This window comes from Dermacentor variabilis, chromosome 8 (assembly GCF_050947875.1).
Source record: "Dermacentor variabilis isolate Ectoservices chromosome 8, ASM5094787v1, whole genome shotgun sequence".
NCBI classification, from domain to species: domain Eukaryota; kingdom Metazoa; phylum Arthropoda; class Arachnida; order Ixodida; family Ixodidae; genus Dermacentor; species Dermacentor variabilis.
The window spans coordinates 128,262,527-128,550,884 of record NC_134575.1 but is presented as its reverse complement, the minus strand read 5'-3'; the positions used below and the strand labels follow the sequence as shown (position 1 = coordinate 128,550,884).

Below are 288,358 nucleotides of genomic sequence, written 5' to 3'. Positions count from 1 at the left end.
ACAGCAGTGTTTTTCGTTGGCACGCTTATCGCGAAGCTCGTTCCGCACATCGCCCTTCTATCGAAAACGCTAGGAGTGACTATCTCCTCATTATGCTTCCCTCGCTATTTCCTACTGACCCGTCCAAGTTTAGGAAAAGCGTTCAACCAATGGAAGACGCTTTAATAACACTGACTGATTTTGATGGGCGTGCAATGCGCAATGAAGAATGCTGTTCCAATCTTAACGACGTTTTTCAGCAATGTTTTTCCCGTTCACGAGCAATTTCGGTGCCGCAGCTATGCGACAGCAGGTTTTTTCCAATGGATTTTCTAGTGATTGAATGTGAACGAGTCGTTAACTTAATCCGGAAACTTAGGCTTTCGTCTGCCTGCGGCACTGATGAGATAAACGCCAAATTTCTGAAAAACACTGAACTGTACTCTTTCGTAATTTTGTCACACATTTTCATGCAGACTCTCCAGTGCTTTACTTCACCACCTGATCGGACGGTGGGGAAGGTGGTTCCCGTCTTTGAATCCGGTAACCAGCACTCTGCCTTAAACTACGGACCAATTTATTTAGCAAGTATCTCCTGTAAGATGCTTGAGCATGTAATCTATTCTAACCGTATAACATTTCTTGAAACCAACTGATTCCTCAAGAGGTTTCAACACTGCTTTCGTAAGCACCACTCGTGTGAAACTCAGCTTCTGTCTTTTACGCATGATGTCATCTTAGCGCTAGATAATAGAATTCCGGTTGATTGTTTGTTTCTAGACTTCGCAAAAGCCTTTGATAAAGTGTCGCACCAACTATTACTACTGAAGCCCAGCAAACAGAACGTCGACCCCAATATTCTCAAATGGATAGAATGCTTTCTGACTAACCGCACTCAGTACGTAACAGCTACTGATTGTTCCTCAAATCCCTGTGCAGTTAAATCTGGCGTTGCGCAAGACTCAGTTCTAGATCCTTTGCTCTTTTTAAAATATATCAACGAACTTCCGCGTAACATCAAGTCATCCATAAAAGTGTTTGCAGACGACTGCGTCATATACCGCAGAATAATCAACGAAAACGACAACTATCTCCTTCAAGCCTACCTTGATAGCGTCTCTGACTCGTGTAATACTTGACTAATGACCCTTACCGCAAATAAATGTAAATGTATGGCAATCGCGCGTTTTTATAACACTTCTGAACCTTTTACTTACACCTTGAGCGGAACTAAATTAGGGTACGCTAGCACTTGAAATATCTTGGTGCTTACACATCGAATGATTTATCATAGCACTATCACATTAACTACATTACAACAATGCATGTCATACTCTTGGTTACGTTCGCCAACACTTTCGCCAAGCGCCAGCACACCTTAAACTGCAGCTATGTCAAACATTAATCCATCCAAAGCTGGAGTACGCTTCAGCTGTATGGGACCCAGCTCAATCAACGCTGATTGGCACCTTAGAATCGGTGCAGAACCGTTCAGCTCGATTTATACTCAATAACTTTGCTCGTCCTGCCAGTGTCACCTTGATCAAATCCACTCTTCACCTTCCAGACCTGGTAATGAGACGAACGATTTCCCGCCTCTTGCGTTTTCGTAAAATTTTTTTCATAATCGAGTACTTCGACAGGAATTCATCTCAGAACGTGCTTACTTTTGATGACATGTTGACCACCCAAATAAAGTAGCCGTCCCTTTGTGCCGCACTAATCTCTTTTTTCCATTCTTTTCTTCCGAAGACAAGTAGAGAGTGAAATCACCTACCCCCTTCCGTCGCTGCCACTGAGGACCAAGCGTTGTTTTTTTCTTGTAAATTTCTTTTACTGTTTTATTTTGTATTTGCATTGTACCTACCCCCTCTGTAACGCTCTCTGGGTCTTGAGGCTATACTAACTAACTAACTAACTAACTAACTAACTAACTAACTAACTAACTAACTAACTAACTAACTAACTAACTAACTAACTAACTAACTAACTAACTAACTAACTAACTAACTAACTAACTAACTAACTAACTAACTAACTAACTAAACCCTGATATGCACATGTAGTCACGCGTATTTGCGTCTGCTGCGCAGCGTAAGTACTGTGACCACAGCGAGCTGCCACGACTACTCCGCCTGCCACTCAGTCTTACTTTATCGCCACGGGCGATCGGTACGGAGGACACGGAGGGCGAACGCGAAAGGTAAGTATCGCGCTTGAAGTATCTACGCTCGTACTAGGTCTCTTTGAAAAATAAAGATACCTCTGTGATATATTCCTTGGAGGTACTGCACTCCTTCAAATGCGTTTTTGAAAACGCTTCACAGAAATGTGGTTCAGGGCCCATTGAAGTTTGTGTCACATAAGCGAATCAATCATACAAATCTTGTGCAAGGAAGAGAAACGGCTAAATTATGACCTTGAATGAAACAGTAAATACTTAAGCGTGAACAGACATACCACAGTGTGGATTATGGGACTCGTCCATGACCATGCCTGTAATAGTCACCAAGAGAACGCACAAGGTGAGATGCCTCATGATGCCGGGGAACCGACCACTATGAGAATCGAAGGCGAATAAATGGTTTCCACGACGACAATCATGTTATATATGTGTAGGCCAACGACGTGATAGCGCTCATTTGGAAGCCGTTGCTGCAGGACGCGTCACTAAACGCATTAGGTATAGGCAAAAAAAAAAGAAAACAAGAGAGAATGAGGAAAATCAGGTAAAATATACCCACTGGAGAGCTAGCATGACCTCGAACTGCGGTCTAACACGAAGAACACTGCAGCCCGTTTACGAGACATGCATAAGAACGCGTCATTCGAAGAGGGCTTTCAATTGGAGAGTAGGCGTCATATGGAGAAGACTTGCTTGTTTATTTTGTGTTTGCCTGCTCGCTCAACAGCGTACGAGAAAGAGTCGCTGATATGGAAAAATAAAGAACCAAGCGGACAAGGTTTCAGGAGTATGCTTAAAGTGAAAGAAAAAAATTGACAGACTGGAATCTTTCCTCTACCTCAGTACGCTTGTGAGGAAAAATATTTCAGCGCTACGGAGTAGGAACACAATCTTTAATATAGTCGTAGACTGGGCTGATTTATCATTACCTATTTATTTTGTTGTTTCTTTACTTATTTGTTTATTATGGATTGAGAATATTGCTGAAAAGCACAAGTCGACACCCGCTTTTATAGAACTTGATAGGGCGCTGGTTGCAGTGCTAGGGTCCTCCGCCATGCTGTCCTCTGCCCTTCCTGCCTGGACCCGGCCGTCCACACACTCCCCAACACTCAACAACACTTATCATGCTTGGCAGTGAAACGGCCGCGGATTCAAAGAGAAGAAGGCCAACCTTCACCAGCATGTTATAACACGGCACAGCAAGAATTCTACAAACCTGATACCATAGCGCTACAAGTCAACATGGAAGCCAGCCTCCCCTTTACCGGGCTTTCCACTGCCGTAACAACTCCAAGAAAGTCACTACACTCGTTCACCGAGAACAGGTGGCGACGATCCACGACATCGAAACTTCTTCCCCCGTCGGGCATCCCCCACGTTTTCGTGGAGATCATCCCGACGCGCACGTCAGATCTGAGCTTATTTGTCCTCAACGTATACGTCACTCGGCATAAAGACCCGAAGCTGGATGCGCTTTTTTGCTCGGCCCTCAAAGTCAGCCGCGACTGCCCTCTGCTCACCGTTGGGGACATTAACGCCGGTCACACTCTGTGGGGATACCTGGGCGACACCCGCAAGGGTAGAAATCTAGCAGAAGCCGCGCAAGAGTTGGGCCTCACGCTAATCAGCGATACCACGGGCCACACCAGAATCGGCAGCCGAGGTCAGGTAGACACCAAATCGAACCTGATGTTCGTCGTACACTCGCAAGACCACGCCTGAAGGAACACCGGCGAAACTCTGGGAAGCCACCACTGCATCCTTCACCACGGAAATCTGTGCACGCGGCAAGTGTCGTCGGAAGCATCGCTTCTCGGTTACAAACTGGGACAAATTCCGCGAGTCCAGAAGAACGTGAGCCAGTGAGGAATCCATCACCAATCTCATCCTGGAAGAGCCAACTCTTGGGTGATGTGGAAGAGCATACGGAACATCTTCACCCGGAGGACGCCCCGGAAATCTCGAACGTCGATAGTAGGTAGCTCCACATGTGGCAGGCAAAATCGAGCATTCACCGGCATTGGCAACAGCAGGGGAAAGATAACCAAGTCCTCAAAGAAAGACTCACTCGACTCGACGCAGCGGTCTCCGACCACGCGATCACCGAGGTCACCCGGCAGCAATGATACCAAATATGTGATCGCATGAGAGGACGCCTCGGCGCAGCCCGGATGTGGCACCTCCTGCGCCACCTCCTGGAACCGGGCACTACCAGGGCCGAAGGTAGAAGAAACATGGCCAAGTTAATCTACAGGCATGCTCGGCACCCGGGGGCGTTCCTGACCGAGATGCGAGCCAATTACGTCTTCCCGCAACTCAAGACTTCGTTACCGACGGCCTACCGCTGCCGGCCGAACGCGCACATAGACGCAGACTTTACGCTCGCTGGGGTGTCGGCCACCGCCGTCAAGCTGCGGACGAACTCGGCGCCGGGTCCGGACCGCGTGACCAAGAAGATCCTGCGCAACCTGGACGAGGCCGCAATACTGCAGCTCACCGAGTTCATGAACGAATGCTGGAAGACGGCCGCCATCCTGGAAGAGTGTAAGACGTCCACGATCGTCTTTATACCCAAACCAGGCAAACTACTCAATGCGGACCACCTCAGGCCGATTTTACTCACATCATGCGTCAGAAAACTGATGGAGCATGTGGTCCTGGACCGTCTCAATGAACACGTAGAGGACGGGGACGAGTTCCCCAACTACATGTTGGGTTTCAGACCACACCTGTCCACCCAAGATGTACTCCTTCAGTTAAAAATGCAGGTGATGCAACCCGAAAGTCCGGCGGATGCTCGCCGATTCCGGTGCCTCCTGGGCCTCGACCTGAAGAAGGCCTTCGACAATGTCGCCCATGCAGCGGTGCTCGAGGGCCTGACCCAATAGGGGGTCGGAAACCGAGCATACGAATATGTCCGAAACTTTCTCATCGACCGGAAGTGCCGGATCAAAGTCCGCGAACATGAAACTGATATTATAGAGCTGGCGAGCCGAGGCATGCCGCAGGGATCAGTCATCTCCACTTTTCTCTTTAACGCGACGATGCGCGGGCTCCCGGACTGGCTGTGCCCTATCCGTGGGCTTCACCACAGCCTCTACGCTGACGGCGTGACGTTGTGGGCGGCGGCGGATGTTCCACAAACTCTTCAAGAGATCATGCAACGCGGCATCGACGTCGTACAAGCTTATGCGGAGCCAAGGGGCTTGACGTGCTCACCGGAAGAATCCGAATACCTCCTGATAAAACCCGGCAGAATAGTTGTCCCGGGGGAATACCACGGGGGAGGCGCTTCCTTGAACTTAAGGTAGGATGACTTACCATCTCGAAACGCCCCAGTATCAAAATATTTGGGCTAGACTTTCAGAAGACGGTGCGCTGCGGGCTCATGTTAAAGAAACTCCAGAGGGCGACCAACTACACACTACAGCTCATTCATCGGGTGGCAAATCAGCACCACGGAATGGCCGAGGGCGAGCTGCTTCAACTTGTGCAGGCATGCATAACAAGCAGCTAAATTAAACACAATGATCAGAAGAACCACAAAGGCAGCGCTGGCCTTCCGGACCACGCGGCCACCGCAAGGCTAGAGGCCTTAGGCATGCACAACACGATCGAGGAGCTCTTAGACGGTCATCGCGCAGCCCAAGTCTGTCGTCTTTCGCTAACCCTGGCTGGCCGCATAGTCCTCCGGAAGCTCAGTCTCGAGGCCATCCTCGAGGTTACAGAGTACATGACGATTCCGCGAAAGGTCAGGGGGAATGTTTATGCCCCGCCTCTACACCGCAACATGGACCCAGAGTTCCATCAGGGCCGCCAACAGGCCCGTAGGGAAGACATTTGGCGACGCTACGGCTCGCAAGATGGAGTGGTTTACACAAACGCAGCGAGACACCCTCGCGGCGACCTCACGACCGCGGTGGTAGCGGATCACCACGGACGATTGATAGGACGCACAACAATCACGGCTGGCCGAGTGGTGACAGCCGAGGAAAGCGGGATTGCCATGGCCATGCATGCGGAAGCGAATACCGTCATCAGCGATAGCAAGCAGGCCATCGGCACTTTCGTCCGCGGTAGAATTTCCGAACCGGCGTACCGTGTCCTCACGCGGCGCCCCCTAAGCGGCTGGAAAACCCTCGTGTGGACCTCTGCTCACGCGGGTGTCCATCTTAAACTAAGATGTCATTAACTCGCGTTTGTTCCCTCACCCAATCTGCTCTTTTCTTATCCCTTAACGTTACACCTATCATTCTTCTTTCCATAGCTCGTTGTGTCGTCCACAATTTGAGTTGAACCCTTTTCGTAAGCCTACAGGTTTCTGCCCCGTGCGTGATTATCGGTAAGACACAGCTATTATACACTTTTCTCTTAAGGGATAATGGCAACCTGCTGTTTATGATCTGAGAATACCTGCCAAACGCAGCCCAGCCGATTCTTATTCTTCTGATTATTTCCGTCTCATGATCCGGATCCGCCGTCACTACTTGCCCTAAGTAGATGTATTCCCTTACCACTTCCAGTGCCTCACTACCTATTGTAATTGCTGTTTTCTTCCGAGACTGTTAAACATTAGTTTAGTTTTCTGCAGATTAACTTTTAGACCCACTCTTCTGCTTTGCCTCTCCAGGTCAGTGAGCATGCATTGCAGTTGGTCCCCTGAGTTATTAAGGAAGGCAATATCATTAGCCAATCGCAAGTTACAAAGGAATTCTCCATTAACTCTTATTACCCAATTCTTCCCAATCCAGGTCTCTGAATACCTCGTGTAAACACGCTGGGAATAGCATTGGAGAGATCGTATCTCCCTGCCTGACGTCTTTCTTAATTGGGATTTTGTTGCTTTCTTTATGGAGGACTACGGTGGCTGTGGAGCCGCTATAGATATCTTTCAGTATTTTTACATACGGCTCGTCTACACACTGGTTCTGTAATGCCTCCATGACTGCTGAGGTTTCGACAGAATCAAACGCTTTCTCGTAATCAATGAAAGCTATATATCAGGGTTGCTTATATTCCGCACATTTCTCTATCACCTGTTTGATAGTGTGAATATGGTCTATTGTTGAGTAACTTTACGGAATCCTGCCTGGTCCTTTGCTTCACAGAAGTCTAAGGTGTTCCTGATTCTATTTGCGATTACCTTAGTAAATAGTTTGTAGGCAACTGACAATAAGCTGATCGGTCTATAATTTTCAAGTCTTTGGCGTCCCCTTTCTTATGGATTAGGATTATGTTAGCATTCCTCCAAGATTCCGGTACGCTCGAGGTCATGAGGCATTGCGTATACAGGGTGGCCAGTTTCTCAAGAACAATCTGTGCACCATCCTTCAACAAATCTGATGTTACCTGACCCTCCGCAGCTGCCTTCCCCCTTTGCATATCTCCAAAGGCTTTTTTTACTGCTTCCGGCGTTACCTGTGGGATTTCGAATTCGTCTAGGCTATTTTCTCTTCTGTTATCATCGTGGGTGCCACTGGTACTGTATAAATCTATATAGAACTCCTCAGCCACTTGAACTGTCTCATCCATATTAGTAATGATATTGCCGGCTTTGTCTCTTAACGCATACATCTGATTCTTGCCAATTCCTAGTTTCTTCTTCACTGCTTTTAGGCTTCCTCCGTTCCTGAGAGCATGTTCAATTCTATCCATACTATACTTGCTTATGTCAGCTGTGTTACGCTTGTTGATTAACTTCGAAAGTTCTGCCAGTTCTATTCTAGCTGTAGTGTTATAGGCTTTCATACATTGGCGTTTCTTGATCGGATCTTTCGTCTCCTGGGATAGTTAAACCGGTATCCTGCCTAACGGAGTTACCACCGACATCCATTGCACACTCTTTAATGATGCCCACAAGATTGTCTTTCATTGCTTCAACACTATGGTCCTCTTCCTGAGTTAAAGCCGAATACCTTTTCTGTAGCTTTATCTGGAATTCCTCTATTTTCCCTCTTACAGCTAACTCATTGATCGGCTTCTTATGTACCAGTTTCTTCCGTTCCCTCCTCAGGTCTAGGCTAATTCGAGTTCTTACCATCCTGTGGTCACTGCAGCGCACCTTGCCGAGTACGTCCACATGTTGTATGATGCCAGGGTCAGCGCAGAGTATGAAGTCTATTTCATTTCTAGTCCCGCCGTTCGGGCTCCTCCACGTCCACTTTCGGCTATCCCGCTTGAGGAAGAAGGTATTCATTATCCTCACATTATTCTGTTCCGCAAACTCTACTAATAACTCTCCTCTGCTATTCCTAGTGCCTATGCCATATTCCCCCACTGCCTTGTCTCCAGCCTGCTTCTTGCCTACCTTGGCATTAAAGTCGCCCATAAGTATAGTGTATTTTGTTTTGACTTTACCCATCGCCGATTCCACGTCTTCATAGAAGCTTTCGACTTCCTGGTCATCATGACTGGATGTAGGGGCGTAGATCTGTACAACCTTCATTTTGTACCTCTTATCAAGTTTCACAACAAGACCTGCCACCCTCTCATTAATGCTATAGAATTCCTGTATGTTACCAGCTATATTCTTATTAATCAGGAATCCGACTCCTAGTTCTCGTCTCTCCGCTATGCCCCGGTAGCACTGGAACGTGCCCGCTTTTTAGCACTGTATATGCTTCTTTTGGCCTCCTACCTATTATATCCCATCTACTGCCCTCTATCTAATTTCTCCAATAACACTGCTAGACTCGGCTCACTAGATAACATTCTAGCGTTAAACGTTGCCAGGTTCATATTCCGATGGCGGCCTGTCCGCTCCCATCAATGACCAAGCAACTCGATCAAACGCAAGCGGTCGCGTTTAGGCGACTCCAGACAAACACATACCCACACCTAAAGTGCATTAACAAAATTACAGGGAGCAAGGAAAGCTTCCCATGTAGGCTCTGTTCACAAACACGAACACACATAATGTGGGAATGCACCTCGCTCCCGTTTTCTCATCCCTCCGTCAGCAGTGAGACTGATTGGAATGCCTGGCTCAGGTCCGGGGACGTCGACCGACAGCTTGAACTGGTGGACTGGGCGGAGAAAGCCAAGCAGGCCCAGGACCTTACTTGAGCCCGATCCCTTAGCCACCTCTCCATTTCCCCTTCCTCCTTTCAATAAAGTTTACCACCACCACCACCATACCACTTGATTCCAATAGATTAAGAGATATTTTAATACGGAACTTAGCGGGAAGCGGTATTGCATCGGCAGCGGTAAAAGTTTTCATCAGGATAGAAATTGAAATATATTGCATAAAGTGGCTGTAATGGAATAATGTAGCTCCTTTGCATACTCAGTGTATATTCGGGAAGTGCCGTAGCCTTCAAAGACAAGGCCAGACGTATAATTCGTTTCAAAAACCTACAGCGTTAGCTTTTATTTCTAGGAACGTACACACCAATATGCAGCAGATGGTGCGGGCATAGCAACAAAACCTGACGTCGTATAAAAAATGTGGGGGACGCATGAAAAAAAAAGAGAGATGCGGCAGATTTATCGTACTCGTTGGAATCAACAAGCATATTGAGGTGATGCTTGACGCTTTATAAATTAAGTCTACAAAGAACAGAGCCACATATAGGGATATTTTTAGGGGTTGTAAGGATGACTTTAAAAGCCCGTTCCTTAAGTGCGTGCGGTACTGTGTGCGAACTATGAGCCTTAGAAAAAGTGCCCGTTTTCTTTAAATCGAAGTTGTACGGAATACCGGGAAGAAAAGTGCACGGTCTACGTCGAATCAGTGTGGAGTACGCAAGTAAACGGTAGCACCACGGCTTTGTCAGCTGGTATAGCCCAGGCAAACGGGAATAGCTTCACGACCGCCAGTTTATCCCCTGGTGCCCGGTATATGTCATACTTTTGAGAGAAGAAATAAAAAAAAATAAATCAAGCCTGCTGTCATGGCGACGGTTTTGTTTATGCACGACAGGAAGACACCTTCAGGAAGCACGAGCTGTGCTTGTTGTTGCAGTCGGTTTTGTCCTGACAGGTGTCATTTTCGGCCTCTTTCTTTTTGCAAAAGCAATTTCTATTTGTTGTGTCTGGTTTCACGTATTAAATGGCAGCAAACTTAATGTAGACAAACTTATAGCATGGCTTGAATTGAACCTGGACAAGCTGAGGTAGGCAGTAAAGGAATGCAATGGAGAGAAACTTCAAGGTTTTTTTTTCTGGAAAGACACACAAAGCGAATGATAGTGAAAAGGGGATGTGGTAAAAAACTCCATTGGAGATACCTGCAATTCAAAGTGAACACTCTTGTTCCAGATTACCCTTTCGCACAATTCCGTCACACTGGTAGACGAACTACGACAAGGATTGCGAGAAGTCGCAAGAGCCTTCTTCGTTGACATAGAGGCCTTTTTCTACTGTGTTCTCTAAAATGAACTTGTTGTTGCAACTGTCACAGACCATATTGAGTGATCCGGTGAAATGTCCACCCAGACGGCATGTGGTGTAAGTACAGGAGTCTTTAAAAGAGTTGATAGGCAAGTATTTGTCTTAGCGCTCATGGAATTTATTGATGAGTTGATGTACAGAAAAAAGAAGTTTGCCTCCGGTCATGTTTAGAACCAGTGCATTGTAGTATCTTTTTAGCAAACTTTGACAACAACCTTAAAGAAAAAATAGACCATGAGCACGGGCTTATATTAGTTAGGTACAATGACAATTTTTTGATTAGGCCCATCATCTTAACCTGCGAGCCTCTCTTAAAGATATTGAAAAAAAGAACTCAAAACTTTAAAGCATGCTCCGCTGACCTCCGACTGACCTCCGCACGCAAAATCGCACCGTGTGTTTCGCGCTTACAGTGGTCATTTGTTACTATTCGGCACCGGTCGCTCTGTGGCCAACTTTGTCTGCCTGGGACCTTCGAGCCTGTGCGGGCGCGCCAACGATGGGGTGATCTGGGAGGCTGAGCTTTGATATCGCCCTCGATACTGACCCGCTACGCGAAAACAGCCAAAAGTCATTTGCGCAACAAATAACTTTATCTTACTCGACGTTTTGTGTAGCTGACAGCCTTGCAAAAATTTACTGGAGTATATTTTAGAGGAAATGTTTTTCGATGTGTGACCCAAACCCTAGAGAAATTTCAAAAGAAAAAGAAAAGGTAACGAGGCAGCATTGAAATATTTTTTTTTCTGGGCGCTTGTATTTGTTGCCATTTTGCATGCGTTTTCTTCTCTCCGTGTGCGCGTTGTGTGTGCCGTCATCTGTAAGCACTCGTGTGTGCATTGTCATCTGCTGCTGCACGGTAGTAGAAAGATCTAGCTTGTCGGGCATTGCGCACCGTAAGTGTTTTACCCGAACACCGGGTGTGAACTGCGTATGCCGTTTTACCTTCCTGCGAGTTTGTGGCCCAAACTCGCTGGATCCGCCCTCCGTTTCACACGCCTCCTTTATGCTCCGCTTCACATTGCGAATGGCTGCACAGTCGTCTTGGCAAACTCTCTTGACTCTTTCATCCGGATGCCTGCTCGTCTTTCATTTGCGTGTCCGAAGCGGATGGGGAGTGAAGTCGTAACATGCAAACATGGCGCTTGCGTGAAGCGAAGCGGGAACGCTAGGCCTTAGCTACAGCCGTGTGAGGAACAGTTTATTGTTGTCGTACTTGTGATTTTTACTGGAGTTATAAAGCACTCATGGAGATAGTCATAGAAGGCAGCAAGTCGCTGTACCCTTCAAGACATCAGTGCGTGCAGCTGCCGATAGAAATAGATGGAGCCCAAGTGTGTTGTGTTGATGCGAGCGTCGGAAGAAATATTGGGAGCCGTCAACTTGGTGTTCTTTGCGCCGTGCTTCGCGCGTGCTTTTCAAACGAGAAGTGCATCGCATACACGTGCACTCTAAGCGCGACGTATGTTCTGGGTTTGGCGAAATGAAGTCTGATCGGCGCACCCAGCGTGCGCGATACTGTATGTGTTTTGTGTATGCGGTTCGTAGTAGCAAAATGGTGACGCCAGTCCATTACAACTTTCAAAATGGTGACGTGATTAGATTTATTGCCTCGCTATCGCGGTAATTCCTAATGTGCTACGCTGAGTGTGAGCCATTTTGCCGGCTGCTATGTGCCGTGTTGTGCTTTGCGTGTGTTCAGTAGTGAACTGTGCATAAGTGCAGGCGATCACGTTTTCTTATCTACCGCGACAGAGACGCTCTTTTCCACCGGCCTTTTCTGCTTCGTACACGTATCGGTGTTTCAACAGTGGTTCCGCACCTTGATGAAGCGAACGTCATAGGGGCTCGGGACGGGCGAAAACATAGATAACAGCATTGTGTTCCATGTGAAACATGTAAAATAGCTGTGCCCTTCGAGTTCATTCCGCGCTTTAGCTGCTTTTCTGAGGCGCTCTGACGCGACAAATACCCTGTCATTTTCTGACCAAGAGCGGTTGATGCTAAATGAGACCACAGTGTGAACACAGGTGCTAGGGTTCTCCTTCGAACCACGGAACTCCGGAAGCTCTGGATCGGCTGTAGTTGAAACTGCGGCGCAACCGATGACTGAAGCGAGGCAACTTGTCACATATTGCAGTTGTGACAGAGCTCAAAAGGCCTGAGTCATATCTCTGGCATTGCCTCGACTAGTAGCCGCTGTGGAGACATAGACTACATCCCCGGATGGTGCGTCAAGTACTTGCGGTAGTGTCTGCGAGTCAGAAACAGATGACCACTTCGGAAGATCCTGGTAGTGATGAACAGGTTCCTTGAAGTCTCGCTTTTGTCGGACTGTGCCATCGTAAGGAAGAGGCAGAGCGCCAGTCCCTTCGAGCTGCTCTTTAGTGCTGCTTCCTTGTCCTCTACCGCTACTCCTGCATGTGTGCTTCTTTCATTAAACTATTCATTTTTTGCCTTACATGAAGGTCCTAGAGCTGTAAACTCTAGAAAATATAGTGACAAGCCTCAAAGCGCCGTTACTATACATTATAAAACCTATAATTGTGTTTACATATGTAGGCCCACATCGTTACGTAGACTATATTGTCCTAAAAATACTGCAATATAGTGCCGAGTGTCGATTGGAACGCGCAGAACTCAGAGGCCATAGATCCAAGGGCTGTCTCCTGGCACAGTTAGACTACCGTCATGCTCGTTGAGGTCAAGTCGTTGCCCTGAAGTTCGCTTAACTGGAGCGGTCATCTGGAGTCACCATACTGTAAAAGCGTGCCGAAGAACCAGTCTCCATTCATAGTTTATTGGAACCGACCAGACCAGGATGGAGATGCCAGTGTGAGCGACGTTTGTGAGTTCACGAAGGCCGAACACGTTACGTATTCGGTGTTAGGCTCTGCATGAGTGGAATGACTCAACCCATTCTGGATGATTAGCGATGATTCGGGAAGATGGATGGCTCGGGAAAATAAAATGTTGAGAAAAATGAATAATCAATCGCAAATGAAAATTGATGTACCTCCTAGGAATCGAAACGGGGCTGCCTTCTTCGTCGGCAGCGCTCTAGCTGACGGTCATGTCACTGCAATGCCATAAGCAGCAGTCGTCAAGGCACGGAAGGCATTAGAGCCGTAGCTTCGAGACTGCGAGAACTCTAAAGCGTAGAGTTGAGACTTCTTCAAGTCTACACACTCCTTGTGAAAACGCCGTAGGCGCGGAAATTGCATAACCTCCGTCATACTTGTTGAAACGAGAACAAGTAACAAATAGCGTCCAAAAATTATTTGCCTTCGGATTAGTACACTGAAGTCATCTCCCAAAAGAACAAAAGAACGGCGAAGCAATACCGGCCGGTCATGGTATGCAACGTACGATGAATATACCTTGCAATATTCGAACGCCTGTTTACATCTTGTGCCACATAAGTCCTTGTACAAATTATTTCTGTAAGCACCGTTATTGAAAGGAAAAGAAGGTGTTTATAGCGGCATGTGAGCTCCGCCCACCTTTCTTTTTTTGTCGTGGACATTTAAGTCATGATCGTTCATCTGGGCTTGGCTGCACGCATGCTACACTCCTCATTTGAGATACTGCACTGGCTTGAGACAGCGCACTTAGAACCCTGTCACCGAGTACTGCGCCGTCATCCACCGGTGAGCCCATTTGAACTCCGGTGAGAATCTCCAGGTGCGCTCTCAGTGCGCGCCCTGTAGATGCAGACAATTAGGAGGTTTCAAATCCACCAACTACCATAATTTGGCCGAGTGCTGTGACTCCCTTAATTGACCAGAGCTGCGGTTATGTGGTCGATGTTCTAACTGGCCTATATGTATATTTGCTCTACCTAGCTAATACAGAAATAGCTCAGCGTCAAAGATTTTGTTAAGTAAAGGGATGGGGTGTGTATTTGCAAGCCTCTTATTTGCTCTGAACATAGTTTCCAGCGTTGGGCTACACTTTCAAATGGACCGCTGTTGCATACCACGCTCATTTCGAGACAATATTCTCGACGTAATTTATACGGACATCGCTTGCCTATTTGCAACAACCAAATCTGCTGAGCGACCGCTTGTGTAATCCGCCTTGTTTTTATGGCGCGACGGCGCATGCGCCCTGCCCTAGCGGATTAGTCGCGAAACGTTTTGGAAAGGTCGAGCGCGTGGCCGCGCGCAGGGAAGCCCCCGAAAAAAAAAAGGCGCTTGGACGCGCGCTGCTGCAAACACTCGTGCCGTGTAGCGCTTTGAAGCGGTTGAAAGTCTACTAGTTGCTGGACGTCGGTGCGGAGCCGAAAACGTGCGTAGCGTAAGACCGCAACTCCACTTTAAAAGAGAAAGCGGCCCGGGCATCCACCGTTTGAGTTTTCCGGACTGCACCTTGAGCCAGGTAGTTGGGCGCGCCTTTCATAGATGGCTAGAAAATTTAATGAAAAACTCTTGCGTTACACTTGGGCGACACTTAAGTACATCATGCTGCTGACAAAGTCTTCTTGCAGCGTTGGCCCTCACTTGCTGGTGGTGGCAGCGCGTGCATGACTGCACGTACTCGTAAAGCGCAGCTACACTGGGCCGGTACGAGACCGACAAGACGCTCACTCTAACGATTGACCGACTATTGCGCGTCACTGAAACGGTTTTATCATACCAGGTCGACAACGAGGCAACCGACGAGCGCGAGTTGTACTGCGACAGGCTGTCTTGTCAACGGCACCGGGAAAATCAGCGTGCCGACCATCGTTGGACCGAACCCTGTGTGATCAGCCGTCGAACAGACAACACGATAGCGACAGCGTCTTCGTTTGTATATATAATTAATCGTCCTCAAAACGAGTCAAAGACGCCTACCAAGTTGAAATGCACAAGCCTCAACCCTCTCAAGCAGCGCCCATGAAGTTTGAGCCAATGTCGATCCTGTTCGGAGAAGGTTAATGCGGTGGTGTCAAGTTCATGGACCCACTGCCGGGGGACCTGATATGTGAGCAGATAGGTCGAATGAAACTGCTTTTATAGTTCAGTTATGGCCTAACGATTTGAAATCAACTACACTTCACTTCGCACGGCGCATACACAATAAGTGGTAAGCAGCGACACAGCGCTGTGGCAACATCTGTACGTCACTGTACCTGTAGGCTGTCGGTCGCATTCGCTACGTACATGGGTGGGTATGTACGTGTTGCTTTGCCGACACATTTCTCAGTTTGAGATTGACTGTTTCCCTCTGCGTCGAGCGGCAAACAAGAGACTGTGTATTCGGTATACAGCAGCATAAACAACCGCCTCGCTCAGTTATACCAACGCCGTGTGAGCGGTGGCATCCGTGCGTTATCGTGAGAGAACAACACGGCCTACAAATGAGCACTTATGCGAGCACAGTTTCCTCTAATAATGCTCTATGGCACGCTAAAGCTGTAAGTATGATGGACTTAATGAAAAGCGAGAATCAGAAATAAATTAGCAGCCCGTAATATGGTATCCGGAACATACTAGCCGTGTTTAAGTGGTTCGGCTGCTCATGTTGAGTCATCTCAGGGTGCAACAACACGACACACATGCACAGATACGCATGTTTTGCTACATTTTGACACCATTTCATATCAGCGATGCACCTTTTCCACAATATTTGACGATAACAACGATCTGCGGCTGTAGACGTCGACGTAAACAAGTGCACCGCTTTGATAAATCTGACGCAGAAGGCTGCGCTCGAAGACTTCTTGAATATGCGAAATGTCTAAATGGGTAAAAAGAATACAAAAAGCGATGTCCAAGAGCAGAAATCAGTGACAAATTCCAAGGCAGCCGTGTCGCCAAACGGAACTCGGCTTGCCTTTATCGGCCGCACTGTTCGCAGAACAGTGCACTCAGGCCTGCTCACCCAGTAGTCGGTGTGTGCTACGTGGCTTCCAGGAACGACATGCTGTCCCGAAGAAGCCATTAATAATGATTCGCGATCCACTAAACGTAAAATTGACGCGCACTCAACGTGGGCGCAGGTACACAAATCAACCGGCGCAAAGCCACGGGAGCCTTCCAAAACCTTTGCAGCGGCGTGCGGCACAAGACAGCACAGGAAAATGAAAAGAGGCGGATTGCCTGAGCAGGCTGCACTGACTGATGGCGGCGGTATTGTAGGAGAAATCAAGTGAGAACCTCTGCTGTCAGGAAGAAAATGAAGGCTCATCAATGCAATGCGTAACTGTGGTATGATCCCTTTTCTTTTGCTGAAAATTCGATAGGCTTCCCCGGTCTTTGTTCAGTGTTTTTGGAACGACGCATACGTTTTCTGTGGGACTGGGGAATGAAGAAACAAAAAGTGGTATATTGCCCAACATATCTCTATAACATCTTGACATTGCCTACGTACTGGCCGAAAAACCTGCAGACTCACATTTCAAAAACTCGTGCAGGATAGGTTCGGCCGACAGCCTCAGGTTGCATTCACGTAGCGAGCAAGCGCGCGGCTCGGCTGCGCATTCCCCCCCCCCCCTGACGTCATACGTGAGAGGGAGCCACTCGGGAACCCCTGGTCTGACCCTATAGGCATTTTCTATAGACACCTATTCTACATTGTTTGCTGTGAAGGTGGAGCTTAAGACAAATGACACTGATGTTACGATCACTGGATATATCGCGCTACGGGTTGGGAATTTAGGGTTATCGACGTTCGATTCGAGAGATACTGCAGAGTATACATCAGGGCGCACACAAATGTACATACCTACGTGAACATACATACTCAGGTACACAAAAACGCAAGCCTGGGCAAGTGATGTAACTGCAGCGAAGCTGTGTTCTCCCTGTGAATGAGCGCCGTTGCTTGTACACGCAGCCACAAATTATTACGGATCATAAAATTTGAGAAAAAGCTGAATATCTCCGCATCTTCACAACGCAACCTGGTATTTGCATTTCGGGCATCGACTAGAATATGTTAACAACACAGTCGTATACAGTTCTACTGGCTACTGCTACAGACTGCTTGGAAATTCAACGTATTCTACAATTCCCTGGTCCGTAAACTTTTGTGGCCGGGTGTACGTGTACACAGACAAAACGCATGTATTTGAATATGATCACCATTTATTGCGCTAGTTCATGGCACGATACAACGTTGAGCTCAAATCGATGCTTCAGGACTGTTCACGGCAGGTGTCAAAGAGTCCTCGGATGATTGCCTTGTGCTCGTTCTAAAGAAATAGAAATTCAACAAGACTAATCAACTACGTCTTTATTGGGAGGCAACTGGGAACAGACATAACTACTGAATCACTCGGGACGGGTAGGTTGCTCTCCGAAAATACATTCATAGCGTTTCCTCAACTGAAGAGTTTGATAGCTGCCGGAAAAAAAGAAAACAAACCACAATCTAATTTCGCGTCGAAATAATGGCGACTGTTCTTTTTTGTGACAGATGTGACAGACAAGAGACCTGGGCAGCTTTCAACAGTTAGACATCCCTTGAAAGTAGCGTGTAACGTTTTCAACCTGCTTGCTCGTGTGCAAGTGCTTGACGCACCGCGCCGTGGTGAGGGCGCCAACTCTTTGCTACTGTCTGTCACCTTCAGTAAATAAAGCTGAGGGTTCGCAGAACAACGCACAACTGCGGTTTTACTGCTTCCGCGTATGTAGATTATGCATGGATCACCCAGTTGTATATTTCCTTGCTTGCAGTCGTTAAGAAAAGTATAATATTTAAAAATATATCAGTATCAGTGAAAGGCAATAGTAAATGACTGAGTAAATTAAGCCTAAGTTTCCAAGATATTATGCTGAATGAACTGCACTTTTCTCAGCTGCAGGTACACATCTCAAAAGCCAGGAACGTAGCCCGAAGAGGGAGCTGTATCAAAGTGCACAGATAGACCTGTTGTTTAGAGGACAAGATAATACATTGTGTGAAACGCAGTCATGGTTAAGAAACTTCTGTTGCTGGCTGTACGCGGGTATAGATACAGCATAATTGCATGTTTGCTGCATATTCTGAAATGTATACAGAATGTTCAAAGCGAGAGAAAAGAAATAAAGTCAGGATGTTTACCCGGAAAAAAGTCAGAGTTGCAACCCTGCACGGACGAAAAAAAAATTACTTATTTAAGGCAACACCTTCAAGGTCCATTGGGCATACCAGAAGGAAGTGGAGAGAACATTTGCAAAACATAATAATCATGCAACGCATACCTCTTGCAACAATTAAAGAAAAAACACGCACACCAGTACAAGACATATTCAAGTAAAATTCTCTCTATATAAAGCAAGATCTAAACACATATTAGAGCATATATTCTTGAAATGCATGCTTAAGCACACCAATTCAGTTTACTGAGGCTTGAGAGAGCGGCCAAAATGAGCAAGACAACTTCTCCGGCTGACAAATGATAAAAATACTCATTTAAGGAGCCCGTCTTCTGCGTAAGCTAGACGTTGTCGCTGCTGTTCTCCCTCGATATAAAAAAGCCTGAAGCATTGTCAAACTTCTTGTGGAAGCACTCGTACGTCATTTGAGAGAAAACAGAGTTCTATTGATATTTTTGCTGTTCTAATGACTTAAGAGCTTGAAAGTATTTAAAATGGCAAATGAGACGTAAAATGAACATAAACCGGTGCTTGTTGGAGTTAATTTTTCATGCCGAGAGTTGACATAGAGAAAGTGGAGCTTACCGAATAAAAAGCTTTGGTGGAGTGGGCCGGCTGCGAGGAAGAGGAAAAGCTGTATTACGCAATGTGCTGTGGGAAACGTGTAACAGCTGCGCATTTAATGTGTTTCAGGACAAGGACAATGAAGATGATGAGAACGAAATAATGCACATAGAGGTAGATAAAAAGATCCGTGATGAAATAAGGGCGGAGAGTTCTTCCCGACGAGCTTCAGCTAGCCGCTCGTAGTATAAGCAGGAAAACAGATGAGCCAATAGGATGAGATCGGGAGTGGCAGAGATAACGACAACCACAGAGGCTGAGTAAACCGCGGCTCATGTCAGGCACTGTCAACAGAAGCCTAGTAACCACTATTGTAGCCTGCAACAGAGGTTGTCCTCCAGCAAGAACGTCTCGTAGGGAATGTCAGTTCCTCATTTCCTCTCCAGCGCTCACCATCAAAACTAGGCAGCAACGCTCTGGTTCAACGCCGTCTACTGACAGCTTTTATCGTCCGGGTTCTGGAATGTTCTGCTCTGTAAGCAAGTAGTCGTCCACGCGCACACATTCTTTATTAGCCATCTGGCGACTTCAATTAGTTCAGCATAGTCCCAGCGAATATGCTAAAACTTTTACGGATTGTTGCATGCACCAGGAGCATGTCGTTTGCAGTAGCATCCGGATGCACGCTGTAGACCCTTCTCGTGATAATGTCGTGGGTGCGGCCGTGTTTGATCACCTAGTGAGGCGTCCATTGCTTGCCTCAGCTGCCTCCGCCACCTCCGTGTTTACAACAGACGTCCATGGCGCCCGGTGCGGCTAAGCAAACCTCTATTTCGGCTCATATTGTGGACGGCGGCCGAGTGAAGAAGACGCAGCTTTGACCCTGGCTTCAGAGGACGCGCAAGAGCTTTCCGAGCTCATTACATATTGTTTAAACGGCACGAGCAACGTCTGCGGTGCTCGTACTAAAAGCAGCGCTAAAAATATATGCCACCATGCCAAGACATTCCGCTTATGAAATAAATCAAGATTAGCGTGCTTGCTATTCCTTGTTCATTTGGCAATCACTTTGAAGCAGTGCCTCATGTTTCTAACTCCATAAAATTCATCGGTGCGGTCACTATCTCGTTGTTTATTTTCTGCCTAATCGTTCGCGGGTGTGCTCAGTTGCGGTAGATTCGCTCTTGCTGCGCACGTGACTTGCAGCGTAGATGATGTGTACTTCCTGACAGCTTGTAGCAAGTACGTATTATCGTTAGTCCCTCGCCTTCCCTGTAAACCGTCACGAAAAGTTCAGCTTCGAACATTGGTGTGGCATCGGCATAGTCGCCGTCACTCATGCTTCAGCACATTGGTGCACCCATTCACTTATTTTGGATACGTCAGCGACAGAGTTGCCGCGAGTTTGTGCCTGAGTGGAGATGTATGTGTGTAGATAACGTGTGGTAAACCTATGCCAGGAAGCGGTGCTACTCCTTTTGCCGCTGTGTAATAAGCGGAACTCACCCTGCCGACGTTCCGGGGTTGAAGTCATTTCTTTTAAAGTTAGCGATACGCCGCGCTGCATCGCGAAGGGCCGCCAACACAGGCAGTCTTTTTGCAGCAGTGGTCAGTGAAATTGGTGACACAGTTTGTTTCTATTTCTTTATGTAATACCCCTGTCAAACGGGCAAGTTAAGTGCACTTACGGGGAGTGCACTTCGGGGTTTTGAGTCACACTTTAGGCAACGCGCTTCTTAACGGGAAAATAGAGTGCACTCGCAGTAAAAAAAAGAAAAAATGGCGACAGACTTAGAGCGCGTTTTTAAAGATGTAAATTAACAAGAGAAAGCTGCTAAAAATCGATTGTTTTAAGTAGAATTATATATAAAAACTAACTTCATCAATTTGTCTCAACAAAAAATGAGGATGTTTTTATTATAAGTGTGTTGCAAGTCAATGCTGGCCAAGACGAAGCCTAGCCAATCCAAAACATGGCGGCGTGCGGCGAGGCGGCAGTTGATCCTGTTCATGATCCTGCTAGAACAGAATATGAGCGAGTATATATGAGCAAAGACGGCGAGTTCGATATTTAGCTACACTGCAAAATGTCACTCACACGGCTCAAAGCACGACCGGCGTGGTCAGCACGCTTTCACACCAAAATAAACACGTACTGAATGAACATGGCAGCGCCGCATCACTCTGGCGCCGTTAGTTGCGTATATGATAAATCTGTTTCTTCATTGTGCTGTTTCGCTTCTCGCTAAACACAAATTATATTGTTAGAAGCTGCTCAATAACTGAAATGAACTATTATGTCCTTTTTCTATGCATTACATTTTGCGTCGTTTAAAGCGTTGGTGGCGAGGCTAGGCACTCCTTCAAACCGTTGACGGCGAGGCTACGCACTCGGCCAGCAAAGTGCGTTACGTGAACGTACTCCGACTTGAGTGCACTCATCTGAAAGTACACTCCGCTGCGACGTTAAGATTTGGGAAAGCGCACTCGCCGTAAGCGCACTCGCCGTAAGCGCACTCGCCGTAAGCGCACTCGCCGTAAGCGCACTCGCCGTAAGCGCACTCGCCGTAAGCGCACTCGCCGTAAGCGCACTCGCCGTAAGCGCACTCGCCGTAAGCGCACTCGCCGTAAGCGCACTCGCCGTAAGCGCACTCGCCGTAAGCGCACTCGCCGTAAGCGCACTCGCCGTAAGCGCACTCGCCGTAAGCGCACTCGCCGTAAGCGCACTCGCCGTAAGCGCACTCGCCGTAAGCGCACTCGCCGTAAGCGCACTCGCCGTAAGCGCACTCGCCGTAAGCGCACTCGCCGTAAGCGCACTCGCCGTAAGCGCACTCGCCGTAAGCGCACTCGCCGTAAGCGCACTCGCCGTAAGCGCACTCGCCGTAAGCGCACTCGCCGTAAGCGCACTCGCCGTAAGCGCACTCGCCGTAAGCGCACTCGCCGTAAGCGCACTCGCCGTAAGCGCACTCGCCGTAAGCGCACTCGCCGTAAGCGCACTCGCCGTAAGCGCACTCGCCGTAAGCGCACTCGCCGTAAGCGCACTCGCCGTAAGCGCACTCGCCGTAAGCGCACTCGCCGTAAGCGCACTCGCCGTAAGCGCACTCGCCGTAAGCGCACTCGCCGTAAGCGCACTCGCCGTAAGCGCACTTAACTTGCCCGCTTGACAGGGGTATAACATTCACTATTTTGGCAGCCAACTACAGCCCACGTCTTTCCTCTACTGATCCACATTTCGTAGCATGAATGGAGCGCAGCGCATTACGGAACATCCAGTTGCATTTCCGACAGCTCGTCGCACAGATGCAGGGCAGAACTTGTAGTGGTTTCGTATGCGTGCGCTTTCGTCGATGCAACGTGTGGTGCGTCGCTGAAAGCGCCATTTGGTTCCTCCAGAGCAAACTACTCCACGAATAGGGTCTACAGATGTTTGAATGCGTAACGCAATAAAATCGCTTAAATTCTAACGCAGGCACACGCGTCTTTTAATATAGGTGCTTTACTGTCAACTTAATAACCATGACGAACTTCAGAAACTTCAGAAAAATATATTGGTACCAGAGAAATAAAAAGGACGCGTACACAAGAAAGAAATAAAGAAAACGTTACACACGAACGCACGGACGCGTTCGCCCGTCCGTGTCTAACGCCTTTTCTTTGCGTATGCGTCCTTCGTGTTTCGCTGGTACCCCCTTTCTCAAGTTCGTCATGCACCAACCGGCCCCAGAGCTTGCGCTAATGCACCCTAATAATCGGGGCGTTTACAATGAAGCACACGTATTACAACAAGTAGTCCTCAAACTTCGTCAGCCGGAGCTTTTGCGTTGGATTACAGCGGCAGAAAACGAGGTAACTTGGACTATATATCTTAATCGTGTTTTTCATTTTCTGTTATTTCCGCCTTTCGGCACCAGCGAGCACGGTATCGAGCCGAAAGATTTTCGGCTTCAGTTGGGGTTCGGTTCAGGTTCATCTCTGGAGCCAAAATTATAGCGGTTTGAATCAGCTAATGCTCACTAACGTTCCCTTTTTCCGTTGGCCATTTCCCAGTGGAACCAGTTAACTAACGATATTTTGTGTTGCAATAACATCGACTCTTGTATTAACCGCTTTCAGTATTGACTTTTCACCATGATTTTTTTATCCTTACATTTCTGTACCGCTCCTGCACGGGCCGTGATGGGCCTACAGTATATTCAAATAAAAAGATAATTTCGGAGCTTCCTCAATCGGCTCGTGCGCGTTCAAATGGGTTAGAAGGAAAAAGAAATACTTCTCGCGTGACTTCGGTTTTAAAACGCGGTACATTTCGTGGGGTACTATATAGAAGTAGTAGGAACCGTTTTCTTTTCGATTGGATTCAATATTTTTCAATAACTAAAATGAAGCGTTAAGGGCTGTTCTATACAGGCCGTGTCAGTAATAATCTTGATTCAAACCTGATAAAACCCACGCTCGCGCAATGACAATGCCAGCAACTTAATATTGTTCACTGTCCTGTTAGGCGATCCAGCGTATCTTGAATTTCAGCTTGAGTCAATGAGAGCAAATATGTACTAAGTGTTAAATTAGTGCCTTCAATGCCTAATCTTTAATAAAAACACTGTAGAACTAATTGAGAAATATAAGTGCAATTTTCATAGCTAATCTGGTTTGAGTTTTTCATACGTAAAAAAGCGCATGTCATTCGAAAAACAGAAGAATGTGTCTAAAGACTTGCGCACAGCGACATTAGTGCCTTGAAACATACAACCAACGAAGAATTGATGCAGTATGCACAGACGGAAAGCATTAATATGCCTTAAGCAACAGAGGGCCCTATAACGTAAAGCTATTCCAATATGTTTCTATTCCAATCTCCTGACGTCAAATTTGCCTAACCACCGACGCAAGCACCAGGCGGTCACCCACAGGGTTGTCTGTACAAACCAATCAAACGCTATCCACGTTCATAGGAGATCACTTTTGTTTGCTTGAAAAACGAATAACATTGCCTACACTGAGCGGCTTGTTTTATGTAATTGGCTGACAAGAGGCGAGGAACAAGCTCAAGTGGAGAGGCATTCGGTGGGGCCGAGCCAGTGCTCTGAAAATTGATAACCGGAAAAGAGGGTGGTGGCTGCGTCTGTGATTGTTCCGCTTTCCCATACTTAGCTTTGCGTGGCTGGTCGAAAATCGCGATGACATGCAACGAAAGGTTAAGAATGCCGCTAAAACATATCCTCAGCAAGGGCGAGTTGGAAGAACGAGGTTGTAAACGTGCCGAAAGTGCTCGAAAACGTGACACAGCCACGCAAAAAAGTTTTATTATACGCAAATGCACCCATGCTCTCCGGCAGGTGCGAGTAGCCAGCGTCTCAGCGATCGGCGGTAGCCATCTTTTATTCCTTTCGGAATGGGGCAGCATGCGGCTATTCCGAAGAAAATTCAGTTTTGTTCGGCATATTAATGCATCTTTATCGCGTACACGTCACTTTGACGCGGTGAGTGTGCGGTTTTGTGACGTCGCGTGACAGGCAGGTGAGGTGGGTGGAGCCCGAAAACTTTTTTACCAATAGTCGAGGGCTAATGGCGAAAAGGGGGTCGAATGAGAAAACTTTTTCCTTTTTTCTGTCAAATCATGCATAATCAGTGTGTACACATCATATCAGATGGGGAGCTATAGCGGTTTTCGCGACGTCGCGTGACAGACAGGTGAAGTGGGGGTGGTCGAAAAAGTTTTTTGACCAATCGTGGAGGGCTGATGGCAGTATTGGAATAGAAAAGTTTGGAATAGTTTTACTTCATAGCGCCCAGAGATACATTCACGAGCTAACACTTCTGGCTTGTCATGGCGCTGTTCGCTTTTTTTTCACATTGTCCGAGCAATATTGTCTCTTGAAGCGGTGACGGAAGCCCATCCATGAGATAAACGACAAACAGCGCATGGCAAATGTAGATACGAAACGAACGAGTGGGCTCCTCTACACTCGCAATTTGCGCTAACCATGATGGCGGACCAAGGGTTAGTCATAATTAAGGTGTTAACGTGCTATCTGCTGACTCTTCTTACTGCCTGCACTCCCATGCATCATCCAAGCTTTGAAAACACGAATCCCAGGTTTAACAGTCCCACTAGCTGGAACGCGGCCATCTCGGTCAGGGAAAGTAAGCTGTGTGGGATGCCTGCTTGCTTGCGGAATTTCGCATATCGTCTATTCTTGAAGCTCTGTCAACGAATTCGCCGTTCACGGACAGCGTCAACGGTAAGAAGGATTTAGCTGTGGAAGGCGAGCTACCGGAGACTCGCAGACGTCGGGTGTAGCTGTTACCTCATGACCGATGCTGTACGCATGCTGAAAGCCTGAGCATGCCACAAGCAAGAATGAGATTCTTGCTAGTGGCCTATTCATGCTTTCAGCATGTTTCAGCTCGCGTACATCGCCGGTCATGAGGTGGTTTCATTTTCGACGCCAGTAACAAGGCTGCGCGCGAGCGTCTCGTCATGTGCTTTTTCAAATGATACCTAGTTTTTTTGCAACCCGGAAAAATTCACAGTACAACAGCTATCACAGCAAGAAAATATTTCTATATTTCTCGAAAGGTTCTGCAAGTTTTCCACTCAAATGGTTGAATATAGAGCAATACCTTAAAAGTTTGTACATTGAAATTGCTTTATAGAAGAAAAAAAAAAAGAGGCACCGCTGGCCAGCACAATCCTTGATGGAGCCGAGAGTTTCCCTTGTCAGCAATTTTCATGCACACAGCGTGCTTCCCAAAGTTTGTTCTAAATGGTTTAAATATATCGAAAATGCAATAAGCAGGTAATTTCTTTGGAATTGTGTTTATTACAGAGCGACATACACTCTGAAGCATTTCGAGGTGGTATTTAGACAAGTAATTATGCATACTAGATTACTAACCTTCATAATCGCGACTCGATAAAGAGACTCGATTCAAGCTCGCCCCAAAGCGGGGAGACCGATTCTTTGTCGAGTTGGTGATTCATGCTGTGCTGGGGTGCGCGCGGGACGCAAGGATAGACAGCGGCGGACATAGACAAATGCAGGATCACTTTGTGTTTGTATGCCTCACTTTGCCCTCGAAAAGTGTAGTACGGTAGCTATCTGGTGCAGTCGGTACGTCTGCATTGTTATTACTCACAGCGCTCACTCAAAACAGGGACAAAGAAGCGCTCGTATTTAATCTCTTCTGTGTCCTTGAAAAGTGTATTTGAAAAACACAACTTCACTTGCCGAAACGCTGGCTCAGGCTTTCAATTTGTTCTCGTTTTCCTCACCACTCTGTCCTTGTCTCTCAACTGCAGCGCGGCGCAGCTGGGGATGCCTAGCGACGTCACCCACGGCTGTCTGCTGGAGACATTGTGCCGTTTTGGAGTTGAGTTTCGATTTTCTTGATAACACAGGGCGGAATTCATTATTTCCAGCAATTGAAGGCGTCAACTTTTGCATTTCCGAAAGTGTTTACGGACTCCTCGGATGACTGGCCTCAACTCTTGCATTGAGTTCAATCGCCTGGCCCTTTCAGTTATCAAGCAAATTTCTCTGATTCGCCTAATTGCATCTACAATTACTTGCTCAAGTCGTTTAAGAATGTACGTCTCTGACAAAAACGATGCCGATAAACTCGGCTACTTATGACATCTATATCTATCAGGGATTTTGAACGTATTTGCTATGTCAGTCTGTACGTAACAATTTTTGCTGTTAAGAAAGCCAAATTATTGTGTTGTGCAGCCGTATCTGTTCACTCTTAATTCGGACACACTCAATTCAGATCTGGTTTTTCAGTACCATGTGCGCCTAACCGGTTTTTATTGCCGGATATAAAATTGTGTAATGAAATCCAACATAGAACACTTTGCGATCTTGGGTGTGAAGTTTACATCTTTTTCCCTCCCTTCTAGCAAAAATCACCTTTTAACACTTTCTTTACAAATCGTTTGTGTCTGCCTATATTATGAGGGCTGTTTGTGACATTTTAAATATCAGACACTGTTACAATGACGCGTAAACAAAGGGTAAACACTATTGTACATGTTTGGCGTATTTACAGTGCTTTGCGTAATATTAAAGCACACATGACGTTTCGGCAGCTGGTGTGCATCGTGGACATTTCTATAAAATTATTTTTTGGGCTTTCCTATCTGAACATTTTTTGCAAGTAAGGTCTAGGATACGATACATTTGAGTTTTATTTAGGAGCTAATTACAACATTCAATGTAACAAAGCAGTGCCTAATTTGCTTTTTATTAAAAGGACATGCATACCCACTGAAACGATGCAATTCTTGTAGCGCTGAAAAGTACTATACTTTTCGCAGAATTCTTCCCACCAGGTATGGTGGCGTTCGATGAAATTGAAATGATTCTAAAATGAAAATATCTTTTCATTAGAACAACTTCCGGAAAGGCTTTTCCCGTCATACTAATTGTTGTATATATTTAAATACAATATCATAGGTAATCGAGCATTGGAACATTTAGAACAAATAGAACGGTTGTAACGAGCCGGAAGCTATGTTTCATTCATGGTAAGTATTGAAAAACTGGAAAAGAGGGTATGCTTAGCTGAGTATTCCTCTTCCGAGCAATTCTGGCAAGATACTGTACTTGCGGTGTCAGCAGCTACATATTAAAGCAAAATATTTGAGTCAAAAGTTTTGTGTTAGCACTCCACTAAACTTCATGCTCTTTGTCCACATTGTGCTATGTAAAATGAAGTTATATGTACACCTGCAAGCAAAAGTATGCGGACCAGAGGGTCGCGGAAAAAACAGAATTTCTTCGTAATTAACATGCAAAAACGGGAACTGATTAGTGCACGAGAGAATTCGTAGTGCCAAGTTTTGTCTGCAGGCTTTAATTTTAAGTTCCATTAACTGAAAGAGCAGAAAACGAGATTTATCGCGCAATCCCTGGTCCGTATATTTTGCTTACGGGTACTTTATCTAACGCTTACCTGTATATTCATGACATGTTCATTTATGTAAAATTGATTGAAAACGCCTGGTTCCATTAGAACACGCTATAGCTCGCAAAATTGAGCTGTCGCAACCCACACAATTTTACAAATACTTCCTGCATCACTTTGATCAATTCATTGCTTCCTATTCGAAATATTTGGAGAACCTAGTGAAAGCACTCAACAAATATAGCATTTTAAGTGCGCATAATTCCGCAGATATTGACATTTTTTAGAGGGATGGGCGAAAATTTCTGTTGAATGCAAATTCTTTCTGGCATCTCTTAAAGATACATGTTTATTCCCTGATTTCTCCAATTTTCCCGCGCAAAGTGCGTCACAATAAAAAAATAATGCCCTCGAAACGCTATCGAGAGAGCTTACAATTACACAAGTTCACGAGGCTGCTTCTCATTAGCCAATCATCGCGAAACAAAGCCAACTGTCCTCAGTTTATTGCGTTGTGGCCATCAGCGCTCTGGCTCGCAAATTTCCCTGAAAGCAATCGTGCTGCAGAATCAGAAGTACTCATTGAAGGTACAGTACAGACTGCAGCACTTTTAGCGGACAGCGCAAACGGCGCGCTACTGTTCCTCAATACTGCCGGTGCCCTGAGCACAAACAGCAGCGTCTACGACGACGCCGCACCGGCGATGCTCTGTCTGCCACACCACGCACGGACTCCGCACACATCTTGCAGTTGACCCACCCATGCATAAAGCTAGATCAGCTAGAGAGATGGGCTGCACCTTTAGTTAAACCGGCTAGGAACGGTCTCGCGAAATTTTTTTGGTTCGGTTTGGTTCCTAGATTGTGGAAAAACATTTGTTTGAATAATAGCAAGGGGAAAGTAAACAAGTCGCCACCACGATTCGTAAACAGCGGTTCGAGGTGTGGTAGCAGAAAAGTACGGAGGCCATGAACAACGGAGGAATACGAAAACAAATTTTGCGATAATGGCTCAGAGAGTTTGGTACTGGCAAGTGTTTTTCTGTAAAAAGGAATAGAGGAGGTAAGAATGTCGGCAAAGATGAAAAACGGATTTGTGGCACAACCCACCAGGTGCGATTCCAATTGGACACTCACAAGAACCATCCATCAATCCATGGTTCAGCTCCGATTTTGGTTCAGTTGCGGTTCAATTCCCCGCCCTGCTGCCTAGAATGACGTGAAACCGTCGTTTTCTAAGCGTTATCGCTCGCTGCGACGGCAGACATGAATTGAATAGACCGGAAGGAAAAAAAATAGTCTTACAATTGCGGCCTCTGAAATTGTTCGGTAGCGTTGTTAGTAATATGATTATCAGCACCAGTATCATGCACAGCGGAGTGTGTAGCCTCCGTGAGAAAAAACAAATCCAGGTCGCAGATTGGATGCGTAACTTACGATCCTCCCGTGGTGTTTGTTGCAGAGCTTTCGCAGAGCACACGGGATGTCTGGGCACTGAAGACCCACACGTGCTGCGTCAATTTTTTTGGCGATCTGCACACAGATTTTGGTGAATTCCTCTGTAAAACCGGAAGTCTTTAAAATGTAACGACACAAATGCATGTATCGCCACAAGGACACCGAGAGCGAGTCGAATGAGTGACAACTGAACTAAACAAATAGCTTATGTTAAATATCTTGAAAAGCTGGAAGAAGTTTCATAAAACGATGATACCATTCATTTGCGCACCAAAATAAATCGAAGCTATCATGTAAAACTACAGCGTTCCCCAAAAAGCAAGCTTCGCATTTGAAGAAGAACTCTTTGTCTTTTGTAGCTTCATACTGCCCGCGGGTGGATTAAAATATTGCCTAATTTTGAGACGCGCACATGCTTCATGTAATAGAGAAAGAGGAAGGCAGAGGAGCGCAGAACGCAAGAGGTGATTCTGAACAAATTGCTCTAAGTTAGGGCCAACTTGTTGCTCTATTTCTTTCCTGCCGCCTTCTGTTGAAGTTGTTTTGAGAATCTCATGCATTATTAAATCAAAACCAAACTAGACATAGTATTGTCCTCGCAGATATACAAAATGAACATAAGGAGCGATTTATTTCTGTGTGCTATCCGAACATGGGTACATTCATATTAGATTTTCAGTAATCGTAGTTTAGCAAAAGAGTTAAGTTCAGGGACATAATCAACCTAGCATTCACTGAACGCAACTGCGTTATGACCCACGTGCCACTGACATGCGTGAAACTCGTGCAGGTTCTTTCTTTTTTTTCTTAGCTCTGAGAACACCAATGACATGTCGGCGGCTATTTTGCTTTAGAGACAAGGAAAACTGGAGATGACGTACATCCGCTGCTGTGCCCAAAGTATCATCATGATCATTGTAATCATCATCAATCCGTTTTCATGTCCACTGCAGGACGAAGGCCTCTCCCGGCGATCTCCAATTGCGCTTCTCATGCGCTAGCCGATTCCAACTTGCGCCTACCAAATTTCATCACCCCAGCTAATTTTATGCCCTTGTCGTCAGCTCTTCTCTTCCCTTGGCACCTATTCTGTAGTTCTAATGGTGCACCGGTTATCTGCCCTGTGCTATACAGGTACATGACCTGCCCAGCTCAATTTCTTTTTTGTTAATGTGAGCTAAAATATCGGCTATCCGTTTTCGCTCTCTCATCCACATCATTCTTTTCCTGTGTCATAACGTTGTCCCTACAATTTATCGTTCCATTTCTCCTTGCATGGTTCTTAACCTGTTCTCGAGCCTCATTGTCAACCTCCAAGATTCATTCCCATATGTTATCACCGGTACAATTCAATTGCAAGGTGCGCGGACACTTTATGGACACGCGTATGTAACGGGAGGCCAAGCAGCCGCTCCACCGCACGCATGCCGCTCAGGGGGATGTAGACAAGCTCTCGTAGGCTAACACAAACACAGGCACAGCCGAGGGTAGGGGCATTTCCGTTGCGCTGTTGGAGACGCATACACAGTTTATTCCGTCAAGCAAGAACAGGTACGCAACGGGTGATCTGGCCGCTACGTCGCGCGTGAGTACGACTGCGGCCTGTTCGGGGGTAGTGGCTCGCTGGGCGATTCGCGTGATCGCCGAGTATGATCAAAGAGTAAGGGCAGCTGCGCCAGATTTTGCGAACTTCAAGCAAGAAAGTCATCAGGCGCGCCTTGAAGTGTTTGGCGGCGTGTCACAAGAACCAGACGGGGAAAAATGGGCGGTCGCAGTGTGGATTCTTGATGTTCCCACCTACTATAGGAAATACATGTAGTGTGTAAGCGCTGATCGGTAGAATTTTAGCGAGGAGAATTAAAATAAGGATACCGCCTATATTTGCAAAGATAATTGAACTAGTTTACAAAGATGAGGAAGCAAGCGAGACAGCCGATAATCGGCCACTGCTATATGCGATGTATCCCACTTTTTTCTAATGAACATATGTATTCGTAATTTGGCCTCCCTGAGTGCAAAGCGTCGCAGGATGGCGACGATGATGCTTTGAAAAATCGCTTGTCTGGAAATCTTTGGAGAACAAACGTAATTATAAGAACAATTTCAGACTTACTAAACGTAATTATGCGGAACGCTATGAGAGCTTGCACTACGATGGCTGTAACGTTGCACTTGGGGTTGGCACTTTTTTTGTGTTGTTGCTTTAAATATACATAGCACACCAGCTTTCTGTTGAGCACATAATAAGTATCCTCAAATCGGGCTCCTTTGGGACTTGGAAAAGTGCTTTATGCAGCGCGTATAGAGCTCACAGAAAGATGGATCGGGAATTTTTTCGATGGACTATGATTTCCTGATTGGCAATTTCTCTCGGACTGAAATATTTGAGAAGGTAATTAAATTATAGTAACGACTTATGTAACAAGACGGCATACAATATATCCTGGCTTGCTCGAAGTGATGGCAAACAACGTTACCTTGGTTCTGCAAAGAACTATTTGGCACACGCATATTCTTATATTTTGGCACAAGGTACGTGGGATACCGTGTATAACTGAAACATCAGTGCCAGATCGTTGAAATATAAATGTTTTGAAATGCTTTTTAAACGAAACGACTCTAGTTTTCTCTTAAACAACCGGTTTTAGTATTTTATCAGTTCACTATGGTAACGCAACTCACGGGCAATGCGAGACGCGGTACTGAAGAGCTTTAAGTTGATTACGACCACCTGGATTTTGTCAACATGCCCCAGAAGCCAGGTAGGCGAACACTCCTGTATTCCGCCACCAGGACTTGGTAACGGTATGCGGCCACGCTTCGAACGCGCGACCTCGTCACACTTTCAAGTAGGAGATAGCCATAGAGAGCCACTTACCCGTTGGGTGTGAACAAAATAATTCATAACGGCATCACCTTCACGCATATTTAGCAGGGAACAATTCGCGCCGGTGCTTGCACTGGGAAACCTGAAAACGTTGAAGGGATTGTTTCGTACTTAGTGATGGAAGGAAACTAACCTCTTCGCTGGCATTCTCGTTGACGCAGTCTACAACCTTGCTGATTTTTGTGTCGTCGATAACTGAGTGGAAGAAAAGAAACAGGTTTTTTTGTTATTTTTTGTTTTATTAAGCGCAAACGGACAGGGACAAACGGTATATAACAAACGACGTGGCACTGATTTTACATTCTCGACTAATCATGTTAAGAAAGCAGCACACATATATGAAGTAATGAAACGTTCAAGAAAACAGCACAAACAAGAACTGGACATGCCCACGACATTAGCCAAGCTGTACTGATGTAGTGAAATGTAAAACTATCACGAATGTTGCAAGTACTTTATGCAAACACATTAATACAGTGAACCTTTCTTTTGTGAAAAGGTCACCAGCAGTTTACTGTTTCGTATGCTATTATAACTTATGATGTTGTAGATCTACTGGCATGCAACTGACTTACATGCGTGTAAATTATACCTGTTTTTTTTAGAGAGGTAGTCACATGGGTTGCAATGCGCTGGAAGTTGAAATTCCGGAACTCCTTTCAGAGATAGTACATGCTGTCGAAGTAGAACATTCGTTGACCTAACATATTCATTCCCACAGAACAATAGAATGACGTCGCAGAACTTCTTGTACACGTGAGATATATTTTTTGGCATGGTTGACGGTAGATCGGCCTTTGTTTTTTGTCCCCTTATATGTCAGCACCCTGTCTATTGCGGAGCAGATGCGTCCTATCTTATATTTAGCCGACAAAAGTAGATCAGTGCCATACCCAGAACCCACACTCCTTAATTCATGTGGAAGCCGTAGCTGTGCAAAACATCAAAAAGCGAAATTCTTGGCGTTAACTGATGTACGAAATTAAAACTGCACATTCAGCACATATTTCAGAGCTCGCTCGCGGGTGTACTTTTGTTGGCCGATAAAATATCGCTTCGATGCAATAGCAGCTGAACTATCATCATGGTGATTATCATTACGAGCGCCAATAAGTGCTTTTACTTTCCCATAAACAACATACATTTGAATATAGACAGGTCTTGAGGAAAAAAGCTGTGCCAGCAGCTTGACTAAGTCCTAAAACCCATTTATGGCAGCAGTAGGGGGAACAGTGCATGAAGGAATGGTAACAATAAAGCAGAATAAGACGAATAAAATAACGCAGAAGAAACAAACACAAAACAGATAAACCGTAAGTTACTTAGCCGACATAAACATAAGAAATCAGCATGAGTAAATTTGCCATAATAATTAGTATGATGATGACATAAAACCCGAGGTGGTGAGAACGCAGCGGACTGAGCATAGAAATATACGACGCCACTTCAAAAGTCTGTTCATAGAAACATTACATCACGAAAGAAGGCAGAAAAGAGCGGGAAAATAGAAGGAAAGAGCTTCACGTAAAAACATGGCTGGTGGCTGCTTGGATGGCGCAGCTACGTCGTTATGTTCTGTAGTCCGGTAAAATATGTTTAGCAAGTAAAAAACGTATCTATGCTGATTTATAGAGAGAAATCTATTTTTGTCTTAGAGACCAGCCAGAATTATGGCATAGCCTCATACAGTTGCTCGACGAAAATATATTTCTGAATCTGTTGCCTGTTTGTGCATCAATTGTGCGAACAATTTACCATAAATGCGAGCACCAGCTACGACGTCTTCCTTTTTCTCAGTAGGGAAGAAAAATTAGGGCATTTCCTTTGGTGGAGTCGTGGTTGCGAGTAATGTCCGAAGCACAGTCAAAACGGCGGCTTAGATCTGGTAGAAGAATGCTTAAACACCTTCTGGTCAAACAATTATCCGTGATGAAGTATACTATGTGAAGTTTTTTTTAATGCTCCTAATTGGCAAAGCAATGCCATGTTCCCCAGCCCTTCAGTCGCGGAGCTCACTTCGTTCGGTCATCGTGATCCGCCAATTTCTGCGCATCACCGGGCGAAACTCATACCCGTCGATTTTAAGACTCATTCCCTGCGCCAGGCGAGTGTCTGCAGTACCTACATGGTAGAATGCGAATGGGTGGAGCAAGCATAATTGAACATATGGGTTGTAAAACAACAATACAGCATAAGTCAAGCTAGAAAAAGGAGAGACATAAAAACTGACATACAGCAGTTTAGGTTCGCTGGTTCGGCGCAGATCATCACGATCGGCAGAGCTAGCAGGAGGCATAAAGTGGATGTATTCATCTTGGAGGTGGCCGTACCACTGAGAACCGAAGGCAAAGTAATGCGTAAAACGACCTTTATCGTTTTATATACGTGCGCTTCGGCGACGACTTATGAGGCCGCCACCACGTCACCGCCAACTACCGTGGTCAAGCAGAACAGGTGCCGAGAAAAAAAAAGAAAAGAGAAACATAAAAGGACAAGAAAAAAAAGCACGTAAAGTCGAGAACGAGCGACACATCGTGTAAGCTGTAAGAGCTCTCGCAGAATAAAATGCTGGTGTCACACAGCAAATTTCGCAACACATATAAGTGATGTGCATGAGAATGTGGCTGTTTAACAGGTCGTGTCTGTCCAACAGTGGTACAGGTGCCTTGCGCAGTCTATGAATGCACGGAAACCAGAATGCTTGGCCCCCTCGCTCATCTGAAGACTTCCACTAAGATGAAGAAAAGAAGATGTGCTTTTGTTATTTTTTATAAAATCAGCCTGTCTGAGAACAGAGACAGCGTGGCATGGTAGTATAGTGAGAGCAAGAACTCCGAGTGGAGAGACTGAATTATTCAAATGTGTTTTTGGTGATTGACGAGTTTTTAGTCAAGCGTAAAATGCTATTCGCTGTAATTTTGGGCGTCCTTACTCGATATAAGAGCGAAGGTGAGCTTGCAGCTGTCATTGCAATGGCACGAATCCGCACAAGGCACAAGGAAAGGACTCTTATTGAATGCACAGTGGTCTCCAGGTAGTCAGTCATTTCAAGGTCACCTTAACCGATGCAATCTTTTCCGGAGTGGGATACTGGTAAGGGACTGGAGGTATAGGCCGTCATCTGCTGCCTGTACACTCGAGTTTCAAGATTTTTGGTAATGGCTCGTGGGTGCGCAATATGCAGTCGGAAGTTCAGTGAATAAGATAATGCATATATTTGACATAAAACTACTGCCTCGAAGAAACTGGCTGCAGTCCCTAATGACGATAAAGATCAAGAACCATTCTTAACCTGTAGATTCCTCCAAAGATAGAGTTTGTTGCCGTCATTTGGGCAAGGAAATTCAGCTTCTACAATTTTTCCTGTCCCGCTGGTAACACTGAGTCGGTGAAATGTTCCACAATAATGTCACGTGGTGGTGACGTTGAAGAACACAGTAGCGATACTGTGAAAGACAAAACTAACTTTTATTGGGGGAACCTGTGCCCACAAAAACAGGCTACACTTATAGCTCAACGATAGCGGCGAACAGGGTCGGCGATCGTCGAAAATCTGATCAACGGGTCAAGCGCGTCGGCTTTTATACATCAATCGTCGAATGTTGCAGACTAATCGCTGGGAACCGCGCGCCTTTTCACAAAGTTCTACATTATTTGCGTCTTGCACACATGCAATCAGATTACACAAGGTCCGGTCACAGACAGTGGATGAAGCCATCGATAACATTCCAGAAACTTCCCACACATGCAAGCGCGTCCTGCGCTGTGCGATAACATTTGTTAGGTGGTGAAACGTGACGCCAGATGAAGACAAGTACACGTGTCAATAATGATCGTAACAGCACCAAAAGTTCCTTAATGAGTGAGATATGCAGTGTACGCACATTCTTACCACAGCGCAGAAATCGACGGCCCGTTGCAAACCCCATTGCCCCCCTCCCTGCTAAAAATTTTCTGTTTACGAAACCCTCCAGGAAAGTGACTTGCTGCTCAGTTCGCAGCATGCAGAAAGCGGGCTCTGTTTCTACAAAGCACACGGGCATGTAAAACGCATGAAAAATTTTCAGGCGGTGTAACTAGAAACGCACAAATGAAATGCAACATTTCATAGGATCACTTGAAGTCACAGCGCTGGATTGACACGGACAAGATGACAGGATGTGGTGCACGTCCTGTCGTCTTCTTTCCGTGTCAATCCAGCGCTATGACTTCAAGTGATGAAACGAACCAACTAGCCGAAAAATCTGCACTCCTGCATTTCGTAGCGCCTGCAGTTAAAAAAATATACATACCGGTGACTTCGCCAACGCCGTTTGCACTTCCGCTCTTGTCGAGAACACTGGTTGAAGCTTGTTCAGCTGTCCCGAAGTGTAATATTTCATATTAGGCATAACAGGGGAGTAGCAGGAACGTAGGGCTCAAATTGCATTTATTTCACTATCGTCACGATTGGCCCACATTATAAAGTATGATGACGTGTACATTAATTTCAAATTGCCTGGATTTAGCAAGTCAAAACTACGATACCATTATAATGGCCTGCCTTTATGGAGGAAAAGCGTACTAGGTGCAATGATTACAGCATCAGGCTTTTCAGCTAGACATCCTGTGGTCTAATCTGGCGTTCGACAATAATTGTTATATTTGCTTGAAAGTCCCAATTTCGCCAAAAGGTAAAACAATGAATTTGATAGCAACGCATTCAGATATGAAGTAAGGCTCGTAACTTTAGTAGCAGTATGAATTGCACTAAACATAGGCTGTCTAAGTAAACGCGCATGGCGTGACGTGCTCAGACCCACATCGAGAGGAACATGGGGCCGAATAACGCAAAAGTATTCATATATGTTTTATTCCAGTCACCTAACGTCAAATTTGCGTAACCGCCGACGCAAGAACCGGGTGGTGACCCGCAGCGCTGCATCAGCAGCCCAATCAAATGCTCTCCCAAGTTTATAGCAGGTAACTTTTATTTGTTTTCAAAATGAATAACATTGCCTACATTGAGCGCATTTTTGTTTGTAATTTGCTACCAGGAGACGAGGAGCAAACTCAAGTCGAGAAGGGTTCGAAAGTTCCCGGCCCTTCTGTTTGCGAGCTCACTGAAAATAGATAACCGGATGAGGAGGGTGGTGCCGGCGTCTGCGATTGGTCCTGCTCGCTTTACTTAGCTTCCAGTGGGTGGCCGAAAATAGCGGCGGCGTGCAACGGAAGGTTAAGAATGCCGCTACAACGGATCCTCAGCAAAAAAAAAAAAAAAAAAAAAGAGTTGGCAGAGCGTACTCGTAAGCGTGCCGAAATTGCTCGAAAACGTCACACGGCCACGCTTTATTACACGCAAATAAATCCATGCTCGCCGGCAGGTGCGAGTAGCCAGTACTTGAGCGAGCGGCCGCAGCCATCTTTTATTCCTTTCACAGCGGGGAACCCGCGGCTATTCAGAAAAAAAATTCATTTTGTTTCGGCATATTAATGCATCTTTAACGCGTGCACGTCACTTGGACGCGGTGAGTTTTCGCGGTTTTGTGACGCCACGTGAGAGGCAGGTGAAGTGGGTGCAGCTCGATAACATTTGACAAAAATACAGAGGGCGAATGGGGATAGGCGTAGAATCAGAAATAACTATTTTTCCTTTGTACGGTTAAATAATGCATAATTAGTGTATACGCGTCGTGTCAGATGGGGAGTTCTCGCGGTTTTAGTGAAAAAATGAAAGTTTTTGACCAATTGCTGAGGGATGATTGCAGGATTGGAATAGAAAAGTTCGGAATAGTTTTACGCTACAGCGGCCACGAACGCGCTGCTCGATGCACCAAGCGGCATCGATTAAAACTAAACTACAGGGTCTCCTTGGCGTTGTCGGCCTTGCATCGGCCTTCCGTTCATCTAGTGTGGCTTGCTTACGGCGCGCGCTTTTGAACTACAGAACATTTTCGCTTAGCCTTGGCCTCCAGTTCACATGAAGCCGTGTCTGTGCGCCTCCGGCGTTGAGGTGCACCGTGCGCCGCATATGCAGCAGCACGTTGTTCCTACGATCACGGAGTGCTCTTGGCGGCGCCCTCCTTGCTTCAGTGCGATTAGCTTTTCGCGGGAGCTTCTCGGCTGACGTTCTGAAAATTAACGCTCGGTGGCATGCTTGCACGATGTGATGGACGCGGCGCATACCAACAGAAATTCGTCACGGCAGAGTCCTAGCATGGCTACTACGTATGGAAAAAATAATAGCACAAGCTGGCAGGGTCCGCATAGCTGTGTTACAATGCATTCCAGCAAAGGAAGCCGTCTGTCCTGAAGACATAGAATACAGCTGCTTCTGTGTACCACTCTGTGCGATTGAAACACGAACACACTCAACATATTTCGCCAAGTGACGTTGAAATTCTGACGCAAAGAGAAAGCGTGCAGTTAATGCACTTTTCTTCAGAAAAGGTAAGAAAGCTCAAGAAATCAATATTCTGATGCGCGATCATTGACGACGGTGCAATACGACGTAGTTTGTTCCTGTTGTTTTGGTCGCCATCCCACTCTGCTTTATGACACCTTGTTACCTTCGGTGTCGCGACCTACACTCTTAAGCAAAATTACACCCTTTGGGTCGTATCTTGCCACAACAATAATTTTCATCTGTGTAGTCCGCATTTCCTTTCTTTAACGCTGCGAGCTCGGTACTTCAAAGTCATGAATGGCATGCGCGTTATCAGCATGACAGAATTCTCGTAAGGAAACTAGCGGGCTCAGCGTTTTTAAGAAAGGAAGCGCAAGCAAGAAAGATTACGATTATCGTTGTGTGGCTAGATACGACCCAAATGGTGTAAATTTTTTTTAGGAGTGTACCATGGAATACGCTCATACGCTCGAGGCATGTCTCTTGCCACGCTGTCACCAACGCACGAGTGCCACATTTCTGCTCTATCTGTCGCGCCGTCTTCGACCACTGCTCATTCTGCGCCTTCTGCATCAGTCGCGACCGACGACTTTACAAAGATGATTGCACCGGACCTCTCAACCCAACAAGCCGCACAGCTCCACGGCCTCCTCGAGTCCTACTCCGACATTTTCGATCTGAACGATCGCCCTTTGCGTCAAACTACGGTCGTGACGCATCGGATAAATACCGGCGATGCAGCACCTGTTCACCGACGCCCATACCGGGTGTCGCCCTCTGAGCGACAAGTTATCTAGAGCGAGGTTGACAAGATGCTTGCCAAAGGGATTATTGAACACTCTGCCAGCCCGTGGGCGTCCCCTGTCGTTCTCGTCAAAAAGAAGGATAACAGCTGGCGATTCTGCGTTGACTATCGTCATCTAAACACGATCACCAAGAAAGATCTATATCCACTTCCCCGCATTGACGATACTCTAGATTGTCTCCACGGTGCCACTTATTTTTCATCTATAGACCTTCGCTCTGGATATTGGCATATTGCCGTGGTTGAAATGGACCGTGAAAAGACCGCATTCGTCACACCAGACGCTTTATATCAGTTCCGAGTAATGCCATTTGACTAGTGCAATGCCCCAGCAACCTTTGAACCGATGATGGACCTGCTCTTGCGTGGTTTGAAATGGTCCATCTGTTTGTGCTACTTCTATGACGTCACCGTATTCTCTTTTTCGACTCATCTGTTCTGTCTTTTTCGCACAGCTGGCTTACAGCTCAACTCATCGAAGTGCCACTTCGGTCACCGCCAAATAACCATGCTCGGACACCTCGTCGATTCGTCAGGCATTCGCCCCGAACCCGCTAAATGTGTAGCACAGATATTGCAGCCGCCATGAGCAGTCTCGCTACCGCGACGTTTAACCTCGTGGCGCGGCATTACGCTGACACCACCTTGCTCTCGCCCCCGCGTAGCTTCCAGCATGCCAGTGTAAATAAAAGGTTAGGGCACGCCGCTCATCCATCCGCTAACAGCGTCTAATTTCAGTTATTCTGCTTGAAGGTTACGAAAAACTTTTACGGCCGGAGATTCGTGACGTGATGTTATTTATTAATGTGGTCATTCTAAGATTTGTTAGAAAAGCGTTTCAGGGCATCTTTGGACAGGCTAAGATACCTGGCCTGTAGACAACGCTGAAGTCAACATACAAGCTAATTATATGGCATGCAGCAGGGAACATGGAAACTCACGTAATCGCTTGCTCTGCCCTGCAGCTTGGAACGTCCTTGCTCGGTTCCTATTCCGTTAATGCGGCTAACAATTTTCCCTTACATGAGCATTATATGGCCTTGCGGCCTGCTGCACTACAACCCAATTGCATTGTCGTTTGTCCCCATACACTAATCGTCATCAGTCTTGACCACATCTCCTTTCTTTAACGCTAGCGCGGTACTTCCTTGTCACGAACGGCTTGCGCGTAATCAGCTTGACACAGCATTCTCGAAAAGAAAGTAGCGAACGCCGAGTTTTCAACAAAGCAAGCGCAAGCAAGGCAGACGAATATTGTATGGGGGCAAGATAAGCCCTAAAGGGGGTAAACTTATTTTTTAGAGAACGCAGAACTAATTTGCCATATTGGCACGTGCTAGTGACTGTGAAGAAAGCAAAATTGTAAATGGCGAAACTAGTTTTTCATTGGGCGTACCTGTGCCCTCAAAACCATGCTACACCCAAAGCACAACGATAGCGGCGAACACAGCGGCGACCGTCGAAAATTTGTGCAGAGAGTGAGCGCGTGAGCTATTCTGCATGAGCTATCGAATATTCCAGAGTAATCGCTGGTGACCGCGTGTCTTCCAGTAAGTCGTACGCCATTCCCGTCGCGCGTACCTGCAATCAGATTACACAAGGTTCGCCGACAACCGACAGCGGAGAGAACCCTCGATAACATTCCAGAAACTTCCAATACATGCAGTACCTCCTGAGCCGAGCGATTACACTTGTTAGACAATGAAACGCGGTCATGCGACAAAGTACACGTGTCAATACCCTCCTCTTATAAAGGGTCGTCCCGATGCTGCAAACACAAAATAACAAAACAGCAGTAACAAAACAACAAAGAAACAAAGTCCTAAGTAACAAGGAGCAAAGAAATCCGAAGCTCAGCTATGTAAAGTCTGAAGGTCTCTTAACGTTGGAAGAATGGCTTAAGTCGCACAACATGGGGTACTTCTGGCTGTGAGCGGCGGCGCTGGGACAGCGAAACGACCTCATAATCGAATGCGCCAATGCGTAGGATAATTTTGTACGGTCCGAAATAGCGGCGTAAAAGCCTCTCACTAAGTCTTCGTCGGCGTATAGGGGTACATACCTAAACACGGTTGCTGGGCTGGTATTCCACGTAGCGTCGTCAATGGTTGTAGTGTCGCCTGTCGGTCCTCTGCTGGTTCTTGATCTCTGGTCCTCTGCTGGGCGAGCAGTCGTGCTTCTTGGGTGCGCTGGAGATTGGCGGCGACGTCGACAGTTCCTTCGTCGGTGACGTGCGGCAAAATCGCGTCGATAGTCGTCGTAGGGTTCTTACCCTGTTGTAGTTCCGTGCGGCGCAAGAAGCGTTCCTTCGGTCACCACCACCGACGAGACATGAGGGAGTGCATCAGCCTCCACATTGGCCAGGCGGGCGTGCAGATCGGTAACGCCTGCAGGGAGCTCTATAACCTCGAACACGGCGTCCAGCAGGATGGCGAAATGCCCAGCGACATGCTGTCCGTGGGTATCGACGATTCCTTCTGAACCCCTTTTCTCCGAAACCGGTGCCAGCCGTTGTGTTCCGCGCCCCGTGTTCGTCCATCTCGAGCCCACCGTCGTCGACGAGGTGCGCTCAGACGCCTACTAATGAAACTTAAGGGTAGGGACATGCTTTTATCTCGCCGCCGCCGCTGCTGCGAGGAGCATGCGAGGATGCAGGAGAGAAGGTCTGCGTCTCCCGATTCGTTGAGCACCATCACGTGGTTATTTTCGCGCCCTTTTTTGTATTTTTTTTCTTTTTTTCGTCTTGGAGCAGTCATCGCCATGACAATTGGCCGTCTAGTTGTAGCGCAGCGGTATTCGCAAGAGGTTTGATGTGTTTTGGGTACGTTTGCTGGCTACCCTCGGCATTGAAGAACTCAGTTATTGCTTTGTTTTAATTTACCGATTTGTTTTAAGAGTAATGGAGGTGAAAACGTGTGCCAACGGAGCTTTTTTCTTTGTTGACGGGTGACGGAGCTCAGGCATGGTTATGCTTAAGCATGAGTAGATTGGTGCGAGGGTTGCTTTCGCGGTTATTACATAGTGAAAGAAATTCAACTAGAGGGGACACTCGGCGAAAAGTGGCAACAGGAAACACATCACGGCTATAGTATTAATCCCATGTGTTACTTGACACGAGCATCGAAAAAAAAGTGTAATGAACTTACAGAGAGCGCTTTATTCTTTTATTCTGTCCTGATAAAACTAAGAAGTTTTGTGTATAAATGAACCTATACTTAGCCACTTATTTTTCTGGCGCTACCTAGCAATAAGCTAGGCGCGACACATGCATGCGACATGCGCCAGACAGGCCACCGAAGCCAGCGCGGCTGGTTGCGCACGTAAAGTTCGCCTGTTCGGCGACCCGTCTCTTTTGGATGTAACGTGTTTCTTGGACTCCCTGCGAACGCTTGTGTTCCTTCTGCACCTCGACACGGCACCCCTGTACTATTGGACTACGTAACGGTGCGAAATTTTGTCTGACAGTCTGCGACGCATTTCAAGCAATTTCGCCTTTTACGGCACGGAACCGAGACTTGTGGCGCAGTTAGCGAAAAACAGCTCGGCCGTTTTGGCATAGTTAATTTCAGTTAATGACTCGTACTAGGAGATGTTTGCGACACTTTCTATGAGACCCGGCATTTTTATAACTTATTTCGTTAGTTTTTGAGCACGCTCGCCGCACCCGGCTTTGTGACGCAGTTTCACGTGTACTGAATCTTACTGGGACAAGTTTAGGTGCTTTTTCTGACCGCGAACATTATTGTAACTAATTTGGTTACTTTCTGGGGTACATTTCAAGCACAGTGGCCGCGCCTGGCGCTGTGGCGCAGTTAGCGGAAAGCAGCTCGGCTGTGTGCCGCACTTGGTTGCGCGTGCACTGAATCTTACTGGGACAAGTTGTCACGCATTCTGTGATCCCAAACATTATTGTAATTATTTCGTAACGTTTTGAGGTACTTTTGAAGCATGCTCACCGCGCCTCGGGTTGTGAAGCAGTTAGCAAAAAAAAAAAAAAAAGCAAGCCGGCCGTGGTGACAGTTTGGCCTGTACTGAATCTTATCTTGGTGAGACAAGATTCTGACGCTTTCTATTGTTCCGCAACGCATACTTTCTTTCGGTACTCACGCTCGTCGAAGACACGACGAGCGATTGCCAAGAGTGATGACACTGGAGCGCGTTGCTTGGGTGAGCAGAACGGGCAAAAGATAACGCCGAGAAACCGGAAAACGAAGAACTCGAAAATTCTGTCTTTTGAACGACTGAAAACAGGCTTTGCACCCGCGCATTTCTCTTGAGTGCGAGTGGAAGGCATTCTGCAAGTGTCTAGCATAGCCTGGCTGAAAGCCTGTGTTGTGGCCACCTCTGTACATGTAGCGTACTAACGCGTCGGCTGAGGCCAAATGCACAAGCAGTCGCCCGTGCATTTATGCTCGTAACGTACCGGAACTAATGCTCGGGGATGGGGGAGTGCTTGGAAATCAGATGTTTTCTTCATAATCTCTTGGACGGCTTGAAATCAGTTGGGCGTTTTCGACGTCATGTATGTAGAAGCGAATTGCTTTTGTTTGTAATATCAGCCATTCATCATTTTCACACGTTTCCCCTCTACACGCAGTAATTTTATAAGGTCTAAATAACAAAATTACACATGCTTGTAAATATTTTTTTTCAGCTGATGTTGTCTGGTAGAGCTTCGTACGGGAACTACCTGTTGACACAGCGCTGGACGAACGCACAAGAAGGCGGAAACGAGCACTTATATAGAGCGAAATAAATATTCACTCATTTACAAGGCCTTTTGCGTCTATGACATGACACCGGTTCGATAGAAGCTTGTAGAGATCGTTCCCAATCATTTAAATTAAACGATTGCGCACTAAGACCACGTGCTATTGAGCAGCAGAAAAAAAAAAAAACGTGCGGAGTAGCGCAGCTGGCGTAGCGCGTGCCATCTGGCGTTAAAAACACGTGCACCGAAAATCCAATCAATCTGATGGAGGACAAACTCCGCCATACATGCATTGTGCCAGATATTCCAGATTAAAAGACGACTAAAGACTAGAGGAAAGCTTGTAAAACTACAGAATGGCAACTATATATGATAAATCAAAGGTTCTTTCCACTACAGAAGCACCTGCACCGACAAAAGCTGTAAGCTGTAGTAAACTTAAGGAAGTGAGTGCACTCATGTTACACACATAAAACATGATTTCATTACACAGGTGAAGGCAGTGCTGCCTCATTTCAAAACATCATTCTCACCTTTCGCTCTCCTTTTCGCCACATAAGCGCCGCGTATTAAGGCATAGTTTCAATGTTTAGTGGGATCCCTTTGTCACTGGCTAACCAACAAAGGTGTATATATCAGCATTACAGTGTTATCTTCAGGTCTTACTTTGTGACTCATGAGCAGGCCCTGTTTCCATAAGGCCGGATCCAGCTCCACAGGGTCACCACTCAACTGCAGTTTCTTACAGGAGCATGGGCAATCTGCATAACTAATGTTTTCTATATTCACGCACTGCAAGTGCCCAGATTTCTTATCAATATTTTAACTCACGGACACAGGCGTAGGTTATCCTTCCCTTTCAATAAAGAGGCGTAAAGAACGACGAAAAGCTTTTGAACATGTTCGTGTTTTCTACCGGCAGTGACTAAAAAGGCTCGAGTGCTGTATAATTTAGGTTCCCTACTGTTACCTCCGCCGCAATGGATTGGTCTTACGCAGTCAAGCATACGCAATGTATTGCGCGGCACAGCATACAAAGAGCGTAAAGGAGCGACTCTCACTCCATTTAGTGCGATACTCGCAGCGCTCGCTGTCACGTGCTCTTTCACAGTAAAAACCCAGAGACGCCCAATAAATATAGTGGCAGGCTTTGAGAGAATGTTCGGACCTAGCTGTGGTGATTTCAGCGTTTGTTTCGCCAAACTATCGCGCTCTGTATACAAGATTGTTACGGCAATTTGGTACGCGCTCCTTAATTGTATACAAGTACGCACGGGCCTCAGAGTAACCACGAATCTGTGCCGCGTAGCCGATCGGTGTCGCTGTACAGCTTGGACAGGGGCCTATATACGGCTATGAAACAGCGCATGGCGACGTCCATTTTTTGGCACTTTAACATGCAGGATGCGAAATGTGTTCCAATTCACCGAAGCGTCGGCGCGGCCTAATGCTTTGCAAGTGTTGCTGTACAGCTATCACAATGATCTACGGCTAAAAAAGTGCTTAGCGACGTTCAGTTTTCTTACTTTCACATACAAACAGTTGAACTCATAAAGTTTTGCCGTTCCCGCGCTAATCACCTGAAGTGTGGGGTACGCTCAACGACACAATGAACAATGCATCGACACGATGTAATACTTTGCCATTAAAATAATCTGAGAAGCCACCTAACTCCAAACGTATCCCCCTGCGACTATCTGAATTTAATATGCTATCGTCGCTACAAAACGCAACAAACTCACCTCGAACACGGCTTCTTCACCACGCCAGGCACGCATCTTGTCAATATTGTGATGCCAGCTCGACTAGGGACGAACGCAGCAAGCAACGTTCACTCCCGTAGTACCTAGGCGAACACAAATTTCAAGGACCGAAAGTCCCCACATTTGCTTCTCGCAAGCACTGCTCCTAAGGCACGCGCAGAAAAAGCGGTTAAATTAACTTTTGATGAGCTCGACTATAGAGCGCTAGGGTTACTGTATATGCTCCCCTTGGGGAGCAGAGTTGCGCGTTTGTTTGAACGCGCCGCTCACGCCCCTATTCGCCAAATGTGGTCTCATGCGCGGAAAGCATTCTTTTCAGGCAAAGGCGCCTTCACGACGGCACCTTCATTGCCGACCGCCGCACCACCGTCGTCGCGAGCCTCTGTGCGCTGCCACCCGTTGCACCACCGCCTTGGCGAGCCTCTGCCACGCCAGTGTTGTATGTGTCGTGTTGGTATGTTTAGTGCAGTTTGGATGAGCATTCTTTTTCTTTCCCTATGAAGCAGCGTCAAGGTTAGTGTACAATGCTCCTCAGTGCGGCCAAGTTGCTACAATTACAGGGTGCTGTTAGAAAAAAAAAAGGCTCTTGTTCGGGCGAATCGCGAACGACATCGCTCGGCCTATATGTAATCAGGTACGTCACTCAGTGTAAGGTCGACAGCGATTCGTCCCTTGATGTCTGGCATGTAGTCACATCTATTCTTATTTAATATTCTGACATTCTGTTTTCGCGTTCGGCCACTGGCTTGCTGGCTCATAAGGTCACGAAACGCCACTGCGGGTACTCTATTGCATGGTAGAGTGTGTAACTGTCGGGATGCAGGAAGCACGCCTTGGGTGCAAAGCATTCCTTTTATAGCAACCATGCTTGAACCTTCAGAATTCTGAAATTGGGCGTTTTGCCTGATTACTTTGCGAGTTTTGCTAGTGAATGTCAACAACAAGGCAGCGCCAAATCTGTTACTCACAAATTTGAGTATTGGACAGCCATGTTAAAAGCGAGCTTTTTATCTGACCCGTTGTGTTAAGTATTTTCAAAGTACAAAAAAATAACTGTCTCACTTGTCAAAAATGAGCCCAGACAAACAAGTGACACTTGTAGCAAAATGATTGTTGCACGTCGAAATCGGTATTGCGGGTCGAGTACGTCGGCCATTCAATACAGCTCGTTATTTTTTCCAGCTGAACGGTACGTTTTAGAATGAACAAACGTTCTTGCATCCCGCACGAAGTCTGACCATATAGAGAAAGTAGAAATCTCACTACCAATACTTTTTCGACAAGAATAAGCGATAACATTCAGGACCTGTATGGCTCCTCTCGCACAAGGTAACAGCTGGTTAGCCGGTGAGAAACACTGTACCCGAAAAAGATGCAAATTTGTGCGTGAGAATTGATATATAAGAATACACCTCATCTATGTGGCAGGGCAATATACTACTCTCTTTACAGTCCTTCGTAGTCCATCGAATCGCGAAGCACAAAAGTTTGAAGCCGTATCCAGCGTCTAATGCGCCAGGCCTACCTGGGTCTGCGCAAACTTCTACTTTGCTTGCGTTATTTATAAAGTAAGAAGCGCAGACCATTTTTAGCACTTGTTTTATCCACAGTCGTTGTTTGCTCAAGTTACCTATTTCACCTTTCAAAGCAATGTGTCAAAAACGACGTGGAACAAGTAATTTGTAGAACTGACTTTAGAATAGCGTCTGTTGGAGTTTTCTGATACTTAAAACAACAAAAACGTTTCTGCCGATAGTAACTCGCAATGAAATACTTATAGAATAAAATTTAACGTCGTTCTTTCTTTGAGTTTTCCTTTCTTCTTTGTTATGAAAGTCTTGCCGCCAACGACACGGAATGAACGAGTAAGCACACACGGTCGCTGAGCCGAGCCATCACCTGCATTTAAGAGGAGAGGCTTTCCTTCTAAACGTGGATGCGTGAGCGGGCAAGATGGTGGACCCCGCGTCACCAAGTAGGTTATATTATCAAATTTCTGGAGCGGAGGTGGCTCACCGAAAGTGAAGCTGGTCGCCGCCATCTTGCTTGGAGCAAAAGGTCTGTTACCCCGCCTTGCTTAGCAGTCGTAGCAGAGCATGCAGTGTGCAGTCGCGCTACTGTTGTAATGGCATTTAATGATTCTAGCATGCTTTTCTAGAGCACTGCAGCACCTCAGTATATGCCATTGTGAAATGGTGCGTTGCTTTCTGCTGTAGAAATTGGCTTATGAGGACGCCGGAAGAACATTTCACCTGTAAGTACACCTCTGCCCTTATTTGATTACGGCCGCCTAAATGATGCGCGTTTTCTTCAGTTGGAAACCATATTTGGGAAAGTGCACGCACATGATGTACTCCATTACACATGTCTCGATGTTAAATTTACGCCTTAAATACTCATTGGCGCGTCGCTGCGCTTGGTTGGACGGGGATTATTTCACCGCTAGCTCGCAGCGCACTCGAGTTCGGTTTAAATACGTGTGCTGTCTGATTGTAGGTGCCGCAGTGTGTCTGCTTGTAATAGTACTTGAGAGTAAGCTTTATCTCAGGCCCAACTTCGATGCCGCCTATTCAAATACAACGTAGAGGCGCTATTCTGAGATCACCACTTGCCTAATTCAATGAAATTTGCTGCATTTGAGAGAGAGTGTTAAATTCCAGTGACTGTTGAAGCGAAATATTCATTTAGGGCCAGCATTTTTTAAAAAAAGCTTTCAAAAATTGATTGGTTTGAAAAAAAGATTGGAAGCACGAATTTTACCAAGTTCTGCATGTCTGCAGTTCTGTAAACTGCACCCGTTTGAGCATCGAAAACCGACCAATTTGATTACTCAGTTTATATCTTACTTGAATGTGTTACACTGTTTAAGAGGGTTTAGCAAATGTCCTACTCGCATATTAGTGATATATTTGAAATTCATATACAATGCATGAATTTTGTTTGCTTTAGCTGTATTATTAGACACAATTTACAGAATTGTGATATCATTTTTCATTGCCGAGTTAGAGTTCTGAACTTCAGTGTTTCTTTTACCGGAAATGTGCGTTTTCCCACAATTTTTATAAAAATGTGGACGCCCTAAATAAAAAATTCGCTACCGAATGTCACTACAATTTCACTTTTTCTTTTAAATGAAACAAATCTAATCAAATTTGGTGCAGTGGTTGCCAGCAAAATCGATTTCTCCTTTCCCGTGTATTTAGGTAGGAGCGCCCGAGCTAAAGCTTCTTCGCACGAAGGGGCATATGTACCGAGAATTTGGTACGTAAGCAGGCGTGGATGCGCTTTAAATTTCAAGTTCATTCACGCTAGTCCTGAGACAACAATGGCGACACAACAGTGAAAAAAAAAACAGTGCAGGCTCAACGCCTTCACGTCAGAACAGGGCATGCCGATAATGTGCGCATAATTGGGGATGGAAATCTTAACTCTTGTTCTTGAGAGAGCGTGGTGTGTAGATCTTGAACCTCACCCGCCGTGGTTGCTCAGTGGCTATGGTGTTGGGCTGCTGAGCACGAGGTCGCGGGATCGAATCCCGGCCACGGCGCCCGCATTTCGATGGGGGCGAAATGCGAAAACACCCGTGTGCTTAGATTTAGGTGCACGTTAAAGAACCCCAGGTGGTCAAAATTTCCGGAGTCCTCCACTGCGGCGTGCCTCATAATCAGAAAGTGGTTATGGCACGTAAAACCCCAAATATTATATTATTATATTAGAGCTTGAACCTCACCTACTAGAGTGTGGCCCTTTAGACAATCATATGTACAGGGTCTCAAATAAGATCGCAGCAGAGTACTACCTGAGGATTCGGGTACACCACATGACCAAGAAAACCAATCAGGTAAATTGTAAAGAAAGTGCGCGAGAACTGCGTGCCCGGCTTATAAAATCAAAGAATGAATGAGCAAAATGGACCAAGAGTGGAAACTGCGGTTTAGAAAAGCTGTGCATTTATGTAATTTCAAGTGGCATTTACAACACTTTTCAGCTATAGTCATATGTGTCTCGTGTAGCATTTCTCTTTTATGTATTTCAGCTGCCAGAGAATAAAGAGCTGGGCTTATGCAATGTCTGTTAAAGGAACAATAAATGTTCTCAACTAGACGAACGAGTGACATGAATTTCTTTCAGTGCATATAAAATTCGAAGGCGCTAGTTGGGATCGGTTGGTGCAGGACAGGGTAATTGGAGATCGCAGGGAGAAGTCTTCGTCCAGCCGTAGACATAAAATAGGCTGATTATAATTATGATGATGGTGATTATGATGTACAATAGGATGGTACCTGGGCATTTTCCAGTGAGGATCGATGGAGCAACCCCTGGCTTCTGTATATGACTATCGAACTGTTCAGGATGCGAAATTTGTGATATTCAGATCCCTCCCCGTGTGAACAACCTCGACAAAGTTATGCAGCAAAATAATTAGCACTACATGTGGTACTTTTGTTAAGTCTTTTATTTCGTTTCGTGGGAAAGAAGTAACCGTGACAAAAGATCGTTCGCCTGATTAGGCCTCGCACCCGTGCATAGTTGGCACGGTACACAAACTTGTGCATGATTCACAGAAAATACATAAGATATAAGAATACAGCAAAACCACAAATGAAGTGGTATGATAATGATACGTAAAAAAAACATCATTGAGAACGTTATGAAATTAACGTGGTACATACCTTTTTTTTTAATACCGCAAACAAAAAAATTCGCTCGGCATGCTCTTGACGAGACGAAGGACAGAAGCGGGCGAGTGGCGCGCCACTTGTCGGGGCAGCGCCGTACATAGCGAGGAGGGGAGTCTGCTGAATTTTCCGCAAGATGGCTCTACGTGTGCACCAAGCGCAGAAGAAATGTAGCGGAAACTTATTTCAGTACTCGTTTAATTGCGACTTCTGTAAGTCACGTTTTTAAGGCAACACCGCATTCACATGAGGCGCTTTTGTCCCGCTTTGAACCATCGAACACATGGCTAAGCGGTAGCGTCTCCGTCTCACAATTAGTAGACCCTGGTTCGATTCCTACCCAGCCCATCTTGCAAGTTGCCTTTATTTATGAACTGCCTTCCGGAATTTTTTGCTCATGGCGAACGCCGCCGACACCGGCTTTCCTGCGACGCGAGGTCCTTAACGCTGTCACGTTAAAGTATGATATTTGCAACATGTACTGAAAAGAAGCCAATCTATAAAAAGCTTTCATGCACAGAAAAAGTGAATTCATTATCATATATAGCTGCAACTAAATTGCCTTGTCGCAAGTAAAATATCTATTAAAGGTAAAGAAATATTTTGCGTGCAATTTCTGATCGGGGAACCGAAAGCGCACTGAAGTGCCGTGCGAGTTCTGCGGCCGCTCACGTGCTTGTCCCAACCTATTTTGCCCCCTGCAGTATTGTTGCAAGTGGCTTTACTCGTTTCCTTAGAAAACAGCAACGCTGCCACTCCAGAAGTATTCGTATTTAACCTCCTTGCGCGCCACTCTGCTCCCATATGTTGCATGCACAACAACTCTAGAGTGCGGGGCAAAGTAACGCCACCTAGAGGAAATTGAAGATAACGTTGAGCGAAGGGGGAAGGATAAACGAGGCGAAACGTTGCGGAGTACGAAGGAGGCGCGCCGGCATAGAGTTAGTATAAGCAACTCTAGAGGAAAAGCTAGCCCGAAAAACTGGGAACCACTAGGGCGCCGCCCTGTTGCTACTGGTCAATGTGGCTAGCGCAGTTACTATTGAAAGAGCTGAAAACAAGTACAGGTCGCCTTATGCTTTGTCAGTGGGAAATTGCTGGACAGGCGGACCAGCGCACTGGAATTGTACTGGTGAATCCACGAGCAATTCATAGAATATGTTTAGTTGTTGCACTTTGAACAGTCATGCTACTACAAAGGCCACAGCAGAAAAACAGCCTGATGCCGAATTTCTCTGCCATGAAGCAATCAGGAGGCGAGTGCCTAACACGCGCGAAATCGAGTACATGAACCCACATATTATTAACGTAGGCGTTTTATTAAATGTGCAGTATTTTCAACACTTCCTTGCATGCCATTTGATTGTGGCATATCTTTTGTGGTCTCACATATGTGTGCAGCGAATTTATTTGCATGATCAACTCCGGGCTGTGGGACTGTTCACTTTCACTCGATGCTGAGTCTTTTACATTATCCATAAACTGCAGATATGCAAATCAGATCCCTACGAGCACTTTAAAAATTCAGTTATTTCAGACAACACACACATATACAATAGTGACATAATCTCAAAATACCGCTAGCAGCTGGGCCACATTTTTGTTTCGTATACTCGCAGGTAAAATAAGTAGATCATGTGGACAGCTCCAGCTCATATTCCTTAAATCAGTGGGTGCAAGGGATATGCAAAAATAATTTTTTTTCTGTCGCACCGATTATATTGCTCTATAAGCAAGGCAACCCACCACGTTAGTGTAACATATGTTGTACGTCACACTAATATGTGGTTTAATTTACCAAGTGAGATGAGTTAATGGCTCAATCAGTCAAATCATACAGCAAGCTGCATTCATCAATCTTCTATTGGATTTTGCAAATGTTTAATGAAACATGTTTCTATGTTATGCAGACATACAATGGCAAGCCTTTCTGTGTGTTCCAAAGGTAAATTTTTACCTTTGTACGTTTCTGTGCAGGGGCAAGTAAGAAGGGGTGCGAGAGAGAAAATCTGGGGCCTTTCCTCCTTGAATATGTGAGTCTGCCTAGACACAACGGAGGAGGTTTCGTAACGCGTGTTGTATGTGTTTGTGTCCTAGGCATGCCGGCGTGGCGGAGTGCGGTCCAGTTTGTTTACGCTCCGCCGCTGGCTGCCCGCGCGGTGAGGCAGTGGGCACGAACGCCCCATTTGGTGATCGCTGTGTCTGAATGCGAAAGGTTCTGATTGGTGTCGCATAAGCCGGGGGTCGCTTTTTTAGTCGCGACGACAGATTGCATTTTTTACAAGCACTCATCCAGGGGGGCACATTTAACCGGCAAATGGGGGCCTCAATAGAGCACCTCAGGTTATATTAAAGCAGGCGGCGCAGGATGTTCCCGTTGCCACTTTGGTGTACTGGAGACGCCACCAATAATGCGAAATATAGACACGTTGTTTTAATAAGTAAAACACGATTGAATAAGTCTAACTACGTCCAGCCGCCAACTTGCGATGCTAAGTTCAGCACTACCGCGCGCCGCGACTTCTCTCGGCACGCCTAGGGACAAACGCATACAACAAGCGCTTAGAAACTCCTCCGTAGTGCCTAGGCAGGGTCATATACTCAAGGAACAAAACTCCCCACATTTCCTCTCTGGCACCCACTCTTACTCGCGCATGCGCGCAAACGTCCGTAGTCTCCGCAAGTGACACTCCCCGCTCTAAATATTAGCAATTGTAAATACGCCACCGGATTGACTTGCTCTGGCAGCTGTACACGTTTGATTATCATCATTATCATTATCATCATCCTGGTTACGCCCACTGCAGGGTAAAAGACTTTCCAATACTTTGCCAACTACCCCGGTCATGTACTAATTGTGGCCATGTTGTCCCTGCAAACTTCTTAATCTCATTCGCCCACCTAACTTTCTGCCGCCCTCTGCTACGCTTCCCTGCCCTTGGAATCCATTGCTTAACTCTTAATGACTATCGGTTATCTTCCCTCCTCACTATGTGTATTGCCCATGCCCATTTCTTTTTCTTGATTTCAGCTAAGATATCATTAACTCGCGTTTGTTCCCTCACCCAATCTGCTCTTTTCTTATCCCTTAACGTTACAACTATCATTCTTCTTTCCATAGCTCGTTGCGTCGTCCTCAATTTAAGTAGAACCCTTTGCGTAAGCCTCCAGGTTTCTGCCCCGTACGTGAGTACTCGTAAGACACAGCTGTTATAAACTTTTCTCTTGAGGGATAATGGCAACCTGCTGTTCATGATCTGAGAATGCCTGCCAAACGCACCCCAGCCTATTCTTAGTCTTCTCATTATTTCACTCTCATGATCCGGATCCGCAGTCACTATCTGTCCTAAGTAGATGTATTCCCTCACCACTTCCAGTGCCTCACTACTTATCGGAAACTGCTGTTCTCTTCCGAGATTTTACATTACTTTTGTTTTCTGCTGATTAATTTTTAGACCCACCCTTCGGCTTTGCCTCTCCAGATCAGTGAGCATGCATTGCAGTTGGTCCCCTGAGTTACTAAGCAACGCAATATCATCAGCGAATCGCAAGTTACTAAGGTATTCTCCATTAATTCTTATCCCCAATTCTTCCCATTCCAGGTCTCTGAATACCTCCTGTAAACAGGCTGTGAATAGCATGGGAGAGATCGTATCTCCCTGCCTGACGCCTTTCTTTATTGGAATTTTGTTGCTTTCTTTATGGAGGACTACGGTTGCTGTGGAGCCGCTATAGATATCTTTCAGTATTTTTACATACGGCTCGTCTACACCCCGATTCCGCAATGCGTCCATGACTGCTGAGGTTTCGAATAAATCAAATGGTTTCTCGTAATCAATGAAAGCTATATATGAAGGTTGGTTATATTCCGCACATTTTTCTATCACCTGATTGATAGTGTGAATATGGTCTATTGTTGAGTAGCCTTTACGGAATCCTGCCTGGTCTTTTGGTTGACGGGGTCTAAGGTGTTCCTGATTCTATTTGCAATTACCTTAGTAAATACTTTGTAGGCAACGGACAGTAAGCTGATCGGTCTAGAATTTTGCAAGTGTTTGGCGTCCCCTTTCTTAGGATTAGGATTACGTTAGCGTTTTTCCAAGATTGCGGTAGGCTCGAAGTCATGAGGCATAGCGTATACAGGGTGGCCAGTTTCTCTAGAACAATCTGCCCACCATCCTTCAACAAATCTGCTGTTACCGGATCCTCTCCAGCTGCCTTCCCCCTTTTCATAGTTCTCAAGGCTTTCTTTACTTCTTCCGGCGTTACCTGTGGGATTTTGAATTCCTCTAGACTATTCTCTCTTCCGTTATCGTCGTGGGTGCCACTGGTACTGTATAAATATCTATAGAACTCCTCAGCCACTTGAACTATCTCATCGATCTTAGTAATGATATTGCTGGCTTTGTTTCTTAACGCATACATCTGATTCTTGCGAATTCTTGTTTCTTCCTCACTGCTTTTAGGCTTCCCCCGCTCCTGAGAGCATGTTCAATTCTATCCATATTATACTTGCTTATGTCAGCTGTGTTACGCTTGTTGATTAACTTCGAAAGTTCTGCCAGTTCTATTCTAGCTGTAGTGTTATAGGCTTTCATACATTGGCGTTTCTTGATCAGATCTTTCGTCTCCTGCGATAGCTTACCGGTATCCTGCCTAACGGAGTTACCACCGACATCCATTGCACACTCCTTAATGATGCCCACAAGGATGTCGTTCATTGCTTCTACACTAAAATCCTCTTCCTGAGTTAAAGCCGAATACCTGTTCTGTAGCTTGATCTGGAATTCCTCTATTTCCCCTCTTACCGCTAACTCATCTATCAGCTTCTTATGTACCAGTTTCTTCCATTCCCTCCTCAGGTCTAGGCTAATTTGAGTTCTTACCATGCTATGGTCACTGCAGCGCACCTTGCTGAGCACGTCCACATCTTGTATGATGCCAGGGTTAGCGCAGAGTATGATGTCTATTTCATCTCTAGTCTCCCCGTTCGGGCTCCTCCACGTCCACTTTTGTCTATTCTGCTTGCGGAAGAAGGTAATCATTATCCGCATATTATTCTGTTCCGCAAACTCTACTAATAACTCTCCCCTGCTATTCCTAGTGCCTATCCCCTATTCCCCCACTGCCTTCTCTCTAGTCTGCTTCTTGCCTACCTTGGCATTGAAGTCGCCCATCAGTATAATGTATTTTGTTTGACTTCACCCATCGCCGATTCCACGTCTTTATAGAAGCTCTCGACTTCCTGGTCATCATGACTAAATGTAGGGGCGTAGACCTGTACAATCTTCATTTTGTACCTCTTATTAAGGTTCACAACAAGACCTGCCACCCTCTCGTTAATGCTATAGAATTCCTGTATGTGACATGTATGGCCTGTGGGCGCTGTGTGCGACCAAGACAGGCAGGTGGCTGTAATGCTGCAATCGCTATTTAATACAATCCACATGATACTGAACAAGCTGCAAACACTAGCAGCTCGAAGTGCTCTGCAAATACTGGAGGCACTAAATCCAGTGCATGATAGTATCGTTTAAGCACCATGGATTCATCAATAGTCCCCTTCCGCGTTGAAGTTAAAAGTGCCACAATGTTTCAATGGAATGCCAGAGGTCTGAAGGCCGTATAGCAGACTTTCTGCCAATTCGTTTTTATGAATCGTTTCACCTTACTGCTCATTTGCGAACCAAATACGTTAACTCCACTCAGACTGTCCGAATCTTTCGTCTCAGCCACATACGGTGCGCGCACGAAATTAAATGTTTACATATGCCGTTTACATATGTTTACATATGAAATGTTTACATATGAAATTAAATGACTTTACATATGCCGATAACGCGGTAGAGCCTCATGACGACAACCAATATGTCTGCCTGCATGTACAAAAGAAGGCTGTGCCATTTACACCAATTTGAGCCTAGCGCAGTATGCAATAGCAGTGGTATAGGAGGAATTAGAGGGCAGTAAATGGGATATAATAGGGCTCTGTGAAGTTAGGAGGACAAAAGAAGCCTATACAGTGCTAAAAAGCGGGCACGTCCTGTGATACCGGGGCTTAGCGGAGAGACGAGAACTAGGAGCCGGATTCCTGATTAATAAGGATATAGCTTGTAACATACAGGAATTCGATATCATTAACGAGAGGGTGGCAGGTCTTGTTGTGAAACTTAATAAGACGTACAAAATGAAGGTTGTACAGGTCTACGCCCCTACATCCAGTCATGATGACCACGAAGTCGAAATCTTCTATGAAGACGTGGCATCGGCGGTGGGTAAAGTCAAAACAAAATACATTATACTGAGGGGCGACTTCAATGTCTGGGTAGGCAAGAAACAGGCAGGAGACAAGTCAGTTGCGGAATATGGCATAGGCCCTAGGGATAGCAGGGGATAGTTATTAGCAGAGTTTGCAGAACCTGATAATATGCGGATAATGAATATCTTCCTCCGCAAGCGGGATAGCCGAAAGTGGGCGTGGAGGAGCCTGAATGGCGAGACTAGAAATTAAATTGACCTTATACTCTGCACTAACCCTGGCATCATACAAGATGGGGACGTGCTCGGTAAGGTGCGCTGCAGTGACCACATGATGGTAAGCACTCGAATTAGCCTAGACTTGAGGAGGGAACGGAAGAAACTGGTACATAAGAAGCCGATCAATGAGTTAGCGGTAAGAAGGAAAATAGAGGAATTACGGATCTAGCTATAGAACAGGTACTAGGCTTTAACTCAGGAAGGGGACCTTGTTGTTGAAGCAATGACCGACAATCTTATGGGCATGTTAAGTAGTGTGCAATAGAAGTCTGTGGTAACTACGTTCGACAGGATACCAGTAAGCTATCGCAGGAGACGAAAGATCTCATCAAGAAACACTAATGTATGAAAGCCTCTAACCCTACAGCTAGAATAGAACTGGCAGAAATTTCCAAGTTAATCAACAAGCGGAAGACAGCTGACATAAGGGACTATAATATGGATAGAATTGAACATACTCTCAGGAACGGAGGAAGCCTAAAAGCAGTGAAGAAGAAACTAGGAATACGCAAGAATCATACGCATGCGTTAAGAGAACAAGCCGGCAATATCATTACTAATAGGGATGATATAGTTCAAGTGGCTGAGGATTTCTAGAGATATTTACACAGTAATAGTAGCAACCACGACGATAATCAGAGAGAATAGTCTAGAGGAATTTGAAATCCCACAAGTAACGCCGGAAGAAGTAAAGAAAGCCTCGGGAGCTATGCAAAGGGGGAAGGCAGCTGGGGAGGATCAGTTAACGGCAGATTTGTTGAAGGATGGTGGGCAGCTTGTTCTAGAAAAACCGGCCACCCTCTATACGCAATGTCTCATGACCTCGAGCGCAACGGAATCTTGGAAGAACGCTAACCTAATCATAATCCATAAGAAATGAGACGCCAAAATTATAGACCGATCAGCTTACTGTCCGTTTCCTACAGAGCATTTACTAAGGTAATCGCAAAGAAAATCAGGAACACCTTAGACTTCCGTCAGCCAAAGGACCAGGCAAGATTCCGTAAAGGCTACTTAACAATAGACCATATACACACTATCTACAATGTGATAGAGAAATGTGCGGAATATAACCAACCCTTATATATAGCTTTCATTGATTACGGTAAAGCGTTAGATTCAGTCGAAACCTCAGCATTCATGGATGCGTAACGGAACCAGGGTGTAGACGCGCCTTATGTAAACATACTGAAAGATATCTATAGGGGCTCCAGAGCCACCGTAGTCCTCCATAAAGAAAGCGACAAAATTCCAATAAAGAAAGGCGTCAGGCAGGGAGATACGATCTCTCCAATGCTATTCACTGCGTGTTTACAGGAGGTATTCAGAGACCTGGATTTGGAAGAATTGGGGATAAGAGTTATAGGATAATACCTTAGTAACTTGCGATTGGCAGATGATATTGCCTTGCTTAGTAACTCAGGGGACCAATTGTATTGCATGCTCACTGACTTGGAGAGGCAAAGCAGAAGGGTTGGTCTGAAAATTAATCTACAAAAACTAAAGTATTGTTTAACAGTCTCGGAAGAGAAGAGCAGTTTACGATAGGTAGCGAGGCACTGGAATGGGTAAGGGAATGTACCTACTTAGGGCAGGCAGTGACCGCGGATCCGGATTATGAGACTGAAATAATGTGAAGACTAAGAACAGGCTGGGGTGCGTTTGGCAGGCATTCTCAGATCATGAACAGCAGGTTGCCATTATCCCTCACGAGAAAAGTTTATAACAGCTGTGTTTTACGAGTACTCACGTATGGGGCAGAAACCTGGAGGCTTACGAAAAGGGTTCTACTTAAATTCAGGACGACGCAACGAGCTATGGAAAGAAGAATGACAGGTGTAACGTTAAGGGATAAGAAAAGAGCCGATAGGGGGAGGGAACAAACGCGAGTTAATGACATCTTAGTTGAAATCAAGAAAAAGAAATGGGGCATGGGCATGACACGCAATGCGAAGGAAAGAACCGATGGTCTTTAAGAGTTACGCAATAGATTCCAAGGGAAGGGAAGCGTAGCAGAGGGCGGCAGAAAGTTAGGTGGACGGATGAGATTAAGAAGTTTGCAGGGACAACACGGCCGCAATCAGTAAATGACCGGGGTAGTTGGAGAAGTATGGGAGAGGCCTTTGCCCTGCTGTGGGTGTAACCAGACTGATTATGATGATGATGATGATGATGATGATGACAACGAACCCCAGCGGGTCAGTTTGACGGAAAATACTTACGAAAATATTACTAATGACCAATGTCCTTGGGTTATCAGAGGTGAGTTTAACTCGCATCACCAGCTCTGTGGAAGCAGTCAAATTAACTCCAGAGGGAGGAGTTACGCCTCGTTTGCTGCCGACCATTACATGTGCTGTGTTAATGACGGCAGCCTTGCATTTCTGCGATGTACGACCTACCGTAGCTACTTGGACATTGATGTCACAGCGCTTTGTCTCGAGCGTCCAATTGTTTACGGACATAGAAACACATGGAAGTGACCATACTCGAACGTACCTAAAGATTAGTGTAGTTGAGCAATGCTCAGAGGCAATTGTAGAAGCAATGAAAACATCTGCTCGCTTACAAGGTCAGCAAGGTGAACACACTAGGACTGGGAAGGCTGCGTGCGGCACGCCGACAGGCGGAGGGAAGGTATCGGTGCACGACGTCCGTTTTGAATCTGAGGGCTTCACGACGCATACAAAATAACGTCCACCGTCGTATGGATAAATCGGAAGACAAGCGATGGAAAACTTTATGTGAGTCACCTGATCGCTGAATTTCACTCTCGCACATATGGAGAACGGTTAGGCGTCTTCGTTTATCTCTGCATTAAGGGCAGCCTTTTACTGCTCTGGCCCTCTACCAGTGCAGCTCACATCTTGAAGCAGCTGAAGAGTTCTGTACACGGGTTGCTGGGTCCGTGGTCATCATTACTGTCGTAGCACTGACTGACATCCCTGAGACACGTGTACCAGAAATGAACGTGCTATTTTCACTCGAAGAGCTCGACTCTGCGTTGGCGACCTGCAGGCGTTCTTCGTCTCCAGGACCAGATACCATCACGTACGCTACCCTATGCCTATTTGGACATGGCGCACGTGGTCAGCGGCTCAACTACTACAATGAGTCTTGGCCCAACGGCGCCGTTCCTAAACAATGGAAATCGAGCCGCTTGATCCCCATTCTGAAACCTGGAAAAAGTCTCCGCTTGGCCAATCATCATATCGTCCGATTACGCTGTCGAGCTGCGTCGGCAAAGTGACGGATAGAATTATTCTTGCTCGCTTGGAATGGTACCTAGAGCGATTCAACATCTATCCGAATGCCATGGCTGGCTTTCGTCGAGGTCACTGGTCCATCGACGTCATTGACCCCATAACCTAGGTTCAAGAACAAAAAAAAAAAGCGTCAAGCGCCTATCAGTGGTGCTTTTTTCAGATATCAAAGAAGCATATGCCAACGTCACCTATGAGGCCATGCTAAACTCTCCTGAGTGTGTGGGAACTGGTGGCCAGGTGTGTCAATGGAGTCCGGACTATTTGACTCAGAGGTACTTTGCCTTACAGTCGAAAGACGGCTCAGCTTGGGAACATTACATCTGCCGTGATGTCCCGCAAGGTGAGTGTTGAGCCCATTATTGTTGAACTTCGTCCTGGTAGGACTAGCGGTATACTTACTGCGGACAGTTCATGTATCAATATACGCCACCGACATTTGCATTTTGGCCTCTGCGATGACTCGCCCTCAGGTTCGGGCCAGGCTTCAGCGGGCAGCAACCATGACGGCGTCTTATCTCCGAGAACATGGCTTCAGTGTGTCTTCTGAAAAGTGGCCTTGGTTGGCTTTACGCGCAAACAAATGTCATTGTATCCCGTTTTAATCAATGGTCAACCTATACCTTATGCTAAGACGCATCGCTTTCTGAGTGTCGTCGTTGACCGCAACCTCTCGTGAAGCCCTCCCTGCGACCATCTGAAGTTAGTTACCATTGCTCAGGTCTTTAAATTTCACTGCGGGAAAGGCTGGGGTACACCAGTCCATTCTATGCTGAAGTTGTACAAGGTACTGTTTCTCGGACTCCTACGTTACAGTCTACCAGTGTTGTCAAATATATGCAAGACGAACTTTCGCGATTTGGAGAGCGTACAAGGTCAAGCCCTCCGCAAGTGTTTAAGGCTGCCTCGGTGCACCTTAACAGCAGCAACAATTGCCATTGCGGGTGTCCATATGATCCAGACACGCGTAGCTGTCGACTCTCTCAGAGCGCATATTCGCCATCTGTCAAGGATCCCCGACCATCATTTGGCCTGCCTAACAGCCGAGAGACCTCAAGCGACCTTTTCAATAGTGATTAGCGCTGATCAAAAGTGCATACCGTCATCGTAAACCGGAGGCCAAGCCTTCAGCTCCCCTGTGGTGCCTGCGACAGCCTCAAGTGAACTTTGCTATTCCCTGAATTACAAACAAGGCCAATCACCAATCGCTGGCCCAGAAGCAACTGATGCTCCTATTACTGCACCAGACGTATCATGACCACATACAGATATATACCGACGGTTCGACCTCACCTACCAGCTCAAATGCCGCATTCATCGTTCCAGCTAAGCAGGTTACAGTTAGATTCAAATTGTCACGCATGACTACATCTACGTCGGCGGAACTTGCAGCTCTCCATGCCGCTATGACGTACGTCACCGAAGAGCCGACAGAGAAATGGGTCACATTTCGTGACTCCAAGGTAGCTCTTCACAGAATCAAGTCTGCATTACATCACAGAACTTACGAGCAGATGACATCCGACATCAGGGAAGTACATCACCATGTTCCGGAAACAGGGAACAACATTTTCTTTCAATAGATTGTGGCCTCCTCGGCAACAACCTTGGTGAGAAGGCTGCCCCGTCTGCCAACGAAGACACCCAGACGAGCGCAATACCTTTGACGAGGTCGGAGGCTGCCAGGGAACTTCTCGTATTTGCACGCAAAAAGTCGCAAGATTTCTGCAGTTCAAGTGATTTTAATTGCCCATTGCCTAAACTGGACCCCATGCTACGGCTACGACTGCCACGTAACCTTTCCCGCGGTGAAACAACCTTGCCTTGCCACTTGTGGCTGTGAGTGGCGTTCACAAACGCCTAATCCTATCGCATGGGAATGGCCGAGAGCCCGGTGTGCGACTCCTGTAGGCGCGAGGAAACCATCGCGCACCTATTGTGTACCTGCCCTCGTTATGACGTACAATGCCTCTCTCTGCAGACAACTTTAAACCGACTGCACTCAAGACCGTTCTCCGAGTCTAAGATACTCGGATCGCGGCCACACCCGTCATTGGCATGAAAAGCGATTCGTGCAATAGCACACTACTTGAAGTGCACCGGCTTAAGAGACCGTTTATAGTGCATCCTTGTGCACTATAACATCCGTGTGCATCCTCCCACACGCACTCAATGCTTACTCGGTCCCTTTTTTCCTCTTTCTGTGCCCCTTTCCTCCATCCCCACTGTAGGGTAGGAAACCGGGTGCTCGTCTGGTTGGCCTCCCTACCTTTCCTGTCTTTGCTCTCTCTCTCTGTGTTTACAAGTGGGCGTTCTACTCCGGCGGATCCTGCGTATGGCGCGGCCGAGCGACGTCTGTCTTGTGTACGATCTGTGATGCGGTCAGTGTAGGCGTCTAGGCGCACGCAGGGCCTCTAGCGATGTGCGCTATAGCAGCAATACGATTACACGTTGCCCGCGTTCACGAAGTGAAACAGCACTGTAACTTTTTCTGTACGCTTGGGAATCAAATCGGCTTCTTGAAACTGTGGCTGATATCCGGACGTGCAGTAATGGAACAAAAAAAAAAGAAGACTGTCCTTCGATTCGCCCACGTTCATGCTACATTTCTTGAAACGACCAATTTAGCATCTAGCCGACTACCCATGTAGTATTTGCCGCAGCTCAAAGCGATCCCATAAACAACATGATAAACGCAATCTACATACTACGATTTCTTTCTTTGAGCAACCCTCGAGACTATTTTCTTAGCATTGAAAATTTGATGACATTTAGCACCTGTGGTTCTCCGCCCATCTCTCGGTGTCGTGCTTTGGCACAATTTTTTTGCATCGAGAGATTTTTTGCATACAGAGTGATGTAGTGATTGTTAATACGCCTCGGTCAATATTAGACTGTTAAGAGTGCCTAGAAACAAGCAGAGACATAAAAAATTGTAGATATCACCAAACGCTTCTGAAGAAAGTCCCGTATTCCCCGTAACTCCGACATTTAATATCATATGACATATAGAAGAATGGGGATCCCTATTTACGGTTTGATTCATGTTTTGTATCTGATTATTGGTTATGATAGTTGGATTTTTCAATAGACATAGGTGTTCGACCATGGGCAAAATCATGAAATAAATTCATGTACTTAAAAAATTCGCAGTTCCGTCAGGAAGGCGAAGCCCCGATTGCAACAGCAAATTAGTAGATAGCTGTACGAAGTAAGGATAGTAGTTTTATTAGCCGTATAAACTTACTAACTAAATTAACAATGATAGAATGTGTAAGCGTGATTCAACGAGGACAAAAAGAGACATAGAGAGAGCGCTGTATTCTTGTGTCTACGTGCTTGTTCAGTCACGCGCTTACACCTTCTATCATGGATTCAAACCACCTAGCCCACCAACATGTTTTAACAAAATTAACCAGAATGGTGTCTCACGCGCACAGGTAAACATGAACACACCTCGCTCGATGAGCCCAGAACTTGTCAAAATTCTGGAGTGAGGAATCGCGGCAGCAGCAAGCGAATCCACCTTCATGTATCTCTCGCTTCGACGCGAACGAAACGTCGAAAGCAGAGCGCATACAAAGCTACCGGCACTACGCGCTCTCTGCATACATCGCAGATCGCTTTCACGATGAGGCCCACGCGGGCGCGCACTTTGGCCACGTCGCAGATCGCTTTCAGGACTCACGAGCGCTGGTAAAGCGTCCCTGCGGCTTCCGCCAAAGGCGTTTACTACGGTGTGCGCGATTGGCGTGTCGAACGCCGTAGTTGACGCCGTGGCCAATCCCAAAGAGATCGTTCAGCTCTACCAATCTGGCCATGCCATCTATCCCAAGCCCTGTAAGGGCCTCACAAAGGCGGAGGAGCGCGTATACCAAAACTCTGCTGTGCCCGGCAGCCTTAAAATCCTTCGACCCCGTTTGCACGGGGTAGTGCCCGCACTGTGGGGAAAAGTCATCAGACATTTTCCACATGGTATGGGCATGTCAGACAACCCCAAATCTAACCCCCCTACCCAACCCTTCTCGGGAGGACTGGGAGGCAGCCCTGCTCGGCTGCTCTGACCTGACGGCCCAACGGGCCTTGGTTGAGCGGGCCCGGGCTGCGGCCGACGCCAATGGGCTCTCGTAAGGGGGATCCCACCCAGTGTTGATGCAAAACTTATCTAAATAAATGTTTTTTTAGACAGAGTGGTGGTCTCCACTGTGTATGGAGCGGCGGGCGAGTAGCACATCAAGGCCCCCTAGCAGCCGCCGGAAAAGAACGCCCCTCCCCTCTCGTCTGACCCCCTGCCTCGCGGGCGACAGGAGAGGGCACGCATCCGGGCCGCGTTCCTCGCTCGCGCACGCGAGATTGAACGGCGTTCGCCGGCTCACCCTCACACGTTTCCATTCCTACTGAACCTCACGGCAATGCCGACAGTGATGGCAACAGCGATGCCAACGGCAGAATTGTGCCTGGTGTTTCCATATAATTGCCAGAGCAACAAATATTTTAGGCTGTGTGCTTCAAGATTTGGTTTCCCACACTCTTCCGATGTTTAAATAAATTGTGCAGTTTAAATGGGTAGCCACACGAAAATACCTAATGTTCAATGTAAAGCAGTGCAATGATGTCTGCAGGCAGCACGGGGCAAAGCTTATTCTAAAAAAAAAGGGGGGGGGGGGAGGGCGGTACTTGCCACAATTATTGTTCTGGTTAGCCATACATGTAGAGCTGTTACTTCCGTCCTTTTGTAGAAAGGATCCGCAGCTTCAAGAAACACTTTTGGAAGGCAAAATCAGCAACTGAATGCGAACAGCGAGAAGCCTTTCAGAATAACATTCGGCATGTTGATTGCTCAATGCTTATTTACTATTGCTCTTCTCGGAAAGCTTTATTTCAGCGGAAATTGTCATTTTGCAACATCAGGACAGCACACAAGGCTGAACTATTGCATATACTTGTACATCTACTTCATCGATTTATTTATATGTTCGTTTTGTAAAAATTAGCCACAGGAAGCTGATTTTTGTCCGTCAATACTTCTAGAACTGACTATGGAGCTTGAACTGATTGGTTTATCAACTACTGTTAGTCGAAACCGATTTTCTTTCTGACTTGGTAAATGTGTCGCTAATGCTTAACTATCACCTTTGTTTGCTCTTCAGCATTTATAACTTCTACTAGTCACACAAACCCGACGCTAGTTTGTTTAGTCATAGAAATAACTTCATACATTGCTGTTTTCGCTATCACTCAGCCTTCTTGTAAATTTTCTGAAGTACTTGTGACTCCACGAGTGCGCCGTAGCTCATAACTTATTATAACCGGCGTATGTTTTCAAACAAGAACTATTTTTCAATCTGATAGTACTCACCGGCTCCGCTGTTTTTTTCTACTTGGTCAGTGAAGGGCCTGAAGAAAGCATTACGTTAATATAAGCTTAGCTCCCATTGACGGCTACTTCAACCAAGCCTGCAAGGTTCACATTAAAAATAAAATTGTTAGAACGTATTTTTCTGACAGGCATTACCATCAAGACATGCTGATATTCGGGCACAATTTTTACCGCTTAATATATGTGTATATCAAAAGCTATATTTATGCTTTTTGCACACGTCTTGCTTAATATGGTAACGACGAACCAGATTCCAAGTCATTAAAATCAGTGGAAGCTTAGAAAAAGACACTGAGGGTGAGACAAGGGCATTTTTGTGTTCCATTGGGGTGTTATTTCAGTTTCTGTCTACCTCATATTAAAACAATGATGTGTGGCTTCCGCGCCCCAGGGAGGCGCCCACAAATGTCTTCGCCATGGTTTAACGGCCTGTCTTGAAGACAGGACACAGAAACAATGCACAGAGCACAATCGCCGACTCATCTCCGGGCAACCATTCGACAAGGCAGTATAACCGCGACGTGTCTACCATATATGTGCTTGTTCACGACAGCGTCACTGCTTTACGTGAACAAGCACATATCCCGACTCTAATATCAGGACGGCGTATCGCTGCCTCGAAGTTTCTTTTCCTTCTTTATCACGGGCACATAAATATTGATAAAACAAAGTACATTAGGCCACCCTTCCAACATTCGGAAAGAACAAATCACCGTAAGTGCATCAGACAGTTTTCTGCGCGTTGCAACACATTTAAATATTCATTTTTTCCATCTGCAATTGAAGCCTGGAACCGCCTGCCGGAACCAATTGCACATGTTGACTCCATCGAAGTATTTGCAACCAAGATACGTGCACTTTTTTATGATTAGGTCTGTTTCCGATTATGTACTGCTTTCCTACAACGTTGCGTTGCGCAACTGTGTTTTGGCCGTTTCCCACCACATCTGAATTGTTCGTAGCTCTTACCACTTCCCTGTATTATATGCCTAGTACTAATTGCTTTGGTCTGTCGTTTTGTTTGCGTGTTATATCTTTGAATTGTAATAATTGTCGTGTTTCATTGCTTTCTTCTGTTTTGACCAACAATGTTTCGTTGTTTTGATTGTGACCCACTCCTGTATGAGCCTGTAAATGGCTTACAGTATTGCTAAATAAATAAATAAAAATATCGTGTGACTCTCTAGCTGGGCCCTTTGACAATACCGACGCCTTGAAGGAGCTCATCAGGCTTGTTCCAGAACAGATCCAAAGCTTATGGTGGCTCGGGCTTCGGTACCACGACTTCCTTTGGCTGAGATCGTCCGTGGCGAAATCAGGCAGGCTGTCCAAGTCCCAGAGCGAAGCGAGAATCCATAGCACAAGCTATGGCAGCCCCAGCTTCGCGTGTTCAGCTGCGTGAAGTTCTTTGTCCCTGACTTTTCAAGCTGTGAGCGTCGTCCCGGACTTTCATGGTGTGCGCTCCGTTGAAGTGAATGGCGACTTCAGGCCTCGCAGCACGCCATTCGTGGCTAAAGCAGAACCGTCCCGCAAGAGAGAAGTCTGGCGCACTGCTGACGGTAGGCCGTTGTGATTTCATATTGGTGAAGCCGATCAGCTCTATAGTGCATGTTCTAACCGCCGAGTGGGACTCCATGGATTTTCGCTTCATGCGCCCTGCCCGCGCAATGACGAACGCCGCCTAGAGATTGAAGCCTACATCGCGGACGCCAGGACCTCGTTTGCTCCACGATTCCGTGAACATCTGTCAGCGTCACCCACCCGAAACAGGTCTTGCAGCTCCCTATTCATGCTGAGCGCAACCAGGCTTCAATCACCCAGCCCTGGCACATGAGAAAACTGAGTACAGCGACTTGCGGAGGCGATATCGCAGACGTTGCGAACGCAGAAGATCCTCCACTGCAACGACCGTAATATGACGCAATTGAGACGCAGAGAAAGGACCGTAGTTTCATGTCAGTAACTTTCGACGTACCAGCTACCATTGATGACCACGAATTCACGTCCTTAACCGACACGGGTTATGACGCGTCTGCTATGAACCAGAACTTCGGGCGTATACTAAACTATACTCAACAATGTTTCGACACAATCGGTTCGAACTCAGATTTGTACTGCAGGAGGGCACTTTATAACTCCAGTGGGCCGGTGCACGGCACGAGTCAACATTCGCGGCTTCACGTAGATGGGCGACATCGTCATTGCTCCTAAGTGTTCAAAGGACCTTATACTCGGCATGGACTTCCTTCTGGCGAATGGTGCCGTAATCGACCTGCAAGTCTCTAGAGCCAGCTTCATTACTGCGGAAGCAATAGCGAAGAGTAATGACACCGACCGTGGTTTCGTAGTTCGCGTAGCCAACTATCACATCACTTTGTCACCCAAGACCAGCGTGCCTACCGTTGTCCGATGCGAGTCCTTGTTTTGCACCTTCCACTTTTCAGCGGATGATGTACACCGTCCTTGCTGAAATCAAAAGTCAAACCTGCCTCGTATATTTGGACGACATCGTCGTGTTCTCGAGCACGCTTGACGAACATCCAGCATGGCTCAAGGGCGTCCTCGCTGCGATACGTTCTGCCCACCTCTCCATCAAACCTGAAAAATGTTACTTTGGGTTCCAAGAGCTCAAATTTCTTGTCCATGCATTTGGTCTAAAATGCGACCGACCCGACCCCGATTAGTTAGCTGCCTTTGTCACGTTTTCACCACCCAAAGACAAGAATCCTGTCCAACACTTTCTTAGTTTGTCGCTTACTATAGGGGCTTAGTCGAGGGATTCCCGAGAATGGCCACGTCTCTGATAGGGCTTACACGCGACGATGTGCCTTTGGTTTGGGCAGACGATCAACAGCAGTCCTTCAATGAATTGCGCCAGCGTTTACCAGCTGCCCAATACGTGCTCATTTCGACGAATAGGCTGATAAAAAAATTCTTACTGACGCCATCAGTGTGGGCCCCGGCGCAGTTCTTGTGCAGCGGCAAGATAGTGCGGAACCCGTCATTGTTTATGCATGCTGCAGCCTCACCAAGGCTGACAAAAACTACTCAACCACCTAAACAGAATATTTAGCGGTTGTTTGGGAACTAGTAAATTCCGATCCCATTTGTGCAGTAGACCGTTCAAGGCAGGCAGCGATTACCACACCCTGTGCTGGCTTGCCAACCTAAAGGATCCTTCAGACTGACTAGCTCGTTGGGGCCTCTGGTTACAAGAATGATATTACCTTTGTTTACCGATCTGGAAGGAAGCACAGCGACGCTTGCTGTTTGTCACACAAACCACTCTCTACGACACCCTCGGACCCTGACCATGACATGCCGTTTGTCGGCGTTATCGACACCGTAAAGATGGCTGAGCGTTAGTGCAGTGACCCTGAGTTGCTGCGGCGGATCGAGCACCTTCAAGAAGTTGAAACTGTTTTAGGTCGCTCGCTCGTGCGTGACTTATCATCGTACTTTCACAGTTTACGCCGTTAAAACTTGTATACGGGTGCCGCGTCACGTCAGCATTGACGCCATGCTGCCTGTGGCTGATAATAGCCCGACTAACCAACAAGTGGAAGAGTTCCTACAAAGAGCCAAAGAAGCACGCCAGCTTGCTCGACATCGTATCCGGAGCCGATAGCCTACCGACAACCTTCGATACAACCAGGTTCCGACGCTACGTCCATTACAATCCTTAGACTGCGTGTGGGTCTGGATGCCCATCCGACACCGAGGACTATGGGCAAAGTTGCTGCGCCGGTATTTTGGCCACTACAAGTTTACACGCCGCCTCAGTGACGTAATCTACGAAGTCGTCCCCTATGCTTCTCAACACCGGAACGTTCCGTCGTCGGCCTCACGCTGAAGTTGTTCATGTAGTGCGCATGAAGCCATATTATGCGCGTATGTGAACGCCCAAATTGCACCTCAGAAGCTCAATTTCTTGCCGTCAACTCCGCTGAAAGAACTTTTTGACGTGACGGAGACGGTCGCTTTTCGCATGGGGAGCAATTGAAAGTGATGTAGGGCTTTTGCGCCCCAGGAAGGCCCGCGCAATGGTCGACGCCATGAAAGACGATGAAGCGCGTTAGTGGCACGCTCTGTTTTCTGGCCCGTCATTAAAGAGACAGCATCTATTTTGACGTCTTTTGTCTTCAACCTACATTACAATATAGCACCATAGGTAATCTGGCACAAACGTGCGTTATGTTAAATAGAGGCCTCTAGTGCTGGTGTTTGTTCTACTTTCTCGCACTCTGTCCGAAAGATGCCGATAATTTGTCTGTACTGTTAAGCCACAATTAACATGCGGCAGTCCATTTCAGTAAGAAGATCGCTTTTTTTCGATGACCTGCTTGTACGGAATGGCTTGAACAAAGGGTATTATGTCGATAGGGCGTATTTAGTTTATTGCAGCTGGAACCGTCTCGCGCTACAAATTTGATACCACCCACCTAGATAAAATTGCATTTACATTCGATGACTTCTTGGCTTGCATCTTGGCCACCGGATGATTCAAATTGAAGGCTTGATCTAAAAAATACCAATATATACAAAAAAGGTACGTCACGACGAATTTCTCAATTATCCAGTTCCAGCTCGAAGCGACCTGCCAACATGGTTCGGGAAGTTATTGAATACAGTAAAAAGCTTGCAAGTCCAGACTAAGCTTGTTTTGAAGACAGTTGTTGGGCTCGCTCCACCGGACAAGCAAAAAAGAGAGTTATGGCAGCATAGCCAAAGACCTCTCATTCCTAGCTGAATGCACAATACAGGGGCCCTATAACGTAAACCTATTCCAATATGTATTTATTTTAATCTCCTTACGTTAAATTTGCGTAACCACCTATGCAAGCATGGGGCGTGGGACAACCGCAGGGTTGTCTCCGTCTTCATAGGAGGCCACTTTTCTTTCCTTTAAATATTAATAACATTGCCTACACTGAGCGGCTTGTTTTATGTAATTGGCTGACAAGAGGCGAGGAACAAGCTCAAGTGGAGAGGCATTCGGTGGGGCCGAGCCAGTGCTCTGAAAATTGATAACCAGTAAAGAGGGTGGTGGCTGCGTCTGTGATTGTTCCGCTTTCCCATATTTAGCTTTGCGTGGCTGGTCGAAAATCGCGATGGCATGCAACGAAAGGTTAAGAATGCCGCTAAAACATATCCTCAGCAAGGGAGAGTTGGAAGAACGAGGTTGTAAACGTGCGGAAAGTGCTCGAAAATGTTACACGGCCACGCAAAAGGCTATATCGTATGCAAATACACCCATGCTCTCCGGCAAGTGCGAGTAGACAGTGCCTGAGCGATCGGCGGCAGCATTTTGCTGTTCCTTTGTGAACGGGGCAGCGTCCGGCCATTCAGAAGAAAATTCAGTTTTGATCGGCATATTAATGCGTCTTCAACGCGTACAAGTCAAGACGTGGTGAGTTCTCGCGGTTTTGTAACGCCACGTGAGAGGCAGATGAAGTGGGTGTCGCCGGAAAACTTTTGACTAATAGCCGAGGGTTATTTGTGAAAAGGCGTTCATTCATAAATAGCTATGTTTCTTTTGTTCTTTCCAATCATGCGTAATGAGTGGGTTCACGTTATATAAGATGGGGAGCTATCGCGGTTTTCATGACGTCGCGTAATAGACAGGTGAAGTGGGTATTGTCCAAAAACGTTTTTGACCAATCACAGAGGAATGATTGCAGAATTGGAATAGAAAAAGTTTTCAATAGCTTTACATTATAGCGCCCCCGAATTATAACACATAGATATTCCAATATAGCACTTCCATTCCACAATGCCTACAGATAGCCTCTACAATTATTATATTTTGCAGTTTTTTTATGGATTTACGCTGGAGAGGCGAATGTAAGTAGTTCTTCCAGCCGTTTATTTCTTGAGGAATGAGTATAACAAAACACTGTTTACAAGACTGGGTCTATTCAAGGCATGGCAGCCATCAACTAAGGCTTGTCACTCATTAAGTCCTTGTTAGCATTAGCAACTCGATGACCCTAAGTCGTTCAAGCAGTCACGAGGACCTTCCCCATTTTGTCTCCATAAAGCAATCGGATACCATCGTTTACATGCCACTGTAGTCAGCCCTTGGTACAATGACGTCTATCACTGAAATAGTCAAGCACGGCGATTACTTCAAGGTCGCGGTCAGTTGATACTGCTCGTAATTACCTCTAGGTGCTCCAATGTCAATACAGCCGGGAATTCATTCTAGGGCCACGTGCCCCAAAAGCGCCACAATGCGTTCCTCCTCTTCATTAGGCGGTGGCACCTCCGTCGGACCATGACTTGTCGCTACCATGCTGCGGCGAACAGCAGCAGCTGCGCAAGCAAGCACCAGTCTGTTGGTTACTCTAAGACAGCATTAGCCGATATGTAAAGCTGTTTTATAGCTAGGACGAGACACTTTGAAATAGTGGGAATATGCCCTACCTCGAGCTTTTGCAGGAGACTTCAGGTCGGCCCACTTCTTTTTTTCGACTGTAGTTTGACGCACACCTGCCACGGTGCACAGCGTGCTCGCAATGGAGTCCCAGGCCTGTTGCTTGGCCTTGGACCCCGGTTAGCCTACCGTCTTTGCTTCTAAGGCCAGTCGATGTTCTTCGTAAAGGTCAAGAAGTTCTGCGATTTTTGTTTCGAAGACCTTTAGCCACCTCGACCGCTCTTCGGGTAATGCTGCTGCTATGCTCGCATACCTATATATAGCTAGTCTGAGCATTTGCTTTCCAAAGAAAACGTCACCGTTGATTGGTGCTTATGTATCCTCCCCATTAGCTAGCCGGCATGACACGAGATAGATAACCGTGCATAGTTTTCCATGCACTGTTTGGACGACTAAACTTTCACCTCCCTTTCCTTAGAAAGATTTTCAAGTAGGAAAATGTGGCCCTCGAACATAGAACACAGATTTTTGGGACGAGAACACACAGGTGTCTATTCGACCTCCAGACTGAATTCAGCAGAAGTGAGTAGCTGTTGCTTCTCGAGGGGCGAAACGAAACGCGTCTCAGTGAAGCACTTCTAGGGTTTATACCTCAATTAGCTGGTGCATGTAGCCGTTATGACCTTCCATTTTTTTACCGCTAGGTAAACCAAATTTCTGAAGAAAGGGGCTCAAGGGCAACCCGTGTCTCTTAACTATTTGAACCTTGAGGTAGTAGATTCGCCTATAGAATTAGCTGCTTTCGTCTACGCTTGTTTATCTAAAAGAAATTAGTGATCGATGCCTAGAATTACGACGCATGATAAGGAAATTATACTCGTTAACTTCACTGTTGATCGGCAGTAAAGACGATGCACGCAGTCTTGAATTTGGCTTGCACAAGACGTCTATATTCTACTTCGTGTAATCTTTGCCACAAGAAGCAACTGGAAAGCACGTACAGTTCTTTTACATTTGGAAAGATGGGAAGGTATGTACTACGCACTGTAGGTACCAATGCATTTTCAGACGCGGCGTGCAGTTCTTATGTGCCCTATTTATTAGGTAGTTTTCTCTTTTTTCTTGTGCTGCGTTTGCATCAAAGTAAATACGTTAAGTCACTTTGTGTATGGGCACTAGCATTAATTGATTTGGCGGTACGTTGAGCGGGCGAGCACGGTCGCGGTTGTCGTTGATGTAGCATGATGTAGCACGAGCCCGGAAACTGAAGTTGCCAGAAAGAGGTGTGCAGCGATTTGTCGTGATGCGCATGGGCTCAACTACAGGCGCGCGATATGCAATAACGATATCGGTCAACCACGCTTCTTTCATTCCTTGTCCTTTAATCCGAGCTTTGTTTCCTCATCGCTCTCATACGATGTCTTAAGTTACCTGCGCTGCCACTTCGGTGGCACTCTTATCTTTGCGTAAGAACATTGCCGCTAAGTACGTAAGACCAGCTCAGCCTAGTGAATTACGCCTCGGGTGCTGGAACGTGAACCGCTGTTGTAGTTTCGGTAGAATGTGAAAGGACAAATGCACTGCTAACTGCTTCAATTTTTTTTAGTATATGATCTTCGGGCCCTTGTTTAAGTGTTCATATGCATGACTGAAGTTTGTTACCTTGACCCATGAGTTTCCTCGGTACCATTAAAAAAATTCTCTTACGATGCCAATTTCTCGGTCAAGCAGTAGGTGTTGCTCGCTCTCGACGGTGGCTTCCCTGTCTCCGGTTACTTCTTAACCGACAGAAAGCATGATGCTGCCGCGAGGCGGTATAGGGACGTAACCTTCAAGCACACTCAAGGCGCGGTGTTTCAGAGAGCACCCAGGAAGTAGCGCTTGTTCTCAGGAAAGCGTTGTCGACTTTGACTTCAGGTCGATGATTGGACCGTGTTGGTTCATGAAGTCCGTGCCGAGAATTACGTCTCGTAACTGCTGTACCATGATAAAGGTCGCACGATAGGTCCGGTCATTAACGAATACTCTTGCACCCCTATTTCACTTTGCGTTGTTACGTGTTCTCCTGCTGTCCGCATTTGAAGGCCTTCCCGTGTAGTCTTAGCTTTATTCAACTGTGCTGCAAGGGGGAGTTCCTGACGGAGTAGTCAGAACCTGTGTCTACTGAAACTGGGTCATTGTGACCGTCGAGGTCGGTGATCCTTTGTGTTGCATTGCAGTTAGGTCGCAGTGTCGGATTATGACTGCGTTGCGTTGTCGAAATGATGTTACGTCGTGGCGTCACGTCTTCCTTAGGCCGCGTTTTGTTGGCTTCCAGGTGTCGTGCAGGTGGCGTCGAGTAGCCGCTACGTCTTCGAGAAGGTCTTTTCGTCGTCTATGTTGGCAGCGAATGATCTTAGGCATTTCGACGAACAGCAACCGTAGCTATATCGGTTGCTTCCTTTAATTTTCCGGATAAGAGCTATGGAACCAGCCACGGCTTGGGCTGACCTACGATCCGTGCTGCGGCGACAGCGGCCAGTTGGCGCCTAAAGGGAAGGTCGCCGATGGCTCCCCTGTGTCACGGTGAGATAGTCGGCAATGTCATGAGGCCGTTGATGTAACGGAGGGCGCGGGGCGTTGACGGCAAACCCCCGTAGTCTCAAGTCGTGATATGGTTATCGGCGGTAGATGCGGCCGGCTTCTCCGCAGTGATATCAGAGCGAGTGGTGTTCTGGAGCGCGCCACACGTCTGTCTTTGGACAGCTTCACTGGACCATGGCCGCACGTTCTGGTGGCGGCCGAAGACGAAATTGTGGCGCGATAGAGCTTTCCTGTGGCCGTGGAGGGAAAACATGGGGCTGGGCTACGGCCGCATAGCTTACAGTTTGCGGCTGAGCCTGCGGCAGTTTAGGCATTCCAAGTGACTGCTGGATCTCTTCTCGGACGACGTCAGCAATCGAATCCACTTGGGGCTGCCACGCTGGTAACATTTTTCGTAGTTCATCGCACACAACTGCTCTTATCGTCTCGCTCAAGTTGTTGTAGCAGAGTGCTTGAATGTCTGCGCTGCCGCAGACGTTCGGTGATTGTACTTTCTAGGGGCCATTTACAGCATATTGTCAATCATTGTAGCTTCCATCAGAAATTCTCCTGCACTCTTGGGTGGGTCGCGCATCAGGCCGGCGAAGAGTATACTTACTTTACCTCCCTCATGAAGAACAGGGTTTTCTTCACATTAGGCACACCTGGATCCGGTGGCGGAAATGTCGGGCCATCTCTTCAGTGAGAATGGCGATGTTTTAGTTGGGCAGCTGCACTCCAGCTTGCAGAATAAGTTCGGAAAGCACGAGTTTCAGTTGTGGTTGGGTTAGGGAATGTCTTTAAAAACTTATTGTAGAACAGGACCCATTTCATTAAAGAGGACTCTCGATGTTCAAACCAAATTTTGGCAGCTCCTTCCAACAGAAAAAAAGAAAAAGAAAACGTGGCATAGCGTTCGCTTCCTTAAGTGCACCCTCTTTGGAATGTCTCACGCCAGATCTTCCGATGGTCCGATAAAGGTCAATGGCAAGTAATGGGCTCTCTAGACTGTTGAAGCACGATCAGTGTAGGCAGCAGCGGAGCTGTCATTGTGGCTACTTCCGTGAGGACACAGTTATAGGCATTCTCTGGAAGATGTTCGCGCTACGGGGGCAGGCTTTGTAGCCTACGGCTAGTTGGATGCTCCGGGGGGACGTCGGCACAGTTTTCGTGGTTTGGGCTTGACGAAGGCGTCCGGTACAAGTTATCACGTTATAATACAAGTTTATCACCGCCTCGAACACGCCAAAATTATTCCAGCTCCCTCTGGGCGCGTACGGTATCGCTTTTAAGAAATAAATCTCGATAATCTGGTGTGATGGTTCCTTTAAATGTGCGCGTCATTTACGAGGGACGGTTACATGAGCATACAAGCAGTAAAAAGACAGCTATACCTTTCTTATTTGAACCGAAGGTGTTGGCACTGCGTAAATCTCGTTGCAGAAAACCAAATTGTGTCCTACTGAAACTTAATTGATGAGCGCGTTAACAAATGGTGAATAAACCACAGCGTGTCGCTTGCTTCTGTCCCTCATCGGTACGCTGAGGTGCTATTTTACTGGAGAAAAGTAGTTTTTGTTTGTTTTAATTTTGAAAGAAAGTTGTCGTTGCGTTCAAAATACATGTAATATGTCAAAACACGGCGGGCAAGGTGATAGCTATGAACTGGGGCAGTTTACTGACGAAACATTTGTGGCAGTTAACTGAGCAGTCGAATCATCGAAGGCGTCAGTTCTGGCTCTCGTTTCACCGCTGTGCATAGGGAATTTCGTCGGAGGTTTGTGCGTGGTAAATTCTTCTTTAGCAGAGGTGAGATAAGGGACATTTGACCACCGGCAAGGGCGGCTGCAATGTGACCGGCGTGCTACAAATACTTTTAGCTAAAGACGTACTTTAACAATGTGTGTCGGGCCTGAAGATATGGCGGCAGGGAACACGCGGTGTCTAATTATATAAATTTGCTAGCTTTGCCAAGCGTGTCGAGCGCGTGAAAGGGAACTTAGGAATGACGCCAGCGACGAAAATACGTTTACACAGGAATTTGCGCGCTTTCCGAACGATCAGATGTACTTCCTTTTTCTAATAACTTGGCCGACGTGAACGGTTGCCAGATTGCATCCACGCTTTCATTCCTCCTCGACTATGCACTTACCCAGGCTCTGCCTGGAGGCGTCGTATGGAAGTGCCGGGCGAAGCAAAAAAAAAGAAAAACAAACAAACAAACAAAAAGAAACCTGGCAAGTGAAGACGAGATCCTGCAAGCTGCACAGGATGAGAAGTCGAGAGCCAACGGAATGTGTATTAGGCTCGCCCAATTAGTGAAGCAGGAAGCAATTCAACGACCTTCCTTTTGAATCCTTTATGAGCTTGTTTTGTGAATTTTTGAGCGCATTTGGCACACGCGAGATTGCTTTTATCGCTTCAGTGTGCTCCGTCTGTGGTCGGTGATGGGTTCGTGACCGTTATCCCTGGGACGCTAAATAGGAAATATACGATAGTTTCATAAGGGGCAGTAGTCACTCAAGACTCGATTTACGTGAATCTGGCAGAAATAGGTGGTACTAAAGCGGGGGCTACATGGGGCGTACTAAGCGGGGGCTACATGGGGCGCAGAGTTTCAGCGCACGCGCGCGAAGTGTTCAAGGGACGGCAAGGAACGGTGAGACGGCTGGCCGCTCCCGCCGAAAACAGACGGAAGTTACTCCGACAGGCACTTCCGGTAGCGTCAGACGCGTGCGCGCCACGTGAAAATCTAGCCGGTCCTGATCGGCGGCGGCGGGCGTTTTTCTCGACGCCGGGCGTCAAATCGGCGCCGTGAGGCAAAAATCGCCTCAAAAACGCTCCTTGTATTCCGGGCTTAAGAGTTGAAAGCGAAGCGTAAAGCTTGCCTTCTTCAATTCTGTGGCTGATCGCATCGCCAGGAATTTGGTACGACGAATTTCGTTTCAGTGCGGTCATGCTTGCCTGGACCTCACTATTATTCAGAAATATATTTCGGCGTTCAATCGGTTGCATCTTTCTGTTCTTTAGAATTATATGTTCTCGTTGTTTGTCGACTAGGCATGGACCAGTTCCAAGCACCAGATGGCCCAGCCGTGTAATTGAACGGTGTAATTCAAAGCCATTCTTTCGCTTTCAGTATTTTCTGGCTTACCAAGGCTCTAATCATATAAAGATATGCTTTTCTTGTACTTTGAAAGCACAGTTCAAAAATTCATCCAAATACCCCCTCCCCATTTTTCTTTGTCTAAATCCATGCGTCCTAGGAAGTATGTTTAAAAGATGTATTGTCGAAGGTACCTTAAGGTCCTGCGGAGAGCTCTTACAGATGCGAGGAGTAATACATTCTACTACAATCTGGCGCAATGTGACCCTGATCGCGATAACTCTCCTAGATCTAGTAATTCAATATATATTTTTTGTTCACACCAGGTACGATAGTGACTACATATTTTTTTTAAACGACTTTACTGCCTGAGGGGACCCCCCTTCCGACAGGAAGCTCCACCTTGTCGTGTGCGCTCAAACCTCACAGTGTCGTTACGATGGTGGCGCCCACTGTACTTGATACTGAGCACGGCTGTTTACTAAAGTGTTAAAATAAACGCTCGGGTTTTACTGGCCAAAACCGCGATCTGATTATGGGACGCCGCAATGGAGGAGTCATGACTAGTTTTGGCAACCTGGGCTTCTTTATCTGCGCGCGAAGTGTTTCTTGTGGGGAAGGAGAAAAGGCTAGCGCTATTTTCTGCAGCCCATGCGGGAGCACGGCTCAGCGCCAGCAGGGTGGAGGGGTTGGGGTTAGCAGAGAGAGACAGTAGGAGGGAGAAAGGTAGAGAAAGGTATGTAGTGAAGTAGTGGCCGATCAGGAAGCCCGAGGTGGTGGGATGGCCGTTAGGCCATCCGTCTTTGTAGAAATGTCCTATAGTCTCGCCGAGAGCCCCGACGAGTCGAGGCACGGCACACGAGTGTGTTCGCCTTCTTCCCCGAACAAAATGCAATCGCCCCAGCCGGGATCACACCCGTATTTACAGCGTATATTACTAACGGGTAATAATTAAACTGAAGAAGAAAATTCATTTTCGCGCAAGATGTTTTCACAGGTAAAATCTCAAATATATTCTCGGTACTGAGAGTCACCGCCAGGAAAATAACAATTATGATCAGGGTAAACACAGAAGCTCGTTTGAGAAAAATCCAGTCCCGTCTAAGCGTCACCACAACAGTGAAAACAGCTTCTAAGAGCTGATAACGCGTACCCTTGGAACATCAGAAGTATGCGTATATGTTTCGGCGACACTGCAGAAGTTATACTAGAGCAAAATTTGATCGACGTGATCTGTCATTTACTCTGTCCATTGTCGTGTCTCGCCTTTTCCATGAAAACCGCGCTGTCGAAGAAATTTCCTGCAAAAAACCGAATCGATATATCTGTCTCGGCAAGCTTCGCTGCATATCTTGTTTGTCATGTGGCTAAGCTCAAAAGCGCTGGAATGAAATATTCATTGTAGTGAACAGGAAGTGGCGCCATCGCTCGGTGCAACTTCGTAATAGAAGACAGCTCGTTGCAAGCCAGAATGACTTCTCATCATCCTTATCAGAACCCTCTTATCATTGCCTATTATTTTATGCCGCTGCTTACAAAGGAATGGTGCTCGCCACCGCCAAGAGAGCGTGTGCTGTGTTTGGCTACCGTGTTTCGGCATGTACGCAGATTGTTTTCTTTATATCACGCAGAATTTAAAAAGAAAGAATGCCTAGGGCCGATAGCACAATTGTAGTCATTGACCTAGATTACTCAAAGAGGCGGACATTACTTGCCCAAGAAAGCAAAATGCAAAATCGACTAACAATTATTTTTTCAAATTAATTAGTTTGCGGCAGATATTGCAATTTGCGGGTTGTATTCTATCAGTTACATTTGATCTAACAGAAAAAGAAATACCCCGCATACCAAAGTACAAGTGCAATCGGTTCTGAACTGCTCACGTGGGAAACTGAAATGAATGCATTGACGTTTGCAAATGTCACGGACCCGTAAAAACTATAGTAAACGTACTCCTTCACAGACTCTAGAGGCTGACTTGCGATCCTGAACTCTTGTTTACTTCCCCGGTTATTCATCATCATCTTTGTCTTCTGCATATTAATTTTCGACCCCACTCTTACACTCTCCATGTTAATGTCCTCAATCATTTGTTGTAACTTGTCCGCATTATTGCTGAATAGAACAATGTCATCGGAAAACCGAAGGTTGCTGAGGTATTCGCCGTTGATCCTTACTCCTAAACGTTCCCAATTTATTAGCTTGAATACTTCTTCCAAGCACGCAGTAGATAGCATTGGCGAGATTGTGCCTATTTGTCTGACTCCTTTCTTTATAGGTATCTTCCTACTTTTCTTGTGTAGAATGGTGGCTGTGGAATCTCTGTCGATATTTTCCAAACGTGTTTTTAAATGTGCCATAGGCAACGCCTATTCCGCACAAGAACTCGTTCCTAAATTCATTATTATTTCTGTTATTAAATGTTCATGCAAGCCGCCCTCGGTCGAGCGCGAACGCACGCGGGGACCTCTTAACGACAAGGTTTCCACTCCCGTCAACCAGTCGACCAACCTGAGTATGTCTGCGAGAGCTCGGCTGCCGTGTCCGCTGGCACAGTTCGTCGAGCGACAGCAGGCAAACTGGGAGTGCGCTGCGCTTGTCGCTATAAACGCTGTCTAGGGACGCTTGGTCTCGTTTGCCCCCACGTCCTGCGACCTTGTACTTGCATTTTGTATTTTTGAATATACGTTCTTGTGCGCCGTTGCTTCCTTGCTGCCCTAGAAGGCATCTCTGACTCACCTGAATTAAGCCTGCTCCCTGAACCGCATCTTAACAATGGCGTCCTCGACGGAGACTTTCACTCTGATTTATTAAGCAGGTCGGAGCAGTGTAATGAGATATTTGTAGCTGAGGACTGCACGGAAGGCAGAAATAGAAAAGATTACGCTCACTGAGGCTGCTGAGAAACTTGGCTTGAAAGGCGTGAAATCGAAAGCGCGAGCAGAAGAAAAAGCAAGAAAAGTGTGGGACGATAAAGCAGAAGTATGTGAAGCCGAAAGCATTAGGCATAGATACGTGAAGTACGTGAAACTGAGAGCCGTATGACCGAATGTTGCGCTTTGAAAAGCTTTGTGCGCAGTGGGGATCGACTAATGCAGATATCCAGGCTGTGACCAAACTGATCGTACTAGAGGCAGAAGTTTTGAATTATAGGCTTCGTCTAAACGGAGCGCGACTACGAGACTCGCAAGGCTCTAATCACCACCAGGATTTAGTTGCTGTCAGGCCGTGTTGCCGTTCAATGACTGTGCAAGTTCCGCAGAGCTCAACAATGAGCTCGGTAGCAATCTTGTTGCTGATCTGTAAGACAGATGGACAGATGCAAAGGACGCCCAGTATTCACGTGGGCTGTTTCCTTATGAAGTTTTGCATATTTGTAAGCTGCACAATGATCTGGATATAAGAGTTCAAAACACTCAACAAGAGATTTCATGTCATAGTTTGCACGAAGCTACGTAAGATACTGATATCGGTATTACTTATTACGCCTATAGCAGAATTGTTGGATCTACGGAAACCAGCACGGCGCCTCGCAAGTGGATTGGTATCGTTGAAGAAACAGGTGAAGAGCTCCAAAATATTTTATTTGAGGACTCTGATACCTGCAAAAAGGCATTTAAATTTCAGAGTGCCACATACTCAGGATATTTCGGGGACAAGCGTGAGGACATGAAAACTTCTGAAGTTCAAGCAATGGCTTGCTCTGAGCAGGCTAAAGGCTTAAAATTTCAAAAGATGTCAAGCACTCCGGAGTGTTGTCTGACAAGCAAACATGGCCGACGTGCTGTCCGAAAGGGCTGCCCGCCTCTGAAATCGAGTGCGCTCGCTCTTACAATGCTATACTTTTCGTGGGAACTTGGACATGCCTGTTATTCTGCGCATGCAGCGAAGCAACTGGTCTGTAGAAAACAGCGCGAAAGAAAGCAAGAAAGAAAGAAAGCAAGAAAACGCACGAACGCTTCACTTTTTCAACACAAATGCACTCGGAAGGTGTATGCTTGTCAAGCAGGTGAACACCGAGGTCGCTTCTTGCAGTGACAAGCGCTTCAGGGTCAGCCCATATCGTGCATGAATGCCCACCGAAAATACGTCAGGTGTAAGAGACGTGCTTTTCCTGGGGCGTTGTGCCGTAAAGCTTAAGCTAATTTTAGCAAGCACATTTATGCTGCCGTGTAGAATCCGTACTTCGCGAAAATCCTTTTGTGTCGTCTGGAACATAATGTTCCGTTTTTTTTTGCTACTCTTCTGAGAAGCATTGTAAAGCACCGTTTGGGATTCGTAGCTTAAAGACCGTATTATAGATATTTGTGTGCTTGCAAAATAATACCATTTGGAGTCTTCACGAAAGTGTTTGGTGCCCTAAACGCTTCTTGAAAAGGGGGCTAATGTGGTGAAGTGCCACGAGACGCCTATCTATAGAGGACGACAAAGCGGCGTTCAAAACGTGCAAGCACGTGTACCGCGGTGCTTGCATCATCCACAAAAAGGACGATACCTCGCTGCACGTGGGCTCGTTGCGTAGAAAAAAATAATAAATCAAGAAGAAACCTACAAATACGCAAGGGCCGCAAACGAGCGCTCAGCGAATCGGAAAGTAACGCGTCGCTCAAGTAGCCTACAGAAGGCGAAGAGACCACGTCAGCAGACGGACGGAGCTGAGAAGCGGAACGAGGAACACGCGTTGGCTTGGAACGCGCGTCAATGTTCGGGAGGCGAACAGCTGTCGGAGGGACCTGGTCGAGCGCCAACGCACGAGGAGGCCTCATAACGGCACGGCTTCCGCTCCCGTCAACCAGCCGACGAACCAGAGTCTGCGAGAGCTCACCTGCCGTCTGCGCTCGTGCAGTTGGTCAAGCGACGCAACACCAGCCAAACTGCGGGTGTGCTGTGCTGGTCAATGTGAACGCTGTGTAGGGACGCTTGTTCTCGCTTGCCCAGATGTCCTGTGCCCTTGTACTTGCATTGTGTGTTTGAATAGGTACTTCTGTGTGGTTATTGCTGCCGTTTCTTCTTTGCAGCCCTCAGAGGTGTCTCTGACTCGCACAATTAGGCCTGCTTCCCGAACCACATCGTAACTGCATCGAAACATGCCCAAGATTGATCAGACAAGTTTTACAAACTTTCACTGAGTCAACGCGGTCGAAATACAAAAAAAAAGTACTCTCAAATCTGGGACGTCACACTAACGTGCCAGTACTGGGATTACAGCAAAAAATTTCACAAAAATGGCACTTTAATCTGTATTTTCTCTTCTATTAATTAACCTAGCTGTAATGGAAAAATTAACCATAATAGAGTTTTCAAAGAATGCTTTATCTCTTCAAACTGATTTATTTAGTCTTCTATTTAGTATTTGTATTTCTCTTGTATTTAGTCTGCCATTAAATAGGCCTGCCGTGGCCAAGAAAGCCCGAAAGATGAAGCACTGCTAACAATTGTTGGTGGGTTCGTTGGTTCGGTATCATGACAAATCTGCAGCGAAACTGCACGTGGACAGAGAAACACGACAGACAAACACAAAGCCATAATTTTAACTGCCGTTGTTTTTTTTTTTCAAGCACGCCATATAAGACATATTGCATGAACGGAAGTAAACAGAACAATAGCACGCATTTATAGCACACCTCTTTAAAGCCACACACATGTCAAGCTCCTAACACTGCTCAACGCTATCTCGATAAATGTGAAAAGCATGCTCACGCTGTCTTTCTTCTTATTTGTGTAATTTATTACGCCCTGCAGTTTTTTCTTGCACTCCTGATTTGAACTTGATTCAAAATGAAGTTATTTTTCATGAGCAAGCTAACACAGCGCCCTCAGCACTACACCTCTAAATGGTTTCATACAGCTTTTCTAATGATACAACGATACTCCTCGATCATTTGCTTACTACGGCGCCATGTATGATCAGTACACGAAATTTCGGACGATGATATAACAAGTAAACGTGTCCAATGGAATCCACCGATTGCTGAGCATGGTGTCCAAAGTCCTCATTCACCCAAGGTATTCCCCAAAACTTTTGAAGAATGAAAATAATCGGAACGATGCATATGACTGTGCTTGAGGAACACATGGGGCAGTAATTCTGATGGGGCACACGTTATTATTCTTGCTCCCCGATTTCTGTCCCCATTTTAGGACACATAACTGTTGCCAAAGTTGGTCGTTTAAACGTAAATAAATAAATACGTCAGAACCGCAGCGTCCGTGTTGACAATCGAGAAGCGCGTCTGCGAGCGCTCAGTAGGAGAAAAACGTCTGCAACGGCATTCTTCGTTATCCTTTTGGCTTGGTGGTAAATTACAATCGCAACATTCTTTCGTCCAGTACTGCTACTGCTATTACCCAGTCTGGCCCTGCAGGTTTTACTCAAGCCTTCAGCTACAGAGGTAAACAGTCACTAGAGAACACCAGAATCATCCAAACACTTGCCCGATCGCGAAAACATTTCCATTCTTGCAATCAGATTCCTTGTCGCACAATTACTGTGGCAAGATTGGATTATTGAGTGCTGAACGAACTTCGAGTGCTTGTATGACGAAGGAAGCACACAAGCCTATTGAATTTTGGCTTGTACCTCGAACAAATGTACCATGTTGCAAAGCTCAAATCCCCAGTCCGAAGATGTGACGCAATTTCCTAAGACATTGCACTCCAATCAGGTCGAAATAAATCAACATAATGGTGGTTTTCCCAACCACCGAGTCAGAATTTCAGAAGTCAGTATTTAGTATGCATAAAGAATGATGAATCAACCTAGTTAGCCATGACTTCGGTGTTTTTCAAGCGCTCCCCAAAAATTTCGTCTTGGTTGCCCAAGTAGAGGTCATTGACATAGGGTGCTATACCGGATTCAATGCAACTGTCAATTTTTTTTTCGTTTGGCAATATTTCGATCTCGTGCCATGATAGTTGCGTTTAGGTGGAAGGAAAGCACGGCTAGAGATTGTTCAGATGACAACCCCGAAGCATTTTGATCATTTACATTAGAGCACGAATCTCAACTTTGGTTGTGAATGCTGTCATTTCTCAAGACATCTACGCCTACGTTCAGCATAAATTGAAACGTGTACAAGGAATAGCTTATCAGAGCTCCTCTTACACTGAAATATTTATTTATTTATTTATTTATTTATGTATTTATTTAGCAATACTGTAAGCCTTTCGCAGGCTCATACAGGAGTGGGTCACAATCAAAACAAATCATTGTTGGTCAAAACAGAAGAAAGGAATGAAACACGCCAATTATTACAATTCAAAGATATAACACGCAAACAAAACGACAGACCAAAGCAATTAGTACAAGGCATATAATACAGGGAAGGGGTAATAGCTACGAACAATTCAGATGTGGTGGGAAACAGCCAAAACACAGTTGCGCAACACAACGTTGTAGCGAAGCAGTACATAATGGGAGACAGACCTAATCAAAAAAGGGCAAGTATCTTGGTTGCAAGTACTTCGATGGAGTGAACATGTGCGATTGGTTCCTGCAGACGGTTCCAGGCTTCAATTGCAGATAGAAAAAATGAATATTTAAATGTGTTGCAACGCGCAGAAAACTGTCTGATGCACTTGCGGTGATTTGTTCTTTCCGAATGTTGGAAGGGTGGCCTAATGTACTTTGTTTTATCTATATTTATGTGCTCGTGATAAAGAAGGAAAAGAAACTTCATGGCAGCGATACGCCGTCCTGATATTAGAGTTGGGATATTTGCTTGCTCACGTAAAGCAGTGACGCTGTCGTACTGCGAGTATCTGGAATAAATGAAACGGAGTGCCATGCGCTGTATTCTATCAAGTTTATCAATGAGGTAAGACTGCTGCGGGGACCATACAATGCTGGCATACTCAAGTATTGGCTGAAAGAGGGTTTTGTACGCAGTTAATTTGACATCGGATGGTGCTGTTGCCAATTTCCGACGTAAGAAATTGAGCTGCTTAAATGCCTTTGCACATGTGATGTCAATATGAGTGTCCCATTTGAGCGAGCTCGAGAATGTCACACCTAAATATTTTACAGTATCTGATCTTATTGTAGCTGCGCCTCTTATGTTGTAAGTGAACGTGTCAGGTACCTTTTTATGTGTAAAAGTGATGCATGCTGTTTTACTGATGTTGAACTTCATTCCCCACCTATCACACCAATTGGCAATTCTGTTTAGTGAGGTGTTTAGTTTAATTTGATCGTCCACAGATCGAACAGTTGTGTAGACAACACAATCATCCGCAAAAAGACGTACGGTTACGTTAGGCTCAACACATGATGGGATGTCGTTGACATACACAAGAAAGAGCGATGGCCCCAGCACGGACCCCTGTGGCACACGAGAAAATACTTCAAAGCTCTCTGACTCATTATAGTTTACTGATACATATTGTGATCTGAGTGCGAGGTAAGAGGCTATCCACGCAACAGTGTTAGATGCAATGCCAATAAGTTTAAGTTTTTCGATCAGTTCACAGTGAGGCACGCGATCGAAGGCTTTGGAGAAATCGACGAATATGGCGTCTCCTTGTAATCCGGAATCAATTATCTCTGCAAAGTCATGCGAAATTTCCAATAGCTGTGTCACTGTAGAAAGGTTCTTCCTGAAGCCATGCTGTTTAGGGTATATCAGGTTATTGTTTTCTAAGTAACTAATAATGAATTTGTTGATAATGTGCTCCATTAATTTGCAACAACAGCTTGTTAAAGAAATTGGTCGGTATGTGTCTATGTGCAACCTATTGCCACACCTTTGTGAAGCGGGATTACTTTTGCGACGAGCCAGTCTGAAGGTAATGCACCTGCTTGAAGCGACGCCGTAAAAATACTGTGTAAGAACGGAGCCAGTTGGGCAGCAAATCTTTTTAGAAACGTATTGGAAATATTATCGGGGCCGGGCGTTTTCTTTGTGCCAATGTTCAAGAGCAGGTTCAGTATGCCTGGCTCAGTTATAACTACGTCAGGCATCGCTGAATCAGAAGCAAACGAAACATCACTTGGACGGGGAGAGCGTGTGAACTCGGATTGGAAATGGGCATTAAAAGCGTTAGCAATAGTGTGTGAATCATGGGTAGGAACACCTGCGATTTCAATTTGTGCTATTGGGTTTTCAGGTTTTGACAGATAGCGCCAGAATTTGTGCGGCTGACTGTGCATGAAGTTCGTCAGAGTATTCGAGAAAAAGTTATCTCTCGCCTATTTTAATTCAAACTTCAAGGCAGCCGAAAGATGCGCGATTTCCACTGGGTTATGTTTTTTCCTGCGCATCCTTCGCAATTTTCTTTTCAAGTGGAGGATACTGCGGGTAATCCAGGGTGTTTTCCTATTTGTTAGTTTACGTATTGTGGGGATAAAATTTTCTTCACAACGTTTTATGGCACCCTTAAATTTCTCCCACAATCCGTTAACATCATATCAAGGCAGTAGTGTGAAATCCTCAACCACAGTTTCTAAATAATCGATGATGCTGACGTCATCTGCTCTTCTATAATCTTTAAAATCAGTGCAAGGATGATCTTGGTGACCCGCCTGTGACGTCAGCCCAGAAAAGGTCAACAAAATCATTTTATGATTAGAAATACCACCTTCTAAGGTAATTTCTGATTTGACAGTGTTCGAGACAAATGCCAGGTCTAGCACTGATGCGACGCCTCCCTGCTGCCTTGTTGGATGGTTAACTAGCCGCGATAATGAAAAGCTAATCATTATTTACAGCAATTGGTCACAGCTTTCCTTTCCCCTAGCCCCAAACGTTAGGTTAACCCAGTCTATTCCTGCCAGATTGAAATCGCCGGTTAATATCAGCTTGGTTCTGGCATTTACCTTGGTGTGGAGGAAATCGTGCAATTGCATCATGTATTCGGCGGAAGCGTTAGGACGCCTGTACACACCACCCATCAGAACAGACATTCCGCACACGTTAACGGTACACTAGATACTTTCATGACCAGGTTTGCCCTCGTGTTTTTCAAATAAAACGCTATTTCTTATTACTAGGGCTACGCCCCCACCGCAACCGTCACGGTCTGTGCGAAGGAGGCTATAAGCCACTGGAGCTACTTCAGAGTCATCAATGTCGGGGTGCAGCCAGGTTTCGGTAATTACCATGGTGTCAGGAGAGTACAACAAGACAATTTCTTCTAATTTTTCTCTTTTGTTCACAATGCTACGTGCATTAAGGCACAATAGTATCAAGGGGCTTGAGTTTTGCGGTCATTTATCAGTTCCGGGCGGAGGAGCGTCATCGTCAACGTGTGTACGCTTAATCACAGTTCTTCTATTTTTCTCGCCGTCCCACGCGTACCAGCTGTTGCCAATCTTCATTTTATTAAACCGAAGGCTCACCTTTTCACCTTTCGCGCGATCAACCTTCGACGACTGCCACAATTTTTTTTGCACTTCCCGAACAGCTGGCGAAAAATCCTCAGAAATAGATATGGTATTGGTTTCCAGTTTGAAACACTTACGAAGGACGGCGGCTTTTTCAGAGAAGTCATACAAGCGTAGTATTACTGGTCGCTCTTTGTTCTTAATCTTTCTACCAATGCGATGAATGCGTTCGAGCGATCGCACCTCTACCCCGAGCTTTTCCTTAAATATGCTCTCCGTGACATGTTTTGCTAAGGATGTATTAGTTTCATCATTGTCTTCCTTTAGGCCAAAGATGACAATGTTATTGCGGCGGCTCCGATTTTCTAGATCATCCAGTTTTTTGGCCATGTGTGACACTTCTTTTTGTACGGCCGTAATTGCTACTTCACACTTATCTACCTTCTCCTGGTGAAGTTTAAGTGATGCGAGTGCTCCTTCAATTTCTGTCAGCCTAGTCTGCACATTATGTAATCCGGCCTGAAGAAGCGTTTGAGAGGCCTGAATTTCAGTAACCACTTTAAGGACTTCGTCAATCTTAGGCCCCGGATTTTCCTCCACATCTCCACTCAGTTGTGATAGCAAACGCACAACATGCAATGATTCACAACAACAGCGGAAAAGACAGCCGGGGCTCGGCAGCACTAGTAACCCAACAGAGCTGGTTCTCAAGCATTTGGAAAAGGACCATTTATCACCAACCTGTATGAAGACGAACAAAGGTTTGAGCATTGCGTCTCGGATGGTGCCACCAAACCCGCCGTGGTTGTTCAGTGGCTATGGTGTTGGGCTGCTGAGCACTAGGTCGCGGGATCGAATCCCGGCCACGGCGGCCGCATTTCGATGGGGGCGAAATGCGAAAACGCCCGTGTATTTAGATTTAGGTGCACGTTAAAGAACCCCAGGTGGTCGAAATTTCCGGAGTCCTCCACTACGGCGTGCCTGATAATCAGAAAGCGGTTCTGGCTCGTTAAATCCCATAATTTAAAAAAATGGTGCCACCAAGCCCACTGAAGTCGGCGCGCCGTTGGCTCTCAGTTTTATACTGCCTCGACATTGTCGCCGTCATCGCCGATGCGCAGAAAGGACGGTAGACGGTAGACGGTTTTCATGCATGAAGTGTATGTTTAAAGTCTGGACAAAGCCAGTTATCCAAACCCAGGCGAACTTTGAAACGTAACAATGCATTGGAGTGGTTTCGTAATTGGCCACGTTAGAATAATTGCTGCATATGTTAAACATAGTTGAAATCTCCACATAACTGTCCAAGCCCATGGAAGGCTTTGGGGGAGCATGACGCCTATAACAACGATGGGTTTATCGGAAGTATGACGACAAATATATAGACACTGGTGGCAATCTTAAGGTTCCCACATAGCCTAAATTTCTTTATAATAGACCGCTCTATAATGAGAGATGTCACCAATACTCATTCCTTTTGCATTCATCACTCACTGTTTACTTTGTGCTTAAGATGCTTATGTGCCGCACAGGCCATATTCAGCTACGCCAAGATGCCCTAGTCCTACTTCCTAGTAGTGCTTACAGAATATCAGGACAACTAAATCGCCACCAGCATATGCTACACATCTTACGTGCGTAACATACAATTCTTAATTTGGTTTATATTATGCTACTGTCAATAAAACTTCGGTTGGGGATAGTTGGTACATGGTATTTTGAAGGTGAAAAATCCAGCGGAGAACCTAGGACAACCCACAAAGAAGAGACAAGACAATCACTGGCGCTGACTAATAACTGATTTATTCTTCTTGCGACAACGCACATAAGTACCCTTCAGCCCTCGAACACACATGCGTGCGCAACAAAATACTTTTGTTTCGCAAAATAATTTTTCACCTAAAAAATATGCTACTGTCATTTACTACGGGGAAGCACATCTAAAGAAAACATGGACAGGATGACTATGCATCAGAAACGTGCCATTTTTTATGCGTGCCTCGCGAAAAGCTTCCTGGTTCTTTCTATTTGTTTTATTTAACTGTGGTTGTACATCTTAACTGCCAGATCAGAGCACCTATAAAATGACGCCCATTTGATATGCTCCCTTTTTCCTACCCGATATAATTGTCACACGGTTTATGCAAGACTGGCCCTCAAGCCATCAACTGTATCCTCTGTTATGACGGAGAGGAACATGTGTGAATGCACTGGCGGATTTTTAAGCGGATTGCAATCTGAGAATGAGTGATTGCTGCTGTGTTTATTCATCTGTTATATTTTCGTGCTTCTTTCACTTTTGTAACAACAGATGTAAAGACACCTGCTTTGCGTGTTCTGTCGCATTTCTGGCTCCGTTATATTCTTTTTCTCTCTCTCTTTTTCCCGAGCGCACTTTGTGGTACCGTGTATGAAGTACAGTACTTTTTTGTTAATTTATGCTATGGGTGCATAGATGCGTAGTTGCTGAATACACGTTTGAATTTACTTAGTGTAAATGCCTTAGATGGTTCATGGGTCGAAAAATGCGACGATGGTCCGGCGTTATGGCACGAAAATTCAAGTGCATGCGCCAGTAAGTCATCAATTACTTTATCAATTAAAGGGCTCGATTATACCTGCTCGTGTTGAATGGACATTCTTCTAAATAATCAGTGTGGCCAGAGAAGTAACTGCGTGTGGTTTTCCTGGTTTTGTTCATATTTGGCGAGCAATGTGCATTTCTATGATGACGTTTTGAGGTGTTCAAGTAAGCCTACGAGAAGTGGAAATAAATCTATTGTTGAAAGTTAGAGCTGTGTCATTGCCTAATTTGCTTTTCCGTATCCGTCTAATTTTGCCTGCTCTATGAGCTACCCTCGTCGATTGAAGTGTTAAAATAAAGGAAAAAAATCATTCAGTGGGCCTGCGTATGTGTCTGAAAGTTCTTCAGAGAGTTGTCACGACAGTTCTAACATGTCATTACTGACGCAGAACTAGTGATCTCTAGGCGACCGAAAAAAAGAACAAGTAAGGAGAAAACAAGCAATAAGAAGTAACACCGCATTGCAATGATGATGTCAAAGTAGCCTATTGAATGTCTTGTGAGTGTGCTGGCGTTCGCCTTCATCCGCTTTGGCTTATGGCAAAGTGACTGTCGGCAACCTGCCGTGAACGACAGGTTGCCATTATCCCTCAAGAGAAAAGTGTATAATAGCTGTGTCTTACCAATACTCACCTACGGGGCAGAAACCTGGAAGCTTACGAAAAGGGTTCTACTTAAATTGAGGACGACGCAACGAGCTATGAAAGAAGAATGATGGGTGTAACGCTAAGGGATAAGGAAAGAGCAGATCGGGTGAGGGAACAAACGCAAGTTAATGACATCTTAGTTGAAATCAAGAAAAAAAAAATGGGGGGGAGGGCATGGGCAGGACGTGTAATGAGGAAGGAAGATAACCGATGGTCATTAAGGGTTACTCACTGGATTCCAAGGGAAGGGAAGCGTAGCAGGGGGCGGCAGAAAGTTAGGTGGGCGGATGAGATTAAGTTTGCAGGGATGACATGGCCACAATTAGTACATGACCGGGGTTGTTAAAGAAGTATGGGAGAGGCCTTTGCCCTGCAGCGAGCGTAACCAGGCTGATGATGATGATGATAATGATGATGATGAAAGTGACTGTCAACTTTTTCCCCCTTACCATATAATGGTTCAGTGCTCTAAAACTGTACCTAGGGCGACTGGACGTTGTCAAGGTCCTCCTAAGGAGCTTTTTTCACGGCTTCATTTTTCTGCCTTAAATATTAAACAAACATTAATTTGATATGAGTTGACATATCTTTAGAGGCCACAACTACCTACCGTGCCTTGTCATGTAATCATGTACTAGTCTTACCAAAGCAATGTATGGGACAAAGATAGGATTCATGATGCAGATTATAAGCTCGACAACTAGCTACACAAGGACTTTGCGTTTTCACTCCCCTTGTCTAGTTTCCCTGCTGCGAATTCGCTACCGACTGAAGCGTGAAGCTGTAATCTTTTTTTGCGATAGCAATTATATGGACATTTCAGGCGCATTTCGGCCGTCGGCGTCTCCATCGGCGCCGCCGTGAGGTTCCGTATGAGTGAAAGCATTTGAGGGTGAGCCGGCCAACGCAGTTCAATCTCGCGCGCGCGAGCGAGGAACGCAACCCGGATGCGCGCCCTCTCCCGTCGCGCGCGACGTAGGGGGTTCAGATGAGGGAGGAGAGGGGTTCCTCGCCCGCCGCTTTGTACAGAGTGGAGATAACCGCGGCGTCTACTGCGGCGTTAGATACGCGAATCGCAGACGCCGTAGTAGACGCCTTTGGCGGACGCCGTAGGGACGCTTTGCTGGCGCTCGTGTGTCTTGAAAGCGATCTGTAACGTGACCAAAGTGCGCGCCCGCGCGGGCCTCATCTTCAAAGCGATCAGCGATGTTCGCAGAGTGCGCGTAGTGCCGGTAACTTCGTATGCGCTGTGCTTTCGACGTTTCGTTCGCGTTGAAGCGAGAGATGCATGAAGATCGATTCGCTTGCTGGTGCCGCGATTTGTCACTCCAAAATTTTGACAGCGAAATCCCGCGGTCATCGAGCGAGATGTGTCCATGTTTACCTGTGCACGCGTGACACTGTGCTAGTTAATTTAGTCAAAACAAGTTGACGGGATAGTTGGTTTGGACCCATGATAGAGTGCCTAAGCACGACTAACAAGGATGTAGAATGAAGCAGACACACAAATGCAGCACTGTCTATGTGTTTCTGTTTCTTTCTATGTCCTCGTCGAGTCACACTTACACATTCTAGTATTCTTAATTTAGTTGCTAAACGAATCTTTATAAGATTATATGGCCGATAAAACTACAGTCCTAAATTCGTACAGCTATCTACAAGTTTTCGATCGAAATCGGTGCTTTGCCTTTAAGGCGGAACTGCGATTTCTTTTATTGCACTTCTTGACGCGCAGTCCCTGCTAAGCGCCGCGATCCTTGCGACTCTCGAACTTCGTATCAAAAAGCTTAAACAATTTTATTGGGGCAAAAACTATACGGACGCCCGAAGTGCATTTACAGTATTATTGTCGTGCTATCCCGCTATCGACGGTGCGTGCGAGACTCGCGCATGGTAGGGTAGGGCTTCTGCGGAGACGCGAAGTGCGTTTCGTTTGCGAGAACGACGAAGTGGGCCCACCAAGAAACGCTACGCGCAATCGCATGGGTGGCGGACCCGAGCCGAGGCGGCGTTCGGCCTTCCGCTGCTGGAACGAGTGGTGGGCGCGCACACACTATAATCGCACTAGCGTTCCCGCGGAGCTGCTATGCCTATGCTCTGGCAAGAGTGAAACCGGCAGAAATCATCGAGCTGAACTTTATTTCATATTTAACTGGAGGTTGACTGACGCCGACGGTTTCCCATTAGCCTCATCTCGTTCAAACCGTCGAGGTTCGACGGGTACAACGTCACTGACGGCGCTCTTGTTGTCGCCCGCTTTGTGAAACTCTTAGTAGCTGCCAGCATGGCCGCCAGAGCGTTGTTCCTTTTGGCCAGTAAGAGTTTCCGCGCGAAGTGCGCCATGCGCCTTCAAACCCGAGTACAGTTAGCACACCGTGCGAAGAGTTTAAAGGCAACGCTAAACCTTGCTATCGCTGTCAATGATTCGCCCTTCAGGACAAACTGCAAAACCACTTTATTTGACGGTTAAAGCAAAAAAGACGTTCGTAGCATGTATTGCTGAAGCCAACTATAATCTCAGCACCAATATTTAAACTTGGCGCATTATGCTCTGAGCATTGCTCGTCAGCGAGACATATCGATCTGCTCACCGTGACACATGAACTTCGTCAGATAATGCATCGTTTCGCTTCGGTGCTCTGTAAGTGTCCGCGGTGCCGTAGGACCAGTACACCGCCGTCCTCGATAGCATGTTGATTGCTCACTGGCTTAGCTATCCTTATTTATTTGATGAAATTGGAGCTCACGTGAGCGGCATTTGCTTAAGAGTATAGCGCAAACCAAACAGTTGAAAATTAATGTATTAAACTAGGTGAAAAGCTTGCTTGACGACTTCTAGAATGTACGCACGCCTCTCACACGTCAAAGCAGCCGTTGCAGGACGTATCACAAGTCACGTCATCGGAAGATAATGCACAAGACGCGGCGACCATAGTAAGCTCTAGCCATATCAACGCTAAAATCACAAGTGTAAACAGGCCAGGATCTTCCTCGGTACCATCATAAGTAGTTTGCCGGAACGCTACGTATTCTTCCTCCATATTGTGAGTAAAGAAGAATTGCCTTGGGTATCCACAGTTTCCACGAGTTTTCTGAGGATACGTTACAATTCAGTGCAGTATATACGAAAGTTGTACTCATACCATCGTAGAAAGCATTGTGCAGCTGCTTGCTGTAGATAAAAGGGTATATTAGTTCAAGTCAGCGGTGACGCGGTTATGGTAGACGAAACCACGTGGAGCGTTTCCGTCAGGCGTCCCGCAAGTTCAATTACAGTAACCGTCGCTTTAGCAATTTGACAACGTCCTCCGGCGGGTTTAATACGGGTAATGTAGAAAACTGCGCTACTTGGAATGGGCGCATACTTGAAATCAGCGTGCAAGCGGTGGTGTCGCCGTCATTCCCGCACTAACTTCGTATTAAGGTGATATCCTGACAAGTGACAACGAAGCGGCAGAACGCAGCGCACCAAATGTCCGCCGGCCTAAGCCCGTGCCAGTAACTTCTGCGGCGAGCGCCAGTAGAAAAACCAACGTTGTCCTACTTCAGACTGCGTTTGTATAGCGCAAGCGTGCGAACGCTACGACCGCAGAGTTAAAAATAACAACTCTTTGAAGATGAGTGCTTCTCGTGCTCGGAGTCTGCGAAACGCCAGCAGGCGCACTTTCGTTATCGCAGGTCTCATCACAACGATCAAAAGCACCCTGTTGTAAAAACCGAGTATTCTCTCCGCATGCTCTATCAGCCCGAACTAAGCCTAGGCAAGTAGATTCACCATGTGACTGACATTTTGCCGAGAGTTTACGGACACTAAGGTAAACCGAGAGGCTCCGAAAGTACCTGTTTATTTTTTTCTTTGAAGATCACCTCTTTTGAGTAGTGTGAGGCTAATTCTATGTGCTTCTATGAAAAAAAAAAGGAGAAACGTCGCTTAGGTTGCATCAGTAGTGCCGCCGGAGTTCTAAGTGAAACGCCTTGTGAGTGCAGCAGACGGTGTGTATGCAATAGGGTAGATAAACAACATAACCAAATACAGAAGTTACATCTATTCACCCATAGAAAGCTTACGTGCCTAACATATGATACAGCTAGTGGGTACCCTAAGCTCTAATCTTGCAACCGTCATCGCTCCATGAATGTTAGGGAGCCCGCCGGTGTCCAAGGCTCGGGCGTGAATCAGGATCCCGCTGTCTTGCTGCCCGAGTCTCTTCAAATCATTTCTGCATCCTGCGAGTCGAACGCGAGGTGCCATAAGCGAGCAAGGGCGAAATTGGTGTAAAAAATGTTACATTTGTAGGACTTACAGCTCGTGATGAGTAGCGGTTTCTGTTTGATAGTTTATACTTAAAGAACTGAGTGAGCTGTGAGAAATGCGACCACTCACACTCGGATCGACAAGAGTACTGCCGAGCTACGCCTCTCTGAATTTGGCACGAGAGGTTAACTTTAGCTCCAGCTTCGAGTGCCATTGAAATAGGCACGCATGCATGATCGACACTTGCATGATTGAGTAATGGTTTGTTTCCTCTACACAACGATGCCAAAGTAAAGCGCGTGGATACTGCGGTTGCTAAAACATAAGCCATGATAGTACAACATGTTTTCGTTGCATGTCATTTGAGCAAGCGACCCCATCTGACCTACGTTAAAGGTGTGTCATGACAAAGAAAAAAAGAAGTATGACCTCACAATTCTTTGTTATGATTGCATCTGAGAAAAAGAAGAAATCCTCGTGTTATCTTTTGATGCATACATGACCATAGTCACCGGATGGAGAGTCAGCCTAATTGAAGAATCGACGGTGCTCGACCCTACATTCGCCTGGACACTGCAAACTGTCATTGAAGGAATTGAGCCTGCGCTAACTGAAAGCAGCCCAAAACATCGATGTCGAGACGCCTTTACCCAGCTCGCGTACGCAGCGTATGCAAACAGCCAGCGCGTTTTATTCCTTCGGAATAAAAAATGCGAAACCAGGCTGGTACTTCATCAACTGAAGAGGCCGACAGCTTTCGCTTGGATGACCCACTCACGCGAGAAAAAGGGAGACCGAGGGGGCTGCGTGTAAGCAATGCAGATTCAGAACAGCGGTAGTCACCGTGCGTGAGGCGCTTCGAATGCACTGCTGAACAGAACCTTCCCGTGAGCTGTCTGAGAGAAGGTCAAGGATTGAGTAAGATACGGTAACGAGGTCAAGAAATAACATATCGGTTTAGTTAGGGCTGAGCTCGTCGTGAGGCAATGCGAGAGAAGTGGGAAAAACCACGCGACAGGAAACAATATAGTGTTGTCTAAGAAACTACCAATATCAGAGATTTGTGATATGCTTACAAAACGAAATATTAATGCAGATGAGGAATAAGGAAGAGGAGCACCAGTAGGAAACCGTGCATGAAAATCTGGCTTGGCAACGCTACACTTAATATGCAAAAGTTAAGTACATTGTGCCATCTGTCCAGCACGGGATCTTAATTCGGTGGAAAGGGCAAAGATAAAAAAAAACACGTGTTTCGAGTCCCTTTAAATTCCCGCTATGCTTGAAGTTTTCCCCGTCGAAAAGAAGAATGCTCGTTACAAATCCGGTGCCCGCAGGGCCCTCATGAAAGAGGGGTGGTTGAGAAGGGAATTTTCGCCCTCTTGGGTGTCGTGTACTTTGCCGCCCCTGGCGCCGGACGTCCGCGCAAGGCAGGTTACGTCTTTCTTTAGAAGTGTTGCCCAAAGCGAGAAGATGAACAGATGGGCCGCGTGCTTGCCACAGCGTGTCGTGAGACTAATTTTACCAGGCAGACACTAAAACCGCTTTCCGATTTGTCCATCTCGAATCGCCACAACCGGGGACACGGCTGTCTCTCTGTCCGCTGCTTCACACCTCGAAAGCCGCTTTAAGACGACGACATCGCCAACTGGGCTGCATTCCTAGCGCTCTGGCTTTTAAGTCTTTCGCGCTCGTTCCGAAGAAAGGAAGAACAACAAAAGAAGAGAAGAATAAAACGAAAGAAAGAAGATTGAGATAGGACGGCCCGTGCAAACACGCGAGCCGACACGCCGCGGCGCTCGGTGGGACAGCGTGTCGGCGTCTTTTCACCGCGCGATTGCCCTCTCAGGTCGGGGCGAGTGCGCGCACTGGTTTCACCTCACGGGGGCGAGGGTGCGCGCCCTCGTCGGCGTGGCGTAGCGTAGCGTCGTCGTCGCCGACGTTGCAGGGTCGCGCTTTCGCCGCTGCCCCCTGCGCGCGGGATCCTTGGGCGGGCGGCGGAGGATCCGCTTTCTCCGCGGACGGGAAATGACTGCAAAGGCGCCCAGAAAACGGTCGCCGCCTCTCTTGCTCCTCTCGGGTGCGATACTTGGCATTCCCTCCGATCCCAATCGGAACCGGTCGCCGGCGGCGGCAGACGAGCGCTTTCCGCCGCGGCAGCTTCACGCCGCCGTTGCACGCGAGAGGACGACATGGTGAACATCGTCGGCGCCAGCATCACCGGTGAGTGTAACTTCGTGGCAGCCCCACAGCGCACCTGGCGCGGGACGCGCTTTGCCGAGAAACGGAGGGACGCTTCCAGGCGGATTACTCGACCGACGCGAGTCGTCAACGGCGGAAGAACTGCTATGGTCAAGCGCGCTATGGCATCCACACGAGACTGGCCAGAAGGGTAGGAAGAGAGCAAGCCTTCTGCCGGTGTGCTCACAGGGAAATGAACGAGAAACGCACGTGTGCGTGCTTCGTCAAATTCGTTCGTTAATCAATTTTCACAACTTGTAGGTGTTGTAAAACTCTTTACCGGTGTCGACTGTACGCAGTTTTGTCTTAACACCGGCAATTTTGTCACGCGCTTGTTACTATGCAATACCACTAGAACCTACTGATACCCAGGTCAGGATGAAACTGCGTTCATTTGTATAGAGAATCTTGAGACGAGGAATATAGCGGCAGTTAAAGGACAACTGAAGTTGATAATTTTGGCTCTTGTGCACACTCGACCTGAAAGTCACGCTTCGTAGTACATCAGCAATGAAAAGGGCAGACGCATCTGTATCAAAAATGAAAGTTAGAACTGCGCATTGGCAGCAGGTTATTCACGAAATGAGTTCGGTACACTAAGAGCTGAACTCAATTTATCTGCAGTTCTCGTCTGTCGATTCGATTTTGCACTAAGTTCAACGTAAGAAATGCTGCAAAGAACAAGCTGACAGAACACTAGCATACCGTTGAGAGGAAATCGTATGATCTGTAACCGTAAACCTATGCAATAAACAACATAGCACTCAGTATTATTGTCCACCCAAATTTCCGTAATTATTTCTTTGTGCTGTGTATCGCATGTTTCGGACCAGCATATGAAGACAGGTGGCCTTTCTTTGTGGGAAGAAAAGCGGCGACGGTGACACTTTTATACCGGACGGCGCGCTAACATAAGCGACGGAGTAGTTTTGTGCGGTAACGTTGGGCGGCCACCACGCAGGTACGCACTTACACTATGAAATACAGCGAAAACATTCGCTCGTCAGTCACGCCCGCGTGTGACTGGGAGTCCGCTCGACGGCACAAGGACAGCCGAAAGCATGCGTGGGGGAAGACAATATCAGGACGGGTCTCGCAGCTCGATGCGTTCCAATGCAACTTCTCGTGCGCCCTTGCTCGAATGTCGTTCGTGCGCGTCCTCACGTTATCTTCGCTGTTTCGTCGCGCTGATCTACAAACCGCATAGGCTTCTTCGTTTTCTTCTGCTTCCTCCTTCCACATACCGGCACATGGCCCAAGAAGCGAAAGTTCGCGCACCACTGCAGTAGCTTACCGAAGCCTCAGTAAGATTAAATCGCAGGAGGAAAGAAAAATGGATAAGAAAGAGGCCATCTTCGGGCACCGCACACTGCGTACGCTCAAGTTAGGCTCGGATCTGGCTCTATTCTGTCGCGATCGTCGTGTTTCCCCTAAGCACTTGAAGACCCTTGCATCGCGAACAACCAGCGCCTTCCCTACAACGTTCCATGGTTTATCGAGCTGGGCTAATCGGCGCAATCAGTGCTACTATTTTATACGGTCACATTGCGGACAACACCATACTTAAGTTTTCGACTAAACCAGTCGAACGGTAGACTCCAGCTGAAATTTCACAGTTCATAGGAGTGCAGCCTTCCGTTTCAGCATCTTGCAGCAGAACTGAAATCACCAGCAATCGCTTTTGCTCAGACGGAACAGAAAATTGGTGAAGGGAAAACTAAATTGCCCGAAAGAATACAAATGCTTATTTCTAAAAAATTGAACCAGCTCAAATAAACGAGGACGGAAGAAACATATATACACAGAACCAGCGCTGGCTCTCGTGTGTACAGGTTTCTTGCGTCCTCGTTTATTTGGGCTGGCTAAATTTCGATCACGTTGCACCAACCAGCCCAAGCTGAATTTCTCCTCAAAGGTTTTTTTTTATCTTGCTGGTTACTCCTTAATATCACAGACGTTGTGCCCAAACAGCAACGTGTCAGCTCACGTGCGCTCAGCCGTAATTATGCATCTTGCAAGTGAAAAAAAAAAAAACAATTTCGCGAGAGGCTGCCACTCACACTTGTCGTTCTCGACACCACCAAGACCCGGTCGCTGTCATTTGCCGAGTCCTGGAAGCCACAGTATCTATCGCGCATGTTCCATCATCGATTTAGAGTACGTTGCTGCTAAACTGAAGTTACCACCGTGCTGGAATAAGGATACGAATGCGTGGTTCTAGCGCCCGACGGGGCTATTAGCACTGGGCGAGGCTTAGGACAGGAGAATCTTAATTGCCATAGGAGGTCATCTCATAGAGAGAGTTTGCTTTGTGACAGCACAAAGGAAATACCCCTCCGTCTGCCACATTTACCAGGCGCTGTATAAGGAAGTCAGTGATATTCTGTATTGCAGAAGAAATCCTACCGCCGGTTTAGTACGTGGTGGATTGCCGATCCACTGGATGGGGACTGCACATTGTACATATTTAGCAGTTAATGGACTGAAGTGATCAACATCACATCAACATCAACAGACCTGAAGTGATCGCTCTGTTGTGACGACGTTACGTTTATTAGTTTCACTCACCGACACATTTATTCATTTATTGATTCACTTATTTTATTTTTCGTTGATAACAAAGAGAAGGGGAGGATCAAATAAGACCAACAATTCGGCAGAACTCATCTGCGATGACTACTCAACTATGCCAGAAGCTGAAACGCGCCACGTGGGAGGCATGTACTGCGGCCGGGATTCTCTCTGGTGTTCTCCTCTGGATACTGGGTGCCTTCTGATGGCGGCGCCGTCAACTCCACGCACATCCATGCAGTGACACATGCGCGCGTGAACGGTCCACGTTTTAGACTGCACAGCGCTCGGGATCGGCTGATAATTTTAGACGGCACTATCTTTGCGATGATGACTTCAAGTGCACTAGGGAGATGGAAGAATGGCAAAATTATACTAATCAAGAAGAAGGGAGACGTTATGGCACTGAATAACTACAGGCCCGTTAGCCTGCTTTCAGTATTGTAGAAAATATTCAGTAAGGTAATTTTAAGTGGAAGAAGGGCAACATTTGACTTTAAATACCCATGAGGACAGGCTGAATTTAGGAGGGGATGTTCTACAATGAATCACATCTGTGTCATCAGTCAGTTAACCGAGAAATGTGCGGAGTACAAGAATTAAACCTCCCTATATTGCTTTAATCGATTATGAGAAGGCATTTTATTTAGCATAGATGCCTGAAGTCATGGATGCCTTGTTTATTCGAAGAATACAGAAAGCATAAATGAATATCTTGACAAACATCTCCAAAGACTCCACAGTGACCTTAATTCTCCACAAGGAAAGTGAAGACCCAATAGCTGAAACGCAAAAAGAAGTAGAATGACACACAATCTCTCAATTGTTATTCACTGTAAGCTTAGAAGCATTCAAGATATTAGACGGGGAAAGATTAGGAGGGAGGATAACCGGCGAGTATCTCATCAGCAGATGACATTGTCCTTTCGGAAACGCTGTGGACGACTGGCAACGAATGACTGTGAACTGTAACCGAGAAAGTGTAAATATAGGTTTGGAGATTCACACAGAAGAGAAAGTTAATGTTAAATAGTCTGGCAAGAGAACAAGGATTCATGATCGCAAGTCAGCCTCTAGAATCTGTGCAGGAGTACGTTTATCTAGCTGCCCTTATCTAGCCGCCAAATCATGACAAAGAGCATATATACCAGTGTTGTTGAAAAAACAAAAAAAAAGCTTTAATCACTTCAGTTTACGGGACTAGCATATGCGGCAGAAACATGGAGGTTAACAGTGAAGCTTGAGGACGAATAAACGACTGCAAATAGAGGGGTAGCACAAAAGTTGTTAGGCGCAACGTTAACAGAGAGGAAGACAGTGGTGTGGATGAGAGAGCAAACGGCGACAGCCTATATTCTAGTTGACATTAAGCGAGAAAAAATGACCCTCGGCAGGAGATGCAATGCGTAGGACAAATAACCGGTGGACCATGGGAGTTACAGAATGGGTGCCTAGAGAAGGGAAGCGCAGTCGAGGACAGGAGAAAACTAGGTAGTGTAATGAAATTAGGAAATTTGCCAGTGCAACTTAGAATCAGCTATCGCAACACAGGGGTAATCGGACATGGCTGAAAGAGGCCTTCGTCGGGCAGTGGACCTGTAGGCTGCTGATATTTATAAATTTGGGATTGGCGTGCATGTTTAGTTCTATAGCTATAAAGCCAATAACAAGTTTGGTCTGACAGTGCAAAACAAACTATCATTTGCAGTATGTTTGCCCTATTGTAACATTAAAACTACCACTACTATAGAGTAAACAACGGCTTCGCATGGCCGCATACACAGCTGTTGAAGATTAATCTCTGGCTCTCTTCCCAAATGCATGCCAGGGCTGAAACACACCAGCCTATAAAATTTCTGGGAAGCAAAAACTGCACAATACGTGCAAAGTAGAGCCGAAACATTATTTGCTGAGTTAGGCGCGGTGCCTTTAAAGTACACCTTGAAAATCTATGCCGATGATGATGATGTCGTTACGTATTTCTATTTTTGGAAGCTTTGGATTCTGGAAGTCAATTTATGGTTGGCGTGGCATTCCTTGTGATATACTAGGTGCAGTACGGTACCGTTCCTAATGTCTAACCTCAACACTAAGTTTCTTATCTGTTGCCAGTTGAACAATTCTACATTGCTGAACAAGAGGGTGCAGTGAAAGCTTATCGAAAACGTCAAGCACAGGTTTTCGCCCTAGACACATTTACAGAACCAGCAAGTTTTGGCGGAGTAGCCTTGCTAGCCAGAACATCGCAAGTCGGTGTATAAAAAGCACCTGCAATGTGCGAACAACAAGACCTCCTGTTGGGCGAGTTTCTTTGACGAAGGAAAGACGCCAGAAGTAATATGCGCTGGCATGTCCTGTCTTTCCTCCCCCTTGAAGTAAATACCTTCGCGCCTTAAATCCACGCAAGAACAAAATATTAGTACATCTATACAAAACTCGTATAGCCTAGACACTATACAGCCGAGTAATAATATTTGGGGTTTTACGTGCCAAAACCACTTTCTGATTATGAGGCACGCCGTAGGGGAGGACTCCGGAAATTTTGACCACCTGGGGTTCTTTAACGTGCACCTAAATCTAAGCACACGGGTGTTTTCGCATTTCGCCCCCATCGAAATGCGGCCGCCGTGGCCGGGACTCGATCCCGCGACCTCGTGCTCAGCAGCTCAACACCATAGCCACTGAGCAACCACGGCGGGTTCTATACAGCCCAGTCATTTACCATCAAAATGATTTTGTCATAGTTATGAAGCGTGTTAACGAGATCTTCTCTGCTCGAAGGTTCTTACAAAGTGCTTCCGGCAGGTATCTCTTCGTACAATGATCTTCTCCATATTTTTATCGTCCTAACTGGCCCTTGCGACGCAGGCGGCTTTAACGAGTCCTTCGTGAACGCCTCGCTTGTTCTGGGCAGATAAACCGCACTGAAGATTTAATGCCTTACCACCGTTGAACAAATGCTTCTTGTTACAGTGGTGAGTGCCACTTGCAGTTTCACGTTCGGCGTTCAAGGATCATCGTCGCAGGGCGCCGTTAACGACCAACGTCTGTAGTCGTTAGATACCTCGCCCGTTGCATGAATTCTTCCTGGGGGCGGTTTTGTCCTTCCATTACTGGTCGGTTTTATTGTGTCTTCACATCCACGACGCCGAAGAGACGCGCCCGGTCAATTTGTGCTCGCTGCCGGGGTAAGATCGCGTCATCAGTGAGAACTGCGACAAACGCGTTGTTTTGCCGAGTACTGCAGCCACTTCATGACTTGACCGTGTTGTGAACAAGTTACTCTTTTTTTGTTAGTTTGATGTACAACAATTTAAGATGGTCTATTCAGCTGAAACATGGTTTTAACGAAATTGAACAGGGATCCAGAATAATTTTGTTGTATGCATTAGTTCGTTGTATCCATCAGTATACGTACTGCAATATGAATTTCTGGGCTATTTCAAAGGATAAATTTACTTACTTTTATAAACGTAATTTCGCTATATCCTGCTATATTACAACGATGCTGGATCTATGCCTGTAGTCATGTCCCTCCAAAACAGGAGAAACTGTATGACCTCGCGCCAATTTTATTGCGAACCGTTCGGTCATTCGTTCCTGAAGAACCGTGCTATTTGCGTGACTTAATTTTCTCACGTGGTAACATCATGATGCAATTCTCGCTTTATTGACATGTGATTTTTTTGCGTAATGGACTATTATTTTCATCGCCACGTAATATCAGCTTTACCGCGTTATTATTTTTACGTGCTTTGCTGCGAACTCAACGGTTTCAGCGTGAGCCGATGCTTCTCACGCTTATCGCAGTCCATGCGCCTACTCCGCATTACACATGGCCAGCACATACTTGCATCTCGATGTCGAGTTCTCAGTAACGTTGCAGTGTGTATGTGGTCTCTATATTTCAGTTTAAGTTAATGTGAAAAGTTTCATCATTTCTGTCATTTCTATTTTTACTATTTTACCAATTAGGGTCCTTTTCCCGAGGTACAATTTTCGAATAGCGGGCTCATCAGTAACCAAATATCCGCATTTCCTAAACATCGTACATTTGCTCCTCAACCGGAGCTCAATAAAGTATTACTAATCCCAAATGTGAGATTTAGCCTTAATATTGTTGTGTTAAAGTTTAAGAGTTATCTATAGTTGCACGAAGGAGATGGTAGATCAGGGGCGCTATAACGTAAAACTATTCCAAACTTTTCGATTCCAATTCTGCTATCAGCCCACTGCAATTGGTCAAAAACTTTTTGGGACCACGCCCACTTCACCTGTCTGTCACGCGACGTCACGAAAACCGCGATAGCTCCCCATCTGACATCACGTGTGCACACTGATTATGCATAACTTGACCGAACAAAACAAAAATAGTTATTTCTAATTCGACGCCTTTTTGCCATTAGCCCTCGGCTATTGGTCAAACGCTTTCGGGCTGCACTCACTTCACCTGCCTCTCACGCGACGTCACAAAATCGCAAAAACTTGCCGCGTCGAAGTGACGCGTACGCGTTAAAGATGCATTAATATGCGGAACAAAACTGAATTTTCTTTTGAATAGCCGCAGGCTGCCCCGTTCCGAAAGGAATAAAAGATGGCTGCCGCCGATCGCTCCGGCACTGGCTACTCGCCCCTGCCGGAGAGCATGGGTTTATTTGCGTGTAATAAAACTTCTTGCGTGGCCGTGGAACGTTTTCGAGAACTTTCGGCACGTTTACGACCTCGTTCTGCTAACTCTTCCTTGCTGAGGATTCGTTTTGGCGTCATTCTTAGGTTCCGTTGCATGCCGCCGCGATTGTCGGCGAACCACCGCAAGCAAAGTAAGAGAAATCGGAACAATGGCAGACGCCGGCACCACCCTCTTCATTCGGTTATCGATATTCAGTGCAGTGGCTCGGCCCCATCAAATCCCTCTGCACTTGAGCATGCTCCTCTCCTCTTGTGAGCCAATTACGTAATACAAGCCGCTCAGTGCTTTCGTTTTTCGTTTTTCAAGCAAACAAAAGTGACCTCCTATAAACGAGGGAAGCATTTGATTGGCTTGTTCCGACAACGCTGCGGTTAACCGCCCGATGCTTACGTCGGCGGTTACGCAAATTTGACGTCAGGAGATTGGAATAGAAACATATTGGAACAGTTTTACGTTATACAGCCCCAGGTATAAAGACATTGTATATGTTTATATCAATATGTTTACCAAGTAAATGTCTCGACGAAGAAGCACATTTATTTCCAACAAATCTCGGAGACTGTGCTGACACAGCGCATGAACTCTCTAGTTGCGAAATAAAAAAAAGAAAGAAAACACCTTTACCTTAAGATATCGAACGCGTACATCTAGGAAATTCCGAGGATAAGATCACCAATGCGTCCGTAATAACGTTTGCGTTTACTATACATAAACAGGTTGTAACGACAAGCTCCCTTTCACGTAGAGCTGATACTGTAAAAAAAAAAGAAAGCTGTAATGCAACTGACAGTCGCATCAAGCATGCAGAACTGCTTTTAGAGAATTTCTTTTCGGATCAACGTCGGTCAACCTAATTTTTTTTTCCTGTAGAGGTCTTAGTTTCTCCCTGCTCGCGCAGCTCAATTGAATATTCCCGTTGCAGAAGTGCTGGCCTCGGCGATGAATTCTCCACTGGTGATATGTCAGGGCCCGGTGTTGGTCAGGTTTAGAGGACGTCCAGTCGCTTCTTGAGAGAGAAGAAATATGGAGAATGGGGAATTCTGGAAGCCCGTACAAGAAGACAGAATGTTGTTATTGGTCTAGGCGCAGAACCCAAAAGGCCTTAAAGCAAAAAAGCAAAAACAAAGTAAGTTGAGCTGTATGAGTGTGTTTCACATCTACAATGTACAAAAGGCAGTGTAACGGTAAGGTTGCACTAGATTTTTGCGTTTTTGGCGTAGGGAAACAATGGCATGATAAGCTAGGAAAGAGCCCCCCCAGTATATGTTGGTGACGCCGTAGAAAAGAGCCCCCCCCCCTCCCCGTCCCAAAATATGGTGGTGACGCCACCTTGAAGTTCTCGCACACCGGCTCACGGTGACATCCTGGATTCTTTGTCAGCCCTTAGTTAATATTGGTAATTGTTAAACGTAGAATACTTCTTAAGCAAGCCTAAAACGGAAACTGGCTCGTTTCGAGAACTTCTTACTACACCACAACCGCCCACATGGGTGAAAATCCATTGAAATCCGCAACGTCACAATGGCGTGCTCTTTTCTAGTAAGTGAGCTTTTACCACGAAATCAAAGAGAAAAAAAAACGGAAATCTGGCTTCGAAACAATACTTAATTGTTCTACAACATGGTTCCGATTCTTTCGCCGGTGTCGTTTCACGATACGCGGTGCGACGGGAGCACCAGAGGACGCGGAGGTCACCTCCGAGCGGGACTCGGGCCCTCGCGTAAACTGCCGGCCGGGTTGGAGGTCGCGTCGTCCGCGGCGGCCTTCACCTCTCGCAGCACCGCGCAGACGGGAGAGGGAATGGCATGAGATGGCGGTCGCGGCGGCTCGCCTTGGAATAATTGTAATGAGCGGTCAGGTGCGCGGCACCACAGTAAAGGAGCGCGGCCGATGCCCCGGCGGGCGCAGCGGTCTTCCCGCGGCCATGGAAGCCGTCGCGTAAGCGGCCTGCGGCTGCGAGCGGAAACCGCGCGGCCTTTCTAGGCCACTCCTACGCGGACCGGACGGCAACGATGATGCGCTTCGTGGAGCAGTTCGGTGGGAAGCTGAATCGCGGGCGAACCTTTGTGACCGAATACTACCGCAATATTACGCATATGTGAGCGCCAGAAGTCGAGCACGAGGTTTTTTCAACGCGCATCAAGGTTATCAGAGTGTGTTGAGATATAAGGCTTAAAGAATGCTGACGTGATGTACAGCAGTGGCATAAGGTATACCACGAAATGGCCTGAGGCGCAGTGAGGGTATTGAAGGTATCAGCGATGGCAAAATATTCGAGCGATTGTTAGCTAAACTTGAATTGATAGATAATGCGTCAAACAACAGTGCATGAACAACTGATATAATTTAGTCACTTGCTCTGTGCTAGCGGCAAGATTAGGCGTTCATCTGCAGAGTATGCCTCCTTATGCTGAGCAACGCTTCACATGTTCGTTTCGTTGGCGCATCACCAATCTTCCGTATTTTTACACTTTTTTGCACGAACGCCCTCATCGACGTAGTGATCCCTCAAATAATTTTAGGTGCGATTCAATAACGGCCCCATATATCGCAAGCGGATTTCCGCATTGCGATTTGTTGGGCGTGTTGGTAAACTGACTTAGAAAAGCATACTTACCGCCAGCAAACAAGGACAGAAGGGAAACGAAACCACAATGCGCTAACTTCAACAACTTGATTTTAAGGAAACACACACCTATTTAACCCGTGCACAGTGGCGCAACGTCATCCAAATCTTAGCCATCGAAAAAAGCACTCTCCTTACCTAACAAGTCGATTGGAGGGGCACTGACACACGTATCCCTATTCCGACAGGTAGCCTAAGCCTCAATAATCTTTCGCACATCTTTATCTTTGTGCTTCGCAAGAACCCGGCATGACCCATTCGCCGGCGCAAAGCCGCATTCCTGACAGTGAGTTGACAGATCACCGTATTTCTTATTTTTCACGTTTAGGCTATGTTCCCGTAATCGGTCATTGAGACACCTTCCTGTCTGTCCGATGTATTTTTTCCCACAGGACAGCGGGAGCTCATAAACAACAGCTTCTACGCAACCCACTTGTGCTTTACGATGATTCGTAGAGTAGCCGACAGCTGGGTTACGGTACGGGCCCGTTATTCAACATATCTTTGCCAGCTTTTCTGCGGCTGAAAAGACCACTTTTGTGTCCACCCGGCTAGCCATTCTCTTAAGACTATGTGCCGTTCCATGGAGTTAGGGCACTACCTGCATAGAATGGATTAAATGGGTGTGCGTTTCCTGAAACTCATGTTGTTGAAGTTAGCGCATTGTGGTGTCGTCTCCTTTCTGACCTTGTTTGCTGGCGCTAAATATGCTTTCCAAGGAGTTCCGCAGTATAATAAATATTGTCAGATTAGTCTTCCGAACATGTGCGGCCGCTAAATGCCTCATACGTTACAGGCATACACGTACGTTTGATAGTACAGTAAAGAATCAGTTGCCTCAACTCGTGTACGAGGCAGGATGCTATAGGGTACTTCAATCATTCTACGCCCACCCGTGATGCCCGGCAATATTGCAAAACACTTATCGAGCCCTGTCACATTCCGCAGTACCATCTACCCTTGTTTATCGCCAACCCTCGTTTGTACGGCCATTCGAAGAACCCCATAATTCACTCCAGAAAGCTCAAGGCATCGTTTTTAGTTCCAAGTGGAGACACCTTGTAAGCTCACCGGCTACAATTCGTGAATCACAATATGTGCCTTGCGGTTATTAATTAGGAAGTTCATTAGTGAACATTTTGTTTATTATTTCAATATGTGTTTTGATGTCTTCTGCAAGTAATGTCCTCCTCTCTGAAAAATCCTGCTCGAGGACTATAATTAGTTTATGTGCAACAACCGAATTTCCTGAAAATTCCGAAAAACTGAAAAATTATCACCCTGCTTTTGGCGGAAAGTGTGCCTAGGCTATATACATGGTTTAGCGCCTATTGTTTAGATATTAGAAATGCGTGTGTCCTGTGCCCGATGTTATGCGCGCTATGCGTTTACCAATTGCCCAGAAACTGTGTAGATTCTTTAGTAGGAGACAGCTGTAACTGTTACAATACAAAATTTATTATTCCATTTCCCTTTCCATCCTTTAACCAGAGCCGCCACTTCATCACTGAAAAGTGCATAAAATTGCATTTCGACCACATTCCTGAAAAGTTGCAGACGATGCAACTTTTTTTTTTGCTTCATACGCAACACACGTCTACAGAGTGGTGACTGAGCAAGCCTTCTTCTACGATGGAGGGAAGGAGCTGCTCAACAAACCGTTGCGCAGAAATAGGCACAGATCAAAGGTCTTGCGAAGGTGCTCTTTCGCTTCTTACCCAAAACTGGTTTGTCCGCCAGAGTGCCGCTAAAAGCGAGCGCATCCGCGGGTCGCAAGCGGCTCGCACGTGCAACAATTGCGACCATTTGCAGTGTACTGGAGTGACCGGTAGCCTGCAGAACTCGTTCGACGCGAAGCGCCTGCCTTCTTTATCTATGCTCTTGTTCTTGAGCAGAGCATCTGGAGCAAGCCTTTCCGCATTTTCTGTCAACTCCTCTTACGTATCTGCGACCGCGATCTGTCCGGTTGCTCCCACTGACCATACGGGTCGGCATTATGTGCTGCATTCTGCTATTATTGTACATGGACAGGAAAATTGTCAACCGCTCGAATATTGCAAGAAGCTACAAAGGAAACCTATTATGGGACTCTCCTAAATAAACCTAAGCGCTGAAAAAAAATTTTAAATTTATTCTTGCGGGGGCATTTACACATATAGGAGAGAGCGAAAGATGACGATGCCTATTAGGCCCTATGTCCAATAATACGATGCATTCTACCTGAATGCATGGCAGGAGATATTTTGCATTTCAAGGGCACATAGTGAAACAAAATATCAGATTAAGTAGAACATAGGATATATCATACATACATACATACATACATACATACATACATACATACATACATACATACATACATACATACATACATACATACATACATACATACATACATACATACATACATACATACATACATACATACATACATACAAATAATTCAAAATACCCTGCCACTTCATTATGATATTTCTAAAAGTGCGTGTGGGTACCAGACTATTAGCAGCTGGCCTAATGGGCAGATGAACGATACATCCGGAGATTTCTATGTTCCTAATGACATGGTGGACGCAGTTTTGTGCAACTTAGGCGACCCCGCAAACGAATGTGTTCCCTACCGCTCCCCTTCTTTGACGCGGAAATGTGCTTTCTTCGTACTAACGCAAGGCGACCGTACGCGTGACCGCTTGATCTCCCAAAGGAGCATGGAGGGTGTTGTAGAGGGCTCCGCAATAATTTCTTACCTACTGGAGTTCTTTAAAGGGACACTAAATGAAAAACAAAAAAAAGATCACTTTAGTCTAATAAAGCGTTGTTTCAGAACCCTGCAGGAAGTCATTTCAAAATATTAGTTTAATTATTAGATGTGAAAATAAAGGTCGACGTATCAGTATTTGAATTTTGCGCCGAAACCTTGACGCCGGCACGTCAGTGTGACATCAAGGATTCCAAAGTATATTTTTGCATTTGGGCCGCGTTTGCTAAGTAAAGGTTCCCGAAACTTGCCATGTTTAATATTTGGTTCCTTTAGAACAAAGTGTAGAAAGTCTGTGCCAATATATAATTAAGTAGGCCCTAGAAGATGCCATCAAAATCCTTGACGTCACAGTGACCAGGTGTGGGAACTTCAAGCAGGCGTCGCCACCCGTCTTACGTTCTTGCGCTTTTTCTGGCTTACCAAGCGTCTTATCCTGGTAAGAGTGGTGTTTTTGGTGTTGTAGAAAGGTAATTTCATTAATTTATTCGGGGCCGTCCACTATTCGGCGTTCCTCGTAAGTTACAGCCCAAGTGTGCAGTTTCGGGATGTTAAACACCAAAATTAAGAAATTTTATTCTCATTCTTTCCATTTACCTTAGCCGTGCAAATACCATTGCAGCTAAGTTTTCTTTACGATTTTATGGGTGGAAGTTTGTGTGAAACGGTCGTGATTTCATACAAATGAGAAGAAGAATGATGTTGCACGTTTCAAACCTGCGCTAGAAATCACCTCCATCGTTTGCGAACTGCAAATGGAACAGCTCCAAAACTACCATTTTAAGCGCAAAACGAAGTCTAGCTGCCACCCGAAACATAAAAAAAAAAGAAGACACCCTTACGTTGTTTTTTACGGGACAATGACGAAGGAAGGAAATTTTAAGTAAATCTGTACACCAGTCTGACGCTCATTTAATGGCGATGTTGAACGGGACTCATAGCGTAAAAGTGCACGCCTACAAAAGTGGAACACGGGTGTCTGTTCTTTTGTATGGGTGACCTGCCTAATGGCCCTCGAGAAGTTGTCTCGAAAAGTGAGAGATCGGGCGGTTAATACTCTTTGAAAAAATGTTCAGTTCCTTCTGAGTCCAGGGTTTCCACACGCGGAAATAAACTTTGTTTATCACAGGAACACAAAGCCACTATACGCTTTTTAAGCAGTGGAAAAAGGACAGAACCAACTGCCCTGCGAAAGGCGACGTAAGGTAGTTAAAATAAATATTTGATGCTGGTCCGGTATCGCTCTATTAAATTCAACGTTTTGTAAGGCCGCTTAAGGGATTGAGTTCAATCCAATAAATGTAGCGAACAATAAGCGTATTGGGGCTCGTAGCCACAGAGCGAGATGTAGAAAGGAAAGGTTATAATTGAATCGGGAAGATGGTTGCCTGTGCAAGCGCGCCCTGCATTCAACTCCGGAGAACAAGGGTGATGTTTAAAATGACGCATGTAAGCACAGCACGCACACGCACAACATACACAACGTACACAATAAGAAGATGAAACTCGACGTGCATAGCATTTACCTACTACTTGTGCGAATGACGACTTAGCGCATACGTAATTTGTAAAGGACTTAGATGACAGCGGTGTCCTCGTTAATTTCATCGTCCATTGTTAGTCTGTGAGCCGTCAGCTGCATGATGGGAACAAAAGTCTAAATCCCGTTTTAAAATACAAATATGGTACTTCGAATAAGAAGAAAGTGCCTGTTGAAGCGCTAGTGACTATTTTAGCCGGAGTCAAACAAGGAACTGAAAGGAAAACGAGTTTAGGATTGCTAGAAGGCAAGTGGAATGCTTAGCAACGACAAGACAAGCTGTTTGCGGGAAAACGCTTATGTATAAACGGCACTGAAAGGCAAAACTGTAAGCGGAGAATCGCCTCGGCGGAAGAGCACCGCGCAGTAAACATTAAGAAAAACACGCGAAGCCGGAAGAGCAAACCCGTACGGGCCTGTGAGAGACCTGACTGTGCTAGCGCAGGAGCTGATGATCTTGATCTTGCGACTAGGGGGCCCGTAAATAACCGGACATTACTGTGTTGCCGATATTATTTTTTCGTGATGACCTCGTCTACAGAACCAGAATAAACTCGTAGTAATAAGGAACTGGTTCTTGCAGGCTCACAGCTAGAAGAACATCGTTACTGCTCGGAGTTCGACTTAGTGGTCTGATTTTCAGATTCATAGTGATTCATTCCTGCTCCTATTTGTAGATGAAATGACGGTGTTAACGGAATAATGTATAAAAATCACGATACCAATCAGAAAGTGTTCGTCTTATCAGAAAGTGTTCGCGTTATTACACTGAAAGTGTATCTGCATATATATTTGTATATTTATCACGTTTTTAACGTATGGCGACACATGCGCTGCCTCTTTTATTAGGCTGTCTTTTACGTCTCAAACATAGCGCGCAAAAAGATTTCCGTTTCCTTTTCTGCCGGAACTGAGTGGGCAGCCTACATTGTACAACGGCCTGAGATGTGGTGAATGTATTAAGAAAACGAATAAAAAAGGCATTGAGCCAGTTCAACGATGGGCGAGTTCACAGCTCAAAACTTTTCTCAATGTTCTTTTTATAGATGCAAGTGGGTTAACCTTGGGAGACCTAAGTGCTTTGATTTAAGGAGTGCGAGTGGTTCAAAGGAAGATTTTGTAAATGCGAGTGTTCACCATCAAAAAACCTAAAGGCCTCTAGATCGAAATGACCTAGAATGGCGGCCATGCTTGTCCGAATGACCTGGCTGATCTGGTTTTTCAACTCCGCTCTTAACGTCCACGGACGAGAACAAGAAGCACGATCAATGACTTTTGCTAGAAGCTTCAATTTCAGCGCCCGGAGACATCAAAGTTGTTTGCGTCGATTATAATGCTCAGGTCAGCAATACTATTCACATTTGAATTGTAACCTCGAGGGCAATGCCACTGTAAAGCTGTATTCCGGAATCTTTCGAACGAGTTCATTGATAATGCGAAGTTTTATGTATTGTGCTGTACACCATCTCCACCGTAATGTGGTTTCTCTGCAGCAGCACACTATTAGAGTGACGTAACTGCGTGAACTAGATCAATGATATAGGCTTTTTCAAACTTGAGGAGAAGCTTCAGCCCGGGAACAAACAAAAAACAGTGGTTGATTGCGAGTTACTTGAAAACAACAAGGAATAGATAAAACATAGGAAGGCTGCATGAAAGACAGAAATAAGTTAATTACGAAAAGCGTAAAAGAAAGGCAGAAGGGAATCGAAGGGTTTGTATGCGTTCTTACAAGAGCATTTTTGAGAAAGGCAGAGGTTCGGCCGGCCCGCAGAGTGGACGATGCATGCGAGTATCTGCTTGTTCGCATAGACAAAAGCTTTAACTAATAGCTGGAAGGAAAATTTCTAACCTCTGACAGTAAAAGAGTTTTCGATTGAACCGCAAAAGCGGATTCCGCACCCAATAACCGTGTTGTTGGTGGAACCTAAGCTGTCTTATTTTTTAACCTGAACACTCTGATGCCGTAATTGGACGAGCAACAATTGGAGTCGAAGTACGCGGTGACGAGCTCTCAAACTCACAAGAAGTGCCACAGAAGATGAAGGTAGAAGCACAAACTCTTCATCACGTGGCCTTGAACATGAAATGCCACTGGCGGCAAAATTCTAGAACACGTCACACGCCATCTCCCATCACGCACGCGGGTCACGTATCTTCACACACGTTACAAGAGATCAAGAGAGGCGCTTGAAAGGCCAACCTCATGAAGGGCCAACTTCAGCACATGACCGTAAGTGTGGTTGTTCATCGCGGTTTTGAAAGTTGAGCGCTACCAGCTTACATGAAGGTAAACGCACGCGGGAAATGATAAAAGCAAAAGCCATATTCAGTGAAGTTTCCTAGTCTTATTGGTACGGCATCTGTTTCACTGTGACAAAGAATACATGCTTTTCAAATTTGCAGAAAGATAGACTGTGAGCATCTTGCGAGTTTATAATTATACCTTATTCACAGGCGTAATGCTGGCACATTTCTCGCCCAAAGTAAATGCGAAATTGCGGTGTGCGATAACTATGTAGGTAGAAATTTTCTGACCGAAATAAAATTTGAAGTAGCCGAAAATCGGATTTTTGATGCCAGCCACTGTAAGCCCATGCCAATATACTTCCAAACAGCGCTTGTATATTTAATACTGCAAGTATTCTGCACAACGTGTAACTTGCAGACACTAGCTGAACCGAGAATAACTTCGAGTCAGTTCGAGAGTACGATGATTACTTGAGGAAAAAGATCTATTTTAATGATCAGGGAGGGGAGGGGGGTAGGTGCAAGCATTATGTACAAGCAAGCTTTGTGCGAGTAAATACGGCACAGGCACATATGAACAAGTGGAATCGCATTGAGCTGCAGTTGCTACTACGATACCGTACGTGTCTTTGTGCATCTCACTAACAATGCAAGCCTTTTTAGTGCACCTACGAACTCGACCAAGAAGCAGTGCTCTTAATGATTGTCGTTTTTGAAGAACGCGGTGCCGCGTACACACTGCGTTCGGGATAGAGCCCCCCCCCCCCCCATCCAACTTGAAGAAAATAAATAAACGACAGCGCTGCTGTGCGGAAGACCGGCATTGTCCAGAATCTCCCAGGAGTTATACTCTGGTGATGCAGGAAAATTTAGTCATACATTAAACGAATGCACTTCCGCGCATCGAGTATCACTTCGGCGGACGCGTTGCTGCGCAGGAATTGTCATTTACGTCTGACTGCAGTGTCGATGGGTAAAACAATAGGCGCTACTTATGTTCGGCATCATTTGCCAAATGATAAAAGATCGACTGTTACTCACCGGGAAGGGGCAGCATTCCACCGAACACTTATGTTGAATTCCAATGGCAGAGTCGGAGCAAGTTTTTCTGCTCGTTTCGGAGCAAGTTTGTTCCAATGACAGAGTGAGGGCGGGAGTAAGGTGTTCCAATGAGAGAGTCGGAGTGGATTCAGAGCGGGAGTCACTCGGTGGAGCAGAAAAAAAAATATGCTCCGCCAAAATCGGCGTAGTGGACCGGAACTCTGCGTGACGTATTTCCTTTACCACATTTGTCTGCTGGGAGGCGCCACCGGTCACGACTCGCGAGGAAGCAAAAGCTGCTGCACTCTTGCCGAGATATCCATTCCGCACTTTTGAAACAACGGCAGGTGAACAGCGCTGATGAGACAAGTGACTGGTGCGGTGGTGCTGGGAGCAAACAGCGGAAGGAAATGACAACACGCGAGGCATCCTGGGTAACTCGGAGATAGAAGTTCCACTTCCGCCTTGCTCCGGCGGCGCAGGTTATGTTCCACTCGCAGATTTGGAGGCGTTGCTCTACGCCATTGTCGAGTGTTCGCTCGCGGAGTCCGTCGGCTGCTCCAACTCCGCCATTGAAATTCAACATTAGGCGATGCGCTCCGAGTTTGGACGTGCTTATGTGCGAAGCGTTCGCGTCTTTCTGTACAAATAACGCTAGGGCGCTTATTACGTTTGAGATCGTGAAAGGTTGGTTTATATTAAATAGCGAAGGCCCTGTTTTGAATGTTATCTTGCAATGCGTTAGCATTAGGAGTGTCAATAATCTGAAAAAGAAAGAAGGGTGCACGTGTGTTAAGTGTGGGAAGCCGGTCACGTGGTCGAGGTAGAGAGGGGATGGGTAGCTTGGAAGTGCGTGGGTAGTCTGGAAGTCAGTCTGAGCTGGGAAAGGAGGAAAAAGCGGAGTGCGGCTGCGCATAGGCGCTCGAGAGAGGGGAACTGTGATGGCGCTGAATCGCTGTCGCCTCGGTCCACTCTCCACCATCGTCAATTGCACTTGGCTCCTGGAGTAGGCGAGACGTGGGTCGAGTGAGCTCCTGAACAACACCTTTCAACGGGGCGAACGCGCTTTAAATTATGGATCCGGAGCCGAAAGCAGATGTGACGTAATGTTAAAGCATTTCTCTCGCGTTTACCTCGAAATTGCCACTGACAACCTGCATTAAGCAAAACGCGTCACGATAAGTATCTTTGTGAATAGGATACCCTCGCAACTGAAGGAGCATGGCGAAATGGTGTTATCCGTGTTATCACTGTTGTTGAGGCACAAGGTGACCCCAGTTGGCGCTATAAACTGAAACGCGAAAAAAAAGAAAAAAAAATGTACAGATCCCGCGCACTTTGCGAATCTACATTAGGCAAATCATTTTGCAGGTGCCAGGCTACCCGACATTGTTTGGCGTTTTGCAAGACAACCGCTGCATGGACGAACGTGTTTCTGCGAATTGAGTGGTTGTGAGCGTGGGTCGCGAGCGTACGTCTGTGCGACGACAGCATTACGACGACAACTACGTTGTTGATGATCGTACGACGGCACTGGCATCTTCTCTACGTCGGCCTTTCGAGCGCGAGCCTACGACAGCGACTTGTAGGTTTATACAGGTAGTGGGCGAGCGTGAGTGACAGAAACACGAATCGTGACGTTATCACTGACTACGTGTCACACAGTCGTACGTACATGTGTCTATTTGCTGTGGTGTATAGTAAAACGATGACAGCATTTGTGATTTGGAAATTTGAAAACTTTGCTAACAAGGGGGACAATGAAATATGTACAGATTCGCACATCGTCTATGTAGCGTAAGGTGCTACGAGGAAAGTGCTGGGTAAAGTGGGCCGGTCCCGGAGATAGTGGTCTAACAGAGTGACAAAAAGGGGCGGGCTCTCACAAGGAAAGAGGACGACCTAAGTGGCACAGGTAGTGTCAAAGAGCTGGCTGGCTTTGGAAGGAGGGTAGCATGCGCACGATCATGGTCTAATAGAGCACCCGGCTGCTGAGCTCATCGGCAGAGGTTACACATCGTTCACACATTCTTTATTTTTCGTCAAGTGATGCGAGACAGCAACCTACTTGCCTACCTACCGCAATTTGCCGAAAATGAGTCAAATGAGGCTTCGAATTAAAACCGCGGCCTGCTACACCGGCTTTTGCGATTATGCGCTAGGTAGCCAGCCAAAGTCTAAACTCTAGCGCATTTTTGTGTCGGAAGTTTAGGCCTAACTAGCGTAACTGAGTTCGCTTTTGATTGTAGAGAGAGAGGGAGAGAAAGGCAAAGAAAAGACAGGGAGGTTAACCAGAGATTATCTTCGGTTGGCTACCCTCTACTGGGGGAGGGGCAAGAGGATGCAATAGGTGAGAAAGAAAGAAGGATAAGAAAACAGGAAAAAAAACTAAACACACACACGCACGTACACACGGACTATTTCTGTGGGCACTGTCACGCAGCCCGCAAAGGCGTTCCTACTCTTACGCAGTGTCACCGTATAGTCACAATTTGTCAGAAAGTCTCGTGACTTTCAAGTATCGCAGCAGCGCCTTCATAGCGGATCGCGCTGATGTTCGCGTAGGCCAGGTTCCAAGGATCTTGTTTTTTGTCATTGGCCGCTTGCCCAGTTTGTCTAAGGTGGTAGAGAGGACTGCTCTTTGTGGGTTAAAACGAGAGCACTGACAAAGAAGATGCTCGATCGTTTCATTGCACCCGTAGAATCCACACAGTGGGCTGTTGGCCATTCCGATAAGGAAAGAGTAGGCATCTGAAAATGCTACTCCAAGCCATAGATGGAGAAAAAGGGTGCAGTCACGTCGTGGAAGCTCGGGCGGAATACGGAGCTGTAAATTAGGGTCCAGGGTATGGAGGCGTGCACTTGTGAAATCGGATGAATTCCATTGGGCTAATGTCAGATCACGCGCAAGTGCGGAAAGTTTTTTCGGTGCGTCGGCTCTCGAAAGAGGAATGGCTACGCAGTTGACGCGGTCATGGGCAGATCGGGCAGCTGCGTCTGCTCGATCATTGCCATGTATGCCACAGTGACTAGGCAACCACTGATATATTATATCGTGTCCTTCGTCAACTAGTCGATGGTGGACTTCTCTGATCTCTTCGACGAGCTGATCATGTGATCTATGGCGCAGTGCTGAGAGTACACTCTGTAGGGCTGCCTTGGAATCACAGAAGACTGACCATGCGTGGGATGGTTCCTCGTTAATGAAATGAAGAGCCGCACGCAGGGCTACCAGTTCAGCAGCTGTCGTTGATGATACATGTGATGTGTTAAGCTGTATTTTGACGGATCTTCTTGCTATCGCCACAGCGGCAGCTGCGCGTGTAGGTGTGACTGAACCATCGATGTAAGCGTGTACGCGGCCACCATGCACCTCAAGTAAATGTTCTAATGCGGCCTGCTTAAGGACAAACGACGGCATGTTGGCTTTCTTCATGATTCCTGGGATGGTGAGGCGTATTTCTGGTTTGTGCAGGCACCACAAAGGTGAGGATGGTCTTGCTACGGGCATGTAGTTCGATGGCAAGGAGGTACGATTGGCAACAATTATACGACTGAAAGTTGCGTGTGGCCTTTCTGCGGGTAGAGCGGCAAGATAGTGAGAAGGTAGTCGGGCAACGGGCGGAATATGCGCCCTGAGAGTGTCGGTTGCCAAGTACGTTGATATTGGATGATCTCGAGCTATGACAATCGTTGCCGCTGTAGATGCACACCTCGGATGACAAAGACGCGTCCTCAGGACTTGAGCTTGTGGTCCCTGGAGTACACGCATGTTTGTTTTGCAGGTTTTACCAAGCACATGAAGGCTGTATCTTGCGTAAGCGAGGAACAAGGCGTTATAAAGCTGCAGCATTGACCGCACCGATGTGCCTCATGACTTTCCGCCGAAAATTTTCAGGAGATGTATTATTGTCATTAACGTCTTCTTTAGGTATGAAACGTGCGGGCTCCATGATAGGTCGCGGTCAATAATTACCCCTAAAAAGCGGTGTTTCCGTGCATTTGCTACTGCTTGCCCATTGACCTTTACATTGTAACACTTCATTTCCTTCCAAGTGAATGTAACAAGGCAGCATTTCTCTGAAGACAGCTCTAAGTTCTGTTTTCGCAAGTACAGTGATGTTAGCGTAGCTGCCTTTTGTAGACGTGCTCGTACCTGCAGTCGTGTTACAGCAGACGCCCAAATGCAGGTATCGTCGGCATATATTGATACCTGAACTGTGCTGGGCAAGCATCGGACTAGGCCAACGAGCACTAGGTTGAATAGCGTCGGGCTCCCCCCCCCCTCCCCCCAACACTCCGCCTTGCGGTACTCCACGGCACGTTTGGTGTGGAGTCGTGGCGCCATCCTCGGTCATCACGAAGAAATGCCTGTCGGTCAAATAACTGCACAGCCACTGAAAAGTGCGGCCACCAATTCCGGCTTTAATCAGAGCATCTATAATGGCATAATGTGCTATATTATCATAGGCGCCTTTTATGTCTAGGAATAATGCAGCAGTGAGTCGTTTGAGACGTTTTTGATGCTGAACAAACGTAACCAAATCGATGACATTATCTATGGATGAGCGCCCACGCCGGAAGCCAGACATAGCATCTGGGTACACGTTGTAATTTTCCAGGTACCATTGCAAGCGCGTAAAAATCATTCCTTCCATTATTTTCCCTATGCAGCTGGCCAGAGTGATGGGGCTGTACGATGACAAGTTTAACGGTGATTTACCAGGTTTGAGAAGTGGAACCAAGCGGCTGCATTTCCATTCACGCGGAACCAAGCCGTTGCGCCAAGACTCGTTGTAATGGTTTAGCAGCATGAGTCGTGGTTTCTGCCCAAGATTGGCGAATGCCGCATAGGTAACCCCGTCCGGGCCAGGTGACGAAGAGCGCCTGCAAGTTGCCAGTGCCGCTTCAAGCTCCTCCAGCGAAAAAAATACATCCATGCGGGAATGCCGTGGCACAGGAGTGTCACATGGTATAATTGCACGTTGAAACTACAAGCTGGCAAGTCTTGAGCAAAATTCTTCGGCAATGTCAATGTTGCTGCGACCTTGGTGCAAAGCGAGGGATTTGAAAGGAACATGCTGTTGCGGTGATACGCGAAGCCCACGCACGGTTCTCCATATCTGAGATAATCACTGACGTGGATCCAACGACTCACAGAAACGTTTCCATCTTTGAGATTGTTGCGCATCGATGCGACGTTGAACCTTCTTTTGCGTCCGCCTTGCCTCTCGGAGATCATGGATGGATTTAGTTCTCCTGTATCTTCTTTCAGCCCGGCGGCGAATTGCTCGTAGTCGCTGAAGTTCTGCTTCAAATTCTTCATATTTCGGGAAAGGCTGGAAACTACGCGTAGCCTCTTGCATGGCTTTTTGAATTTCGTGTTCCAGACTTGAATGATTCCCTTCCTGGCATACTCCCTCCATGTGTGACCGAAACGCAGACCAGTCAATTCGCCGGAGGGTCATGGAGGAGCATTTCGATAGTCCCTTGATCTTCAGGCACGTCGGAATATGGTCGCTTCCATGTGATTCGATGTCTGTAAACCATTGCACGTTTCTTTCAAGACGCCTAGAAACCAGGGTCAAGTCTTCATAAATATGTGTCGAGGTGTGCACTTGAGGGGGGGGGGCACAGGTCTAATGAACAATGTATAATGACCGGTTCTCGCACATCAGGGTTCCGGTAGTACATTCTGATGAAGTGATCAAGCATATTTGGAGCATACAAATTTCAATTCTGGGGTTTTACGGGCCAAACCCAGGATTTAAGTATGAGGCACGCCGTTGTGGTAGAGCGCGGAATAATTTTGACCGTCTCGGGTTGTTTAACGTGCCCCCAATGCACGGGACACTAATGTTGTGGCATTTCGCCCAAATTTAAATGAGGCCACCGCACCCGGGATTTGATCCCGCGACTATTAGGAGTGTAAAGGCATCACTATGATGGGACATCCTAGTGCGTGTTCCGTAAATATACACGCGCTCTCCGTTCGCAGTTCGAGCGCCGAGACGTCTCATACCGGCACAAGGGGACATTCAGAGTTGTTCCTCGCGTTGCTATATCCCTGGGGAAAAAGATCACAAATTTTTCTTTTCTATTTTTCCGCTCAGAGTACCATATTACGAGATTGCTCTGATGCGTCCATTGACATAGCACCGCCAGGCTTACGTCCTTACCTGTAATTTCGAGAGACGCCATACAGCGACAAGGCGAAATTGTTGTTTTTATTTTGAGGGGGGGGGGATGACAATATTGTGATGACACATTGGAGGCACATGCATGCACGCCGTCGGCGCCGCTGTCGCCGCCATCGTGCTATCCCGCTATTGCCGGCGCATGCGCAGCCCGTGCGCGTGCGGGTAAAAGGTCCCCGGGGAGGCGGAGCACATCTGTATTCTAAGGCGACCAAGCGAAGTAAATGCAACGTCGACGCTCTGCTGAAGTGGCTCGGTGGGGGAGCCGAGGCCTCCGTTCTGCTTTCCACGGCTGTATGAGTGATACCCCAACCCACACTGAGTTCACTAGTTTCCCTGGTAAGCTCCTGTGTTCATGCGCTGGGACGCTATAAGTTAAAGCTATTTCAAACTTTTCCGTTCCGTTTCTGCAATGATGCGTTCCATGATTGGTGAATATTTTTTCGGGCCACCCCCACAACTCGTGCATGTCGCGGCACATTAGAAAAACCGCGAATAATTCTCATCTTACACGACTTGTTCACAGTGATTATGCATAATTACACCAGACAAAAGAAAAAATATATTTCCCGTTCTAGATTTTGAAAAACCACTAGCCCTCCAGTATTGGTCAAGACTTTCGGACTGCGCCCACTGCCCTTGTCTTTCACGCGTTGTCATAAAACCGCGAAAACTCGACTTCAAAGTGACGGGTTCGCATTAAAGATGCATTAACATGCCGAACAAAAGTGTTTTTATTTTCCTAATACCCAGAGGCCACCACTTTACGACGAGCTGCAGAGGAGGATGGATTTATTATGTGTAATCAAAATTTTGCCGTGGCACTATAACGTTGTAGACCCCTTTCGGTAAAAACACGACATCGCTCTGCCTACTTTTCTTAGCTGAGGATGCGTTTTAGAGGAATTTCTACCCCTCCGTGGCACATCGCGGCCATATTCCATCATACACCGAAAGCTAACCAACGAGAAGCCGACTAATCACCGACGCTGGTGCTGTCCTCCTGACCCGGTTCTCTACGTTCACTGCGCTGGCGCCCGGCCCTACCCAAACCCTTTCCACTTCTGCGTGCTTCTTGACTCTGGTCAGCCAATTAAATAAATAAAGAAGGAGGAGGAGACAAAGGAGAGGAAAGACAGGGAGGTTAGCCAGTGTAAGTACCGGCTGGCTACCCTGTGCTGGGGACAGGGGTAAAGGGAATAAAAGGGGAAAAAAGAAGAGAAAAAAATGGAAAAAAGAAAATTCACACAGTAACGCGAAACTGCGCGCTACAACGTTCAAAGGCGGTCACAAAATTCGCATGTCCTTAAAAACTTCAACAGAGCCCTTAAGGCCTTGAGTGCCGAAGCCCGTCTGGACCAATGTCCTAGAGCTCTTTCCTCTGTAAAGGAGCGATTGTCCAGTTTTGCGAGAGCGGTCACGAGCACTTTTCTTCGCAATTTGTAACGGGGACAGTCACAAAGGAGGTGTTCAATCGTCTCCTCGCAGCCGCAGGTGTCACAAGTAGGGCTGTCGGCCATTCCAATGCGGAATGGCCACGCCGAGCCACAGGCGGCACAGAAGTGTTGCTTCCGCTCGTGGCAACCCTGGTGGTAGGCGGAGTTGCAGACGTAGATCCAATCTGTGGAGACGTGCGTTCGTGAATTCACTGGTGTTCCACAGATTCTGTGTAAGCTCGCGGGCGAGGGAGCGAAGACTTGTGGCTGCATCTGTTCTTGACAGCGGTATGGGTATAATCTGGGCACCATCATGAGCCGACCGGGCAGTGTCATCCGCACTGTCATTTCCTGAAATTCCGCAGTGACCCGGTATCCACTGGTAGATGATGATGTGTCCCTTGTTGATTGTGTGATGGTGGAGTAGTCGGATTTCTGCGACTAGTTGCTCATTTGGTCCATGGTTGAAAGGGGACATCAGACACTGAAGAGCTGCCTTTGAGTCACATAAGATGGACCATGAATGTGATGATTTGTGAACAATAAACTCCAGAGCAGCACGTATAGCTGCGAGTTCTGCAGCCGTCGATGATGTACTGTGAGATGTCTTGAACTTGAGGGTGACACACTCTGCGGGAATCACCACTGCTCTAGCTGAACTATTAGAGGAGACAGAACCATCTGTGTAAACGTGGATGCGTCCTCTGTGCTTTTCATGTAGCACTGAAAGCACGGCTTGTTTGAGGGCGAAAGTTGACATCTCTGTTTTCTTTTTGATACCGGGAATAACAAGAAGAGCCTGGAGTGGATGGAGGCACCACAGCGGTTGAGATGGTCGTGCTGCAGCCGTGAAGTTTGACGGTAAAGTTCCATGGTTGGCGGCAATAATCTTGCTAAACGCTGAACGAGGTCGAGCGGCAGGAAGTGAGGCGAGATGATGCGATGGAAGTCGGGCGAAGTGCCTGATATGCATCCTTAAAGTGTCGACTTGAAAATACGTGTTGATGGGGTGGTCATGCGCGATGGCTGTTGTTGCTGCCGTGGACGCACATCTGGGAAGACCAAGGCAAATTCGCAGAGCTTTAGCTTGTACAGATTGGAGGGCACGGAGGTTGGTCTTGCCGGTCCCAACCAGTACAGGTAAGCTATAGCGCAGGAGACCGAGGAACAGTGCATTATAGAGTTGGAGCATCGCACTCACAGACACACCCCATGACTTTCTCGCAAGAAATCTGAGCATGTGGGTTATCATGACTAATTTCCTTTTTAGGTAAGAGATATGAGGACTCCAGAAGAGGTGTCGATCTATTATCACTCCTAGAAAGCGGTGCGTCTTGTCGTAGGCAACTGGCTGTCCATTAATTCTGATAACGTACGGTTTCAGTGCTTTACGCGTGAAAGCGACTATAGAGCACTTCTCGCAGGACAGCTCCAGACCTCGTACTCGAAGATAACCTGTTGTCAGTGTGGCCGCTTTTTGAAGTCTGGCGCGCATCTGAGGACGCGTCGCTCCTGATGACCAAATGCATATATCGTCTTCATAGATCGACACATGGACGGATTCCGGAAGGGTATGAACCAGATCGATGAGCACCAGGTTAAATAGAGTGGGGATCAAGACTTCGCCTTGTGGTACGCCTCGGTAGGTGTTGCGTTGTGATGACGCACCGTCCTCTGTTTGCACAAAGGATGACCTGTCCTTCAAGAAGCTGGATATCCACCGAAAAACAAGGCCGCCTAGGCCGACATCGCCCAAGACGTCCAGGATGGCTTGATGGGTTACGTTGTCATATGCACCTTTAACATCCAGGAACATCGCCGCTGACAGTCTCCTGAGGCTTTTTTCGCGCTGAACAGACGAGACAAGATCTATGACGTTGTCTATAGAAGAGCGTCCGCGTCGAAAGCCTGCCATAGCGTCAGGATATAACTTGTAGCCTTCGAGATACCACTCTAGACCCGTCAGCACCATCCTCTCCATCACCTTTTCTAGACAACTGGCCAGAGCAATGGGACGATAAGACGCCACGTCTAGGGGTGATTTACCTGGCTTGAGCAAAGGCACAAGGCGGCTGGACTTCCATGCAGCAGGAACTTCGCCTTCACGCCATGAATTATTGTACACGTCTAGAAGTGCATGCCGGGCTGTTTGGCCGAGGTTTCCAAGAGCTGCGTATGTCACCCCGTCAGGCCCAGGCGACGAGGAACGTCTGCACGCTGCCAACGCCGACTGCAACTCCTCGATGGAAAACAGATTGTCCATACGAGAATCCCGCGAGATTGGAACATCACGGGGATCACGTGTAGCGAACGATGGCGGTAGACCAGCAACCTTGAAACAGAAGTCCTCCGCTACGTCGATCTCTCTGCGACCTTGGTAGAGAGCCAGGCATTTGAAGGGGTGGCGTTGTTGATGTGATGTTCCAAGACCATGCACTGTTCTCCATATATATGACAGGGGTTTATGCGGATCAAGGGTATCAAAGAAGGTTTTCCATCTTAGAGACTGCAAGGAATTGATCCCACACTGGATCTTCTACTGCATGCGTCTCGCCCCCCTTAGGTCGTAGATGGACTTGGTGCGCCTGTACCTTCTTTCATCGCGACGGCGGATTGCTCGAAGCCGCTCCAATACTGCTTCGAATTCAGAAAATTTAGGAATAGGCCTAAAAGATATCGTGGCTTCTTGAGCAGCGGCGTTAATTAGCTCCTCGATGTTGCCAGGCAAACAGTCCTGGATTTCTTGGCAATTCTTCTTCATGAGCAACGTGTATTTAGGCCAGTCGATGTGATGAAGAACTGTAGTAGAGTGTGACTTGCGTATGCCGTCGATTTTAACATATGTTGGAACGTGGTCACTACCATGCGTTTCATTGTCCGTGAACCATTTCACACTGGCACTGCGGCATCTTGAAACAAAAGTCAAGTCCAGGCAACTGCCGTATGTCATTCCCCGCAAAAAGTCGGACTGCCATCATTTAGGCAGCAGAGCCCATAGCCCGACGCGAAGGATAGCACACGTCTTCCTCGACAATCCATCTTTAAGCTTCCCCATAGCGGATGATGCGCATTGAAGTCGCCGGTAATAACCCATGGTCCAGGTGTCGCTGTTAAAATTGCAATTAGTCTTGCGTTGTCAAATCGACTCGAAGGTGAAATGTAGGCACCTATGAGCGTGAGTGCGACGTTCTTGCATTTTATAGTCAAACACACGTAGTGATTGTCGTCATCAGGTGCCACTGGGTGTAAAACATATGTGAAATTGCATCTGATATAAACGATGACTTTGCTGCGGTCGCTACAGGTGGCAGACATGAAAGCTTCATATCCTGATAGGCGGATGGCGCTCTCAACGTTTGGTTCACAAATAACGATTATTGGAAATTTGTTCTTAAAAATAAACGGACGAAAGTCCGAAATGCGTGATTTAATGCCTCTGACATTCCATTGGAAGATAGACGCTTCCTTGACCTCTTTAAGGAACGAATGTAGAGGAGCAGCCATGGTGCTTCTCAAGACCGGACAGTACCGGATTCAGGGCATCCAGTATTTGAAGTGCGCCTCGAGCCGCAGGAGTGCGTATGGCGGTCAGTAGTGCTCGTAGCGTGTTCATAAGGGCCCTTATCATGGTGACAACTTGTTTGTCGTTGTCTTGGTTGCTGCCAGAAGGTGAAGCATGATTCGGTGAGCGTGCTACATCTTGTCGCTCCGCTGGTGGATCTAGCCGTGGCAATGGTGGCCACTCCTCGCTTGAGGCAATGATATGGGAGACATTCTGCTGAGGAATCTCATTGCTGCTATTGCTAGTTGTATGCGGAAGTTGCTGGACTGTCAGTGGACGCGGTGCATCCTTAGCAACAGCAGTGCGTTTCCTAGATCTCCGGCGACGTGAACGTCGACGTCGCACCTTAGCGGCAGCCTCCCTGTGCGAGGAACCATCCCTGACCATTTGCCTCAAGACTTTCGCCTCATTTTTCACATGTGGGCAATTCTTCGAAGTTGCATCGTGAGAGCCCTGACAATTAGCGCACTTTCGGTTTTCTGCATGACAGGCGTCGGAGCTGTGCGACTCAGAGCACCGTGAGCACACGGCAGCATTTGTGCAAACCGCACTAACGTGCCCTATCCTTTGACACTTCCTGCACTGAAGCGGCTTTGGCACAAAAGGCCGTACAATGTGTCGGAAGTGACCGACCTTTACGTGTGACGGCAGGCTGTCTCCCTTGAAAGTTAACTTGACACACTGCGAGTTTCCCAGGCGACGGGATTGAAATATGGCAATTCCCTCTGTCGCTCGCCGGCTTGATGAGTATATGCAGGTCAGCATCGCTTATGGAATTATCTACGTCATACACAACGCCGGCCGTAGAGTCATGATGGTCTTGTTTATAGCAGCGTACGTTGATGTTATCCAGCACCTTAACGTTGCTCAGAATGTCTAGCGCGCTGCGGTTTGTGACATGTATAGCGAGGATGTTCTTACGGGCGTTGATCCTTACACATCTTTGATCTGACCCGGAACAAGTGCCTCGAGCGATACAGATGTGGCTTGGCGGTTGATCCGGTTTAGATTGTCGCTAACAGCCACAGGCACAAATAAAATGGTGAGGTCTGATGGCTTTCGCGTCGGGATCACAGTTGCCTTACTTGTGGAGGGAGATGTCCTGACGAGTCTTCTCTTTGCTTTGTGCTTCGCTACGGGCACGAAGTCGGTGTCATCCTAGGTTTCATCACTCGTTCCTGAGGAGATCACAGTGTCCTCGCTGTCGGTGTCACTCGGGCGACTAGACCGCTTTCTCGGTGCGGCCGCTGTTGACGTAGAAGGACGAGGCACCTCTCCAGGCGACTCCACGTTGATCGCCGTAGTTAAGGGAGCGGCGTCTTCCACAAAATAGCTTCAAATTCTCAGAGACAAAAAGGCAGCGTTCCACACAGGACACTTCGTCGTCGTCTCCAAATATAAAAAATAAAAAAAACTGTCAATCTAGGCAATGCGATTCGCTTTGCAAGCAAACGAAAGTGAACTACTGTAACCGACGAAGGCGTTTTATTGGCCTCTTCAAACAACGCTGTGGGTCCCCGCTCGATGCTTGATTCGACGATTACGTAAATTTGTACTATATGTACAGACATGCTGACAAACTAAGCGCTACAGACGCTTACGTACTGCTCTTTTTTAACTTGCGTCGGTGTAACTCATGCGAATGTTAGATGGACCATATATGACCTATGTGAACGTGCGAATTTGTGTAATTTGAAACTGCGTCATATGTACACTGCGACTTCGGAGCACGTCCGTGTCTTGAACTTGTGTAGCTGTCTATATTTTAAACCCCCGAAGTGAATCTGGTTTTGTGACTGTCGTTTCGAAAATATTTCTCACACGCTATTTAGTAACTTAACAAAACGGCAGAGATAGAAAGCAAGCAAACAACAGTGTAGTTCGTTTAATCTGAAACTACTAATCGAGCAATCGGAAACCCACGAACGCCATTCAATTGTGTCACATTTTGAGCAAATGTCTCGGTAACAATTGATTCCGAAGTGCGGTGTGCAGAATCCTTCGGAAGTGTCGACATTACTTTTTCCATATGAGCACGGCTTGGCTTGTATAAAGTGAAACTGTTACGATCTGTCTTTATTCCAAATCCGCCAGTAGCTGCCCGTTATAGGTCAGACTGGTTCGGTTCCAGCCCGTATGGGTGGGCGCCACGCCCAAATGGGCAGAGCCCGAGTCATTTTGACCTATCACGGAGGGCTAATGGCACATTTCGAATAGAGGCAGATTGGAATAGTTTTACTTTATACTGGTCCTCATCTAGGCCAGCCTATGCTTCCAGCTGCAGCCTGGAGCACTCTCCACATACCGGCGTGGTATACCACTCTGGCGCATGGCTTTCTTGATCCGGTGGCACTGATGTGGCAATCTTAATCGTGACGGGGTACCTGTCTTGTGTCTTGATCCCAGCTTTCCTGATGTATTTTGTAGGGAATAGCTTACTATGAATCATCACCATATCATCCTATTTTATTGTGCTTTGAAGTTCGAAGGTCTCCACCGATATTCAATGACCCCATATTGCGGTAGTGCATTCAAGGCTGTGCCTGCAAATTTTCTAACTTCCTCATACCAACTAATTCTGTTCTTTTTTGTCATTTAGATGAAGAAACATTGGAAACTATCCTAGCACGCGGTTTTCTTCCCGCAACTATTTTGCAATTCCGATAGACCGCCGATTGTAAGCTCCACGCACTACATGGCCTGCCCCAATCCATTTTTTTTCGTTTACTGTCTACTGGAATATTGCGTACCACCCCCCTTTGCCCTCAATGTACAATGCCGTCTTCCTATCTTTTATCGTTACGTCAAACATTTTTCGTCGAACGCTCAGTACGCGGTCCTTAAGTTGTTCTCAAGCGTTTTTGTTAACTTGATAGCTTCTACCACTTATGTAGTACCAGTAGACTACAGCAATTCTGCACTCTTCTTTTCGGGAATGACGTTAAGCTGTCGGTCAAGATTTGCATATGCCTGCGGTATGCTCTTGAGCCCATTTTAACGCGATAGCGTTCAGGAGCCCGCGTCGCAGAAACTACGGCATCGGCGTCTCGCGTCGATGTCTCCTGTTGGCGTCCGCTGTCGGACGTCGTTTCGGCAAATTGATTCTCGCACCACACATACAGAGGCTTTCCATGAGACGCAAGAAATTGACTGCACTACTAATTGAATTTCTCAAGCTAAAATACGTGGAAAAATTGTAAACTACGACTTACATACAACCTACAGATATGATAGTTCTCGGATTGTAATATTAATATACGAAAAAACCTAATTCTGTTACGTGAGAACTCAAACAAGCCCCTTTTCCAGCGTTTCAGCATTGCGTAGGCGTCCGCTATTTGCGCACGCCGGCGCGGAAATATATCGGGAGTCCACGGAGCAGGGCGCCCGCTTCGTTGAAACACTTCCAGATGGCGCTCGCCTCCACCGCATCGCGGCCCATGCAAGAGGCCGCGTCTCCACGAGAAAGGGCCCGCCTTCGTGCGTAGCGTTCGCCGCGAACGTTTCCCGGTAAACATTACGGTTACATACGCTGCAGTTGCCGGGAAACGCGAGAAGCAGTCAGGGATCTTTGAGTGCTATCGCGTTCCTCTCTTAAAGGCGAAGCTTCAGCGTCCTCCAATTTTTTTTTATTTTTCTGTAAATTTTCTTCTCATGATCAGCCTCCCTTCTCAGAAGGTGAGCTGGATAAGCGTACATGTGCACAGATATTGGAGGTGAGCGCCAATCGTCAATCTTTGTGCGATTACCAGGCTATTAGGCAGTACATTTGCCTTATGCATAATAATCTCTAAACCTGCATGTTCTTACACTTTCTCGGCCAAGCTCCTTAATGATGAGCTGCAATTCTTCCCCATTCTCGCTGAACTGGACCATGCCACTCGCAAATCGTAGATTGCAGAGAATTTAGCCATTGATCATCGCGTGTAATCCTTCCCCGTTTAGGGGCGCGGTTACTTCTAAGCATGCAGTGATTGCAGAGGTTGCGTCCGCTTGTCTTACGCCCTTTTTTTAGAGATGTCTTTACGCTTTTCTTGTGAAGAATGAGGGTAATTGCTTAGGATATTTCGCAAATAGTTATGGCCTGCGGCTGGACTTTCTTCGTTTATGGCACGTGACCTCGCGCTACCTAGTTGAGCGGCGTGTTCGTCTCCGAGCGCCAAATACTTCTTGGAGACGCATGCGCTGACGCGCTGGCTGTAAAACTAGTTCTGGGGTCTGTGTAACTAGTTATGCTCAGGATCTTTTATTGGGAAGCCAAGTGTCCCCGTTAACTAACAAAACCAAGTAAAGCGCTTCTAGCGGCTAGCCAATGGGACATTGGCTGCCGCTTTCATACGCCATCACTCATTTTCTGCGTGCTGCGGTGGAGCGCGTCTTCTCTGTAGGTGCAAACCGATGTGTTTCGCATGTCCATCGTCGCTGCAACGCGAGGAGAAATACAAACAAACACAGCCGCTTTTTTTCGTGGGTTGTATGTACGCCAAGAGCGCCGCCAAAACGTTCTCAATTATGCGCCCCGATAATCGCTTATGTGACAAGTTCCCGAGTGTGACAAGTGCCGGGCGCGGTGATGTGGCTGCGACGCACCCCAGCTCTGTCTGCGCCACAATATTACAAAGAACCAACAACGCCTTCGCAATCTTCTAGCCAGAGGAAACGCGCAATGAACTTGAACTTAAGTATTGCTTTCACTTGGGTTCTTTACGCTGAAGAGGTCTGCTGTAGCTCCTCGATTCTGGTTTGTACCGTACGCGTCACTCAAGGATTGCCATGGGGATGTTTTTTTTTTCGTTTACACGAGTTCGCATGTGCGGTGACGTTGTGAAGTGTCATGGCTTCTTGCGTACCGGCGAGATTCGCGACACTCTGATACGAGTCGCTACATGGACAACTTTGCTGAGAAATTCTTGCAGGGCCTCGAAAGGTACAATAAACGAACATGAGCTTCTAAATATAGCAACTGGTGAATGGTATTGGTTTTGTGGCGACTATTTAGGGCACTTTGTTGTGCTGTTGGCGTCACTTCTCCGAGCACACATTATGGGAATTTAGCATTTATTAGACATATTTATTTCAGCATGCGCTCTATCATTCAATATTTTATAAAATAGCGCGTGCGAAGCGCGCATCTGCAAAACTATATTGAGAGCTTTGCGGTTTACATGAGTACGCTTTCTTAGCAATTCAGCTATGCCGGCTTAGTATGGCTATTGTAACAACATGGCGGCACCGAGGCCCCCGGCTTTTACCCGACTCCGGCCTTGCTATCCTTACTTTGTTTTCGTGGCAGCGAAACTTCAATGGTAAAACTAACTTTCTCGATTATGCTTAGCTCTGTTTAATTTCAAAGTATCATCCACATTTTACCGTCATGTTGAGATTGGTCGTTCTGATGTTGCCTGGCTTAACGAAAGACGCCGTCGTTGCAGCGCAGATACTTTGATATCAGTATCCCAGATGGCGCCCCTGCATTTGAGGTTGTCCACTCGTACAGCATGCGAACACTGAGCTAAATGTATCAACGAGGACATGCGTTTTGCGTGGCTGTAGCCGTTTTTCATGCGTTTACGTAAAGTGCCCAAGCGCTATACTTAGGCTGTCGATTCAATCCATGATCGTAACACACACACACACACACACACACACACACACACACACAAACACACACACACACACACACACACACACACACACACACACACACACACACACACACACACACACACACACACACACACACACACACACACACACCTTGTGGAAGGTTCATATATATATATATATATATATATATATATATATATATATATATATATATATATATATATATATATATACTAACACCAAGGACACCATAGGGGAAATTACTTGTGCGCAATAAATGAAATAAAGAAACGATAAATTAATGCAAATGAAAGTGAATGAAAAAACAGCTTGCAGCAGGTGGGGAACGATCCCACAACCTCCGCATTTCGCGTGCGTGAGTTGATTTTTCATTCACTTTCATTTCCATACATCTATCGTTTCTTTGTTACATTTATTAGGCACAAGTAATTTCCCCTATGACGTCCTTGAGGTTAGTGTTTGTTGGCTTCTTATGATATGACTAAAAAATTCGGGCCCCTCGGTTAACCCCTTTCTTCTCATATATATATATATATATATATATATATATATATATATATATATATATATATATATATATATAGAGAGAGAGAGAGAGAGAGAGAGAGAGAGAGAGAGAGAGAGAAAGAGAAAGAGAGAGCACGTGCTAGACGAACATCCGCAGCACACTGCAGAGCAAACAAGCCGAAACATTTGAAACATGTCATGGCATCTCGCGATGTCCTTCGACAGCTGCAGTGGTGGTTATTCCACGAGAGCACCGAGTCAACGCATTCATAACCATTGAAACCTTCACAGCACATGTGCCCCATCTTTCACTTTTCATTCGCACCACATAGGTTGTTTGACAGCAAGGTCACCATATGCTATGTTCTCCTGTGTTTTGGCGAGTCACCGAGACTCACTACCAGCTGGTACGCTCACTACGAGCCTATGATTCCGGGAGGTTGCCAAGAAGGCTGACATGTCGCCACTGACTTGAACTGGCTGTCTTTGTTTCTCATAAATGATTGCTATTTAGACAACGTGCATATCTACATGGACGTTTCTACCAGGTGAGACAGTTCTACCGGAGCTGTTATTATCCCGTCTTGACGCAGCTAAAGTTTTCGCATGTTATGAGATCCACAGCAGCGAGACTTGCGGTTCTGCAGTGTAAAGTATATGATTCAACAGCCGCCTTATCGATGGGCAATATTTTAGTATTCGAACTCCGCCTTACAGGCGCTACAGCTTGTCTGGCATCATGTAAGTTATGAGTAGATTGTATATGAAATTAGGCGTACGCACCACAGATTATGAAAAAAGTGGCACCTATGTTTCAGTGACAGGACAAATTTTTACAGGTAGATTAGTTACTGAATAATTAAAACTGAAGCTTATGGCAGTGAAAGAAGGGCCCAAGTTGGCACTTGTAAACGTTTCATTTTAGTAGCCAGCTCTTATTCGATTCTTGTACATTCTTGAGGTTATATGAATGTCGGTTCGGGTAAATATGTTGGTAACTGTACGGTGTATTGCGCAATTATCTGCAAACATAAATATTACTCAATACATCCATCGCTGGATCAATAATATAAATTAAGGCAGCAATCAGTTCCAGAAACGGACCCTACGAGATGCCTCAAGTTACAGCGAGTGCGTTAGCAGAATACTCTTAAGCAAAATTACACCCTTTTGCCACACAACAATAATCGTGGTCTGTTTTGTCCGCATTTCCTTTCTTTAACGCGGCGGTCCCGGTACTTTCCAGTAACGAACGGCGCCTGCTTCATCAGCATGACATAGCATTCCCGACAGGAAAGTAGCGGGCGAGGCGTTTTCAAGAAAGCAAACGCAAGCAAGGCAGATGACGATTATTGTTGTGTGGCAGTGATACAGCCCAAAGGGTGTAACTTTGTTTAAGAGTGTAGTTGTTAACAAACTGAAAACTACTATTAAAAAGTGCTGCTATCCGTATTATTCTGTAGGATGAAGTAACTATTCGCCTTGTAACCGAAAAAACCAAAGGTGTTCTTTTAAGTAGTGTCTGCGTGGCACTCGACAGATGGCATCGAAAATGGTCCAGTCGTTGCTCAAACCGATCGAGTGCAAATCAGATGTTGATCAACGTCTCGCCTTTTCACACTGCACAACGATGGCGCCGTTAATCTTCAGTACAGCCTTTGAGTTTGTGAGATCACATGTCAGCAGTCTTTGGCGAATATTCTGGCTTTCAGCTGATCCATTGCGGCAGCGGCGGGTAGGGCTCTCACAGCGGACAATATACGCACGTACTCGTAAAGAAGTGTTTCTTTCCGACGCGCAAAACGTGGTATCCATGCTCTGCAGTAATGCACGCCGATGCCCCCAAAATATATCCAGGGGCTACCCTTCAACCCACCTCACCATCTGCGTGACACACAACATCCAGCGCTCACTGCCAAGGTCGCATGTTGTGAGATTTCTGAGCGGTCGGCGGGTGCTGCTCTCAGTCTCCTATGCACTAGGGCTAAGCCTATGCTCTCGTGGGCACACCGTGTCCTCAAAACGTTCCCACGTAGTAGAATTGTGTCAGTGTTGACGTCGCATCACCCCCCTCCCTTCTCGCCTCCCCAAAAGAACAATGAAAAACTACATCTTTTACGTGTTTGTGCGCTGGCTCTTAGTGAGGCTAAAGCTTCAGTCGTCACCGAAGCAATTGACTGAAAACTCCTGGATTCGCTAGGAGTGGGGCCCGTGAAGCAGCCAATGGTTCTTCTTATCCTACGCATATCTAAACCCATCGCTCACAGTTTTTCTGATGTCTAGTCACTGGCAACGCGTGCAAGGTTCCTTTACCAGTTAACGAGCGCCGCGAAACCATCGTTAACGAATAGAAATTCAAAACAGAGCAGGGCCCTATCAGCACGGTCGCGGTCCTGCGAATCCTACACGCATACTGCGATAAAGAAACCTCAGTAAGTCGTCTGCAGGCTCAAGCACCTCTTCCCAGAAGGTGGTCTCGATTACGCCTCCGTCCCTGCTTCAATGAAGCCCGCCTTATCTCCGGGCGTACCACGCAGCTGTGGATAACTGGGTTAAGAATGCGAAGCACATCTGCATTCCCCGTTGTAAGTTTTTTTTTGTCATTTCAATTTCTGCCCTCCTCATCCGTACACAGCATCTCTCTCCCGGCTCGGTAGCACGTGGATGGACGTGCCCCGGCGACACTCTCCTATTTTCGATTAGCAGATTATTATTTCTCTATTATTCGCTGTCGTTTTGCAGCCATACCTCGGCGCAGGCGTGCGTGGCCGTTTCCTTTACGCATCGTGCGTTATTCCGGCCTTCTTGTTTTGTCAGACCTTCGCCAGGTGGCAGCCTGCGATGGCGCATTTTCTCGCGGTATCTATTGGCGATCGAACGAGGCGCGCGTTTCGAAGCGCGGCATCCACAACGCGAGCGAATGCGCGCTTGGCTCGGCGCTCTTTTATCGCGGAGCAAGATCGCTGGATTTACGGCGTTATCAGTCCCTACATCAGTTATTGTTTTTTTGTTTTGTGTTGTCGTAAGTTAATGCGTTCCAGCCAGCTAGCATCGGCGCTTTCTTCGTGCGCGCAGCCTGCCAGTATGTCGTTTTCGTTAATGGCATTCTCTCATGCGATGCTATGTGGCGGCAGTCCTTCTTATAGCTAGCTATAAATGCTTCACTACGGGAATTCTTAGGAGGCGACAAAGGCCTAAGGGGTAATAGAAAGCACATTAAAGGAGCCAGCATTATTAGGCTTCTCAGGCGCGTATTCATTCGTCGTTTCGTTTATCAAAAGTCGGGAGGCGGGAGAGTTCAGGAAGCAAAAGCCGGCCGCTTAAGAGGAAGCTTTCACTTGAGGTTTCCTATCTTAATGCAGAGGAGCGGAGAAATTGGTTTGCTCAGTAACCGCTGCATGAAGTTTGATTAGATTTGTATAGTTAAAAAAACTACAGGCTATAACCAAGTGGCTGTACCAGCCCGATTAGTTATTTAAGCCGACAACTTTTCTGCAACGTCTTCAACAACTCTTCTGCAACGTCAGCAAAATTCTGAAGAACGTGTGGTTGCATACGCAAGTCGCACGCTAACAGCTGCAGAGAAAAATTATACGATTACCGAGCAAGGGTGTCTCGCCGTTGTTTGGTCCGTCCAAAAATTTCAGCCTTGTCCGCACGGCCGCCACATTACGGTCGTTACTGATCACCACGCCTTGTGCTGGTTGGCGACGCTAAAGAATTTAACGGGACCTCTCGGCCGTTGGATACTTCGTTTACAAGAATACGACCTCGACGTCACCTACAAGTTTGGAAAGAAACACCAGGATGCCGATGCTCTCTCCCTCGTTGTCCCCTACCATCGTCTTCAAACGCTGCTTGCTTACCCCCTTCCGTGAGGAAACCGCAGGGCGCGTCGCCTGTATTCCCGTCGCTCGCAGCTCTCGACCGGCTCCCATCCAGCCATTCTCATACGTTTGCCTCTAGCCAACGCAATGACTCTTAGTGCCACTCCGTTATGGAACGTATTCGCGGATCTCGCACACCTAATGCTAGGCTCCGTCGGCAGTTGAAGAACTTCAAGATAAAAAATTCGATATTATACCGATACGTGTTTCATCCCGAAGGACACCGTTGGGTTCCTGTAGTTCCCCGATCACTTCGGGGCCAGATATTGGAGACCTTTCACGACGATCCCACTGCTGGTCACTCTGGTTTCCATAAAACCTATCAGCGAATTCGCAGCCGCTTCTCTTGGCCTGGACTTTCAACCAGCGTAGCGAAATACGTGGCCTCCTGTTCGCTCTGCCAACACCGCAAACGACTGACCTCACCTCCGGCTGGACTGCTCCAACCTGTCCCGTGTCCTGAAGCTCCTTTCGCAGTCGTTGGTATCGACCTCTATGGACTGCTACCCTTAACCACCGGCGGTAAACGATGGATCGTCACAGCTGTAGACCAGTTGACACGGTACGCTGAAACAGCCGCACTATCTTCGGGACCCGCAGAGGAGGTTGCAGCCTTTTTCTTGGAAGCCATCTTTTTACGGCACGGAGCCCCACGTGTCCTTTTGAGTGACCGCGGCAGGACGTTTCTCTCTAAACTTCTCGACGATGTTCTCCGTGCGTCCAATACCATCCATAAATGACTTCCAGCTACCACCCTCAAACTAATGGTCTCACAGGGCGCTTTCATCGTACGCTGTCCGACATGATATCTATGTACATCAACCCTGACCCCACCAATTGGGATGTCATTCTACCATTCCTCACTTTCGCATACAACACGGCCGTCCAACGCACTACGGGGTACTCGCCCTTTTTCCTTGTGTATGGTCGCCAACCGCTCACTATCCTCGACGTTTCTTTCTTCTGTGTCCCCGTGCTTTCGTCCACATCAGTGCCTGAGCAGTTCGTTTCGCGCATTGCCTGGTGTCGCGAACGTGCCCGCCTCATCACCGACGCCAGTCAAGAAGACCGCAAAATTCGTTATGATGCATCTCACCATGTCGTTTCCTTCCACCGTGGAGGCGAAGTGTTACTGTGGACCCCAGTTCGCGCTCCTGGATTGTGCGAGAAATTTCAGTCCCGTTTTATCGGGCCCTACATTGTTCCGGAATCGACTTCGCCAGTGCACTATAGTGTCACTCCAGTTGTTCCGCCTTCGGACGGCCGCTGCCATGCCACGGAGATGTTGCTTGTTTCGCGTTTAAAGCCTTTCATACGGCGTTTTCCGCCATAACCAGCGGCCAGGTTGGCCGCTTCCACACCCCTTCATCTTCTTCATCTGTATATATTCATCATCAGCGTCATCGTATTCAGCACGCGTGCGAGGGAGAAAGAAGCCTGTATTTGAAGTAGTTATTTGTCAGTCGAGGTGGGAGGGTCCCTTATTCCAGGAACCCTCTGGCTTGGATCGCCCTCCGGGCCTGGGCGACGAGTTCGCGCTGGCCGACCAGGTCCGGCTTGGAGATCGCAGCGTCCCACATTTCAGCGAGGAGGTTTGGGTCTGCGTCTGTTGCTATTAGTTGTGACGCTGTGATGCTGGTGGTGGTAACAACTTTATTGACACTCTGCTCAGTTATGACCTGGCAGGCCCGAGTCCTAGAATGGCCCCTCACGAGGAGCGACCCTTTCGGCCGAGGCAACGAGGGCTTTTTGTACTTTTTCTTCCGGCGTTCTGAGCAGCTCTTCCCACGTCTGTTGTGAGGGAGCTGGCAGGAGCGACCTGGGAGGGGGTAAGCCCTCGCACCCCCAAAGAATGTGATTTTGGGTAGCCAATGTTTGATTTGTGCAATTTTGACATATTGGGTTCCATTGCCCGTTGGTAATTATGGATAGCCAATGTGGGTTGGGGAACGATTTAGTTTGGATTCGACGCAGGATCGAGGCTTGCGCTCGCGTGAGGAAATTCGCCTTTTTTGCTTGTAATAGTTTGTTATTTCCTGGTATGTCGTCGGTGCCTCATCCATGGGATCCGAGTCTGAGGGGCACATCTCCCGGTTGATTAGACCTCGGGCTACCCAGTGCGCCTCCTCATTCCCTTGATTCCCCGAATGGGCAGGGACCCATACGAGTTCAACAGTGTTTTCATTATTAAAGTCCCGTAGGACTCGCGCTGCACATACGCCTATGCTGCCTCTCGAAAAGTTGACTATTGCCCTTTTGGAGTCGCTTATGATAGTTTGCACGGAGGGATTCATGATGGCCAAAGCAATGGCAGTCTCTTCCGCTTCCACGGTGGACGCTGTTTTTATGGTCGCGGCGTTGAGGATACTTCCCTCTCCGGTCACGACGCTCACTACGTAAGTTTGGTGATTTTGCTTTGCTGCATCGACATAAGCGGTGTGCTGGTTGTTTTGGTACCTTTCCTGAAGGGCCTTGGCTCTGGCAGACCGCCTCTTGTCGTGTCTCCCAGAGAGCATGTTCTTGGGTAATGGTTTTATAACCAAACGGCTTTTGACCGCACCGAGTAATGTTGTTCTTCCTGCTGAATTCATAACGGGATTCAGCCCGAGTTCACTTAGAATAACTCTGCCAGTTGCGGTGCGGGAGAGTCGTTCACGTTGGGCTGTTTTATGGGCCTCCACGAGTTCGTCTAGGGTATTGTATATACCTAGCTCAAGTAATCGTTCAGTGTTCGCATACCTCGGGAGACCAAGGGCAGCTTTATGAGCTGTGCGAATGACGCTGTTAACCTTTTCCTTGTCAGAAAGGCGTAGGTGGTAGTAAGGGAAGGAATACACGACGCGACTGATCAGGAAAGCCTGCGTCAAATGGCAGATATCAGCCTCCTTCATACCGCGGTGTCGTGTGGCTACTCGTCTGATTAGGCCACATATTTGGCGGGCTGTCGTCCGTAATCGGACAATCGCCTCAGAATTATGGGTGTTATGTTGAATTAACATGCCCAGGACTCTTATAGTCAGTACGGGCGGAACTGGGCCGTCTTCCATACTGACTCGTATAGGGAAGGTGGCGTCCCTTTCGGTGGCGTGTTTGGTTGATTTATCACGGATGACGAGAAGCTCCGATTTTGTCGGCGAGCACGCTAGACCATTCTGTCGCACAAAATTTTGTACGGTATCCGCGGCCGCTTGTAATGCTTCCGTGATTTCTCCATCGGAACCGCTATTGGTCCAGATGGTGATATCATCGGCATAGATGGAGTGTTTGATATGCGGGATGCTTTCCAGTAATGGAGGCAGGTTTCGCATGGTCACATTGAAAAGGAAGGGGGAGAGGACCGCACCCTGAGGGGTGCCCCTTGTACCTAATTGAAATTGTCCGCTTTTAATGTCCCCAAAATGTACTTCTGCAGTGCGATCCTTGAGAAAGCTTGTAATATAGCTATAAGTGCGCTTCCCGACATTCATTTGGGCTAGATTTGTGAGTATTGAAGCATGTGACACATTGTCGAACGCTTTACTCACGTCCAGCCCTAGAATTGTACGGGTGGCTCTTATAGGGCCCGGATGTAGGATATCGTGCTGTATTTGCCACATAATGTGATGCTTGCTCGGGCGTTCTTGCATTGCATGAGGAGGTGCGCCAGGGTGTCTGGCACGTTGCAGTGTGGACAGATGTAGCTGTATAGCGTCGGGTGGAAATTATGCAGTAAGCTTCCGTGGGTAAAGGTATTGCTCTGGAGTCGCCAGTAGTCGGTGCCTTCGTTTCTTGTTAGTTTTGGATGTGGTGGAGGGTAGACCCTGCGTCCAAGCCGATAGTGTTGTAGTAGTGCTTGGTAAGGTAACGGTATTGTTTCCGTTTCCTCCTCTGATTTGGGTGGGTGGGACCTGTCTAGAATGTCGTGCGGGGAAGCCCGGTTGATGCTTGCGCGGGCCGCGGTGTGTGCCGCTTCATTTTCCTCGAGTCCCTCGTGTCACGGAACCCACATGATGCAGGTGCAAGGGGGAGGATTATCGCCACGTTTCAGTAAGTTGATCGCTTTGATGGAGATCCTGCCCTTCTTGTAGTTGCGTGCCGCGGTTTGAGAGTCGGTAAAGACCACTATGACATCCTCGCTTGTATGGGTGGCGATTGCTATCGCGGCCTCCTCAGCTGTCTCCACGCGTTTGGCGAGAAGTGTCGCCAACGCTAGTGTCGTCCCCCTGTAGTCTGTGACGCTGATGGCGAAGGCGTTTCGGCCCGGATACTTGGCTGCATCCACGTAGCGCGCCTGGGGGCGTTACGGTGCTTGTGTCTGATGGCGTTTACCCTGGCGAGCCGTCTGCCTCGATGGTGTTCTGGATGCATGTTCCGAGGGATCTGAAGAACTTGTAGACATTCTCGCAACCTCGATGAGATCTTTTCCTTGTGTTCTCCATCGTGTTCTAGATTGGTTGCGTATCCTGTGCATCGGAGAATTGCTCGGCCTGTGGTTGTGAGCTTGAGTCTCTCGACCTGGTCGATGAGGTGCGCTTCCGCGAGTTCGTCCCAGGAGTTGTGAACTCCCATGCGAAGCAATCGGTCAGTGCAGGCGGTTGTCGGTAGTCCCAGGGCGAGCTTCGTGGCTTTTCTTATTAGAAGGTTTAGCTTTTGTTTCTCGGCTGTTTTCAGGGTGAGGTAAGGAGTTCCGCATGTAATGCGGCTGTAAAGGAGTGCTTGTACCATTTGCAAAGTGTCGCGCTCTTTGAGGCCATTGCGGCGATTGGCCACCCGTCGTATCAGATGAGTAAGCTGTGCCACGGTGTTGTGTAGCCTGGGGATTGTGGCGGAGCCGGACCCGTCCTTGTGTATATGGACCCCGAGGACTCGAAGTGAGTCGACCTTCGGTATCGGGACTCCCTGAAGAAGGACTTGTGGGTCCGGTGCTTCGTGGCTTGGGGGCCGGCCCCGGGTGCGTGCCCCGAGTACTAACAGCTCGGATTTATCTGGAGGACAGTGGAGGCCGCAGGTGTTGAGGTACCGTTCGATGATGTTGACCGCCTCATGAGGATGGGTGTCCTGCTCGCCCGTGCTCGTGCCTCTCGTCCACAGTGTGATATCATCTGCATATAGAGCATGGAATATCCCTGGGACGGTGTCTAGGAGGCGGGGAAGTTTGAGGAGGGCCACGTTGAAGAGGAGTGGCGAGACTACCGAACCTTGTGGCGTACCCCCGTTAGGTAGGTGAAATGTCTTGCTCCGGAGGTTGGCAATCCCCACCGTGGCCGTACGGTTGGTGAGGAAAGCGCGCATGTAGGTGCATGTTTTGGCACCGCAGCCGATATCGTCTAGGTTACGGAGAATGGCTTCATGGCTCACGTCATCAAAGGCGCCCTTTACGTCTAGCGCTAGAATGGAAGACTTGCTGTGTTTGCTCAAATGGTCAAGAATATCTTCCTTTAGCTGGAAGAGGACGTCCTGCGTGGAGAGCATCTGGCGGAAGCCGAACATGTGTACGGATAGCGATCGCTTTCCTCGAGATGTGTGGTGAGCCGCTCGTTGACCATGTGTTCAAATAGTTTCCCGGCGCAGGACGTAAGGGAGATGGGGCGGAGATTTGCGATGCAGATGGGTTTGTTTGGCTTGGGTACCATGGTTACCTCCGAGGGTTTCCAGGCGGTTGGTAGCTCGCCCTTAATCCAGCAGTCGTTATAGTACTGAAGGAAAGCCGTCAACGCCCGAGGGGGTAGCTGTCGAAGGTGCTTGTTGGTGACCCTGTCTTTTCCCGGGCTCGTATTGCGTGTTAGCCTAGAGAGGCTGCAGCGAATTAAACCGTTGAGGCTTAACAGCTGTCTCGCATCAGTTTTAATAATTTTTAGGTTGCATTTCACATCGTTGCATCTGTTTACATTAGATCACGGAGAGGCAGCTGGTATCTACCACGTCACAAGACCCTGCACAGCCAGCCACTGTCTAGGCAAAATATACTGGGGTAGTGGTCCCAACCGATAGGAGCGCTAAAGGCCTACATAGTGTTATTTCGCTTTCTGCGGTCAGCGGGCTTGCGAGATAGACTGTTACAGTGACGTGTGTCACGTTAAATGTGTGCACCAATTCCCGTTTCAATACCTTATTTTCTTCCTTTTTGTTTAAATCCCATTTCGTTTTTGTCCTGTGCCGACTAGCAAACCAGATCTTTTCTGGCTAACCTTCCAGAATTTTATTTGTTTATCTCTGTCTCCGAGTTTCATCAATTTCCGTAAACAATTGTAGGCTCTAAAACAAAATTCTGCTTACATGTAGTCTACTTTCTCTCTCAAATGCAGGAAACGTTATTCATATCGCACCAGCAATTGTCTCGTAAAAGCATTTGAGTGTTTTACGCGTAATTCAATGGGAAAATTCTAGTAGGCCCCGGGCTAAATCGTCCTCTTGAAGAACACCTCAATGCTCTTCCTCCTTTTTCGCACCCTCATATTGTATTTGAAATGATCTGCGACGATGGTAGGCCAGTGTCACCATTAACTTGTGGTATATATTTGCAGCTGTTGCTGTTGCTGATGATGACTCTTAAGGCATTGAGGCACACGCGAGTGTATTAATGCCAAACGTCTATATGAAGAAGTGTATGTACGCTCTGAGGGAATTTTATACCTACATTATGCCCGTGCGAAAATAGATTATGGCCGCACGCTAAATATTTTATTCTAGAAGAACCGGTGTCGGCCCAGAACAGATAATCGTATTACCATATACGGCTGACCATTACAAGCAATCCTTTTGCCGGTAACAGTATTTGGCGAACATAGGAAGTTTGTCCATACTGTACATCCAAATATATCTGACTATGTTACGACCGAACCAGCAGCAAAGAAAAACGAGCCGCAATGCTTAACTACATAGGTTATGCAAATAAAACTCCGCTTTGAAGGTCTTGAGCGTCCGGCAATGTGTTTCAGTCCTGTACAATCAATCACTCACAACCAACAAAATGTATGATCACATCGCCTGGTACATGCACACGGCACTCACTCACTCCCTCACTCACTTTCACTCACTCATTCCACCTTCCTACCTCACCTACCTACGTTACCGAAAACCGTCGCAGACCTTTCCCCGCTTCCCCCCCCCCCCCCGCATAGACAAGGGCGCGCGCACCTTTGCTTCAGGTGACAACAGCTGACAGGCCCGTATGTAGCAGTGTGGTGCCCGGCGAGCTCCTCAGCGTCGGCACAAAGAGGGGAAGTGAGAGAAAGAAAAACAACGGCGACGGTTGGAAAGAGAGAAGCTGATGCATGTGAAAAAAAAAACTAAATAAAAATAACAGAATAGACACTGGAAGCAATTCATAGAGTCACGTGCCACGTTGACTCTCAGAAAACTACAATGGCCTTAATCGCCTGGAGAGCACAGCTATTGTTGCTGCAGGCACGAAATAGCGCTTTCACGATATGGTCGGCCGTGGAGACTCGCCAAAGATGTTAGCACTGGATGTGTCGCTCTCTGGGCACAAAAGTCGCAGTGTACTGGTGGAGAACGCCACTGCAGTTCGGTTGTCTCGCGCGGGCAAATACATAGCGCACACAAGCTGCTCGTAAAATAAAATAAAAGAGCAAACAGAACAAGCTGAACTAAGTCGCATTCTCGTTGCACGTCACTGTTGAGTACCACTAAAGTCGCATGTGTTGCACTGAGCGCTTCCCGTTTACGCTATGATACTGTGACTAACTGAAGACACTGTGGCTATGCTGTCCTTGAGCCACAGGGAATATGATGTGGGGTAGATCAGTTTTGTGATTTAGCAAGGCTAGTTCTTCAAATGCGAGCTGGCGTGGTTTGTATTGTGTCCCCCTCCACATTATTAAAGTGAGAGGTTGCGCTTCTAGAACCCTGCACTCATCAACACAGACGAGCTAGTTAGACTAGAAATGTTGCTACCTCTCTTTCATACTGCGAGACTTAAGGTCGCTCTCGGACGGACGGAGGGAAGAACAGATGGATGCACTTCATTTGATTTAGTTGATTATATATTGAGGGATTGGACTGGATTGAACTGGATTGGAGAGATGGATATTATGAGCATCCTCTTGGAAACGTGGTGGTGACGAAGGCTTTTCGCTCCCCTTCTTCCTTCTAACCTTCAACCGCCGGCGTCCTGGCCACTCCTACGTTGTGGGCAAGCGCCACAAGTGAGGAACAAGCAAGCAAACAAGCAAGCGACGCAGCTCGTCACTTCTACCTTTCTGCTGGAACCATCTCTGGTCTGTGAAATCAACGGTCCATGTCAACGAATCAATGCTTCAACAAGAAATTTACTGTTTTCAATAATTTTCTGTTCCTTACTTCTCCAGCACAGACACTGCACTTCCCTTTTACTCTTCTTCTCGACAGATTCCATAAACCTTCCTTTACTATCTCCCAATCTCACTGCCTCGGTCAGGGCTACTACGTCTTGATTGATTGCAGGAGAAATATTACATGTTAGCGAGATATGGCCCTGTCGTTCCCGCGCTATCTCCACACGCTACGCAAGTATCGTCGTCATCGGTAAATTTTGTTCTACAGCAGATTGTTCTCAGGCATCGTGAGCTGGCTTAGATCAGTAGTGCACTGCTATTTGAACAGTCGTGAATGTTTTCTGTTTGGATTTTATTTGTCACTGTTTGTAATAGCTCTTCATAGATTGAACCTATGCAGTATGCCGTGTTTGTCTCCCTAACCTTACGCTAAACCCCTATTTTCTTGTCAGTGTTCCCGCCATTAACTTAATAACTGTTTAGCTTCCATCATCGATGTTCTTTTTCTCCCCTGAGAGTTGTCATTTCGTTCATTAATTTGTATGTTCTTAAACACCTTAGCCATGCATCTATGTGGCTGCATATTTCTGAGTCGTTTTTCGAAACACACGTTGCCTTTGGCCTCACGTACTTGTAAGGAAGCCTGGCTTAGGCTTCCTAGCAGTGCCTCATTTGTTATTTTACCATGAGACTATAAAGGTTACCTTCCAACAGCCCTCTTACCACTGTCTACTCTAGTTTGCAGTTTCGGTTTTAAACACAGCCCATGTACGTTCAGGAACCACAATTGCTTCACACACGCCTCGCACTAACTCATACTTTTCGTGCCCCGATGACACTGTCTTATTATGGTTGCTTTTCTATTGCCTACCGTTTTGAATGCTTGTTCCCGGGCTACGACAGTGGTGTACAACTCTGTTAGCCTCCCGACGCGGGTTGGGAAACCATGTAGCGTGCGTCGCTTGGACCATATGCTCGAAAGTGACATTACATGCCTTCCAGCATTTCTGGGGGAGAACTAAAATGTTGCTAGAGTTCCCGCATGCCACGAAACTGGACAAGCGAGTATAGTAGGCCCCTCATGTAACGTACACGCACATCCACTCCTTCTCTTCTCCTCCTCCTCATCCACCCCAACACATTCACTCGCCTTCTTGCAGTGCGGAGTAGATGACCAGAACGCACCAGCGCAGGCTGATCTCTCTGCACACACTGTAAAACGTTCTACCTACCCTAATTAGCCGCATGCTTTCCTTAGAATGTTTCTTCAAGGCAGCAAATACGTTTACAATAAAAAATTATTTAGCTTATTGCGTATTCCCTAAGAAAGAAAGAGAATGTGGTGGCTTAGGCTATCTGTGCGGCTACTTGTGGGCGACATTTCAAAAGAAAACGCTGACCATGGCTGATATGCACTTGCTGCTGTGTGCAGTTATTTTTCTCTGCAGCTCAATAGAAACACCATAAGGGTATTGCTCAAAATAAGCCTACTGGCCATTGTGGTATGATGATGTTATGCTTTCTAATAATTTGCAGGTATGAAAATTGACGCAAGGAAGTTAAAATGGCGATGAAAGACTAAAGAACGATGTAGTGCCACTCCCCATGCCTCTAATTGCAATTTGACCAAAACGGCGAAGGCGTAGGTGCAGATACCAGTGCTTCATTTTCGACATTAACCTACGTGGCCATGTGGTATCATCGCATTCGCGCAGACGGCAGTAGACGCCTTCCTGGCAATGAAATCGCATTCGCTGCGCCACTAAAGTGCTAAATGTCAGATTGTTGTTTCTGAGATAGAAAGATGCTGAGGGTCAGGGTGATGTGTCATTTGGCAAATTCAGTACCGTCAATATGTCAGGCCTAGACGCACAGTTACTGTTGCGATCTGCTAAAGAACTGGGCCTGCCTTCACTCACTCGGTTAATGTTCACGCGAGCCCTTACAACCAATCCTGATGGTTTAGATGAATCCTTACATTCGCTACACTTGATTTTCTTGAACATGACGTTGATCAACCAGGAGAGACATTGTAAAATCTGATATTTGCGACGTTCGGATTGCCAATGCACCTACTTGTTTGAGTTAATTTAGCTGCTTTTATTCTGTCTCATAAATTTAGGCTATAGGAATACCACTTGCCGCAAGCGCGTTATTGCTAAGAAGCAACCGCTAAGGATTATTCAACAAAACTGTTGAGTCATAAAAATGTTTATTCTCTAGTAGTACAACTGACTTATAGTAAATAAGCATTCAAAGTCTCAAACATCGAACATTTTACCAGGTAACTGGGAAAATGGGTAAAGAACCCGGGGAAAAAATAAAAGAACACGTGTCAATAATTTCTACAACGCTGACTTGCGCCAGGAAGCGTATTCAAACTTTCAGACGTCTAGCTTGCGCTGGTGGATCGTCGCAAAGTCGAATCATATAGCACAGCCCAGAAGCGAAATTGACAATGTTTTTCTTCCGCAATTGCTCTTTGCCGTTGGCTTCGCAAGCGATATATCCTGCATTTGCATTGGCTAGAATTTTCTTTGCGAGCAATTCTATTGTATGTGTTTTTCGTGAATACTGGCCCACAACTCTTTGCGTCACAAAAGCGCACCACTTTCTCGCGATGGCAGTCTCTGCTGCATCTTATTCTTTCACTGACAGCAAGTACAGACTACGATGAAATAATCTGGATTGAGTTCAATATTTGCTCGGAAGGCACCACGGAAAGCCGTGGTGTATTGAACGCAAGGGTGCAAACGCAAATTTCATAACTTAAGAGAACGGAATGCAGTGCATAGCAAACGGCCACACAAAAATCGCAACGTACACTACGAACACGGTCACCGCGTATACTCGAGCGCTTCCGCACGGACCCATTTTCTTCTTCTTCTTCTCTTTATCCCAATAGGCCATACCTAGACTCAGATGTTCGACCTGTTGGCACCTATACCGGAGCATAGATGTCGGCGTATAGAGGCAGGCTACACCGGGCGCTCTACAGGCTTCCGCTTGCGCAAGAACCGGCGCGCGGGCTAACGGTGTAGGTCAGCAGTGCGTCCGACGTGATCGGCATGCGCAACCCTGGAGACCGTGGGGGGGGGAGGGGAGGAGGATGAGGGGGGGGGGGTAAGGCCGCCGCGCACTGTCGGGCAAGTTGCAGCGAGCGAGTGGGCTCAGCGGGATTCCCGCTCTTTAGTTGTCCCCCGCGTTTCTTTTTTTTTTTTAATCCCCGCATAGATAGAAGTTTGTCGGTGACGTGTTCCCACTTTGAGGATCCGCATACGGGGAGCGCGCGTAATGAGCCCCATCCAATGCCATCACTCTCTGCCACCGACTGGGGCAGCGACTTTTCACGGACGATATTCCGCAAGTGAGAGCATCCTACATTCACGGTGTCCGTCGTTTGACTTGAGGAACCGCAGCTATGACTGCTTTCCATTGCGAATATTACCCACTCCCAACAGGTTCTGAACTTAACGAGGGATGCTCCTCTCTTGGCTACGATGAATATTGCTGTATTTAGTGCTACTTCTGTGAAAGCGTTGAATCGCGCGGTGCCGCTGTCCTATGTCATAAAGAAAACGGTAGTTGAGTACTGTAAAGCTACACCTAATTTATTTTTGAATAACAACGAGACGAATAGATCTTTCCTGCATTACTCCATTGTATTCTGCGTGCAAGCGCATCTAAGTAAAGCTTTTATGAAAATGCTTGCTCAGCCATTTGAAATGTCGCGCAACGGCAAGCCACTGCATAATAGGATTGTGCTTGGCAAACTCGGTTGTATTCTGAAGCCTGGAAGGGTCACCTTTTTGTGTAGGTGCGTCATTTGTTACATTGATAGGTATGATAGTGTTAAAGAGAACCAAAATCAAACTGCCAACAAAGAGGATCTACGAGGAGAAATCCCAAGAATAGTAGGCGAATGAAATGAAATTGCTAACTCTGAGCTCTTGAAACTCGGCATGGACGGCCTTCCAGAAGACCAGGGCCATGATGTACTGCCGCAGCACATGCTGATTTGTTCCCTCAAAACACTGCACGGACACGCTGGTGTGTTCCGTACAATAAAAAGCATTGCTGGAAAAAGAGAAGCTTATTCAAACTTCTCTTTTTTTTACACATGTGACATTGTGTAGATCCCTCACAATTCTCCTAACACACGTTAACACTTAAGCTCTCAGTATATTATTTATCTTTCGTTAACCTTTGTGCAGAATTTTATTGCGATAGCAACCACATGAACACTCCAGGAGCATTTCTGCCCTCGTCGTCGCTATCGGCGTCACCTGGATGTTCCGCATGAAGTCAAAGGGCGATAACATCGTCGTCGCGCGCCGTATGCTGCACGTGTGAGTGAAAGCGTGCGAGGATGAGTCAACGGTGGTGGCTCAGCTTCACGCGCACAAGGGAGGAAAGCTCATTTGATAAGGTCCATATGGTCCATATGGTCCATATGGTTCATGTGATATGGTCGATGAATGGTCAGAGAGAGGACAAATAACGCATAATGGCTTTAATTCTAATAAATAAGGTAGGATCGGAAATTTGTAACGTCCTTTCCATATTCGGAAACGTCTAATGTACCAATGGCGTCAGAAACCTTCCTTCTCCAGCCTCTTCTTCTTCTTCTAGAAGAATCTTCCAAGTGTAAAAGTTTTCCCTTAACAGGAAACATGCTGTTCTTGGTTGGCTACTAAAATTAGGTATTCCCCTGCTGCGCCAAGTCCTTCATTGCGAATGTAAATATAGTGAAGTGAACGTTCTGTTTCAAGGTAAAGTTTTCGTATTTGCACGTGTGCTGGTCATTTGTTTCCCATGCCTCCATTGGCTTTGCTGATTGCTGGTCTCTCAACCGTATTCTAAAAGAGGAAATTTTTATTAAACATTAAAACGTTATGTAACGCAAACAGATACAGGAACTCAGATCCGTTCTCCGTTTGCTCTTTTCGCCTATGTGCACTGTACATTCAGAGTGCTCGTTCATGGTTGAGTAATGCCGGAGAGCACAACTAAATTACTTACCTAGATCTAAAGAAAAAAAACAATAACAAATAGAACCCGCGTATGTTGCAAACAGCGCTGCACGACCAAGGGATGCACGTTTAGCGAGGAGAGTCCCAGTTTGTTTAACAACCTCGCTCTAAATTTCGGAACATCTTTAAACCAGTGTTGTTGATAGAATACCAAGGCGAATCACTAAAGCACGCCATGAACACTTGGGACACCCATATAAAATTTCAGAACTCAAAGAAACACATTTGTTATGGCATCGTTCAGGCATCAGTGCCTTTATTTCGGACAATGGCGATTGCATACTCAGGCGACTGGAATTTAAGGATTCGAAGGGCGTAAGGTGGGGTATACCAAACGTGACAATTCAAAGCAAGAAGCTGCTGAACAGTGTTTCCTAAAGGGTTGCAGAAAATGCCACCTCTTCGTCGCTGATATCACTCACTCTCTCGCTCAAGCAAAGCCTATATATTGTTGCGGGGAAAAGTTAGGTTTTAAATATATTTGAGGGATATTTACAAATAGTGCACAGGCATACAAGGCATACAAGATGGAAGCTAGTCCGGGCGACATCAGCGAGTGTCGTCGTCTTCTGTATTGTCCTCAGCTTCGTCTCTGGAAGTGTTTGGTAGCATAACCCCCGGCGCCTCCCTCAATCTCTTGAGGGAGGCGATGTGGACGACGTCGGTGGCAGATGGAGACATGGTGGAATCGAGAGGCGCGATTTCATGTCTGAAATCGGTCGCTTGGCGCACGACATGGTACACGGGCCAGATTAAGGCGAAATAAGCTTTTCGCAAAGGCCAAATCGCTGGGACGGTGTCCAAAGAGGAACCATAACACGAGGGTTGAAGTGGACATCGCGGTGGCGGGCATCATAGAGCCGTCGTTGCTTTTCCAGCGAACGGGTAAGGCGCAGGCATGCAATATCGCGCGCCTCCACAGCTCTGAAGATAGCGTCACGGGCGTATTTTGACGACATGTCAAAAATCCTGGGAAGGAATGAGTCAACTGACAGCGCGGGATTTACCGTACAAGAGATGAAACAGCGAAAAACTGGCAGAGTCATGTCGGGAGGAATTCTAGGCAAATGTTGCGAAAGGCCGAGCGGTGTCCCAGTCATTATGGTCGGCGGAGGAAGCAAAAATAGCAAGCGTGTCTTCTATAGTTCTATTAGGATGCTCTGTGAGGCCGTTGGTCTGAGGGTGGTACGCCGTTGCAAACTTGTGCTTCGTAGCGCAGGAGTGCAAGAGGTCCTGCACCACCCTTGATATGAAATAACGGCCCCGGTCTGTGAGGAGCTGTCGAGGAGCGCCGTGGTGAACTATAACGTCTTCGAGGAGTACGTCGGCAACGTCGGTTGCGCAGCTGATTTGGAGAGCCCGACTGATTGCCTGCCGGGTCGTGTAGTTGGTATCGACTGCTATCCACTTATTTCCGCAGGCAGATCGCGGGAAAGAGCCAAGAAGGTCGAGATCAACCCTAAACAATGGCTCCACATGGTACGTCAAGGGGTTGAAGGCGGCCAGCTGGTAGTACTGCAGGTTTCGTGTGGCGCCGGCATTGCTCACAGGAAGCGACGTAACGAACGACGGAACGGTAAATACCCGGCCAAAAGAAGCGATGCCGTAAAGGGTCATACGTCCTAAATGACTCCGAGGTGACCCGCGGTAGGAACATCATGTAGCTGTTCGAAGATAGTATGACGAATACATGTGGGAATAACCAACTTCAGGACCTTCAGGGTGCATGTTGCAGCGGTACAAGACGCCATCCTGAAGCACAAATATGCGCAGACACGGGGATGACATCTCAGAAGTCAGCCGGAGATTGACGTCTCGCAACTAGGGGTCACGGCGATGCTCATCTCCGGTTTTCTGAAGCGCAATAAGTGACAGCTCGCAGGCATACTTGCAGCTGTCCTGAAGCTCCGGTGGACCCACCGGATTGCGCGACAAGCAATTAGCATCTTCATGCAATCGGCCGCTCCTATACACAACTGTGTATGAGTATTCTAGGAGTCATACCCACCGACGGCGACGTCCAGTAGGAGCCCTTAGGGATGAAAGCCAGCACAAGGTATGATGATCGGTGATAGTTGTGAAGTGATGGTCCTACAAGTAGGAGCGAAATTTACCAACTGCCCAAACGAGGGCAAGGCACACGCGTTCAGTAATGGAGTAATTGCGCTCCGCTTGGGACGGAAGACGGGTAGGGTACGCGATAACATGGTCACAGCCTTGCTGACGCTGAGCCAAAACAGCGCCGCTTCCGTGACCGCTGGCATAGCTTTGAACTTCCGTTAGGGAAGCCACGATAAAATGGGGTAGAACTGGTGGTGAAGTGAACCGCACTGTAAGCTCAGCGAACGCAGCAGCCTGTTCCGGATCCCAGACAAAAACCATGCCTTCCTTGTGAATTTCTGTGAGAGGACATGCAATATTGAAGAAATTGCGTACGAACCGGCAGAAGTATGAGCAGAGGGCCACAAAGCTTCGAACGTCGTTAACATAAGTCAGCACTGGAAAATTATTGACGCCACGAACTTTCTTGGGATCGGGCCAGACTCCGGAAGGATCGACGAGGTGTTCGAGCACAGTAAGTTGCCTACAGCCGAAGTGATATTTTTATGAATTGAGCTGAAGCCCAGCTTTGCGGAAAACAGAAATAATTGTCGAAAGACGCTCCAGCTACGTGCAAAAGTTGGTGGAAAGAAAATACATAATCGAGGTAGCACAGGCAGATTTACCACTTAAAGCAGTGAAAAGAGGACGTCCATCATACGTTCAAATGTTTCCGGGGCATTACATAATCCGAACGGCATCACTTTTCACTAATATAGCCCATCAGGTGTAATAAAGACGGTCTTTTAATAAGGTGATGTTACAGGTAAACCATTCACATCCACCTTAACGAGATTATGATGGTCAGGCACTGTAAGAACAGGATTTTCGAGTTGGGTCGTCATGGAAGGCTCACCTGTCGGAGCTGCGCCCGCTAGTTTTCCGAAAAGCCACGTGGGTAAGAAGGAGACGGAGAGCGACGAGGTAGAGGCGAGCAGGAAAGACGTGAGCGTAGCGAAGGGGAACAGTTTGTTCATGCGGGCACAGATGTTGGAGCGGTGTTCTTCGATATCTGTCAGCGGGCGAGGACTACCAGGTGGGCGCCGGGTATGTCCACCCCGTCCACAGCAGATGCAGATAGGCATGTCATCAGAAGTCCGCCATTCCCCTATTTTCAAAAACGAGGACGAGCATACGAACTTCGTGGTAGATTGGATACGGCGGGTAAATGATAGTCGGGTCTGTTGACAGGGCAAAGTGACGGGAGTCCGACGTTCGCCAACTCTTGCCGCACAACGGCCTGGATGAGGGATATTGTTGCGTGAAAATCGTCTAGGGCACGAACCTGGGGACAAAATGAACTGAGCTCGTGGTGTGATGTGTGTTTCTTTTGTGTGAACTCGTTTTCTCGTGCATTTAAAAGAAACGTCTAAAGGAACTGAAGGGACAGCTTCAATCTCCCGGCATATGATGCGGACAGTACTGTCAGATGCTGCTGGCATGGGTGCAAGGCGGAGTTCCTCGCAGGTAGATGTTGCAGCCATGTTAGGAAGGCGAGAAAAATGGTGGGCAATGCGAGGGCTTCTGGCTTTTTCAAAGCGGCAGTATCCAGCAATGATGTCTCGCACTTTCGACGAGTTCTTGAAGACGAGGAGCGTAAAATGCGTCATCCGCGAGTCTTTTGAGGATATGCGTTACCTTTTACAATTCCGGAATCTTCTCGTCAACCTTGCGACAAAGCGCAAGCACGTCCTGATATATGTCACAAAGGACTCAGCACAAGCCGGAACTCGGCACGCAAGGTCTTCCTGCGCGGCCTCGCATGACGCCCTCGATTGTTTAGATGGTGAAAGATATTATGGTTCAATAGACCTTCGCTCCGGCTAAGGGCAGGTTGCAGTTAACGACATGGACCGTGAAAAGACCGCCTTTCTTAGAATATTGTGCAGAAACGACCGACAACGACTGCCAATGTAATCGAACAGCCTAATGATTCGCGAAAGTAAGCCGCTTTATTAAGTGATTGATGCGCCTGATGGCGCATCTGTGTTACGTTCAGGCGTTTAGGTAGCGCTTGTTGTATAATTACGTGATTTAGTAGAAAACAAAGCAGGTAACACGTACACCTGCGGCGGTACTATTCTAACATATAAACCAATTCGTAAAGCACGTGTTGTCTCCAGTGGCACGAGGGCGAGCGAGTCTGTTTCACCCGTTACAAGGAGCAGAAAGGACGTTTTCTTTTTGGCCCGAGATAGGGACTCCACATGCTAGTCTTCCATGTAGGCTGCTTAGCTCCAGCTCTCCCCGCAGGGGCGCCTGCGTCAACAGGCGTTTGGTGTGTTGCACACCACGTACCCGAGCACACGGGGTTGGACCCTCCCGCGTCTAACCGTGCGCGGCTTAGCCGTGTCCGGGGAAAGGGGGATCCTGGAGGTTCGGACTTTAAAGGCCCCCCGGCGGAGGCAACACACCTCTTTGGCCTCTACTTCACGTAGACGGCACCCCCGGACTGACCCACCCGGGGGAAATCGGTAGTTGCCTTTTCCTGTCTCTCTAGGAAACGGGACTCCGTCTGTCACCCAGCAAATCGGAACTGTTGCTGTACAGGCCCTCAAAACAAGGCATGAGGAATTTGACGCCGATCGATCAAATACCGATCAAATTACATACGAATGCCGGCCAGCCGATTCCCAGAGTGGACACTATAAGAATCCTGGGGCTGCTAATTGAGGCGAAAGGTGCTAACACACAAACTGTCATGAAACTCACGTCCAAAACGGAGAACATGCTCCGGCTGATCCTCAGGGTGACGACAGGTGACGGCTCCGCGTTAAGCGGCACCGTGTTCACTAAAGAAGAAGACTGGGTGGACGCCCTGCAAAGCGACGACCACCACACCCAGCTCCGGGCCGTCCAGAGGGCTCACGAAAGGGCGGAGGCTCACGGGCTTCCCGTCCCAACGTGGGTGCGGCCCGCGACCCCTGCCGCCCACTAAAGCAAGAGTGGGTTGGGAGGGGTTCCTCAGGACACATTAAAGTTATTTGCTCCTCCTCCTGTCTCTCTCCCTACAACCTTCGTCTTTCCCTTACTTTCCACCTTTCCTGTCTTCTTCTCATTTCTTTATTACTTCCGAGCTTCCTGGCAGCAAGGGTTAACTATGTCTGCTGCAATCAACCTTGGTTGTACATATTTGGTTATAGCGGAAACGTACAGTTGGCGTCCGCAGGACTTGTTTCTTTATAAGACCTGTGGCGTCCCCTTCTTGGGCTCCATGGTGGGCGGCTGCCGTTACTGCCGAAAACTGAACATCCCTTATGGATTATTCCTTTCCAAAACTCCCTGATCGCCCTCAGAAGCGAGGGCGCACCAAAGAAGTATTCAAATTTTTTGGCCGACATACTAAAAACCTTCCCTGCTATTAAGTGATTCATTCTGAGAAACCAGGAAAGACAACGAGAATGATCTCTTCTTTCCTCGTATCCAAATGTCTAACTCAAACTATTGGCCCAGGCTATAACGCATCTAGACAAGCAAGTGGCAACCTCCTCTTAGAACTACCATGACAAAAACCAGTACCAAAAACTAAGTAACCTAGTGTCTATTGGGGACACCCCTGTTTCAGTGACCCCACACCGCACCACGAACACCATCCGCGGTGTGATCTCTGAGGACGGCTTGTTGAACCTGACCGAGGCTGAACCTTTGGAAGAGTGGAAGGATCAAAATATTGTGAACGTAAAAAGAATGAAAATCAGGCGCGACGGGAAAGAAATCGATACGAAACACCTTATTCTCACATTTGGCTACAGTGTACTTCCAGAAACGATAGAAGCAGGTTACATTAAGATCCGAGTAAAGCAGTACATCCCTAATCCTCTCCGTTGCTTCAAATGCCAAAGGTTCGGCCGCAGTTCACAGAACTGTCGAGGCCGGCTGACATGTGCCAAGTGCAGTAACAATGAAAATTCCTCTGAAACGTGCCAGAACACTCCACATTGTGTAAACTGTGATGGCGAACATGCCGCATACTCGCGGTCCTGCCCGTCTTGAAAAAGAGAAAAAGAAAAAGTGACAATCAAAGTGAAAGAAAACACTTCTTGCAAGGAGGCACGTAGGCGGGTGTCATACCTGTCTAAGAGCAGCTTTGCCGATGTGGCGTGTCAGGGGGAAGCGTCACAACGGCCTCCGGCGGCAGTCCGACCCACAAGCATGGAGTCGGCAGTTACGCCATCTGCCCCCGCGGCGTTTGCAGCTAGCGCTGCTACGCCAACTCAGCAGACGGGGCCATCGACCCCGAAGGTGGGTGCAGCCTAGGATGCCCCAACCTCCCCGGCCCCTTCCAGCGCTGGCAACGGCCAGCGCAGCCAAATCCCTCAGGGAGCCCCATCGACCTCCGGGCTGGTGGGCGCAGGTGTCTTGCCTTCCGGGACAGGACTCTCTCGGAAAACCTCTCGCTAGCAAAAGCGCTTGTCCGGCGTCTCACAGGACGCAATGGACACTACACCTGTCCTCAAGGCGCACCAAACACCTAAGGAGCGGCGAGGCTCCCTCGAACGCTCTAGAAAGGGCAAAGCCCCAATTACAGGGCCTCGAAAGAGCTCTGTAATGTAATCTCTGAAATCTCTGTAATTAATACTTCTGTTTCTGTACACACAGCACCTATTTACTACCAACATGGATACACAGATAATTCAATGGAACGTCAGAGGTCTCCTTAGAAACCTTGATGACGTGCAAGAACTCATCCACAAACACAATCCAAAAGTGCTGTGTTTACAGGAAACACACTTGAAATCTAAACACACAAACTTTCTCCAAAAGTATGTTACGTTTCGCAAAGACCGCGAGGATGCTGTCGCATCATCTGGCGGTGTAGCCATTATTGCTTATAGAAGTGTAGCTTGTCAGCATTTAAAGCTCCAAACGGCCCTTGAGGCCGTGGCCGTTCGAGCCGTACTTTTACATAAACTCATTACAATCTGTTCTCTGTATATACCACCACATTATCACCTTTACAGACGCGACTTAGAATCATTAATATATGCGTTCCCGGACCCCTATTTGATTATTGGTGACTTTAATGCACACAGTAATTTGTGGGGCGATTCACGCTGTGATGCGCGAGGTCGCACCATTGAACAGGTGCTTTTTTCCTCTGGAACATGTCTCTTGAATACGAAGGAGCCCACATATTTTAACCTGGCCGACAAGACATACTCTGCCATAGATCTCAGCATTTTATCACCGACGCTTTTAACCTATTTTAAATGGAATGTGCTTAACAACCCGTATGGGAGTGACCACTTCCCAATCACCCAAATACGCCGAAGCAAGATCAACCTCCCCCGCAGGCCCTTCGGTGGAAGGTTGACTCAGCCGATTGGGAACGGTACCGAACTCTCACACACATGACTTGGACTGAGCTGTCTGGTATAAGTATAGATGATGCTGTTGCATATTTTACAGCTTTTATACTTGATGCTGTCTGTAAATGTGGTACTCAAGCGAGCGGCATGTGTTCCAAACGGCGTGTTCCCTGGTGGAACGATGCATGTAGGCAAGCACGGAGGAAACACAACAAAGCGTGGGCGATGCTTCGCGATTCTCCAACAGCAGAAAACCTAGAAAACTTTAAACATGTTAAATCTCAGGCAAGGAGAACGCGCTGACAAGGAAGACGAGAGAGTTGGGCGAAGTTTATATTGAGCATCAACTCCTATAAGAGGAGAGAAAAGTCTGGAATAGAGTGAAGAAAGTTAATGGGCAACAAATGCATTCCCTGCCTTTAGTAAATAGCTACGGAGAAAGCCTGGAAGACCAAGCCAGCTTCCTTGGTGCACATTTTGAACACATATCCAGCTCCTCGCACTACTCCGAAACCTTCCTAAAATACAAAACACGAATAGAGAAGCAAAAGTTAGAAAGAAAATGTGCAAGAAGGGCGGCGTACAACGAACCATTCTGCATAGCAGAACGGCAGGCAGCACTTACCTGATGTAATACATCCGCCCCAGGTTCAGACCGCGTAATATATGACATGTTAAAACAACTACCAACCGAAACACAGAAAACCCTCCTTTCCCTTTACAACGTTATATGGTTTTCCGGCGAGATCCCTTCTGTTTGGAAGGAGGCTATTACAATTCCAATTCTGAAGCACGGTAAGGATCCTTCCTCTGTATGAAGTTACAGACACATAGCACTAACAAGTTGCCTTTGCAAAGTATTCGAAAATATGATTAACTTTCGCCTACTACACTTTTTTCAAACAATTTGCTCGACCCATATCAGTGCGGGTTTCGGGAGGGTCGATCTACCAGTGACCATCTTATACGCATCGAGCGAGGCACGTATACGGGAAGCTTTTGTCCATAAGCAGCTTTTCTCATCTGTATTCCTTGATATGAAGAAAGCTTGTGATACTACGTGGCAGTTCAGGATATTGAGAGACCTCTCACACTTAGGTATATATGGTAATATGTTCAATGTTATCGAAAGTTATCTGGCTGATCGCACATAACGTGTTCGAGTGGGCAATGTTTTGTCACGGAAATTTGCACAGGAGACTGGAGTGCCGCAGGGCGGGGTGCTCAGCTGCACGCTCTTTATAGTAAAAATGAATTCTCTTCTTCTACACAAACCAGATAACATATTTTATTCAACATATGTTGACGATGTGCAGATAGGATTTCAATCAAGTTTTCTCGCAATCTGTGAGCGACAGGTCCAGCTTGGTCTTAACAAGGTCTCCAAATGGGCTGATGAGAACGGGTTCAGACTGAACCCACAAAAAAGCACCTGTGTCATTTTCTCTCGATGGATGGATAAACTTTATTAAAAGAATAATTAGAAAAACCGCTAATGGTCGGGGCCCTTAGTCCAGGGCTCCGCTGGCTCTTGCCATCTTCTCCGCTCTCTTAATCAGCTTGAGCTGGTCGTCGAGGGCCGAGCTGGACAGCAGTGCCTCCCATTGCTCCCTCGTTATGTTCGTGTCTGGGTGTTCTATGTTGTGTAGTGTGCACTCCCACGTAATGTGGTATAGGGTTGGTGTGGCCCCACACCATGGGCATTCGTCCCTGTAGGCTGTGGGGTGTATCCGATGTAATATGTGTAGGTTCGTGTAAGTGCCTGTCTGGAGCCTACGCCAGGCAGCGGCATCTTCTGTTTTTAGGTTTCGATGGGGTGGTGGATATCGCAAGCGACGCCCTCTGTGGTAGTTCACGATGGCTGAATACTCGAGGTCGACAGGGTCCAGGTCTTCTGCAGCCGGCGTGATGAGTGCTCGGTTATGTACGAATCCTCGAGCTGCTCTGTCGGCTTGCAGGTTGCCCGTGATGCCAGTGTGACCCGGTATCCAGATGATAGTTTGGGTGGCGAAGTCCTCAGAGTCCTCCTTGAGTATTCCGGCTAGGACTTGTGCAGCAGGTCTTCCAATTCTACCCTGTAGGAAGTTGCGGCAGGCCTGCTGGGAATCCGTGAGGATCGTCAATGGTTGATTTGCGTGTAGGCCCTCGCGGATGGCTAACGCGATGGCCAGCTCTTCGGCTTCCGTAATCGTGCAGGGGCGGGTCGATGCCGCGGAGGTAACGTGGCCTCGGTGGTCGCATGCCACTGCAACTGCGCCCTTGTTGTTCGTCCCATACATGGCGGCGTCCGTAAACCTGGCCGTTGTACTGAACCTCAACGCTTTCTCCATGTGCTGGGCCATTGCTCTCCTCCTGCCGGAGTGTAGGTTAGGGTCCATGTTGCGTGGTATCGGGGCAACGTGAAACCTGTCCTGGACGTGACGAGGTATCAAGCAGGTTTCTTGGGTTCGTGTTGTTATTTCTGGGAACCCCAAGGTTCGTAGGACCTGCCGGCCCGTGCGAGTCCGCGCAAGTCTCTGTTGTTGCGAGACGTAATGGGCTTCTGTCAGTTCGCTGAGGGTGTTGTGAAACCCTAGCGCCAATAATTTTTCAGTCGATGTACTTTTCTCTCGAAAAAGAGGACTGCACCCTGATCCTGAAATTGTGTTGCATGATGAGCGTCTGCCTGTAAACAGGGAACATCAATTCTTAGGCATAATTTTAGACGCGAAATTAACCTTTATACAGCACATAAAGTATCTTAAAAACAAATGTATGGAAACAATGAGTATCTTAAAGGTTCTTTCACGCACAACCTGGGGCAGTGATAGAAAATGTCTCATGAACTTGTACAAAAGCTTCATACGCACACGACTAGACTATGGAGCCATAGTTTACCATTCGGCTACTCCAACTGCTCTAATGATGCTAGACCCTGTCCACCACTTAGGAATTCGCCTGTCCACAGGCGCCTTTAGAACAAGCCCAGTGGAGAGCCTATACGTTGAATCGGATGAGTGGTTGACTTCATCTGCAGAGAACATATTCGTCTTTCATGTATTTTCTTGGAGTGAACGGAAACAGTCAGCGCCTCGCGTTTTCCGCCATACACGATTTGTCCAGTTGTCAACTTTTTCTCAACCGGCCCACAGTGGCAAAGCCTTTCTCCATGCGTGTTAGAGACATGGCTGAAGAAACAAGGGTTCCACTGCTTGAATGCCACCTTATGTCCCTTGCTATACGGCCCCCGCCGTGGCAGTGGCAACCAACAGACTGTGATACATCTTTCGTAGCTGTTACAAAGCACGCGCCTGTCGCGCATATACGAATGTACTTACTCGAGTTACAGCACAAATACTCCTCTCCTGAATTCTTTACAGACGCATCGAAGTGTAATTCTGGCGTATCTTACGCAGCGGTCGGTCCATCCTTTTCGGATGCCGGTGTTCTGCACCCTAACACAAGTATTTTCACAGCAGAGGCCTACGGGATATCGGCACCCGTTAAACACATTAAAGAATTTAATGTCCCAAAGGCAGTTAGATACACAGACTCTTTGAGCGTCGTAAATGCTTTCAAACCTGTCAAGAAAAATCAAAACCCTGTAATTCTATCTATGTACTAAGCATTACTAACCACCTATGCGTCCAAGCAACTTATCGTCGTATGCTGGGTGCCGGGGCACCGAGAGATAGAGGGAAACGTGTTGGCTTACCAGCTAGCCACATCCGTCCACGCGAACGCTTCCAACACTAGCTAAGCTAAGCTAAGCAAAAAGCTAAGGGTTTTCTGGCAGCGCTTGTGGGATAAAGAGACAGAAAATAAATTACATGTTATCAAGCCGTATCTTGGCAACTGGCCGCCGGTATCAAAGAACCGCCATACAGAAGTAACACGTTGCAGACTTAGGATAGGACACACATACAGCACACACGCATACCTCTTGTCCGGTGGCGATCGACCCACGTGTGATAAATGTGGTGAGCCACTTACCGTGCCTCACATCCTGCTGCAATGCACTCAATCAGACGCTAATTGGAAAAAGCATTTTCCATTATCACATCGGCAGCTAATTCCACTCTATCCTCAAATAATTATAGGTATAGAACCTCTCTTTAAACATGAATCCCTGTTTCAATTTTTAAAAGATGTACATAGTTTTCATATTATAGCCCCAGGAAATCCGTAGCACAGCCTCTTAACAGAGGTTTCTGCTGCGGTAGCTGCAATATAAAGCACCTGCCTCCCAGCCTTTGGGCTCAAAGGCCCCCCGGAGGCAGAGGTGCTATTTACATATTCTTGCATTTTAGCTCCATGATCACTTATCACGCGTACTCTATCCTCAGACCACTACATGTATCACTATCATAATTTTATGCTATATACTATTTTACGCTTCCATGACACTGATTGATTTTAGGCCACTTTACAGCCATGTTACATCCCACCATCGCCACCACAAATCAGCGCTTAACACAACATTATCAGTCATGGCGCTCTTTGGCCATACCTGGCTCTTGCGCCACTAAACAACACGCATCCATCCAGCTCGAGCTCTCTGCCATAATATTAGACCTTGCAGACACCACAGAACGCACGCGCGATCGCACTTGCGTTTCAAGGAGATAGCTGGCCTTCGGCGAACAACGCGCCCTACAACTCGATTGTGCGATCTCACCTGCCTAACTGCATTAAAAAATGGAGCAAAGCGCGATTTGAATTTGCGGTTTGCCTATCACGTGATCGTAGTTCACCCGTTCCTGCGGCGCTCACTCGGTTCCCGTAAATTGCGACTCAGAAATACAGCTCAACGTGAAATCACCACTGGGATTCTTTCGCAAGAAACACATAGACACTGATGAGGAAAAAAAGAAAGCCTGTAAGGGACCATCTTCAATGTAATCGACGGCGCTAATAGAGTTAAAACATGCGCCAAATACGCGTAGCACACGCCATTGACTCTGGCAGCGCGTGTTAGCGCGCGCCGCTTTCCAACGTGTCGGCGACGCCACCATGCATTCAGGAACGTTTTAGGGTTCGGTTGTCTGCTTTTCTCCGTTGTTGTGTCAATGTTGGCTGCGAAGATATCCTACGTACTTCATATGTCACGCGAACGATTTACGCGCGATCACGTCCGTCGTCTGAATCCATCTTCAGCGCAGAATCTTCGTGCACGAGAACGGACGAAAGAGCCATACCATTTTGTTTCTTAACCCTTGAAAGGAGAACGCAAATAAATTTGCTTAATTAAAGGAACGACGTGCTTTAGGACGTGTATATTTTGCATTGAGGATATTTATGTAGCGCTTGTTGTTTTGCTACGGAATACTGTTGAGAATAGAGCGAGTGCCCTGCACCTTTGTAGTTTTAGTAAAGCAATGAAGGGGGCTAGTTGGTGAACGTTCATGGTTATACTGCGCTCAGTTTTACAAACACGATACTAAGGAAGGACAGGACGTGGACGGACGATTGCGCTTCGTCCGTCCACGTCCTGTCCTTCCTTAGTATCGTGTTTGTAAAACTGAGCGCAGTATAACCATGAACCTTTGTAGTTGTTCTACTGGGTGGACATACGCATACGCCAAGTCATTGTACTGCGATGTACTGTATTTATTTGTGTATTTATTTGTTTGTTTGTCTGTGTTTTTCGCCCCAAGTCAGCTACAATACATTATATAGTGAAGTGGCGAGGACGTAAAAGCAAAATCGACCTGAAAAAAATCGCTTTAGTGACTCAGGCTCACATTATAACAGACCATATGGTTCGATGGCGCACCGAATCGTCTGTTTTGTGCAACATTGAATCTTTAGGACGTGCTTTCAGGCGCAAGATAGGACACGCCAACGAGTGCACACAGAACTAGCGTTTGTTTGCTTGTTCGCTTGTTCGTGTCTGTGCTTTGTTTGCGCCATCTTTATGGGGCCAGAAGCTTCTTGTAGTCATGCGCAAACTCGCCTGGCAGCAGACGTAACGAAGCGCTTTTACATCCTCTACGTATAGAAGGGGTGTACAAAGCCCGTTTTTTATGTCGTATGTACGGAACGGCTCTCTTCAGTCTGCAAGCATTGTGGCACCCCGGAATGTTCTGTAGAACACTTTCTAATCGAGTATTCACAATCTTCTCACTATCGGGTGACACTTCGTGATTGTTAAAACGTGATAGACAGCCTTCCCTTATGTTTGAAAAAATTCTCGTTTCCAAGGTCCCGTCTCTATACACGAAGAGAAGCTGTGAAAGCCCTGCGCGATTTTCTTGTGAACAGTGCTACTTGTGCGACGTAATTTTTGTACCAGGATTATGTCATGACTACTTTGGCGGGCCACCGACATTTGGTGTGCTTTGGTGCAATGTTCCTTTTTATCTCAATTTGTTATGACAGCTTGTGTTACTTGCTAAGGGCTTCGCTTTCAGCGGAATTGAGCAGAGGATACTCGTGCTTATGGCAGGTCATACGCTGTCTCGAAATAACGCATGATATCGAGATTTGCATTGTTTGTCCTATATATCCTGTTCTCGCGTATAGAGTTTTATATATGTGTGTATTTTCAATTACGGTTTAGGCATAGCTGGCTCTCCAGTCGCTCAACTTCCCACACTGTCGCTGTTAATAAAAAAAAATTAAAAAAAAAACTACGAAAGAGTTGCCAGACCAGTGATTGCAGGCTAAACCTGACCTTGAGAATGTTAAACTTCATAGCCAAGAGGAGCACGTCTAGAGTACCGTATCTGCGGACTCCTTTACTATTATGCCGAATCCAGGGCCCCGTATACTTAATACATGAAACTGTACTGACAATGCTACCCCGCAGCACGGCACGGGTGAACCCGTAGTTAGGTCTCTGACCCTGACTTCACAGCTGAGCAATGGCTGTCTTTCTTTTTTCAGGTGCTGAACGGGCACATGCGAATTCGCGTGACCTGATGCAAAACATTGTGCTTGCCACACTTACCTAGGCAAAATGAATCGGCGTAGCATTCGTCCTATTAAGATGATTGGTGATCGATAATGCGATTAGCCTCCTTTCTTGCGACAGGTATGTAATTAGTTATTATACGTGATAGATTCTTGCGATAATGGAACTAACATGACCGATACAGGGTTGTGTGATATATTCACTTGTAAGATGCTTATTATTCTGTACGTAATTTAGTTACTTTCTATGTAGATATTCATATGCAGTAATGTACAACTAAATATATACAGACGATATGTATGCTCTATACATCGGCGCAGTTTAGGGGAAAATGTCCATCGGTTCGGCAGCGCTAGAACACAGTAGCGGATCGCTTTGTCGTCTGTCACTGATGGCGACAAGCAGAAGGCGATGGATAGAGAAGTACGATGCTTAAGTGTGAGATCTAAAGTGCTCGATTTCGCAGAGAAAGATATGGTCCAGCGCACCACCGGTCCTGGCCGTGGGTCGAGGTAGGCTCACTTGGCGCCAAATGCCTCCCTAGTTTACACCGGAAACTATGATTTTGAGGCTTTGAGAGGTCGATGTTAAAGTCCCCGCAGATGGAAAGCGGCATGCCTCCTTCCCTGGCGTTGTGGTAGCAAGGTATGAACGCAGTCTCGCTGTAAGCTATTAGGTATATTTACATGAATCGCTGCACCATGTCCTTCGTGGCCTCGGGAATGATGTAGAAGGCAACGACAGCGATTTTTTCATTCTTGTATACTTTGCAATATCTTTTGCGGAAGTCTGCTACACTGTTGTGTACTAGCTTGTTGTCAACGCGTGACCGATTCAATAGTGAAATGGCGTATGAGGACGTTCTCGCACAGGGGCGCCTTGACTCACCTTGACTTGAGTCGCTTGCTGTGGCCGACGAGTTCAAACTCGCTGATGAGTGCAGGTTTGTCGCTTCACATTTCCGAGAGCTCAAGTTGGTTTCGAACCCTGCTCCCTCAGCAGAACCGCACGATACTCTAGTCATTCGACCATGGACTACAGATTGCCCAGGTTGGCGCAATGGTTAAAGACAGACAGACAGACAGACAGACAGACAGACAGACAGACAGACAGACAGACAGACAGACAGACAGACAGACAGACAGACAGACAGACAGACAGACAGACAGACAGACAGACAGACAGACAGACAGACAGACAGACAGACAGACAGACAGACAGACAGACAGACAGACAGACAGACAGACAGACAGACAGACAGACAGACAGACAGACAGACAGACAGACAGACAGACAGACAGACAGACAGACAGACAGACAGACAGACAGACAGACAGACAGACAGACAGACAGACAGACAGACAGACAGACAGACAGACAGACAGACAGACAGACAGACAGACAGACAGACAGACAGACAGACAGACAGACAGACAGACAGACAGACAGACAGACAGACAGACAGACAGACAGACAGACAGACAGACAGACAGACAGACAGACAGACAGACAGACAGACAGACAGACAGACAGACAGACAGACAGACAGACAGACAGACAGACAGACAGACAGACAGACAGACAGACAGACAGACAGACAGACAGACAGACAGACAGACAGACAGACAGACAGACAGACAGACAGACAGACAGACAGACAGACAGACAGACAGACAGACAGACAGACAGATAATAGATAGATAGACAGATAGATAGATAGATAGATAGATAGATAGATAGATAGATAGATAGATAGATAGATAGATAGATAGATAGATAGATAGATAGATAGATGGACGGACGGACGGACGGACGGACGGACGGACGGACGGACGGACGAGAAGAAAGGGTGCTAATCGAGGGGCCCGATTTTTATTAGTCATATCATAAGAAGCAAACACTGACACCAAGGACAACATAGGGAAAAACACTTGTGCTTAATAAATGAAATAAAGAAACGATAAATTATTGGTAATTAAAGTGGATGAAAAAACAACTTGCCGCAGGTGGGAACCGAACCCACAAGCTTCGCATTTCGCGTGCAATGCTTTACCATTAATTTATCGTTTCTTTATTTCATTTATTAAGCACAAGTAATTTCCCCTATGTTGTCCTTGGTGTCATTGTTTGTTGGCTTCTTATAATATGACTAATAAAAATCGGGCCCCTCGGTTAACCCCCTTTATTCTTGTTCATTGCATAACGAGGTCTCGACTCCGGCAACATTGATGCTTTCAGGTAGCATATGTGGGTTTATTGACCAGTTGCCTTCACCCAAAAAGATCACGTTCTCGTGACGCCTGCGCTAAAACGGACGTTTCACGTCCGCCGCCAAGGTCTGCGAGTGGTGGCGCTGACTAACACTCCCAGGGTTCTACTTGAACACATAAATACCCAAGAAAGTGAATGGCAAAACGGCGCCGTCGTAGCTCAATTGTTAGAGCATCGCACGGGAAATGCGAATGTTGTGGGTTCGGTTCCCACCTGCGGCAAGTTGTCTTTTCATCCATTTTAATTACCAGTAATTTATCGTTTCTTTATTTCATTTAATAAGCACAAGCAATTTCCCCTATGTTGTCCTAGGTGTCAGTGTTTGTTGGATTCTTATGATAAGACTTACAGACGTACATACAGAGGGACGGACGGAAGGACGGACGGATGGACGGTTAGCCCCCGGATAGTATGTGGAGATGAAGTACCCTTAGACGTCTAATCGCAATGAAGAAGCCGGAAAGCAACGAAGACATTTTCCTCGACAAGGTCACATAGTTGAGACCTCATGAGTAGAACGCCCCTGGCCTTAACCCTTGGACTTACTGGGAAGCCTTCCAAGCCCGAAATAGTGGTAGTGGACAAACGGCTTGCGTGAGCCATGTTAACGCTGTCTTTATTATGTCGATAAAATAGAAGTGGTGTCATATGGAGCCATCAGGCACAAGCGTGATTCTTCTGCATCACAGCTTTCTTCAACCTTTATCAGTCACAACAAGAAATAAAATTAATTTGAGGAACTGCTAATTACATCTAGCACTCGAGAAACCACTCGAGAGGCGAAGAAAACCTCATAGGAAGGGAGGGGGAGATAATGAGCATGCCGGCACCCACAACATGTCACTAAGCGGAGTAGATGAATCATTTGGTACCCATAGTAATAATAAGTGCCTCGATATCTTAAGGCAAGAAATTTTTTCGTCTCTTATCCCCATATTGCCGCCCCCCACCCCTGGCTGGCCCTGGCCTGCTTGAGGGGGCAGTGGAGGCGCAAATTCCCATCTCCTATGAGCGCCTTCGGTGGTTTTGTCTTTTATTCCCCAGGACATTTACCTTTGTACCAGGTATGCTTTGATCGTCCAGATTTGGTCAAACGAATGCCGACTCTTGCTTTGAATAGGCGAGTATAGTATGTGTAAGCGCTGGAACCTTTACTCATAATATTCATGTTTGTTACCATCCCGAGCCATTAATGCTAACTGCCATGAAAAGCAAACGGATTACACAGAGCAAAATATTTTGTGGTCGTGGTTTTCCTTTCCAGAAAATGTACCTTTTCGAATGTACTTAGATCTAGACAGGTAGTTCTGTAAGGTATCCTGCACATTTATGGCTGTCCGGCCTCTACACCTTGTGGATTTTCTTGTACGGAAAAAGAAATAATGCTATGTCGTTTGGTTGGGCCAGTTTGTATCATATATTACATGCGGCATGTTTGGAGGTCGTTTGAAACAATCTCTACGCGAAAAACACAATGAAGAAAAGCGTCACACATTATTACAACGCAGATGCTTGATAAGCGGTTATTGAAGAAATAAGAATCATACAGATTCAACTTAGATACAGTAATCTATGTGAAAGGGGAGGGGGAGCTTTCGTTAAGCGGTCAGTGAAATGCTTTAATTTGCCCATTTCATTCGCGCATTTGGTGTGAAGGAGCCGGCGGAAGTGCTTGTGCTCTAGCACACCGATTCTACGCAATGTGACAGACATGGCGATCATCTCAAGCTGCTAGTTTTGGCGGTCAGCAAAACATAAGTACGTGTTTTATGGCAAGATGTTAAATATTTTGGCTAGTTGACACAGATTCATTGTAAAGGAGCGCAGACAAACGAACACAGAACACCTATATGTCACAAACGCCTATCCGTATCGCTTTTAGAATGCGAAATCTCGTTCATTGATGGGGCGTGACATGCGTCATCTTCTTTCGCTTGCTTTTCTCCTCCTCCTCTCTTTCGCCTTTGCTGTTCACTTTTATGTGTATTCATCGTTCGAATGAACCAGTTTCAATGTGCGCTCGTGATGTGTCGGTGTTCCGTGTGCCCTCGCTCGCGCTCTTTTACAAATAGAGTTTTATCGCGTCTGGTATTCGGGTAAACGCAAGCGAACTGGGCCTTTTGCCGAGTGAGGTGAAGCAAAAACCTGAACGGCCTGCAGGCGCGCACAACTTTTCGGCAACGGAGTGCGACAGAAATGCTACGGTCACCAGGACATTTGTTGATGCATTGAGCACGATGAGGCGGCGAGCCTATTTTCGAAGAAACCAAGGCGTTGGCTCGATGCAGATCTAAAAAAGCACGAGAAATTTTGTAAGCGTATTTCATGCTCAAAAATGACTGCGAGGACCACGTAAGCACACCTTGTGTGGCGCTGGGAGAAGCAACTTTTCAATTAATAGATGAATGTTAGATCAAGCTATACTTGTCCTTGTCAAATCAGATGTGCGTAGATTGGCTTCTTCATCGTCTTTAATATCGTTTTCTTTTATTTAGTCACCCGTCGTGTATTTACTTGACGTGCGCTAGCGAATAATAAACACTTGAAAGTTTGCGCACACGTCTGCCTGTCACTTTTCTGTCCTTCGTATAAGCAGCATAGCGCAGCAAGCAAAACGATCCCTGTACAATGAACTTGATGTTACAAGGTAATCCGCACTTCGCATCACAAGTCGCACGCACATATCTGTTTTTTTTTACTGCAAAATGCAAGTAGTTATTGACTTCAATTGAACCTTCCTGGTCACTGTGAGGGACAGCACGTTAGCAGGATCGCCAGATTGCTTCAGACGAGAATGTTGTTATCGCAACAACAACAACAACAACAAAAAACACGTAATTTAAGCACAAGTTGACCCTTGTGTAGTTAAGCGCAATGTTTTAATTACTTGAGAGGCCAAAGTCATTACGTGTTTTCACTTCAGCTAATAATGGCTGCTGTTTTTGTTCAAGCTAACTTCACACTGAAGAGTGAAATAAAATTGTAGTAAGCGCTTTTGAATTCCGTGTTATGACGTACGTTTTGTGAGTAGAGACTGCTGTCTCACATGAGCCTCACTAATACTATACATTTACGCTTTTGTTTTGGACCAATGAGTGAGACCGCAAAATTCCACAATTTACTTGCAATGTACAATAAACTCAGCCTCGTAGCATCATAACCACATATTAGAACACCTCCGGCTACTGCATAACCACTAAGTGAGAGCTATGCAATGATTGAAATTATCATAATGCAATTATTGTATTATGATGTTTACGACGCTATCATGGGTGCTTGCTAACTATTTTTTTTGCTGAGTGATATATGAAGCAGCTCGTTGATACAGCATGGTATCACAAATAACGGAGTGATCAAGATATCGCGAAAGTCGCTAAAGCGTGGCATTCAATTATCGACGCAACCACTTGATTTCTTTGACACGAGGGAAAAAATTTGGAGCAACCTTAAGCTTCGCCTGTAAAAGCGGAACGCGATAACATTCAAAGGTGCCCGATTGCTCCTCACGCTTCTCGCCAACTGGAACGTATGTAACCGTAATGTTTACTGGGAAACACTGGCTGCGAACGATATGCACGAATGAGGGTTTTTGGTAGAAACACAACCTCTTGCGTGGGCTGCGATGTGGTGGAGGTGAAGGCCATCTGGAGGTATTGCAAGGAACTGGGCGCGCCGCTCCGTGACCCCAAATACACTCGATCGTCGGCACGCCCAAATGGCGGACGCCGTGGCCGGTCTATGTATTGTAGAAATGCTGGAAGAGGGGTTTCTCTAAGTTTTCGCGTAATAGAATTATGTTTTCTGGCATCGCCAAATTACAATCTGACGGTATCATGTATGTAGGTGGGGCATTTTCTGCTTATTTCAGTTTGAGAAATTCAATTAGTTCAGTAACTTTCATGCGCCACATGGTGGGCTTGGGTATGGACGCCTTAAAAATCTTTTCGTCGAAACGACGTCCAACGTCGGACGCCGACGCCGGTTTTTCTGCGACACAGGGTCCCTAACGCTACCGCGTTAAGACGCTTTCTGTGGTTCCCTCGAAACGCGAGACGACAATAATATTGGTAAGCACGTGGCGAACGGAGGCTGCAATGGTCACACGTCCGCACCCGATCTGGGCAGTCACTGATCTTACCACAGCGCTAGGATGACAGCGCGCACACGTAAACACGTACGGCGTAGCGAATGACGCGCGCGTTATCAAAATATCTATGGTTCAGCGAATGCCCGCGAGGCGCCAACACAGCTCAATATTGCGGCCAATACTTGCGGACAACTTTTCTCTCATATAAAACAACGGCTACGGAACCAAAGCGCGCCTATCTCACCGTTGCCGGAAGTAGTCCCGCAGTATCGATAACGTTTCGATAGGGATATCGCTAATATTGTGCTTTGCAGTAATCGAGTTAAAGAATAATTACATCTATTCAATGAAAATTTATCTATTTATAATAAAAAGAGGTCTAGCTCTTTTCTGTACACTGGCGGTGTAATGTTCAAAAGCGGACAGTGTGGAAGACACTTGGCCCGACGCGTGATTCAAGGCTCCACAGCAAGCGGTAACCCCACTGTCTAACCAATACCAAAGTATATGCCCAGAAATAAAAGAAAAGATATCTGAGGGAAGGTTCATGAGTCACAAGTACAAGCGCGGCTGTTGCAAACCCGCCGGACATTGCTTCAAGCAGAACCGACAACTAAACTGGCATTTTTAAACAGAGACAAAGTACCCGTGTACTAGGTCCTAAACGAGAGGAAAAAAAGCGCGCTGTGGGAACGGCACTTTAGCGGTGACTCAGAAATGAGCGGTTTATTCCAAACACGTCCTAGCGTGTAAAGCGCTAGACGGAAAAGCCGGAGGGTCCGAGTGGCTGGAAGGCCGGACCAATCCCTGAAAATGTACTGACCGCAACGCGCTCTTCTAGACGTAGCCAACCGGGAAAGAAAAGTTTGAAGCCGCGAAACGACGCCCCCTCGTTATAGTGCGAAGCGATGGAATGCCCGCTAGCTTGGTCGTGCGGCGGCGTCTTTACGGCGTGGGCGACCCCGCGATCCCGGAATGCCGGCTGACCCTTATGTTTAAAGAGCGTGCGCGTATGGTCGAGCGGCGTCGCGGTGGCACAAGCACATTAACGCTGGTCGGCGGCTAAGCGGGAGGTGGTGTGGTGACGCATCGGCGATAACGGATCCTCCATATGCATGGACCGTTATGTAATCACGCGGAGTCTAAGAGCACCACGAACGCCGCATTCCTGCCGTTCATGTACGACGATTGCGTTTGCTGCTGCTTGAATATGTAAAGGAAATAACTCATAGCATGGTTCATTTGTTCGATTGCGCATGCGCAGTGAACGCTGCCGGAAAACTTAGAGGTGCGCTAATTGAATCATTATGTTTAAACAAGTACGCAGCCCAACACGTACAAACAAAACAAGGGAGAGATACTCTTGCGCATAAGGGGTCCCATTTTTCATTTGTCCAGATTTGTTGAGCAGCCACCACCGCGACCAGAGGAGTGGATGTTCTGTTTCGAAAGAGAAAAGAGGGCTCTTCGTCATAGGCGAACGCTTTCTGAAAAGCCGACAGTTCTTGTCCTGTGCCACGCAGCGCCGCGCAAACACGTAGGTCTCAAAAGAGCTCGAACTCAATAACTGAACACGCACGCAACATCAACTGACAGCAGCTCCATCATAAAGGCACTGCGTTCAGTTGTTTGAATCTGATATTTACTTGCCCTCGCTTCGGCGTCTTTATCGCAAAACTCGTTAAGGACGAATGAGGATGGAGCTTCGTGACCTAGAAGGCCCCTCGTGGTACTCTGGGCTCGGACCACGAGAATTCCTGTCCGAAGGCACTGTTGCACGAAATGATTGGGCGGCAATCTAATTAAGAAGGAAACCTGAATGCATTGCGACATCTGTGAGTGCATGAGGGCTGAAGACAGAAATGGGAAGGCAATACATTTATATATGGTGTCTTAAAAATACAGTACCATGAAAAAAAAAAACGTGATGTCAGCCAGCCGAATGCTGCTTACACACGTGGTTTCTGAAGTCTAACGAGCACTATATTTTCCAGCACGTGCATTCCATGTACTTATCATTTATTGGTCGCTGGCATTTAATTTTGAACGTTGCATGTTTGTACTCAGAACTTTAGGGCAAGTTGTATATTTGCAGGGCAGTGAATTTTAAGAAAACGCTTGAAGCCGCCCACAAGTGATTACGCATGTTGTACCGTGTGCCAACAAAACTTTACATCGAAATTACACCTCCTGAAAATGCAACCGTCAATCATATGAAGCTTACAGTGGCTGGCTTTATTAATTGAAAACGAGCAACCTAATAATACAACGAATTGAAAAAAGAAAACAGACTCATTCGTAAATTTGGTTCGGATTGCACAAGGGCGCACAAATCTGCCTTTTTCTAGGCGAAAGCCTTAAATCTGTTTAGAGGTCGCGTTGTGAGGTACAGAAAATATCACGGGACCCAATTAAGGCCACAAGCGAACCAGAGCATGTCTAGTCGCGTATAAGAGATGCTTACTGATTAGCAGTTAATTCATGATTGATCAGTGAGTGAATTAAGGTGGATTAGGATTAATGAACGTGGAATATTTTAAAGAGTATTAAGGTGGATCAACGGGCATTACGGTGGATCAGAATGGATTAAGATGGATTGAGGCCAATTAGAGTAGCATTTACAAGGCTTTCACCTTGGCGTCTCAGGCAATCGCTAAGGGCACTTGGGAATATTAAGACGAAAGCCTTAGATCTAAATGTTTGAAGGTCCCGTTGTTAGACACAGAAAGTATCACGGGACCGAACGAAGGCCAGCAGCGAACCAAAGCATGTCCAGCCGTGTATAAGAGATGAAGAAAGATTAGCAAAGGTAACTAATGATTGATTAGTGACAACCAAATAACCAGGCAGGATTCCGTAAAGGCTACTCAACAATAGACCATATTCAGACAATCGATCAGGTGATAGAGAAATGTGCGGAATATAGCCAGCCCTTATATATAGCTTTCATTGATTACGAGAAAGCGTTTCATTCAGTCGAAACCTCAGCAGTCATGGAGGTATTACGGAATCAGGGTATTGATGAGCCGTATGTAAAATACTGAAAGATATCTATAGCAGCTCCACAGCCATCGTTGTCCTCCATAATAAAAGCAACAAAATCCCGATAAAGAAAGGCGTCTGGCAGGAAGATACGATCTCTCCAATGCTATTCACAGCGTGCTTACAGGAGGTATTCAGAGACCTGGATTGGGAAGAATTGGGGATAAGAGTTACTAGAGAATTCCTTAGTAACTTGCGATTCGCTGATGACATTGCCTTGCTTAGTAACTCAGGGGCTCAATTACAATGCAAGCTCACTGACGTGGAGAGGCTAAGCAGAGAGGTTGGTCTAAAAATTAATCTGCAGAAAACAGAAGTAATGTTTAGCCGTGTCGGAAGAGAACAGCCGTTTACGATAGGTAGCCAGGCACTGGAAGTGGTAAGGGAATACATCAACTTAGGGCAGGTAGTGACCGCGGATCTGGGTCATGAGACTGAAATAATGAGAAGAATAAGAATGGGCTGGGGTGCGTTTGGCAGGCATTCTCATATCATGCACAGCAGGTTGGCATTATCCTTCAAGAGAAAAGTGTATAATAGCTGTGTCTCACCAGTACTCACGTACGGGGCAGAAACCTGGAAGCTTACGAAAAGGGTTCTACTGAAATTGAGGACGACGCAACGAGCTATGGAAAGAAGAATGGTGGGTGTAACGTTATGGGATAAGAAAAGAGCGGATTGGGTGAGGGAACAAACGCGAGTTAATGATGGCTTAGTTTAAATCAAGAAAAAGGAATGGGGCATGGGCAGGACATGTAATGAGGAGGGAAGATAACCGATGATCATTAAGGGTGACGGATTGGATTCCAAGGGAAGGGAAGCGTAGCAGGCGGCGGAAAGTTAGGTGGGTGGATGAGATTAAGAAGTTTTCAGGGACAACATGGCCACAATTAGTACATGACCGGGGTAGTTGGAGAAGTATGGGAGAGGCCTTTGCCCAGCAGTGGGCGTAACCAGGCTGATGATGATAATGATGATGATGATTAGTGACTGGATTAAGTGCGCTAGGATGGATAAAGGTGGATACAAAAGGGCTACGGTGGATTAGGGTGGATTAAGGGGAATTAAGATGGATTAGGGCAGTAAGGCGGATTAAAGGGATTTACAGTAGGCTTTGCAAGGCTTTCACCTTCGCATCTCTCAGGCGTTAGCTAAGGATACCTGAGAATCTGTTTTCCTTTTCTGTGGTGTAACGTATAAGGGATGTGTTTACTAATTCATTGAAGTGATTAGAGGTTGAATTGCGCAACATTTGGACGGGACACACAGAAGAGAAACGCACACCACAGAGCGCTACTTTGAACTATCGTTTTATTCCCTTTTCAATGGAATAAATACAGAAAAATAGTCTGGGGTAGGGACAAAAAACAAATAAAAGACTTTTTATAAACATGGCCGTCTATCAATGCGAAGCCAACTTTGTCATGTGATCATGTTTGCTGCGCTCGACATTGCAAAAAAGGTCGTGTTAGTTCCATATATTTTTTTCTCTTTCTTTTTGATATTGTAGCTTGTGTTAATAGTCATTGTGCGCGAGAAAACGCGAGAAGACACGACACAAGCGAGATTACATGCAGACAGCGCTGCGTGCGACTTCGTCTGTTCTGCTGCCGTGCGTTCTTGCGCTGTTCAGTCTTGCTTTATTAAATGAACGACGTAGGTAGCTTCACCTGCGCTGGCCTATAAGATTGCTTAACGCATAGTGGCACATCTATTTCAACTCTATAAGGACACGGCTAAGGAGCTTGAACGCCGCTAGTTGCGCAGTTATCCTCTTGGCCTCGTCCGTCTTTAATCCTCGGTGACTTTTTTTGATGCACTTTAGTCCTTGTAGATGTCCACACGCTCGGTATTCCGTCTTGATGAAAACAAGTCGCATCAAGTCTGGCTACATGGAGGCCCGAGTCGTTGCACTGCATCTCTTGAGCAACGTTTATTTTTGCAGCCAGGCGCAAGGCCAGGCGACTTCTCTCTGGTTGCCTATACAGCTTTCGATAAATAACGCACGCTTCTTCGAGGCCACGAAGAATGAGCAATAAATCAAAATACTTTTCCCGGTGCTCTCGGCGAACGAGCAGTGCACAGTGTAAGCCCTGGCGTTCCGGTTTTCCGGCAGGAAAAGAACCTTGAAGAAAAACGTTCTTTCCACTTTGAAGACCGGCTCCATCTTCGACGCGTGCGAACGGAAATCAAGACGATAAAAAAAGAAGAAATACCGTTTTGTCTGCTTTCAGTTCTCCGTGATGCATGCTTTTCTGACGACTCGCTTTATAACGGAATGCACACGGGTGAGCACTTGAAACTCGCGCGGTGACTCGTTGTGCCAAGGCTACTTCTTCTTTTATGCAACAGTCACATGAAAAAAAAGGAACCGTCTATTTTTTTCTTTCTTACCATGAACTAGCGCTGCTTGCTCATGGTAAGATATCAAGCAGAAAATCAAGAAAGAACAAGTTAAAAATTGTGGCAGAACCTATGTCACAGTAAATATCGATGTTAATGCGATTAGCATTGAAGCAATGCAGCGCGTTCCGGAAACAGGGGCCTTTATATCCACGCCTACGCCTTACAAAGCAGCGCCAGAGCCCATGTGGGTATGAAAAGGCTCTCCAGCCGGAATTGGCACGTTGCGCCCAACCAGCAGCGCCGCAGCGAAGTCCAGGCACGGAACGTGTCCAAATATAGATCGACACAAAGGTGTGTTAGTGTAAATGACGCAGGTTCGACCTGCCCAGGAACGAATGAATTTTAGATTATTTTTCTTTTGTCTTTGAACAAAAGTTGGCGTGAAAGGAAAACGGTCAGGTACTGGCGCAGATACCGGAAAGTACATGGGGTATCTTAAAAAATGCTAATCGCTATAAAAGCCGCGCCGACTTCAGCGATTTCACCACCTCGGAGCTCGTTTACGTATACAGCGTCTTCTTTCGCCGACACAGCACTGCCTGTTGCGAGCTCCGAAATGCACGCACAAACGTTTCCGCTCTCAGAGCCTGCGTGGGGCGCCAAACCCCGCGCAAATTAAGCGGCGCTAAAGCTAAATCGTGGCACGCCCACCTCCAAAACGCTCGCTGATTCATGGCGTCATTTGAAGTAGCAGTGGTGGAGGGAAAAGCTTTGCTATATTTCCCCGTGTATCACGGGGACGAGCTGAGGAGGTGACGGTGGCTGGCGTGGAAGGCATAGCGGAAAAGAACAAACACAACCAATGCAGTTTCCTGCTGTGAAATGTTTTTTGCAATTTGTAAAATTGAGTTATTAAGCAGCGTATCTTGTGTGCCAACGGCTCCTGAAGTTTCCTCTATCGGTAAGCACGCTATCTGACTTTCCACAAAGGCAAGGTTGCGTCAATGTGAAATGGTCATCTTCATTTTCCTTGTACTAAACTGGACAGGTCACGTTGCAGCGGCGGTACTGCGCCGTACGCGTGCTACTGGCTTGAACAACTTGCGGATACCACGCGCCGTAGAAGTCGTTTCAAGCGAAGGCTTCGACGGTGTTCGTGAAGAACACTGTCTTTGTTCCATTTGCAAGTAGAAACGCCCCGACGGTGTTTCATGCACATGGTCAACGGGGAACCCCTCGCTTAACGTAGACGTGATGCGCTCCGATACTAAGTACACATTCGACAGAGCCAGAGTATATATCGGACACGCTAAACACATGAACGAACTCGTCCTGTGCTGAGTATTTCTCCCCAAACGTTTCGTTTCCATCCGTTCACGACACAATGTGCTTACGCTTCTGTCACATCACTTCGCATCGACGAATGTGCTTCGCGTTTACGAGCAGGTGTTCTCTGCCGGTCCAAGCCATTCATTGACCCGCCGTGGTTGCTCAGTGGCTATGGTGTTTGGCTGCTGAGCACGAGGTCGCGGGATCGAATCCCGGCCACGGCGGCCGCATTTCGATGGGGGCGAAATGCGGAAACACCCGTGTGCTTAGATTTAGGTGCACGTTAAAGAACCCCAGGTGGTCAAAATTTCCGGAGTCCTCCACTACGGCGTGCCTCATAATCAGAAAGTGGTTTTGGCACGTAATACCCCAAATATTAATTATTAAGCCATTCATTGGTGCACGTCGAGGTTGTTTGTACGCTGCTCCACTTCACGTTTTTTTTTTTTTTAGGCAGCATGCGCTCGAGGTTGTAAACATGCAGCTTAGCTGCAAATCGAAGACGTTCGCACTCCTCTGCACGATAATTTCTCGGGGCCTTTGTTTCTTCCATACGCAGTTCCCGTTTCGGGCACGGGTTCTTTGTGCTCAAAATAGAGTCTGCGTTGGTTGTATGAGATGCCTCGATTTGTACCGAGTTACCTCGGTTTGACCGATCTTCGGGACCGGTGTGCATTATATGCGGGACCTGTTTGTACTATATCCGTTAGTGGTTCGCATTAGACAGTTTTAGTTTAGCGTTCGCAACTATAGCGTACGCTATACGCTATAATATAGCGTACGCAAGCAGCGCACGTTTTCTACAATTTTAGTTGGCCGGCGATATTATCGGATCTCAGAGACCATATGCCGTCGTTGCGGCTATTTCGCGCCTTTAGCGAGAGGTGGCGCTGACATCTCGAACGTTTCTTTCGTTAGGCTTCGACTCGTTCGAAACGAGAAGCGATCTCGAAAACACCACGAGGTTATCTATAATACTCTGTCGTCGAAGCGGCCTGAGACTAAGCGAAAGCCGTTTACACAGTCATTTGCTACGAACGAAGTGCATTTTACAAAAGCAACGCCAAATTCAGTTCGAAGTGGGCAGCCCGGGACCGCCGCCATGTTTCCCGCAAGCTCCGCAAACCCCGCAAAAACGCTAACGCTAACTCGTTCGCGTTGCGTACGCCCGCTATACCCGCTATTTCGTTTAGCGTTCAGCGCATGCGCAGTGACGACCCGCTATTTTTTAGCGTACGCAATGGAATAGCTTACGCTATACTAAAACTGTCTATTATATCGGGGACCAATTTGCACTATATCGGGACCGGCTTGCACTAGTTCTGGGGCCTGCCCATCGTGCGCGCGAGATAAGAGCCAGCACCCGCAGAGGGGAATGAAGAGGCAAACAACGCTTCTATTTAGAAGGTCAGCACTACCTTATGGTCATCCTAAAATACCACGGGACCCATCGGATAGTTCGGGCCCTGACAGTTTGCGACCAATCGTGCAAAACAACACCCAGTAGTCAGCCCTTGTAAACGTCGAGGAAGGGGCGCAGAAAGGTTCGCTTAAATAAAAAAAAAGTTTTTGGTGCCCGCTTACTTGTCCATGCTATCTTATTTCTACACATAAAAATATGCATTGTCTTTTGTTGTTAATGTCAAATACTTATAAACAATGCATATAGCTAATGATACTTCGCATCAAAAAGCGAGTGCATTGAGCGCATTGCATATTTAAGTTCGTTCGCTGTGCGGCTGTTTTGCTCATAGCTTTCCCGATATAGATGGCAAAGGCGGCTTTCGTTGGCATCGTTGATGCGTAGAAGTCGAATAAAGATCTGTTGAGCGTTAATGGGCATATATTTGAAGTTGATCCATGAAAATGCAATAGCACATGCATTCCTGGAAGGTTGCCACCACAGAGCCGCCTACTGCGAACGTTCTTCTTCTTGACCTACATGCTGCGTACGGAAATCATTCATCAGCCAAAGTGGAGCGAGGACGCATTGCTGGCTTTACCAGATCATAAGGTTGAGATATTCTGTGCTTAAGAGCGTGCCACTCGAAACTGTAATTTGGAGAACTCCAGTGCAGAATTTCTCAGATAATTATGCCCATACGTAGCATTTCGAATAATAAAAAAGAAGAGAAAGAGGTCCATGAAACAAACGTCAATTTTCTGCGCTTTCGTATTCAGGAAGGGAGAGATGTGAGAACACTGACATGTACAGTATGCCATAAATAATAAGCTAATCTGAACGATGCAGACCCCGTTGCCTAATCTATTTCGCGCATACTACAATCCCAGTAGGCAAGAAGTCAGCAACGCTTGCTGCTGCCTTCGTGTTTCTGTTTCTTTTTTCACGCTAAAGCACTTTGTGGTGCATGTAGTAATGCCAATCATATTTTTACACTCATATCTCCGTGAAACACGATTTTTCAGCCATAGGCGTGTGGGTGGTGTCGCTTTAGTTATTTCGCTAGGTCGGCGTTCAGAACAGTATAAACAATTTTGGCTATCATTGAAGCTTATCTGACTCCCACCAATAGGAGTGATCTATTTTGCATGCATTATCTTTCATCAAGTTGCTGTGTTCACTTTCCGCTCACGAACTCCATGCGAGGCGGATAGGTGCATGCCACTCGTGACCTAGAAATACCGGGAGCAGAACGTTAAAGAAAGGAGAGGCGCTGGAGATGACGATTGTTGTTCGCGGATAAAATGAGCACCGAAGGGTGAAAAATCTTTTTTACAGTTTAAGATCTTTTCTAACAAAAATGAGCTGACAACCAGACCATATGCGCTGCGAAATGCGAATGATGACGACGTACTACTGCATTGTGAGCGTTATTAACTCATCCTGCAAGCGAGTGCATGGTTGAGAAAGCGCACAAAAACAACAAAGAAAATGCGTTCAACCTGAAATGCGTTGTAGCGTGGTGCCAGCTGGAACTTAAAGATATCCTGGGGCGTTATAGAACAATGTAAGTAAAAGAGCTTTCTTCAGGTGACTACACCGAACATCACGCTAGTTTTTGCCCTCAGTTTAATTCGATATTTATTCAAGATTATCAGTGATTTTCTCAATCGTGGAAAAAAAAGATTCAACGCATAAATTATACAGAAAGTTAGGAAATTACTGATTAAAGTGTATTTCACGCCCAATCTATTGGGGAAGAATCGCTGCGTGTCTGCCCAACACAAAAAATGAAAATGAAAGAGACACACTTTGCTAGTGTTTGCCCGTCGCTATAGCAGAGCCCTCAAACATGCAACGCATGACAGAACAAAGCTTTTAACCCTGCGTGCCATAGTTGAGAAAGTTACAACGCACTAATTCAGGTGATATCTTTGAAATTGCTTATATAATTGTTTGTGCAAAGTAATTCGGGGCAGGGATTAGTCTCGCTCGCACTGACGAAAGCAGCCGCCCCTGCGACTTGAGATAGCAATAAGCAAATTTAACAACCTAGACTTGTGAAGAATCTGAAATCAAAAGTACAAGTGCTCAAAACAAATTCAATACCATAATTTGTGACATCCCTTAAACGGTGCCGTGTAGCTTTTCGAAGCCTCATCACGTATTTCCCAGTATATCAGCGCATTCGTAAAGAGTAGACATTAGGTTGAGCGCCATAGGACATCCTGAAGACAGGCAACTTGGCAGTCTGGGTCAAACATTATTGTGGCCTTTTTTGGGGACGCGTTTATGCTCAATCATTTCTCAGGCGCTCTGGGCGATGATATCACAGACACAGTAAACGTGTAGATAATGCGAGCCTAAAATTAAATATTGGTGTTAGAAGGTGGCCGAACCGCAACAGTTACGCGAATGAGCTTGGATTAGTGTGTGATTTGTGCTGTGTTCGTGTATTTCTTTTATGTTCGTGTTTTTTTCTGTCATGGTGATGTTATCTATCCGAATTTACCGTAAACCGTGCCTTTATAAACTTGGAAATGGCGTAAGACTAACGCAGGTTTGGAAGTGGCACTGTCAACATATTGTACCAGTTGCTATCATTGCTCTAAAACTCCAGACTCGCACACTGCTGACAATAATATTAAACAATTACTTTGTTGCAATTCAACATTGCTAAAATGCATTTCGCGTAATTTCACTGGATTTCCTCGCAGAACAATTTACTGTTGCTGCCTCTGCTTAGGGATCGGTCAGATGCTGCTTACGTCCAGTTAGACTCCCTGAAGTTTATGGTAGTGTTTAGCAATGTCGGTGCATACAGATGACTCAAATCAGGTGTAATAGCATTAGGAACACCATGGGCTCCGAGAATAAGGCCTATAAACGTCTATGGAATGCTTGTACTAAGTACGTGCGTCCACTCACAACTTTATATTACTTTTATACATATCATAGGAAGCCAACAAACACTCACACCAAGGACAAGATAGGGAAATTACTTGTGCTTAATAAATGAAATAAAGAAACGATAAATTAATGGAAATGAAAGTAGATAAATAATCAACTTTCCGCAAGTGGGGTAGGATCCCTCAACCTTCGCATGGATGGGGAAAGTGCATAGGGAAACGGCCCCGCGGTGGTTCAATTGGCAGATCATCTCACGCGAAATGCGAAGGTTCTGGGATCGTTCCCCACCTGCGACAAGTTTTTTCATCCACTTTCATTTCCATAATTTAAATTTTCTTTATTTTATTTATTAAGCACAAGTAATTTCCCCCTATCTTGTCCTTGGTATCAATGTTAGCTGGCTTCTTATGATGTGACAAATAAAAATCGGGCCCCTGGGTTAACTCCCGTTCTTCGACTTTTATACATAGTCATATAAACTGGTGCATTTCATAATGTGGTCATACATGCTCCGTTCCGCTCTCACCGTTGATTAAACTACGGAAACAAGCTGTTGGGAATTTTAAATTCGCTTCACGGTTGTCCCCTTTGTTCCGATTTCTTGCTAACCCAATATTTTGCCTTTGTTCTGCCTTCTTTATTAACCATGTTCTCTCTTGAGACGCGCTTCCACAGCTCGTCCCTCTGATCCTACTTCTACTCACTTCGCAACCAATCGCAACTTTCTCTTCCCTAGTATTCGTGCAATTATGGTATTTCCGCTTTGCTTTTATTGCGATAGCAATTATATGGACGCTCCAGACATATTTCTGCCATCGTCGTCGCCGTTACCTTCGGCACCACCGTGATGCCCCGTATAAAGCTAAAGGGCGATAGCATAGTCCCCTCGTGCCGTATGCTGCACGTGCCAGTGAATGCGTGCGATGGTGAACCTACGATGGCGGCTCAATCTCGCGAGCGCAATGTAGGAAACAGGGGAGGAGGCCCGCCGTCTTCTGTCGCACGCAACGCCCCGGGGGACAGGCGGGAGTGGGGGGAATGTTGCGTATGGGGCGGCCGAGCGGCACCTACACTCTAAGAAAAATCCCGGGGAAAACGGGAGTAACTGCGCCGTTAGTCCTAAAAAGGGCGCTTTCGTCCCTCAAAGGACTAACTGCATGTATGTGCGTGCCGTGTGCAAATTTCGGAGAGTAAGTGTTTAGTCCCTGCTCGTAAAGAGAGCAATCGGAGGACGAACGGCAACAGTTACTCCCCAGGCACTTCGCTGTTTTCGTCGGTGTCATGGAGCGATGCGGCGAAAACGGTATTGTCCATAAATTGTGAATGGTTCGAAGTTCGTGCATTGTCTGTTGAACTACATGCAAAGCAGCACCTTGCCTCTTCGTGAGAAGATTACGTGAAACTTAATACTGGAATGTGAAGAGGCATGCCCTTCGTGCGCACCCCATAAATGAGCGATACACATTAAACGCGCAAGTCATTGATAGACGGCTAGATTTTCTTGGTCAATAGTACCTAAGTTCCTTCCGTTCCAAGGAGGTTGCGAACTGAAGCGATGTGTAGCTCAAACGGCACACGCTCAGCGACAGAGAAATTGCCCTTCTCTGTCGTCTTCGGTGGCCCGTTTGAGCTCGCTACGCGTATACATGGCGTAGTGCCTCAGGTTAAATCACCCTAAGAATACTCGGGCTGATTTCTTTTCGCAGTCACTCAACGTTAGGCTCTCACTGCGTAGCTTGAACAAAATACGAAGTCACTTTTATATTGCCGCACTTGCGTTCCCATACTTAACCTCGTCTAAATATCCCGTCTTGTAAACCAAGCGGCGTGGTGAAGTGGTTAGAGTGCCTGTCTTGTGAGCGAGAAGACGTGAGTACGAATCCTGTTCTCGGGCGCGTTTTTTTTTTTCAGCTCCATTAATTTTTTTAGGGTATAAATTCCTAATTTAATGAATTCCACCTTTGCAGAGTGTCGGAACGAATTACCGTTACTCCCTTGAGGACCATCGGGCGGGGGCAACTGTTAGTCCCCGAAGGAGTAAGCGCATGAGGAGTAACAGTTCATCCCATGTCGGTTCGTCCCCAAAAGGACTAATGGTTGTGGCACATCAGTTAGTCCCCAAAAGGACTAACCTCCCTACCCCTTTTTGTCCTTTTTTTCTTAGAGTGTATCTTGAAAGTGATCTGCGACGGGGACCGAGTCTAAGCGTCTAGGTGCGCCTAGGGCCGATGGCTTCGTCTGCGCTGTGTTCGCGCCGCTTAATTGGCGTTGATGGGAGAGCCAGCACGAATGTAAATTCACTCGCTCCCTTTGCCGCGCTTCTTCGGTCCAGCGTTATGACAGCCAGTTTCCGCGGTCATATAGTGAGATGTGTCCGTTTGCTTACACGATCTTGACATTATGCCTGCTAATTTCATTAGGAAGTAATTGTTTTGAAGCTTATACAAGTTATACAAGTTGACAGGGTTTACTATCCTTACCTCATATAGCAATTTACTAATCTGCAATCGCACTCAATGCTTCGCGTTTCGGGTGAAAAAGCGACGTTTTTTTAGCGCGAAGGTGTGTAATTCTAGCTTCTGTAACCATACGCGGCATGCATTCCCAGGGTGGATACCTTGGCCGGCTTACGTCCGTATCGTGGCGCGCGGATAGGTATGCGTGGGCCGATCCTGCAGATAGTGCAGCATCGAGCCGACCCGCGGCGCATCTGAAGCAGGCTCCAAGCACTTCTCCAACTTCCAAAAATAAGTTTGTCTTGGGTCGAAATTAAACCACATTGATTCGGCGTTGGAAGAGAAACAACAACACACACACACACACACACGCACACACACAGACACACGTCTGTGTGTTGAAGAAACGAAGGTGCACACTAAAGAAAATTGAATCTTTAATGTTTTTAACGTTTCGGCCGTGGCACGGCCTTCCTCTGAAAAAAAAAGAAAAAATAAAAAAAATAAATATATATGTGTATATATATATATATATATATATATATATATATATATATATATATATATATATATATATATAAACGAGAAGAATTTTTATTAGTCATATCATAAGAAGCCCACAAACACTGACGCCAAGGGCAACATAGGGGAAATTACTTGTACTTAATAAATTAAACAATGTAACGATAAATTCATGGAAATTAAAGTGGATGAAAAAACAACTTGCCGCAGGTGGGAACCGAACCCACAACCTTCGGGTTCGGTTCCCACCTGCGGCAAGTTGTTTTTTCTTCCACTTTAATTTCCATTAATTTATCGTTTCATTGATTAGGCACAAGTAATTTCCCCTACGTTGTCCTTGGCGTCAGTGTTTGTTGGCTTCTCATGATATATATATATATATATATATATATATATATGGGAGGTGCGGTGACAGCGGCGGTGCTTGTGTCGGCGTAGTGGGGTGCCGTATGAGAAGAATGTATGATTTAATATCCTACGCTGCCCATGCATCCAGCCTACGTTTGCAGCCTAAACAGGTTCACTCGTAATCGGTCCCCATATGAATGCAGCGCCCCCAAGAATTCTTTCTTCAATATCATTCTGAAATATTTTACTCACACAGATGAAACCTGTGGCTCCCTTGCAAGTGTCAAAAAAAAAAAAAACCTGAAACGATCTTAGTTCTTAAACCGTAAATAATCCAACCTACTCGTGAACGTTATTGCACTGTAGTGTTGTTGATGTAGTTGTATATGCATTTATTTCAAATATACGGGCCGCTTTAACGTAAATCTATTCCAAAAATTTCTATTCCAATTTTGGAATCCGACCTCCACGTCTGGTCAAAAATATTTTCGGACCACCAGCACTTCGTCTGTCTATCACGCGACCATCACGAATGCCGCAACATCTCCTTATCTAATGCGACATGCACACCCTGTTTATGCATAATTAGGTCTGAACAAAATAAAAATAATTATTTGTGATTCAACGCCTTTTACCAATTAGCCCTCTGCTATTGGTCAGACGGTGCCTGGCCGTGCCCACTTCGCCTGTCTGTCACGTGATGTTACAAATCCGCGAAAACATCGCGTCAAAGTGACGTGTACACGTCAAAGGTGCACTGATATTGTTACGTAGCAGTGACGGTGAAGAACGCAACAGAACTGTGAACCAGGAAACGACCGTTTTATTGGGCGAACCTGTGCACTCAAAAACAGGCTGCACTCAAAGTACAACGACAACGGCGAACACAGTCGGCGATCGTCTAACATCGCATGAGCTGGTCAAGCGCGGCGGCTTCTATACACGAGTCATCGAAGGTTGCAGAAAAATCGCTGGTGTCCCCGTGTATTCCACAAGCTACTGCACAATTCGCGTCGCGCGTACATGCAAATGAGAGAACACAAGATGCGTTGACAACAGACAGCGGACAGAACCATCGATAACATGCTGGCGCTTCCTGCGCTGAGCGATAACTTTTGTTAAAACGCTGAAACGCGGTCACCCGACGAAAGATAAATGAGTACACGTGTCGGAAGTATATAACGTTGCATAGCCGATCGAATGCATCGTATATCCGTGGGAGTGTGTCCTCCTTCGTGATAGAACTGCTTGTTGGCCTAGTTAGTGCTTGCTAAAAGACATGTTTTTGCCGCAATTTAACGCACACAAAAGGAAGGCACATAAAGACAACACGGGCCGCCCGTGTTGTGTTTATGTGTCTTCCTTTTGTGTGTTAAACTGCGGCAAAAAACATGTCTTCTTCGTGATCTTGTTCAGTCGCCGATAATCGACGAAGAAAGGTACGGTTCCGTCCTTTTTCTTCGCCAAGACTACAGGAGATGCCCGCGTGCTTTTTGACGGCTGGACGATGTCGCGCAGCATTTCGTCGACTTGTTGCCTAATAGCTTCCCGCTCTCGCGTGGAAACTCGGTAAGGGCTCTGGCGGAGTGGTCGAGCGCACTCTTTGTTTATTCGTAGTCGTAAATTCAGATCGAAAACAACGGAAGACACCGAGTCAGAAGGACACAGGACGAGCGCTGCCTAACAACTGAAAGTTATTAGGTTCCAAGAAAGCACTTCTTAATCATTCGTCCGCTCATTCAAAGATTATCAAGAATTCTGTTGCTCAAAATTCTCTACATTCCGCCCTTAGGAAGTCTTGTCTACATAAATGTAACAATAGTTTTCAGCAGCAGGTTGTTCGTTTAACAAACGCAGGTTACCCGTGTATCCGCTTGTGTCGACGCCCGAGGGAATCGTCAAGGAGTGTAAATCTTGTCGTGTCGAAACTGACTTTATGGCCACTACGAGGAGTAGTCAAGTTCCTGTCGTGCCACATGTACATAGACATGTACATAGTGTAGACATGTACATAGTGTTAAGATTGCAAAAGCTTTTGACGACGATCTCGTTTTTCGGCCAACTGTGAAGTAGGCAACGCATGTACTGCGATTGAGAGAAAGGCAGGTGGATCAACTTTTGTTGGTTCTTCTGTGAATAATCGGAAACATGTTGTTTCCTGCGCCGTAGGTGTAGTTTATCGATTTCCTCTCCCTTGCGGGAAAAAGTAAATAGGGCAGACGGGCAACTGCACCAATTAACTGCTGGGCCAGCATAAGAATATCTTAAAACGAACGCCAGCTACTCATCTTTCAGCGCATTGCAGATCTTGTGGGTGCAAACATTCCTTCGTTAAAACTCACAGCGTCACTATCACGTACAAAGCCAGCAGGGCTCGTGAACTTGCAGAAGCCTTCCATTCAGAAAGGTCGCACGATGTTTGTATATCTCAGCTATCTGTTGTTTTGATAGACTGAAGCACTTGCTCCGTAACTATTTCCACGTGTCTTAGATTTCCTGCGCACGCAGGTTGTTTTTGTTTCATGTTTTCTTTTGCAAGGGTCTCGTTCAATAAATTTCTATTGTTAGACAGCACTCGTCCGGTGTAATTCTGTGTATACCGTTGTTTTCCCGCTGAATTAATAAGCATGCATTCTTTCCAACTCATCCATCTTTCTATCTTCCGTTATTATGCGATGTTTTGTAACCTGGTGTTTGCAGAATCCTCGATTACGTCGAAAAACACTCTTTGTACCGTCGGAGAAGACTTCTGAGCTGTTTCTGCTTACTCATGAGGAGACTTGGATTTATGTCAAAATCTGCTTCGGGAACTGCGGTCGTCGAGGCAGATGCGGCAGAATCCGAGAGGAAAGACGCATTGCTGGATTCCACAATTTCCTCGATGTATGCGATCGTCGTGCCCTTGTTGATGTGCTTGAACTCCTGACTGAAGTTTGTGAGCATCACTTTCGCTTTCCCTCTGTTCAGTCGGGCGATCCCTTTTGCGACGCGATTGTCACGGTCGAGCAGTAGGCGTTGGTCGCCCTTGATGACGCCTTCTACGTCTGCGGTTGTTTCGCTGCCGACGGAAATGACAATAGCTGTTGGATCCTGACCTGGTCCTCAAGTAAACTCAAGGCACGCTGACTGGAAGACCTCTCTGTCGGTATCGCTTAATCTGTGGACCTCTGGACCTGAGGTCGATGATTGCGCCGTGTTGTTTCAGGAAGTCCGTGCCGAGAATTACGTCTCGCGAGCACTATTGGAAAACAACGAACGTCGCTGGGTAGGTCAGGTCATGAACTGAAATTCTTGCGGCGCGCATTCCCGTCGGCGTTATTAGGTGTCCTCTAGCTCTCCAAATTTCAGGACAGTCCCATGCAGTCTTAACTTTCTTCACATTGGTGGCCAACAATCCACTGATGATTTAGAAGTCGGCTTCCGTGTCCACTAAAGCGGCTCCTGAGTGGTCGTCGAGAAGCACATTGAGGTCGGTGATCCTTTGTCTTGAGTTGCAGTTAGGTCTTGGCGTCAGATCACGTCTGCATCGCGTTGACGCGTGGCTGGTACGTCGCGTCGTCACGTATTTGGTCGGTGCATTCCTTGATTCCAGGCTTCGCAGGGATGGCGGCGTGTTGTTTTTACGTCGTCAAGATAAACTCTTTGGAGTGTTTGTCGGTGGCGGAGGATCTTCGACAGCACGACGAACAGCAACCGCATCTCCATCAGTTAATTGCTCCTTTTAGTTTTCCCGATGTGGGCTGACGGACCGGCCCCGGGCTGGACCAGTGTACGGCCGGCGCTGCGGCGACAGGTATCGGCTGGGTCACGGCAAACGGGATAATTGGCGAGGGCTCCCCCGCCTGGCGGCGAGGTAGACGGCGATGTCACCAGGGCGTTCACCTTCTCGAGGGCGCGGTGCGTTGAGAGCGAGCCCTGGCAGTCCCGAGTCGCGGGTATGGGCATCGGTGGTAGACGTGCCCCGCTTCTACGCAGTGATAGCAGAAAGTACTGTGGTCGGGACGCGCCAAACGTCAGTCTTCCCTGGAATACTGCCCGGGCAACGGGTTGGCGTGCTGGCAACGGCAGCGATGGATGATGGGACTGCGGCGCTACCGAGCGCTGACGCGGGCGCGGAGGGGGAATGGGGCGGTGGGCGACGGCCGCGTAGGTCATCGCTTAAGACTGAGGCTGTGGCGATTCCGGCTTTACTTCGGGAACTCCCAATGAGCACTGGATTTCATCCCTAACTACGTCAACAATCGAGTCAACTTGGGACTGCGATGCTCGGAATATCTTCCGGAGTTCCTCACGAAAACTTTCCTGATTGTCTCTAGCCAGTCGTCGGAGCAGAAGGCTTGAACTACCGTAGGGTCTTGCATGTAGCAGTGATTGAATTGCCTGGTGCGCGATTCTAACGTCTTATGGATAGTCGATGCCTCTGAGAGAAATTTTGGTACGGTCGTGGGCAGGTTGCGCATCAGTATGGCGAAGAGTTTTTGTTTTACACTGCACATTCGAAGACGTGCTTTCTTCTCCTCAAATATTTGCTGGTCAGCGTAACGGAAAACAAAAGTAATCTCTTCATTGATTACCGCAAAGTTCTCGTTAGGGAGCTGCGCTCGGGCTTCTAGCGTAAGTCCTGCCCTTTCTCTTCTGACGACGCTTGTGAAAGTGTCTGCATTCACTGCGCTGGCTCGGCCACATCGGACCCCTCTCCACTTGAGCGTGTCCTCGGCTCTTGTCAGCGAATTAGATAATAAAAACCACTCAATGTAGGCAATGTTATTTGTTTTGAAAGCAAAGTGACCTCCTATAAACAAGGCAAGCGTTTGATTGTGGCGTTGAGACAACGGTAAGGGTCGCCACCCGATGCTTGGATTCGCGAATACGTAAATTTGAGGTCAGGAAATTGGAACAAGAACAGATTGGAATAGTTTTACGTTAATGGGCCCATGCTCTCCTCCATTTGGTTTGCTTCTTTGTTTTATGTATGTGCTTATTTTACTTGCAAAGGAGATGCCACCAACGATGATTAGGCTTTTCGACATCCCTCTTTATATGCGTAGCTATGTCCTATTTCTAATATATGATTTAAGCTGGAATTCGGCAAAAACCAAAGGCTCATTCATCGCGAGCGACTTCCATTGCAGGAGGATAGCGCAGCCCTTTCAATTACGTTGTAAATTATGGGGTTTCACGCGCCGAAACCACCATATGATTATGAGGCAGGGTGTAGTGGGGGACTGCGGATTAATTTTGACCACCTGGGGACCTTTAGCGCGCACATTGATCAAAGTACATGAGTGTTCTTGCATTTCTCGCCCATCGAATTACGGCTGCCGTTGTCGGGACTTGATGCCTAGACCTCGTGCTTAGCAGAGCAACACCAAAGACACTAAGCAACCACAGCGGGTCAATCATGCTGTTTCGCGAAATAGTACTTGCGTAATAGAATACAAGAAACGTTGTGACATTTCTGGACGATAAATTAGAAAGTTGCATGCGTAAGTTTTAGGAGAAATAAAAGAATCTGAAGAGCCATCTAAATATATTGCATCATGCGCAGGCTGGCTGCTGGTCTCGTCCGCCGGCTTGGTGCTGTGCCTGGAGCCCGGGCTGGTAAGTGACTGCCGTGACGCCGGCAATGATTTATTCGTGGATCATTGGAGTTCCGTAGATTGCAATGCGCGAGATGAAATGCAGCACGTGCCGACGCTACGAAGTCAGAGCGTCAACACGTATGACGCAATACTGTTGTAGCAAAAATAGTCATGGGCAAACACTTAAAGCTTAAAAAAGGACATATCTCTTTACGCAGCAGTACGGGAGCAAAAGCAGCGCACATAAGAAAAAAAAAAGGAAATGTGGCCCCATGTATGATGAGAAACACTCATGCACGCATGCGCAAAAACAGAATCGAAGTCCCATAGAATGAAAGTTGTGGGAAGATTCTTGCAAGAAACTTATTTGGCATCATTTGGCATTCCGCAAAGCGTTACCAGAGCGCATATCATGTCCTCGTTCGGCAATGAATTCTGTGTCTGATGTGGACGCGTTTGTAAACAGCACGGGGCGTGAAGCTGCCTTGACGTTGAAAAAGAAAAACAGAAGACCTCGTCGGCGTCGAATCGGTGCAATGAGGCTTCAAAGCGCTAGATGCCATGGATAGTACGGGGAAATACTGGTACGCTCTCGCGCGAGGGAATTGTTGTCATGCGAGGCTACGCAAGCAGCATCAGTGAGAAAGGACCAGCCAGCACTTTTTAATGTATGTGGTAAGGCTGCATTATTTTTTTGCAATACATTCACAATTGAGATGTTAGGATGGGGACCATTATTCAAAGGATAGTATGGGAAATGCATTTCGTATAGAAGAGCCAAATTAAGCATTTCAATTGGGCATTTTTCTTCCTGTGGGAATCATTTTTTTTCATCTTTTTCCTGTAATAATTTACCTAGATCACTTTAGTTGTAGCTGTTTGGCAACGCAATCAGAACAGGGGTGAAAAAATGTACAACAGCAACGTTGTTCAGCGTTCGAGTGTTCTCGCTCCCCTTTCATTCGAATTTGTTTAACCATGGCGTTTCGAATGAGCGCAAAATCTAGCGGTCGTGATTAAACAAGAAATGGGGAGTATTCACATGACCGCCTTCATGTTGTGTAAGTATGGTTTATTGCTGCCAAGGTAGGTGCTTGTGGAATGTCGATAAAATTGGACACCTGTTCCTCTGTTTGATTTCTCTCTGTCTCTCTCTCTCTCCCTTGGACACCTAAAAGGTATATAGGCGACTACTCACGTAGTGTACGTAAAGTCCATTCGCTATATTCAGGCGACACAAATTATTTGCCACCAAACTAAAGCTCGGGGTTTCTGATTAATGTTTGTTTTTTGCGAGACTGCGCACTCATAAACCGAACAGATATCGGGCACCGATCTGATCTCGTACAACGTCATTCCGACCTCTGCGACCTGGCGCTGAGATGACCTACCATGAGCTTTGGATGGTTACGCCTGCGCTATCAACGCGCGGTGCGTAAAATTGCGCTTTGTGTGACTGGTTGCGAGCGAGGCGTCCGATGACGCCAAGATTGCTCTTCTGCATAAGGTGGGCCGTAATGCCCTGTCGTCTTCGAGTAACGGAGGTGTGGCCCTATCGGCTACGCCGCGGTTTTGTAACCAACCGCTGCAGCGCGAATCCAATGCGGGGTCACAGAATGTAGTACGCGCGCAGTCAGGCCGCATTCCTTCGGCACAGCTTGCGTCCGCGTCCACTGCATGTTGCCTACGTGCCACGGCACGTTTTGCAGTGTGTAGAGCTGTGGAAGCTGATGCTACGAAGACGTATAGTACAGCGACCTTCGAAAGCGCGTGTAAATGATTCATTCACCGTTCTTGCACGGTGCGCCTGAGGAAAAACTGCCGCGATAATTTGTGCCTGTTGGTATTGGGGCCAGTGCTGAGAAAACGTTCGTAGCATGAGTGCACATGGAAGAAGAAGGGATAGTCGAGACACAGCGCTCTCTCGCGACTATTCTTTCTTCTTCCCGAGGAAGTTGCGCTACGAATATTAGACAAAGTCTGCCGAAGCTCTGATCGTTTACGTAGTCGCCTGTATAGCGCATTTCTGCTTTCTAAACCAGTTAGCAAGCAGGTGGTAATGCCTTGCGTACTACTAGTATGTAGACTTTCTTCAAACTCGTGTGTATCATGCATGTGCTGTATAGCGTCAGTAAATGACAGCTCTATGCTCCTAGTTACGATAGAGCCGCTTTCGAAGTACCGAAAAGGCGGCTAAAGTTGCAAGACACATTTGTTCGTTTTCATCTTAGGCTGCCATAGTTTCATACATTTCGAAATTTTTTTTTGTTCTTGTTATGGGTGCAATATCGCATCCGCGCAGTAATAGTTCTGGGTCTTTCTCCTGTCTTTTCTGTGCCTTTAATAATGTAGAATTCTTACCTCGTCTCGAAGGCCGTGTCTGGGTGCCATATTCCGTTTTCGAACCCTCTTGTGCGCATATGATATTTACGTTAACTCTCGGCGTGCTACTGCAGTAAATTACTCGCACGCACCACACTTCTCACAACGCTGGCCCGATGAACGACGCCGGCAGGGGAGCTACAGGCGTCACTCCTCGATGGTGCACGACATGGAACTGACACAAAACCGCCGGCGTTTTTCGGGGTCCGATGAATATACTAAATTTACCTCGACATTTATTATCCGTTCCACTCGGGCCAATGTATTATGTATCGTGGTGTGATACGCACGCATTGGCACAGCAGGAACCCTACTTGTTGCGTGCACAACTCTCATGCGATGCAGTGAAAAGTGGAACGGTGGCTCCGGTGCAGACCCGATTGAGTACGTTGCGTCCACTTGGTTTCGCAGCTTTTGCAGCCAAGCGCTTCGATGTCACTGGACACCTCAGCTTCTAATCCACCACGCAGGGGCCGTGCAAGAGCCGTCCATAGGAGGACGGCATGACAACCGCGGCGGCGGTTCCAACGGTTGCAACGGCGCCAACACTCCTACGGTGTCCGTTTAATGGCTGTCGCGATAAAATTGATAGAAACAAAAATAGGAGGTGCAGTGCCCGATTGCTATCGCATCAAGTGACTTTGTGGTTGCATGATGCTTCTTCTCTACTACTTGAAGTCGGTGAAGTATATACGTGATTTCTTGTTACCGACACATTATACTTCATGGGTAGTTTAATAAGACAAGTTTTCTTGATGATGTGGCAACATTGACTCCACAAATGTATTAGCTTAACGTTGGACGTAAAAATAGTGTTGCCATGTTGGTGCCTACCTTTTCAGGCATAACAATTTACTATTCACTGGAGCGTTGCTTTTTTGGGGCTCCAATTTTTTCAATATCAGTCTGCGATAGTGCAAGAACAACAAAAAATTCCACTATGGAAGAGTGTAAGCTGCTCCGAAGTTAGACAAATATAACTCGATACAAAGAACCACTTACTTGAAACGCTTTGCGTTGGACAACGCAGTGAAAGCCTAGACACGGGGGTGCAAGATGTATGTGCTAGAGACCTCGCGCTACCGTACGACATCCAAAAGAATAAAGAATGGTGCGGGAGCCTCCACTATGATGTCAATAAAAACAATTTTGATATCCATTTCACAAAATAAATAAACAAATAAATCAATAAATAATCTAATTTATTGCTTTGCTTGATTTTCTCTTTGACTGTCATTGTGTCTTCTGGAGTCCTTAAAGTGACTGAACTTTCTTGTTCTTCTTGTCATATACAAAAAAAAGTATTTCCCCTTTGTGATATGTTTACAACGCAAACCTTTTCGTGCAAGAAGACACTAAAATTCATGTAATTCAGAAAATTCTGATCAGCACATGTCTCGATAATTTCATTTTTAAAGCTGTGACAATATAATAAATCTGCCGGTTAGAATCACCAATAAGTTTTCTATATTTATCGTTTCTTCTATCACAATTTATAAAAAGGGTGTTGTCCCTATTGTATGCTCTGGTGATGTCGCTTGCCGACGTTTCACGAGAGATTCCAGGACGTCCTAAGACTACATTAGCCTATTGGTAATAATGAACAATAGTAATATCTATAGGCTTTCTGCAACACTTTGCTTTGTATCAGGAATATTAAATAAATTCTTCCAAGCTAGACTGCCCTAACCAGGAGCCGCTTAACATTCCTGAGTTAATAGGAGCGGACATCTTTAATTATAGGGCTCAGGGCTTGCATTAGCGTCGAGCGCTTGAAACGCCATAAAAGCTGTAGATGGAATTTTCAGACGCAGGTTTGGGGAAATATAATCAGAGGATATCACAGTACATGTGCTTGTTACGTGTTTTTAACTTCATAGGCGAAAGGTCACAACTTGTTCTCCGGGTAGTAAATCTATACCTAAAGCAACAACCGAAGCTTTAACCAGAAAGATGGGAAAAAGGTAACATGACAAACGTCCCTCACTCCAGCGCAGTTTAGCGTTCATCCTGTCATTGCGTGTGTCGTGTGAATGGTGCGGCTATTGCTTCAGGTAATACATGACAAGGAAGTGGAGCTCAGCAAAAAAACTTCGTTTTGGGATGTTTGCGCCAATGCAATTTTGGTTTACCTACCAGAAGCAAAGTAAAGCAATCACCGTCATGGCAATATAAATCAAGGTTCGCCAGTCAAAAACATCTTGCTTAAGGCCTGCCAGCTGTCGATCAACAGCGAACTCAAAAGTAGCTAAAATCAGTAAAAAAGGTAAAATAGCTAAATCTGCAAAATAGGTAAAATTGTCGCTGCGCGTTGTAGAAGAAGAGCAGGAAGGAAGCGCGCCGTCTTCCGTCGCACGCAAGGGTCCGGGGGATGGTAGGGAGGTGGGGGTGGGGCGTTCTGCTTCTGGCCGCTGTACCTTGAAAGTCATCGACGACGGGGACAAGGTCCGCCGGCGGTAGGGAGGGGGATGGGGGCGTTCCACTGCGAGTGGCGCAGGCGGCTGCGCGCTCCTGCTTGGGCCGCTGTATCTTGAAAGCCATCTGCGACGGGAACAGAGTCAGTCATGCGCTGTGTTTTTGGAGATTAGCTTGCGTTAATGCGAGAGGCAGCGCCAACGTCAACTGGCTAGCGCTAGCTGCTGATGGCGTGCTTCCTCACTCCAGCGTTTTTCACAGCAGGTTTCCGCGCTCATTGCGCGAGATGTTTTTGTGTTTGCTTCTGTGCACGTGACAACATGCTCCTTAATTTAGTTATTACGTCTATGTTTACAAGTTTACACGGCCGATAAAACTACTATCCTTACTTCGTATAGCTGACCACAAATGCCCTAGCTACGCGGGCAGGTTAACGACGGTTAAACTTAACCCGTGGTTAACTCATTCAACCTTGGATAACGCCAACCGTAGTCTGCCGGTGTTACACGGGCTATCCTCCTCACAGTTAATCCCATGACGGCGTGTCACGTATGATGGCTTTATAAAAGTCCTAGTATTCGACATGCGGCGACTGCACGCCCGAGCGCAAGGCACGGACGCGTTCTCTTGCATTCACGCGTTGCTCTTCGCAGAAAAAGCCTCTAGTGAAGAGAGAGAGAGAAAAAAAACTTTAGTTTCTTAATAAAAGTTTTTTTCTCACTTTCTCTTCGCTAGAGAATTCTTTGGCCCGCGTCTCTTTCTTTTTCAGGCCTAAGCGGCTGGAACATCAACAACTAGTAAGCAAACGCCGCGTCCGCTGAAAAATTACAGAATCCCCTGCAGAGCGTCTCTACCAATATTCACTTACAGATAACGCTTGTTCATGTGGTCGACTATGGTCCTTCGCCGACGGGAGCAGTGGTGTTCAGCGTAGCCATGATATCGGTGTAGAGGCGCGCGCGTTTCGACTACTTCAGCGCAGAGCGCTGAGATTATTTTCCCAGGTTAGCAGGACCTCCGTTCCCAGGTGTGTATCAGACCAAAAGATGCGCTTTTGAGAAAACATTTGTGAAGCGGCCGTGCTGCTCTCGGGAGAGGTACCGTCCGCCATCTTCAACGGTTCCGAAACGTCGGTTAAACTAAACCGAGGTTGCCAAACTCGGTTGACTGTCAACCGCGGTTAGCGTCTTAACTGCCGTTTCCCCTGCCGTGTAGCTGCGTCAGCCGCGTTTAGGGAAAACCGCAGTTACGTTAACCGCGGTAATGGTCGCCTGTGTAACAGGAGTGTAATTTGCTTTCACAATCAACGCTTCGCCTTTCGGAAGAAACTGCGACTTAACAGCGAATCGATTTAACTTTTTAGCTCTGCCGTGGAGTGTTACCGAAAAACTCAGCCCAGCTGTGTGCCGTATCGCGTTGCCTAGCAACTTCCTGCGAAATCACCGACCCACGTAACCTCCTGGCATCCCACGCGCGTTGGGCGGAGTCTTGACGTCAGAGGCTAGCAAAAGCTCCGAACAGCCGGCGCGGCGACGCACCTGTCGCCGCCTGTACTCCATGCGTAAGTGCGGATACCATGTATAGACGGGAGAAAGTCCGGACCCCCAAAGAAGAAGCGGCTTACCAGGAAGAGCGCCGTAATGCCAAGCGAGAAGCGATGCGTCGCCGCCGAGCTGATTCGAAACACCGCAATAAAGCTGAGGCTGAGAAGATGCGACGCCGAGTCGAGAATCCCGAGTTTGAGTCTAAGGAACAAGAGAGTCGGCTCTTGAACGCGCGACGTCGCCGGGAAAGCGATCGCGGCCTGCGACTGCTTGAAAACTTCTAATGAAATGAAATCAAATCAAATCAGTTTATTTCAGCAGAAGAAAAGACAATAGAACAGTCACAACAATGACTGTTGTATTGTTGTATTCAAGCGTCAAGGCCACCTAGGGGGTGCGAACGGCCCATTCAAGCGCGGATTTCTGGGCAAAGAGTTTGGGCGCACCTGTCGCGTCTGTGACTGACTTTGGTTCGAAGTGAACTTGTCTACCATGAACTCTGTGCGTAACTTTGAACAGCGGAATTTGGGCTAGGTGACTAGAAGCTCCGCTGTTTAATTCAGTCTTGCACTACTAGTGCAAGTAGCGGAACTTTTTATTTCTGATCTATCATTTCCCCTGTCGCTCTTCCTATTGTAGAGTGGCTTACCGGGCACGCCTTTGGTTAACCTGCCTTCCTTGCTTTCTTCGTCTATATCTCCCTCACGTAATCGGTAAAACCTTCAGCGTGTCCCACCTATACGCTCACAGAGTTCGGATCTCAATGTAACCGTTGTCGTATTTCCCGCATCGTAGTCCGGAGGCCTGTGCGAAGGTCGGCCGGATTCGGTGTTCGCCGACAGCGACGGCCTCGGTTTCGTGGCCTGCCGAGGGGGCGCTGCGCACCACCTGCGATGCCCGCCGCGCCAGCAGTTCCACGCGGGCTACTGCCGCCGGCCTAGGGCCGACGTGGAGGCCCAGAAATGCTCCGAGCCGGATGGTGTCTACCCGGACTACGGCTCTGGTTGCCGGCGCTTCTTCTTCTGCCGAGGTATTTGTTCCCCTCACCAACGCCACCCACAGACTTCCCTCAATAATATTTTGTTTTTTTTTGCCATGGTATAGACCTCTTTTAACAGTGCTTTGTAACCTCGTTGTCGTAATTCGCCTTTAGAGATATATTCTAAGGCAATATTATTGTACGACAGTGAATTAAATTTACCATACTCCCCATATACCAAAGCTAATAAAGACTAAATATAGAACTGGTGTTATGCGGCCCATACGCAATACATAACGTGATGTCCTCGCCACACACCCATGGCTAAACACTTATGGCTCGTAAATTTGATGGCGATTTATAGCAAATATATCAACACCGATTGTGGCATTTTAGGCCTGTCTGATTCTAACAATGCTATCTTATTGAGTTGCTTGAACTCACAGGACTCGACCTACCGGTGTCCGAAGGGGGCAGACACTTGCACGCCTTCTGACGATTTAGCCTTGGAAGAGCAGGAGAGACCTGTGTTGGCTACTGACCGTGAATCATTGGTGGGGAAAGGAGTCGAACCCGCGACTTTTCTTTAGCTCTCGAAGATGCACTACGTAGAGCGCATTCGCTTCGAAGAACTAGATTGTCCTCATAGCGACGGATTCCTGGTTCCCTTTCTTTGACAGAATCATCCTAAATAGCTCAGAAAATGCTATAAGATAAGCCATTCTTCGAGGATGCACCGTTGTTCAAAATCTCAATAGAAATTTCCTACCTTAATGTATCCTAGGTTTTACATAATCACATACGAAATGAATTCCCGTCCAAGGGCAAATAGGCATGAGCGACTCCCGCCCCATAACTTGCTCTACAGTTTACGCAAAGAAAAAGACTAAGACAAAGACTGTGATTTGACATAAAGCTGCAAGATGTTTTGGTAATCACGGACAAAGCTGTTAAACTAGCAAGCCGCAGCATATATTTTAAAGGATGTTCTCGCCCTATTGGTCGCATCTTCTTTTAAGAGAAGTTTCTTTGCGAATGCTCGCGGACTTCTGTGACGCTGGCTAAGCGCTGCTGTCTTGCCGAATGGCTCACACGCGAGACAGCACCACCATATTTACCATGCTTACAGCTGTGCCGGCTGCCGGGCCTGTTTTCTACGGAATTAGTCATAAAAGAAATCATACTTGAATATCCTAACTGCAAGAGATAACGTTTCCTAGCTGCAGAGATAACAATTCCTAACTGCAGAGATAACAATTCCTTTGGTAAAACAAACCTTTCTATGTTTACTGTATTATGATTTGAGGTCTGGTGCACTTGCTTTGTCGGTCGTCCGCCGAGTTAAGTACAGTTTGCTGTTGCACTATCTCCACGATGCGCCCACTCTAGCCGACTCGCCAAGCCTAAACAAAGCGTCATTAGCAAAGGAGGGCCAATCCTGGCGACAGCCTAATGCGTAGTCACGTGGGCAACGTCGTGGTGGTCTCCGCGTCTAGCCGTCCTCTTTGGTAAGCAGGTAATAGCTATAATGCATTGCGCGGCATTTATTTACCACCTCTAGGAAAGCTTCGATTCTTTTAGGTTGCAGTATGTGCGTCGAATCTCTATAATATTTGTTTTAACTTTGCTTCAATAACACTCTGTTGTCCATCATTTGTCTTTCCTCATCGCGGGGATTGTCAGGATAGAACGTAGAAGCGCGTCACCAACTTCTATGAATTTGAGTGTATCCTCTTGAAAGCCTGTGTCCAGTCCTAATGACAACAGCTTTCATAATTTTCAGAGTTAAATCAGGAAGGATTAGCTAACATGATCTGTTGCAACATAAAAATAGTTTCAGGCTATGCCATATGTCAAGCGTGCAATATAAATCGATTTCCCCTCATTTTCGAGAAAATGTATACTTTGTACGAGACGTATTTTGCATCTCGTCTCCGACGATGTAATATCGCTGTTTCATGTTTCCCATGCGACCAGATGACGCGGCACTCCCGGCTGAAAAGTGAAGGCGAAGAACGCCAGTGTAATGTTAAGCCTGTATATGTGCATTTAAGAAACCAAATATGCGTTTACCTGAACGACCTTGAGAAATGAACTCTCTATCTACATTTAGGGAAGTGGTCACGTGAACATTGGCTCGTGCAGTCTGTTCAAGCAAGTAGTTTTTATAATCGTCACAGGCCGGTTGACAATAAGAACGGACTTTTCAAAGTGTTTCATCCATAGGATTTCGTTAGATCTGACGATATTGTTTGAGCAAATTGTTCTCACTTCGAACCATGAACTGCATATCTTCCTACTACTCGCGTGTATTCCTTCTGGTGCGCTGCTTGTCTGCAGCTTATATACAAGGTGCCCCAAGCATCATGCACCAAGATATCAAAATATGCAAATGCCACGTAGGTGAACAAAACCAAGTTAATGTTATTTGCCGTCGCTTGGAGATACTCAGGTAATCTTTTTTTGCGTTTGCGGGCTGCTTTCACGATCGGAAAAACACTGTTGCATAGTAAGTATTGAGCAACGGAAAACTGTATCGGGAGTTTTTCATGTTGCTCCACAATTTTCTCATTGACACTTCCAATTTAATTATCATATTTGAGAATCTTATTAAGAAATTAGGAAAAAGCTGATTGTGCAGTTAGGCGGAATACAAAAAAATAATCTACGTGTCTCTAAGCGACGCAAACATTCCCTTGATTCTGTCCAGCTACGTGACATTTGCATATTTTTAAATCTCGGCGCATGATAGTTGGGACGCCCCGCATTGAATGGAGTACCGGTAAGATTCCTCGACCATTCGATGCATCACTTCAGGACTCGCCGTGTCGCGCGTCGTTGCTCTTTCGTCCGGCAGGGGGCCGGAAGACGTCGCTCTCCTGTCCGGCCTCGCTGCTGTTCGACTGGCGCCTGGGCCGCTGCCGTCCGGCCTCCAAAGTGGGCTGCCCGAAGCTGCGGTGCGACGCGGACGGCGTGTTCGCCGACCGCGTGGGCGGATGCAGGCGCTACTTCCGGTGCCAGGACGGGGAGAGGGAGGAAGCGCTCTGCCCGCAGGTACCAAACGCCGCGCGTCAAAGCGAGAACAAAAGCAGGGAGATGATGGAGCGATTGATAGGTCGACGGAGTTTGAATGTCTCGTGGACGCCTCGTTCAAAGCCTAATGTTTCGCATTTGACCACGCGTCGTTCGGTACCGTACGCCATAATAGGTGGTGTTACAACGTGGTCTGCTTCCGGCTCTGAAACATCCTCGTGCGCCTTCCACGGAGTGCAAAATCAAAGCCTTCGGGATCTGTTTTCGTTGCTATGAAGCAGCCATCGGCGGCGGCAAGGATTCGGACACCAGCTATTTAAGCCCTTGTGGGACAGCGTATACTTGTGACAGAACTCTCGATTTTTTTAACATAGTATAAGTAAACGAGATACTGATAAACAGCCTTCAACTCATTTGGCTTCTCTGCACCAAACCGTCTATTTAAAAAAAAAAAAACGTGGGACATAATTGTCCCACATACACTAATGATCTATTGAATAGTGGGAACCACATGTGCTATTGACCCCTAGTGCCTCGAAGCGAAATTATTAGGAGCCTGCGAATATCCAAACTTTCCAAGAACGAATCAAATAGTGTATCTTATTCCTGCATTGAATAGTCACTATTTGTAAAGGCGACTGTTTTTCGAATACTTTTCGAATATTTGCAAATGTCAACTGCGCTCAATTAAGTATGCAGCTCGAGCAAAAGTAGGGTAAATTTCCACTCCCCCATGCATAGTTAGACATACAACATGAGAACTTGCCTAGTGGAGCAGACTACGTCCCTTAGGTAGCCATACTTTATAGTCTGTATATACAGCAGTCATTCGCGTTCTCTGAAGATTCCTGTGCATGCGAAGAAACAATTTGTTTGGACCTAATGCTTTAGTTGTGGTTTTAGTAAACAACGCATCATTACGCATTGTGCAATGACACAACCCTTATAACTTTGGAAATGTTATGATGTGAACAATATTTTAAAGGTATGCAATAACGACTGTTGATTATTCGAAACATATTCGAAATTCTATTTGAATTCATTTCGGTCACAAAATTCACTATTAACACATACCTAAACATGATTTGTGCCTACTTACCTCATGAACCATAACTCTTGAAATTGCGCGGTACAATTGAATGACGCGCTTAGAAATAGTTTGCAACGAATCACACTTCGGCACGACAATCCATTTAGTCGTAAAAACTGGGGCATACTTGACCGACTGACAGTACATGGCCTTTTAGAAAAGTGGCACTCATTTGTCGCACTGACTTTAGAAGGTTACAATTTGATATGCAGCCACCTTCCTCGCAAAGCTAACTGAAGCATTGCAGTCAAAGTGGAAAAGCGGACGGCATACATAAAAAATGTATGTGCGCACTTCTCGTCAGAGCCTCGAACACCAACGGCATCAGCGCCTTTTTGGCACGTGCGTGCTTTCGCACGGGCATTCACAAGAACGCATTTTGCGGACTAGATATCACCTCAGGATACAGAAGTGGGTGCTCATTGCGACCTAATTTTGTAACCATGAATGCAGGAAAGAAAAATGACTTACCGCGCATCTTGAAAACTGCTTTCTTGCGTGTAAATGTGGGCCAAATCCAGCAATGGCTGTAGTAATCAAAAACATATCTTTAGCTTTTGCACGCGTTTACTTCAATTCCCAAGACTGGTCTACCATGAAGTGTTGGTACGCTTATATAGAAGGCAGCACCACACAAATGCGATAAATGTGCTCCTTCGAGGCTGAGAAGCGTCATCGCGCACACCACAATGTGGGACGTATATGTCATATTGTCCTACAATGACTTGAGTATCCGAGAGTTTTTTACTACTCTGCCCTAATGAGAACTGAAGTCGTTGCGGCTGCAGGTATCGAACTCGAGGAAGCCGCGCCCACTGAATTATCGGCGTGAGTCAGCACAATGACGGAAGAAACACAGATGCGCACGCATGCCCAACTTGTTTACAATCACTCTCACTTGTCCAAGGAGATTTTCCGGAAACAATGCGCCTATGTGATACGAACACTCGTCGCACTTGTTTCATTACGAGCTCTAGTTCCTGTACCCTTAAAAGATGAGAAGCTGGAGCTCGAATTCGCAATGCTTTTAAAAGTTTTACATTTGTTATTAGCTAGTCACGTTCGCTTATGTTTAGTTCATCGTCAAGATGGGTTGCGATTTGCCATTTTGAAAATTTCTAGGGCAAGAGTGTCTGTAGACTGGGCGTACTGAAGTGCATGTATTTGTCACCAGGTCGCATGCCTTGCTTGTTGCCTTATGACACGCACTTTCTTGCACTCGCCGAACACCGCTACTGTTGTGCCGAAGAAAGCTAACGATAGCTTACCCATGTGTGTGTTTTAACCTGCTTGCTATGACGTAAGAAATAAAGAAACAATGCAACTTGCTATATTTTACGAACATCTCGATGTCTGCTAGCTTGTGTTCCCCGAGTTTGTTGCGCGAAAATGTTCAGTACAAGTATAGTAGGTAGTTAGGGTCAACTACCAGTCAGCTAGACCATCAGCTTTCTTCGCAGCACGATTTCAATCTCTCAAGCCGTCAAGCCCATTTTGACGAGAATTAATCGGCGACCAGACCCACGCTCATTAGGCGGCCCGGGCACCGAGCGTGACCCAGACAGAGCGGGAGAAAAAGTGCAACTTGCTGTTGAGTGAAAGGATCCGGATGGCGCGTAGTTGAGCGTTGTTGCCGGTGACCCTTCGCCTGTCAACCTCCCGCAGGGTCAGCTGTTCGAAGCAGGTCGCTGTCAGAACTCGACGGCCGTGCAGTGCGAGGGCGACAACGGGTGCGCCAGCCTGCCGGACGCCTTCTATCCGGCGCCTGGCTGCGCCCAGTTCGTGCTCTGCGTGGCCGGCAACGCGCGGGAGTTCTCGTGCCCGTCCGACCTGGTCTTCAGTCGCAAGCAGCTCGCCTGCGACTACCCACGCAAGTAGGCGCCCGTCTCTGTGCCACGCACTCTCGGTGCGGCCTGCGAGAGTGTCGTGCCCCTGATGTCGGTGCCCCTCCTTTCCACGGCAACGATTTGAATGTCTGATGGCCGCGTTTCGCGTCAAAGTGGCGAAAAAAAAATATCTCGCGTGAAATATGAAGCCTGGGTGCACGTTACCCATGTCTGTAGAGTACTTAGTGGAGCACAGCTCGGAACGAGATCGTGTGATCAGGCTACGAAATTTTGAGGAAAAGTGTGGTGTCAGCTGACAAAAAATAATTGGTTAACCCTGCGGGAGGTATTCATCTTGCAGTAGCGTTAGCCCCATAAGATATCTTTGTCAATTTCACAAGAAATAAAACTAAAACAGCTTGATCACCTTGATTTGCCACTTCAAGGACTACAGGCGCCAAGAATATAAAAAAGAAACAAACAAACAAACAGTTAAATGAGGTAACAAATTCACTAATTTTTTTATTTATTAATAATAATGTTTTTTACCTCTCCATAACTATATCATCCGCATCAACGCACCATAAATGCTCCTGTGGATTTTGCGTAATGTTTTCCGCACTGAAAAGTTATGGCGGGCTTCGTGAGGATAAAATAGGCTGATGAGATATGTGCTAACGTTGTTGCAATTAAAATGACTATTATCATCGGATATATTATTATTAATTTAGACATAAGAATGCAGCGAGGAGGCGTGTTGCACAGTCAATATGTTTACATACTCTTAGCGGTCGTGTAATAACTTGTACAGTTCGGGACATGGGCTCTTTTTCAATTTTGTGTGCATTGTGTGTCAACGCTTCCAATTTTTGTTCAGTTTTATAGTCATGATCGTTGCTATTATGGGTCGAGAGCCTATGCTTGCCATCTCTTCAACAACTAAGCTAAAATGAGCACCCCGCATTACCTGTCATACCAGCTTGGCCAGAACCCAGGAAGTACAGACAATAAAGTGTTTGTCTGTTGGGTTGCGCTGGTTATTCCGTCTGCGCCGGTATCGAAATTATGCTGTGCAAGAAAACGGAATACAAAACGAAGTAAAAATTGCACTCAGTGAGAAAACAAGGGTAGGAAAGGCAGGGGGGTCAACCAGAACAGCATCCGGTTTGCTACCCTACACTGGGGGTGGGGGAAAGGGGAATATAAAGAGAAAGAAAGGGAGAGAGTAAGCACTGAGTACGTGTAGGAGGGACACTATACACAAGGACACTATAAACGGTCTCTTAATGGGCATTTACCCTGACTGAAGGAAAAAACCAGTCAAAAAACACAAAGGACAAGAGGATAGGTTCACACCGCAGCACTCTTGTCCTTTGTGTTTTTTGACTGGTTTTTTTCCTTCAACTATGTACCGACTGGCCCGGATTTCAACCCTTCTGCAAATTACCCTGACTTCGCTCACACTTTGTTAAGCAACCATAGCGGTAGCTGAATGAGGCACGTGTTTGTGACAAATGCTCAGTGGTGACATCACTGGCGCTTTCATTGGTGGATTCACCAGTTAGGGCGGAGCAAGCCAAATGTGCGTCATTGTTGACGTGAATTTGCGTTTGTGACGGTGTGCTATGCCTAGAACCCGAGCACGGAAGTGTCAAGAATGAAGTGATTGCAGATTTTTTTCATCGGCGTTCTAGCGGGTCTGAAAACCACATTGTGCACTCTCCGGGCATTTGACGTCCGGTCTGCGCTATAAGTGCAGTCCTAGACAACTGTTTGAAACGCTGTGTTAGACGGCAGTGCCTCCCAGTTAGGTCCACGAAAACGGTGGGACACTCGGCGGGAAAAACTGCTCTAGATTCGACAGAATGCTTCGCAATAGTGAAATAAAGCCATGTGACCAGCCCGGCAGTTCATTGCACGCATTCTGGCCAACAGGGCGAGCTGCGAGGTGCAGGGTGCGTACTGCGCCCCTGGCACGAACGGTCTCTTCCCGCTGACCGGCTGCCGAGAGTTCGCCGTGTGCCGGGACGGGGTCCTCCTCAGAGTGGGCAGCTGCCCCAAGGGCACCGCCTTTGACGCCAACACCTTGAACTGCCGCCCCGCCGCGGACGTCAAGTGCACCTTTGCCGAAGAGTACGCAGAGCCGGAGTGCGTCGGCCGCCCCGACGGCGTGTACGCGGGCGCCACAGCGGACGCCTTCTACGCCTGCCTTGGCCAAGTCAAGGTCTGTTGTATCTAAGTTCGTTTGTGCAAAGTTGGCAGATGTCGCGAAATGAAAGGTGGCGTAATTCGAATGAAGCGCCAAGTGGCATTACACGTGCGTCCAAACTTGCGTCATATAATTAAGTTACTCACGAGAGAAAAAAGGAATGTCTCCGGTGTAACTGAGGCGAGGAATATTCTAGCTCATACTTGCAGAACACATTCAATTATCATCGTCATTATCAGAGTGTTCATCATCACAATTGCCTCTAAGACCACAACCAACATCATCATGAATATCCAGTGTTGCTTGGAGAACAAAGACTGCTCCGAGTGGTTTCCGGTTACCACTTACGGTGAGGGACACAGGTGCCAATTCGTGTGCAAAAATTGTCTAATTTTAGGCTGAGGACGAGGTCCCCCTGAGCCTCGTATCACGAGAATGACTACGGCCTTATGAACGAGAAGTGAGGGGGTTAACCGAGGGTCCCGATTTTTATTAGTCATATCATAAGAAGCCAACAAACACTGACACCAAGGACAACATGGGGGAAAATACTTGTGCTTAATAAATGAAATAAAGAAATGATAAATTAATGGGAATTAAAATCGATGAAAAAAGAACTTGCCGCAAGTGGGAACTGCGGCAAGTTGACTAATAAAGATCGGGACCCTCGGTTAACCCCCTCACTTCTCGTTTATTACATAACGAGGGTCTCGAACACGGCAACATTGATGCCTTCAGGTTGCATGTGTGGGTTTATTGACCAGTTGCCTTCACCCAAAAAGATCACGTTCTCGTGACGCCTACGGCAAAAAGGACGTTCCACGTCCGCCGCCAAGGTCTGTGAGTGGTGGCGCTGGCTAACACTCCCAGGGTTCTACTAATACACATAAATACCCAAGAAAGTGGACGGGGAAACAGCGCCGCGGTAGCCCAATTGGTAGAGCATCGCACGCGAAATGCGAAGGTTGTGGGTTCGGTTCCCACCTGCGGCAAGTTGTTTTTCATCCACTTTAATATCCATTTATTTACAGTTTCTTTCTTTCATATATTAAGCACAAGTAATTTCCCCCATGTTGTCCTTGGTGTCAGTGTTTGTTGGCTTGTTATGATACGGCCTTATGAAGTCACCCTCAACACCAAATGAAACAACGAAGTCTGCCTTCAGCGGTATCTCGGTGGCTATGGAGCTTTGCGCTGCAGAGCTCGATGTCGCTGGTTCGATCCCGGCGGCGGCGGCCCACGTTCCGATGGGGGCAGAATGCGGAATGCAAGAATGCTCTTGTTGCGTGCATTGGCAGCGCATCAAGGAACCCCTGGTGGTCAATAGTATTCCGGATTTCCCAACAGTGACATGCCACCTAATTTTGGTACAGAAAATCCCCATATTTTATTACATAACCACATCTTCAGCGTTGACAATTATCCTGGGGTGAGTTATGGAGGAGTTATTTCTTTAGCGCCTGTGCACAACTAAGCCAGCTTACTGGCCGTTTTGCCCCCTCTGAATTGCAAAGGGGAAACCACAGCAGGGCATCAAAAGCAGGTGTTCGGGCTCTGTGGCAGAGCGTCTTTTGCGTAGAGAAATTTGCGGTGTGGCTTGCTTCTATCACCAGTGCGCCAGTTTATGAGATCAGGATAGTTGTTTTTCTCCCTGTCTGGAGGAGGCGTTCTCGAAGAAACTGAGGTAGCGACACATGTATCCCCCAGCGACCAGTCCTTACGGCGCAGATGTCGTAGACTAAAGAAACATCTAAGACATAAAGGCGGCAATTTCGCCGAGTCAATAACAAATGCAGGCAGCCTGGAGGCAGTGCGAACGCTGCTAGTGACAGTGGTTGGCGCTAAAAGCCCAATGAAATAATTCAGAGGGCTTAAGTGACATTACAACTGATGTTGATTCCTGCTAAAAAATTCGGTTCTAACTATACCAACTTAGCTCACTTTCACAGAACTTTCAGTTTACGGAAGAAAGCGCAACATACACAATGCTTGTTGAAGGTCACTGTGTATGCATTAGGCGATATGCTTCAGCTAGGAAAGCCATCGGGAAACATTTTTATTTTTCCGCATGGAACATCAACTTGTTGCGCTCACGCTAGATGAAAGTTCCTGCTTTTGCTCTTCTTTGAGTAGGTTGATGCATTTGTGGCAGGACGTGATAGGAAAGGCTCTTATTGGGATAGTAACCATACAGACACCCGAGGCTCGTAGTGGCCGTAGGTGGAGCCACAGATGTCGTCACCGTCGTGCTCTGGTCGGTGCGGCGGCGCACGCACGGCTCAGGCCGATGGGACCAGCTGACGTCACGTCATGGTTGCAACAGCGCGAACGGGCATGGACAGTGTAAAAAAGGAGGGCCCGCCGCACGAATGCTTTGTTGTTCCCGAATAATCTGCCAGTGTCTAGTCTTGCTGTCGCAGCCATGAAGTCATGCCAAATGGCCCGATTTTCCATCCTACTGATATCGCCTGGCCCGCGCGCCCCGTATTGGAGGTAACATGACCTGCAGCGGGTGCCAGTGGTACCAGAGGCAAAGACGAGAGCGGTGGGAGAGCGCGAGCGAGGGCGAGCCGTAAAAGGCGGTAGCTCGATGCACACTAAGACATCTCAATGCGCGCTGTCTCTCCGCGCCCCCAATCACTCCTCCCAATATTTGATGTCGGCGGTGCCGCTGAGATTTGGAGGCGCGACGCAGCTGAAGTTGTGTAGAGAGCGGCAGCACGGAACAATTGCTTTGGGACGGGCACGCGCAACGCCGCTGCAGGCGCTCCTCACTTGGCCATCGTTAGCTCACTGTGTACTCGTATGCGTGTCTGTCTATGAGATCTAGTGATATGCGTCCTTGAGGTCTAATACCGCGCTAGTTTAATTTGCGGATAATATTGCGGATAAAACTAAAATTGCGGATTTGCGAATAAAATTGCAAGCGTCGTTTTGTGTCATAGTCTAACACTACTTTGGTGTCGCTGTCAATTTTTCGGGCCTGGGATCAAACTCCGAATTTTTTAATGAAACCCACGACTGCATTCTTAGTTGTGGTTAGTGTGACTCATATTCTACGCGGTAATGCAACGACATATTGGTGTTGCACAACGCATGTTCAGCTAGTTGACGCAGGTACTGGTGGCGTGTGCTCTTGTCTGTTGCGCTCGCATTCAACGTTTTGCACCGTGCTTTTTATAGCGTAAGCTGTTATGGGCCCATTTTAATAGCCGTTTCAGTTGGTGAGGGATTCCGCCGCCGCCGCAGCCAACCGTGTGTGTCGCAGCTGTGGCCGGTGATGAGAAAAATTACCCAGTTCCCACCGCGATGAAAACGGACCCGCTGTGTGGCAGTTAGCTGCTAAGCCACGCCAGCGCTTGCTAGCTTCTAGCGGGGAAATGCCCTATACATGCGATCAGAGATGCGCGCCTCGTTACATCGATACGTGCGCACTGTTCATTGCAGTTTCCCAGTTGCATAATATCACACCAGGTGGCATGCCATGTAGCAGTCGCATAGGTATACAGCTACAAGGTAAATAGAGAATCCTTGAGGAAGAAAAATAAGAATAAGGAAATGCATAAATAATCCTAAAATGAAAATCTTGTATGACACATGTGATTCAATCAAGCAGGCTTGGTAACTGTTTGTCACGGCCCCGATTCAAAAGGGATGCCAATAAATAATCATCATCAATGCCATAGACGGTAAGCGATCACGGGCAACCTGGTGGGTCATGTCAGCATGGGCGAGAACATTAGGAGCATAGGCTTGAATGCATCTGCGTTAGGATGTATGATAGTGTCCATGGGCATTGGTCGGTAGCAGCCAAGCAGTAGACAAAAAAGTTAATTGCCAGATGTGGCGTGATGCGAAGAGCTATAGCATAATGCAAAAAGGCAAATTGCCCTATTCTCGGTAGTCCTCAGACACGTCCATAGCAAACATATCTCTGAGAGTACCGTTGAGGCGTTCAGTAAGGCCACTTGGCGGTGAATGGTACGCAGGGGCGAACTGGTGATTATGCAGGGATGAAGAATGTGGTCGACTACTGTAAACAGGAAGCAGCGGCCGGAAGCCGTGATTAAATGCCGAGGAGTACCGTGGCGCATGATGGCATCGTAAAGAATGAAATCGCCTACGTCACTAGCACAGCTGGTGGGAAGTGCTCCTGTCGCAGCGTGCAGTGTTGGTTGACATGGGGAAAGTCCCTAAAATATCTCGTCCCAACCGGAAAAATGGTGTGTCGGGGATATAAAGGGGCTGAAGGCTGCCAGCAGGCAGTATGGCAGGTGTATTGTGTCTCTGACAGAGGTCAGCAGTCGCAACGTACTGTCGCCCAGAACGGTAGAGACTAGACCAAAGAAACGCGTCCGGATGAGATCACACGTGCGTCATACGCCTAGGTATCTGGCGGTCGGTACATCCTGGAGCTGGCCCAAAACAAAAGAGCAAGAATGCACGGCAACAACAAGCAAGTGCTCAGTGCTGTTGGAGAGAACTGAGAGAGTGTATTGAAATTTATTGTTTGTTACTGGCATGTACAGGAAACGGGCTTACATATCATATATAGTATCAGGACGTCCCAGAGTGAGAAACTGCCAGGAGCACTTCATATCATTAGTGGATACATAAGAGTATTAGAGAGCAATAACAGGTTGAACGAAAAAAAAAAGAGCGTCAAGACAATAGCGCTATACAATAATATCACAATAAATGCTCACAAACAGAAATGTCTAGTAATGTACAAAAAATATAAATTTTTTAGACGCTACTAACAACGGCAAATAAAACTTGTTTTACAAAAAATATGAATGCTAAATATACAGTAATAAAAGTAATGTCAAGAAAATGTAATATTTATGAAATAGTGTTTATAACAAATGAAAAGATGGTTCTACTAACAGTATTTTTTTCATGTCGTGTTTAAGAAAATGCAACAAATGAGATGATTTGTATTAACAGACAAACTATTCCAAAGTGCATTACCATAGCAGCGAAGTGTAAATTTTTCATAGTTTGATCTGATTTTAGTTAAGAGAAGGTTAATTCGCTCTGAAAACCTAGTATTATTTTTGTTGATGAGGTTTTTAAAAGGAAGGCTGTCTAATGATATTTCACGATGAAAGAGACGAAATGTAATGAGAGACAACTTATGATAGAACAGCTGTTGAATGGGTAAGATGCGAAGATGTTGATGGATAGCTAAAGAATGACAAAAGAACGAACTGAAAGTCATTAATTTTATTGCCTGGTTTTGAAGACGTTCAAGTTATTTGACATGAATTAGATATGTGCTACTTCATGAAGACAAACAGCATGATAAATTGTTAATAATGTAAACATAATACAACGAGCTAATAACATGAGTTTGGGAAAACGCATACCTAATGAAACCCTCTTTATTAGCCAGTTGACATGGCTATTGAACATAAGGTATTTGTCCAGAGTAACACTCACGAATTTAACAGTATCAGATGTTGATATAATGTAGTTATTTAACGAGACAGTTATGGAAGAAGCAGTCACCGTTTGTGGGTAATTAAATAATATAAACGTTGTTTCTAAAGGATTGATTTGAAGCTATTATCTCTGCACCAAGAATACACATTGCTAAGACCGGTGTTAAGTGTGTCTTGAAGCGCGGTAAGCGATTTCTGCGATGAGTAAATGGTCGTGTCATCAGCATCTAACAAACAGTCAGAAGTTCTAAGTGCATTAGGTAGATCATGTATAAATAATAAGAACAACAATGGAACTAGTATCGAGCCTTGGGGAATGCCACAGTGAATTAATTTAGTAGAAAAACTTACGGGTTATTATGTGCCAAAACCACGATATGATTATGAGGCACCCCGTAGATGGGGACTCCGGAAATTTGGACCACCTGGGGTTCTTTAGCGTGCACCTAAATCTAAGTACATGGGTGTTCTTGCATTTTGCCCCCATTGAAATGCGGCTGCCGTGGCCGGGATCCGATCCTGCGAACTCGTGCTCAGCAGCCCAACACCATAGAGAGAGAGAAAACAAGGATAGGATAGGCAGGGAGGTCAACCAGAACAGCACCCGGTTTGCTACCCTACACTAGGGGTGGGGGAAAAGGGGATATAAAGAGGAAAAAAGGGAGAAAATAAGCACTAAGTACGTGTGAGAGGGACGCTATACACAAGGACACTATAAACAGTTTCTTAAGCCCGTGCACTTCAAGTATTGCACTAGTGCACGAATAGCATTTCGCGCGAGGGACGGGTGTGGCCACGGTCCGAGTATCTTTGACTCGGTGAACGGTCTCGAGTCCAGTCGGTGTAGAGCTGCCCGCAGAGAGAGGCGTTGGACATACGTAGCGAGGGCAGGTACACAATAGGTGCTCGATGATTTCCTCGCACCCACAGGAGTCGCACATCGGGCTTTCGGCCATTCCCATATGGTAGGAGTATGCGTTCGTGAACGCGACTCCCAGCCACATGCGGCAAAGTAAGGTTGTTTCACCGCGGGAAAGGCTACATGGCAGTTGAAGCCGTAGTGTGGGGTCCAGTTTACGTAATCTGCAATTGAAGGCACTTGAAATCCGGAGATCTTGTGACTTCTTGCGTGAAAGTAGGCGAAGCTCCCTGGCAGCGTCCGACCTCGGCAAAGGTGTTGGACGCGTCTTGGTATCTTCGTGGGCAGACCGGGCAGCCTTGTCAGCTAGTTTGTTGCCGACGATGCCACAGTGAGTAGGAATCCATTGAAATATAATGTGGTGTCCTCTTTTCAGAGCGTGGTGCTGCACTTCCCGTATGTCAGATATCATCTGCTCGTAAGTTCTGTGATGTAATGCAGATTTGATACTGTGAAGAGCTGGCTTAGAATCACAAACTACGACCAACTTCTCTGTTGGCTGTTCTGTGATGTACGTCATAGCGGCATGGAGAGCTGAAATTTCTGCCGGCGTAGATGTAGTCACGTGTGACATTTTGAATCTAACTATGACCTACCTAGCTTGAACGACGAACGCGGCACTTGAGCTGGTAGGTGAGCTCGAACCATCGGTATATATATGAATAGGGTCATGATACGTCTGGTGCTGTAATAGGAGCGTAAGTTGCTTCAGAGCCGGCGATGGATGATTGGACTTTTTGTAATTCCAGGAATAGTGAAATTCAATTGAGGGTGTCGTAGGCACCACAGGGGAGATGAAGGCTTCGCTGCCGGTGTAAAAGATGTCGGTATGCACTCTTGATGAGCGCTAATCACTCGTGAAAAGGTCGTTTGAGGTCTCTCGGCTGGTAGGGAGGCCAAATGATGGTCTGGGATCATTGAAAGATGGTGAATGTGCGCTCTGAGAGAGTCGACAGCTACATGTGTCTGGATTATATGGTCTCCCGCGATGGCAATTGTTGCTGCTGTTGAGGTACGCCGAGGCAGCCGCAAACACGTGCTTAGGGCTTGACCTTGTATGCTCTCCAAGACGCGAAAGTTCGTCTTACATGCATTTGACAACACTGGCAGACTGTATCGTAGGAGTCCGAGAAACACTACCCTGTACAGCTGCATCATAGAATGGACTGGTGTACCCCAGTTTTTCCCGCAGAGAAATTTGAAGACCTCAGAAATGGCAACTAATTTCTTCAGATAGACGAAGTGAGGACTCCACGAGAGGTTGCGGTCAATGATTACACCCAGAAAGCGATGCGTCTCAACATAGGATACAGTTTCACTTCACTTCACTTCACTTTATTACCTTAAAGGCCCCCGGGGTTGGGGGTGTTACATAAGGGGTGGGTTACATGTATAAATCATAATAAACAAAGAAAACATGTAATGAACATAAATTATTCGCTGTTAAATATAGTAGTTATACAATTCAGAAATTTGGATGTACAGATGATTGCGGCGATGTCGTGTGGAAGGCCGTTCCAGTCCGGGGCTGAGCGTGGAAAGAATGAAGATGCGAAAGTAGCAGTGCGCGTACGAAGCCGTGCAACTTGAAGGGGATGACCAATGCGGGGGGAGATACGTGCCGGCGGATTGATGTAGGGCGGATGACGAAGTGAGCTGTAATAAAGTTTATGAAACAAGCACATACTAGTAATACGACGTCTACAAGCTAGAGATGTTAAACCTGCCTTTGCTTTTAATGATGATATACTAACGTTATATGAATAGCATGAATATATGAATCTTGTGGCTCGACTTTGTACTGATTCTAGGGAAATTGTTAGATAATTTTGGTTAGGGCTCCAAATAGCAGAGGCGTATTCTAATTTAGGACGGACAAGTGATTTGTAGGCAAGTAGTTTTACGTTTTGTGGGGCGTGTCGTAGATGACGTTTTAAGAATCCAAGGGTTCTGTTAGCGGATGATATGATTTTTGTGACATGTGCGTTCCAGGTTAGATCATTGGACAATGTTACGCCGAGGTATTTATAAGTGTGAGTTAATTCTACCGTGGCGTGCGAGATTTTGTACGAGAAGAGGAGAGGATTACGTTTTCGGTTAAAAGACACGAGTTTACATTTATTGGGGTTTAGTTCCATGAGCCATTGGTTACACCAGTTCTGTACGCTGTTTAAGTCATTCTGGAGGGCGTGCTGATCAGAGGTGTTATTGATTGTGCGATAGATGACACAGTCGTCGGCGAAAATACGGATGTTACAAGAGACATGCGTTGGTAGGTCATTAATGTATATTAAAAATAATAGCGGGCCGAGGACTGGTCCTTGCGGGACACCTGATGTTACGGGAAGATTACTAGAGGCTTGATTATTAACGTAAACATACTGGGTGCGGTTAGCAAGAAATTCACTTATCCACTGTAAAATGTTAGGATGAAGGTTTAACCATGAAAGTTTTAGTAGCAAGCGTTGGTGGGGTACTTTGTCAAATGCTTTCGCGAAGTCCAGGAATATTGCATCAGTTTGAAGGTTACAGTCAAGGTTCATATGCACGTCATGGATGAAAATAGCCAATTGTGTATCACAGGATAGGTTTTTACGGAAGCCATGTTGAGCAGGATGAAAAAAATTAATAGAGTCAAGAAAATTCATTATGTGGGAATAAATGACATGTTCCATGATTTTGCACGGCACGCTTGTTAAAGAGATGGGGCGGTAGTTAAGGGGTGATTCTTTGTTACCTGATTTGAAGACCGGAACAACCTTCCCCACCTTCCAATCGCTGGGAATGCTACCTGTGGAAAGTGATTGTGCAAAAAGTTTTGATAGATACGGTGCGGAAGCATGGCCAGTATTTTTGAGGAACTTGGGGGTGATTTCATCAGCACCCGCTGAAGATGACATCTTGATATTTTCTATAATACATATAATGCCGTGCGCAGAAAACGTGATTGAAGGCATAGGCAAACTTAGGTTGGTAGTTGCGGTAGAAAGTGGCATATCGGTTTCGTGTGTGCAGACGGATGAGAAAGCGGTGTTAAAAATATTTGCACAGTCAATGTCACTTGTCATCTCGCCAAGTGGGTTAGCTAGTGTGATGATCGGAGCCTGTTGCGGATTTAGTACTTTCCAGAACTTCCTCGGGTTATTTATTAGGATCTTGGGGAGGTCAGTTTGGAAAAAATCGCGTTTTGCGTTACGGATAGATTGCAGGTATGTTGATTCGGCTGTGTAATATTTCTCCCAGGCGCATGCGCTTGGGTTGCGTTTTGCTGCACGGAAAAGTCTCTTTTTTTTGTTCTCGAGTGTCTTCAAGAGCTTTGAAAACCATGGTTTGTTGTGACTTGCACGAAATGTGATGGTGGGAATAAACTTCGCGGTGAGTTCGGCAATTTTAGTTTTGAAAGTGAGCCAATTATCCTCCAGGGATCGATCATCGAAACCCGTCTCAAAGTTTGGAAATGACGCCGTCAGGTGATTATTAATTTCTTCGTAATTCCCTCTGTCATAGAGGCGAATTGTTTTGTGGAAAGTTTGACGCGATTCAGGGGTGACGGTGAAAGTAGCGTGTAAAACTTTGTGGTCACTTATTTCGCGGAGGTAAGTAAGCGATGATAAACTTTCTGGGTGACTAGTTATAATAAGATCCAAGATGTTGGAGGATTCATGTGTGACTCGTGTGGGTTCAGTTACTAACTGGGTGAGATTGAAATTCAAACAAACGTCAATGAAGTTAGTTATTTCGGTGTTGCCTGTTGGTGTTAGGTTCAGCCAGTCAATGGAGGGGTAATTAATATCACCAAAAAGAATAATGCGCGCGTTGGGATATTTGCCAGTTATTTGATTCAGACTATCGTTTAACTGCGAAGAAAAGATTGCATTACTGGAGGGGGGTCTGTAGCAGACGCCTAGTATGACGATTTGTGGTATAGAACGACAGATTACCCATAGTATTTCAAGCTCTGATTGGATGTTAATAACAGAACAAGGCAACAGCTGGTTAGTGGCAATAAGAACACCTCCTCCTCGTGAGCTCTTGCGGTCCTTGCGAAAAACGTTAAATTGCGGCAAATCAGCCAAAACTTCCGGATTGGTGACGTCGTCTGTTAGCCACGTTTCTGTTAGTACGAGTATATTGCTGGCAGATGAAGAAACAGGATTACAGATGTGTTCACGCTTTGGGAGGAAGCTACGTATGTTGGTAAAGATAATAGAAAGAGAAAGATTTGGCAGTTTACCGCGAAGGCTTTTACAAGGAAGATTAGTAGTGCGGCGATAAGTCGTATGCTATGAGATTTCATGTACAGATTGTGATGACTCGTCGAATGCATAACGTTTAGTACCGATACACAAGGTTTAACCATTGATTTAAACAGGATACAATGATATTTGCGCGTAAAACCAACTAATGCGCACTTTTCAGTAGACACACTGAGGCCTTGTTCTCGGAGATAAGACGCGGTCATGGTTGCCGCCCTCTGAAGCCTGGCTCTTAGCTGAAGGCGAGCCACCGCAGAGGCCCAGATGCAAATGTCGTCAGCGTATATTGAGACATGAACTGTTTGCGGTAGGTATTCCGCTAGTCTTACCAGGACGAGGTTCAACAAAATGTTGCTCCACACTCCCCCCTGTGGCACACCACGGCAGATGTAATGGTCTGAACTGGGGCCGTCTTCGGTCTGTAAGAAAAAGCGCCTCTCAATCAAGTTGTCCCGAATCCATTAATACATCCGGCCACCAACTCCAACAGCCTCAAGTGAGTTCAGTATGGCCTCATGGGCGACGTTGTCGTATGCTCCTTTTATATCTAGAAAAAGTGCCGCAGATAGGCGCTTGAGGCTTTTTTTGATTTTGAACCCAGGTTACGATTTCAGAGACGTTGTCGATGGACAAGCGACCTCGACGAAAGCCTGTCATGGCGTCCGGATAGATGTTGAATCGTTCTAGGTACCATTCTAAGCGAGCAAGAATCATTCTTTCCATCAATTTGCCGACGCAGTTCGAAAGCGCAATCGGACGATATGATGAGAGCTCAAGCGGAGACTTTCCAGGTTTCAGAATGGGGGTCGAGCGGCTCGATTTCCATTGTTTAGGAACGGCGCCGTTCTGCCAAGACTCATAGTAGTAGTTGAGCAGGTCATCACGTGGGTCATGTCCAAGTTGGCATAGGGCAGCATACGAGATGCCATCAGGTGCTGGTGACGAAAAACACCTGCAGGTCGCCAATGCATCATCGAGCTCTTCGAGTGAAAATAGCACGTTCATTTCTGGTACACGTGCCTCAGGGATGTCATTCAATGCTGCGTCAGTAATGATGGCCACGGACCCAGCAACCCGTGCACAGAACTATTCAGCCACTTGAAGTTCCGAGCGGAGTTAGTAGAGGGCCAGAGGAGCGCAGGGCTCCCTTTGATGCGGAGGTGAGCGAAGACCCCTAACCGTTCTCCATATGTGCGAGAGAGATTTTCGGGGATCAAGTGAGTGACAGAATGTTTTCCATCGCTTATCTTCCAATTTATCGATGCGACGCTGGACTTTCTTTTGTATGTGTCGTGAAGCCCTCAGATCCAAGACGGACTTCGTGCGCCGATACCTCCTCTCCGCCCGTCGGCGTGCCGCACGCAGCCTCTCCAGTTCCATGTCCAAGTCTGTTCGTCTTGCTGACCTTGTAAGCGAGCAGGTGGATGTTTTCAATGCCTCTACGATTGCTTCTTCGATAGTGTGTGAAAGGCCTTCCCGACATGTGTCTTCCATATCCTTCGTAAAATTTGACCAATCAACTGTACGCATGTTAGTAGAGGAGCGTTGCTCAACTCCTCTAATCTTTATGTATGTTGGAATATGGTCGTTTCCATGTGTTTCTATGTCCGTAAACCATTGGGCGCTCGAGGCAAAGCGCCGTGACACCAAAGTTAAGTCCAAGCAGCTACTATAGCTGCTTGGAAATCATAGCCATTACCTACACCACAGCCACTAAGCAACAAAGGCGGGTTAATTTAGTAGAACTGCTTATTAAGATACACTACTTGTGGCCTGTTAGACAAGCAACTACGAATAAAATTGAAAGGTGTGCCAGTAATACCCAAAGACTCGAGCTTATACAGAAGAATAAATCCATGTAGAGCGTCAAATGCAAAACGAACGGGCGTTGTAGCGGTGTAAGTTGTCGGCGTGAAGCACAAACATCCCTAGGGAAGGGTCAGGGTGTGGAGAGTTGAGACCGTCTATAACTGGCTGCAAAGATGAGTCGCGGCGCTTTTCGGCAGCTGTGTGCACGAAGTCTCTAATGGAAAGAACGAAGGTTTCCAGCTCATCTTGCACTGTATCATGGGGGTCGAATGTGTATGCAGGCAAGCAGTCGGTGTCTTGGTGAAGCCGTGCAGATTTGTGGAACAGAGAACATGCGTATCCTTGCAGGCGTTGTGCCCAACGGCCAAGTCGACCATAGGGGTGGTTGAGCGAGGAACGCGAGCGATGTGCATGGTGGTCTGTCACAAGTGAGAAGTTCCTGCTACGGTCGGAATTTCGCGATGGCCAAGACGAGAGCCAAGCACTTGCGTTCTGTCATGGAGTAATTTTGCTTCAGCGGCTACAGAAAGCAGCTTACGTAGGCATCCGCGCGGTGTAGGCGTCCGAGCGAGCGCTTCTTTGTTTGTCGAAGGCGCAAACGCAACAGGCTCGCTTCAGGGAAACCGAACAGCACGCTGCTGCTCAAGCAAGCTAGCCCGCGATGCACGCTGTTCCCGCTGCTCCGGAGTGCGATAGGACATGTTCTGCTCCCGCGCCAGCCACACTATAGACTGTAGAGCGTCAAATTTTCGCCGATGTAGCGTAACTGCCCCAAGCCTGGATCGCGTTCACGTAAAGCCGGACTATGCCTCACCTTTAGCTTGGCCACCCCACTGCGCTCCTTGTTGAGCGGAGGCATAACGCATCGAGGCTATGCTGTTGAACATAGACAGCCAGATAGAGAAAACTGGCTGGACTCGGCGAATACTTCGCATTAAAAGAACATCGCGGGCGGGCAGCGGCATTGGTACCACGCAGGAAGAAGGTAGGAAAGTATCCTAACTCTGTGTCGGTGGCTAGCAGACATGCGGGACCTACACGGAAACGGTATACAAGCAATGGATGCCGATTGATTCTTAACAGTCTGCATGGTACCTCACTTTAGGCGACTGGTAATGGCGGTGTTTCTTTTTTATCTTTAGGTATGAAAAAGATCAATTTTTTGCGAGCTCTTTGGGACCGACTGACCGGAATTTTAAGCGTATAATTTTGAACAGAGGCTACTCCATGTCTAAATTATCTTAAGCTGGCCTTTTTAAGCGGTCGAAAATTTAGTTGCAGTTAGCCTTTAATGCGTCCTGCTTCCAAAGCATTCGATGTTTGCGCCTTAAAACATCTATGTTAAATTTAGGCCACGATAATGTGATTTCATTGCTGCGAATAAGTTCGATGGCGGTAGTGCATAGAGGTGCTCAACATCCGCCTGATCGCGGCCCCACTATCGAAATTGCATTAGCGGCAGTGAGAGTCACGCATATGAAAACTCGTTTCCAAGAAGGGCCACATAAGGATAGGAAAAGATCGTCTCAGTAGAGACTTGTAATTCATGCGCTGAAGTGCACGACTACATTTTATTACACTTTCTTTTCGAGATTCCCTAGTTAATCAGCATTTCAGCACGGAAATAATCGTGTTCGCAGGGACCTTGCAACAAGTCTGATCGTTATGCTCTACTTGCTGAACCCAGCCTTGCTTGTAATGGAGACTTGCGCCACAGAGTTGTCCGTGATTTCTTTCAGAGGACTTCGTATTTGGCTAGAAATATCAACGAGAAAGGGGGGAAAATTCCGGCTTTAGGCATTATCCATTATAAGGTGTTTGGGTGGCCCAGAAAGCACCAGATATGCAGGGAAGTGCGGCAACTTCGCAAATGAATTCAACTATAGAGCATGTATAATGAACAACGCGTATGTAAAAGTGTGACACTTGCGCAAGCTCGAATAGCGCAATGTTTCACTATTTGCACCTTAAGGGGGAGGAGATGGGGGCGACTGTTTTCTTGCGGAGAAACGAGTCGGTTTTAACGATCGCTTAGTTTAAAAGCATATGATCGTTTGCCGTGGGTGTGTGGTCGTAAAGGTGAATCTTTCTAAACGCATGACTGTCGCGCAGGTGGCCACATCATCGTGCCCCGAAGGATCGGTGTTCGACCCCACTCTTCCCGGCTGCCAGACAACGGGCCCTGTAGCCGCCAACGACGGCGTCTCCTATGGCCAGTACGAATGCGAAGGCCGGATTGGTGTGTTCCCCGACTACAGAACGTCGTGCTACAGCTACCGCATCTGCGCCGATGGCTTGGAAGTCGTCCAGTACTGCGGGGGCGGTCTCAGTTTTGACACCGAGTTTGGCCGCTGCGTCGAGGACGCGTCGACGCCGTGCCGACCTCCACGCGTCGTCGGTACCTTTAAGTACGTGAATACGCATAGCTCTCAGTTGGGCGTGTTGGTAAATGTTCGTGAAGGAAAAAGCGCTACTAAAACGGAGGCTTAGCCAGAACATTCATTATACATAGAAGAGTGCCTTTCTAAATAAAGAAATGTCCTGTTGCTAGTAGAGGTTTGCCCTGTGTTCTTCATAAGTCTCAGTTTTAGTAGCGCTTTTTCCATCATGATCGTGGATAGATGAAAATACACGCGTTCACAAACATATCAAAAGAGAGGCATGGGTGCATAGAGACACGCCAGTTTACCTGTGCTTATATGGAGGGTCTTCCAAGTGAACATCTACTAAGGCCTAAAAGCGAGATGTGTGTCACGCGAATGCAACTAGCTGAATTTAAGCGAATTACGAATTATATAACTCCTGAATAATAAAAAAAAACATTTAATCGCGAAGTTGTGAACTGTATCGGCAACTTTTCAACACGTTTTAATCAGTAAAAAAGCGCTCTAGATAAATAAAAAAAGTTAAAGCTACGCGGTACTTCGTGAACGTGCGTGACGTGCAAGCGTATGGGTGCTTAGCGCACATGACGCTATTGGTCCTCGGTGTGCCTAAACGCCTACACTGTACGCATCACAGATCTTACTGAACATAAGGCTCGCGCAGGCACGCCATCCGTAGCAGCCGCCGTAGTAGAACGCCTCCTCCTAAACATTCACTTACTAACTTAACTAACCTGGTGTCAGCGCGCACAGGCAAGCATGAACACTGGACACTCGATGATTGCGGACACGCTGTCAAAATGCTGGCTCGAGGAATCGCGGCAGCAGCAGCGAGCGAAGTGACCTTCACGTTGTGTAAGGCTTCAGCGCAAATTGAGCCGCGAGAACACAGCGCACGCGCAGCTACGAACGGTCGGCCTACCTAGAGTGTTCTTTCAAAGCAGATCGCTTTCAAGATAAAGCCATAGAGAAAGAATTTCAACAAAAACGAACACTTCCATAGAGCCCAGCGGCCGAAACATGGAGGAAAAAAAAAAAAAAAAACTAAGGAGAGGCCCTATCCCCTCCGCGCGCTGGGAGAAAGGTGGGGAAGGAGTCACGTTGTACTTTCTCCCTTCTTTTCCTTCTTTTGCCGTAGCCGCCATGTTCTCAGACCAGAATGACAGCTTTGTTAGGGCCGTATGCGATCATCCGTTTTGCTTCGCAGGTTTTGTGCTGTGGCAAAGGCGTAGTGTACGCAGAGGACTGCGTTAGTGTTCGTGTTTTGTTCCGCTGTGTTATCTAGACCCTGTTATCCCAGTGGTGGCCAGGTGGAACTCGAAGTAAAAAAAGCGTGAAACGAGCGCGCATGCAACGCCGTACACCACGTACAACGCCACGGACGAAGGACGACGTGAGGGTACATTTCCCATTTCGGTGTATTAATGCTAACGTGTCATCAGACATTGAAACTGCTGTGCTTCGGATTATCTAGAATAAACACCTTGCACGTAAGCGCGACAGCTGTGCAGCGTTCCTGCTTTTGACAGCAGATGATGCAATTGTGGCACGTCAGAAGTGGCTCGATGAAAAAGCGAAACGTCGGCGCTATCTTCGCCAGCTTTTCAGGGAGCACGGCTCAGCGCCAATTGTGGCACGTAAAACAGCCATGTGGATGGATGGGAAAGAAACGGTTGCTGCTAGTAATAAGGGACGAACTCCCTTTACTGCAGTAATCTTGTCTGTGTTCTCGAAGGGCGCAGGGAAAAAGAGGCTGGCGGATACTGTGCTAGAGTGAACAAGGCTGGATAGAAGAACGTATGCCTGCGCTCACGTCAAACGGTTGATGGCACGTAGTACGTACTTGCGTAGGCACGGTCAACGTATTAGCCACAAGTATATGCGCTTACTGTTGGGTACCGCAGGATTTTGTTTCCGTGAAGCTTCACTTACCATGACAAGAATGTACTTCAGCCCGTAGTTGGTGTATTTAAACGCGTAACTATGTTCCTCTCCGCCGCAATTTTCGTCGGCGTGCTGTGGCTCGTCATACGTCCGGCGTGAGTACGAGAAGAAAGAGGGTTAACCGAGGGGCCCGTTTTTTATTGATAATATCATGAGAAGCCAGCAAACACACCAAGGAATACAGACGGCTTTTTTCTTGTACTTACGAATTGAATTAAAGAAATAATAAACTAATGGCAATGAAAGGGGATAAAAAAACTTGCCGCAGGTGGGGAAGGATCCCACGACTTCGAATTAGGCGAACGATGCTCTAACCAATTGAGCTACCACGACGCGGTTTCCTCATCCCCTTTCTTGGGTGTTTATGTGTTACTACTAGAACTAACCGTGGGAGTGTTAGCCAGCGCCACCACTCACAAACCTTGGCGGCAAATGTGGAACATTCTTAGAGACAGAATGTTCGGCAGGAAGGATTTTCTACATGCGCCGGCAAGGTTTGTGAGTAGTGGCGCTGGCTAACTCTCCCAAGGTTAGTCCTTGTTGTAACACACAAATACCCAAGAAAGTGGATGATGAAACAGTGCGGCAATTGCTCAATTGGTTAGAGCATCGCATGCGTAATGCGAAGGCATGGGATCATTCCCCACCTGCGGCAAGTTTTCTTTCTTCATCCACTTTCATTGCAAATAATTTATTATTTCTTTAATTCAGTTAGTAAGTACAAGTAGTTTCCCCTGTGTTTTCCTTGGTGAATTTGCTTGTTAGCTTCTCATGATCCGGTGTGAGTGGCATACGGGTTTGCTCTCAAACTGCAGATGGCCTTGTCATAGGTCGTTTCTCGATGGAACACACCACGGTCGTACCTCTTGCCAGATCGCTACGGCGCGAAACTACGCCGTAATTTGCAACCGCGTAAACATACACGCAGACCGGCGTGGTTGTGCATGCCGTTGCGCGACCAGTGCAAGAAAGGTAAACAAGAGAGGAGAATCTAGCCCGACACGATGGCGGCGTAACGCTGACTTCCGGCGTCACTTAAGCGTCACAAAGAGTGACGGCAGAGACCCTCCTTCGATTTTGTATGCTCCATGGGCCGAATCGACAGTAGCGCTCCAACCCGCCATCATTAATACCTGGACCACACTTCCAGTGTCTGATGACGTGCGTGTTTTGAACGCCAGCTGGTACGCGTCACGGAGGCTGCACTGATCGCCACGGCGTATTATTTTTAGTTTTTGTTTTTCGCGTCTACTGCTCAACCGCGCGCGGTCTGTCGGGAGTCGTTTCATTATTTAGTAGAAATGATTGCAAAGAATCTTTAGAAGCCTTGATGGAATCTATGCAACGTGCAATTTCATAAATTAGACGCAAGACGCCTTGTGAAATGAGGAAATGTTTATTTTGTGCTATATAAATGCTTGTTCTAAGGCTTTTTTGCGCATTAATGGAATGTTGTGGCACCAGGTAAGTAGTCGTAGCTCCACCGGACGACATCGGCTGAAAGAGCGCAAATTAAAAGCGTGTGTTATTTTGGTATTTAGACCTCATAGGAAAACTGCCTGTAGAGGCGAAAGTGCGAAAGGGGTGAAAGGGCAGCAGTACAAACAACAGGAATTCACTTTTACATGCATGGCGTAGAAAATATTTCCTTAATCGCAAACAATAAGAAAGTATTGACGCGAAATAAGCTTGCACGCGTTTACACGGGACCCTTAAGGCGAGAACGACGAAGTTCGCGGTTGCGCGCGCGCTCTCCGAGGATCAGCCATCGCAAAAGGCAGACGTTTTTTTTTTGCCAATCTGTCGGTGGTAAACTGTTTTAGCTGTAATAGCTGGGTGACATTTCTGGTGGACGTGCGGGGTATGGTCGATGTAAAGATCTCCGGAGCATACCCCGGACCTCAACCCGGCGAGTAGTTCAGCCGAGGCTACCCCTGTGCACCTACGTGCCAGCCGACGCCTCCAGGGACTCCAGCCATAGCACGGTCTGCTACCGGAATGAACTAGAATGACGAACCAACCACCTCCTGCCACTCCTGCAGCATCGCACATTGTCGCCAATCACATCCGGACGCCGAATCTGTTCAACGGAAGTGCTTCAGAGGACGCCGACGACTGGCTTGACCATTTACCGGGTTGCCACCCTCAACGACTGGAACCGCGAGCGTAAGCTACGCTACGTGTACTTCGCTCTTGAGGATTCCGCGAAAACATGGTTTGAGAACCACGAGGCGACACTGACGTCATGAGAAGATTTTCGTAGACAGTTACTCAATGCCTTCGCCAGGGCGGACAGGACGGAGAGGGCGGAGTCAGCGTTGGAGGCAAGAATTAAAGGCCCGAATGAGCGAGTGACGGCGTTCGTAGAAGACATGAATCGGCTTTTCATACGTGCGGACCCTTCTATGAGTGAAACAAAGAAGGCGCGCCATCTCATGCGCGGCGTCAAAGAGCAAATATTTACTGGCCTCATTCGAAATCCGTCGACGACACTTGCAGTGTTCCATGACGAAGCCACTGCTATGGAAAAGGCCCTTCAACAGCGGGCCAGGCAAAACATCCGCGACGCCATGATTTCAAGGGAACTCTCCGCCGTTACCCTCGGTAACGACGTTGGCGCCTTGCGAGAACTCATCAGGGCTGTCGTCAAGAAGGAAATGCAGAAGATGCAGACGACCACTGCCCTTGTGGGACAACTTTCCATTGCGGAAATGGTGTGCGCCGAGGTCCGACAGGCCTTCCATATTCCTGGACAGTACGAGGCACCATAGCAGGGACCGCACGCCGAAATGAGTTACGCTGAAGCAGTACGCCGTCTGCCACCCTCAAGTGCGTGCAGCATGGTACACCCCACTCAACAAATGGGCTTAAGCTTCAGGCCGCCTCGCAGCCCACCGCACATCGCTGAAGCAAGGACCAGGAAGAGCGACGTCTGGCGCACCACAGACTAAAAGCCCCTTTGTTTTCATTGTGGCGAAGCCGGACACATCTACAGAATGTGTCCTTATCGTCATGTGGGGCTCCGTGGATTCTCGCCGAATGCACCTCGTCCACGACCTGGTGAGCAGCCGCCGGAAATAGAGAGTTTCGTGGCGAATCGTCGCAATGTTGATCAGCGATGGCAGGAGCCCCGTTCGTCGTCTCCTGCTCGTTACAATATTTTTGTTTATTTATTTGTTTCCACAAGCAAGGAAGTACATGGTTGTGGCGGAAAAACAAGGGGAAAAAAGCTGCGGAGAAGCAGCTTGACTGGCCCCAGGTTCCGTTTACAATGGCAGCAGCAGGGCAGGTTGGAAACGGTAAGGGGGAAAAAAAAGAGAAGAAAAGAAGGAAAGAAAAGAGAGAAGAGCAAAAGCACTAAGGGCAAAAGATCACTAAGTACAACGGTACACAGTCAAGATTGGAGGAACATATCACGCAGATTTTTCGCGGAACAAGTCAACACATCGATATTGCATCTGGTAAGATCATTGAGTAGACTGGGCAGCCAGTAGCATAACATTTGCTGGCCATAATTAGTCCGAAGTTGAGGAACACACCAAGTCTCAGGAGCTCGAGTTGTGTAGGAGGTTTCTCGTTTTGTGAGATTAGCGAGAGAGCTGAGGGCACCAATATTTTTCTCATATCTTCTGTAGGTTGTCAACAAGCGCAGGTTTATTAGGGCAGGCAATTTAAGGGTTTTAAGCGCGCTGAAAAGAGGAGCGGAATGAAAATCACGAGGCTTATTACAAATGACACGAAGAAATTTCTTCTGAATAACAAACAGCTTTTGTATATTTGTGGCTGAAGTTGTCCCCCATACGAGGCAGCCGTAATTTAGATGACTGAAAAAAAGTGAGTTGTAAATCAGCAATTTAACGGATTGCGGGAGGTATCTAAAGGAATAGACAACACCCAAAACCTGTGACAGTTTGCCTATGAGAAAATCTACATGAGAGCGCCATGTCATATCATGATCAAAGTGAACACCCAGACATTTGATTGATTGGACAACTTCAATAGTACTGGAGTTAAGGACAATATCTCCAGGTAGCACGACATTCATATTTCTTGGATGAAAGAGCAAGGCTTTGGTTTTTGCGGAGTTGATTGTGAGACCATTTTCAAGGGACCACTGGTGTACTTTCGAGAGCACGCTGTTAGCACGTAAGACCAGGTCATCCAGACATTTGGATGAAAAAAGAAGTGGGGTGTCATCGGCATACGTAATGTACGTTGTGGCGGAATCAATGTTAATAAAGTCATTTACGAAAATATTGAACAAGAGAGGGCCTAAGATGCTTCCTTGTGGGACACCCACATGAACAGGAAGGACACTGGATGATAATCCATTTACATGCACAAATTGCTTTCTGTGATTCAAGTAAGATTCAAGTAAGCTGAGAGCAATGCCACGGATGCCATAATAAGTTAGTTTATGAACCAGAAGTTTATGATCAATAGAATCGAAGGCTTTAGATAGCTCGACAAAAACGCCTAACGTTAATAAACGTGCCTCAAAATTTCCAAGGATTAGTTCTTTCTGCTTAAGGAGTGCTAGTTCAGTCGACATGAACCTGCGGAAAGCGTGTTGATGTGGGGTTAATAAGTTATGTTTGTCAAGAAAACAGGATAACCTACAAAATATTATCTTCTCTAGTCCTTTGGAAAAAATCGGAAGTATGGAGATGGGTCTGTAGTTCGAAATAAGTGTTTTATCACCTTTTTTAAAAATCGGAAGCACCTTTGCCACCTGCATTCTTTTTGGGAATTGACCTTGTGAGAGACAGATATTGTGGATATGAGCAAGAACAGGTGAAATAATATCAAGCACGTAGCTGACAGGCCTGATTTGCAGGCCATCAGCATCACAGGCACTACTATTACTCAGGTTACGGAAAAGCAGTGTTATTTCATGTTCATTAGTAGGGTTCAAAAATATTGATTCCGTGCAATGAGTATCTATAAATTGACAGGCACTCAGGCTGGCAGTTTGGTGACATGTACTGGTGAAATGATCATTAAAACAACCAGGAAGCGCATCACTACAGATTTCCTCACCGTTAATGACAATGTGCATCTCGGGTGTATGATACGGTTCACTGTTTGTTAATATGTTTAACTTATGCCAGATCTTACGGCCATCATTTTGGCATCTTAAGAAAACTTGTGATTTGTAAACGTTGTCCCGTTCCCGGCCATTTCGGAGCACCAATACACGGGCGACTGGCGCGTTTCCGACACAGCTTAGATTTTGCCGACGCGATGCTACGCTGCGTACACACAGGTGGCCACAGCACAGGTTCTAAGCCAGACCAGGCTAGATGCTTACAGAATGCCTTGTACTCGCACTCAAGACAAATTCGTGGGTGCAAAGGCTGTTTTATATCGTCAAGACGGAATTTTCGAGATATAAACTCCTCGTTTTTGTGCTCATCGGCGTTATCTTGTGCGCGTTCTGCCGGCGCAAGCAACACACTCCCGTGTGATCACTCTTGACAACCGCTCGTCGCGCTTTCGACAAGCGTGAGTGCCGAAAGGACGTGCGTGTTGTTGGGGGCGACATAAAGTGCGTCGGATACTCGGCCCCGTAAGATTCAGCACACGCGAAACTAACTGCGTGACACGGCACAGCGGCTTTTCGCTGTGTCACAAAGCCGGATGCAGACAACGTGCCTCAAGAGTACCCCAAAAAGAACATAAACTAGCTTTCAATAATGTTGGGCCCCAGTGAAAGCGCCCCACCCTTTTACTCACACACCTTGTACGGTGCGCGAGAGGAAACCCACTACCTATGTATCGCAAACAAAACCTGCAGCAACTGCTAGAGAAAGTCTACCCGGTGCTCCGCTGTTTAGCTGCGTACTCCTCGATGCTTCAACTGGTTTTTCCTCCCCTATTAGCTCAACAATAACCACGTTTTCCTCTAGGTGGCGCTAATTGCTGCGCGCTCGCACTTCTTCGTACTTTCCCGGCGCGCGATTTTCTTCACCTACACTATGCCTTCGTTGTTTTCCTGCTTCGCGGCTGTAAACATGTACTCACCGATTTCACTAGCTCTGGCCAGTCACACATGTGCGCAGAACAGTACTACCGGACTGGGGACTTGCACGCAGTTATTTTCGATCTTGAAACGTGCTTCCAATGAATGACCGATGCTTCACGCAGGCAAAATTTATTAATGGGCCTTAAGTAATCGATGTGGATCGAAGACAAGCATTTTGGTTTTCTATTTCGCCTAGATGCCTGCAGGAAGCGATGCAGGAAATGGGGCAATGATCCGAAACAATAAATATGACATACAAATTCTGGAAGCTTTGTAGCCGCTGTTGCAATTGACAGACGGCGGAAAGATTCAGGAGCTTTCGGCAATGAATAGTGATGCATTCATCTCCTGCGGCTATCTGATTTGTAATACCATGAAGTCAACTCGCCTTGCCCAGTTGCATCCGAGGCGATGGTCGTGGCCTTCACCTCATAGCAATTATTTTGGCTTCAAACTTTTGATTTCCCTGCAACGCAGATTATTTTCCCGATACGTGTAAAATAGTCAAAGTTTCTCGGCGGGTAATCTACTATTCAAGTGTTCATTTTCAGGTTAATTGTACTTTTGTGAAACGACGAAGTTAATACCAAGTTGGGTATTCTGATGGAAAGAAATAAAATGAACATTTTCAGGTGATTCTGCAGCGTTTCCACTGAACACCCTGCGCTAAATTGAGTAACTTATTTTTCATGATGACTTGAGTAAAGAATATGTTCAGTTACTGAAAATGAATTGAGCTGTACCGAGTTCATTGCACAACTGTTACATTTAGGTCTTGGCAAAACTTAGTTGTAACCTCCGGAATATACATTACGTTTTTGTTAAACCATGCAGAATAAAACAAATGCTTGTGGTAGGTAGCATAATTTTATTCCTTGAGCTGTATTTCTCGAAGTGGTGGGCATAATTTGTGTTAAAAATCACGATGCGTAATGAAAATTACAAAAGTTTTAATGCAAGGTATTTACCTGATTACTTTGCAGGAAATAATGCAATCAATAAAATGTAGCCGGTGGGTTCACAAGGCAAGTTTGCTTAGAACTGATTTTGATGATGGCACCTGTTTCGATGTATAGCCGTCAAACTAGGCGTAAAAATGCCCTATTCCACTTTTTTTCTAAAGCGCCGTTTTATACAGCGATGCACAAAAGTGACTGTAATGCCAATATTTCTCGTCGTACACAATGGGAATGCATTTGTCGAAACTGGCGTCACTCGGAGAAGTCTTTCCAAGTGGATACGCTCCACAAAGCCTTTGTATACAATTTGTAAATAACAATATGGTGCGTTAGGTAGTTAGTCAATAAGCGTAATAGCTAAGATTATAATTAGTCGATAATTCATTTTAATACTTTTCGGCAAGTGCTGTCCATTTTTTCGAGCAAATCTTGTCAAGCACTGGGACTGCGCGGTCGCAGGGAACTTAAAAAGTTCATGTTTCCAACAAACTCCCGATATAGGTAGTATGTTTAGCCATACTAGGCGTCTAATCAAGGATATCTGTGCAGAGAAAAGAGGAAATGGTTGAGCTACCGAGAAAGTAAAGAAATTGACGTATTTTGCAGTGTTTTCAATTAGAGAAAGCGCTTAAGACAAGCGATGCCGTAAGGAAAGCAAGAACAATTCGCGCCAGTCACATTAACACTGAATGAGGGAAGTTTGAAATTAAAAAGCACCAATACTTCTGAAGGAAAGAAAGAGGCGATCTAGAGTATGTATGTCTCATTGTTAGTAGAATGCGCAGTTCTTATTTTGCCATTAGTGTTTGATGAGGTGGAAAATAAAGCCCCGCAAACTATCTTTAGGTATTAATTTAGTGTGGACCACAAAAGTTTAGGGACCACTGGACCTGAGAAAAAGCTCCGCATCTTGACAACACAGCTTCGTATTCTCATTTCCAGGCTCTACTGGTATACGCAAACAACATTTGTTTCACGGATTTCCTGCTTGCTATTATAGAGTGCTCGGAAATTCAACGTTCCCCGAGATTCCGTGGTCCGTAAACTCTTGTGGGCGACTGTGCAGTCACATTCAAGATGAGTCGCAACATGGTGGATGTAGTGGCGGGTGTTCCCAAGGCTAGACGACGGCGCTGACACCCGAAAACTATGAGAGCTAAACATAATTGCACTACCTGCTACGTGCTAAATTATTTTCTACATGTCAGCGCAGTCGCGAATTGATGTACGCCCCTCCCACTTTCACGGACATTGCCTTGCAGCTCATATTAAACCTGACCTGACTGAAAGTAAATATGCTTTTTCCTTGTGTATAAGTTTGAAAGATACCAATAGGCATCAATTGGTTTATTTTGTGTTTACTGATTTACTAATGTATTTGTTTTCCCCGCAGTGTATTCTGTTTTTTATTTACTTTTAAATATTTTGGGGAGTTCAGCATTAGTGTTGGCATGTATTTTTTTCTGTTTTTGTGGTACTAAAATTAGTGAGCAGCGTTCCTGAGAAATATGTGTTTTGCCTGTTCGTCGCCGGTGCCACGACTTGTAATCCGGGAATAAGGCCTTGTCAGGATGCATGATTTATGTGCCTCTTTTAGCCTCACCTCGGGGGCATATTGTATAATATGTCCGAAATAAATACTATTACTACTACTCATTCGTACATATGCGAACGAATGTTTCAGTGATGGTGGTCTTTTACCGGTTATATGCACCCTCTCATTACGAGCCGTGTTCCGCATGCCGCGTCAATATACTTGAACTAGGATAATATAAAACGTTATAAATTTTTAAACTGTGACAGGATAATAAGAAGCTAGAACAATAATGCTAAAATTGCACGTTGACCTGAGATTCCTTGACATTTTAACCTGCAGGTGCCCCGAGGGTTCACCGGGACTGTTCGTGGACGAGAACAGCGGATGCAGATTTTGGCACGAGTGTGTCGGCTCCGAGGGCGTATCGTACGCCTGCCCCAGGGGTCACTCGTTTGACCCTGAGCGGATGCTTTGCCGCCCCATTCTAGGCTGCTCTCGGGCTGCGCTGCGACCACGGGCCTCCATCTCAGTGACTGGAACCATCGTACGACTCAATGACACTGACTTCGAAGTCGACTGCGGAGAAGCTGCCGAGGTGCTGCCATCCGTAGACCGTCGGGACTTCCACGTCTGCGCTCCTGCTGGAGCCTTCAATTTCCGCTGTCCCGCCGGCACGGCCTTCGATCCTGACCGGAACGCATGCGACATCGACCGTGGCACCGACGTGACCGACTTTTCGCTTCCAGGGAGTGCCGACGACGACTTCAGCTGTGACGGCAGGCGTGATGGCCTCCACCCCGACGAGACCATGGGTCACGACTGCGCGAGGTACTACTCGTGCGAAGGTGGTCGAAAGAGAATCATGTTGTGCCCTACAGGCACTAGGTTCAACCAAGTGCTTCTCCTCTGCTCCAGCTCCGTCCTGTGTCATGTGGACCGACACTTCTCGGTCACGCAGCCGCCGGTCCCACAGGATACACCATCTACCACTACAGAAGCTAGCACTACAACGACTACACCGTCTACCACGGTGTCAACTACGATAGCGACGAGGCGAACAACTGCGCAATACACCTATGAGTGGACGACGCCGGCGCCTGTGCTCGCAACTGCACGGTCATCTGTGAGAGGAAGCGCTCGTGCAGCTACGAGAGGAACTACATGGGAAGCGACTTGGCAAGGCAGTTGGGCAGCGACCAGAGCTGCTACCCGCGCCCCAGTGCCATCGACCGCGGCATATACAACGCCAGCGACTACGGCGCGATCAACTACGTCCACTACAACTGAGCCTACGACGACAACAACGACTACAACGACTACGACTACAACACCAGCGCCTGTGCCTGACGTACGGCAGGAGGTGGAGCCAGAGTACGAAGATTATTATACAGAATTTTCACCGGAAACTACCGCAGAAGTGACTCCAGGTGTTGCACGTCAAAATGTGCCAGTTACAACACCTCAAAGCACCCCAGAAGCTGTTCCAGGACTTCTTCCAAGAAAAATTCCAGAAGGTGTCCCACTACCTCGACTGGAAGATACACTAGTAACTGCGCCTCCGGCCAATAAGGACTACAGGCTAGAGGCTACGCCAGAAAGTGCGCCGAGAACCAGTACAGTGCCACCGGTTACTAGGCCGCGGATTACTGAGGATCTCGCGCCAGAAACTACGCCACCAACGACGCAAGCCAGCAAAACGGAAGCTACACGGAAAATTACGCCAAAGTTTGTGCCTGAATACGATATAGACTATTATTCAGAATACGTGCCGGAAACAACTGCACGGTTCACAACAGAAACTACACAGGCTACCACTGCCGTAACAACTGAAAGAACTACGACGCGACAAACCACGCCCGTATTTTCTCGCGTAACCACGCCGGCCCCTGTTCCGGTAAGCATAGCTACTACAAGAGCGCCAACAAGAGCAACTGCCCGAACTGCTACACGCAGAACCACGTGGTCTGACTCGTGGGACGGTGCGTGGGCTGCAACGCGAGTGCCCGCATGGGCAGCTACGCGAGCACCAACATGGGAAGCGACACGCGGACAGGCGACGCGAGTACCCGCGACGCGGCCAACAGTAACGCACGTACCGGTGTCGCAAGCCAGAGTCACACAAGCACGGGTGACGCAGGCACGCGTGACGCAAACACGAGTGACGCAGGCCCGAGTGACGGAAGCAGCGGTCACTCACGTACCAGTAACCGAAGTGCCCCTTGCGCTGTCGTGGGTGACACAGACGCCCCCACCGGATGCGTATCAGGAAGCGACGCGGGCACCCACACAGATTCCGACAGAACAACCAGCACGGGAACCCACTAGGACACCGACTGAAGCACCAAGTTCTCCAGCGCCTTTCCAAGAACAAAGTTATGACAGCCAGCCGCCAGCTGCACCAGAAATCAGAGCAGCATCGCCCATTGCTGTCAATGCACCGACCTCGCAGGACGGCTCATCCAGAGCCGACCCTTCCACAGGGTCTTCCGTTGGTGGTGCAGCACCTCCAGCCACTGCTACCGGGGAGGTCACATTGCTTCCTTTCCCGCAACAGCATCTGGGTGGGACGAGACGACGCCGGATAAAGTGCGTGAAGACGGGAGTTTTCGCCGATTTCAGGTCGGGCTGCCGGAGGTATCACGTGTGCACAAAGAACAAAAGCAAGACGTACGAGTGTCCGCAGGGTCTGCTGTTTAGCCCCGTGAAACAGACGTGCGACGTGCCCGAGAAGGTGTCCTGTGCGCCGCCCCGTCACCGGGGCTGCGTCAACTGCAAGCCGTCCAAAACATCGACGTCGAAGACGCCTACTGCACGCTTGCACCACGCCCACGGTGTGCCTCCGGGCTTTCACTTTGAGTGTGACCAGCTGCCGGATGGATTTTACCCTGACGTCGCGCGTCGGTGCCACGTCTTCTACCGCTGCCACGGCGGGCAAACGTTCTCGCACTACTGCAAGGGCGGCCTGCTGTTCAATGCCAAGACAGGGAACTGCGATTTCGAGGGCAGCGTCGACTGTTCGGCGCCGGGCGACGAGGAACGGTCGCCTAACGAGTCGGCATGAGTGTTTCTCGCACACTTGTCAACGCGGCTAGTCAGTGCGATGAGCCTCGCGAACGCCGAGTGGCTGCTGAGCAACGCAACACGTGCCAAGTAGGGATGCTGGAAGGAAATGTTATTCGGCGCCCGTCATTTGGAATGCAGCTGACACGCTCTTACGCGGCGCCGAATACCGTATGCAAAGTATTGTCTCGACCCACAGAGATCTTAGCGAGACCGAACATTCAAATAATGACCATGGCGATGAAGCGTAACTGCATTAAAAGTGTTCTCATGAGGGGTATTGCTGCAATGTTGATACCGTAGAAGGAGAGCTGACGAGTTGTTTACTTTGTGGAGAATCGTCTCAGTTTTGATGGTAAAAAACATGAAACTGCTTTCGAAGGCTTATGCGCTCCATACAAAAATGATTGGGCCTTAATGGAGCCGGGGTACTCCATAGTAGCTTGCCCCAAGGAAGGACAGGCCACGTGCATCACCTTTTGTGAACTGCTTCGCGTTCTGTGACGTGCCTCGCATTTTGTGAGGCAGTACCGCACTTAATCCGAGTTTAACCTGTTTTAGTATTTGGTCTGTCTGTGCAAGATTAGCAGAAAACGTATGTTTGCAATGTTAATTCCCATTCTAGCTGCCTTCTTTCGCTGTCGTGAATTGAACGTTGGCACCATTCGAATCCCCTGTGTAACCAACATGGTAATGATTTGCGCCGATGAATTGCTATATATGCAAGTATCATATTTTCCGCTCACCGTACAGCAATCAATAGGTGCGCGTGCATAAGACGTATAGATGAAGCCCAACAAGACACTGTTGCCTACACCACCGTATATTTTTGCGTAGAGTGCATTATGATGGCATATAAATTATAACCGAACTATTACAAGTAATAGAAAACATTGCCATGACTTGCTCTCTAAGCACAATTTACGCAATCCCTGCGATCAAGCAGAATTCTCGTTTGCAACCTTATTTGCCTCTACTGCTAATACAACAGACTACAGGGCAGAACGGAAAGTATATTATTTTGTAGAAGAATGACTTTCGCACTCAGTTTTGCCAAACAAACATTGTCATTGTTGTAAAATAAACTGCACATGTTTTTTTTCAAGGTTCTACGTGTGACATATCTTACAGTGAGTTACACATCGATAAACTTGCCCAAAGAAAGCGTCGAAGAAGTCGCTCGTCGCGCAGAAAAGAAAGAAACATGCAGCAGCTACTGAGTATGTACATGTGGGTATATATATATGTGGAATTATGAAACGTATATTATTTAGTCTGATTCTGGAGCTTACAAGTGGCGAACAATCAGCCATGAACTTCAAAGAATGTTTGGTCGGAATGACAGCTAAGGTGTAGGAGGGAGAAGATTTTGCTTTTCGTTCATTTCTCTTATGGCTTTTGCATGCGGCAGAAAGAAGCAGAAACAGGTAAGAGGGAACTCGCAAACGTCTACTGGGGCTCAAGCTCTAAACACAAGGGGATGATGATCATGATTCCTATGAGCATCCCAAGGGACGCCAACGAACAGCCACCTAGCCTGCTTTGCTAATCAGCTCTCACAACACATTACACAGAAAGATAGTCATACAACAATCAAACCCCGGCCCTCAGTCTCCAGCAGCCGCGAAGCAACTGACCACGGCGGCGGTCAGATCCGTGAAGCAGCAGAGGGTGCTAAGAATACCTGGCTCCGGACAGGCCGCCATTAGAATCTGAACCTGGCGACGTTTAACGTTAGAACGTTATCGAGTGGGGCGAGTCTAGCAGTGTTATTCTGGAGGAATTAGAGGGTAGTAAATGAAGTATAATAGGGCTCAGTGAGGTTAGGTGGACAAAGGAAGCATATACAGTGCTAAAAAGCGGGCACGTACGGTGCCACAGGGGCTTAGCGGAGAGACGAGAACTAGGAGTCGGATTCCTGATTAATAAGGATCTAGCTGGTAACATACAGGAATTCTATAGCATTACGAAAGGGTTGCAGGTATTGTTGTGAAATTTAATTAGAGGTACAAATTGAAGGTAGTACAAGTCTACGCCCCTACATGCAGTCATGATGACCAGGAAGTCGAAAGCTTTTATGAAGACGTGGAATCGGCGATGGGTAAAGTCAAAACAAAATACACTATACTGATGGGCGACTTCAATGCCAGGGTAGGCAAGAAGCAGGCTGGAGACAAGTCAGTGGGGGAATATGGTATAGGCTGTAGGAATAGCAGAGGAGAGTTATTAGTAGAGTTTGCAGGACAGAATAATATGCGGATAATGAATACCTTTTTCCGCAAGCGGCTTAGCCGAAAGTGGACGTGGAGGAGCCCGAATGGCGAGACTAGAAATGAAATCGACTTCACACTCTGCGTGAACCCTGGCATCATACAAGATGTAGACGTGCTCGGCGAGGTGCGCTGCAGTGACCATAGGATGCTAAGAACTCGAATTAGCCTTGACTTGAGGAGGGAACGGAAGAAACTGGTACATAAGAAGCCAATCAATGAGTTAGTGGTAAGAGGGAAACTAGAGGAATTCCGGACCAAGCTACAGAACAGGTTCGGCTTTAACTCATGAAGAGGACCTTAGTGTTGAAGCAATGAACGACAATCTTATGGGCATCATTAAGGAGTGCGCAATAGAAGTCGGTGGTAACTCCGTTAGAAAGGGGACCAGTAAGCTGTCGCAGGAGACGAAAGATCTGATCAAGAAACGCCAATGTATGAAAGCCTCTAACCCTACAGCTAGAATAGAACTGGCCGAAGTTTCTAAGTTAATCAACACGATCGTGATTAATCTCGATCGTGATGATCATGATGCGATCGTGATGTGAGGCGAAGAGGAGGAGTGTTAATAGCCACTAACCGCAACCTTCATTGTTTCAAAATTGATATCTCCTCTCCATTGGAAATACTGTTTCTGTACAGTAAAAATTCACACCCACCCTTAATATTCGGATCTTGCTACCGACCTCCTGATGCCGATTCAAGCTTTGTTGCATGCTTCCATGAGGCACTTTGCACTCTGGCACATTCTTTTCCTAACGCGCCAATCATTCTGTTCGGCGATTTCAACTTTCCAGCAATAGTATGGTCTGACATAGCACAAACATTATCGAAGCGCAATGCAGAAAGTGAATTTCTTGACACGTGTCTTACGTTTGGCTTATCTCAGCTCATCTTCAATCCAACAAGGCATATAAATCAATCGTCCAGCTTGCTCGACCTCTTGTTTGCCACGCATCCTGACAACTTTTCTGAGATAACATTTTTGCCCGGGCTTAGTGATCATGCTGTAATTCACGCTACTTATCAATTTAATATATCCCCCCAAAATAAGAAAGATCGTAACGCTCTACGACAGAGGGGATTATGTCGCGTTCAATGAAAAGTTAACTCAGTTCAGTTACTCCTTTCTTGGAACGTTCACTTGTCGTTCCGTTGAAGATAACTGGTTAATGTTTAAATCCAAAATGCAAGAACTAACGAAAGCCCATATTCCTACCATCGCTGTAACTGAACGGCCCTCATCCCCTTGGTTTAATAACACATTAAAACGCCTGAACAATAGAAAGAAAAGGCTTTATCGTATCGCCAAGCAATCTAACATGTCGCGCCCATGGGAAAAGTACCGCTGCATTGACAAAATGTTTCAGTCACAAGCTAACAAAACTAAGCGACCATTCTTTTCTACCTCACTTCCTGATATGCTACTTAATAAGCCTCGTCGATTCTTGAAGGTTGTCAATCCATGCCCAAAGAAATCGATAAATATACTTGACCAAAATGGCGTCCCTATCCCTGATACTGAACTTGCAACAACACTTAATTCAACATTCTGTTCAGTTTTTACAAAAGAATCTGAAGGCAATCTTCCTTATTTCCCTAACCCTCAATATCCTCACATGCCTGCCATCACGTTTGAACCTCATGGCATTTGCAGACTAATAGAATCTTTGAAGCTTGCTTCATCGGCTGGCATTGACGGAATTGACGCGAAAGTGCTTAAGAATACAAAAGATGTCACTAGTGTCATCTTATCACACATTTTTCAACAGTCACTGTCGTCTGGAGTGGTGCCGCAGGACTGGAAGACAGATAAGATCATTCCAGTCCCCAAAAAAGCTTCTTCGACGTCATGTCTTGACTACCGGCCTATTTCCATTAACAGTGTTTGTTCCAAACTGATGGAGCATGTAATCTTTTCCCACATCATGAGATTTCTAATTTCCAACAACTTTTTTCGTCATAGTCAGCACGGATTTCTTAAGAATTTATCTTGCGATACTCAACTTGCGCTCTTTATAAATGACATCAGTTCCCAATTAGACCTTAATGTACCCGTAGACTCATTGTTTTTAGACTTCGAGAGAGCTTTTGATAAGGTACCCCACAACTGTCTTTTCTTGAAACTTTCAGTCCTGAATCTCAATCCCTTAATTTATGATTGGTTGCGCAGCTTTCTGACCGGCCGACAACAGTTCGTTTTTGCAAATAACTTTTCATACCCTCTGTCTCCCGTACTTTCTGGGGTTCCTCAAGGTTCTGTTCTTGGCCCCCTCCTCTTTTTAATCTACATCAATGACCTCCCTAATGACATATGTTCAACATACGCCTATTTGCGGACGACTGTGTTATTTGCTGACCCATTAACAATAGCTCAGATATCCCTGCCCTGCAGCGTGACTTACAAACGGTTGAAAAATGGTGTAAGACATGGTTAATGTCATTAAATGTAAATAAAACCTCATTAATCTCTTTCAATCGTTGGCACTCGTATGTAGCACCCTCATATCTCTTAGGTAATTCAATAATATCATCTGTGACCTGTTATAAATACTTGGGGCTTATCTTAACTCAACATCTTTCAGGGTCCTCTCACATCGTTAAATAACTAACGAGGCTAACCGCACCGTAGGCTTCCTCCGGCGACATCTGAAATTTGCCCCTTCTCCAGTAAAAACTCTTGCCTACAAATATGTGGAAAGGCCCAAACATGAATACGCATGCTCAATTTGGAACCCTCATCATACTAATCTTTCTAACATGCTTGAATCTGTCCAAAACCGCGCAGCCCGATTTATCTTCCATGACTATTCTTCATATACAAGTGTCACAGCACTAAAATCTAATGCGAATCTTCCTAGACCTTAAGCGAGACGTCAAGTGTCCAGGCTCATTCTATATCACAAGTTTTATCATGCCCCGATTGGTAACAGCGTCATATCGCCAGCTCACCGCTATTCATCCCGGACAAATCATTCAAAGTCAGTGTACCCCCCGCATGAGCGCACGTCATCCCATCTTCATTCGTTTTTTCCACGTACAGCGAGAGACTGGAATGATCTGCCTGAAGAAACAGCGGACGACTCCAGTGTGACTGCATTCAGGACTGCCATCGAACGCATTTTCCTTTGAAGCAGCCCACCCCTCAGGGGCATTTGAGGAATAAATGAATAAATAAATAAATAAATAAATAAATAAATAAATAAATAAATAAATAAATAAATAAATAAATAAACAAGCGTAAGACAGCAGACATAAGGAACTACAATATGGATAGAATTGAACATGCTCTCAGGAACGGAGGAAGCCTAAAAGCAGTGAAGAAGAAACTAGGAATAGGCAAGAATCAGATGTACGCGTTAAGAGACAAAACCAGCAATATCGCTACTAATATGGATGAGATATTTCAAGTGGCTGAAGGAGTTCTATAGAGATTTATACAGTACCAGTAACACTCACGACGATAAGGTGAGAGAGAATAGTCTAGAGGAAATTGAAATCCCCCAAGTAACGCCGGAAGAGGTAAAGAACGCCTTGGGAGCAATGCAAAGGGGGAAGGCAGCTGGGGAGGATCAGGTAACAACAGATTTGTTGAACGATGGTGGGAACACTGTCCTAGAAAGACTGGCCACCCTATATACACAATGCCTCATGACGTCGAACTTACCGGAATCTTGGAAGAACGCTAACATAATCCTAATCCATAAGAAAGGGGACGCCAAAGACTTGAAAAATTATAGACCGATCAGCTTACTGTCCGTTGCCTACAAAGTATTCACTAAGGTAATCGCAAATAGAATCAGGAATACCTTAGACTTCTGTCAACCAAAGGACCAGGCAGGATTCCGTAAAGGCTACTCAACAATATACCATATTTACACTATCAATCAGGTGATAGAGAAATGTGCCGAATATAACCAACCCTTATATATAGCCTTCATTGATTACGAAAAAGCGTTTGATTCAGTCGAAACCTCAGCAGTCATGAAGGCATTACGGAATCAGGGTGTAGATGAGCCATATGTAAAAATACTGGAATATATCTATAGCGGCTCCACAGCCACCGTAGTCCTCCACAAAGAAAGCAACAAAATCCTAATAAAGAAAGGCGTCAGACAGGGAGATACGACCGCTCCAATGCTATTCACAGCATGTTTACAGGAGGTATTCAGAGACCTGGAGTCGGAAGAATTGGGGATAAAAGTTGATGGAGAATACCTTAGCAACTTGCGATTCGCTGATGATATTGCCTTGCTTAGTAACTCAGGAGACCAATTTCAATGCATGCTCACTGACCTGGAGAGGCAAAGCAGAAGGGTGGGTCTGAAAATTAATCTGCAGAAAACTAATGTTTAACAGTCTCGGAAGAGAACAGCAGTTTACGATAGGTAGCGAGGCACTGGAAGTGGTAACGGAGTACATCTACTTAGGGCAGGTAGTGACCACGGATCCGGATCATGAGACTGAAATAACCAGAAGAATAAAACGTGGGCTGGGGTGCGTTTGGCAGGGATTCTCAAATCATGAACAGCAGGTTGCCACTATCCCTCTAGAGGAAGGTGTATAACAGCTGTGTGTTAACAGTACTCATGTATGGGGCAGAAACCTGGAGGCTTACGAAAAGGGTTCTGCTGAAATTGAGGACGACGCAACGAGCTATGGAAAGAAGAATGATGGGTGTAACGTTAAGGGATAAGAAAAGAGCAGATTGGGTGAGGGAACAAACGCGGGTACAAGACATCTTAGTTGAAATCAAGAAAAAGAAATGGGGGTGGGGGGGGATGGGCCGGACATGTAATGAGGAGGGAAGATAACCGATCGTCATTAAGGGTTACGGACTGGATTCCAAGGGAAGAGAAGCGTAGCAGGGGGCGGCAGAAAGTTAGGTGGGCGGATGACATTAAGACGTTTGCAGGGACAAAATGGCCACAATTAATACATGACCGGGGTAGTTTGAGAAGTATGGGGGAGGCCTTTGCCCTGCAGTGGGCGTAACTAGGCTGATGATGATGATGATGATGACACCCGAATTGAGCACGAAGCTACAAACGATACCTATAGTGGTTCCTCAGAATGAAAGCTTCGAAGTTGAGGAAAATCTGGTCGTAACCTGGGATGAATTTTTCCTCAACTGCGAAGTTGTTTCTTTTTCGTAGCTTCGTGCTACATGCGGGTGGATGGCAATTTTTCCTTTCCTAACCCTTCCTCCAGCTTGCGGTATTCGGTGTAACTCATTTGCCCTATTCACATATTACACTACAGCATTTTACCTACCTCAATTTCATGTTTTCAATCTTCACGATAACGCATATGCATACTGTAAAATGTCCTACGCCAACAGAGCCACTGTCATTATCCATATATTCCCTGAATTTTTCCACCAGTACCATAAGCGTCCCTTACTTACCTCGACGGCTGACCACGTAATGCTCTCATTCGCTTTGAATCCAAGTAATACTGGAAGGTGGACATTACCTACGGTTCTTGCTGGGTGAATATCTGGGCACTAAAGTACGACGTGCGGTGTTGTTCGCAGAATTTTTCTGCGTAGACATAAGACAACGTGCTGCAAATATTGGCTCTGGCATGCTTTTCTTCTCAGACAGCCTAGCCAAGCTTCATATAGCAAGGCTGTTTCAGCGTTGCTAGTTTTCGTATTGTACGAATTTCGGTAGAGCATTATCGCAGTTCTGATGGTGAAAACCCAAACCTCTCAACAAGAGCTGATGGACTCTCAATAGAAAGAATTTCCCTCCTGATTCCTTTCTTTCTGTGTTTCTAAATCTTCGTGAATTTTATTGTTTCCACGCTTTGAATCAAGTTTGCCATATCCATTTCTCTCACTTTCCTTTTGATGACTCTCTGTCTATTTACACTTCCAATTACCTTGCACTTGTTTGCCTACTTTCTTGACCTCTTTATTCATTTAGTGCCCTCGCTCTTGAGGTAGACATATTGGTGCACTGCATCGGCCCATTTATTTTCATGGAATTGTATAAGTCTTTCTTCAAAACAAATTTTGCTCTGTGTTTCTATGAGTTCAAGATAGGCCCAACCGATGTCACCTTGCGTTACCTCATTTGTCATAGTACCGAAGTTCCTCAAAGCTAACCGCCTTGCCCGACAAGATATCCGATTTTAAGCACAGAGTCGCATTTCCGAACGCAAATACTGGTATTATAGCTCCTTTTAGATCGTACTAGAAATTCATATATTTGGAGGGTAACCGACGTGCCCTGGCGTAAAGTAAGTTTTCGGCTGCTCCAGGACTAAGGACTAGACGAGGTTCCCGTTGGGCTGATGAACAAACTAGGACCAAAAGATAAGGAAGCTCTGGTGAAAGCAGTGGAAAAAACTTGAAAAGATACACGAAGACCAGATAGTTGCCGACAAAGCAGAATGTATTTATTTTATAGAGGTAAGGGGAAGAAAGAATTAACTCGTATAGGCCATTGACCATTACATCGGTAATATTCAGGTTGGCAATTCAGGGAAATAAATTAAAGCTGCAAGCTGGGTCGGAGAATAATGACATTTTGGAAAACTTCAGAATGAATTCGAAAGAGGTAGGCGTTTGGACGATGACTTATTTGTTCTTAATCAGTGTACTGCAAGAGAAAGACTAGAAAGGAGATCGTTATGTGTGGCTGTTTTAGGCATTAAAGGTGCGTGCGAGAATGTGGACTGCAACATTTTTTGTGGGATATTCTTGAAGGGGAAGGTTTGGCGACGATTGTCTACAGCTTTTGAGAGTGATCTACCTGGAAACTACCGTTTGCGTTGAATGAGAAGGGATGAGGAGAGGGGAGAAAGTTGATATCAACAAGATAATGAGGCAGGGATGCTCTTTATCCCCACTGCTGTTAATGATGTAAATGGCGAGGATGGAGAGGGCGCTAGTAGGAAGTCATTTCTGGTTTAATCTCCCATACAAACAGGCGGGTGCAGTGATAGAGCAGCAGCTTCCAGGTTTATTTTATGCGGACAGCATTGTGTTGCTAGTTAAGAAGCAAAGTGATTTTCAACGTCTGGCTAATATCTGTGGACAGGAAGGCGAAAATTCAGGTTTGAAATTTAGCGTTAAAAATCAGGTGTGACGGCATTCAATGGAAACAGTGAAGTAGACAGTGGTGGTACAGGGCCAGGAAATACCTCAGCTAAAGGAATATAAATACCCCTGTATATGGATAAACGAAGGCTATAGATATACGGAAACACAGGAAAAAACAATAGCAATAACGGGGAAAAGAAATGGAACCATAATAAAACACAGAGCGCTATGGGCCTGCAATAGGTACGAGGTACCCCGGGGTATGTGGAAAGGTGTAATGGTTCCAGGACTTACATTCGGAAATGCGGTTGTTTGCTTTAAATGAGGGGTGCAATCAGGACTCGATGGCAATCAAAGGCCAGTGGGACGCCTCGCATTGGGCGCTCACGGGAAGACTACAAATAAAGTTGCGCAGGGTGATAAGAGCTGGACAAGTTTTGGAGTGAGCGAAGCTCACAGTAAAATTGATTACGAATAACGACTAACGAATATGGAAGAAAGCAAATGGGCTGGGAGAGTGCTGAGGTATTTGTACAGAAAAAAACAACATGAATTGACAGTGGAGGAAAAGAACTAGGAAGCTTACCAGCAAGTATGCGGCCTATAGGATGAGCAGCACAGCAACAAAGAATGTCAGGCGGAAAGTCAGAGAGGCTGAAATAATCTCATGGGTGGCGGTAATGGAAAGGAAACCTGCCATGAGTAACTACTTAATATGAAAGGACGAAATCAGCAAAGAAGGAATTTAGGATAACTGAAAGGGAAGCTCTTCGCTTTTCGAAACGAGAGCACGAAGCCTTACAACACGCAGCTGTAAAGCCAGATACAAGAAAAAAGAAGAAGCATGTGCTTGGCTGGGGTAAAACTAGGGAAACGTTGGAGGATGTTTTATTAGAATGTGAAGTCATCTGCCGAGCAGCCGATTTAGGCTTCACTGGCCTCCTTGAAGCCCTTGGGTTCAGCGAGGGCAGGGGGAAAGTAAACAAGTCTGCAATATAGATTAGTAAGAGGAGATTGGATGATTTGTGGAGAAGTAGGGAAACGACAAAAAACAGAGAAGTACAAAATCAAAATTCACTATAGGTGGTCAGAAAATTTGGTTATGGGAATTCATCGCGGGTTTTTTCCCTTTTCTTTTTTGACCTAGGTAGAACATTAGGCATCATAATTACAAGAGCTTGGTGGCGCACCCCACGACCCCCTCCAGAGTGGACACTCATAACATTTATCCTCTAAGGGCTGTCTGCACTGGGGGACCGTGCAGGAAAGAGTAGGCGTTTTATACGCGCTGCAATTTTTCATTTTCAGTAGGTAAGGTAGTCCATTAGAGGCTATTATCCTTTAATAGTGGAGCGTGGCATGGTACTTACACATATTTGGACGTTGTCTTAGAGCAATGTCCCCAACAGAGTGGAAGAATTATGTGTATCGCCTCCGCACGGAGCTGATTAAGGTGATCGAGCTAAGGGATCCTAGTTACCTTACAACGAGCTAAGGCTTTTGAATGCTTAAAGGGACTGACAAGTAGCTAGAATGTGTTGTGAGACGTTTACGGAAATGAAACGACTATGTCTTATAGTGACTGAATCCGGCACGCTGTTCACGATTTAAGTAGGAATTATTATATTAAATTGGCAAAGAAAGTCTCAAACACCAGTAAGCGGCGAGACCTGGTGGTGAATTCTTGGTATTTCGGATATATTTTATGATATCACTGTACCTAAGTCGACTTTTATTAAGGGTATCATAACCAATGCTTAAAATTGCATTTGGTATATTATTAGACATTCGCGAATTATTCTATGCTTTGGAAATAACAAATGAACGCGTGGCTACGGCAACACGCGGAACTCCGTATCACCCGTAAAGGCGTCATTTCGTTTTCGACGCGATTGGTTTTGTTTTGACTGGTTAGGTACCAATACATTTGGACAGGAAACCACAAAAAGCACGCCCTCATCGCAGAAATCATTTACCAGCTCAGAAAAAATCAATGACAGGAACATCGACTTCATAAAGAAAATAATACTTTCTCATTGTTGCGACCGCATTTGTCGTCTGCCTCCCACTAATACCGGCGTATAACGGCTATCGCGCTTGCCTCTCACCCTTTTCAGCATGCTTAAAGTGAACGACTACATCTTCACTGCACAACGAGAAATTCTGATAAAGAATGTTACACGGTATTTTCCGCGTTAGCGCTTCACGATTAGACACTCTGACCGGTCAGTTTTCGATTGCATGAAAAAACAAAATTGATACCAAGGAAATTGACTGTCATTCGCTCTATAATTAGCGCTCCACAGCGAAGATGGCGTAGCCAACGCTGGCGCATGTCGGGTAGGAACGGTACAGTCGGGTGTCGGCAATCTGACTGCGATTCCTTTTGTTTTTCTCACAATAGCCACCTTAATGCTTAATTGTGCATAAGCATTGAGGAGAGTATGTGTTACCTCGCTATCAAGCGGAAACATTAGGGGAATGCAGGCTTACGGGAGTCACAGATTGCTAGATTGCGCACGCGTGCGCCAATTTTCTCCAATATGGCTGGGATTTAGGGCTGTGTGAAATAATCGGCATGAGTATAATAACTTACCGCAAGCACAGTTGTCCTGGAGCACCCGTACTTCCAGTCGCTACTCTGGCGTAGTGTTCCTGTGCGCATAGTGTGCTTCGTTTGGGTGCCACCGTACCAGTGCATTTGCTTCTCAACTTCCAGCACATTCTGCGCAGCTGAAAGAACTCACAGAACGTGTGGTCACGTTGATGCAAGCGTCAATGCAGAACACAGTTGAAAAAAAGTGGGGCCTTCCGCAGCCTAATTGACAACACCGGGAGTGTATATTCACGGCAGCACAATGTTTTTATACGTGTTACTTCAGCTAATGAGATCGCGAACAAAGCTGTAATGCGAGAGCATAAGCACATTTAGTTTCTTATTACTCGTGTCTGATAGCAGTTGCAGCATTTGGCGTGCGTGTGAGCCATGTAGTCATTTGCGACCATATGACGTCGTTCTCGCTGCTCTGTAGACAAGAAATTTCTTTGGTAGGTTCGATTACGCATCATTACTCGTAAAGCTCCTGGTGCTGTTTCGCTGTGCGGTGGTTTGTATGAATACAAAACAGCTTCGCACCAGCAATGCTGATTTTAGAAAACCCACCGCCTGACAGGATGGGGTTCTCATTCTTTATTACACTGGTGCTCGAGACCTCAAAGCGCAAGGCTGAATCTCTTCGCAAACTGCATGCGTAGTAACCATTCGAAATAGTGGATGGCTCATTTTCTTCTGCGTTCGAATTCAATTCATTGTCCAGTGTAGTTTGTTTCTTCAAATTAAATGAGCTTTTGTAGTGGTCAGTGCTCTTAGAATATGCAGGTTGTTTTATCTGCGCTTTCTTTCTCCTGTGTTTGCGTTGTTTATGCTAATTTGCTACTTTTCCGCCTCCTGCTATAGCGTACAACAAGGCTGCCGTATAAACAAATAACTAAATAAAAATAAACAGTCTTAAAAGTTCACATTGCCTAATAGTTTAACTAAAAATGCACCGTTACTACTAACAGCGTAGCCACATGTTTGTATAAAATAAGTGTGAAATTAATAATAATATACTGGATATATCCGCTCCTAAACTGTGACCGCGCAATTTTGCTCAAAGACAAACAAAATACAACCCCACACCGTACAAACTAACGCAAAGCGACGTGACATCGGCGGGACAACCATGTGGTGGAAAAGCTTCTAGTATGCTCTGAGATTTTGGATTCCTGTTTGCCCCTCAAGACGCACACATGTCCGTTTGTAAAACATCACGCGGTCAGTCGGGCTCACCCGAACCTTTCTTTCGCTAAGCGCATCCTTGTCCGGAGTGCAAAACAGACGTCTGCTTTTGTTGAACCATTTCCTTCTAGCGCGTGCACGGTAGATCTTCACGGACAGCAGGAGCCCACCGGAGGCGTGCCGTTATGGGCGGAACGTTCACGACAGGGGCGCCCCGTATAGCGCTCGCCGACGCGTATGCACGCCGCTGCAACGAAAATGGCGCCGGCGAGCCTTTTAATCGTGGAGTTTTGTAGAATCGCACAAAGCGCATGCTTTTCTTCGGAGCGAATAACGAATAAACGAAAAGCGCTCGGTCTCCCGTGACTCCGCTTGACCAATAGAAAGGAGGACGCACGCAGCTGGCGACGCAGGGAATGGAGAACAGCGGAGGGCCGGCGAGTTGGCGGAAACGTTTTAAGGATGGCGCTACTTTTTATTCATTGCGAGGCTTCACACCGAGCAGGCTAATACGATCTGTAGTAAAGGATAGGAGGCTGAAGCTCGGCGCAGTTGTTCGCATTGTTTCGGATATTTCGCTCTTGCTGGATCGCCTGTCGCCATCGTTTGCAGCCGCATTCGCACCATGACTGCTGCGTCGCCGCTTCTAGCACCTGATAAACTCAACACGCCGATATTCTTTGCAGTGTTTCTGGCAGTGTATCGGAAAGGCTTTCGTTCGTCTACGTTCGACGCTTGCGATGCAAAGACGCGCGGAATGTCTCGAAGACGCTGCACCAGCGGAAATAATCGCTCTAGAATCTCGCCCCTGACTACAACTTAACGTTGTTTTTCCTTGCGCTATCACGGTTGATCTTAAAACTCTAGCGACTTGGCGTCTCCAGAATTCGTTACTTTTGCTGGCAATGTACACATAAAGATGGCTACTATATCTAGGTTCACGGCGGTTCTTTCGCATTGGGCTATCTCATTTGTGGCGTGGAATAAAAGTGTTTCGCCGAAGCCGAAAGCGCTCTTCCTGCCTATTACCTTGTTTGGATCGGTCTCAAGGATTTCAGCGACAATACCGCGGAAATCGTTTCGCTGAGCGTCCAAACGTCCTGCCTGCCTAGCGAGCCTCATCAGTTTTTTTAAACACAAAAGAGGTTTTCAAACCAGCCGGGGGTTAAAAAACGGAAGTGTTGGTACGTAGCGGGCCTCTTCAATGTCCAAGCACTTGTTCGCAGCGTTGCTACACCGCTACAGGTACAATACTTCCCTGTTTTCTACCTTCACAGGCAACTCTGCAGTGTTTCTCGTGTTGCAGTGCTGTATATCGCGTAGCGTCCCACAACATACGGGCAGCAACGTCTGTCGTGCTTCCAGAAGCTAAATGCGGATACTGTGAACTGATATAACGAGGACAAATGCTTTCAATTTAGCTGGTCAGTGTGTCTTGAAATAAAAACAAATGAGGGTTCCGTTTGTGATTTGGTGTGCACTTTATAGTTAGGCGATCCTTGTAATCAGGTAGTCTAGATCTAATAATTGCCGTCGGTTCATGCTCAGAGTGCACAGTGTTCGATGTGGGGTCCACAGTGGCGTAGCTAGGTTGTCTGGCACCCGGGGCCCACAGGTCTTCTGTCACCCCCCCCCCCCCCCCCCCGGGTGTAGTCGAGGAAGGCGAGGATATCGACAATTTCCGGGTTTCAGCACCAGTACATCCGCCTTGGACACCGCGCACGTCCCCCGGGTCCCCCTCTCCTTCGCTTTCTTTCCCAGAGGTCGCGAATGCAGCAGGTATTGGCGGCGAGGAGTTACGGAGTCGCCATCTATAGGAAGCGCCTCGCTGGCGTAGTATGAGGGATCACGCGGCGCGCTCCCCATAGGTTTTGCTGTCAGCGCTCACTGAAAACACCACGCGGGAGCTCTCCTGGAAATTTCTGTAAGTACTTTCGAAACGAGAGAAGTTTTTTACTGTCTAAATAATAATCTTGGGCAAACTGAAAGCACAGAATAGTTCACAGACGCTATCTCTTTACCGAATACGTACATTAAACGCCACTGTGCGTGGTCGCCGCGATTTAGACTCCCGAACCGGCTTCTTGCGTGAAAGGTAGGCAAACGCCGAGACCAAACTACATGAAATATGGTCTTATAGTGTTCGTATATCTAAATGGAGCGTAATAGAATGAAACCACAATGCAGCGACCGACTGCGTGTCTGCATGCTTGTCTGCGCACCACTTCGCTTTCGCCGCGTGCGCGTTTTCGCACCGTGTCATGAGCTTTAGGCTGTAGAACATGAGCATTTGACAGTACACAAGCAACCAATGTTGCGTGGGCGCTATCAGAGCTGTTCAAAAATAATTTCATTGTAGAGACTTCGACGCCTACGGGGACTGATGTGCCGAACGTCGCGACGATTCAATATTTTTTTTCTAAATTCTTGGATGTTTCAATATTATTTCTCGAGTTGCGTCGCACTATATGTTTATCCGTGTTCTCAGCGTGCGATTTCCCGCTGCTTCTTTTTTTTTGTAATCCAGTGCATTAATTCATAACACAAACATGACCATATGCCATGCGTTCTTTATTTTGTGCTTCTTACCGCTCCCTATCCACTCCAGTGAACTTGCCAGTATATATAGCATCGACAAGTTCATAGACCAAACCGTCATGACATTAGTCGGGCAGCGGACTCGGGCGAGCGTCTCAGTGCGCGTTTTTCGAACATTGCAGACCCGGGGCGGAAGCGGAAATCTTCCTCGCGTCTGTGCTTGCTGCATACCCGAGTTGTAGCCGATGACTGCCGGTTTTGTTTCTGGAGCCAAGCTTCACGCAGCTTCTTGTCCTGCGGCTACGTATGAATAAGGCTGACACCGGGCTCCGTTGCGTACGTTCGGCACTGCGGCACCGAGCAGTAGCCTACCAGGTTGCGCACCTTCAAAGGCAGCCACTACCTATTGTAGTGCTTTCAATCGTTGTAAAGGAGACACTCGAAGCGGGAAAATCCCGCTAATAAATGAGGACCGCAGCGTACGAGGGAACTTAAACTTTCCTTTTTCAGCTCGCTTCGGCGCTCCCGAAGCTGCTGACGCGCCCGCTATGTCCACGTGATCCCTAATAGCACGTCACGCCGATGGTGGCGCCAGCTTTTCCAGTAGTGGAGCTATACCATAGTGGAGCTCGAGGCTAATACACGCTGTTTTTTTCTGCGCCAAATAACACAGTTTGCTGTACTGATAACTTGTGATAAGCGCATGCGCACATCTTCTGCCAGACTGTAAGGCTTGGCAACCAATACAAATGCGGCATCGTGGCAAATGCGGCTCACGTCACAAGTAAAAAAAAATTATAAAGTTTTAATTACCAATTTTAGCGGCAACATTGCATTTGCAAAATTGAAGGCCGACATTCATATCTTGCCCAATAACAACTTCACGAAAATCGTCGTAGGTTCTATGGCCCGCAGTATTTTGCCTGTGGGCAGCCCTGAACGAAAACAAAAATTAAATTGTGTCTCAGTGACGCTGATCTCCCCACCGTATTAGAAAAACGGAAAACGCCACCTGCCTCCTTGCTGCGCGGGCGCCAATGTTATGACAATTACGACTTCTCTTTATTGTGATCAATAAAGCCTTGTTTTTATTTGCTGCTATACGGACAAACGTGATTATCCTAGCTGCGGTACCACCAAAAGTTTGGGAACAGAATTGAACACGCTTCGCGTCGATTCTTGGCGTCACGATAAAAAAAAAAAAGGGACCTCGATGAAGCCCGTGCCTGCGAAACCTGTTGGTCTGCACTCGCAATGGAGAGGGTTGAGGGTTCAACCTCACTGATCCACTATTTCATATTTCTTTCGCTACTGCCATACTAGGCGCCGCCCGCAGTGCCAAAGTACTGTAGGTTGTAGCGCCCAAAACGATTTTGTTTGAGAAATTTTTGTTGAGTTAATAATATGACATTGAATCCTCAATTCTGGAATTGAAGTACTTCCTCTATAAGTACTAATTAGGGGAATATTAAGGATATGGTTATTACTTACCTGCCATATTTTTCACGCTACCGAGTTCCTAGTAATCACAGACACATAACTTCATGGAATATCCGGAAATATCCTTACAATATTCACGTTTTTTTTAAAATTCTGAGCAGCTGGCACAGACACTGTACTTGACATGAAGTCACACAATAACAACAGTTTTCTGAAACTTTCGAGGGTAAGAAGGAAAGCGCGAAACATAACAGCAGGTTTCGCAGCGGCTTCGCGGAGCGAGCGGGAAAGGGGAAGTAAAAGCGAGCTGAACGTCGCGGCGCCCGCGACTATATACAGCCTGTGGAGTCATACGCCGCCAAACTCTTCGGCCGCACCGAGTCTGAAGACGATCCAGAGAATCCCATTCGCGACTTTTGACGGCCGCACTTATGCAACGTCGCTCTCAACGAACGCTTCGCCGTAAACGAGAGCGCCGGGCGCGCTCGTTGAACGCCCTCTTACTGCTGTCTTTGTTCGTCTTTGCTGCGCGTTGTGGACGGAAGAGGGACCCAAGAGCCTCACCGCCTTACTGTATGTTTAGCGACTCCTGCTCCCAGCATGAACGCACGGCAAACCCCACATGAAACATTCCGCTAAGGCGAATAGTTTCGCGACCCTTTTGGGAATTAAATTTCTTAGCCCACCCATTCGTGCAATTATTTCATGGGGTGTTGATAGAGCTGCAGCCGACAATTCTGCGGCGCAACGCATCGGGTACAAGAGCTCGGGCCACTGGATACCGGAGCATTCTTTGCCATTTGCGCCCAGTCAAGTCGATGGAAAAAGAGGTCTCTTCAGGCATATGACACCCCCCCCCCCTCCCGCTGGCCCCTTGCACCCGGGGCCCACGGCCCCCCGCCCCCCCCTGTTGCTACGCCACTGCACGTTGGCCGCGTCCGGTTACATTAGCGGTGCCAGTGCGTCGAACCATCGGTCAAACTATTCACTCTGTTATTCTCGCCAACGTGACGTAACGTGTGCGCGCTTTCACACTACGTCGGACTATATTTAGGCCTTAACGCCTGGATCGGCGTACCGACGGTGAGCCGTTTCACGGGCGAGTGCTCGTCGCCGCTCGTCGAACGCTGCCAGTTCCTCAGGGGAACGCGCAATGCGTGGGCCTTCCATTTGTTTTCCTGGAATGAATTGAACGGAAACGAAGCCGGCGCAGCGTGTGAAATCCTTTCCTGCCATTTCCCTCCCCCCGGCGGAAGCCTAACGGCTCTGATTGGCTGCGGAATCCTTCCTAGTGACTCATGCACCGGCTCCAGCGCAGCTACAAAGCACCTTTTCATGCTGCTGCTCTGCTCTGGGAGCAACTGGGTTTTTACGTGACCACTACAACGCCACTTGCGAGGCAATACAAGCTTCGCTTGAAAAACACTCAACCGTATTATGCACAATTGAACCGCTCACGTAACGAACACCGGTCTTGGAACTTGATTTGTCCGGAATGGCAGCGATAGATGTCGGAATGTGGTTCTAGTCGATGCACACGTGGTGGAAAAAAATATGAAAGAAAATCTACCAGAGACCGTCTCACGATGAATGTCGGCGTTGGTGCAATTGGGATTGAAGTAATGCAGCGAAACAGTATAGCCACTACCGAAACGAGTCATGTACGAAGCGTGTATGAAAACCGGATCCTCTTTCACGCTTCTCACTGAACGAGCTTCCCAAGCAGCTGCGCCACTGCGAAGTGCGCGTGCGACGCCTGGGTAGATAAATATTGAGATCCGATTGTCGGGATATATCAGCGTCAATTTAAACGTTTTGTTTTCATGAAAGAGCGGCACAAAACGAGCGGCGCATACCCAGGGGCAAAACACGCAGCCACCTGAGTTAGTGTGAAATAGTTTCACTCAAGATACCCGGTGACCCAAGATAGCACCGACGAGGTTTATTGAAAAGTGGCACTGGTGACACATACTCATGACCTAAGCTGGTTCGACAGTCCGTTTCGAATCCTGTACGACGAGCACAGCAATGCTATGCTGTGCGCTCTAGACCAAGGACGGCCCAGTGACTGAAGTTGGTGGCAAAACGGTTAGCGTCACAGACGGCGTAGGTAGTCGCCCGAAAACGCGCCGAGGCTCCCGAAGAAAGCTATCAGAAACAATACGAGCTTCCAGGAGTAGCACGCAGGGCAAATTTGCTTACGTGATCAGTCCGGCACCAAATGTAGGAAGGACGCGCAGACAGCTGCCTTAGTACCGGTTTGCAGGAGAAGGCAAAGACGACTGCACTTACGACGTCACGAAACATCTGGAAAGTAAAGTATTTGCCTCGACAATGTACTGCGGGCGTGATGAGAATTATTAGGTAAAATAAAGCGAGCTGGTGCTCGGTTTTGAGTGACTGCTAGGGCCGATTTGCAAATGAGCCCATTTACTTATTCTGTATGCAGGCGTTATCAGAGATGGTAGTTTCGTTATCGCTGCCTCGTTGCGCAGCCTAGTTTGCGGATAGCTTGTAAGAAAAGTGAGGCATATCATAGTTTTAAAAATCTTTCATATAAATGGGTTTCTACCGGCCACCCCTCTCTTGTAAATTGGAATGTGCCTTGCACCCTCGTTATCGCCATGCTGGGGGAACAACAGTGCCACGCGTAGCGATCTTGCGGCTCTGACCACCAGTCACCTGTGCTAATCTTTTTCTGCTGGGTCTGTACGTCCATGTTTTATTCCTTTATTTTCTTGCATTGGTTCTTCCATTAGCTCGTTTGTTGTCTTTTTATACTATTATTAAACACAAGTAATTTCCCCTATGTTGTCCTTGGTGTCAGTGTTTCCTCAAAAATCCGGCCCTTCGCGGTTAACCCCTTTTCTCCTCGTTTATTCCATTAGAGTAACACTGAGCGGAACACAATCATGATCATGCAACTAGTTTTATTTCATGCAAAGGCCATCAATTTAAGCACGTCGCAACCCATCCACAAGGCGCCAGCCCTAATAATATACGACAAAGAAGAAACAAAACAACAGCAACAACAACGGTGAAGCAAGTACAAAATTATTGTGTCACAGTTACAAAGTGCTCACCTATCAATACTAAGTGTAACACATGCTTGAGCGATATGTCAATGTCTTTGTTTGACAGCCAGGAGGGGTTCTTTCGAGGCATGGAGACTTTGTTCTGTCATTGCACATATATGGTAGCCGACGTTGATTGACGACCATCTGTGGCTAAAAATGGTTCAAGTTGGCATGTGACTTTGTCGGTGATGCACAGTATCTTGATTTAACTATTGTAGAGCGGGAAAGTTGTAGGCTCGCTTGCGTTGCAGCCCTGTTGGGACTATATGCGCACTGAGAGTACACATGCACAAATAACTTGTACACGCTACAAATAAAAAATAGTAACACCTAAGCTCACAGCCTCTCATGCCATTTTCTTGCATTGATCTTTTAAGGCAGTTAAGCTTTCATACTGTGTGCTAGAATGCACTGATGTAGGGATTGGCCCACGCTATTTACGCCAGAAGATGATACCTGCAAAGTGTCTGAAGCACCCCGATAATGATATCGCATCAAAACTCAATAAAATATAGCAACCCGGTTACTGCTGCAATGAATTTTAAGTGTGTTACCACTACGGTAGGAAACGCTAACGGTGAAAGTAAAGATGATTTCGCTAATCCAGTTACTAGAAGAACTCGACTGCAGGTGTAGCCATTAGGACAGGTTTGCAGTAATAGCTCTTATTACTTCTCAAAAGGACGTCTTGTTGGGCGAGTTGGTCACAATTCATCTTGGCTACTAGGCGCGAAAACACAGACGACACAAGGAAGGAGACGGGACAGAGCGCCACTTACAACTGTTTTTATTCGGAGGCACACCACACATTTATATACCCGTCTTAGACGCAAGGACACAATCGTATCAAGATTGATATGGAAGCGCACTGGTTAAATATTTCTTTTCAGCCCTATATAAAGATATTGACGGGTCGCTGACGCACATGCTTCCTGACAACATGGAAATGGCTATCAATTCACCATTTAAGTGCCTGAGGGGAACCACCTACAGTTTCTAGATATTCATATTGAGTTTTGTGCGGATTGCGTTTGTTGGGCATATGCACCTCGTGCAAAGAGAGCGCTTCTGCCATACGACTCCGCCCATTCGAAATTAATAAAACGGGGGATAGCTTCAGTTTGCCTGCGATTCGCCCTCGGAAAATCGTGCCCTCACATGATGCAGCTTAGCTTCCAGACCCAATTGACCAGGCTCTCTTCACCTGGATTCCCTGACTCGATTGTGATGGCAGTCCCTGAAAGCCTGCTAAAAAAATGAAGAGTGCGGCTGTGAGAGCTGGGGAAGGTCCCCATCGAGATGAGGTGGTGAGGCCTGTGGTGGTGCCCTATGTACACAAGATGGCCCACGATTTAAAGAAGGTTGCTAGCAGGCATGGGGTGCCGCTTGTGTTTTCAGCCCCCGAAAGCTAGGAAGCCTTTGTTCTCGTATAGAAAAAATACGAGACGATAAAAATGGATGCGGCACCAAGCATGCGCGACCGTTCATGAAGTGCAACGAAGGCGTTGTGTACAAAATCTCCCTCTCATGCGGCCGCTCCTACATAGGGCAAACGGGGCGCTGCGTTAACGACCGAACCAGGGAACATGAGAGAAATGTAGAGCAAGATAAAGAAGGGCCAAACATTCCCAAGCACATTAAGTCCTGCCCATCACGCTCTTGTGAGCCATGTTTTGCAGGGGCGCGAATTCTGGCAAAAATTAAAGATCAAGAAGCTCGGGAAGTGATTGAAACTTTCTTTATCGGAAAGAAAGGAAGCATGTGCGTCAGCGACCCGTCAATATCTTTATATATGGCTGAAAAGAAAGATTTAAACAGTGCGCTTCCATATCAATCTTGATGTGATTGTGTCCTTGCGTCTAAGACGGGTATATAAGTGTGTGGTGTGCCTCCGAATAAAAGCAGTTGTAAGTGGTGCTCTGTCCCGTCTCCTTCCTTGTGTCGTGTGTGTTTTCGCGCCTAGTAGCCAAGATGAATTATTACTTCTCATTGAACATTCGCCAGCACGCGAGCTACGTAGTGCTCGGACAGTACGTCGTTTTGTCTCAGTATTGACGTCCGAAGAACAGCAATTGAAATTATTCGCTGGCACATCTCTCTGGAGCAAAGTTACCGTGACATTCACGACATAAGTAGTGATTTCGTTTGGAAGTAACGGGGATTTTTTTTTCGCAGTGGCATATGATTGGTGCAGAATCTACAACGCGAGATAAACGTGCCGAACAACCCATCTTGTTTCGTCGTTCTGTCCAAGAGCGCCCGATTCTTGCTCGCAGTGTGCGGGCAGCGCGGGTTCATTGATCGACGAGACGGCCGGCAGCGCTTCGCAAGCCTGCGTGACGCGCGCCGCCCTGACTGATGGCGCAGGCGAGCGCAGCCACACGAGAAGCTTCGCCACATGTGGGCGCAGCTTGCGCAACCGCTGCCCGCTCCACGTGGGCTCGCAAGAATCGCGCGAGCGCGCGTACTTAAACGACGTCCACCAGCAGCCCGAACGTAGCTCGCAAACTTTTTCAGCTAAGATGACGTCGATGTGTCTTGTGGCAGTGGTCTTCTCCTTCTCGGCGCTTCACGGTAAGCACGTTTCTCCGGTGAACATCCAGCCTATCTCTTCATCACCACGGGGACATTTGAAAGCCTATTGCCATCTACCGTTTGTGTTTAGCGCTTTAGGATAAAGGAATATTAAGTACTAAGCCTATGTATGACCGAAGGACATGGGATGAATACGTCAGAGAAAGTAGGCGTTACAGATTGATGGTTTATATTAAAATTCAATCTAGAAAGACGCCATGCCACAGGCTTAAACAGGAGAGATAAATTTTTTTGCTGGAAATAATTTGAGAAATTTTTGCTGTCAAAATCTCGTAAGTTTTTCTTTCTCAAGCTACACTGCAGATAATTACTACAATTCGACCTTGCGCTACCAAAGTGCTTAATTATCGGAAGGAACTGACGGAATGTTGCAGCTCATATATATTTTGGGTCTATCGTGTTTCTTCATTCGTCCCTCAATATCTGTGGCTCAACTAGCCAAAGAACTAAAAGAACTCAAAGAACTCAAAGAACTAGCCCACACCACCTCTCAAAAATGGTTGCAGGAAACCATCGCATTTTCCTACGTGGTACCGCTATTCTTGTAGCCGTGCTGTCCCAAACATTTATCCTGCCGCATACGGAACATCACCAAAAATAATCTTTAGAAAAGCATAATCAATGCTAAGACAATGTTAGAAAACGATGACAAAGTATCCATTCTTTTGTTGCGCTTAGTGAATGTTTTTTTTTTGGAATTTCTTCATATAGCACTCCATAGGAGGACGTTGACATGTATATGGTTGTATGGCAGCTCAAGTATAGACCCCTGAAATCTTATCGTTCTCGGAAAAATCGTATGATGCTCTTGAGTGAACAAGGTTGTTATTTCGACATTGAGCCATGCAAGCTGCGGCACTACCTCACAGGTAGTAGCGATAAGCTTTGCCGCGTGCGGTTACTTAAGGAAAGAGTACAGGACATCGTCATGTAGGAATTGTATTAGGGGATTAGGCAACTTGCTATCTGTAGATCAAAATGTTTAACTCCTACATTTACCATCAGCAGGTCCGATAGCGTGTCCTCGAACAGAGTGCAGCAAAATTCTGAAAAAAAAAGACGGCAAATCACTTAGTGCACTCACTCGATCCATCCCTATTACTATTCGGTCAGTTTCGGAACACTAGTCAAGATAAGGCTATTCGTCAGTGAGCTAGCCCTCTGTACGACGTTAGTCCTCAACTTCGTGCGCGCACATTTAGGCTAGGCACAATCTGTATACGTCGGGACTAGATTCATTCCTCGACCGGCTTTCAGTTTCGCATTATTGCACCACTTTTCTCTGAACACGAAAGGTAAGAGGCATCGTTTTGTTAAAAGTGCACGAAAGCGTGCGCAAATCTTGATTTAATAAAGTATGCGAGCGAGAAAGAATTAGGCTTTCGAAGGGCTGGCTATTCGGCAAAGATAAAAGTGCGATATCCTGCAGGCAAGGCAGGAAAGAAGCGACAATATAGCAACATGTCTTCAAGAAGTTGAATACAAGTCCTGCATTACAGAAAAATAATAGTGAGCGCTCCAGGCATAGCGAGAACACACCACATACGTGGATGTCCAGTATGTTCAGCGTCCATTCCGAGAATACATTTACAATCAGTAGGTGGAAGGAAATGTCAATAGAAGCAAAAGGGAAAGAAAAAAGTACCTTTCAGGCAGTGAAGAGTAAAATCACATTACTGGTGTTACTGCAGGTAACATAACAAGTTCCCGCTTAAAAAAGAACTGGTTTAGCGCAATTGAAATGACTTCATTTTTCTTTGGCACAGCCGTCAGCTCATTGAGGATAGTGGGCCATGCAATCGGTGGATCCGAGATGCTCGAGCGGGAGAAATTTGATATCTCATCGAAAGCAGGTGAGTGGTTCACACGACACGTAGAAACAGCTTGTGAATGCAGGTCCACGATCTCATTTCAGGCAATCGCCTCTGTTTAAAATGTAGAGGGATATCCGCCCCTTTTGCTAAAACGGTTTCTGTCAGCCACTGATGCTGCCTATGAGACCACTGTTACGTACAATACAGCTACTAATGGATATTTCCACTATCCAGGCTGTCGATGGCGACGCTTTACATCCGGGACACGAATGGCGTCAAGCATGCGTGCCGCTGCGCCTGCTGGCTGCTCCATAGCCGCTGCAGGTTGCTCCCGCAGGGGAGCATTTTTACCGCAGTACACATTTTTCATCTTTCTCACGCATCTTGTACCCGAAGAAGGAGCGTTTCGCAGTCGTAGCCCTCCCTTGCATGTTCCTCGGTCAGGGGGCTTCCTCTGCTTCACTACGAATGCTGTCTTAATGTTTTAGCCAGTGTTCAGGAAAGGTGAGGTCAATGAATAGAACTGCAATCGTGAAATATCGCAGTCACATACAGAGGACAAAAAAATTACTGCTATAAATTTGATATCATCACAGGCAGCTACAACCTTGTCGCCTAGCACACAGCTGTCGTTGATACCACTCGCCTTGGTGACTCAGTGGCTGGGGCGTTGCGCGGTCAAACCCGAAGTCGCGGGAACGATGGCGGCCTCGGCAGCTGCATCGTGAAAGGGGGCCGATTACAAGAACGCTCGCCTTTCGTGCATTCGGCGCACGTTGAGGAACGCCATGTGGTCTGTGTCGAAGGAAGGAAAAAGTGGAGAAGGAAGGCAGGGAGGTTAACCAGATTAGCTTAACCGGTTTGCTACCCTACCCGTGGGAGCGGGATGGGGGGATGAAAGATGGGAAGAAGAGATAGAGAGCACATAACACGGCACACACATCGTTAGTTAGTCTGTCACTCTTGCGCGGTACGTGACATTACTGTCACAGCCGCTTGTCCAAGCCCGTCTCCTCCATAAACCGAAGTAGTTCTTTCGTCGCCTTCAGCTGCGATGTCTTCTGTCGGCGATATGTGAAAATAGTTGCAACTGACAATGGTCTGTTGTCAAGGTGCGCTAGAACGGATGCCATGGACTGTCTCTGAACATTATATTCAGGATGGTCGCACAGAATGTGTTCCAGCGTCTCCTCGCAAAGACAGGCATTGCAGAGAGCGTTGTCCGCGATTACAATGCGAAACGAGTAAGATTTCGTGAAGGCCACCCCTAGCCATAAGCGATAAAGCAGGGTGTCCTCACTTCGGCGGAGTCCAGTTGGCATACAGAGATTCCACAGTGCCCCGCTACTACCCGTCGCATAATCGCGTCGTTGGTTAGCACATAAAGTTAGTTTTATTTTTCCTTTAAACTAAGCATAAAAATTGTAATAGGAAGAGCGAGAGTGCATAAGCTGATATGCACTGCGAGCATTGCATTTTCTCCTATTGTAAAGGCTGATCGAAACCTCGGGAAATAATAATTATTCGGTCAACAACACCCCGCTGAATTTGAAACGATGACAAGCTTACACTATAAGAAAAAGACAAGGAAGATATAATGTTCTTCACTTGCGCGTTGTGTAAACGCTGTCAGAAAAGTATTGCCCATGACGAACGGAAAGTGCAGATGCGCTACCAAGTAGCGCTTACAGTTCGAGACGCCGCGATACCGTTTATAATTTCTTTTGTAATGATTTCTTGACCCAGGTGACTACGATGCTTTAGCTACGAGAGTATGTCAATTCTAAATATTTAAAAGAAAAAAAAAATTTTCGCGACGAGTTTTTGAAAGGGTTCGCGTAGTATTCACAGATTAGTTTAGAACTCCTGACTTGGCACTTTTAATGTGGCCTCTGGTGAATTATATTGTGTCAACTTGAACCGCTCCGGTATTTGCGGTTATTTGCGGTTAAAACGTACGTTATTATTCTAAGTATAGATGGTAAGTCAGCAGCCGTCGATAGTAAGGGTGGCCGAGCAGTTTCGATTGCCCGAAGTGTAGCCTTCAAGGAAGGCTTCTTCGTTTCCTTGTGACAGCAGTGTATTATTTCTTTTTCTGTGCCGCCGATGTAAATCATCAGAAGGTTTACCAGGATCACCTGTCTCACAGTTTTGTTGCACGATCTTTGGAATATTAATTGGTGATGATTACGACAAAACCACTTTTTGGCGCAGCAGATACACGCCGAAATGCTAATTTGTCATTGTGCTGTATATACGGAAATAATTGAACTCATCAGGTGTATTATATTTCTCTTAATTTAGTTTTATTCAGGTTTGGCTTTACGTTGCAGGAAATTGTAAGCTCATTGTACTTTTATTAGATGTTTTGTAGAAAGTGCAAGTGTCCCTATGAGTATTTTAAGAAATTCTTGACGGGATATTGTACATTGCTGCCGTGGAGATCGCCAACGTTGTACAGGACTATAGCTTCGAAAGTTACCAAAATTTGTCTTCATCCGGAAACAAATATTGATAAAGAAGCGTATAATTTTCGGAAGGCGGGCCTTGGTATGTTCAACTGCATTTCCTTTCTCTGAAATGGTCAATGTAATATTATACGATTTACACTATGCCTCATAGTGTAAATCGTATAATCAATGCCAGCGCAAGCAAGGCTCCGAGCTTCGGCACCGCGTTCGGGGCTGCGTCCTAAAGGCTGTTTCACATGCTGCGACTGCAACGACGAAAATCGGTGCTGTCGCACGCGTCGCAATGCGATTTTTAGAGGGCTCATTTCACATGATTGCGATTTCAACAATGCGACTGGTGCGACGTCCAGGGTTGCTTACTGCCAGGTTTCGTGGCACACGCTGCATAATTCTTTTATTGTAGTGAATAAAACGTTTACACTATAATATTATTGACTTCTCTTGATTAAAAGCAAATAACATGTACGTTTACTAATTTAAAAATGTTAGTTAAGATTTGTCTTGGGGTGCGCGACGGCGGTTTCTGTAGTTCAGTGCGACATCGCGCACGTAAACAGCTGTTCGCAGGTGGTTCAGTGCTGTGTGTTGTCTTATCGGTAACACTGAACTTAGTGTCACACATTACTTCCCCCCTTTTCTCCTTCTATGACCGTTTCGTTCTGCCTGCGCTACAACAATCTACAAGATGACCTATCGACAAGTTCATATAGCTGCCCTCACCGTATATGCAGTATTCGGAATTCGGCTGCCACGAAGTTGTCGTGTCAGCCCAACAAGATCCTCGCGCTACCCGTGCTCAGCGTCAGCTTCTGGAGAAATGATGCGTGTATATTGCCTGTCATTGCGCATATGTGGTGCCTGCTCCTACCCATATTCTTACGCCGAACGCAACAAGAAGCACCAACCCGAACGCCCGCGTGTGCCCCTGAACGAAGCCTCAAACGATCTGTGTGATTACGACGTGGAATGAAAATTGTGTCGTGAAATTCAACCTTAGCGCTAGCCTGGTTCGTCCATCGCCGTGCTTGCGCTGCGAATATATATATGGGAGCCCCCTCTAAATACTTCTAAAGGCGCAAAAGCCGACGCATCAAATGTTTCGAGCAGTTACCGTCACTTTTGTAGAAGCCTGTACGTTGTAACATAGCATTCTAAAAGACACGCTTCTCGTCCACTTTGTTGTCCCGTGTCTCGCGCTGGTAGTATACTCGGAACTTCTAACGAGAAGACCATATCAATACGCGCTGTTCATAATGCAGGATCGTAGGCCCACGGCAGGCGCACTTGCCGTAGAATTTTTCAGCTTTCTGCTCAGCCTCGCACGCCTCTCACGGTTAGCCTGTTTTGTGGAAATAAATATTATTATGATATTATTAATGTTATTAGATATTATAGTTTCTTCACTGTAATTTATAGCAATCCTCCAGATTTCTTAAGCTAGTCATGCATTTAACCTGTATTAGATCAACATTGTTACGACATACTTATGAGAGTCATTTCAAGCTAGATTGCTCAGCCAGAGAAAGTACAAATGCAAGCCTCAATGTTTATTCCAATTTGGTATTCCTAAACAGATTATATTGGCAGAAATTTATGCCTGCTTGCATTTCCTGCAATTCAATGTTCAGAGCTGGAAAAACTGATTCCTTTTCTTGCTGTAGAAAGGCTGCTTCAATGTCCATAGCAAGCTATAATTGTTTGTTTCGAAAGTGTTAAGCAATGACTATATGTCTAAGCTTATCAATGCGTTTTTGTTCCACGAACAAAATGAATGAATGACGTGCTTATGTACTAAATTTATATACCTCGCAGGTTACAAGGTTGGAGTATTATGCAAAGGGGAATAAAAAAGTTGTTACAAAAGGAAGAAGGGCACAACATTAAGAAAAAAACCAGCAAAAAAAGCAGTACCAATACATTGCATCAACTAGCCCGTGTTTTACTGGCACAACATTATACAATACTTAACAAACAATAACAGAAAAAGTTACTGTCCATGCACCCTGTACAGACGGTAAACCAGCGAAGCTGAAATGTACAGCCCCGGTGTTTATCACTGGGTTAATTCCAATGGTTTATTCAAGTCTTTCTATATTATTGGTTATGTCTGTGTTTCTTAATGAGGTTATGCACATGTTTGGCTTGGGTTTATCACATTGTTTATTTGGAATGCCACACATTGCACTTTGCAAGATCACCATCATGTAAAGTGAAATGAGTGGTTCATTGTGTTAATGCAGCAGGTCCATCAAAGTCTTTCTGAATTATGTTACACACTTGTATTTTGTAATGCGTTAATCATAATGTTTACGACTCAGTTATGCACTGTAGTTACGAAGTGACACACCGGGGCTGCACATTTCATTTAATTAAATACAGGGACACATTTTCAAACCTATTGGGAAGTCTGAGAGAGACTGCTGCGCGCGCGCACTGCTGCTAGAGAGAAACGACGTCACTATCGGTCTAGCCACTGGCCCACCACACCTTTGCTGTGAGATAATAATGACATCATGATCTTGTCTTAGCCGCATCCCCCTCTGTGTCCCTTCCCTGCAATAATACGCAGATAAATGTATGTTTGAAATGCATAAGCATTTCTATGTCTACCCAACAAGAAATGTCTCCGTCCATCATGCAAGACAAATGCAATGGCTCACACCCCCTTAAACAATGGCTCATACCCCTACACTAGGGTTTTTGGGATCGGACCATGAGTGTTTCGCCTAGGCATATACAGCTTCACTGTAAAAAGAATGAACACCTTTCTGCTGGAGACAAAGACAATCATGAGGTGTATTAACAAATGAAAGTTTATTGAACATGCCGAGTAAATGCTGTTCGACAAGCAATAAATCAAATTTACACAAAAAGCAGAAGCAAGATCTGATGTGTGTCCATACAGATCCCAACAGGAAACGCATGCATCTCTGAAAGTGTAACAGCGGCCATGCTGACACAAGATTCTCCCAGTGTATTTGCATCTACAGTATCCATAATTTCTCTAGGCAGCCGATCTCCACAGAGTGCTAGCTTCTTCCTCTACAATGCACTCCACATCTGAGCGTGCATTGTAGAGGAAGAAGCTAGCATTCTGTGCAGATCGGCTGCCTAGAGAAATTACGGAAGCTGTAGATCTAAAAATGCTGGGAGAATCTTGTCAGCACAGCCTCCGTTAGAAATGGATGCATTTCCTGTCAGGAAACGCACATGAATTTTTGCTTCTCCTTTTTGTGTATGTTCAGTTTATTGCTTGTCAGCGAGCATTTACTCAGTGTGTACATTAAACTTTTGATTGTTAGATCATCTCGGTTTTCTTGTTTGTCCTATGTGTTCTCTGGTGCCATTTGCAACCAGGCTATTCGTTTTTTTTTTAGACTGCAACAAGTCACTTTGATGGCCCTCATGATACCTTATAAAACCCTTTATTTGGCCAATGTAGCAAGAATGTATAGTGTGAAGCAGTAAGAACACGGTACGCTAACTCCTAGTTAAAAGGTTTATTGTGAAAATGCAGTGATCTATAAAGGTTACCAGAAAGTAGTACAGCAATAAAACCTGATAAAGACTAGTGGTTGATGAAACCAAACATAAAAGCGGGAAAGGCAGAAAATACATATAGATATACAAGTCCAGGGAAAAAAAAACATTGTGATCACCAAGTGTGCATGTGGCTGCATTCCAGGAAACTCATTTGTTTTCCAATGGCATGGAACTGGAAGAATGTGCTTGCATAAGCAAGCTGTCAGTCTGTCTACTGGAATAACAACAGTGTTTCTTGAAAGGTGCTGGCATGCAGGATTGGCAATTGTAATGCTTCTTTTCCTGCACTTGGAATTTTTCTGTATTTTCTTTCTGTAGCATTTTTATTTATGTTTGGCTGCATCAAGCACCAATTTTTATCTATCCTTCAAAGATGTCTTTCTTTTTCTGGGGAAAACACAGCGAAGGCGGAAGATGGAAATTCAAGACGATGAGCAACACAAGAACAAGGTGAAAGTAGGAGCCAACGTTTCCACACGTGGACCTTGAAGAAGACAAGTCCACTTGTCGAAACGTTGGCTCCTGCTTTCACCTTGTTCTCGTTTTGCTCATTGTCCTTTTTTTTCTGGTAATTTATATAACTCGCCACATTTTTACAAATGAACCTCAGTTGAAAGTTCGTCCTCATCCATATCTAGTGTCATCCTGTTGATACTGCTTCATGCTATGCACTCTTGCAACATGTGTGTGTGTGTGTGCGTGTGTGTGTGTGTGCGTGTGTGTGTGTGTGTGCACACGCGTGGATTTGGATGTGAGATTGGGCCCTTGGGCAGAGGTATCATTCTTCTCCTGTGCAGCCTTATGAATTCATTAACTATAGTGCAACAGAAATGCAATGGACAGGAACGAAGTGAACACACAGAGCGCTTCGTTCTTGTCTGTTGTGTATCTGTTGCACTTTAGTTAATAATGAATACACACAAACTCATCTAGTTTTCAGTTATTATGTCGGGCTTATAAGCCTGCTTGTGTCCTGAAATATCTGCATGGCTATGTATCCTGTAATTTAATTTCCGGCCATGTGCTTACAAGCCGCGTGTCAGTCTCCTGATTTTCCTGACAATCTTGTGTGATGTGCAGGCCCAGACAGTTTCTGGTGAATTCATGCAGGGTGTTGTGCAGGGTGTAATCTGCACTACAAGTGCTGCTTTGATTGCTTTCAGTTCACCTTTTCTAGGTGTAGGATGACCTGGAATGGTACTCACTTATATGGGGTTTAGTTTTATGTAGTGTCATACTACTGTTACACTGCTATTGCCAGATCAGTGTACTACATGTGCCTTATGTTTGCTTGCATCTTCATGATTAGCAACCTCCTCTGTGTGTTTGGCAGTTGCATATAGTCTCCTGGCCTAATTGTTTGCCCCAATATTCCACGGTATGGGCCTGTTGTGTTTCAAGTTCAGGTACTCCCGAGGTTGTGTTTCTGAAGGGAGGGATAGTAGTCTTTGCATCTCATATGCTAGCTGGCATAGTATCTTGGGACGAGGTTCTGAGCTCATGAGACAAAGAATTTGTGCTGCAGGCTGCAACTCTACTCTGTCTAGGTACTTGTTCGTTAGCTCTTTCTCATAGAGGTCTTCAAGCATGGTACAGTTGGAAAGACCTGTTATTACTACCCGATGCCTGTATTCGATGAGTTGTCTTTTTTGTGTGCTGCTGGTAATTCACACCGTACCATACGTTGGACACAAGCACAGCATCTGCGATTTTCTATAGTATCCACTCGTCCACCCCCATTATTTCGAGATTATTCTTTTCACCAGGTGTGGAAGTTGCGTCCAGGCATTGCATAATTGTTTCACCCACGTGCTAGCTCTGCCGTCATGGGCTTACACTAGCTGAGGATTTGTGGATGTTGACTTGCGGGCATATTTGTCCAGCTATGTGGATCACAATGTGCAATCTGGGGTAGTTCTTGATTCTAGTCTTTATTTTTTTTCCGACATAGATATGAGCTGACTTATCAGAAAGCGAGAGGCCAGGCTGGCCAAGAAAGTCTGCAGTGTTGTCGAGGGCTTGTTGCATCATTCTTGATTTCTGTATAACATAGCTTTCCCATAGACTGTAATACACCATAGGCTGTAGTGTTTCTTGTAGTATGCCCGTGTTGTTGGTGTGTGTGGGCCAAATGTACCTCCAACTCTCACCTGGAATTTTCTGTCTTTCAGAAAGTTACTGTTTAAGTGCTCTACCAGAAATGTTTTTGCTCATCGTTCCTCTTATTAGAGCAGCATGAGGTACTGCTGTTAAAAGTCTCTTCACTCTCTTCATTCTTTCATAAGCAGTATTACACAATGTGCTGCAATAAAGTTTCTGCTGCTTATGGCCCACTCATATCTGCCAGAAGGGACAACTCTTGAAAAAGGTTTTCTTTGTGCTATGTGTGCGACATAGTATGAGCATTCATGCCTTTTATACATCTGTAGAACCAGCTTCCTGACAGAGTACTTGTTATACCTGATCATGCTTATTTGTGCAGTGCTGTTGAACAATACATATTGATGCAATGAATATTTACACACTCGAATTATCACGAAAGATGGTTGTTTTACAATTCTGCCCTTTGCCTTCTATTGGTGTTAGATTTTGCATAAGCATGCCCCCCTATGCAATAGTATTTTGAAGTGTAAGAGTTCAATAAAAGGTGATGGACTAAATCTAAGTGCAAGAGCTTTTTTTCTCACCTATGACTCCCATCGAAATGCGACTTCCATGGCTGGCAAACCAACCCCTCGCCTTGTGTTAGCAGCAGAATGCTATAGCCACAGTGGCAGGTGAACAAATTGAAGAATATTTCTGTCTATATTTTTTTTTCTTGCCTGTATGTAAGTAAAGTTTGGAATAAGTTTGTCATTGCAAAAAAGCCCAGTTTGTGGTCTTTTATTGAATAAACCACATATTGTGTATAGTTGAAATGCAGAAATTTGTTCTAAAATCCTCGGGCGATATATGTTCTTGCAAGTAGCATGGTATTTCATTACTTGTAAAGATAATAATCGCAGCGGATATCGTTATATGGATTTACACACTAATATATGTGATCACAAACTTATTAGAAACTTACTAGAAACATGTAAGGCATGAATGTTTCTGCACACTTGATCCGCTGTGAACGTGCAAGAACTGCTTGCACTGGCTGACTTCACTGCACAGTTTTGATTTACTTTTCTTCAGTGTGTCGTTTTACACTGTTTTATCCCCACAAGAACAGGCCGTTTGCCTGCTTTTCGCATTGTTGCACGAGTTCTACATAATTGTGCAGGAGGGTACGTTGTCACTTTGCCACTATAGCAAGCAATTTACTTAATCTACTAGCTCTTGAGTTAATTACCTTTCAAAGCAAGTGTTAATACAGATGCAGTAAGGATACAAAGTCCGCAACATAGCCAATGTTTATTGGTTTCTGTGCAAGAAAAAAAAATTCTCCAGAGAAGAGGTGCAACTTAACGTGCATGTAATATTTTATTCAAGCCACGGATTTAATGCTATCGTAGCAAATTCATTACGATAGCCTACACTTTTGCTCTGTCAAATTTAATAAGAGGCAAGATAAGCTTTCAAGATGCATATGGAAATTCATGCTTGAAAACCGACAAGAAAATGCAACTGAACGGTACCGCGTTCAGCGCAACGTTGAAACTTCGGGTACTTTGCTGTCTTGTCATTTGCCCTTGCCGAGGTTGAAATAATTCAAGCTGCTCCGTAAGCGCGATTTTTGCATGCTACTCAACAAAAGAAAATTGTGACGACCTCGTCGTCTGCTGGGGATCGAACACCTCCTAGCACTGACAACTCGCAAAGGCGCACGAAGCAAACGTGAAAATGCACTTCATTTGCTGTGTAGCGTGTCAACAAACGCATAGTAATCGGAGAATGCAATCTGTACAAGTTTCTTATTCTCCCTTCGCGTACGTACCGAATTCGACGATCCACGTCTCCGCGATTGCACTTTTCGTGCGAGACGCCATTTTCCAAAACAAACCGGCGAAATAGCTCCGTTGACAGCTCTCCGCGCAATTTCGACGGAAAATCGCAGCGATCGGTGCGACGGTGCGACTGTGCGACCAACCGGTTGGTCGCAGCCGAAAATCGGGGGGACGGCACTGCGACTGCGATTTTCATCGCAAACGACGGAAATCGCACTTCCGGTGCGACGGAAATCGCATCATGTGAAACAGGCTTAAAGCGTAGTGGCGGTTCCGTCGCGGTGCAGCCCTTGGTCCATTGGTTCAAATAGATGCTTGTATTTTCGTTAGATTTGTGTCATGTTTCTTCGACAACAATGTGTTCCTTAACAATTGGCGCTGTTTTCGAGATGTGTACCCTGATTTATCGGTGCTTAGGCTTAACGGAAGAGGCTGCACTTACTGCACCCAACTTCCAAGATTTGGTGGCGCGCGCAGTGGTCTTCGGGCGCTGTTAGATTTGAGAAGTCATAAATTACGATGAATAGTTTGTAATCTTTTTTTTGTCTATAGATGGCGCAAATAAGGTAATTTGCCATAATTATTTTGGATACTAGGCAAGGTGAAGTTATATAGCCGACGAAGTGAGTAGATAACCCAGCTCTTTTGGCGATGATCGGGTTTTAATAAAATAGCGACCGCGGAACAAAAAAGGAAATCCTTTAGTATGTGAGACTCACTCGAACCGAGTGGAAAGGGTCTTAGATAAGAGCAGTGACCTTGCCGATATCCTAGTCTAGCACACTCAGGACGGCACATGCTCCAAAATGTGAGCTACTTTTAATAAATCGGTCATCTCACTACAGGAGTCCTCATGCAAGAGGTTAAACAATAGGATGCCAAGACAGAAAAAAAAATCGTGAAAATGTAAAAAGCATGTGTGCTGTCATTCTTGACATGTGCACCTATCCCAATGACTGCAAATAAATGGACAAAAAGTTGAATCTGAGGTGATGCTTTTAGCACCTGGAAAGCTCGCCCCAGTGCGCTGAAGAGTTGACCGCCGCAACAGCCACAAACCTGTGCAAGGAGACGATGCAAGGAGTTTGTACAATGCACAACAGGCGCTGTACGGCCACTTCCACTGACCTGTGGCATGATCGATGTTGGGCAATCTTGGCGATGGCTGAGCAATTGGCGCTACTGTGAAAACAAAATGAAAAGCGAAGGGGGTCCCTCTTGACGGATCTGCTGGAGACGCGGGTAGGCGCCGAAATGCGCCGTTGTACAAGTTCCCCAGAGCTTAACAAAATGGAGATTTTGAAGGCACAAAGTATGCTTATGGTACGTTACAACTGCAATAGCTCCCTGTTCATTCCCCTACCTTAAAAGTCAACACATAAATATTTACACCCCATCTATGTAGGGAAGCCTAGATTACGCGATTCTTATTGAACCCGAAGAAAGATATTTCCTATTTAAATACCGCTCCTTCGTACGCATAGTCTCGAAAGCATTCCTACCCCTCTTCACCATCTCCAATGTTTCAATACAGAGTGAGCGCCTTGACGAAGGGCAAGTGTCAGTTAGGGTCCTGGCCATCAATAAAGCAGTTGATGGGGTGCAGAAGCACTTTACAACCATTTTCGAAGGCCATATACAAGCGTGTAAACAGAACTATGCAGTAAATCAACTTGAGTCACATTTATTCAAGAAATGTAAGCCATTATTCGCATATAAACCTTATTATGTGTAATATATCGTCGAAAGATACGTAATTTTTTACATAGATATAACAAATATCAGTTGGAAAGCAGAGAATATTCTAAAAATGCCATCTTCGTGTAAAAAAGAAGTTATATTTCAGAGGTAGCAAAACAAATGTGAACTATGTCTACTGAATAAACGTCTCATTTTGTTTCTTCAATGAGATGTTTTTAATGGTAGATTGAAAACATATTTGAGAAAGGTAATATTCGCCTGTTATATTCATTGGGATTGTCCGCGCCCCCTATACAACCAATACATCCGATGGTGATGGCATTGACTGCTTTCATTTTGTGCTTGTCGTTACCGTCATCAAACGTGAGCTAATCATTTACGACTCTTGTCCTATCGCTAGGCATTGCTAAGGATGGCAAGTAAGCTGCTACCATTCAATAGTCGGATAGCTCGGCTCACTTGGGATTATCTGCGCACATGTTCGCTTTTTTTGACCCAAGGTGTGATTGCCACTTTAAATATTAAACCGGCTGTGAAAAGACTAGAATGTAACGTGTCGTTCTCTTTAGATACCATCATTTAGCACAATAGAAATATTTAGTTTGTGCATATGTTTCTTCGGCAAAATGAAAGAAAAAAGATAACACTTTTATGGTGCATTCTTTTAAACGCGCCTTTCTCTAGAAAAAACGGTTATTGCATTGGCTTCGTAGACTGCTTTAGGTATCCCTGTTTGTGTGTCTCTGTTTTTCTGTTTTGCAAATGCCTTCTTATAGCATCAAACCGTGCTTTGCAGACCCCAACGATGGAGCTCAAGGCGACCTCAGAAAACTCACAGAAAAACAGGCCGTCGTTATGTTTCAAGTAAAACCTGTAAATGGTATGAGTGCTATGTTTTTCTGTGTGCGGTACAGAATAACATTTAGCAACGCGAATGCGAGCTTTCGCGCTGATGTAACATTTGTTCAAAAAGGAATATTGCCTTTCTATTGAAGGATGAAAAGTTGTAAGGTGATTTTCAAGAGCGGGGCATGAAATGGGTGGGGGGGGGGGGTTTCCTTGACGTTAAATAACGCTGATATAGTCGGAGATGACACACAGCGTGCTTCAGCAAAATGCCAAATAAATATAGTTGTAGTGAAGTTGTGCTTAACTGGGAACCGATATGGGAAAACTTCCCGCGTGATGTTTGCTTTACTTTCGTAGAATAGTTGCAAGATCGATTTATGATTAGCAACTTCGCACCTTTCGAAGAAAGTAAGCACGGACGCGTTAAAGTGAAAAATTTTAAGCAATCACTCTAATCTTTTGTTGTAAGACAATAGTGCAGAACACATTGTGGACCAAGCAGGAAGGCCCTGAGAAAATACGCTTTACCAAGGCAACCCAAATATAAGAGAAAGAGGGTAAAGTGAATAGAATTAGCAATCACGGAAGTAACACTTCAATTCACAAAGAGTTATTTCCTTCATATACAAGAGTACATAATATATGCCACTCTGGAACAACTCTAAAGAAACCAAATTCATACGTTTTAGTCTGGCTGAATATCGTCACTGTGTAGTGACTGTCAAGAACACAGTCGCAAAACTGTGAATGCCGAAACTAAGTCTTTACTGCGCGAACTTGTGCTCCTAAAATCAAGTCACATCCAAAGTACAATGACAGTGGCGAACACAGTCGGCGGTCGTCGCTAATCGGATCTGCCGTACAAGCATGTGGGCTTTCATACGGGCATTACCGAACGTTCCAGAGTAATCGCTAGTGCCCGCGTGTCTTCCAGAAGTACTGCGCGATTCGCATGGCTTATACTATCAAATCGTTCAACGTTCGGTGACAACAGATAGAACCATAGATAATATTCGAGAAACTTCGATACATGCCACGCGCGTCCTGCGCTGAGCCAAACGTTTAACATTTGTTAGCCTGCGAAAAGCGGTCCCCCGAGAAGGATACGTAAGTGCACGCATCAATGTTGGGGTCAGTAAATGCTCACGAGCGCGGCCTGACTTTTTATGGTATCGCGTGTTCTTATACACAATTTGGCAAGTTTAATGCATTCTTCCGTGGAATATAGTTATACGAAAACGAGAACCGGCTAGACTTTGCATGTATTTCTAACGGCTGTCTCCCTTCCTTTCTATCTCCCCCTTCTACTCTGTTTCTCTTTTTATCCCTCTTAACCCTTCCCCCTGCGCAGGGTAGCCAACCGGAACTACCTCTGGTTAACCTCACTGCCTTTCTCTGCATTATTTTCTCTCTCTCTCTCTAACGGCTGAACATTATAATGCCGCTTTAGCAACGACATGGATATTTCCGGCTTATTATAAGCGCTATCAATCTTTGGGGAACCTCTTATTTTAAGAACAACCTTGAGAAAAAAGTGGGAATCTTGGACCCACGCATGCGTACAAGAAAAATAGACGAATGCGTAGGGCATACTGTGCGGAAGTGTGGAGCGCGGGTCAATGATTCGTGGCCCGCCATCCAATGTCATGTTTTCGTCTACGGTTCACGAAAGTCAGGCTAAACAAAAGCGATGTCAGACACAGAACGGGATAAAGACATTGAGAAACCACTCACCAAATCCGCCATGCTCTCTACTGAGAAGATCGATGAGGATGAGTTGAATTTTAGAATTGGCTTGAGTATGCTGTCTGATAAATAGCCGAGGCTTTACTTTTTTCTCATAAAATATTTGCTTGCCTACTCCAGAGTTGTTGTAGACAGGATAAAAACCGGTTATCAGTAGAAGTTCCCCCGCGCAGGCTATGCAGTGGGTGCGTATTGTGTAAAAAAATATTTTTATTTTGAGACTAAATTCGCCCCAGTGGATTGTACGGCGAGTGACGACGATAGTGTGGAGAATACGGGGCTAAAAATAAACAGTACTGTTGCCCTTTGAGCGAGCACTATTTCTCGGATATACTTTCGGTTGTCGGGGCCCAGATGAGAGCGGCTTATTTGAGCTTTGCCATAATACAAGAGGTAGAAGCTACTTGTTTAGGACTAAATGAAATGTTAAATGTTTCCTCTACTGCGTAGCGGAATGTGAGTCTTCAGCATGCGTGTTCTCTCTTTCAGACGGCGACAGCGAAGGAATGGGCGTAGACATGAAAGAAATGCCAAGTGAGTAGCCGAGTCGTGTCTAAACTGGACAATGACATCATTCAAGTGGACGCTGTTAGAAAGGAATTCTAAACAAATGGAAAAGCAGGAGCTTTGCGATGGAAACGCAATAATTTAGCAATAGCTCCCCCTTTTGTGAGCGAGCAAATAACAAAAAATTTACCAAGCCTCAGTGACAGCTTCTTCCAGTCTTTGCGGTAGCTTGACATAATGGCGGATCCAGCGTCCTACATCAGGGGGCTTGCTGGAATGGAGACTGGTGGGGCACGGACGGAGAGACGGGGAAGGGGGGGAGGGGGCGTTAACTTTTTATTGTATAGATTTACTGTTATCACAATACCCTGTCCATAATATAAATACTCTTATTTTTGTTAACGGTCATCCCACTCATTCGTTCTAAGCTGCTTCCCCGCTCGTACATAGTTTTGGGAATTAAAATTTTACGCGCAACCACCCTTCCAGTACGTCTAAAATAAACTGTCCAATCTCTCTATATCACAAAAATTGGTTCTGAAGTATTACGGGGAAAACAAAGACAATGTCATTGTTGGAAGGAGTGAGTACTGATCTTGGTGCTGTAATTCATGCGATTTAAAAGAATACTTGCGCTGGGTGGAGTGCAAAGTTATTAAATAACACACATAGATTACTGTAGTTATGAAAATTATTTTATTTTTGCACACTAAATGTAGTTCACGTAATATTGCTCAAATAATCATTGTACATTTATTCTAAGATACAATAATGACGCGATATGTTGCTGGTACATAGGCGACTATATGTCTAAAACCTCAAGACGAAAGAAAGCACGGAACCATCGATACGGCTTGTACAACTACACACTGCCAAAATAACGTTAATAGAATCATGCCCGTCGAACAAAGCTTGCTGTATTCAACAAAACCATGGTAATATTTTTATGCAAAAAAAAAAGTTGGAGACACAAGATCAGTTCAAGCTCTTTTTGCAAACGATTCACCCAGCACCGTGGAGGTAGGGTGGACCTGGTGGTCTGGAGCTTGACTAGGCGGATGTCGCCACCATCACCAGTGGTTACATATTGTGCACCCGGGTGTTCAGGAACGTGCCGCTGACTGCACTTTCCAGCGGCTCACGAGTCCTGAGGGGGCCAGGCAGAAGATACGGCAAGGACTTAACGACTAAAAATTAACGTTTATTGCGTTATTATGGAGCGGTGAGCTCTACAAGCTTCCTCACGGAGAGCGACACACAGTCAAGCTTTCTCAAATGCTGAAGCCTGAAGTCCGTTGGCGGGGGGTCCTTTAACGAGCCTCGATCGCCGTTGCTCAAGAGGAGGAGAGAGCGAATGCTTTTTACGCTTGGGGCCACGGCTTGGTACATAGAAGCTAGCTTAACGGATTCTCCAACCGCCACTGGCCCAGTAGAGGGAAAGGCACTGGCACTGCCGGCGTCTTCCTTCGGGAAAAAGAGAAGAATGCGCGAATGCCCGCCCGAAGCTTAAGCGTCCCGCTTGCTGAACGGAGACAGCACTGTGGCTGCTACGCAGACATCAGGGCGTCGTGCGAGCCATGGGGAAGGAGGGGAGAATGCGCGCACAAAGGCTAACGCCGTTACACCGTAGCAACGTTTTTCAGCAGCTGCGGGCGCCAGGGCATATTTGAAACGTGTAAGCCGTCACCATTGCTTCGGCGGCACTACATAAATTATTACACACACTGGCCAGTCGTAACACTCAGAAATTCAATGCATAGCATATAGCAGTGGCATAGTTACAAAATATTCATTCGAATTTAGTAGTCATTAGTAATGCTACATAATCAACATGATGTCAGCAAGAAGAGAACATTCCCTCCGCAAAACGGACAACATAAACAAAATAGTGATTATACATGTCGCAAGCTGCAGCGCGGGCTACAAAACGCAAGTATAATTAGAGCTACTCGATGACAAGCTTGATGACAACGCAACGAGCACAGGCCAAGGTGATTGGAGCACGGCTCACTGGGAGAGAAGTCAGAGGCGAGGAGGAGTGATGCAGCACTCGGGCGCTTAGAGTTTTCGGTATATATTCGGGGTCAAGTCCGAACACTACTGTAGGAAAACGCAGCTAGTCGCCGCAATACGTTGTCTTATCGGACGCTCCGCCGGTGCGGCATGCGTCGACGTTACCTAATCTTTCGTGCCTAGGGGCGATAGGTACCTCACGATACTTTTTTGTGCGGCCTTGCGCGCTATGATCGTGCAATAAAGGCTGAATGGAAACACCGGACGGAGAAGCTCAGATGGGCTCACAGGCAGCACGGGGGTTGCGCGATAGGGCGTATCTCGAACAGGCAAGCTGACTAAAGCCGTCGACGACTCGGACCAACCAGAGTCACCGCTTCACGCACCCTCTTCCCCTGATGACCTTATGCGGTGTTAGGTAATGTGAAAATGACAAGTTCAAACTCGATAAGGGTAACGAAAAAATCACCGACGATTAAGATATTCCTTACTGCTAAATTTGACTGTAGCTCTGTTCGTGTTTTCACTTTGCGATATACTGGCTGGCGCCGACATCGTTGCGACACATTGCAAACGGAGCCCAGAGGGTCGCGAATGCATCGCTAATCGGAAGATTGTGATAGGCAGCGCGAGGATGACGCGTAGGCGCGATTCACAGAAGCCGCAATAGACAGACCTGCTTTCAAGCAGCGCTTCATTTCCATATACAGTATCGGTGGACGCGGTCGCCGCATGCCTTCGGGGAATAGACGACGGCGCGCTACTCTGGCGCCATCTCGTAGCGGTCGTCATCACAGAGCCCGTCTTGCGTGGCGCTACCCCTTTCTTCGCATGCTTACGCCATACTTTCTTCCTCCAGTTTTCTCTTCGAGCTCGCTTCGCTACTACGGTCTTTCATTTCCCGTCGCCTTCCGCGTTCGCTCTTTCATCCTTCGCTATGCTCGTTCGCTCGCTTACGCCGAGGGAGGACGCCGAGGGCTGAGGCAAACACGGAAGGCAGGAATGGGCGCCTAAGAGCTACGCTCTAAAACAACTGCCTTAAAAGGGTACCGACAAACCTTTTTTCGACTGTTTACTTTTTACATTAAATGAAAGGCCTAGACCTCGATACCCAACAAAAATAGTGACAGGAAATAAGCCTCAGAGCGCCAGTAATAATTTAGTATGACAGCATTTCTACTACTACTTTAGGTATTGTATGCAAGGATCTTATTGTGTCATGTCGTCAGAGCACAGTATGTCGTCACGTGGTAGCAAGAGACATTCGCTCGGTCTCAATCGGTTGTCCATTGTGCTGGCGCATTCGCTCTCACAATAAGTAGAACATTACGAGGTGATCGACCGAGCCAGAGTCAGTGTCAAAACGTCGCTAGCCGCGTTTCATGAATGTGGGTGAAGCGTCTCGTGTTAACTATCAAGCGCATCGCATCCCATTTAAACGAGGTAACTCGCTAGGAAAGCTTATCAGATCAAATGCCACAAACAGGGCTAGTTCGAGACGAAAAATGCGCATTTCAGCGTTCCATGCAAACTGAAGCGTATCGTATCAGGAATTACGCCAACGCATTCGATGCGGGATCACCACCCGTCCACAAATCGGCGGCGGCAGCTGCCGCACTGCGGGACCTGCAAACAAAAATGGCGGCTTACGGAACAAGCCGCACGCCATTTTTTTTAAGAGAGACGCTGTATACCTCTACCCCTCAATGCATTAGTCGTGTCGTTGGGCGAAGAGTCAACAAATCACAGCAGGAGGTGGGCGGCTAGGTTCCTTGCAGCAGCACCAGATGGCACTCGCTTCCACGCGTCCGTATAAAAATGGATTAAAATCGGATATATTGTCGGTGTTGGAAGTGAACCAACGATCGATGGGCCGGCTAGCTTTCGGTGCCCATGGTAAAGCGACCAATGAGGCATTGCAAGGGGACATCAGTTGGGACTCGTTTGAAGTCAGAGAAGCGTAGAGAAAAATTAGTTTGGAGAAAGAGTCAGCAACGCGGACCAAATTAAACGTGTGATGGAGGTAGGGAAACAATGCGGCATGTTTTATTAGAATGAGAAGCTATCTACTCAGCGGTTGGTTACGTGCCTGAAGCCATCGCGTTCAGCGAAAGCAGGGTGAAAATAAACGTGTCCGAAATAGAGATAAGGAAAAGGTGATTTGAAGTTTGGTGGAAGAAAAGAAGAGAGATCACAAACAACGGAGGCGCATAAGAAGAAAGTACCCAATAGGGGTTCAGAAAATTTTGCGCTGTGAATTGTGCCATTTCTTTACAAGAGAGGTAAGACAATACGTAAAATAATAAAAACTGCTAGCTCTGCCGTCATTGAAAGTAGATGTGAGCATGAAATGGCAACCGGTAAAGCAGATTGGTTGGAGGTGATATTAGGCACGATCTTATAATGGGCCTAGTGCATATTCGGAACGCCACACCCTATCACACCTCACCACACCACGCCATACCGTGTAGTGGTGCAAATGGAAGCTGCGCAGCCAGAAGAAGAAAGCCGGCTGAAGGCCGCACGACAGCCACCGAAATACGCCAGGGAGACAGAGCGCACCACCCAGCTAGGAGAAGCATGAATTGAATTTTGTAGTTTGTGCAGAGAACCACGATTTGATTACGAGGCACGCCTTAGTGGGGACCTCCGGCTATATTTTGACCATTAGGGGAGGTTCAACGTGCTCCTAATGCAAGGGACACAGACGTTTTTGTATTTCGCCTCCATCAAAATGCTGCCGCCGCGGCGGCGATTTGATCCCGCGACCCCACGCTTAGCAACCGCAACACCGTAACCGCTAAGCAACCGCGGCGGGTAGAAGCGTCTGAAGGAGGCGCCACGAAACGTAGCGCCATCTCTCGGGGCGACAAAAAACCCGCGCCGCGAAACTCGCGGACCGATGGCATTCAGCGCTCAGCGCCAAAAGATGACAAGGAAGTGAATAGTACCCTCCATCTGCCTTTTGAACGACGCCTTATTGGAAATGCCAAATAAAACTTCAGCGTACCAGAAGGGACAGCTTTAGTGATATTGTGAACAAACATTAGGAAGAACTAGGAAGCAATATCTTTTGTAACTCGTTTGGCAAGTAACTAGCGTACGTAAAGCAGTCCTTTACAAATGGTTGGGGCCAGAGACCGCATTCTGTAAAGTTTTGACTAGTTGCCCTGCTTTTTGTTCTTGCAATTTGCCCGCGCGTTCTCGTTTGGGTGCCCGGATAACAGCTCTGGCATCTGGCTGAAGGTCTCTAGAAGAGCACCGCAGTGACAGCTAAAACCATTTCATGATTATCAAGAGCTTGGTATCGCAACCCACCGCCCTCTTTCAAAGCAGGCGCTCTAGCATCCGCCCATCCATCCGCGGCAGCGGCAGCGCCTTCCATGCGGGCGAAATAAAAAAAAGAAGGTCGCATAGCGTTTGCCGCACGCGTGTACCGGTTAAGATTACGGTTGCATAAGCTGCAGTTGCCGGAAAGCGGGAACTGCAGCATACGAAGCAGGGAGTGACGTAAGTACACTTTCATATGTAATAACCCGCCTAGCAATTGATTTCATCCGTGTTCTGATAGCACTATCGAAAGGCCACACTAGTTAGGACTCCCGACGACCAGCGTAAACACGATGAGTGAAGACAGGAAGAGCAACGTAAATATCCACAAAGCATCGTGCTAGGGCTCGGCAGTACCCAGTTCGAGGCTACGCCCCATTCGTCTATCGGATCAAATGACACCCCTGCTTCCCTGGTGAACCACCTTCACAGCCTGGATTGGAGTCCATTCTTTTTTCGCTTATGAGTACATTACGCGCTTTTAAACAGTGTCTTCTTTGTCAGTACTAAATGGGAATAACATCTGCGAGTTATTTTGATTTGCGGTGTCAACCTGATCAAGTCCACTTTGAAGAGATAGAAGCCGTAGCGGCCGCGCTCGATTACTCATGGGCATGGCACCATGCCGGAAATTTTATTATTATGATACCATACTGTACGTTTCTGCAAACAAACTGTCCCGTAGATTTGTCCACATATGCAAATTAACGAGAAGCTGAAGGCATGCACCTAACACCAGCAGGGTGTCGGGTACATTCGGTGCATTTCGGTGCTTTAGGTGCACTTCACGCGGGAGAAAAATCACGCATACGGAGCGTAAGAACGCTAACTTACAAATATCACACCAGAAAGCGTTAGCTGGCCGGACAGGAAAATGCTCATTCATGTACATGGTGACGTATGGGAATATGTGGCACGGCAAATGATTAAGGTACACTCCTAGAGTATACGCGTAAACGCGGCTACTATCCTGCTCCCACGTGACGACATAATGTGTCTTGACGTCAGGACACAGTACCTTCCTAGGGAAGGACACCGCAGCTGGCTGTAGAAAAGCTAACACATTAAACTATTGAAGGCTCTCTGAGGCTCATCCCCCCCTTTTTTTTCTATGGTTTAGACCTCTAGGACATTCAGGGAATGCAAGGAAATGAACAGTCGAAAATATCATGTCAGTACCCTTTAAGAAGAAGCTTCAGTTTTGGTCAACTCCCATGCCGCATATTCAAGTGTATGTGAAATGCAAAAATGTGTTTAGAAAGAAACCACTGGATCTATTTGAATTATATTTGTAACATTTAAGAAAAAATGTTAACATCTAGAAACTGCTTGAACGAGAATCTTCGTTTAAAACCTGGCATTTATTCAGAAAAGCTCGTAAAAATTCGTAAGTTATGAAATATAGAAGAGCGAGGTTTACATATCCGTAACTCTGAAGCGAAATTATGCATGGTCGTTCTGTAAGCGGCATCCGTTAGCCATCTAACGTTGAGGAATGAGATATAAGAATTTACGGGTAACCCAAATTTGTTGCAACGTTTGCTAGGCTTTTGCAAAAGTTCCATTCACAAGTTATTGGCATATTTTATAGGAGCACATAATTCAATGTTTTGGCGTTCACGGTTGTCCACATTATATATAATATGAGGTACTTACCGAATGGAGATATAGTTTTTCCTTGGGGCGTTGCAGGGCTGGAAACCCGGTAGTCTTGTTTCTTTCTTAACTTTTGCAATTTTCAACAAATAAAACAATTTATTGCCACCTAAATAATTTTCTTCTTACAGTCAATATATCCTATACTTTTTAAAGTAACAAACCTAGTACAATGCGGTGCAGGTGTTTCATGGAAAAACAATTTCTCCGTTTCCGTGTATTTAGATTGGAGCCCGAGAGCTAAAGCTAAATCTTCGAGGGGCCCTGAACCACTTTTTATCGAACTGGAGAAAGGCATTTGAAGTGAAAATAGGCGATTTCAGAAATTCTTGGCCGCAAAAAGTACTTTAATGCATTCTGAAGAAGCGGAGTTATTGGCACTTAAACACGGCCTCCGCTGTTTTCCCGTTCCTTCTTCAATACCTTGCACTGCGAAGGCTACGGCGCGGTGGGGCATGCCCACAACGCTCCGTCTTCTAAATGTCACCGTGGCGCACAGTTCCAGTCATTTTGCTGCCTATGACGCGATAAACATGGGCAAAACGCGGTTGCCCTCAGCGACACGCAGTGCGCTTAGCCAGTGGACTCGTGGTGGCACCCCGCGGCGGCCGCACTATCTACGTCATATAGCCGACCGCAGCTTAATGCCAGCTATAGGCCAATAGCAGTAGTCAGAGGTAATAACGAAATAGCGCGTCCGATGACGAGATAGTGCGTCTAGAAGAGAGTGAAGACAAGGCTTGCTGTTTAAAAGAGAGCGTCTGAGAAAAAGGTGACTTCACGATATGCTTGAGAACTACGCGCACCGCGTACGACAGCAAAACTTGGCTGAGATGCTCACAGCAGCGTATGCTACCCGCGGGTTATGGTATTTCATCTAGCGCGTGGGGTGGTTCAGGGCCCCTTTGAGATGAAATAAAGAACTACTATAGCTGTTATACAGATTTATTATAGCATTTACGGCCTTAAGTACGTGAAGGGGAAGCACCGTTGCGCGGCACTTCGGTGAGCGTCGTTTCAAGGATTTCAGTTTGAAGCACGGTAAACACTTTCGTAAAGATGGCTTTAATATAGAGAGAGGGATCTGGGAGCGTCGTGCCATACATTTCCAAGCAGTGCAATTGAGTAGCAACCGTTCTATCGCTTCTACGCGTCTCGTTCGGTTTACGGACGACGGAATCGCCGAACGATTCCATAAATTGGACGCAGTATGCGCTCCCAATTAACTTTTAAGGTGAAAGCACAAGAAGCGAAATGTCATACTAAAAGTTGCGGGTGATGAACGATAGTTAAAACGCAGCCATCATGAGAATTCAAGTTGAAGTGAGAAACACAGGTGCTGCCATGTTGGACAACGCACTTTCCTAGCATAAGTTGTCATTGCGTTTATGTTAAGCTCAACAAATAACGTAGCGTAACGTAGCGTACGTAAACCGAAGAAAGCCAATACGATACGTAGCATGCGCAGTGAGGACAACGCGATTTAGTTACTCACGTAATGCGTTTATATTTGCTTGCAAATTCTATTTTCAAGATATCTATTACCTCCAGAGCACCGCCACATTTGATAAAACGTATTACGATATCTGTGGCATGCCGCGGTGATGAACTTAACAGACAGGTTTAATATAGCGATTGTCGCCTTACGTACGCTAAACGTAACCACCTTTGTGGAACATTACGGTGTGCGTCCTTTCAAGACTTTTAGCTTAGCGTACGGGAACGCAAACGTAAGGAAGACGTTATAAAACAGGGTGCCATCTGGTGCCTCGTGCTAAACGTATTCAGTCCTAGACAATCGATTAGAAACCATCCTGTTCTTGCTATGCCCACGCGTCTCGTTAGTCTACGGGCGTCGGTGTCATCGAACGATCTAAGAAATTGGACGCGCTATGCGATCATAACTAACGTTTCAAGTGTGTTCAGAGAAAGCGAAAGCTAATTCCAATAGTTATTGGCAATGAACGCGAGTCACAGCGCAGCCATCACGAGAATTAACGCTGAAGCGAGATCCATAGGTGCCGCCATGTTCGACAACGCTATTATCTTAGCGTACGTAAACATTCAAAATTTAAACTCGCCAAATATTGTACGTTATCATAGCGCACGTAAACCGCAGAAACCCAGTAATGGTCAGAGCATGCGTAGCATTGGCAACGCTATTTCTTTACGTATGTAATGCGCTTACGTTTGGTTGTAGTCGCTAAACTAAACTAAAGCTGTCTAAATATTTAGCTGTTTCAACTTTCGTTTTGTGGCTGAAATAAGTCGACGGTTATTGCTCTACCGAAATTATTAGCTAGCTGAAGGCAAAACGCAAAAGGACTATGTACATCGATTTAGGTGCACGGAAAAAAAAAAAGCTTCATGTGGTAAATATTAACCCTGACTATGGCGTGCCACATAATCATATCGGTTCCGGCGCCAACATGCCGAGAATTTTTGTTTAATGCACCATCTTTGTGCACCAGCTTTGTCGCGAAATAGCTGACCCTATCAATGTTTTTGTTTACAAATTGATCTAAATAGTAGGGTTAAAGAGTGTAACACATGGGCCATGGATTTAAATGTTAAGAAATTTAAAGTTATGTGAGTATCGCGCACTAATCTAACTACTCCTGCTTGCTATGAATTAAATAGTTTTCCTTTAGATCCTGTTAGCGCTTACAAATACTGATGTGTCCATATAACTAAGGATCTTAGCTGGAAGCATCACATCGGTTATATAACTGACAACAGTTATCGCATGCTTGGTTACCTGCGCCGACATTTTTGTAAAGCAGCTTTTTCTGCTAAACTGCCTATGTAGAAGACATTAGTACATTCAAAATTAGAATATGCTTCTGGAATTTGAAATACCGGTTTCACGAACTTAACATCCTCACTCGAGATGATCTAGAATGATTCGGCGCATTTCATTCTTTCCAATTGCAGCCGTACTACCAGCATAACTTCAATAAAACTAACACTATCATTGCCGTCTCTTGAGCTTCGTAGCAAAGTATCTCGCCTTAGCATTCTTCACAGAATTTATCATCATGACGAATTGGAGCATGCTTTTATTTCGCAGCCATTTTATTGCTCATCCCGCATTGACCATCGTTACAAAGTAAACGTCGTCAGTTCTAAAACGAATGCCCTTTTTCATTCCTTTCTACCTTGTACATCGACAAAGTACAATCGCCTTCCGCCCGCCGTAGTATTAATACCAGATCATGATTCATTTTGTGCATCTCTCGTGCGATATCTTGATACTGATCCATGAGATCTTTTTTTTTATTTCTATAGACAGACATAAGTTTTTTAGTGCCTCGTGCTTTGTGCATACGTTCCTCAGTTTGTGATTGTTGTTTGAGCTACTGTGTAGCGTCGCTGCTTTATCACAGTTTATTCTATTGATCAATTGTTTCTACTTTAACGTGTATTTGACTCTTTATTGCTGCTTTTATAGTATTTGGCTTTCTAGATTGCCTTTTTCTCATTAGTCTTGATCGTGTTCGTTAATTTTTCTCTATATGTTATGTACCACTCCCATCTTTGATGCGTGTTCGCTTGAGGATAGTGATATAAAATTAAAAGTGTGTGGATTTGTCCTTATATTAATGTGCGCCGCTTCGAATAATTAAGCTCAAAGACAAATGTTGTGCTATGGACCACAGTGAACTTTTGAAAAATAAGCATGAGACCTAATATATTACCCCGTAGAAATGGAGACATGACACATCTAATTGCATTTCCAAGTAAGCTCACGCACGCAATTGTTCACGTTCTTTCTCCATCAGAAAACATTCGTGTGATTTCGCTTCGTAGTAGCGTGCATGTATCTCTTCGTGTTCGGCAGACACTCCCGCTATCTGACCTACATGATCACGGTTCACACTACTTCACCGCTCAGCACATTTTGCTAATACAATGTCTCTGGAATTGTCTTGTTTTTCTTGACAAGGAACCAATGATCATACGTGGACTATACCACCCCTTCCACCCTCCCAAAAAATCAAGATTTGTTTTGTAAAGGAATTACGGACTTGCTGGCATGTATTTCTTTAAGTGAGGTCGTTTAGCTGCCATTTGAAGATTAAATGTGCAAATTCAAACAGAACGGATCGGGCCACCGCCGGAACTGAAACTGTAGCAAATATGGCTATGCCACTTAATTCGTTATATATGTGCCATACGGTGCTGGAGCATTCGGCAAGGTGGTCATGGCCAGCTAAGCTTAGAGTGATTCGCAAGGTAAACTTCGAGTTAAAAACAGAAGGGGGATAAATGCAGAGATAAAGCAAATGACCATGATTCCCGAATGATGCAATACAACATAATCCAGAAGGAGTCGCACTTATAGCTTCACGCATATTATTTCTCACCTACATACCCTAGTTTCTTTACCACATTGAGTTGAACTTAACATTTTCACTCACCTCTTCCCAGTGACCACAGAGAAGGGCGATGAGGGTGAGGGCGGAAGGAGTGACCCTGTCAGTGACACCTCCAAGGCCGTGCAGAAGGCATTGGGAAATGCCGTGGCTGAGTTCCTTCCAGCCGCCATGAGCGACACCCATCGGTGATCTCTGCTGTTTGATGAGTAATAAAGAAGTGCTACGGATGAATGACTCTGCCCAGATGCTCTGACGTTAGCCACGCGAGTCTTTAGTAGTGCTCTGACACTGTGAAATACGACTGCGATGTGTTGCAGTTCGTAGAACACGTTAAAAGTTCTAGACCATTGACGCCTCATAATGCGCCTCAGCGTCCAGCGTAAAAGTGGAAGCAGCCACGACGTGGGCCATAGATTGTTTTTGACAGAGTGTTAGCATAGCCGTGGTGCTAATGCGGCAACGCGTTGCCATTGCTGCCACCGCCGTTCTCCGTACTATAGCAACATTTCACATTTGACCGGAGCATCCTACTTTGTTCATTTGCCGCAACTCCTGGGGCCATGCGTCATCTTCATAAACTTCCCACCATGCGTGATGGCTCCAGAACACACCACCCCTTCTTAAGATGCATTAAATGGTTCCGAAATTTTAGAGTGCACTATCACTAAGGCCCCAAACCCCGATTTCGCCGATCATTACCGGTATTACCAGAATACACTAATTTCCAATCAGCTCATCCAGAGGATACTTTTCCTAGATACATAAACGCAAGGTCATGTGCGGGTTCTTTTTGTCTAGGGTACTTAATTGCCATTCCGAACAGTCGTGTGGTTTGGTTTAGTTTATGGGGTTTAACGTCCCAAAGCGACTCAGACTGAGAGATGCCGTAGTAGAGAACTCTGAAAATTTCGACCACCTGGGGTTCTTTAACGTGCACTGACATGAAAGAGTCGTATGATCAGTCAAAGATATATTCAGCCCGAATAAAAAAAAATTGGTTCGCACTAAGACAGCTTGCATGCTGTAAATGCTAAAACCTGAGATGAATTAAGAAGTCGATCACTGTTGGACACCCGGGACATCTTGCGAGCTGACGAACGTATTCCTTTTTATTAATCTGACACACCAGATAACACCCACTGTGCGGACCGACGCGGGCCCGATTACGAAGTTTGGGCGTCGACCTACGGATACAGTTATCATTTTCGAAACAGATATCAAAACCAGTCCAAACGAGGGTGACGGGGAAAGCAAGCTAGTGGAGGTGATGCGAGCTTGCTGGATCAGCTACACCCTCTCCAGCTAGCTCGAAAACACGCCACTATCGGGGCCACTGTACAACCATACCGAGCGCACGGCCACGCGCTCGCGCGGTGTAGCTCATACTGAGCGCGATAGTACTTATGCTTCGCGCACTCGTCTGCAAAACTGTGTTTTGTTATGTGCTCGCCGACAATTCGAAGCTTTTGTGTGTGCGTATGCATCTGTATAGATGTTTCTCTTCTGTGGAGCTCACATAGGCGATCTTGTGTTCATGCTGACTAACTGTATTTCCTGACTCATCAGTTACGTAGTGTGTGAAAAATGTTGTGATATTATTTCTATTTCATAAGCGACAAGGGGTATCTGGTGCCCCGCAAAAGGAGCCATTCTCGTATAGTACATCAAGTTAAAAAAAAACATACGTGTATTAGAACAAAACAAAGGGAGCGTGCGCTGTTCCCATGAGAAGGATAAGTACTTGAAAACACTAAAACCAAGAAAGTGGGCTGATTTCTTTTTTTTATAATAATCATACTCAGATTCTTTATTCGAATTTTTTAATGAATCAGCAGGAGAATGCTTTTGTAGGCGCGAAACTGTTCTGTTGTCCAGATTGACCCCATTTGATCGGCACCGAAAACAGCACAATGACCATATACAAAGCTTTTACATGGAGAGTAATGATGAACCATGTACGGACACATCATCATCATAATCATCATCAGCAGCAGCAGCCTGGTTACGCCCACTGCAGGGCAAAGGCCTCTCCCATACTTCTCCAACAACCCCGGTCATGTACTAATTGTGGCCATGTCGTCACTGCAAACTTCTTAATCTCATCCGCCCACCTAACTTTCTGCCGCCCCTGCTACGCTTCCCTTCCCTTGGAATCCAGTCCGTAACCCTTAATGACCATCGGTTATCTTCCCTCCTCATTACATGTCCGGCCCATGCCCATTTCTTTTTTTTTATTTCAACTAAGATGTCATTAACTCGCGTTTGTTCCTTCACCCAATCTGCTCTTTTCTTATCCTTTAACGTTACACCCATCCTTCTTCTTTCCATAGCTCATTGCATCATCCTCAATTTCAGCAGAACCCTTTTCGTAAGTTTCCAGGTTTCTGCCCCATACGTGAGTACTACTGGTAAGACACAGCGGTTATACACTTTTCTCTTGAGGGATAGCGGCAACCTGCTGTTCATGATTTGAGAATGCCTGTCAAACGCACCCCAGCCCATTCTTATTCTTCTGGTTATTTCACTCTCATGATCCGGATCCGTGGTCACTACCTGCCCTAAGTAGATGTATTCCCTTACCCCTTCCAGTGCCTCGCTATCTATCGTAAACTGCTGTTCTCTTCCGAGACTGTTAAACGTTAATTTAGCTTTCTCCAGATTAATTTTCAGACCCACCCTTCTGCTTTGCCTCTCCAGGTCAGTGAGCATGCATTGCAATTGGTCTCCTGAGTTACTAAGCAAGGCAATATCATCAGCGAATCGCAAGTTGCTAAGTTGTTCTCCATCAACTTTTACCCCAGTTCTTCCCACTCCAGGTCTCTGAATACCTCCTGTAAACGTGCTGTGAATAGCATTGGAGAGATCGTATCTTCCTGTCTGACGCGTTTCTTTATTGGGATTTTGTTGCTTTCTTTACGGAGGACTACGGTGGCTTTGGAGCCGTTATAGATATCTTCCAGTATTTTTACATATGGCTAATCTACACCGTGATTCCGTAATGCCTCCATGACTGCTGAGGTTTCGACTGAATGAAACGCTTTTTCGTAATCAATGAAAACTATATATAAGGGTTGGTTATATTCCGCACATTTCTCTATAACCTGATTGATAGTAAGGATATGGTCTATTGTTGAGTAGCCTTTACGGAATCCTGCCTGGTCCTTTGGTTGACAGAAGACTAAGGTGTTCCTGATTCTATTTGCGATTACCTT

General features: G+C 46.5%; 2 protein-coding genes across 2 annotated transcripts; both read left to right on the top strand.

Moving 5' to 3' along the window:
- The first annotated feature begins 97,806 nt into the window (after positions 1-97,806).
- Positions 97,807-235,561, top strand: LOC142590580 (uncharacterized). Its single transcript, XM_075702883.1, has 8 exons — positions 97,807-98,043; positions 190,608-190,660; positions 197,778-198,012; positions 200,819-201,015; positions 203,750-203,958; positions 205,846-206,134; positions 220,660-220,955; positions 231,736-235,561. Exons 1-8 carry the CDS (start codon positions 98,013-98,015, stop codon positions 234,455-234,457), a joined length of 4,032 nt encoding a protein of 1,343 aa, XP_075558998.1. The 5' UTR covers positions 97,807-98,012; the 3' UTR covers positions 234,458-235,561.
- Positions 235,562-257,135: 21,574 nt separating this feature from the next.
- LOC142591567 (uncharacterized) lies at positions 257,136-285,335 on the top strand. Its single transcript, XM_075703879.1, has 5 exons — positions 257,136-257,187; positions 258,975-259,061; positions 271,463-271,546; positions 273,751-273,795; positions 285,199-285,335. Exons 1-5 carry the CDS (start codon positions 257,136-257,138, stop codon positions 285,333-285,335), a joined length of 405 nt encoding a protein of 134 aa, XP_075559994.1.
- Positions 285,336-288,358: the final 3,023 nt, after the last annotated feature.

Coding starts and splice junctions, on each gene's coding strand:
- LOC142590580 (XM_075702883.1), top strand. CDS start 98,013: ATGGTGAACATCGTCGGCGCCAGCATCACCG. Junction 98,044..190,607: donor CGTCGGCGCCAGCATCACCG/GTGAGTGTAACT, acceptor CATCATGCGCAG/GCTGGCTGCTGGTCTCGTCC. Junction 190,661..197,777: donor TGTGCCTGGAGCCCGGGCTG/GTAAGTGACTGC, acceptor CCCGCATCGTAG/TCCGGAGGCCTGTGCGAAGG.
- LOC142591567 (XM_075703879.1), top strand. CDS start 257,136: ATGACGTCGATGTGTCTTGTGGCAGTGGTCTTCTCCTTCTCGGCGCTT. Junction 259,062..271,462: donor TGATATCTCATCGAAAGCAG/GTGAGTGGTTCA, acceptor CGTGCTTTGCAG/ACCCCAACGATGGAGCTCAA. Junction 271,547..273,750: donor TCAAGTAAAACCTGTAAATG/GTATGAGTGCTA, acceptor TCTCTCTTTCAG/ACGGCGACAGCGAAGGAATG.